Below are 288,358 nucleotides of genomic sequence, written 5' to 3'. Positions count from 1 at the left end.
TGTAGAGAAGTTCTCGGTTACTGGACATGTGGGACACCAGAATTGGACATGGGGGAGATACTCCTGGTTGTTGTCTCACCTGAGAGGTTGAAACCCTGCACAGCTAATTCCAGTGACCACACACAGGAGCATGCTCCGTTAAATAAAGGGAACAAGCTCTGGCTACCGGGGTACAGTATGCCTTCACTACATGGCGCTGCAACATCTCACAGTGGTTGATAAAAACCTATTACGTGCTGATTATACACTGAATCAAGTGCAGTCATTGTACCAGTGACTTACTCCCAGAGATGTGCGGACACAGAATGAGGTTCATGAAGGACACTTATTTCTGAGGAGTAACCCAAAAGAGGAGGGATGTATTCAGCACTATATTGGGGGAATAGGAGCTGGGATGGGTGTTGTTAATGGAGTGGACATCGGCCCCCTGAGGAACAAACTCGCAGCCATAGCTTCAGACAATAAGCGGGGCTTTGTTACGCAGAGAGATTGGTGGCATCCTTAACAGCATTCAACAAAGTCACGTAAATACCCAGGTTAAAGTGGCTCCAGATTTTCTCAACCGTGCTGAGAGGTTGGTAGAGAGTGTGATGGTACAGGACAGAAATCTGTCATGGGCTCTGGTGTGCACGCAGTGGCAGACGGAATTATCAACCAACATTAAGCTGATTGTACAGTCTCTGTATGAGGGGCAGTGGCCTGATGAGTTAGCATCACCGCTCAGTAAGAATTTGCCAAAACATGTCGCTTACACTAATCCAAAGTGGTGGTCAAATGCCTGGATGGGCTGTACTAGTTTAGATTGTGAAAGGTGTTATGCTGTATAATCCCATATACAGAAGTGCAGACTCGGTCTGTATATTTGGTGGCATCAATGGGCTTACTGACTGGGGATTCTATCTTGTTGCATTTGAGGCCAAATTACCTACATGTGATCAAAGAAGATGGAAGCTGGATGCGGGTTGATATTTCCCTTGGTCAGAAGCATGACCATGATGTCCTTTGTATGCCAGGTCAATACATGATGGTGAACGAAAAATGTTGGGAAGATATTTCACTCTGTGTTCTGGATGGAGAGATCATTGCTGGGAAGGAAGCACCTGGATATTATTTGGGACATAGACGAGTTTGTTTCTTTGTCCTAAAGGATACCGATGTAATGTTAGTCATGGAATTAGGGTGTTCCTTGAACCTAACAGTAGGTAGAGGTGCATGATATACCCTGGGCATGGTCACGGAAATCCAGGCACAGGGATGGAATTGTGTGGGTTTTGTCATTGTTGCAGATTTATATGTGTTGTTAGACTCAAAATTTATATAGAAGGGTCTCCCACTTATCTATGCAAGCTGAGGGATGAATTGACGATAAGGTCTCTTCGTACAAGTTAGAGGCTTTGCTGCCAATTCAGAGCCCTGCAATACCTCTGACATGCCAAAAGTGTGGTAGGAAAGGCCATTGTGAGCAAGCCTGCCTAATCCCGACCAGTATTTACAGTAAAGGGTTATAGGAGGTTGGGAGCAGGATGCGTAATTGGATGGGACACATATATATATGTATATATTATGGTAATGGGTTGATTCATGTTATGGTATAGTGTGATAAAGGTGTATTTTAGGCTATTAATATGGACGAAAGGCCCTCCTCGAGACTCTGTATTTGAAAGCTGGTTAATATGTTGCTCTGAGTGTGTGCTGGTGAATGGTGAGTGAATGGACACCCCTTGCCTGTAATGCAGCCCGTCCTGAAGATACCGGAAAGGAGAAGATACCGAAGATATAGAATGGTGACATGGAAGCTGTCGCTGAAGAATGATGGTGGTGTGTCACTCAGTGGCAAAGCGGCACATGTGGGAAAGCACAACCCATTAAGACCATTATGGACTGTTCCATAGGAGCTGTTTCTTAAGGACCTGTTGGAAAAACTTACACGTTAAGACAGTTATGAACTGTTCCATAGGAACCGTGTCTAAAGAAGGGTGATATGCGCCCTTTAGGCGCAAAGCGGCTTATGTTGGAATTCAACATGAATTAATATCATACTTCTGGTATTTCATTTCCTGGTTGATACAGCCAGGTGGCCTAAGTTGGAACCAGTTACACATTAAAGCTTTGTAGCAATCAGAATAACAATGGCTTGGCTCAAGCCACCCGCTGTGATATGTGTGCTTACAAGCTTCAAAGAGAGCCACTGCTGCCAAGATGTCTATGAAGATTTGACTCGGAGGTCGGACAGTGGTGATTCATGGACAAGCGCTGCCCCCTAGTGGACAACACAACATGCTTCCTGGAGAATGGATAGATATTAGGAATACCTCTTGGCAATATCTATGGGGAGGAGGCAAGTGGGGGTGGCTATGAGTGGGCGTGTATGTTTGAGTAAAAAGAGCACACACAGGCAAATAGCTCTCTCTCTCTCTCTCACTTCCGAGGCTGGTCTTTGCATGAGCCTGTTGGCTCGGCCATCTTGGGACCTTGCTCTGAATACTGGCTTGAGGCTAAGCCATGTGGCCCAGAGCTCTTTCAACATCTTGAGACCAGCCGATAAGTCTATTATAAGAGGATGTGATAAGTATATTCTTGTATTATATGTTTGATTGTTGTTATATGTTGTAGATATCTGCTATTTAGTATATTCCTGTTTTCAAGGGAAATAAATGTAACTTGTTTACTAAGCAGATGTGTTTGTTATATCGTTGTGCTTATCAGACTCTTATAGACTAGCTAATTTATAGTAATAGGCAATTATTACATGTATGTAATCAAAAAAGGAAAAGCAAATTTGGGACTTTAAATGAGGCTGGCACCAAAGGGATGCTCACCTCCATCCCGGTCACTGGTTAAAAAGAAAAAGAGAGGTGGGACTTTAAATGAAGCACACAGCAGCACAAACGCAAGTCAAGTGACCAAAATTAATTTATTCGATAGATCCATGGTATGTAAAAAACATTTTGGGCATCCAACCTCTAAAATGCTGTGGGCATCAAGCCCCTATATAATAAATCATGGATTGATTGTACATAAAATACACATAACTATGTATGCAATAGTTATATAGGCTATAATAGATTGTATAATATTGCATAGATTACATCACCCGCCCATCCTGTAAAGGTGGGCGCCAGACTCAAGAAATTTGTACAAGTATGGACAGATCACATCAAAGATTCCTGGACCCTTTCCACAATCAAGTTTGGGTACAGGTGGAGGTTCATAGGCAGAATTTTCAAAAACCACTTTCAACCAACCAGACTTCCATCTTCTTCAGACAAGAGGAGAATGCTATTAAAGTATATAACAGATCTTGGAGTTCAAATGAAGGATATCAAAGAGGAGCTGTCTTTAGTGCAAAACGATCTTAAGAAAACCGCAGAAAGGGTGACGGAAGCAGAAAATAGAATAAGCCTGATAGAGGACGAGCTATTCCCTCTGAAACAAGAAGTGAAGAGCTGGAGAGAAAAGTGCGACAAGCTGGTGGGGAAGTTTGATGAGATGGAAAATAGACTTCGCAGGGACAACGTGAGGGTGGTGGGGGTCCCTGGGGGGAGTGAAGGTCCAGATCCGATTGTTTTTCTGGAGAACTGGTTGGTGGGGGTGTTTGGGGGTGAGATATTCTCCCAACAATTTTCAATAGAAAGAGCACATAGAGTCCCGTTTAGACCCCCCCCCTCCTGGAAACCCCCCAAGACCATTCATAGTGAAGTTCCTAAATTACAAGGACAAAGTAACTCTCCTACGTAAAGCTCGAGAACTGGGGAAGGTCCTATATAAAGATGCCAGGATATCAATATTTTCAGATTTCTCCCCGGACCTACAGAGGCGTAGAGCTGGGTTCCTGGGGGTTAAATGTAGCCTCCAGAAATTCAATGTTACATATGCCCTCCTCTACCCAGCTAAGTTACGGATAACCGCACTGGGGGGAAGTCAGATTTTTGAGACCCCTGACAGTGCGCTAGCTTGGTTAGAGGATAAGAAGGATCTGTTACCCAGGAAATAGTGGAGGAATTATGGGGGAATTAGTAGACACAAATAGGGTTAAGGCTAATTTTGTTTTAATAATATATTTGTTCACTTAAAGGAGCAGGATTGTAGTGAGTGTTGTAAATGGATATGAGATGGGGAATGGTGTTAATTATTTTTTTTTTGTGTATGGGGGGGGGGAGGGGGGGTGGTAAGGGTGGGGGTCGGTTGTGGTATGGTAAGGTATGTGGATATGGGCTGGCCATTAAAAAAGCCCCTAGGGGTAACCTAGAGTGGTATGGGAAGGATGGGGGGAAAGGGGGGTGGGGAAATTGGGGAGGGGGGGGGATTCAGTATGGATATAGTAAAACACAATATAAGGTAGTAAGTTGCACGTTAAATGTAAAAAGAACCTATGACACATTGAAGTATAGAAAAACACAGAAGACACAGATAAAAATAGGGATAAATATAGGGATAATTTGAAGGTTTGTAGTGAGACAAATGATATGCAGGTTTTGCACTGGATGTTACACGTTATGAAAAGTAGGTTTTGGGTGTTATGGGGTAACATAGAGTTAATATTTTGTAAACACGATACAAACTCCAACACCTGGGTAAATGTGGTATGGGAAGAAATGTAGCAGGACTGTACTAAAATATGAAAATAATAGGAAGCTTCAAAAGAATAATAGGACCGGTGGAGATCTATAGAGGGTGTACCCTTAGACAATATCTGTCCTTCTTCCTCTATTGTGGTGTTAACTTTACTTAAGATTAGTAAATGGGACTAAAGATAGGCTCATGGAATGTCAGGGGGATGGGCACTCCCTCTAAGAGAGCACTGGTATTTAATATATTAGATACTTTTAAAGTGGATATTGCTTGTCTACAGGAGACGCATTTGACACGGGATACGAAAACTCACATAAGAAATAGAAAATATTGGCACCAGTTTCATGCGGTACACACCTCTTATTCAAGGGGGGTGGCGGTGTTAATTGGGAAAGAGGTTGTGTTCTCCTGTAGGCAGTGCAATATAGATGTGGAGGGGAGGTATGTTTTCCTGCACTGTATAATAGGGAATCAGGAATGCATATTAGCGAATATTTATAACCCTCCACCTTTTAAACTAGATGTTCTATATTCTTTGTTGGAGTTCATGGTGGATAAACCGAATATACCAGTTATTGCTGTAGGGGATTTTAATGTCGCAATAAATAAAGAAATAGATAGATTTCCCCCAGGAAAAAAGGGGCAGGGCTTATACGGGATCCGAATGAGCCAGTTTCTTAAAGAGGCAGGATTGTTGGACCTCTGGAGAATGTGCAATCCAGGGGTGCAACAGTTCTCATGTTATTCAGGTACTTACTCCTCACTCTCAAGAATTGACTTTGTATTAGGTAATGATCTGGCCGCACATATAGTCAGAGACATTACGTATCAACCTAGGGGGGTATCAGACCACTCATTGGTGACTGCCAGGATGGTTACTGGATTAAATAGACAACGCAGTATGTGGAAACTGAATCCAATCTGGCTTGAGATATTTGCGGACCCAAATATAATTATAACTAGGCTGAGGGAGTTTATAAGTGTAAATGAGGACACCACAGCAAGAGGGGTAATGTGGGATGCCCTGAAGGCATACTTGCGGGGTCTGTTGATCCAGCAGGTATCCAGGTCAAAAAAAGCCTCAATGGCAGGGGAAGAGAAGGCCAGGGAGGAGCTTCGAGCGGCAGAGAGGGAACTTGTGAGAGATCCAACCCCGGACAGTCATCAGAGATGGGAGGATAAACAGTTAAAATATAAAGAGGTAATGACTAGGAAATCCGAAAACAAGAGGCTATTTCAAAAACAAATGTTATATGGAGAAGGGGAGAAAGTGGGGAAGATACTGGCCCATATTGTTAAATCAGATTCTCCCCCCCCCCGACGATCCCCGCTATTAGAATCAAAGATGGTGCGATTACATCCCATCCAGATAAAATCAACGAAACATTTAAAATATACTATGATGAATTATATAATTCCCGGGGCTCAGCGGAGGGGGCGGAGATGGATGACTTTTTTAGGAAAATAAGGCTTCCCTCCCTTTCAGGGTTGGAGATTGAGGCATTGGAGGCCCCGATTACATTAGAAGAGATTGGTATAGCAGTAAAGGCACTGGCCAATAAGAAATCCCCTGGGCCGGATGGCCTCCCGGCGGAGATCTACAAGAAGTATGGGGAGATATTGTTACCGGAACTTTTAAGGGTATTTGAATGGGCATATCAGGAGGGAAAATTACCTGAGTCAATGACTGAGGCTATAATAATAATATTACCTAAAGAAGGGAAGGACCCCTTGGAACCTGCTTCTTATAGACCGATCTCTTTATTATGCTTGGATGCAAAAATCTTGGCAAAGATTCTGGCTACCAGACTACAAAGGATAATACATAGGTTGATCCACCCGGATCAAACTGGGTTTATTCCCCAGAGATCAACAAGTGAAAATATAAGGCGGTTCTTTTTGAATGTACAAACCCCAATAGAAAAGTCGGGCACCAGAGCTGTCCTGATGTTAGATGTAGTAAAGGCATTTGACAGCCTGGAATGGGGATTTATATGGCATATATTGCAGGTATATGGGTTTGGTCCCTCATTTAGTAAGTGGGTAAAAATTCTATACAATAAACCTAAAGCAAGGGTCAGAAGTAATAATGTACTCTCGAGCGAGTTTTGCTTGGAGAGAGGCACCAGACAGGGGTGCCCCTTGTTGCCTCTGATCTTTGCTTTAGCAATGGAACCAGTGGCTGCCGCTATAAGGCAAAACAGGAGTATGGAAGGATTCCGGAGAAGCCCTGGGGAGGAGAGGATCGCATTATACGCGGATGACGTACTTATCTTCCTAGGAGATACAGAGGGTTCACTTGGTCAGGTGATGGTATCTTCGCAGAGTTTGGGGGGATCTCGGGCCTTTCCATAAACTGGGAGAAGTCGGTGATATTGCCAATAGACCCGATTAAGCAAGGTACCCTTTTGGAGGAAACCGCACTAAAAATTGTGGAAAAAACAAAATATCTAGGCATTCACATAACTAAAGAACCGGGTAACTTCCTAAATAATAACTTGGTCCCACTGTTGGAGAAATTTAGGAAAAAGACTGATATATGGAGGAGACTTCCACTGTCGGTAGCTGGTAGGTGCAACCTGTTAAAAATGCTATGGTTGCCTCAGCTATTGTATATTTTGCAAAACTCACCAGTATGGATCTTTGGAATGTGGTTTAAAAAAATAGATATGCTGTTTAGAGGGTTGATATGGAAGGGAGGGCACTCCAGGGTAAGCCTACAGATACTACAGTTAGCGATATGTGAGGGGGGTATGGCGGTTCCGCATCCTCGAAACTATTTCCTGGCAGCCCAACTGCAACATCTGAGATCAGGTAGTGGTTATGGGGGTAATAACAACATGGAAATAATGATTGTTGGAGCACCGCATAGGCAGATTTTGAAGGTATTAGAGGCAAACTCGTTTACCTATAGGACCCCTACGGTTAAACTAATGTTAAAAGTGTGGAACTTTATTAAGGGCATGAAGGGTATGGAGGGGGAAGCGAGGTACAGCCCTTTATGGAACAATAAGAACTATCAGGAACTATTACAGATAGGTAAAATTAAGACTTGGGAATTAAAGGGGATAGTAAAATTAGAGCAACTATATAACGGTAATATGTTAAAGACCTTTGCCGCTTTAAAGGAGGAATTCAGTATTCCGAATCAGTCATACTTTAACTATGTACAGATCAAGCACGCACTGCAGGCCCAATTTGGAGAACAAGGCCCGACCTGGTGCCAATCTCCCATTTCCCAAAAGATAGAGAGTACTGAGGGAGCAAGGGGGTTAATAACAGAATTCTACCAATACATTTGTAAAAACAGTAGGGAAGGTCCAGATAAACTTAAGTGTAGAAGGGAATGGGAAAGGGACCTGGGGACAATATCGGATACTCAATGGAAAGAGATTCTGGAGGGGGGTCACCAGGTGTCGGTTTCACCGGCCCAGAAATTCTCACATTTATTGCTCCTTCATAGGGCATATTATACCCCTAAAAAACTGTTCAAGTATGGGAGAAGGGTAAACGCTGATTGTCCCAGATGTCAAAATACAGGAGATATGTTACATATGATATGGAAATGCCCCAAGCTATTTCGCTATTGGACGGAAGTAGTTGAGAGTATAAATAAGGTTTTCGATCTAAAGCTTAATATAGACCCGAAATTATGTGTTTTGAGGGTAGTGGGGAATCTGGGTAATGGAAAGGCTAAGAGTAAAGCGGTGCGGAGATGCCTTTATCAGGCAAGAAAGGTAATAGCTAGGAGATGGCAAGCAGAGAAACCCCCTTCAGTAAAGGATTGGTTTAGAACGGTGTCAGAAACAATAGGGAAAGAAAAGACAGTTTATGTTAGAGGAGGGAATATAAAGGAATTTAAAAAAATCTGGACTCCATGGATTGAGAAGGTAGAACATCTTAGATAGAGTATAGGGGAAAAAAGAGGATATGGAAAAGTGTAAGATCTAAGTATAAAGTAGAGATGTGCGTGCAGGTAACTAAGAAATAGAGTGGGCTGACTACCAGGTTTATAGTTTATTGTAAAGGGGGGTATAAAAGGGAAGAAAGTTAGCAGAATACACCCGGTAGGGTGGATATATACATCTTGTAGTGAAGTAGATGATTGTATTACTATGAGGTTTTATGTACATTGTTTAATATGAGATGTGATGTATTTTGTATGAAGATGAATAAAAAGTATTGAATTTAAAAAAAAAAAAAAAAAGTATATAACAGAGCTAAAACAAAAGGGAGCTATCCTGGAAGTTCCATCATGTCAAAAGGGAAGAGGATTCTATTCCCCTTATTTCTTGTAAAAAAGAAAACAGGGGATTTACGACCAGGACTGCATTAAAAGAGCCTCAACAGAAGTATCAAGATAGAAACCTTCAAGATGGAAAGCCTCCAGTCCATACTGTTAGCAGTGAACCTAAAAGATCGGATGCTGTCTGTAGATTTGTCAGACACTTATCTGCACATTCCAATACATCCTGCTTTTCAAAATATTCTCCGTTTCTCAATCAACCACCATCACTTCCAGTTCCAGTGCCATTTGGCATCTCATCGGCACCCAGAACCTTTACCAAAGTTCTTCTACCCATCATTGCATACCTCAGGGAGAAAGTACTAAGAATACACCACTATCTGGACGACATACTGCTTCTAGCAGAAAGTCGGGAGATCTTGCTCCAGCACCAGAAAATTTTGCTAATTACCCTGCAGAACTTTGGATGATTAGTCAACTGGCAAAAGAGCAAACTACAGCCCACACAGAATATGATATTCCTAGGGGTGGAACTGAATACCAAACTAAACAGAGTACAGATCCCTCAAGAGAAAGTGATGCCTCTAGTTTAGAAGATGCAGAAATTAATCTCAGTGAGGCATTTGCCAGCCAGAGTTTGTATGAGCATCCTGGGATCCATGTCTGCAACTCTGTCCATGATTTAATGGTCTCAATGGCACATGAGAGTGCTGCAAAACTCTTTTCTGAGGCAGTGGAATGGAGCATCGATGCTTCAGACAATTTCCATCCACAGATGTGTGAAACAATCAATATGGTGGTGGACGCATTCGAGCAACCTCAGGAGGCAGAGACCTATAGTCCCTCCGCAGCCGGAAGTAGTCACGTCGCATGCCAGTCAGGAGGGATGGGGAGCTCATTACTGAGATCAGGCAGCTCAAGGTCAGTTCCAGTTTCAAGCACACAGTGTGATTTTGAATATACTGGAGCTCAGGGCAGCCTTTCAGGCTCTCGTAGCATTCGCTCCATGCCTGAGGGGGAAGAGCATACTGATTCAGATGGACAACAGAGTTGCGGTGGCCTATGTCCAAAAACAAGGGGGTGCCAGGAGTTGCACACTAATGGAGGAAGTTTGCCCCATCTTGGACTGGGCGCAAATACATCTGACAGACCTGAGGGCAGTTTATGTCCCAGCAGCGCAAAACATGTTGGCCTAAGCAGAGAACTTCTCTGGAACAACGAATGGTCATTGAGCCATCAGGCCTTTTCTCTTCTAACAGAGACTCGGGGAATTACAGAGATCGACTTGGTGGCTACACCTTTGGACACCAAATGTCAAAGATTCCTGTCAAGAGCAGCTTTCCCATTGGCCGAGGGAATAAAATGCCTGATCCATCCTTGAAATTTCAAGCTGGGATACATATTCCCACCAATTCCTCTACTGGCAAGGTTCCTATCCAGGCTCAGGAGATCATCCGCTACGGTAATAGCAGTAAGTCCTTTCTGGCCGTGGAGACCTTGGTTCACAACCCTATTGCAACTCAACCTGTAGCCACTGCCTCTCCCGGTAACATCGAACCTCCTATCCCAGGGTCAATTCCTGCATCCAGCTCTGGAGAAGTTACACTTGATGGCATGGAGGTTGAAAGGAATAGGCTGCTAGATCAAGGCTGTTCACAAGAGGTGATTTCAACACTTCTACAGGCTAGAAAAAAACACTACTAAGAGCACATACACACAAATATGGGGAAGGTTTTGTTCTATGGCCCAACAAAAGAACTGGAATTCAGTATCACCGGAACCCCCGCAAATTTTGGAATTCCTCCAATTAGGTATTAATAAGGGGTTAAGCTCAAGTACCCTTAAAGTCCATGTATCCACCTTATCTGCGAAAACAGGCATTAGATGAGCATTACACCCCCTTGTGATTCAGTTTATGAGAGCATGCCTGAAGATCAGACCTCCAAAAAAAACAACATTCCAGGTATGGGACCTCTCATTAGTACTCGATGCACTGGCAAACCCTCCTTTTTACCCGGTTGAGTCAATCTCGCTATGGAACTTAACTTTGAAGCTAACCTTCCTCATCGCCATTACATCTGCGAAAAGAGTTTCTGAGATACAAGCATTAATGATAACAGAACCTTATCTGATCTTTTATCCTGACAGAGTGGTACTGAGACCTTCGGACCATTTCATCCCCAAAGTGTCAACTTCATTTTATTATAACCAAGACATCATCCTTCCATCTTTCACTAATAACCAAGGTGAACCCCATGCGTTGGATGTAAAATCAGTTTTCACCAGTTATCTGGCAGCTGCAGCTACCTTTAGAAAGATGGATACTCTCCTGGTAATTCCTTATGGGGCCAGGAAAGGTCAACCAGCAACTTCTTGTACAATTGCGTCTTGGCTAGTCAACTCCATCAAGAAGGCATACTCCATCTGTCAGCTTGCAATTCCTGAAGGCATCAGGGCTCACTCAACCAGTGCAGTGGCGACTTCGTGGGCAGCATACTGCAGAGTTTCATTAGAGACAATCTGCAAGGCGGCAACCTGGTCGTCCAGACTTACGTTCATGTCCCACTATAAAATAGACTCTGCCCAATTAACAACTGCAGATTTTGGCAGAACCATTGTTAGAGCCAATTCTACAGCATTATAAGGAATAAACATTATTTTTTTGCACCCACCCGACTGGCGAGTTATTTCCCAGTGTGTGCTGCCATGAAGGCATCAGGAAGGGAAAATTACGGAAAGGTGAGTATACAATTTTCCGTTTTTGGGCAGGGATGTTTGTGAGAAAAATGAGGAAAGAACAACCAGTATGAAATTAGTTCATTACTGAACTATACTGAACTATATTACTGACAATGGTGTTTTAAAGGGGTTGTAAAGGTAAAAATTTTTTCACCTTAATGCATTCTATGCATTAAGGTGAAAAAACTTTTCACAGTACCGCCGCCCCCAGGCCCCCCGTTTTACTTACCTGACGCCTCGAATCTTCGCTCCTCGTCCTCGTCAGCTTCATTGCAGCTCAGCCTGGTCGCTGATTGGCTGCAGTGGATGGATTGAAAGCAGCGCAGCCATTGGCTCGCGCTGCTGTCAATCACATCCGATGACGCGGCGCGCCGGGGGGCGGGGCCGAGTGATACAGCGAGCGGCTATAGCCGCCGGCTGTATCACGGGAGCGCGCCCGCAAGCACTCACCACCGTGCGAGGGAGCTCGCATGAAGGTGGTAAATGCTTGCGGGGAGGAGCTGAAACAGCCGCCGAGGGACCCCAGAAGACCAGGTTCGGGGCCACTCTGTGCAGAACGAGCTGCACAGTGAAGGTAAGTATAACATGTTTGTTATTTTAAAAAAAAAAAAAAAATAACTTTACAACCCCTTTAATTATCAGGGCACCTATCGTGCAGGAGCTGTTGGTATATAATGGGTTTTCCTACTTCTCTCAATGTTGACTCACCCCCTAACTGGACCCGACAACACAGAAACACTAATGGTGATAATTTGGCTTAAATGGCTTTGGTTTTTTTGTAGTGTATTCAACCGCTAAACTCACAGAAAGAGGGTTAGGGATACTGAATACTCCAAAACAGGAAAAACTTTCAGACCCTCTTATGTCAATAACAAAAATGATGGTGGCTCTAATTTCTTCAGTAGCAGCCTCCCAGTAATATCAAAGTTAATGATGGCTGTAGCATACTTCCCAACTTTGGAACTTGAGAAAAGGGGACATCTAGGGATGGAGAAGACATGCAGTGCATGGAGCACGCTGTAGCAAAAATGGGCGTGACTAAATTGCACTGATTATTGGAGTTAAAGGAGTATAGTTAAATAGAGTCTAAGCCTACATATTGTATACAGGGTATACAGTCTGCAGTACTTATACCCACAACCTACACCATAATTACTGTGCTACGAGTGAGAGTCTATCTTTCATAAACTTCAAGGATCAATAAAAAAACAAAAAACGACTATACACAGGGAGCTAACACTTTTTCTAAGCCTACCTTAAAGAACTTCATTAGATGTAAGATACACAGCAACTAACAACTTTTGAGATGTAATATACAACATCAGAGTAAATAGTGTAGGAGTAAGTTATATTTGGGGGGGTGCCCTTGAATTAATGGTCCCTGGAAAAAAAAAATGCCCTGGGATGACTGGAATGACAAAATGGGCAGTGCTGGTGGTCACGAAAAAAAAATGCCAAGGGTCAATGGTCAGTGAAAGGATAAAATGCCCAGAGTCAGTTACCAGTGGGAAAAAAATACCTGATGTTTTTGTCTGAGGTAGGAAGTATGCCCTGATGTCGTTGGTCAATAGGGGCAAAAAAAAAGATGCATTTGGGTCAGCGGACCTGGGGGGAACAATAGTGCCCAGTGGGAGGAATAATAATAGCCAGTGAGGATGAGGGGAAGCAATAGCCTCAGGGGGTGGGAGAACAAAAGTGCCCAGCTGGGAGTGGGGGAGGACAATAAAGCCCACTAGGGATGGGGAGGAACAATAGTGCCCAGCGAGGGGTTGGAAAGAACAATAGTGCCAGAGGAGGGTGGGGGAGAACAGTTGTGCCCAGTGGGGGGTGGGATGAATAATAGTGCCCAGCAGAGTGTGAGGAGGAACATTAATGCCTGATAGGGGGTGAGGAAAACAATGCCCAATAGGGGTCAGGGAGGAACAATAGTGCAGAGCAGGGGGTAGAGAAAAACAATGCACAGCAGGGAGTGTGAAAGAAAAAATAACACCCAGAGTGAATTAGGGTTGAACAGTAGTGTCCAGCAGGGGGTGGGGTACAACAATAGTGTCCAGTGGGGGGGTAGGGCTGGGGTGGTAAGCGTTGCTCTCACTGGAAGATACCTTGCACTGAGGTCTGTGTCCCATGCTGTTGCTCTTTTCTTCTTTATGTATCTCCTCCTACCAAAGATAGGAACAGGTGGGACAGAGAGCTCCAATCTAGCTGAAACACAACTCTATTCAGTGTAATGTGTTGGGCTTAGACGGCAGGGTCCTGCTGCTGTGATTAGGCAGCAAAGCAGGGTGATGCAGAATTAAGCCTAAAGCTGGCTGTACATTACTAAAATTTTGTGCAAAAGTTAATATGCAAATTCTCATCAGCACATTCTTAGAATGTACTTTCTTGCCATCAATGAGTGAAAATATTTTTTTTAATCAGATACATTTTTTTTTTAATTTATGCCATGGTTTACAAACAAAAGCAGTATCTTTCTAAATTGAAAACAAACATCGATTTGACTCCACTAACCATTGCAAAATGAAGTAAACGTCCCGAAAACAAAAATTTTTGTATGAAATTTGTTTAGTGTATTGCCGGCTTTAGACAATCTGGAAGCTGTTGAGAAGTTTACTGTAATGCAGGGCCAAGACCAGGAAAGGCAGGCAGGAGTGGCATCTGCCCCTGGCACAGTGAACTCATGTGGGGGTGCACCGCAAGGGGAGTTTCCATTGCTATAGGAGTAGTGGCAGCAACAGAGAGGAGGAGAGAGCTGGGAGAAGGTGCGGTCTGTGTGCACTCCCCCTTAGCTCCTCCCTTCTGTCAGAGCAGCATTTTTCGATACAGGAGTTGATACAGGAACTCTGTCAGATTGGGACTGCAGGCTTTGTTTACCCTCCCCATCTCTTCCCTAGACTGCTTCTGTCCTGCAGCAGAAAATACGGGTAGGTGGTGGGTAATCAAACCCTGTACAGTCCCGATCTGACAGCATTCCTGGGTCAACTTCTGTATACCAAAAGAAGGGAGAAACTGAAGTACAGCCCACATCTCCTCCCAGCAAGTTCCAATCACTGTATCATCTGGGGTCTGTAGGTTTCAGTGCTAGGAAGGAGGATTGGGTGGGAGAATTTGTGATAAGAGGGGGGATTTGTGGGGGATTTATGTTAGGAAGGGGGATTTGTGCTAGAAGGAAGAATTGGGAGGATTTGTGCTAGTAAAGGGGATTGGGAAGTTTATTTTTGCTAAGAGGGGCATTTGGGGGGAGAGAAGATTTATGCTAAGAGGAGGGATTTGGGGGGAAGGATTTGTGCTAGGAGGGGTGATTATTTGGGGGGGGGGGGATTTGTGTTTGGAGAAGGATTTGGGGGGAGAAGATTTGAGCTGGGACACAGGAATTTAGCATTTTTGTTTGGGATAATTTTGGCTTGCAGAGGGAACTTATGCTTGGGGGGTGAGCATGCGGATTGGTGCTGGACTTTATTGGGGGGGGGGATTTTCGATGAGACGTGATGCTCACACACTGTGGTAATGTGGTGGTTGTGCTGGGGGTCAAGAAAAGACCTCCAAACGTTGACCTCTTCACCATGCCCAAGCTCAGGAGGGAAGGACAGCAGGGTTTATTAACTGGGATTCCACAGAACCCTGGGGTTCAGCTACAGTATAAGCTCCCAGGGTTCTGCTGTGAGCCAGTGTTGCGGCAGAGTTATATCCATCCAACAGTGCTTTCCATTTCTTTCACGTGTGTGTTGCTGAGTACCAATGGGTGCTTTGATGTAATCTTGGTGGTACTCCTACAGTTTGGGCTTCTGACCCCACAGAAGATAGTGGCATAGGATGAGAGGAGCGGTTTACAGAGCCAGCAGCAAGAGACAGCAGCGCTACTGTTTACTACAATAACTACTGATACTGATGCAGTGTTTTTTTACAATTATAAACCATAATCTCCAACACAAAATATAGCCCAGAGTACATTGTATAAGACACTTATTACAGACCTATACTGTACAGTATAAAGAATAGGAAGTTGGAACAGCAGATCAGATGAATGGAAATTAATGACTCTTCACTCTCCATGCTGGCAGTGAAAAGCTGTCTGAACTGAAGTGTGATTGATGCAACTTACAGGTAGTATTTCACAGTAGGTAAACATTCAGGTGATAATTATGATGAACCTGTTAAAAGTGGTAGTCTGCCTGTTAAAACTTGAGTTGGAAGACAGATTTACATAATGAGGGCAATATTATGCTTCAGATAGTAAATTGAGGAAAGTGAGAAACCTCATAATGACTGTAAATGGTGTGTGCCCATTTCAAGATTGACCCAGAATTCAGCATCTGTGCAGAAACAAACAAGTCAATTGTAGTCGGGTGCTACCCTCCAGATATGTGATTCCCCCACCCCCAAGAATTAGGTGTTGAGCTACCGAGAAACACCACATCTCAAGCATCACAAAAGTATCTAGGGGTTAGGGCAGTGCTGGGACAAGGTCACCCAGTGCCCAGGGCGAACATGCCAAATTGCGACCCCCCCCCCGAGTTGGGCATGACCAATCATCTTCTGTCTGGTCTGATAACCACACCTGATCATCATACCTACCTATAGAATTCAAGAGTTAGGGCTGGAAAAAATTACAAAGTGCAAGGGTCAAGAGCAGAAATAATGTACAGAGTATAGGAATCAGCAACAAGGGTATTTTATAAAAGTAGTGGGCTTGTGTGCAGGATCATAAGTTGGGCCCAGCTTCTAGAATATAAAGTGCGGTGTGTGGCAAAAATTGGGTGTGGCTTTCACTTTGCTGACTATTGAGTATGGCTTAAAAAGATTTACAGTGCAAGGGTTCAGTAGCAAGTGATGCAGAGCTCAGGAATGGGAAAAAAGACTTATTTAGTATTGTGGAAATGGAGTTTAGAAGATCTGAAGTTTTTTAGGGTAGGAATGGTCCACTTCTTTTAGTGATTGTTCAGAATATCTACAATATTTTAGTATGCATGAACTGAGGACTGGTGTAAAACCCAAGATGTTATATATTGCAGCTTAACAATCATTAGATGTGGTGGCTGCATTAGTTTTAGTTTAGGCTTTTCCCTTCCCTTCGGCACACTGGATTCCTCTACTTTCTGCTCTGCTGTCTAAAGTCAACATGGGAAAGTGAATGAGGAGGACACGCTCTGGCACACAGGGGAGTTCTGACACACAGGGGGGCTCTGACACACAGGGGAGTTCTGACACACAGGGGGGCTCTGACACACACAGGGGGGCTCTGACACACACACAGGGGGGCTCTGACACACAGGGGGGCTCTGACACACAGGGGAGCTCTGACACACAGGGGAGCTCTGACACACAGGGGGGCTCTGACACACAGGGGAGCTCTGACACACAGGGGGGCTCTGACACACAGGGGAGCTCTGACACACAGGGGGCTCTGACACACAAGGGGGCTCTGACACACAGGGGGGCTCTGACACACAGGGGCTCTGACACACAGGAGGGCTCTGACACATAGGGGGGCTCTGACACACAAGGGGGGCTCTGACACACACAGGGCAGCTCTGACACACAGGGGGGCTCTGACACACAGGGGCTCTGACACACAGGAGGGCTCTGACACACAGGGGGGCTCTGACACACAGGGGCTCTGACACACAGGGGGGCTCTGACACACAGGAGGGCTCTGACACACAGGGGGGCTCTGACACACAGGGGGGCTCTGACACACAGGAGGGCTCTGACACACAGGGGGGCTCTGACACGCAGGGGGCTCTGACACGCAGGAGGGCTCTGACACGCAGGGGGGCTCTGACACACAGGGGGGCTCTGACACACACAGGGGGGCTCTGACACACACAGGAGGGCTCTGACACACAGGGGGGCTCTGACACGCAGGGGGGCTCTGACACACAGGGGGGCTCTGACACACACAGGGGGGCTCTGACACACACAGGAGGGCTCTGACACACAGGGGGGCTCTGACACGCAGGGGGGCTCTGACACACAGGGGGGCTCTGATTCCCAACGTCTATGGAAATTGCAGCTTGCTGAAATAATGTTTCCCCATCCTTTGCCCCCAGTCTGCACATGTACAGAGCTCTAAGCTAACGCCTTACAGACCTATACTGTACAGTATAAAGAATAGGAAGTTGGAACAGCAGATCAGATGAATGGAAATTAATGACTCTTCACTCTCACTGCTGGCAGTGAAAAGCTGTCTGAACTGAAGTGTGATTGATGCAACTTACAGGTAGTATTTCACAGTAGGTAAACATTCAGGTGATAATTATGATGAACCTGTTAAAAGTGGTAGTCTGCCTGTTAAAACTTGAGTTGGAAGACAGATTTACATAATGAGGGCAATATTATGCTTCAGATAGTAAATTGAGGAAAGTGAGAAACCTCATAATGACTGTAAATGGTGTGTGCCCATTTCAAGATTGACCCAGAATTCAGCATCTGTGCAGAAACAAACAAGTCAATTGTAGTCGGGTGCTACCCTCCAGATATGTGATTCCCCCACCCCCAAGAATTAGGTGTTGAGCTACCGAGAAACACCACATCTCAAGCATCACAAAAGTATCTAGGGGTTAGGGCAGTGCTGGGACAAGGTCACCCAGTGCCCAGGGCGAACATGCCAAATTGCGCCCCCCCCCGGGTTGGGCATGACCAATCATCTTCTGTCTGGTCTGATAACCACACCTGATCATCATACCTACCTATAGAATTCAAGAGTTAGGGCTGGAAAAAATTACAAAGTGCAAGGGTCAAGAGCAGAAATAATGTACAGAGTATAGGAATCAGCAACAAGGGTATTTTATAAAAGTAGTGGGCTTGTGTGCAGGATCATAAGTTGGGCCCAGCTTCTAGAATATAAAGTGCGGTGTGTGGCAAAAATTGGGTGTGGCTTTCACTTTGCTGACTATTGAGTATGGCTTAAAAAGATTTACAGTGCAAGGGTTCAGTAGCAAGTGATGCAGAGCTCAGGAATGGGAAAAAAGACTTATTTAGTATTGTGGAAATGGAGTTTAGAAGATCTGAAGTTTTTTAGGGTAGGAATGGTCCACTTCTTTTAGTGATTGTTCAGAATATCTACAATATTTTAGTGTGCATGAACTGAGGACTGGTGTAAAACCCAAGATGTTATATATTGCAGCTTAACAATCATTAGATGTGGTGGCTGCATTAGTTTTAGTTTAGGCTTTTCCCTTCCCTTCCCTTTGGCACACTGGATTCCTCTACTTTCTGCTCTGCTGTCTAAAGTCAACATGGGAAAGTGAATGAGGAGGACACGCTCTGGCACACAGGGGAGTTCTGACACACAGGGGGGCTCTGACACACAGGGGAGTTCTGACACACACAGGGGGGCTCTGACACACACACAGGGATGCTCTGACACACAGAGGGGCTCTGACACACAGGGGAGCTCTGACACACAGGGGAGCTCTGACACACAGGGGGGCTCTGACACACAGGGGAGCTCTGACACACAGGGGGGCTCTGACACACAGGGGAGCTCTGACACACAGGGGGGCTCTGACACACAAGGGGGCTCTGACACACAGGGGGGCTCTGACACACAGGGGGGCTCTGACACACAGGGGCTCTGACACACAGGAGGGCTCTGACACATAGGGGGGCTCTGACACACAAGGGGGGCTCTGACACACACAGGGGAGCTCTGACACACAGGGGGGCTCTGACACACAGGGGGGCTCTGACACACAGGGGCTCTGACACACAGGAGGGCTCTGACACACAGGGGGGCTCTGACACACAGGGACTCTGACACACAGGGAGGCTCTGACACACAGGAGGGCTCTGACACACAGGGGGGCTCTGACACACAGGAGGGCTCTGACACACAGGGGGGCTCTGACACGCAGGAGGGCTCTGACACGCAGGGGGGCTCTGACACGCAGGAGGGCTCTGACACGCAGGGGGGCTCTGACACACAGGGGGGCTCTGACACACAGGGGGGCTCTGACACACACAGGGGGGCTCTGACACACACAGGAGGGCTCTGACACACAGGGGGGCTCTGACACGCAGGGGGGCTCTGACACACAGGGGGGCTCTGACACACACAGGGGGGCTCTGACACACACAGGAGGGCTCTGACACACAGGGGGGCTCTGACACGCAGGGGGGCTCTGACACACAGGAGGGCTCTGACACACGGGGGGCTCTGACACGCAGGGGGGCTCTGACACACAGGGGGGCTCTGACACACACAGGGGGGCTCTGACACACACAGGGGGGCTCTGACACACACAGGAGGGCTCTGACACACAGGGGGGGCTCTGACACACAGGGGGGGCTCTGACACGCAGGGGGGCTCTGACACACAGGGGGGCTCTGATTCCCAACGTCTATGGAAATTGCAGCTTGCTGAAATAATGTTTCCCCATCCTTTGCCCCCAGTCTGCACATGTACAGAGCTCTAAGCTAACGCCTCAGCTCTTTGCTGGGAATGTGGGGCTGACAGAGCAGGGGAGGGCTCAATAGACTGACAGGAGACTGGGCTAATAGGGACAGGTATTTTTTTTTTTATTGCACCAAGCTTATTTCAGGCAAATAATATAGTAAGTACACTGCTGTTAGTGAGGCGTATCCTGTGTTCAGGATAGGAGATAGCTGGCGGGAGTTAGTTAAGCACTGGATCCCCTCCCCATACACAAGTACTAGATGGATCAGCAGAGAACATTAACAACTGAAAAGTCCCAGTATATATTCCCAACATATATAAGAATTGTTCTTCTCTTTTAGTAAACCTGCTCTGCAAAGTACAGGGCGGGTTTACAGCACAGCCAGGTACAGATGGAAGGCAGTTTGGAAGCAGTGGGGACCCACATGGAAGAAAGCTGACATCCATCCTGTGAGATCTTCATGTTGGGAGAGCTGTGTGATGTTTGCAGGGGGCGGGAAGCAATGATTGGGACTGCACTGTTGTGTTATCATCTTGCTCCACCCACCTGTAGAGGAGCTGTCAGTGTCACAGCCCGATCCAGCCAGACTGATGAGAAATCAAGCCCGGGAGAGTGAATTCTTCTCCCTCTGTGCCAGGATGTGGTTGCCGCTGTAGAGAGGAGGCAAGCAATATGTATGGGCGCATCCTCAGCCCACTTTTTGGGCAGGCTGTAGCATTGAGTGAAGCCATAACCTAAATATACTCTGCCCAGATTCCTCCTACACCCTGCCCAGGGCAGCCGCCCCTCCCGCCCACCCCTTGTACCGCCCCTGGGTTAGGGTCTGGCATGGGAGTCAGGGTGGCTACTTCAGTAAACATTAACTCAGAAGAATCAGTGAGCAGCTTGGGAAGATGATAGAAGTTACTCTTACTGTGCAGTCAGAAAATGTAGTGGAGGGTGACTCAGGGTGACTCTGGGTCACCTCATGACAAACCTTGGTGGGCCATACCATGACTTGTGGTCAAGGCAAGCCCTCTCCCTCTAACAAATGATGGGGGTTATCTTGCCAGGTTCCTGTTTAAATGCTAATTGTTTGATTTTTGAGTGAATACTAACCAGATTTTTTGTCTCCTATTATATATGAAAAGCTATGTACCAGGTTATGGGCATTTGTATGTTGTTGAACGCAGACCCTCTTTTGGGAATTAAAGGTTCTTTAGTGGGAAGAGAGTGTAACCAGGTGCTGCCGGCCGACTGCGTGATCACCTCCCCCATTCGCTCCCCCCCCCCCCAGAGCAGCAAACAGAATGGCTGGCTGGGCCGCTGAGCAGCTCTCTGTGTGATACCCGCTCGCCCCCTCTAGTACATAGTGAGCTAATTGGCAATAGAGAGAGAGAGAGGAATACAAGTGGCTTCTCTCCCCTCTCTCATTCTGCCTGAAAGAAGCAGATTTGTGTAAATTTGCTCAGCTTACTACTGCTTCCATCCTCCTCCTGGCAGTGAACTTGAGCCAATCATAGAGCAGGAGAGCTTGAGCCAATTGGAGCATCAGCGAGAAGACTTTCTGTGCAGCAGTGGATCATGGGATATGTAGTCCTTAAAGGAGCACTACACCATACAAGTCTATGTGGGGGCTGGTGGAGCAGACGTGTCAAGAGGAGAGAGACAGCGGTTTTCCAGGCAAATTATAGGAGATAGAGGCAGACCAGTGCAGGGAATGGGACAAAGTAGACCTGCTGGGGGTCTGTGCACTTCATGAGAGTGGACAGAGCATGTGCAGAGGTCTGGTGCCTTTTCTGTGCCTATGGGAGTCTGAGGTCTGAGTTGTATAGAAATCTCTTGCTGAGCTAAGACTAAAGCTGTGAGACTGAGCCTGAGAGACAGCCTGGGGACTGAGCCACAGAAAGGTCTTTTGCTGAACTGGGACCAGAGCTGGAGCCAATGCAGACTGCCCCTTACTTAACCACTTCAGCCCCAGAAGATTTTACCCCTTTCCTGACCAGAGCACTTTTTACAATTTGGCACTGCGTCGGTTTAACTGACAATTGAGCAGTCATGCAATGCTGTACCCAAACGAAACTTGCGTCCTTTTTTTCCCACAAATAGAACTTTTTTTGGTGGTATTTGATCAGCTCTGCGGTTTTTATTTTTTGCTCCATAAACAAAAAAAGAGCGACAATTTTGAAAAAAAAACAATATTTTTTACTATAATAAATATCCCCAAAATTAAAAACAAAAAACAAATTTCTTCATCAGTTTAGGCCAATATATATTCTTCTATATATGTTTGGTAAAAAAAAATCACAATAAGCATATACTGATTGGTTTGCGCAAAAGTTATAGCATCTGCAAACTATGGGAGAGATTTAGGGCATTTTTATGGAATTCTTAATTTTTTTTTTTTTTTTTACTAGTAATGGCGGTGATCTGCATTTTTTAGCGGTAGTGCGACATTGCGACAGACAGATCAGACACTTTTGACACTTTTTTGGGACCATTGACGATTATACAGCGATCAGTGCTATAAAAATGCACTGATTACTGTGTAAATATCACTTATAAGGAAAGGGGTTAACACTAGGGGGTGATCAAGGGGTTAACTGTGTGTTCCCTCAGTGTGTTCTAACTGTGTGGGGATGGGAGTGACTAGGAGAGGAGACATTTCATTTTTCCTACTTAGTAGGAACAAACGATATGTTTCCTCTTCCCTGACAGCACAGGGATTTGTGTGTTTACACACACAAATCCCTGTGCTGGCGCTCGTGCACGTGATCGCTCGTGGCCGGTGGAGATCATGCCCGCTGGCCACGCTCATCGAATTCCCTGCCGTGCATCGCGCGTGTGCCCTCTGGTGGCCGAAAAAGAGAAGGACTTACCCGTATGGGGTTTTGCCCAGGAGAGCCATTCTGCTGCAGTATATCTGTGTGAGCCAGTCGGGAACCGGTTAACAGCCCACCATTACTTGTGTACAGTCTTAAATGGATAGCTACATGTGCAGCACCTACAAAAGGACCCCAACAAAAGCTGGCTAACATTGACAATTAGGTTCTACATACTTTGCAGTCACTTCCTCTTTTTTAGGAATGCATACACCCACCCATTAAATAGTTGTATGCGCAGAATGCACTCAGAGACTCTTCTTGAATAGCCATTGCCAAGGGTTAAAGTGAGTCTTTTCTTTGTCCTATTCATGCTTTTCACGATTGATGCTGTTCTTACCTGTGCTGTGTGTACTGGTGTAATGGGGCTTGGCCTTATTACAGTGTAAGTCAATGGTTGTAGGTGAGGCTAATATTCCTGTCATATTCTTTGACCTGTTCTTTGGTATGTGTATTGTGTATATTCTACTTTGCTACAGTATACTTACTTTATTTATCATCGATTGACCGTGGCCTATTTCATGTGTGTTATTACTGTGGTGGTACTATACTCATGTTTAGGCTAGCCAAGGTCCTTGCAGCATGCTAAGATATAACTAGGTGTGTCAGTAGAAACCGAGCAGCTTAAAAGTGGTGTCAGAGAACAGAGGGCCCATCATCACCAGCAGCTTTTTTGGGGGTAGCACTGGACCACGTTTCACATTAAGCCTGTCTGTACACATATATGTAGCAACATAGACTGGGCCTTGTGCCTTATGCTGCCACATACTGTATATGCATACCTGAGTTTGTGCTGGGAATGCACTCAATTATACACCCCTACCATGGAGACCAAGCTGTTACCACCAGCTCCTGGTCTGAGTAACAATTGGGAGCCAGTGGGAGTAGCTTCTAACCAAGACACTCTCAGATGGCAAGGGAGGCAGCAGTTAGCCAAGTCACACTCTGAGGTGGCAGGACGTTGTGCCCTTAGTAACAAAGTAAGGCCAGGATCAGGCAGGGACACAGAATATGTTTTCCTGCCTAATGAAAATAACCAGGAACATTTTGATGGTTACACAGGACTTTTACTTTTAAAAGTTTAAAATGGTTGACTGGTCTTCTTCAAGTCTTTTTCTTTTACAATAAATTAAACAGGGGATCTAGGGGATTTTTGAGAGGGAGAGGCCCATCTCAAGGCTGTGTCAGGAACCATGAACCAGACCGAGACAGGAGTACAGTAAAATCACACTTGTTTATTAATAAAAATAAAAAGGTAAATAGAGTAAGCATAGTCAAAGCATAGCCAGAGTCCAGTAACCGGATCAGGTAGTCCGCCAAGCCAGAGTTCAGTAACCAGATCGGCTAATCAGCCAAGCCAGAGTTCAGTAACCAGATCGGCTAATCAGCCAAGCCAGAGTTCAGTAACCAGATCGGGTAATCAGCCAGGCCAGAAGTCAGGGATCCAAGTAGAGGAACAGCAAGCAGGATAAGGAGCCAGAAGGGATGTCAGCAAAGCCAGTCTTTAAACAGGAACGCAGGAGATGGTTTCTTGTGATGTGACCAAGGCGAAGGCTGGAGATCTTTAAGTAGGCTGGACTGACAAGCAGATCCACAACAGCTGGTTAACTGTGGAGAGAGATGAGAGCTGGCAATTAGCCGACAGCTGAGCAGCCAGCTCAGAGAAGGAAGGGCTGAGCCAGCCCTGACAGGCTGGTACTTTACAATATACTTATGAACAAAGTTGGCATGGCTATCAAAAGTGTAAATTCAAGGGTAAGGCTTGGTTCACTCTGACGTGACTTGGGATCCAACTTGTGAGACCCGAAGTTGCATACTATGTGAAATCCCATGTTAGTCAATGAGAGCTGTCTTAATTAGCACTACTGAAGTAGCTCCAACTTTAGACAAGGTTCCTGTACTACTTCAAGCCGACTGCTATCCAACTTGTGCCCATAGACTTTAATGGAAGTCACCTCCAGATCAGATACTCATCTTTATTGATGTGATTTGGATCCGATATTACAGGCAGGCAAGTCGCCTGGCAAAGTCAGACCGTAAGTCATGTGACTTTAAGGTCGCGGCAATGTGAACTGCAGGGTTTTAACACCCCCCCAACTTTATGTGTGAAAAAGTCCTAAGAATGCTGCTGATTCACAACTGCAGGAGACAGGTAGATCTCCACCTCTTTAAGGTTTCCTACCCTGGTCTATTCGAACTACAAAGGATTCCTGACCCTTACTATGGCGACACCTAATGCCCAATATGTTAATGCTACAATGGGCACTCCTTTGCCCCTACCCTACTCATATAGTTTACCACAAACGTGTTTCAATTGTTTTCTACATCCATTATCACATGCCATACTGAGTATTATTCTGTCAGGCTGATATTTCTGAAGCTACACTGAATTTTAAGGGAGTATTTTCACAGAAGGCCTGATTAGATTTTAGTATGCAAGAATGTTGAAATGGGCAAATAGACTAGCTATAATTCAATTAATGAGTTATTTTCTCTCTCTCGGCTTAGCTTAAGTATAGGTGATTTAGCACAAGTTAGCAGTCTACCTTCCTGTGTTGATGAAAGCCAGATGTCTTATGAAAAGGGATCAAAACGAGAATAAAAACTATCACCAAAAGTTTCATTCTTACAGACTGAATGACAGTCTGGTGATATCTGTAGCACACTAACATCAAACACAATTTCAAATGAAAAGCAGAGGGAGGAGGAATTTGTTATATCGTAAAAAGATCACACAGACTTTGCTGCATCCGTGGGCAGAGAAATCAGACACAGCCCTTGGGAACGCCCGCTACGTCTGCCCTTTAATAATCAATTCCCCACCCCATTGTAAATGTATTACAATAACTAGTCTAAGTTTTTATTCCCAAAATATAAAAACAAAGGTGACAAAATGTATTTATCATCATGTATACTGTTCACTGAAATATCTCTCCATATTATATGTCAGACAATGATAGGGAGGCCTGATGACCATTTAACGTGGTAACTGCTGAAATTCTGGCAATTAGTAGTAACCAACAATAACCAACAATTATGCCATGATCATGCAATAAGCCATTTCTTTGGACTCCCTGGCACAGAACATCAGAATTATGCATATATTTGTCTCATGACATCTGGTGTCTAATCTTCTTTTGGGATTTGTCTCACCACTAATTGTTTGATCAGCAGCATTGAAAATAAATCTGTCAAGTCTGACATCTATTCTATACACATGGGAATTACCAGGGATAAAGGATTGTTAACAAGCTAGAAGTTGAATGCATTAAAGGCTAAATCAACCACAAACTGGTGTTTCGGCTTTGGGTGGACTCTTGTGGTTTAAATTGCTTTCTAGAGCAATAGGATGGACATCACCCTAGTGCAGATCCCACCTTTGTCCCACAACTGAGATTTTTACAATTTCACAGTCAGGGCAATTGGTGATATTATTAGACTCTCTAGGAATCTACAGTGTCTCATTTTATCTAAAGCCCAACTGAATCTTCAGTTTAAAGTGGAACTAAAGGAAAAGGATAAATATAAAAGTTGCAAAAAGGCAGGCTTTTTATTGCAGAAGAGACATGAAATGTCTTTTCTGCAATAAATACAATTACTTATTAATAATAAATAAAGTTGTGCTGTGCCTTTTAATCAAATACCATAAAATGCGAAAATACCAAATCGTGCAAAACATGTAAATAAGTAAATAAATACGAAAATTCATCATCATTAATCATAAAAATGAATTACAGTATACAGTATGTGCTTATTAACCAAAAATTCATAACGATTGTGCAAACACCACAGAATGTGCAATCTGTGGTATGAGGTATGAGTGGTGCTGCCTAATGATTAATATGGGATACCCATAAAAATTGTACAAACTGAAAAGAAATGAAAATATAATAAAGTTACCGCGTGCTGTCTCTTTAAATACTATACCCAAAAAAACTAAATCTGAACGAAAATGCGCACCAATACTGATTATATCATTTATCTCATATACACATACATCTACTTATAACATAAAGTGCTTGACGTGATCAAAGTGCAAAGTACATATGTGCAAAAAAGATTTCCTATGTAAAATAGTAAACAGTAGCTATATATGAAAAATCATGAATCCATATATAACTGCTGAAACGAGTGACGTCTTAACGTCTTTGCACGTCCTAAAAGTCCGTGCAAATATAGCCAGCTGGTGAATAGGTGGAAATCACTCATGCTCTCCCCTTAAACCTCCACTCACCAGTAGGGATGAGCCGAACACCCCCCGGTTCGGTTCGCACCAGAACCTGCGAACGGACCGAAAATTCGCACAAACGTTAGAACCCCATTGACGCCTATGGGACTCGAACGTTCGAAATCAAAAGTGCTCATTTTAAAGGCTAATTTGCATGGTATTGTCCTAAAAAGGATTTGGGGACCCAGGTCCTACCCCAGGGGACATGTATCAATGCAAAAAAAACTTTTAAAAACGGCCGTTTTTTCGGGAGCAGTGATTTTAATGATGGTTAAAGTAAAAAAAAAAAAAGTGAAATATTCCTTTAAATATCGTACCTGGGGGGTGTCTATAGTATGCCTGTAAAGTGACGCGTGTTTCCCGTGTTTAGAACAATCCCTGCACCAAATGTCATTTTTAAAGGAAAAAATCTCATTTAAAACTGCTTGCGGGCTTAATGTAATGTCGGGTCCTGGCAATATGGATGAAAATCAGTGAGACAAACGGCATGGGTACCCCCCAGTCCATTACCAGGCCCTTTGGGTCTTGTATGGATATTAAGGGGAACCCCGCACCCAAATTAAAATAAGGAAAGGTGTGGGGCCACAAGGCTCTATATACTCTGAACAGCAGTATACAGGCGGTGCAAACAAGACAGGGACTGTAGGTTTGTTGTTAAGTAGAATCCGTTTGTCATTTTGAACGGGTACATTTTTAACGTGTTTAGCTCCAGCCAAAAAATCTTTTTTAAGCTTTTTGGAAAACATAGGGAAGGGTTATCACCCCTGTGACATTTGTTTTGCTGTCTTTCCTCCTCTTTAGAAGATTTCACCTCACTTTTTGTCCCAATGACAAATGTTTTTTGAAAATTTGGGTTTTTTTGTGGAACAAGGATTGGAAAGCATCAGTGGAAAGGAGAAATGTTTTTCCCATATTAACTCTTACAGGAGAGAATTTCCCTTCCTAGGGGTAGATTTCATCTCACTTCCTGTTGTCTCCTTCCGTTTGCAAGTAGGAGTCGTTTGTAAGTTAGATGTTTGAAAGTAGGGGCCTGCCCTATATACTCAGCATAAATTTGGCCCTTAGGTGTTGTTGTGGCCACAACAACGTAAGCCCTCACAGGGCCCTGCTGTGAAATATTAGATCAAGAATTGTAATTACATGCCCCTGTTGAACAGGGGCAGAAAAACTGGGCCTTTGGTGGTGGTGGTGGTGGTGCTGGTGCCACAACACTGTAAGTCCTCACTCGCTCTTGGTGGGTGCAGAAATGGGCCCTGCTGTGAAATATTAGATCAAGAATTGTAATTACATGCCCCTGTTGAACAGGGGCAGAAAAATTGGGCCTTTGGTGGTGGTGGTGGTGGTGGTGGTGCTGGTGCCACAACACTGCAACCCCTCACAGACACTCTAGTTGGAACGCAGGAACGAGCCCTGCTGCAAAGTATTGCATCAAAAATTGTAATTACACGCCCCTGTTAAACAGGGGCAGAAAAATTGGGCCTTAGGCACTGGTGCTGGTGCTACAACACTGCAACCCCTCACAGACACTCTAGTTGGAACGCAGGAACGAGCCCTGCTGCAAAGTATTGCATCAAAAATTGTAATTACACGCCCCTGTTAAACAGGGGCAGAAAAATTGGGCCTTAGGCACTGGTGCTGGTGCTACAACACTGCAACCCCTCACAGACACTCTAGTTGGAACGCAGGAACGAGCCCTGCTGCAAAATATTGCATCAAAAATTGTAATTACACGCCCCTGTTAAACAGGGGCAGAAAAATTGGGCCTTAGGCACTGGTGCTGGTGCTACAACACTGCAACCCCTCACAGACACTCTAGTTGGAACGCAGGAACGAGCCCTGCTGCAAAGTATTGCATCAAAAATTGTAATTACACGCCCCTGTTAAACAGGGGCAGAAAAATTGTGCCTTAGGCATTGGTGGTGGCGCCCAGAACCAAAAATGTTCTTTCAAGCTATCAGCGTGATGATTGAGGAGGAAGAGGATAATTACTCAGGGATAGTCACTCAGCATCAGCATAGGCAGTCTTTGAAGGGATCTGAGATTTAAAAAAAAATTATTCGGTTACATCAGCATCAGGTGCTTGGTAGCTGGTGGTGATCCAAGACTGATTCATTTTTATGAAGGTCAGTCGATCGACCGAGTGGGTGGACAGACACACCCTGTGATCGGTTACAAAGCCTCCAGCAGCACTGAATGTGCGTTCCGAAAGAACGCTGGATGCAGGACAGGCCAGTAGCTCAATTGCATACTGCGCAAGCTCTGGCCAGTGATCCATCCTCAGACCCAGTAACCCAGAGGATTTTCGGTGGGAAAGGTGTCCAAGTCTGATCTTGCCCCTAGGTATTCCTGCACCATGTAAAACAGATGCTGGCGATGGTTGCTGGAACCGATCATACCTTGGAGCTGCGGACCAAAAAATTGTCAAATTGACGCATCGGTCAGACGGCCACCTTCTCCACCGCTCCTTCTTTGACTGACCGAAGCCTCAGCAACACGTTGTCCAGAAACAGGAGTTTGTAACCTCTGGGAACGCGTTGCACAGACCTTTCTGCAAGGCCTCCCGAAGATGTTTCATCCTCTGCTCCCTCTGCGATGGCAAGATAAGGTCCGCAACCTTACCCTTGTAACGTGGATCAAGGAGGGTTGCCAGCCAGTATTGGTCCTTCTCCTTGATACCACGAATACGAGGATCCTTACGCAGGCTTTGCAGGATCAGGGAGGCCATGCAGCGTAGGTTTGATGAGGCATTCGGTCCGGAGTCCTCTGGGTCACTAAGGACGACATGGTCCGCAGCCACCTCCTCCCAGCCACGTACAAGTCCATGTGTTTCTTGGGACTGATCCCTTAAAGACTGCTGCTGATGCTGAGTGCCAGGCTCCACCTCCATACTGACACAATCTTCCTCCTCCTCCTCCTCCTCCTCGTCCTCTTCCTGTGTGATCGGCGGGCATGCAGAAACACTGTCTGGATAAAGGGGGCCTTGAGAGCTAAGGAAGTCCTCCTCTTCCTGCCTTTGTTCTGCCTCAAGTGCCCTGTCCATTATTCCATGCAGCGTGTGCTCCAACAGGTGGACAAGGGGGACAGTGTCACTGATGCATGCACTGTCACTGCTCACCATCCTCGTGGCCTCCTCAAATGGTGACAGGACAGTGCATGCATCCCTGATCATGGCCCACTGGCGTGGGGAAAAAAAAACAAGCTCCCCTGACCCTGTCCTGGTGCCATAGTCGCACAGGTACTCATTGATGGCCCTCTGCTGCGTGTGCAGCCGCTGCAGCATGGCCAACGTTGAGTTCCACCTGGTGGGCATGTCACAGATTAGGCGGTTCTTGGGCAGGTTAAACTCCTTTTGGAGGTCCGTCAGCCGAGCACTGGCATTATATGACCGGCGGAAATGCACAGACTTTCCTGGCCTGCCTCAGGACATCCTGTAAGCCCGGGTACCTGCCCAAGAACCGCTGCACCACCAAGTTAAGGACGTGAGCCAAACAGGGCACATGGGTCATTTGTCCCTGTCGGAGGGCAGAGAGGAGGTTGGTGCCATTGTCGCAAACCACCATTCCTGCCTTAAGTTGGCGTGGCGTCAACCACCTCTGAACCTGCCCCTGCAGAGCTGACAGAACCTCTGCCCCAGTGTGGCTCCTGTCCCCCAAGCACACCAGCTCAAGCACCGCATGGCATCTTTTGGCCTGCGTACTTGCGTAGCCCCTTGAATGGCTACGGAGCACCGCTGGTTCCGAGGACAAAGCACAGGAAGAGGCCATGAAGGAAGAAGAAGAGGAGGGGGTGGAGGAGAGAGGTGTGTCACAATCATTAGCATTTTGGAGGCGTGGTGGCGGAACAACCTCCAACACTACTGCACCTTGTCCTGCATCCTTCCCAGCTGCCAGCAGAGTCACCCAATGCGCCGTGAAACTTAAGTAACATCCCTGTCCATGCCTGCTGGACCATGAGTCAGCGGTAATATGCACCTTACCGCTGACCGCCCTGTCCAGCGAGGCATGGACATTGCCTTCCACATGCCGGTAGAGAGCCGGAATCGCCTTCTGTGAGAAAAAGTGGCGTTTAGGTACCTGCCACTGAGGAACCGCACATTCCACAAACTCACGGAAGGGGGCAGAGTCTACCAACTGAAAAGGCAGCAGTTGAAGTGCTAGCAATTTTGCCAAGCTACCATTCAACCGCTGCGCATGTGGATGGCTGGGAGCAAACTTCTTTCGGCGGTGCAGCAGCTGGGGCAGGGAAATTTGCCTGGTACAATCTGACGTCGGTGTACCAAAAGCAGATTGCCCACAAGTACTTGGCTGTGACACACCTAATTCTACACCTTCATTCCTCTCAGTGCAGGTCTCAGAGAGGACTGAAGGTATAGTGGGGTTGGAGATCTCAGCTGATGGGGAGCAAGGAGAGGTCCTCTTTGTTCTTTGGTGTGGGTCTTTTAGATACGCTTGCCAACGAACTGCATGGCAGGTCAACATATGTCTGGTCAAGCATGTGGTACCCAAGCAGGAGATGTTTTGGCCACGTGAGATACGCTTGAGACATATGTTGCAAATAGCAGCGGTGCGATCTGATGCACTCGTCTCAAAAAAGGCCCACACCAAAGAACTTTTTGAATAACGCGCAGAGACTGCAGCGCCCTGCACATGTGGAGCTTTGGGGTGTGATGCAGTCAATGTGCTGCCCTTAGGCTGGCCCCTGGAGGGCATCCTGCCTCGTTGGTGATGTGCCGCCTCCTCCTCCTACTCTCTCCTATCAGGCACCCACGTTGAGTCAGTGACCTCATCATCCCCTCCCTCCTCATCACTGGAGCAAACCTGGCAGTATGCTGCAGCAGGGGGAGCATGACTGCCAGATTGCTGTCCTTCTTGGGCACCCCCTCTGTCTGCGCTCATGTTACTGCCTTCATCGAGCTCAGTATCATCATCAGAGCCTTCCAAACGCTGGGCATCCTCCTGGAGCATGTGCCCAACACTGTGGTCAAACAGTTCGAGGGACTCCTCAGGAGGACATGGTGGGGCTAGGGAAGGAGTCACTGATGACATTGAGCCGAGGGAAGAGGCCGCTGCTTTGCCAGACAAAGTACCCTGGGCATGGGTGAGAGAGGATGAGGAGGATGAGGACGGCTTGGTCATCCACTCGACCAAGTCTTCCGCATGTTGTGACTCAACACGGCCAGCTGCCGAAAAAAAGCCCTAGCGTGTCCCACGGCCACATGCTGATGAGGATGTCTCCATGACCAGCACTAGACACAGAGCCTGCTTGCCCTCTCTTATTGGCTTGTGACTGTCTGCCTCTCCTTCTTGGCCTTCCAGACATACTAATGGCCTGTAGCTGCACTAAGCTGGGATATATATGTACTGATACTGCAGCTAGCAAAATCAACTGCCTGCCTGTAGTATGAGAACACCACCAACCTTCTACAGGTAGCTTTATCTGAACACTGTGAGGTGGACGCACCCCACTAACTTGTAGGTTTAGCTGAACACTGTGAGCAGGACGCACCCCACTAACTTGTAGGTTTAGCTGAACACTGTGAGGTGGACGCACCACACTAACTTGTAGGTTTAGCTGAACACTGTGAGGTGGACGCACCACACTAACTTGTAGGTTTAGCTGAACACTGTGAGCAGGACGCACCCCACTAACTTGTAGGTTTAGCTGAACACTGTGAGCAGGACGCACCCCACTAACTTGTAGGTTTAGCTGAACACTGTGAGCAGGACGCACTGCACTAACTGTAAATAGTCTAGCTGCCTGACTGTGGTACTAATAGGATCAAAAGAACACCATTAATTTTCTTCAGGTAGCTGTATATACTGTAACAAGACAAGCCTGCCTGTCAGTAAGAAGATAACAGGAATGGATCTAGCTGAACACTGTGAGCAGGACGCACTGCACTAACTTGTAGGTTTAGCTGAACACTGTGAGGTGGACGCACCACACTAACTTGAAGGCTTAGCTGAACACTGAGCAGGACGCACCCCACTAACTTTTGTAGGTTTAGCTGAACACTGTGAGCAGGACGCACTGCACTAACTGTAAATAGTCTAGCTGCCTGACTGTGGTACTAATAGGATCAAAAGAACACCAGTAATTTTCTTCAGGTAGCTGTATATACTGTAACAAGACAAGCCTGCCTGTCAGTAGGAAGATAACAGGAACGGATCTAGCTGAACACTGTGAGCAGGACGCACTGCACTAACTTGTAGGTTTAGCTGAACACTGTGAGGTGGACGCACCACACTAACTTGTAGGTTTAGCTGAACACTGTGAGCAGGACGCACCCCACTAACTTGTAGGTTTAGCTGAACACTGTGAGCAGGACGCACTGCACTAACTGTAAATAGTCTAGCTGCCTGACTGTGGTACTAATAGGATCAAAAGAACACCAGTAATTTTCTTCAGGTAGCTGTATATACTGTAACAAGACAAGCCTGCCTGTCAGTAAGAAGATAACAGGAACGGATCAAGCTGAACACTGTGAGCAGGACGCACTGCACTAACTTGTAGGTTTAGCTGAACACTGTGAGGTGGACGCACCACACTAACTTGTAGGTTTAGCTGAACACTGTGAGCAGGACGCACCCCACTAACTTGTAGGTTTAGCTGAACACTGTGAGCAGGACGCACCGCACTAACTTGAAGGTTTAGCTGAACACTGAGCAGGACGCACCCCACTAACTTTTGTAGGTTTAGCTGAACACTGTGAGCAGGACGCACTGCACTAACTGTAAATAGTCTATCTGCCTGACTGTGGTACTAATAGGATCAAAAGAACACCAGTAATTTTCTTCAGGTAGCTGTATATACTGTAACAAGACAAGCCTGCCTGTCAGTAAGAAGATAACAGGAACAGATCTAGCTGAACACTGTGAGCAGGACGCACCGCACTAACTTGAAGGTTTAGCTGAACACTGAACAGGACGCACCCCACTAACTTTTGTAGGTTTAGCTGAACACTGTGAGCAGGACGCACTGCACTAACTGTAAATAGTCTAGCTGCCTGACTGTGGTACTAATAGGATCAAAAGAACACCAGTAATTTTCTTCAGGTAGCTGTATATACTGTAACAAGACAAGCCTGCCTGTCAGTAGGAAGATAACAGGAACGGATCTAGCTGAACACTGTGAGGTGGACGCACCACACTAACTTGAAGGTTTAGCTGAACACTGAGCAGGACGCACCCCACTAACTTTTGTAGGTTTAGCTGAACACTGTGAGCAGGACGCACTGCACTAACTGTAAATAGTCTAGCTGCCTGACTGTGGTACTAATAGGATCAAAAGAACACCAGTAATTTTCTTCAGGTAGCTGTATATACTGTAACAAGACAAGCCTGCCTGTCAGTAGGAAGATAACAGGAACGGATCTAGCTGAACACTGTGAGCAGGACGCATTGCACTAACTTGTAGGTTTAGCTGAACACTGTGAGGTGGACGCACCACACTAACTTGTAGGTTTAGCTGAACACTGTGAGCAGGACGCACCCCACTAACTTGTAGGTTTAGCTGAACACTGTGAGCAGGACGCACTGCACTAACTGTAAATAGTCTAGCTGCCTGACTGTGGTACTAATAGGATCAAAAGAACACCAGTAATTTTCTTCAGGTAGCTGTATATACTGTAACAAGACAAGCCTGCCTGTCAGTAAGAAGATAACAGGAACGGATCAAGCTGAACACTGTGAGCAGGACGCACTGCACTAACTTGTAGGTTTAGCTGAACACTGTGAGCAGGACGCACCCCACTAACTTGTAGGTTTAGCTGAACACTGTGAGCAGGACGCATCGCACTAACTTGAAGGTTTAGCTGAACACTGAGCAGGACGCACCCCACTAACTTTTGTAGGTTTAGCTGAACACTGTGAGCAGGACGCACTGCACTAACTGTAAATAGTCTATCTGCCTGACTGTGGTACTAATAGGATCAAAAGAACACCAGTAATTTTCTTCAGGTAGCTGTATATACTGTAACAAGACAAGCCTGCCTGTCAGTAAGAAGATAACAGGAACAGATCTAGCTGAACACTGTGAGCAGGACGCACCGCACTAACTTGAAGGTTTAGCTGAACACTGAGCAGGACGCACCCCACTAACTTTTGTAGGTTTAGCTGAACACTGTGAGCAGGACGCACTGCACTAACTGTAAATAGTCTAGCTGCCTGACTGTGGTACTAATAGGATCAAAAGAACACCAGTAATTTTCTTCAGGTAGCTGTATATACTGTAACAAGACAAGCCTGCCTGTCAGTAGGAAGATAACAGGAACGGATCTAGCTGAACACTGTGAGCAGGACGCACTGCACTAACTTGTAGGTTTAGCTGAACACTGTGAGGTGGACGCACCACACTAACTTGTAGGTTTAGCTGAACACTGTGAGCAGGACGCACCCCACTAACTTGTAGGTTTAGCTGAACACTGTGAGCAGGACGCACTGCACTAACTATAAATAGTCTAGCTGCCTGACTGTGGTACTAATAGGATCAAAAGAACACCAGTAATTTTCTTCAGGTAGCTGTATATACTGTAACAAGACAAGCCTGCCTGTCAGTAAGAAGATAACAGGAACGGATCTAGCTGAACACTGTGAGGTGGACGCACCACACTAACTTGTAGGTTTAGCTGAACACTGTGAGCAGGACGCACTGCACTAACTGTAAATAGTCTAGCCGCCTGACTGTGGTACTAATAGGATCAAAAGAACACCAGTAATTTTCTTCAGGTAGCTGTATATACTGTAACAAGACAAGCCTGCCTGTCAGTAAGAAGATAACAGGAACGGATCTAGCTGAACACTGTGAGCAGGACGCACTGCACTAACTGTAAATAGTCTAGCTGCCTGACTGTGGTACTAATAGGATCAAAGGAACACCAGTAATTTTCTTCAGGTAGCTGTAAATACTGTAACAAGACAAGCCTGTCTGTCAGTAGGAAGATAACAAGAACAGATCTAGCTAAACTGAATACAGTGTATATATATATATATATGCAACACCTGGGATGCATATATATACACAATACACTGTAAGTGCAGCTAACTGACTGACTGTTCTGCCTAATCTATCTAACTCAAATCAAATGTCACTGTCTGTCTCTCTCTCTCAATGAACGCCGGAACACACACTACACAGGGCCGCCGTGCAGGCGGCCTTATATAGTGTGGGGCGTGTACTAAATCCCCTGAGCCATAATTGGCCAAAGCCTCCTTGGCTTTGGCCAATTACGGCTCTCTGTTCAGGCGGCGCTGTGATTGGCCAAGCATGCGGGTCATAGTGCATGCTTGGCCAATCATCAGCCAGCAATGCACTGCGATGCTGCAGTGAATTATGGGCCGTGACGCGCCACACGAATTTGGCGCGAACGGCCCATATCGTTCGCAATTCGACGAACGATTGAACAGCCGATGTTCGAGTCGAACATGGGTTCGACTCGAACACGAAGCTCATCCCTACTCACCAGATAGCTGAACACCTGCAGGGGTCAAGGCACCACATACAAAATGTTTTCCAATCCTTATGGGTGGTATCCAGTGTCTCCTCCTCTCTGTGTATGATTACGCTCACATAGGGATGGGTTAACAAAAGAAGGGTCTCATAGTGAAATTCCGTAGATCAATTTATTGTAACAACATTAAAAACTCACTTACAAAAAATACTGCTGAATCAAAGCATTCAGTTAAACCATATATCTGGGACGCCTTGCGCTCTGCGGACCAGGCCCTACACGTTTCATCAGAGTGACGTCATCAGAAGCAGCGCCATCTTACTTCACCCCTCAGTCTTTATACTTATATTTGGATTGGGAACATTTATATGGACTCATGCTTTTTCATATATAGCTATTTACTGTTTTACATAAGAAATCTTCTTTTTTGCACATATGTACTTTGCACTTTGGTCACATCAAGCACTTTATGTTATAAGTGGATGTATATGTACATGAGATAAATGATATAATCAGTATTGCTGCACGCAGAACTTTTATTAAGGAGTTTTGCTCAGATTTTGTTTTTTTTGGGTCACATACATTTTAAGAAATTACACAATGGTTTAAGATATACACGTTATACTATTTAAAGAGACAGCACACGGTCACTACATTATATTTTCATTTTTTTCATTTATTATCAGTTTGTACAATTTTTATTGTGGGTATCACATATGCAGCGCCACTCATACCCCTATCATTTTTCATTTCCTATATACCCCACTTTAGTGGGATTTTTGAGGTAAGGCAACAGCCATATTATAGGCCCATAGCGTGGAATTCTAAACGTTATCTTAAATCTGTTCAAACTGCATGAGTGAAAATCCTTCAAGAACTTCCTTGTGATTCCTTCACCACATAAACATCAGCTTCTTACCAGATTAACAGACCCCAGATTATAGGAGGTCTATTTGGCGCTCACTGAGCAGGAGGCTTATCACCTGCGATCTCCTATTAGGACCAGGTAATGGGAACAGGTCTCACCAGCAGGGAAGTATGTTGCACCGGTAAAGCTATAAATTACAGAGGCCACATAGAGTAAAACCGTAATCACCAGTTTATTCCATCTAAAAAGGTACTCATTATACAGCTGTAGCGCTGGTATTTTTAATACAGACGCTATAAGTAAAAATTTGGTTGTCTAAAGCTGTAGTTTAGCTCAGACTGCAATTATTGTAAATTCTGGTTCTGCTTCAGCTTGGCTGGTTGTGTGGTTTTCTCCTTGGCCTAGGGATGGCGCCCTATTATTTCGGCCAAGGTTGGAAATTACAACAAGCTGGGTGTATTGAGTGCCTACTTGCCCGGAAACAGTCAGTGGGTGTGGTCTGCCTGCTGTGCATTCTGGGAGAGGGTACTTAAGGAGCAGACCCTGTGACAGGGAGAAGTTCTGACCTGATGGCCCTCCTGGCCTAAGGTGTGTCGTTGCAGTCAAGTTTGTCTTGGGGCAGGCTGGCCCGAGGCATCGTTACTGAAGGTAGGCCCAAAAGTCTTGGGGCCTACCTATCCAGGGATGGTCCTGTGCTGTCTTGCCTGCGGGAAGAAGCCGAGCGACTAGAGAATCCAGGGGAGGACTTTTCAGGAGAGGACTGTGCAATAAAGCCGGTGCCTCTAGAAGAGCCTGGAGACTCAGTTGGAGGATGCATCCCGGGTCACATACCACACAGTATGGTAAGTTCGGAAGAAGGGAACCGGTACTATGTGATTAAGCCTTTGATATTGCAACAAGTCGTTAATTACCCAATCCTGTGGCAGAGGATTGTGTAACAGCTACACCAAATCTTAAAGTTTGTGGCAGAAATTATGACCGAGCATCACATCGGCTGCTAGGTCAGTGAGAGAGGCCTGTCCGGTGGTTGCTGAATCCAGTTGTGGAGCTGTTGCCCTTTGGATCAAAGAGAATGTTCCTGATCTGCAATTTCAAGGTACCTGAATTTCCCCTAAACCTTTCATCCCTCTATTTCATATGTCTTTCTTAAATAAAGCATGGAAGAAAGAGACTGTGTGTTGGAGCTGAAATTACTAAAAAGAAGTCTTTATTGGGACCCCTATGAAGGATGTGGTGAAACAGTAAAGGTAAGCCCAATCAAATACCAACAGCTCCTTCGGGGGTAAGTGCTACACAGCATTTACAGAGTGATGTAACAAACAGACCACCGGTGGGTCGGGCAGCATGATGATCAACTTGCCCTGCCCCCTGATCATAAATGTGGTATCTAGAAGTATATACATGCCCTGGAAGAAGTCCATTTGCGAGTAAACCGGTCGGGCAGAAGATACAGAGACCTGTTTTCGCATTCGTTTTATCGGTACTGTTTGTTGCTGTTTTTAATTTTCTGTGCACTGTTTTTGGACACTTAAGTGCATTACCATTTAAATAAACACCTATGAGAAGGTTTTTTACACTATTGGAGCTCCTTGTTTATTTTTGGTATCGCTGGGTTATCCGGATGATCTGAGCTCAGTGCATAAGGAACTGCTTGTGAGGCGCACACCATCCGCACTGTATCTTCTGTGGATACGTTACAACTGGGATATCCAAATGCCTATGTGACTTTCCATAATAGAGGGTCCATTATTTGGAGTGAGAGCACATCCTGACTTAATTGTTGCTCATGTTACAATTATGTCACAATGTGGAGGATTTTTTTTGGATTTTGCTTTGCATAAGCACCTTAGATTGATGTTCATTCGTCAAATTAACTGTTTTTCTTCACTCAGCCTTTGTTGCTGAATAGACTCATATGAGCACTTTTTGGACTATTATGTACATGTTATGTATTGATTTTTTAGCGCAACTTATCACCTTATATCATTACTATTTTGTTGTGTAATATCTCAAAATATTTTTTGCAGCTATTTCGCTATTATTCACACAAGCGCAATATTGTTTTGTTGTTTTTCTGATTACCTATAAGTATATGTATAGCCCCCAAAATGTTTTTTTTTTTTTTACTTTTTGTTAGAATAGGGAAGGATTTGAGTGTTAAGTTGTTGATACTGTCAGTGTCCTGTTTTGGGGATTCATTTTCTTTATTTGTTAAGGTGCCCATTGTCACTGAGGCAGAAAGTGATGAGAAATCCAACATTTTCCCCAGAAATAGTGACAACTGTCTAACAGAGCAATTCCTCTCACTCAGTAGTGATTTCCTTTCACTTCCTGTTTTGTCTCCAGAACAGGAGGTGAAGGGAAGCCTTCCCAATGGGATACAGAAAGAACAAAATAAGCAGACAGGGCTTTGAACCTTACCTTACTATATGCTAATCTAAAAATAATGTTTGATTATACATACATTTGTAACCCCTTGTAATCTCCTACATGGCTCGGCTAAGCTTACACAGAATTTAGACATATCACATTTGCAGATGAACAGAGCATCAGGGTGGTACAGCAAAGGTGAATATCAGTGGGGTGTCTTTAAAAAAATAAAGTTCATGCTTAGTAGTCATGGACAAATCTGTCTGGGTTTGATTTGCACACTTGTTAAAAATTTGGTGGAACTGAACTTGAAGATGATTCCCATTGAAGCCTATGGGGGCAAACCTTGTTATGTTATGGCCATTTTTAGTGCTAATAGGCAAACTACTTTCAAAAAAATGCATGAAAACAATGATGGACAAGTACCAATAGAAAACAAGGAAAAGGACACTTATTGTGGCTTTGAGGACAGCATTAAAGTGGTTGTAAACCCTTGCATATACCCAGTGAAGTGACTGGCTTCAGATAACACACAGAAATGAAACAAATCCCGCATACATAAGCTGTACCTGTTTGTCTGCAGTCTTCACTTCTCTACATTCATTCAAAGTCCAGAATATATACAGCTTGTCTGAGCTGTCAGAAAAAACATGCAGAATTCAGTGAGGAGATCTCTGAGAGTTGATTGGATGGAAGGGACACACACCCCTTCACACAGGACACATGAACAGAGCTGAGGCTGTCACTCAGCTTGAAATCCCTCCCCTGTCACTTTTTTCTTTTAGTGTCAAGAAAACTTGTCAGACGCGATAGCAGAGGAACATAGCAGCAGACAGAAATGACACTTAGTGCTCTGAATTGAGACGAGTACACACTATAGAGGGACATGTTTTGTTCATTTCATGTCTGATGTTTACAACCACTTTAAAAATGCACAAATATTTTAAATAACATATTTAAGGGATGCCTTGAAGCTGTAAATGGTGTTACAGAACAGTGCAATTTTCATAGACAGTCTCAGCAACAGCATACACTGATGTGCATATTTGGCTGTGGAATTTATTTATTTTTTTTACAATTAGCTTAGCTTACATATAAAAACATTCCAATCTTATTCATTTCAGTTTAAAAAATTGACTTTTTTTTAGATAGTTTTAGCAGCACATGCTTGTTTCATCAAATGATAGTAGGCCAGCTTTGACTAGTAAATAGAAATTGGCCAGTAGTTTGCTGTGGCTGTCCCTGCTCTTTGATTCAGATTGTCCTGCCTGACCAATTTCTATCAAGCTCTCATTATAAGTTAGAGTACTGTATGTAAACCCAGCATTTCATATTCCTGATATGGGCCTGCTGTGCCATGTCCTTGTATGAGAAGGTATTCTCTTTGTATTGCTTCATTTATGTGAAATCCCTGGTGTTCCTGCCAGTCCCTCTGCTTTCCTATTAAAAACTGACCACACTAAGCAGGAGAACACAGTGTGCTCTTTCCCAGTAATGAGACTTGTCCGAACCCCCCCCCCCCCGCACGGCTTTTCACTGGGAAGATCAGAGTACTGTTGCTTCTGTTCCCCCAGCTCTTATACAGCTGTCAACAGAGGAAATGTGATCACTTACTGTATAGAAAAGGGAAAACAAGTGTATTATATCTATATATAAATGTTTTGCCTTTCATTTCTATTTTACACTGAATGGGTTGTTTTACAATGTGAGAGCTTTAAGAGACTGCAGATGATAAAGCAGTGTACAACTGGGCTGCTATAGGACAGATTAATGAGCAATAATTGGACAAAATGTAGCACAGAAAAATAATGCAGTTTTTTACAACATAACTTAAAAAATGAGATATGACACAGCAGTGTAGAGTTGGCCAGCTGCAGGACAGTTGACCAATGGTAGGGCTAAATTTACTATAGACAAAGAGCACAGTCTGGGACTTTACTACAATAATTAGGCCACTGCAGATGATAAAGCGATGTAAAACTGGCTAGTAACTGGGCAGGTTTAATCAGAAATAATAGGCCAAAATGTACTAGAGACATACTAGAGATGAGACAGTAGTGTAAAATTGGCCTGCAGCCACTGCCTGACATTAGCCATAGTTGATTGGAAATGCCCCAGGGTGTAAAGGGTCAGTGTCAACAGTAACCTCTGCAATGTTTAATAATACATTGATGATATAATTTATCTTCACATGCAAACAGATGTTAATCTGCCTCAGAAACCCTCCTTACGGGGCTCCATCTAGCACTGGCCCCCATAGTAGCTGCATGGACTGCTATGGACTGCTATGGACTGCTATGGACTGCTATTGCGATTATTTCAACACTGCTGCTCATACAACCTATAACAATGACTTTTGTAAAGTATTGCTACTGTTGCTCCTCCTTCATTGTTCAGTCAAAACCTAGGAGCAAAAATGTTACCTAGTTGTGTTACTTTAAAGGGAACCCCAGTAATACTTTAGCCCCACCCCCTTCTGCGCTGTCACCCTTGCATGTGCAAAGAGGACCTGGCAATGACCTGTGGCGCATTTGGGCATGTAGCGCACCCCACATAGGAGCTGCAAGTAGAACTGGGATCCCCCACCCTGCACAGCTAGGCACACCAAATTTCCACAGCCACACTTGAGTCAGTGAGCAGTCCAGTACTTTGTTTTTGTATTTTATTGAGGGATTTGAACTTGAATGGGGATAGGGGTATTATGGGATGCCCACTTGACTTCAGAAAAACACTTTTCCGATATACAGCTTTAAACAGTCTCTATGTAAACTCCTCTTCTGCTTCCAGCATTCACTTGCTTGCAAAAGGGACAGACTCAGCTGGGACACCTTCAGTGGATCTGGCAAAGCACTCAGCCAGATCAAAGAAAGAGCCCTTTACAGGCAGGGACCCTTTAGTTGTATAGTAAAGTCCAGTGTCTAGCTTACATCCCTATGGCCACTGATCCTAGCACCGCCTCTTCAGGCACTGCCAGCCCGCCTGGCTGCAGCTTCCCCTTTCACTAGCCTTATGGCTACTTCTCCTTAGTCCTCCCAGACTAATACCACAGTCTTTCCAGACTGCACACTCACCAGCCCACCTGGCTGACTTCTCCTGGAGGGCTTGCTCTCTCCCGCTGTGCTCACACTTGCTTCTGTGCATTCAGGAAGGATATCCCCCATGTGTTGTAGAAGGTCCCTTCAGCACCTGAGCCCCAGGCCCGTGGTCACCCCCCCCAGACTAGGGGGCACCCTCAAGGGCCACCGACAGCCTCCTCAGCACTTCTTCTCCATCTTCCACCCGACTGCCCCTTGCTGGCCTAACCCATGTGTATTTATGAGGTACCCGCCCCCTGCCAGCCCATCTACTGGGGACTGACTGGGGCCCTCATCAGTCTCCAGGCAGGTCCTCCTAAACCCCACCCTCTACTTCTGGAAGCTTCTCCAAGGTTCCAGAGAGCAGGGGGAGTTACCAGAGGGTAACATACACTTTAAAAGATAAGTGAAGTTACCAAGCTGGCTGTGTTATCAGAGCAGTGTACATTTCAGGACTGTGCAAATTCTTTGCCAGGTAAAAGGGTTTCTGTAATAGTGTATTTATGTATGTGCTTGGACAGTGGACTTCAGCTTGATATGATTGGTTTATTAAAGTATTGTTGTTCAACTCATTGGGCAGACTGGGCATTGTACATAATCTATATAATAAAGAATTGTCAGTGTCTTAGAAACTGATTTGATACAGTTGAGTTAGAATAAGGATTCCATTTGGTGGTTCAGTATTTAATCAAGTGATAATAGAAGTCATTTCCAACGTGGTTGTAGAATGTTTTGTAATCAATGATTTTTTCAGGGTGGCTTTTAGGGCTAGCACCATGCAGTTCCATGTGGCTGCATTTTTAAATTAGAGACTCTGAATAGACTGCTGTACCTGTGACATGCAAACACACAGGTACAGGCCACACAGGAGCAGACCTACTCTAAGTCATGCAGGGAAATAATTACTGTCAAAAAATGTGGATTTTTTCTCATTTATCCACTGAGAGCTGTCATGGTCCTGAAACCGTTATTGTGTCCTCCATACACACCAGTCATTAAAACATGGAGGCTGCCATTGTTGACCTTTCTTAGAAATGCTGGTTACTTTGCTGTCATTATGGCCTGTTAAGGTCTGTAATAGAAACCTATACATATATATATATATATATATATATATATATATATATATATATATATATATATATGTATATATATATATATATATGTATATATATATATATATATATATATATATATATATATATATAAACCATATATATATATATATATATATATATATATATATATATAAACCATTAACCATTTTAACCATAACCATACAACTTATTGCATTTGGGTGTGCAAAGCTCAAACACACACATATACAGTGTATATATAGTGAACAGTGTCCGGAGAGCAATGGATGGTGTCAAATCAGAAGGGGGCAGTGCAGTAGTTTTTTTATTATTTTTTAGGAGCCCCACTAGGAGACTTTGATGAAATATCAGGGGTCTAAACCGACCCATGATGTCTCACTTTTGAGACAGAGAAAAGGACTGAGGACAGAGATTTCCCAGTCCCTTTCTCTGCAGCCTCGGCTGCACTGGACAGTGAATAGATGGGAAGTGCTCTGTGCTGAGCGGCTTCCTGTTCATTCACAAACCGAAGCATAGTAATCACAGTTTACTATGCTTCAGTTATGAATGAACATGGTGAGTGATTGGTATTAAAAAAAAAGAAGAGAAACAGGGACAGCAGGGGCAGCGGGGATGACATATACTGGTACCGATCCACTGTATTTTCCTCCTTCACCCGATGAATGCCAGCGGGAGGGAGAGGGGGAGAAGCAGATTTTTAGTGGCCGCAGGAAGAAAATACAGATCAGATCCAGTAAACACCTCCCCTCCTGTCCAGGTTCCGGGAGTTGGCAAGGAAGGATTATGGTCTATCCATCACCTGCCTACGATCGACAGGTAGATCATGGATTGCCGACCCCTGGGAGGCGAGAGAGGACAGTGGGGAGGGAATACTGGGGAGCCGGACGAGGCAGGCATGAGGACAGCTGGGGAGATGGACACCATCAGGTCTCCAGACTTGGGCGAAACTAGTCTGCTCTGACTCTGTTCATTGTTGCACTCACTCGTGCCCTAGGCAGGGCTAGAACCACCTGTGTTAGTGTTAGTCATGCCTAGGGTGCGAAATAGTCCAGCACCAGCCCTGGCAGGGGGTGTGCCTGGGCTCATCCTATGAGTCCAGGCACACCCCCTGGGATGAGCCCAGGCACACCCCCTGCCAGGGCCGGTGCTGGACTAGGAAGGAACAGAGTCAGAACAGACTAGTTTCGCCTACGTCTGGAGACCTGATGGTGTCCATCTCCCCAGCTGTCCTCACGCCTGCCTTGTTCGGCTCCCCAGTATCCCCTCCCCACTGTCCTTCCTCGCCTCCCCAGCTGTGCCCACCAAACATTCTTCAGTCCCTCGTGTTCCCTTGCCAGGCTAGAGGGGGAAGTCAGAGGCCATGACTGCGCCCCCTAGGCAGCAGTGCGCCCTAGGCGGCTGCCTAGTTCACCTAGCGGGAGCACCAGCCCTGCCCCCTGCACACGCCCATGCCATTAGTACAATTTACACAGCCAGGCAGCCAGCATTTTCTGAACAAAGTCTCTGATCGCAGCCTAGATATTTATTTCCATTAGTACAAGTTACAGTCAGAAGACCAGCATTTTCAGTATGAGATCTGTAATAGCAGCACCTATATTTCCATCAGTAGAAGTTACAGCCAGGCAGCCAGCATTTTTAGAACAAGGTCTGTACTGGCAGCCTATATACTTCCAAAGGTGCAAGATGCAGCATCTTCCTAGCAAGGTGTGTAATGAGAGCTTCTGTAGGTAAGTAGTGGAGGTGAGTGCCCCCCAGTGTATGGAGTGGCATGGTGAGGGCAGAGTTAAGCCCTGGCCAGCTGTTCTCCTCCTCCTCCTCCTCCCCCTCCCCCCCAGGAGTGGATGGCACACACACAGCCCCATGTCAGCACAGCCTGTGCGCTCCGCATGCGCTCTGCCCGCACTGCAGACTGAAGGCAGCAGATCCCAGCCCGGGGCACAGCGATCCCCGCTACCGCCGTCCATGGACCCCCCAGGTAAGGAGGGGGGATGGTAAGGAGGGGGCACAGGGCGATGCAGGGATGGATGATCGGGATGCTGCCATGGCAGGGATGGGTGACAGCGGAGGCATGGTGTGCTGGGATGAGGATGAGGATGGGATGAGGATGGTGTGCTGGGATGAGGATGGGATGAGGATGGTGCTGATGATGGGGAGATGGAGGGGGGAGGGGGAGTTCCCGGGATCTGACACCTTGTTTACACCCGGCTGATCGGTGTACAGCCCCCGCATTAACCCGTGTGTGCCCGCATCGCCATCGATAATACATGTGATTAGAGCAATCCTTGGTGGGTGATGTATGGTCCGTCCATGGAGTGAGGATGGAGAGTCCTCTGTATACCGGGTGTCAGGGACCATCACATGGGGGGGAGCAGGGGGTTAACCCATCCATCACCACTGACCTGCTACTCCTCCTCTGCAGAAACTGACATGTGTGATGAGGAGGATAGTTGGAGGATGATGATGATGATGATGATGATGATGAAGGATGATGATATACCCCCCCCCCCCCACTCACAGTCCACATTGCTCAGTTTGCCTTGTTGTCATGTTTCTAGATGTGTATAGAGAGGACTGCAGTAGTCTGGGGATGGTGTGATGAGGATGATGTGTGACATGTCTTTTCCATCCACTAATGGTGGCCATACACGGTGCACTAAAACTCACCGATCCATGGGCGATTCAATAAAATCATCAAATGTGCCAAGACAGAAATGGCATGGCCGAGCGATGAGCGACAAATAGTGACAGTTTCCATCAGCCCAAGCCCATGGGTTATAGCGGGAATAAAACATTTTTTTTCACACTCTAAGCAATTCCCACAGTTCATCGTTTCCCATTGCTCAGGGGCTCAAAAGGAGACCTGTGCTTCTGTCTGATCAACTTGATACAATCAGTTTAAATGTGCAATCGATCGATACTCAAGGTACACATGTATGGAACATCAGTTGAATCATGTTTGCGGTGTAGTGATTTTTTTTATGCTGTTGCTTGGCCTAGAACGATCGTTATATAGCATTGTGTATGGCCACCATTATAGAACTACCTGCACCTTGTAGTTTTTCTAAAGAAATACCATATTCTTATTTAAAGTACAGGATTTTCAGAATACTCTTAATTTTGGTGGCCATACACGTAACAATCTGACCAAAGAGTTCTTCATAGAATCAGATAATGTGATTGGATCTATAAGTTATCAAAAAGACATGCAATGGGGTTGATTTACTAAAGCTTAGAGTGCAAAATCTGGTGCACCTCTGCATAGTAACCAATCAGCTTCCAGGTTTTAGTGTCAAAGCTTAATTGAACAAGCTGAAGTTAGAAGCTGATTGGCTACCATGCAGAGCTGCACCACATTTTGCACTCTCGTTTTAGTAAAAAAAACCCAAGGTGTTATCAACTAATTTCATGCAAAACTGATCAATTTAATTGAAATGAAATAATCCAGTTGGTCTGATTGGAAAATCCAGTCGGAAAGCAGATCATTTGCCATGATCGTTACATGTATGGAACATCCAACAATCTTTTCGCTCTTCGGATATTTCAGGTCATATAGTAAACCTGTTGAAAAAACAATTGTTTATAAAATAATTTCATGTATGGCCAACATTAGACCCAACTGCCTCGGAACGTTAAAGAACAGATTTGCTGTAATATACCTACATTGTTCTTGCTAAGTACTATGAATGATCTGAGTGTGATACATAAATCCAGTATTTACTATGGGCCTATCCATTCCGCTGCGGCCATTTGGACTGGCTTCACAACTCTATTTGCCTGACAAGATTTCATTCAATAGAAACCCATCAAACTGCATGTCAGTGCGCATCAGTGTGCGTTATAAGGTTGCATTTCACTTTACATCACGCATCCACGCGCATGTCACGGCTTGACATTGCACATTACAACCAGATTCACATCTATCTGTGTCTGCTTTTGTCCATTTTTTTTTTTGCGCATTATTACCATGCGTTGCTGAGTGTTTACACATTTTCATCATTCTATTGGACATCAGAGCACAAAAAAAATGAGCAGAAATTGGACACGCCCCATTTCTTAAACTGCAGCGCAATGCACCGCAGACTTCCTCGGAAAACGTTGCTTTTGACACATGCATTGTTTTGCCTTACCATGAATTAAAACAGAAAGGATTAAATAGAGCCTAACGCACATTGACATGTGTTTTATGTGTTTCAATGAAAAATACATCAGGAAAAAATGAAAAGGTGTGAATTCAACCTGATTGTCAAGGAAAGCTACATATAATGTATGTATGTAGTATATAATGTATGTATCTAACAATAAATATTTACTGACTGTCACAATAGCACATGAGTCATTTAAAACGTTTTAAAATAAGAAACTGTCATGATCAGTTTTTGTTCTTCTCATTCAATACAGCACTTTTTTTATATAATAATATTATTACTATTATTATTATCGAGTCCGGAGTATGAATATCTGTGTTAACTGTCATAGTAACATATTTTTGATTGATAGGTGTTGTCAACGTTTTGTTATAATCACAAAAATGTAATCAATTTCTTCTATGTATATATAATTATTTGTTTCTTTTGTTTTTTTTACTATCGGAGCACCTGTAAAAAAAAAAAAATTCTGCCCCGAGACCCAGAGGCAGATATTTGGGCCCATGGGGTACCCAGAGCAAGCTGAAATGTCCCACCTCAGTTATCATCTAAATTATCCTAAGAAGAATCACTTTTATTTTTACACCATTCAGTTCCTGAGGGTACAAAGTACTTGTAGAACGTTGTCCCATCTTCCTAGGTGCCCTGTAAGCCCTGGTTCACACTGACTGCGGGAATGAAATTGTGCAAATTCAGCTGAACTCGCACGATTTCATTCCCGCATGCCAGCCCAGATTTCTGGGGCGATTTCAGAGACATCTGTGCGGGTTTCTGCACAGATGTCAATGGTAATCGCACCCCGAAATCGCCAAAAGTGGTACAGAAACTATTTTTGAGGTTTTACCGCCTCTCAACTGTCTGTGGGAGCAAGTCCTAGCAGTGCAGCCAGTCACAGTTTGTGTCCCTAATTGTCGCCTCTACTAACCCTGACCTGTTTATTGGCCACATCTGCCTGTTGCCTGGACCAATCTTTTGTCTGTTAGCCTGTAAGCTATATTCCCTGATTACTCGTATAGAGGCAACCATTACAGTACATTGGTTTTGATACAACTGGATTAGTGTGATACACAAGATACAATGTCTGGTATATAATCAGTCCAAAAAGTGAAAGAGTCTCACACAAATGGTATCGCCACACTCGGGAGGAGTAGCAGAATGTGTTTTGAAGTGTAATTCTAAGTATGCCTGTGCTGTGTGTGAGAAATATCATAATAAATTGACAACTTTGTTTTAAAAAATGTGGGTGTTTATAGTGTTCTGGTGCTTCTGGGCCCCCAAAAATGTTATAGGTAGTCAGAAACTAGATGTGTAATTTATGTTCTTGGAATGCCTGAAGGTGCTCCTTTGATTTTAGGCCCCTCGGTGTGGCTAGGCTGTAAAAAAGTCTCATGTGGTATCACCATATTTGGAAGGAGTAGCAGAATGTGTTTTGGGGTGTAATTCTAAGTATGCCTATGATGTGTGTTAGAAATATCTTATTAATTGATAACTTTGTGTAAAAAAAATGAATTTCCATTTTCTTTCTTGCATTTTCTAAAAACTTGTGGCAAAAAAATTATATTTTCAAAAGACTCACTATGCCTTTCAGAAAATATCTTGGAGTGTTTGCTTTCCAAAATGGGGTCACTTTGTGGGTGTTTCTTCTGTCCTGGTGCTCCAGGGCCTCTAAAATTGTGATAGATAGTTAGAAAATTAATTAATATTAATTAATTTATGCTCTTGAAAGCCCAAAGGTGCTCCTTGGATTTTGGGCCTCGCTTTGCATCTAGGCTGTGAAAAAGTCTCACACATGTGATATCGCCATACTTGGGAGGCATAATAATGTGTTTTGGACTGTAATTTTCATTATGCCTGTGCTGTGCATTAGAAATAACTTGTTAAAATGACAACCTAAAAAAAAAAGAAATATCTAATTTCGTAATTCTTCAAATTGTGACAAAAATGTACAACTTCAATAAACCAATCATGCCTCTTACTAAATATCTTGGATTGTTTACTTTACATCCGAATTGATCATTTTTCAAATTTTTTTACCATAGATTGTAGACTTTCACACAGATTTAGGCCACTTTCACACTGATGGACCAATTGGGTCCGCCTGTCAGTTTTTCAGGCAGATCCGATCGGACCACCCATTGTTATCTATGGAGTGGTGGATGTCAGCGGACATGTGTCTGCTGACACCCGCTGACATCAGATCCTGTTTGCTAAAAGCAGGCGGATGGGGATCCGTTTCCCATCTGTCTGGCGGACCGGATCGGATAAGATGACAGTCAGATGGAAACAGACATGCGGTCTGTTTCCATCCGACAGCCCCATAAAGAACAACGGGCTGTGTCCGTGTCCGCTCTGCATCAGAGGAGTGGATGAAGACCTGTCTTCCACCTGCTCAGCGGAAAGATCCACTTGCTGACTCTGCCAGTGTAAAAGGGGCCCTAAAATCATATGCTGATTTGGGTTATTTTTACCAAAGAAATGTTGCAGAAGACATTTTGGCCTAAATTTACTTTTTACAGAATTTTCGTTATTTTTTTTTTTTTTATAGTAACAAATTAAAAACCCAGTGGTGATTAAATACCACCAAAAGAAAGCTCTATCTGTCTCAAAAAATGATAAAAATGTCATTGGGGTGCAGTCTTACAAGAGTAATTGTCATTCAGAGTGTGACAGGACTGAAAACTGAAAAATGGCCTGTCTGGAAGGGGGTGCAAAGGCCATAAACAGTACAAACTTTGGTTAGATTTTGGCCCTCTTGGCAATCTCTTGCCTGACATCCTTCATTGAAAGATTAAAGGAGTAGGGAGGAAATTTGTCGGTCAAATAGCAGCTTCATCCAGTCAGATGCAGCCACTGTTCAGATATTCAAAAACATAAAAGCCAGAGATTCGTGCAGTCAGGCTGTATAGTTTTTATATTTCCTCTGCTATCTGCTGGAAATGCAAGCCAGAGACCTTCAGAGCTGTTTTAGGCTGGGTTCCCAGCTGTGCAATGTGCCAGCGCCCATACAATACATTGTGGTAGGGCAGCCCATTAGTTGAATGTAGGGCTGCAACCAACGATTATTTTCATATTCGATTAGTTGGCCAATTATTGTTTCAATTAATCAATGAATCGGATAACAACCTTAAAAAAAGTGTGGTGTAAAATTTAGTTAATATGTAGTATAAAAAAAGGCAATTTATTCTTAAATATCTCTATGCAGTGGTAAATATAAATAACCAACTATATGGTTAGGGAGCAAAATCTCTAATCCACTCTGAGAATAACAGACAGGATTGATATACAGTATATAGTATTAGAGGGTGAATCTGGTAAATATCATAAGACTCCAAAATCTAATTTTTTATTTAAAGAAAAAAAAAAAATGAAAGACTGTTTTGCCGATTTTCAGACAGAACTGTTATATATTATATGCTGGCCATACATAAACAATGTCTTCCTTCAAAAAAAATTGAAATTTTAAGAACGTTTCTTCAATTTTCTAATAGTTAGTGGGGTCAAATCGACGTTCTTTTCGTCCACAGTGATGGGAGGACTCGAAGGAGCAGAATAGAAAACTTCTTGGTCAAATGAATTTTCAGACAGTGTATGTGATTTTCGTTCAGAAATGACATTCATTTTAAAACTGAATGTTAAAAGCAAGTGACATTTTCACATTCTTTCGTTTAGTGAATGTACAAAGATTTTTCATATGAATATTCTTATCCGAAAAAATCGATACGTGTATGGCCAGCATAAGGCTCGGTTCACACATATGCAGTTTGCTTTTGATCAGTTTCTGCAGTGCTTTTTGCACATGTGATTTTGCTACGATTTGCGTTTTGCATCCTTTATGCTTTTTTGGCCAATTTGTTGTTGGGCAGATTAAAAAACGCAAATTGCTGTAAAAACGCACTACATGCTTTTCGGCAGCCTCTCCATTGAAATCTATTGTACCAAAAAAAGCACTGTTTTGAGTTGAAAAAAGTCCTTGCCCTTTCCAAATATGCAGCGGCTGATAAAAGCATAGATGTTAACGTGTCCAATAGGAAACCATGTTTAATGAACTGTAGTGTGTTTCTGCAAAAAGCACCAAAAAAACACATAGGTGTAAAACAGGCCTAAGACATTTAGTAGCAGCATGCTTTTTTTCACCTGTCATCATGCGGTTAAAAAAGTCTAAAATTAGCCCTTTATAGTACAAAAGAGCAGATAGTCACTACTATAAGGGTTCATTTATACTGTGAAACAGTGAAAGTAATAATATATATTACTTATATCATAGATATAATAGTCATACTAAAAGCTGAGACTATTTTTTTTTCATGGATATGATCATTTAAAACAGGGGTCTTCAAACTGCGGCCCTCCAGTTGTTCAGGAACTACAATTCCCATCATGCCTACTCATGTCTGTGAATGTCAGAGTTTTACAATGCCTCATGGGATGTGTAGTTCTGCAACAGCTGGAGGGCCGTAGTTTGAGGATCCCTGATTTAAAATATAATGCACAATACTGGTAAAGTTTACTTTAAATGTAATTGTAATGCCTTATATTACCTCCAGTCTATCCGCCACCACCTTCTCTGGGTTCAGATTCTGATCTTCCCTGCACACAGTCTTTAAAGTATTTTTTTTAAACAACAAACATGTTATACTTATCTGCAGTGTGTAATGGTTTTGCACAGAGCAGCCCTGATTCTCCTCTTCTGGGGTCCCCCACCAACACTTCTGGCCCCTCCCTCATGCCTTCAGAGTGTCCCTATAGCAAACTGCAAAGTGTAATATAGAGTGCCCCTATAGCAAGGTAAAAAAAACTTCTGACTTGAGAATCACTCACTTCCCACCCAGGACTACATGTCCCATGAGGCATTGCTCCTCACACATTCACAAGTTCTCAGGCACTTACTGACATGTATGGACGGTGTACTGAGCTGTATGTGTGCTGCACTGTATTTCCTGATATGTAAACAAATAATGCATTCTGTATGCAGGCCAACTAATTGGCTGACCGATTATGAAAATAGTTGACAACTATTTTCATAATTGATTAGTTGTCGATTAATCGATTAGTTGTTTCGGCCCTACTTGAATGGGTCACCTACTGCGTCTGAATCGCACCAAAGAAGTGCATATTGCTTTTTTTTTTTTAAATCACGTTGCACCAAAATGTGGGTACCACAATTTCTTATGCTATTTATCAAGATCAGCATATTGCCATTAACAATTACAGGCACTGCAGCATGCCTGCAAAAATATTTTGTTTTGGGAATGCATGCAATTACGAATGCATTCCTGCATCGCACAAGTGTGAGTGGAGCCTTGGCCTGTGGATTCTGAACACCTTAAATTGTCACCTGACCCAACTAAATATGGCCAGGTTTGGGTATTATTGGTTACCCTTATATGGTATTCTTTGTTTTGTCTTCATTTTTACTTCATGGGGATCTATGAATTTTATCACTAGCAGAATGCAATAACTATAACTCCCAACTGTCCCTGATTTCGAGGGACTGTCCCTGATTTGGAGGAATGTCCCTCTGTCCCTCATTCCTCCTCATTTGTTCCTCATTTTGGTCTGATCTATATAGTTGTATATAAAATGCACTTTTTATCTTTCAAAAAGTGTTTCCCAATGCTAAACCTTTCACACAAATTCTAAATTGCTGCATTTGTAAATTTTTAAAGCCAATATAAAGGAAAAATAGTGGTAAAAAAAAATCCCTTGTGGATGTAATGAACCTTTTTTTTGCTTAATTCTCCTTTAAGGGGGTGTGACAGGGGGTGTGTCCTATGCCTACATACGCTTGCTAGTAGGTGTCCCTCATTCCCATCTCAAAATGTTCGGAGGTATGCAATAACACATACTGTATAACATAATTTTTCATTATTAAAAGAGTAGCACTGACGTTTTCAGCCAGTGGCCAATTTACTGTTACTGCTGTATTGTCAGAATACTGTTGCTTTTAATAATTTTAACACGTTAGCACTTACTGTTGTCATCAGAGTGCCATTTTTTAAATCAATAGTTATAATTCCCAAATTTTCTTAAGAATACTTGATGTTACAGCTAGAGTGCTTTGGATTCAATAAAGATTATATTATGGCGACCACAGATGGACAGATATGTTCCTGGTCCAGATCGAGGTGAGACAGCTCATACACTGCCAGGATCTAGGGTGGTGCTCGTTCTGGCTTTATCTATGAATGAAGCGATGCTTGTACAATGAAAAGTTACCAAGGATTACTCTAGAATATCAAACAGAAACTCTCTTTATAATGACCAAGGATCAAAAGTGCTCATTAGTACAGCTCTACCAGTTTAATTAGTCATATCTCTTGCTTTTACTGGGCTGTGTGTGTCTGGTCTTAGGCCCACCCCTAATATTGTAGCAGTTATAAACCTCCATGCTTGCTTTCTGTAGTAAATTGTATCTATTTATTACAGGTATTTACATAGCACTTCACATCAGTGCCCGTCATCAAGGGCTTATGATCTAAGGCCCCTACCTCACATGCAGTTGTAAACATGCTAGGGTCCATTTACACAGGAGCTAGTTAATCTAACAGCATGTCTTTGGTGTGTGGAAGCATAGTGAGAACATGCCAAATCCATGTAGGTAATATCTTGATTGTGTATTGAACCATACTGGGGCTCTCTGTTGTGATCAGGGAGCCACACAAGCCAGTAAGGGCACAGGAGAGATCTGGGGTCTATTAGACCCCAGATCTCACAGTAAAGAGTACTTGTCACTGCCAGCTATCACAAGGGATGTTATTCATTTCTTGTAATAGCAATAAAATGTATCCCCAAAAAATGTAAAGAGACAAAGTAAAAGAAAAATTGAATGTGAATGCACACGTAGGTCCCACGTGCATATGTAAACAGTGATCACAACACACATGTGATATATTGCTGTAAAAGTCAGAGTGACAGCAATAACTCTAGTGCCAGACCTCCTGTTTAACGCTAAACTGGTAACCTGTAAAGGCTTTTAAAGCATCACCTATGGATAATTTAATGTACTATAACATGTCATTGTTCCATGGGCGTACGCAATTTTAAAGCATGACATATTAGGTATCTATTTACTCGGTGTAATATCATTTGTTATATTTCACCAAAAAATTGAGTATTATATCGTGTTTGTGTGCACTAAAATTCATTAAAGCGTATTTTTTCCTGAAAATGTTTGATAAATCATTGTGCAAATATCGTGTGACATAAAAAATTGCAACAATCGCCATTTTAGTCTACAGGGCCTTGGCTTTCAGAAAATATATAAGGTTTGGGTATTCTAAGTAATTTGTAAGTGAAAAAATGCAGATTTTTACATGTATGTGAGAAATGTCAGAATTAGCCCAGTAGGCAAGTGATTAAAGTATAAATATATAAATGTGTTTATTCTGGTGACAATCATAAGCAGGAGAAGTGATAGAAAATCCCAAATTTTTAGTTTTCGCAAAAACAGGAATAGAGGGAAAATCTTCCAATGGGAATATTAGTTCTGGGGATACTAGTCCTGTGGGGCAAGAAGTGAAGAGAAATCTCCCTAATGGGCCACAGATGACAAAAAACTGATGGGTTATAACCCTCCGATACTCGATCCAAAATGAAAAAAAAAAAGTTTTGGCCTTGGTTCTACTTTCATAAAATGGCTATCTAGACAGCTACAAATCACTGGCATGGGCGTGCGCAGGGGGTGTGCAAGAGCCAAGACCATAGCTGTCACTGTAAACAGAGAAGTTGTGTTTGCAAGCGACGGTGAGAGCCGTAGGCAGGGCCGTCTTATCAAGCAGGCACAAGTGGGCACAGCCCAGGGGCCCCAGGTGCACATAGGGCCCCATCAGGGCCATCGGATCTAGGGGGAGGCTTCTGGCAATGCTGGGGTGGAATGGTACACTAGTAACACTGTTAGCAGCGGAGTCTGCTGCATCCAGTCTTCAAGCTGTCATCATTGGCCATCACTGGCGTGGGTGGCTCGACCTGCCTCCCGGCCGGAAGTTTGTGGCTTGGAGCGGGTGAGCTGTCACTGTGCTCTGCCGATCCTATTACTCAGTACCTCACTGGCAGAAAACCTGTAAGTGAGCTATTGCGAGACACAGGAATAGGAATGCAGGCACAGCACAGCGTGTTGAACGGGTCACTGATACTGCTCCGTGTCCTCACGATCCATCCTATACCCGCTGTGCCTGCCCGGCCAGCAGCCCCGCCCATAGTCCACTCTCAGATACATACAGCACTTTGAAGGGGCTTTCTGTGTGTATATGCAGGTGTGCAGGACAGATGCCAAACTGGGGTACACACACACTACAGCAGGCGCACAGGGATAGATTCTGGCTGAATAATTGGTGAGTGTGTCTAAATCCCTCTTAGACAGTTGCAGATGGACCTTCCTCTGCCTTACTCTCTGCTTTAAGTCTCTGATTGAGAGCTAAGGCCACCTTCACACTAGTGATTAGGGTCAGTGTGCATTGTAGCAGCAGTTACTCCTGCGGCTGCCAGCCCTGTTCGATATAGTGATTGCTGCTGCATGCACTTTGTGTCCAGCAACGCTCACCACAAGTAATCACTGGCTGCGCAGAGAGAGCCATGAATAGGTGCAGCCACTGGCAGCCACACCTACCTGACGAGAGCTGCAGGAGGTACTGCCGATACAAATTGCACAAATCGCACCAGCCCTAATCACCACCGATGTGAATGTAGCCTAAATTACACTATATACAGTGACAGATGTTTCACTGCATTGTAAAATGTCTGGCACGTCAGGGACACTCAGGAAGCAATTGTTTCCTATGCGTCCCATTCACCGTGCAACACAACATATGTCTGCACTTATTGCAGTGCACTTATTGCAGACATTCTGCATTTTATCGCAGCGTACCATGCTGAATCGCACTGCACTCTACAGCAATGCAACGCGTCTCACTGCTGTACATTTTTTGCACTTCAAATAAAGTTCCTACAAAAAAAAAGGGAGTAATGTGATGCGCTAAATCACGCACCACACTGCCCAACCACAGCCAGAAACGCAGAGCTGCCAGTTCAGTGAATCATTCTGGCAGCTCTGCATTGTGTGTGAATACAGCCTGAAAAAGGCTACCACTCCTCTGAAAAACAATCCACACATGGAAAAATCACCTCCTCACCACTTGTTTTAACTACCTAAATCGCCCCACCACAACCACGTGCATTGCACACGGTTGCGGGGAAGTTTTAGCACGGACCTATCAAATCTAATGAACGAATAATCTAATAAATCTATCAACTTTTTATATTTTAAGCCCCCGTTCACATTGGGCCGATTTGACATGCGATTTGACATGTCAAATCACATGCGAAAGCGGAGCCTATTGCCAGCAATGGCACTGTCTGAATCGGTGCGACGCGGACTTTGCGGCACCGCTTCAATTTCAAAAAGTAGTTTCTGCACTACTTTTGGGGATGATTTCAATGGACATCTGTGCATGAACCCGCACAGATGTCTGTCAAATCATCCCCAAAGTCGGGCTGAAATGCTGGTTTGAGCTGAACTCGCACAATTTCAAACCTGCCCTCAGTGTGAACCTGGGCTTATTCTGGGGAGTAGGTGCGAAAATTGGGGCAGGCTTGTAGGGGCCCCAGTGCATTACTTTGCCCAGGGGCCCATAATTCTTTTAAGATGGCCCTGGCTGTAGGTGGCAGCCAGTGCCACATGACAAGGCTCAGCGTGCCGGGATCGGCCTGTGGGCCTTGTGTTTGACACTTGTGCACTAGTAGATTCTCAAATGAACATTCGTATGCAAATTATCAGTGCATTTCACAGCTTGATGAATGTTATTCCAAAATACTTTAAAATTTAGTTTGCTTTTAACATTCATTTTATAATGAATGAACCTAACTGAACAAAGACCACATTCACTGTTAGAAATTTGTTCATTTAGAAAAAGATTTTCATCCTGCTCCTTTGAATTTTCTCATCACTGCGGCTAAAAACGAATGTCAATCTGACCCCACTAGTGATTACAAAATCAAAGGAACTTTCATTAAAGGAAAAATTTCAAACAAAATTCTACTATTGCATAGCAAGCTTGGGGCTTCGATTTCTTTCACTCGGCCCTATGTTAATGGATTCCTGCTCCCACGCTTAAGAGTATGGATGTTGGAATCTCCCCAGTTGGCTCTGGTATTCTGACAGACATGACAGTCAGAATACCTGAACAGTCATAGCATACAGTCACTGTTCACCTGGCTCCATTGATTTTACAGTTATAGTCTATTATGCTGGGTGGTGATGACAGGGACACCCACGACTTGAATTCCTCCAGGTTTAGCAGGTGTATGGCTAGCATAGGAATTTTTGCAGTTTGGGGTTAACTGCAAAATCACCAACTTCGCTAGCAATCTAAAATCATGGGCCACTTTATTAGGTACACCTTGCTAGTACCGGGTTGGACCTCCTTTTGCCTTCAGAACAGCCTTAAAGGGGTTGTAAAGGCAATAAAAAAAAAATAAAAAAAATAACAACCATGTTACACTTACCCTCGACTGTGCAGCTCGTTTTGCACAGAGTGGCCCCGAACCTGGTCTTCTGGGGTCCCTCGGCGGCTGTCTCAGCTCCTCCCCGCAAGAACTAATCACCTTCATGCAAGCTCTCTCGCATGGTGGTTAGTTCTTGAGGGCGCGCTCCCGTGATACAGCCGGCGGCTATAGCTGCTCACTGTATTACTCAGCCCCGCCCCCGGCGCGTCGTGTCATTGGATGTGATTGACAGCAGCGCAAGCCAATGGCTGCGCTGCTTTCAGTCCATCCACTCCTGCCTATCAACGGCCAGGCTGAGCGGCGAAGAGGACATTGGAGGCGAGCGCAGCAGGTGAACGGGCTCAGGTAAGTAAAATGGGGGGCCGGTATTGTCGGATGTTTTTTCACCTTAATGCATAGATGCATTAAGGTGAAAAAACGCTAACCTTTACAACCCCTTTAATTCTTTGTGGCATAGATTCAACAAGGTGTTAGAAACATTCCTGAGAGATTTTGGTCCATATTGATAGCATCACGCAGTTGTCGGCTGCACATCCATGATGCAAATTTCCCGTTCCACCACATCCCAGAGGTGCACTATTGGATTGAGATCTGGTGACTGTGGAGACCTTTGGAGTACAGTGACCTCATTGTCATGTTCAAGAAACCAGTTTGAGATGATTTGAGCTTTGTGACATGGTGCATTATCCTGCTGGAAGTAGCCATCAGAAGATGGGTACACTGTAGTCATAAAGGGATGGACATGGCCAGCAACAATACTCATGTAGGCTTTTAAACAATGCTCAATTGGTACTAAGGGGCCCAAAATATGCCAAGAAAATATCCCCCCGCCATTACACCACCAACACCAGCCTGAACCATTGATACAAGGCAGGAGGGATCCATGCTTTCATGTTGTTTACACCAAATTCTGACCCTACCATCTGAATGTCGCAGCTGAAATCAAGACTCATCAGACCAGGCAATGTTTTTCCAATCTTCTGTTGTCCAAATTTGGTGAGCCTGTGTGAATTGTAGCCTTAGTTACCTGTTAGCTGATCGGAATGGCAACCAGTGTAGAGTTGCCACCTCATCCCTTTAAACCTGAACACCTTTGAAATAAACAGGTTCTGAGGCTAATTATATGCAGATAAGGCATCAAGTGAGTTTAATTACCACCTTAATCAGCCACAGAACCTATGTAACTAATATATGTTCGAGTTTAAAGGGATGAGGTGGCAACCCTAATCATGTGTGGTCTTCTGTTGCTGTAGCCCATCTGCTTCAAGGTTCGATGTGTTGTACGTTCAGAGATGGTATTCTGCACAACTTGGTGGTAACAAGTGGTTATTTGAGTTAATGTTGCCTTTCTATCATCTCAAACCAGTCTGCCCATTCTTCTCCGAAATCAACAAGGCATTTTTGTCCACACAGCTGCCGCTCACTGGGTATTTTCTCTTTTTCGGACCATTCTCTATAAACCCTAGAGATGGTTGCGCATGAAAATTCCAGTAGATAAGCAGTTTTTGAAATACTCAGACCAGCCTGTTTGGCTCCAACAACCGTGGCATGTTCAAAGTCACCTAAATCACTTTTCTGCCCCATTCTCATGATCGGTTTGAACTTCAACAAGTCGTCTTCCCCACATCTAGATACCTGAATATATTGAGTTGCTGCCATGTGATTGGCTGATTAGCAATTTGTGTTACCAAGCAATTGAACAGGTGTACCTAATAAAGTGGCCGGTGAGTGTATGTTTCCCAATGCAGTTGCTAATGACCATTGCTACAAATCACCAGAGAAAACAAGCAGAGAGATATTCACCTTCTACAGATATCTGCTACAAGGTTCTAGTGTGACATATTCCTTCATTTTTATCAGAAATATCGGTACCAATTACAATGAAAGCCATTTGCAGTCTTCACATTTCGATACAGAAGGCTATAGCGATTTGGCTTCTGAAGAAAGAAAGTCTAGACTCAGATGATGAATACTAACACCAGGTTTAGGTAAAATGATGTCAGAGCCTCTGAGAGCTCATTCATGACTTGATTAGGGATTTTGTTTCTTCTTTGATTTCTAGAAGATTATTAAGATTGACATAGAACCACAATAGCACTACTTGTTTTATGTCATTTGAGGAGAACCATAATATTATTAGTGAAGTAATTACTAAGGTATTGTTGACATAAAGGTATTCTAGATAATAATAATAGTGCAATGTGCATTGATAACCTCTAAAGGGCTCTAATTCATAGCAGCCATTCAGCTTTCAATGTATAGTAGTCATATCACAGCAGTGCCTTTTGATTGGATGATACCAGTCAGTGTCAGTACCTATTTTGTAGATTTTCGAGATTTACTAGATCAGGGATCTCACATTTTTTAATATGAGGGCCACATTGTATATTTTAGAAAAATTTGCAGGCTGAAAAAAATGCAGTCCAGAAATGCCCATCAGAGTTCCCCCTTACATTCAGGAGTGCCCATCAGAATCCCCTCTTACTCCAAGGAGTGCCCAACGGAGTCCCCCCCTTATAGCCAGGGGTGTCCATCAGAGTTCCCCCTTTACAGCCAGGAGTGCCCATCAGAATCCCCTCTTATTCCAAGGAGTGCCCAACGGAGTCCCCCCTTATAGCCAGGGGTGTACATCAGAGTTCCCCCTTACAGCCAGGAGTGCCCATCAGAGTCCCCTCTTATATCGAGGAGTGCCCATTAGAGTCCCCGCTTATATCCAGGAGTGCCCATCAGAGTCCCCGCTTATATCCAGGAGTGCCCATCAGAGTCCCCTCTTATATCCAGGAGTGCCCATCAGAGTCCCCTCTTATATCGAGGAGTGCCCATTAGAGTCCCCGCTTATATCCAGGAGTGCCCATCAGAGTCCCCGCTTATATGCAGGAGTGCCCATCAGAGTCCCCTCTTATATCCAGGAGTGCCCATCAGAGTCCCATCCTATATCCAGGAGTGCCCATCAGAGTCCCCTCTTATATCCAGGAGTGCCCATCAGAGTCCCCTCTTATATCCAGAGATCCAGGAGTGCCCATCAGAGTCCCCTCTTATATCTAAGAGTTCCCATCAGAGTCTTGCCTTACATCCAATGGTGCCCATCAGAGTCCCCTCTTATTTTCAGAAGTGCTGATCAGATTCCCTCCTTACATCAAGGTGTGATCATCAGAGTCCCCTTCTATTTCCAGTAGCGCCCATTAGAGCCCCCTCACCCCACCCCCTTACATGTATATGTGCCCAGTGCCCAGAAGAGTCTTCCCTTACCCTTCAGGGTGCAGTGCACTGGAAGGCCGAGCAGGTCTAAACAGAGGAAGTCAGGTCCTCCTGTAAATGCTTAGGGTGGGGCAATCACATAGTTACATAGTTACATAGTAGGTGAGGTTGAAAAAAGACACAAGTCCATCAAGTCCAACCTATGTGTGTGATTATGTGTCAGTATTGCATTGTATATCCCTGTATGTTGTGGTCATTCAGGTGCTTATCTAATAGTTTCTTGAAGCTATCAATGCTCCCCGCTGAGACCACCGCCTGTGGAAGGGAATTCCACATCCTTGCCGCTCTTACAGTAAAGAACCCTCTACGTAGTTTAAGATTAAACCTCTTTTCTTCTAATTTTAATGAGTGGCCACGAGTCTTGGTAAACTTTCTTCTGCGAAAAAGTTTTATCCCTATTGAGGGGTCACCAGTCCGGTATTTGTAAATTGAAATCATATCCCCTCTCAAGCGTCTCTTCTCCAGAGAGAATAAGTTCAGTGCTTGCAACCTTTCCTCATAACTAATATCCTCCAGACCCTTTATTAGCTTTGTTGCCCTTCTTTGTACTCGCTCCATTTCCAGTACATCCTTCCTGAGGACTGGTGCCCAGAACTGGACCGCATACTGTAGGTGCGGCCGGACCAGAGTCTTGTAGAGCGGGAGAATTATCGTTTTATCTCTGGAGTTGATCCCCCTTTTAATGCATGCCAATATTCTGTTTGCTTTGTTAGCAGCAGCTTGGCATTGCCTGCCATTGCTGAGCCTATCATCTACTAGGACCCCCAGGTCCTTTTCCATCCTAGATTCCCCCAGAGGTTCTCCCCCCAGTGTATAGATTGCATTCATATTTTTGCCACCCAAATGCATTATTTTACATTTTTCTACATTGAACCTCATTTGCCATGTAGTCGCCCACCCCATTAATTTGTTCAGGTCTTTTTGCAAGGTTTCCACGTCCTGCGGAGAAGTTATTACCCTGCTTAGCTTAGTATCGTCTGCAAATACAGAGATTGAACTGTTTATCCCATCCTCCAGATCGTTTATGAACAAATTAAATAGGATTGGTCCCAGCACAGAACCTTGGGGAACCCCACTACCCACCCCTGACCATTCTGAGTACTCCCCATTTATCACCACCCTCTGAACTCGCCCTTGTAGCCAGATTTCAATCCATGTACTCACCCTATGGTCCATGCCAACCGACCTTATTTTGTACAGTAAACGTTTATGGGGAACTGTGTCAAATGCTTTTGCAAAATCCAGATACACCACGTCTACAGGCCTTCCTTTATCTAGATGGCAACTCACCTCCTCATAGAAGGTTAATAGATTGGTTTGGCAAGAACGATTCTTCATGAATCCATGCTGATTACTGCTAATGATATCGTTTGTATTACTGAAATCCTGTATATAGTCCCTTATCATCCCCTCCAAGAGTTTACATACTATCGATGTTAGGCTAACTGGTCTGTAATTCCCAGGAATGTATTTTGGGCCCTTTTTAAATATAGGAGCTACATTGGCTTTTCTCCAATCAGCTGGTACCATTCCAGTCAGTAGACTATCTGTAAAAATTAGGAACAACGGTCTGGCAATCACTTGACTGAGTTCCCTAAGTACCCTCGGATGCAAGCCATCTGGTCCCGGTGATTTATTAATGTTAAGTTTCTCAAGTCTAATTTTAATTCCGTCCTCTGTTAACCATGTAGGTGCTTCCTGTGTTGTGTCATGAGGATAAACACTGCAGTTTTGGTTACTGAAGCCCCCCGATTCACTCGTGAAGACTGAGGAGAAGAATAAATTCAATACCTTCGCCATCTCCCCATCCTTTGTAACCAGATGTCCTTCCTCATTCTTTATGGGGCCAATATGGTCTGTCCTCCCTTTTTTACTGTTTACATACTTAAAGAATTTCTTGGGATTTTTTTTGCTCTCACATCTTTGGTTGTTAGAAAACTGGTGGTCCTAGCAATCAACCATAGTGTGGGCGATCTTGGCAAGGGAATGGGGGAAGGTAACTTCTGGCAGGCAGTGGATGTGACAGTCTCCATATTACGATACATAGACAAGCGCATCAACTGTCAGCCAGCTGGGTTATTGTCATGGACAGTTGCTGCATACTGGATGTGGCCAAAGTTTGGAGACTCCAGTGCCAGATAAAAAATATCGAAACCCATGAATAAAAATTGTACATACTGTAGTTTACCAGTTCTTAGATGTGGTGGCTGCAATTATTTATTTTTTTAAAGCTGAGAACATTTTCAACAAGTACAGAAATTACCTGTGAATCTTGCCAGAAATTCAGCATCCTTATTAACTCCTTTTTCCGTAAACAACTTATCCCCCCTCCCACATGTAAAAGAGGGGACAGGAAATGTGTATTTTGCAACATTACCAGGTACAAATAAAGAAAAGCTGCAATATATGAAACCTTTGGAAATGCATTTAAGTCAGGCAGGGGTTAGTCTGGACACACACTTTAATTGGGAACTATTTTGATACCAACTCATAGTTACATATCAGGTTGAAAAAAAAGACACAAGTCAATCTAGTTCAACCAAAAAAAAATACAGTCCCATATACACAATCCTTCACCCACAGTTGATCCAGAGGAAGGCGAAAAACCCCAGCAAAGCATTCTCCAATTTACTACAGTGGGGGGAAAAAATTCCTTCCTGATCCCCCGAGAGGCAATCAGATTTTCCCTGGATCACTATACCTATAAATGTCAGTACCCAGTTATGTACATTTAGGAATGAATCCAGGCCTTTTTTAAAGCAATCTACTGAGCTGGCCAGAACCACCTCTGAAGGGAGTCTATTCCACATGTTCACAGCTCTTACTGTGAAGAAATCTTTCCGTATTTGGAGATGAAATCTTTTTTCCTCTAGACATAAAGAATGCCTCGTGTCCTCTGTGATGACCTTAAAGTGAATAACTAATTGTTACCAGAATTTTTTCTCAGTACCACTGATCAATATTGACACCAGAGTTTTATTCATAGCTGTTATGATCAGTGCACATATGCTTGGTACTATTCTAGTGCACTGTTATTGATACCAGAGAATCATAGAATTTTGCTCTATGAGAAGTTTTACTACACTTTACATATCAGTTCAATTATCCTGTCAGTCGTTTGAAACAGATAAAATATATTCATTATATAGCTGTGCAGCAGAATTGATAGCATTCATTTAGAGTATTTGTAGGCTTAAAACGTGTCTTTACATTTATATACAGTATATCCTCGTGGTGATGCTGCAACACGCTTCCTAGGCATTAACATGTACATAATATAACTGGATACTAATATTTATAGGTAAAGTTGATCCAGAGAATATCCGATTGCCTCTTGGGAGATCAGGAAGGAATTTTTTTCCCCATCTGCAGCAGATTGGATCGTGCTTTATTGAGGTTTCTTTTTGCCTTCCTCTGGATCAACTGTGAGTATTGGATTGTGTATATGGAGGTTTTCTATTTGTGTGTTTTTTTTTCTATGTTGATTGAACTGGATGGACTTATTTCTTTTTTCAATCAGATTAACTATGTAACATTTGTGCTGCTATACCATGTATATATAACATGTCACAGGTGATCTATGTAATGTACAGTTATATTCACTTGTATACATATTCAAAGGAGAAGTTCAGCCTAAGCTCATTTGGCTGTACTTTTCCTATGGATTATAGGAGTGCAATTCATTCTGAAATCCTCTTTCTGCTGACGTCACAGAAATGAATCCAGGCTCCATGTCATCCTGACCACAGAGTCTAGATCCGCCAGGTGCCAGGGCTTATACCTGTCTCAGCCTCTCAGCGAACCGCAGAGAGGCTGAGACGGCTGCTCCCCGCCCATCCACAGCTCACGCTCCAGTGAGCGAGGAGGAGCAGAGCGGAGAGCTGCTGAATGACAGTCTGCAGCTCTCTGCTCGGGGAGTGGAGAGAACCTAGCCATCAGCGATGTTCGATCGCTCGGTTCTCAGTGTAGAGTCACTGGGGGGACAGATGCAGCATCGAACCAATGCTGCATCCACCAAGGTAAGTATAAACCTGCAAAAAAAAAACAAAACATACTTCTCTTTTAACATTCATTTGGTGTTGGTTTTCTGTTTCTGCAACCCTTGTCACAAAATGAGCGATAACTGGCCCTTATATTCAGAAGATCTTTTCTCTTCCTGTAAATGGAAACTACACATCCTCTTGCTCCTGAAAAGCCTGGTAAGCTGGCCATACACGGTGGTAGACAACCTTGACCCTCCAGCTGTGAGTCTACAAATCCCATCCTGCCTTTGCCAATGGGAGTCGTGCCTATGGCTGTCAAAGGCTTGCAGTGTATCATAGGATTTGTAGTTTCATCACAGCTGGAGTGCTAGGTGGCCTATCCCAGCAGTGGCAGATTTGAACATTCAAACGACATTTCTCATCAGTACAGTTCAATGAATTCATGAATGTCATTTGAAAGTATGTTTGCTATTAGACATGTGCAGTTCATTTCGTTCCGAAATTGAAACTTGGACAAATTTTCGTTTTTCGAAAATTCGGATGTATTCAAATATCCGAATTACCATAGTACCGAATTTCAACGAATCCGAAATAACAAAAAAATTTGTACGGAATTAGAATTTGAATCCATTCAAATAGTTTTTGAATTGATTCTAATAGTTTTTGAATCAATTCGTATAGTTTTCTAATTTGAAAAGTTTTCTAATTCAAATAGTTTTCAAATTTAAATAGTTTTCCAATATCCAAAGAGAATAAAATAGAATAGAAAATAAAGGAATAGAATAGACAAAATATATAATAGAATAGAAAATAATATAACAGAAAATAAAAGAATAGAATGTATTTGAGTAAAACAGAACAAAATAGAAAATAAAAGAACAGAATAGAATAGAAATTAATAGAAATTAATAGAATAGAATAAAAAAGAATTGAATAAAATAAAAGAATATAACCATCTTCTGAAATTCGAATTTCAAATAGAATAAATTTGAATTCTAATACATAAGAAAAGAAAAGAATAAAAAAGAATAGAATAAAAAAAAGAGATTAGAATAGACTATAATAGAATAGAAAAGAAAAGAATAGAATTAGAAAAGAATGGAATGGAATAGAACCAATTTTAATTTAATTAGAATAGAAACGAATAGATTAGAATAGAATAGAAAATAACATAATAGTATAGAAAAAACAACAGAATAGAATAGAAATAGAATAGAAAGAATATAACCATCTTCTGAAATTCGAATTTTCGAATAGAATAAATTTGAATAGAAAAGGATAGAATATAATAGAATAGAAAAAAAAACAATAGAGCAGAAAAGAATAGAATAAACAAATAGAAAATGAATAGAATTAAAAAAACAATAGAATAGTATAGAAAGAATATAACTCATTCCCAAAATTGAAATAGAATCAATTTGTTTTGAAAAGAATAGATTAGAATAGGAAGATGGTTATATTCTATTATACTCTGTTGGTTTTTTCTATACTATTCTGTTATTTTCTATTCTAATCTATTCTATTTCAATTTGAATTTATATTCTATTCTATTGTTTTTTTAACTCTATTCTTTTCTATTTGAATTTCAGAAGATAAATTCTATTCTATTTGTTTCTATTCTATTCCATTATATTATGTTCTTTTAATTACTATTCTATTTTGTTCTGTTTTACTCTATTCTATTCTATTCTTTTATTTTCTGTTATATTATTTTCTATTCTATTATATTTTTTTCTAATCCATTCCTTTATGTTCTATTTTATTTGAAAACTATTCTAATTCAAAAACTATTCAAATTTGAAAACTTTTCGAATTTGAAAACTATTCGAATTAGAAAACTATTTGAAACTATTCAAATTCAAAAACTATTCGAGATCAAAAACTCTTAGAATACTTTTCGAAATTAATTAGGAAACGGTTTGAAACAATTTGAAATCTGAACATTCAAATCGATTTGAATCGTATAAACAAAATGAATTCTGAAAATGAATTAAACGGGTTAAACTAATCTAACGAAACAAATTTATGGAAATAACTAAGCGAAACAAAACGAAACTAAACACATTTTTTCGTTCTGTAAGTGTCTATTTGCTATTAACATTTAATTTTGGAATGAATGGGATTTCCGGAATGAAAACCACATTCACTGTTAGAAATTAGTTTGTTAAAAAAAAAAAAAAAAACAAGTTTCCATCCTGCACCTTCAAATTTTTTCATCACTACGCTGATAACTACAAATGTTAATTTGACCCCACCAACAATTAGAAAATTGAATGAACGTTTTTAAAATGAAAATCTTCAGATGAAATTCAGCTAGTGTTTGGCCAGCTATAACTCTTATGCTGCGTACACACGATCAGAATTCTCGTCGGAAAAAGCTATGATGGTTTTTCCGATGGAATTACGCTGAAGCTTGTCTTGCATACACACGGTCATACCAAAGTCCAACCGTCCAGAACGTGGTGATGTACAACACGTACGACGGGACTAGAAAAGGGAAGTTCAATAGCCAGCACGCCACCCTTTGGGCTCCTTCTGCTAATTTCGTGTTTATCTCGTGTTAGTAGAAGTTTGGTGAGAGACGATTTGCGCTTTTCAGACTCGTGCTTTTTCAGATCGTTTTACTGCTGTTCAGTTTGTGCTTGTGGGTTTGTATCTGGTTTTCAGTGCGTGTAGACAGTTCTTATCTGTTTTTCAGTGCGTTCTTGTCTGCTCATTACTGATTTTCAGCTCGCTCTTCACAGGCTTTGCTGTTTGTTCTTCAGTGCGTTCTGTTTAGTTCGTTCTGACTAGCTGACCATTTTGAAGCCATGTTGCGGGTACATACTCGTCGTAGAGTTCGTGCTGTGCTGGGGGCTTGATGTAATAATCCTAATTATGTTGCCTCAGTTGGGCCTGCGGCCGGACTTTCATAAACTCCAATGACGGCCCTGGAAGCTGTCCGTCCTTGCTGCTCCCCCAAAGCGCCCATGAAGTGCGAGAAAAATATGTAGAATATTTTATGGGTAGGGGAGTCATTGCTATGCCAGCACATTTTGAATAAATTTTCTCTTTTATCAGATCAAATCTTGATTTTCATTTACTGCTTTAGTTTCTTTTTGCTGTCTCCTAGGTTCTCCTACTGCACTTGTAGTGCCAAGTGGTTTTCCATTGTTAAATAACACCCATTGTCACTGTAAACACCAACTTAACACAAAAAATGGTATTGATCATTGAAAGAAGAAGTCACACATTGTTGAGTATAAAACCTTTTACTCCGTGAACATTCACATGTGCGTTTTATAAAACATTTGTTGGTAAAAAAACACAATTTTTTAAAAAGTTTTACCTTGAAATTTCTGAAAAAATACAGAAACAGGCATGTTTGCAAACATAACATACACAACTCTGGAACTTACAAAGTTCAACATTGCAAAAAAGAAGGCAATATCAGACATTTTCTAGTGTGAAAAAGGTCAGGATCTTGCCTTCATCAGATGGGGTGAAGTCACCCCTGTAAAAGCCAAATTTAGAAGATGCACACAAATTGTGAGTCAAAATGGGGATTTCCTTTCTGATCCTATACCTAATGTCAACATGTACTAACTCCCATCATGGGGGATCAATGGATGTGTTTTGGGGGTGCAACCACTTCCTCTCACCTACTAGAGTTGGGAGGAAGGGGTTGCACCCACAAGACACGTACATTGAAATCCCCTGATGACAGATAGCACATGTTGACACACTGGGGTTGATTTACTAAATGCCAATAGACTGTGCACCTTTGAAAGTGCAATTGCACTCTGCAAGTGCAGTTGCTCCAGAGCTTAGTAAATGAGGTAAAGCTTCACTTTGCAAAGAATACCCAATCACATGCAAGGAAAATAAAAAAAACAGCGTATTTGCTTGCACATAATTGGTTGATGAAAGTCAGCTGAGCCTCTGCTCATTTACTAAACTCTGGAGCAACTGCTCTTGCCGTGTGCAACTGCACTTTCAAAGTGCACAGTCTTTTGCCTTTAGTAAATCAACCCCTATGTGTGCATCTTCCAAATTTGGCTTTTAAACTGTATTAAAACTTTAGATAAAATTTTTGTAAAAAATAAATAAAAAATTCCAGGAATCTTTTTAGGATTTAAATTCTCCCGAGTACATCAATCATGTCCTTCAGTCTTTGTTCAATCTCCTTGGTTTTTTCTTTGATAATGTCCAAATCCTGACTACAAAACACGATTTCCTGGATCATCCGTTGGGCACTCTCACTGGTGAAATGACTGGATTTTGGTATCACAACCTGAACATCACCTAAAATAGAAATACACACCATGCATTATAAATATGCAGGCATACATCTACTACCTGAATCTGTGGTGTCCAACACTCACCTGTTGTGGTGACAATCTCCACCACATCTCCTTCCTCCACATCCTCAGGTTGTGACCTTTTGTTCCCCTTCTTCAGGAGGTGTGTGTGTGTGTGGGGGGGGGGGGGTCCCTGGTGTCCTCATATTTTCTGAGTCTTTGCTCCCCTTTTGGCAGAGTTCAAAGCTGAAGACATGATTTTTTCCCTTACCAAAGCTGGAATACTTCCCTTTTTTGGACAATTTTCACACATGTAGACACCCCAAGTATCCACTGGAGCACCTGTGTGGGATACCCTAAAAAGTTTGTTCTTGTGTCCCACACTAGTGCTCCAGAGTCCAGATGTGTAAACAGCTGCTGAGTGTCCTCTCCTTACATTACACTGAATCAGGTTTGCAATTAATTCTAGTTTGAAACACATCTAGACAACAATGTCCTAAAACTTCTTTGAATTCAAATGATCATGACCAAATTGGGTTTGGGTACGGTCCATACTTCCCATCATAGTCGTCCCTCTTCAATATGTCGACCATCTCCACCATCTCTTCAAAGGACTTATTTGAGGCCTTAAATCTTCTCCTCCTGGATCGGGACGTTTTTTGCTCCGGGCTTTCCTCCTCGTTACTGCTATTAAGCACCTGCTGTGTCTCCGCCATGTCGTCTCCCACTGCGACGAAAGAGACGGGGCGGGGAATATTCTAGAAAGAACGTCAGGGGCGGGCGATGTTTCATGCATGCGCAGTGTACATAAAGCGTAACACGCGTGCGTCGTACGTACGATCTGTGAGCGAAGGAAGGTGTAGCGGAAGCGCAGATCGTTATAACGAAGGTACAATTTTAAGTTGGTGCATCAGTGGCCTATACTGGTTAATAGATTGAGGCCTGTATTGGGTCAAGATTAGGAGAGTTTCGCCTGGCATTAGGGTTTGTGTTGTGTTGTGTCTTGTAGAGAAAATAGATCTATTCAATGACGAGGACTTTATGGCCATATTCATTGATATGTACAGGGAGCTGCCCTGTCTGGGGCAAGTAAACCACCCCTATTATAACAATCAAACAAAGAGGAAGGCAGCGCTGGATCAATTGGTGGAATTTGTGAAGCCGGTGATCCCCACGGCAGACATCACCTATTTGAAGGCCCTAATTGGTGGCATGAGGAGCACTTATAATAGGGAGCTCAAGAAGGTCCAGGATTCCCAGAGATCACGATCTGCAGCAGATGATATTTATGTCCCCAGGCTGTGGTGCTATGACAGACTGCATTTTCTGGCAGACCAGACTGAACCCAGGCCAGCACTCTCCAATCTTCCTTCCACACTTCCTTCCCCCCCCCCGCTGAGGCTTCTGACGTCCAACCTGGCCTTCCAGGCAGCAACATGTGGAGGAGCTCAGCTTGAGCCAGGTATAGCATTCTTCAAAATATTTCTGGTTGCCAAATTAATGATGTTAAATATATGCTAATTTTGATCACTAATTTCTGATTTCACAAAGTGGTTTACATATCAATAGACAGTAGTGGCCACAAATGATTGGGACAAGAATGAAAAATGCTGGGGTCAGAATGATAGTCTTTTCTATTTATTAACATTCATGAGCTGAAAATTGTGTGTGATTGATGAACCAAAAACTAAAATGATATCCCTTTTTCATACACAGGAAAGCCTCAGCCAGGCCGTGGAAAGTGGAAGCCAGGAGGTGGCCAGGCCCAGTTGCCTGCCAGAATCGCAGGTTCCTCCCCTCCGCCTTCTACCAAAAAGTGGCAGGAAGAGAAGTAACGTGAAGGAGGCAGCAATTGGCCTATTTATGAAGGCTACTGCGACCCTCAGAACCCCCCACAGTTTTCAAGAGGCCTTTGCATACATTACAGTCTGCAAAATGCTGAAAATGGAGGAGGGTCAACGCCTCTTATGTGAGGAAGTGATGTAACAAGCCCTAAACAAGGGCTTGAGGGGCTAACTCAAAAGTCAAAGCCACATTTGTGAGTTGAACCATGGTCCTCCTCCTCCTCCACCTCCTACCACACCTCCAACACCACAGCCACAGCCTGGAAGGACGTGTCTAAGCCAGACCAGAGAGTAATGGCCTGGGTTCAATCTGGTCTGGCAAAAGATGCAGGCTGTTGTATGACCACAGCCTGGGGACAGATATGTCATCTGCTGCTGTTCCTGATCCCTTGTAGTCCTGGACCGGATTGTGCTCACGATTATAAGGACTCCTCAGGCCACCAATTTTGACTGTAAAAGTATTGATGTCTACCCTGAGGTACAAAGGCTTGGCAAATTTCACCAGTTTCTCGAGCATTGCCTTCCTCTTTATTTTGTTATGACCCAGAATAAATGGATATTTTTTTTAAGAAATACTTGCCTATGTGTTTTACTTCAAAAAGGACAGTTTTTTTTGGAATAGGTAGGTACATTTCAAAAATACAATGTCAAATTAACAAGGGACACCAACCAACCTCATTGAGATTTACAGACAATATAATAATGGTGTTGTGGAAATGTGACACACAAGACCTTCAGGTCTGGTATGGATTTTGAGGGGAACCCTGCTCTGAAATAAAAAAATGGCATGGGGTCTCCCCCAAAATCCATACCAGACCCTTATCCAAGCACGCAACCTGGCAGGCCGCAGGAAAAGAAGGGGGGACGAGAGAGCGCCTCCCCTGAACCATACCAGGTCACATGCCCTCAACATGGGGAGGATGCTTTGAAGTAGCCCCCCAAAGCACCTTGTCCCCATGTTGATAGGGACAAGGGCCTCATCCCCACAACCCTTGCCCGGTGGTTGTGGGGGTCTGCGGGCGGGGGCTTATCAGAATCTGGAAGCCACCTTTAACAAGGGGACCCCCAGATCCCACCCCCATGTGAATTGGAAACGGGTACATTGTACCCCTGCCAATTCACAAAAATTAGTGACAAGAGACACTTTGGGACAAGTCCTTTATTAAAAAATAAAAAAAATAAAAATGTCTTGCGATGTAAATCCATCTCACGCTGTCTGATGGACTGATTAAAGAAAGAACAAAAAAACAGCTCCGCCTCCATGAGAGGCCCCCGCCGAGTGACGCTTCTCGATGACAGCTGTTATATAGCTGAGGGCAGGGCCACCCGGTGGCGTAAATGGGTGACCCTGCTTTCCTCTGATGTCACGTGGCGTCAGAGGAAGGCGGGGTCACCCGTTTACGTCACAGAGTAGCCCTGCCCTCAGCTACAGTCAGGTCCATAAATATTGGGACATCGACACAATTCTAATCTTTTTGTCTCTATACACCACCACAATGGATATGAAATTAAACAAACAAGATGTGCTTTAACTGCAGACCTTCAGCTTTAATTTGAAGGTATTTACAGGCAGTTCCCGAGTTACGAACACCTGAGTTACGAACGACTCCAACTTACGAACAGCCTCAAATGCCGGCCAATTGTGCTCCACGCGGGTCCTGGATACCTTTCGAGCACTTTCAATCACTTCTGAACACATCCCACACTGCCATACTATGACCCAGATACAATAACAAGCGCCTGGAACATCCCACATCCATGCACAGGCAGCAGTTACACTTACGAATGCAGTGTTCCGACCGGAAGTTACACTTACTAATGCAGTGTTGCGACTTACGAACAACTTTGACTTATGAACAAACCTATAGTCCCTATTGTGTTCATAACTCTGGGACTGCCTGTACATCCAAATCAGGTGAACGGTGTAGGAATTACAACAGTTTGTATATGTGCCTCCCACTTTTTAAGGGACCAAAAGTAATGGGACAATTGGCTGCTCAGCTGTTCCATGGCCAGGTGTGTGTTATTCCCTCATTATCCCATTTACAAGGGGCAGATAAAAGGTCCAGAGTTCATTTCAAGTGTGCTATTTGCATTTGCAATCTGTTGCTGTCAACTCTCAATATGAGATCCAAAGAACTGTCACTATCAGTGAAGCAAGCCATCATTAGGCTGAAAAAACAAAACAAACCCATCAGAGAGATAGCAAAAACATTAGGTGTGGCCAAATCAACTGTTTGGAACATCCTTAAAAAGAAAGAATGCAGCGGTGAGCTCAGCAACACCAAAAGACCCAGAAGACCACGGAAAACAACTGTGGTGGATGACCGAAGAATTCTTTCCCTGGTGAAGAAAACACCCTTCACAACAGTTGGCCAGATCAAGAACACTCTCCAGGAGGTAGGTGTATGTGTGTCAAAGTCAACAATCAAGAGAAGACTTCACTAGAGTGAATACAGAGGGTTCACCACAGGATGTAAACCATTGGTGAGCCTCAAAAACAGGAAGGCCAGATTAGAGTTTGCCAAACTTCACAGTTCTGGAACAACATCCTATGGACAGATGAGACCAAGATCAACTTGTACCAGAGTTATGGGAAGAGAAGAGTATGGAGAAGGAAAGGAACTGCTAAGGATCCAAAGCATACCACCTCATCAGTGAAGCATGGTGGTGGTAGTATCATGGCGTGGGCATGTATGGCTGCCAATGGAACTGGTTCTCTTGTATTAATTGATGATGTGACTGCTGACAAAAGCAGCAGGATGAATTCTGAAGTGTTTCGGGCAATATTATTTGCTCATATTCAGCAAAATTCTTCAGAACTCATTGGACGGTGCTTCACAGTGCAGATGGACAACGACCCGAAGCATACTGCGAAAGCAACCAAAGAGTTTTTTAAGGGAAAGAAATGGAATGTTATGCAATGGCCAAGTCAATCACCTGACCTGAATCCGATTGAGCATGCATTTGACTTGCTGAAGACAAAACTGAAGGGAAAATGCCCCAAGAACAAGCAGGAACCGAAGACAGTTGCAGTAGAGGCCTGGCACAGCATCACCAGCGATGAAACCCAGCTTCTGGTGATGTCTATGTGTTCCAGACTTCAGGCTGTAATTGACTGCAAAGGATTTGCAACCAAGTATTAAAAAGTGAAAGTTTGATTGATGATTGTTAATCTGTCCCATTACTTTTGGTCCCTTAAAAATTGGGAGGCACATATACAAACTGTTGTAATTCCTACACCGTTCACCTGATTTGGATGTAAATACCCTCAAATTAAAGCTGAAAGTCCTACAGTTAAAACACATCTTGTTTGAAATCCATTGTGATGGTGTATAGAGCCAAAAAGATTAGAATTGTGTCGATGTCCCAATATTTATGGACCTGACTGTATAGAACACCTGTCAACGAGAAGAAGCGTCACTTGGCGCGAACCACCGGGCAAGGGTTGTGGGGATGAGGCCGTTGTCCCTATCAACATGGGGACAAGGTGCTTTGGGGGGCTACTCCAAAGCATCCTCCCCATGTTGAGGGCATGTGGCCTGGTATGGTTCAGGAGGGGGGGCGCTCTCTCATCCCTCCCTGGGCCTGGTATGGATTTTGGGGGGACCCCCACGGAATTTTTTTTTTTTACATTTTGGTTCGGGGGTTCCCCTTAATAGTCATACCAGACCCAAAGGGCCTGGTAATGTTCTGTTTTTTTTCAAATCTTTTGGTCATTTGATTTTTTTGTTTATATAATAAAAAATTTAAAAACCCAATGGTGATCAAATACCATCAAAAGAAAGCTCTATTTGTGTGAAAAAAATAATATACATTTTGTTTGGGTACAGCATTGCATGATCGATTAATTACCAGTTAAAGTAGTGCAGTGCTAAATAGCAAAAAATGGCCGGGCCATGAAGGGAGTAAAACCTTCTGGAGCTGAAGTGCTTATTGCAGAAAGTCATATTTAAACAAAAACGTTGCCCTAGTCACTTATGGTGGAGCTGTGTAGATATTCAAGTATATACTAACAACCATTTCTCTGTTTTAAGCCTCGTACACACAATCAGATTTTTTGCCGACAAAGCATCAGACTTTTGTCTGAAGGGTGTGTGCCGTGAACTTATCTTGCATACAAACGGTACACATTTGTCTGCCAACAAACACGAACATAGCGACGTACTAGACTTACTACGAGCTAATAAAGAGGAAGTTCAATTGTCAGGCGCCACCCGTTGGGCTCCTTCTGCTAATTTCGTGTTAGTAGAAGTTTGGTGAGTGTTGATTTGCGCTTTTCATTTTGTGATTTTCAGTTTGTTTCTGAATGGCCGTTCGTCAACCAGACATGTTGCAGAATCAGAGGAGATAACGTGTTATTTATTAATGGCCTTGGAGTTATTGCTTTGACCCAAGTCCAGTCCAGGTAAAGTAGGAGGAGGATTTCTTGGACCAAAAATTGGTTGCTTTATTAATCGTGACCAATTATGTTATATGCCTTTGCTGCAGGAGCTCCAGGAGAATAATCCGGATGTCATTTTCGGAATTATCTCTGGATGACGGACCCCTGCTTTCACCAACTCTTGGCATTGCTGACCCCCTATATTAAGAAGCAGGACACATGCATTAGGCTTTTATTTTATTTTTTGGTTGAATAATGATTTGATTTGGTATATTTTCTATATTTTTGGATGCATAGAATGCACTTTTTGGTTAAGTTCTATTGGCAGATAGCATGTCTAATTTTATTTATTTTTATTTTTTTTAATGTAAAATTAACAAGGGACACCAACATAGTTGTATCTTTGATCTTAAAAACTACGGGATAATGGTATTGTGGTAGCTTGCTAAAAAAATAAAAAATAAACAAGCATAATAATATTATTCTTGATATCACTAGAAAAAAAAGCCTTTTAAAATACGTTTGCAATAACTCCATCAGTATCACCAGCAAAGAAGCTTCATTATTATCCCATTAAAGAAGAAGAGAATGTGCGCTGCATTTCGACATTTCATAATTTGCTGCGTCACGAATGTTAATTCTCCATTGTGAAAGCTATTACCGGCAAAGTGAAAGGTTTTTTGTTATTTATTACTCCATAAGCAAAAATAAAAATGCAACTGTTACTACACTGGGAAAGGTTTAAAATACTATATGTCTCTTGGTGACAGTGGTCATGGCTACATTTAATAAGGAGAAATTTCTCAACCGGGGGCACAAACAGCAGTAAAAAATTAAAAGGATAGGTTTTTTTAGTTTTGCCCAGTGTATTACAAAATTATAAAATATTTCAACCCAAAAAAACATATTCCCTGCTTTACACGCTGCAGGGAGAGGGTCCTTTCAATGCAACAAAGTTTCTTTGGTACAATATTATTTTGTTATGCTGAATTATAGATTATTTACTTCAAGTATATATTTTTCTTTCATTGGGGTGAACAATTCAAGGAGGATGTTTTCACTGATTTATATGTTTTCTATAACTATGTAATTACTAATTGATACTGAGTTTCCAGTTCTTGTGTGTATATATAAAATGTAAAATGTTACTTTTATTCTGTGTTTCTGACCTGAGGAAGGGCAGATTTTACCTGAAAGATTGTACTGTACTTGCATATTTATTTAGGCCTCATGCACACTGGATGTTTTTACAGCTGCTGTTTTTGGCTCCAGGCACTTTTTTTCTGCAGCCAGTAAACTTCCTTGCATGTTATCCTATGTGCCCATGCACACATAGGCTGTTATCAGCATTTTATGGCAGGGGCGTTTTCTGGCTGGAAAAAAACCCCACAAAACTAGTGGGTTTTTAGAGCTGTAAAAATGCTCTAACGCCAGTAAATGCGGTAAAATGCAGCTAACCAGCATTATTGAGCATTTTTGATCCCGTAGCTTGTGTTTTCTTGCTAAAAACCTTGGAAAAACACTAATGCAAATCCACAGTTCGCACTATGATCTGTGAAGCGATCTTGGGGTGTCATTAACTTTGTATTGACACCTGAAGCAGTTCGCAGAGGGCAGAGTCAACTGCCTGCGGGGGAACAGGCACTGGAATGGTCCCTGCATCGCAAGAGTGTGAATCCAGGCTTAAGCATATGAGAGAAGCAGTCTTCTGATGCTCTTGTGAGCCACTTACCTGCAAGTGTTGCTAATGCACCCCTTGCATTATCATCTTCCTCTACTTCCTCTACTCCTCAAGGATGCTAAGCTGCCACTTGCTTGCAATTTCTGCTTACGTTCCATTTTCCTCTGTAAATCCCACCATAGCCCCACAAACTCGCTATTAGGATTTGTCAGAAATATCCCCAGGGCTGGTTCACAGAGCTCTGCACTGTTTTTTGGTCCTTCTTTAACATATCTGCTACTGGAGTGAAAGAGAAAGATCCTAAATCACCCCTATGCCCAGTGTCTTAATGCCATCCTTTCAAAGACCACAGTGGCATTACTTTGAGCAGAGGCGTAGAAGGGCTGGGCTGCTGGTGGTAAGTAGAAGGGTTGGGGTGCTTGTTGTGAGGAGGAGAAGGGTTAAAATGCTGGCAGTCGGAAGGAAGAGGAAATAGGATGGGCTTCAAGGGGTTGGTTTCACTTTTCGCAAACTTCAGGAGTTACAGTATATGTGGATAGGGTGAGATTTAGGGGGACTTGGAGTCCTCTGCTGCAGGCAAATTTTGGAAAATGGAAACTTTTATGTACAAATGCCTGAGCACGGGCCCCAGGATAAGGGTAATCAAAGAGGGGCTGCTGTTGGTTAGCCACTCTATTAGATCATCAATCCAAGCATAAAATAGCCAATCTACTGACACCATCCTAGAGGAAGCACAGAAAAACCCTTTGCCGAATATACAGCATTGCAGGGTGCCTTCTGATGGCCAGTGTGCCTCTAATCCTCTGATCCCTGGAAGGAGTTTCTTATAGACCATAGCAGCCAGGTCAGCTGCAGGCAAGAGGAGGAGGATTAGGGTGCCAGTGATGAGGTGAAAGAAATGGAGCAGACTTCATATATTATTTTAGTTACTTCATTAACCACTTAAGGACCAGAAGGATTTGCCCCCTTAATGACCAGGCCATTTTTTGCGGTGCGGCACTGCGTTGCTTTGACTGACAATTGGGCAGTCGTGTGACGCTGTACCCAAACAAAATTGATGTCCTCTTTTTTCCACAAATAGAGCTTTCTTTTGGTAGTATTGGATCACCTCTGCGGTTTTAATTTTTTGCGCTATGAACAAACAAAGAGCAACAATTTTGAAAAAAAAAAAAAAAAAAAATTTTTTTTACTTTTTGCTAAAATACATAAAAAAAAAAAAATGTGTTATATATATATATATATATATATATATATATATATATATATATATATATATATATATATATATATATAAACATTGAATCATCAGTTTAGGCTGATATATATTCTTCTACATATTTTTGGTAAAAAAAAAAATTGCAATAGGCTTATATTGATTGGTTTGCGCAAAAGTTATCGCGTCTACAAACTATGGGATATATTTAGGGACTTCTATTTTTTTTTAAATTATTTTTACTGGTAATGGCGGCAATCTGCAACATTGAGGCGGACAAATCTGACCCCAAATGACACTTTTTGGGCACCAGCGACATTATTACATTGATCAGTGCTATAAAAATGCACTGATCAATGTAAAAATGACACTGGCAGAGAAGGGGTTAACACTAGGGGACGAAAAAGGGGTTAAGTGTGTTCCCTAGGTGTGTTCTAACTGTTGAGGGGATGGGCTCACTGGGATATGACAGAGATCACTGTTCCTGATCACTGGGAACAGAAGATCTCTGACATTTCCCCTGTCCGAACGGGGATCCGCTTGTTTACATTGGCAGATCCCTGTTCTGCCTCTGTACTAGGCGATCGCAGGTCTCTGGCGGACATCTAGTCCGGCCGTTCTGCCAGCACGCGCCTGCAGTGTGCCCGCTGAAGCATGCAGTGGGAGCGAGAGAGCGCCGCCGCTGGCACGTGCCCACAACTGCACCTGCGCGAGCTGCCATACAGTTACGGTGATTCGCGCAGAGCTGCCAACCTGCCGCGGTATATGTGCTTGAGCTGGTCGGCAAGTGGTTAAAGTTGGGGCACTGGAGGTAGCTGCAGGGGGAAAACCTACGGTCATAAGTTGCCTGCCCTTCCATAATGCATGAGGCAGATCAGGAGTCGGCGAATGAAGGGGAAAAATCCTACAGCCAGAGGGAAAGACAGGCAGCAGCAAAAACAAAGTGTAGAATCCTACAGATGTATATAGGCTGCCTGCTATTCCCCCAAATCAGGTTTTTTTTTAATGGGCAGAAAACATAGTTTATTTTTGTTTTGCTACAGCTATTTTTTTATTTTCAGAGCTGCTGAACGTACATTTGTTGTTGACAGAGCTGGCCTTTGTTTGCAGCATGTCACTGCATACCTGTGTGGTAAGCTAGTGTGCACCAAAGCACCAGATATTTATTCCCCTATTGTCATTGCAGCCATTAACTTTAGATAATCTTTTTTACTGAATAAATGTCGATAAGTCGAAAACGAGAGTCATAGGTGCTGCAAGTAGAGGTAGTAGAGTTTTTTTTTTGTTAAACATCAAATATTTTTATTGAAGGCTTACAATAAAAGTTGTAAGTTTCAAAGAATAAGGCACCATTTTCATCATTTCACATTTGAATTGCAGAAAGTACTGAGATACAAGGCAGGTGTCAGAAGTATAATGTACAACATTATATATGCGTCCTTCCACGCTGTGTCTGTATGAGGAAAGGAGAGCAGTTAACTGGCAAGAATGTCAGTAAATTGTTTATACGATCATCAGTGCAGCCTATCAGTGCCACTTATCAGTGCTCATCAATGCCGCCTATTAGTGCCCATCAATGCTGCCTATTAGTGCCGCCTATCAGTGCTCATCAATGCCGCCTTTCAGTGCTGCATTTCAGTGCCCCCTATCGGTGCAAATTAATTCCGCTATCAGTGCCACCTATTAGTGCTCATCAATTCTGCCTATTAGTGCCACCTATCAGTGCTCATTAATGCCGCCGATCACTGCCATCTATTAGTGCTCATCAATTCTGCCTATTAGTGCCACCTGTCGGTGCTTATCAATGCCGCCTATCAGCATCCATCAGTGCCACCTATCAGTGTTCAATGCCCATCAGTGCCACCTATCAGTGCTCATCAGTGCCACCTATCAGTGCTCATCAATTCTGCCTATCAGTGCTCACCAGTGCCACCTTTTAGTTCTCATCAATGCCACCTATCAGTGCTCATCAATGCCGCCTATCAGCGTCTATCAGTGCCACCTATCAGTGTTGCCTATCAGCGCTCAATGCCCATCAGTGCCAGCTATCAGTGCTCATCAATGCTGCCAGTCAGTGCCACCTATCAGTGCTTATCAATGCCGCCTATAAGTGCCACCTATCAGTGCTCATCAATGCTGCCAATCGGTGCCACCTATCAGTGCTCCTCAATGCCACCTATCAGTGCTCATCAGTTCTGCCATTCAGTGCCACCTATCAGCGCTCATCAATGCTGCCTATCAGTGCAGCGTATCCTTGCTTATCAATCCCACCTATCAGTGCCCATTAGTGCCTCCTATCAGTGCTCATCGATCAATGCCGCCTACCTCCTCAGCAGGTCTCTGAGCGGAGACCGTGTCTCTCATACAGCTCACAGCTGTCATTGACAGTTCTCCCTCTCTCCCCTCTCGCACGGGATGAGAGAGGAGACAGTCGATCTGCTCCGTCTCCAATCCCCCCTCTTGTGTGCACTGTGGGAAGTGCAAGCTCGTTAGCTTCATACTTGACTTCCCACACAGCGCACACAAGGAGGGGGGGAGACGGAGCAGATACGATCTCTCCTCTCTCATCCCATGCGAGAGAGGAGAGAGGGAGAACTGTCAATGATGGCTGTGAGCTATATGAGAGTCATGCTCTCCGCTCAGAGACCTGCAATTAGCAACCTCGCTGGGGCCCCCTGACAGTGGCGGAATGCCAGGGCCTAGTCGCAAGTGCGACTACTGCGACCCTGGTAGTTCCGCCACTGATGAGGGACACCCAAACCTCCAGTTTGTCTAGAAGTGTATAGAGTTGTACATACTATTCTGCATCCCCTTTTACCACATATAAATTGCATAATTCTGAATTGGAAGAAGCTGTTTCAGGCTCTCATCAAGAGAGCCCGACTTTGCCCACCTTTCCTGTTTTCAGGGTTGATATGGCAACACTTTTTGGAAAGTCTGATCCCTTTATCAAGCCTTGGTGACTTAGGAACACTTCGGAACTAATATAGCAGCCAGAGGGTAAAAGGGCAGTCCCATATTAGCATTAATTATTACAGGATAATGGGTGGCTGGGGACAAACCTCAGTTACTGCATGTATTGTTTGTACAAGCCTCCTAAATATGTCTTTTTAATGTTGCCCATAGCCCCAGATGATTCTCAATAACAGTTCTCTTTATGTAGCTCTATGTTTTAGATTTATTTCAATTTTTTTTTTATTGTAAAGCCATGCCTGCCCTGGGAAAACAAACACATGCAGGGACAGCAGTGCAAATTAGGTATTCTTCTTAGGCAAGTTCTAGGCTTCAACATTACCTTGTACAGTATAGAGACAAGGAAAAATAAAAGATTTCTTACAAGGTAAGGCTGCCAGCTCAAATACTCGCTTCACAAAGGTGATGGCTACAAAGAATACCACATTGTAGGTGAGAATAAAGAGAGGAATGTCTTTAATGGGTTTAAAAAGGCAGTTTCTGAAATGCAGATGCATCAGCCTCCGGCTGATATATAGGCGTGAATGCTGCGATCGCACATGTGTCAGTAGTGACATCAGGCAGAGGAGGTTCCCTCATCACAGCTTTCCTTTTTGGTTCCATACACCTGTAACATTCGTCTCTGGTGCAGTGTCCAAAGTGGCAGCAGTGTCCAGGTAATGTCTCTCTCCATACTGGTGGCCAAGGCTGGGGTCTACGGATACTGGACTGACGGTCCCTTGGTTCCCATTTTTAACCTGCCTACCCGCCTGTTTACTCTCACACTTATGAGTTTATTTTTAACTTTCAATTTAACTATATGGATTTTACATACTACACAATGAAGGGTTTGCACTTTGTTCCTTTTTCTTAGTTTACCTCCTGGTTTCTTGGCAGCAGCACCTCCATAGTTAGATCAGTGGCTATTTAATTTGTTTCTGGGCTACCCATGGTAATTTATCTCTTCAGTTTCTGCTAATTTGTATTTGCAGACATATACACATTGACTATTTTGCCATGGTTTGGTTTTTGGTTTGTAATGTACATTATTACTTTTTTTTTGGTCCTAATGACAGATACAACTGTGCCAGTTAGGGCCAAAACTAGGGGGGGCAGGGAGGCATTTGTCCTAGGCATTGAGAGGGGTGCCACCATCCCCATATTTCAGGGGGCCCGTGCAGCCTCTGTATCACACCTGGACAGGAGGGGTGGCAGGAGCAGCAGCTGAAAGCCAGCTTCTCCTCCTCTCCCTCCTGCCGGCATTCTGCAGCTGCAGTAGGAAATTACAGCTGACCGGTTCTAGTAAATCCCACCCCGCCGCCCCTCCTGTCCAGGTTCAGCTGCCAGCCTCACACCCCTCCTCTCCCGCTGACTGCTGCAGGGGATCATTTCAGGATGGGTAGTGAGGGAAGGGGCCAGTAAATATTTCATTTACCTCCCTTCCTTTTATGAATGTACACAGTGAGTGATCGGACCTGTGTCCATTCAGTTTGTGAGTGAACACGAAGCCATTTAGCACAGAGCACTTCCCATTCATTCACTGTCCAATGCAGCTGAGGCTGCAGAGAAAGACCCCTGATATTTCACCAAAGCCCCTGTTACCCCTTCCTATAACTTCCAACTTACCTTGTGCCTCTTTCTTACCTTCTCTGGCTCTTTATGGTTTTCAGTTTTACCCAACTAGATGGGACACATGCTGTCTGGGTTTAATTTACTATGTTTATGACCTCATGAAAGTCTTATATTTGAAATTTTCTTTCAGTAAGAACGTATTGCAACTAAAAAATAATTAAAAAAAAAATTTAAAACATAATTAAAAATGCCCTACTGACACCAACCTCTGCTGTACTGACCCCATCTTCTGTCCTACTGAAAAAGTTCACTGTCCACTGCTCTAATGACTGACACTATACCCTCTACAAATAAAGAGAGTCCCAAAAGAGGTCTTTATTAATGAACTTCTTCTTTCCTGGTGGCTCCCTTCCTAATCCGCACTGGAGGTGAAGCCTGAAATCACTTCATTCAATCCTCACCTCCATGGCAGATTAGCTGGGGCGCCGCCACAACAAAAGAAAAAACAGCCCAGCGGGACGGGCCTTCAATAAGCCAACTATGACTGTAGAATGAGGCAATTTCAAGCCTTACCTCCACGGCGGAATTGGGAAGGAAGAAGCATGCACAGAAGGAGGCCTTTTTAAAGACCCGCTTCTTGGCTCCCTTCTTTCCCCTAATCCACTATGGAAGTGAGCCTAGAATCGTCTCATTCAAACCTCACTTACGCTGTGATTGTGTAAGCCTTCACACTATGGGTACAGTTAGTCAGTATTACCAAAACTTTGAAATGATTAACAGAGGCATAACTAGAACCTTCAGGGCCCTGGTGCAAGAAGTCATGGAGGGCCCCCCTGACCTCCGGCCAGGGCCCTTTCCACTGATCCTGGGGGCAGCAGGACCTGGATAGGAGGGGGAAAAATCCCCTCCATTTCCACCTGCAGCCACTGAATGCCTATAAGAGGGAGAGGAGGAGAAGCATACTTTTAGTGGCTGCAGGAGAAAAATGGAGGGGATTTGTTCCTCTAAATGCCCCCCCATCCAGGTGTTCAGGGGCAACATGTGTGCTATTGCAATTGTGACCCCTGTAGTTACACCCCTGGGATGAGTGGCAGCGTTGGTGGTGGGGGATGGGATCAGTGGCATCAGTGGTGGTTGGGGAGAGATAGAATCAGTGGCATCGGTGGTGGTGGTGGGGGATGGTATGAGTGGCAGCGGTGAGGGAGAGATGGGATTAGTGGCAGCGGTGGGGGGTGGAATCAGTGGCAGCAGTGGTGGTTGGATGGGGATGGGATCAGTGGCAGCGGTGGTAGTGGGGGGATGGGATGATTGGCAGCAGTGAGGGGGGATGGGATCAGTGGCAAGGGTTGTGGTTGCGGGAATGGGATCAGTGGTAGGGGGGATTGAATGGGATGAGTGGCAGAGGTGGTGGGGGGGAATGAGATCAGTGGCAAGGGTGATGGTTGGAGGGGGATGGGATGGGATGAGTGGATGGGTCTAGTGGCAGCGGTGGGGGGCATTGGATGAAATGAGTGGCAGCGGTGGTGGGAGGATGGGATCCGATGCAAGCGGTGGTGGGATGATGGTCTCCGTGGGTGGGAATGGGATCAGTGGCGGTGGTGGTGGTGGGGGGATGGGATGATTGGCAGCGGGGGTGGTGGTGTGTGTGGGGAATCAGTGGCAGTGTTGATATTGAGAGATGGGTGCTACTCACTTGCAGATCACTTGGTTCCCCCTCCTTGCTAGGTCTTGCTTGGGCGAGCAGAGAGGATGGGCGGGGCCTGTGAGTATGTTCGAGTGCAGGCAGAGCCGGAGAAGATGGGCGGTTGTGTGGGGGTATCAGTGGCAGTAGTGGTGGTGTGGGGGGGTATCAGTGGCAGTAGTGGTGGTGGTTGTGTGGGGGGTATCAGTGGCAGTAGTGGTGGTGTGGTGGGTATCAGTGGCAGTAGTAGTGGTGTGGGGGGTATCAGTGGCAGTAGTGGTGGTGTGGGGGGGTATCAGTGGCAGCAGTGGTGTGGGGGGATCAGTGCAGTGGTGGTGGTGTGTGTGGGGAATCAGTGGCAGTGTTGATATTGAGGGATGGGTGCTACTCACTTGCAGATCACTTGGTTCCCCCTCCTTGCTAGGTCTTGCTTGAGCGAGCAGAGAGGGTGGGCGGGGCCTGTGAGTACCCTGAAGTGCAGGCGGAGCCGGAGAAGATGGGCGGTTGGGCAGGGATGGGATCAGTGGCAGCGGTGGTGGTGGGGGCATGGGATGATTGGCAGCGGTGAGGGGGGAATGAGATCAGTGGCAAGGGTAATGGTTGGAGGGGGATGGGATGAGTGGATAGGTCTAGTGGCAGCGGTGGGGGGCATTGGATGAAATGAATGGCAGCAGTGGTGGGAGGATGGGATCCGTGTCAAGGGTGGTGGTTGGGGGGAGGGATGGGATGAGTGGTGGGGAGGGGAATGGTATTAGTGGCAGTAGTGGTCATGGTGGGGTGGATCAGTGTCAGCAGTGGTGTAGGGGGGGTATCAGTGGCAGTAGTGGTGGTGGTGGTGTAGGGGGGTATCAGTGGCAGTAGTGGTGGTGTGGGGGGTGTATCAGTGGCAGTGATGGTGGTGGTGGTGTGGAGGGGTATCAGTGGCAGTAGTGGTGGTGGTGGTGTGGGGGGTATCAGTGGCAGTAGTGGTGGTGTGGGGGTTGTATCAGTGGCAGTGGTGGTGGTGGTTTGGGGGTATCAGTGGCAGTAGTGGTGGTGGTGGTGCGGAGGGGTATCAGTGGCAGTAGTGGTGGTGTCGGGGGGTATCAGTGGCAGTAGTGGTGGTGGTGGTGTGGGGGATATCAGTGGCAGCAGTGGTGTGGAGGGGAATCAGTGCAGTGGTGGTAGTGTGTGTGGGGAATCAGTGGCAGTGTTGATATTCAGGTATGGGTGCTACTCACTTGCAGATCACTTGGTTCTCCCTCCTTGCTAGGTCTTGCTTGGGTGAGCAGAGGGGATGGGCGGGGCCTGTGAGTACACTTGAGTGCAGGCGGAGCCGGAGAAGATGGGCGGAGTGGGCGGGGACTGTGCCCGTGAGTGTACTACAGACGGAGACAAAGAAGATGGGCGGGGACTGTGCCTGTAAGTGTACTCCAGGCTAAGACAGAGAAGATGAGCGGGGACTGTGCCCGTGAGTGCACTGCAGGCGGAGACAGAGAGGATGGGCGGGAACTGTGCCCGTGAGTGCACTGCAGGCGGATATAGAGAAGATGGGTGGGACTGGGCCCGTGAGTGCGGGAGGAGAGGATGGGTGGAGCAGCCGGAGAGGATGGGCGGAGCAGACGGAGAGGATGGGCGGAGTGGACGGGGACTCCCTGTGAATGACCAGTGTACTATATCCCGGGCAGTGGCGGGCCTCCCTACAGTGGCAGAACTCAAGGGCCCAGTCACAAATGCGACTGGTGCGACCCTGGTAATTCCGCCACTGATGATTAATATATACATTATTTTTACCATCCTACGGCTTTATTTATTTATTTATTTATTTATTTATTTATTACACTTGAACTTTCTCTCTGAGCAGGGGGCTGGGGGAGTGTGGATTGAGAACTTCTCTTCTGAGTTGGGGCGTTAAGTCTTTGCCCTGGACAAAAGAATGTCTACCTTCACCGCTGGTGCCAATTGTTGATATTTCCCTATTTTTGCATAAGCTGAACCTGTTATTGAGCACTGTAAATTCCATTGCTCACAGAATTAGACACTTGGCTACTGTTCACCTATTAAACTGGATGAATTTTGATCCATCTTTGGCTAACTTAAAAAAGACCAAACACCTTATGGTCATGTGGGAATATGACAGGGAGTTGCAGTACACCTTGGGTGAGGGTGCATGGTAAAACAAAAGAATTGGAAATTTTACAAAATGATTTTAGTCAATTACAGCATGAGATCTTACCTCTCAAAGATATTGTGGAGTTCGTTCAACTGGATAAGCAGGTGAATGATAAATTAGAGCACCTGGAAAAGAATATTATTGATCACAAAAAAGAAAAGATGGTCCATGATACGTTGGACTATGATTCAAACAATGTTTATTAATGGAGAAAAAACATTCACCGGTAGGAACCCCTCTGGGAACAGATACGGTGATCATGTCCAATGATAAAATGTAGGCTTTGTTTAGGGTCTAAACTTTTGCCCCCTGGACAATTCATTTGTTTGAAGCTATATTAGATGTTAATAAATTTGTGAGAAACATCACTGTGAGGAGGCATTACTTTTTTTGAAGAAGAAGAATAAAGTTTTATTGGAGAATATGGCACAATGACAATATCCAAAAAGTACATTTGAACAATGACATGGAGTATAATCCACAAAAATAACAGTCAGCTAGCATAAAATAAAATTAAAAAAGACCATACAAACTTGCAAAAGACTGATAAAGCCAGGATCGAATTTAAAGAAGATGGTGTCACAAAAAGAAACACGTTGGATTCATGAGCTCAGTACATTAAAACTTTACGGTATGAATATCGATATAGATTTAAATTGTTTTATTACGGACTATTGATTTTGCAGGTGTCCCTAAATTGTATTTTCTTTTTTAGATTTAATTTTAATAATAATTAATTTTTTTTTTGTAAATGTAGGTCTTAGAGGAGGTAATAAAAACTTCATAGAAGATTTCTGTTATGAGAAAAGAATGGTGATGGCTCTATTTAACCACAAGGTGGCACTGTATTTCATGTTTACATATGTCACCATTCAGTTCTGATTTTAATGGTGATTTTTTATTCTAAGAATTATCTGCCGACAAATTAAAGAAAGAATGATTGGTTTTAATAAAAGTTTGCAAAATGGAGGTTGGAGTATTTATAGTGTGAAAGAGAAGTAGTTGGCCCCACCTCCTGAAGACAAAATGCGTAGGTGTGCAGACGCACAACACTATGTCACTTCCGCTTGGTGGAACGCACGCTGGATCCTGTGTGCATTGGAGCAGCGGCATTCCGGTACATTGACGGCAGATTAGTCCGGGTGCCAGGGGAGGCACTAGATATTGTGCATGTACACCTTTTTATAGTTCTGTGAGGATGTTTTTACACAGTGTTATGCAATGAGATATATTTGATTACTTTTCTATGTGTATGGAGTACTGTGGTGCTTTGGATGGTAATATACCACGAGGGGCTGACCAGAGGAATTAAGTGCAGTTTGACCTACCTCAATATATAATCAGAAGTTAAACAATTTGCGGTGAGTTCAGTCCTAGGAGGTCATGCGAGTGGTGATAGGAACGGGATATTCCTCTTTCAGCATGGAGCACAGTCACTTTTTGTTCAAGATTTGCAGCACTTTATTTGAAGCACTTTTGCATTTTTTTGGGACTATCAGCAGCTTAAGTTTGCTCTTAAAGAATTATGTTAATATATATATACTTTATAGAGTATAGTGGGTAGCGCAGCTATTTTTATTGCTGGTTCTACATATGAGTGTATGCAAATGCCTAGCGGCTTAGAAATGGCAGTATTTGGGGGAGTCAGAAAACTCTATCCATGGAAACCGCACGTCCCTGAACTTGGTGAAATTTTCATTGATCGTCACTATTAACTCCTCCGTGCACATTTTATAATTTAGTTTGGAAACCCATTCCCGGGCAGTAGGTGTCGTGGGGGACTTACAGTGTCTAGGAACTAGGGCATAGCCCACCATAAGGAGAAATCTTAAAGAGCCCTTTTTGATATTTTTGATTGGTCCAGGGATCATGGAGAGGTGGACTACTTCTGGCATCTCCGGCCAAGTTCTATCTATAATAAGACGGTTCACTTGAAATATGGCTGGCCAGTAAGGTTTGATTCTCAAACAGGAACCCCAAATATGGAGATGTGCACTATCTGGCTCTTTACATCTCTAGCACTGATCAGACATTGACAGAATCATTTTTTGTAACATAGCTGGGCACAATACCGTCTAGTCAAAATGTTAGCCTGTGAGGCTAATGTGAGGCTAACTTTTCAAAAGGAGTCATGTCCCCATGGAGCCGCTCTTTGTTGAACTCCTTGTAGAAATGTCGGAGTTGAAAGTAGTGGAGCCACTGATCTCAATGTGTATGGGACAGAGACACTATATCATGCAGGGGTTTCAATCCGTATGAGCCTATGGCTTGTCGTATGAGAGATGGAACTGGGGTTTGCCAATGAAGGTACCTTATTTTGATGATTATCGTCTATCGTGACACGATCGATTCTGTACAGGAGATTGATGATAACCAAGAGAAATTAAATTTTCAGGATTTTTGTGCCATCAGTGATCTGGATAACCTGGCTTGGAGAGTGGCTCACCTCCAGCCTCGGATTGTGATCAGGTGGGGGATGGTGGGGTCCCCTTCAAATTGAGATCAGAGTTTTACCCCATAAATTCTATGGGAGGGAAGATGGACAAATTTCAAAAGTTTATTTATAGTGATTTAACTGCTGTTGCACACAAGGTATACTCATCTCCTGGCATCAGAAATGAAAATTTATCAGTTAAGAAAAGGGCAGCTTTAAAAGACTTGCAGGATGATAGGTCGATTCTGATAAAAATTCAAACAAGGGGGGTCTGATTGTTGTCATAGATTCTGGTGAATATAGGGAGGAGGCTTTGCGCCAGCTGCCTGTCTGTCTGACATATTTGACTTTGAAAAAGGATCCTAAGGAGTATAAGAAGGTTTTGACAGAGTTGGCAAGGGGGGGGGGTTGGATAGGAGTTTTTAGCTCTAAGGGGGTTGATTGTTAATTCCTCATCACCCCATCATGCCAATCTTCCACAATTTTTCCAAATTGCATAAGGGGTTGAACCCAGTGAAAGGAAAACTCATTATTGCTGGAATAGGATCACTTAATGGAAGACTGGGACTGTGGCTTGATGCACAGCTAGAACTGTTAGTTGTCCAGCTCCCTAGTTATCTTAAGGGTACCACAAAATTACTTAGAACCATGAGTGAGTTTGTGTGGGAGTAAAGCTCTGTGTGGATTACTTGAGATGTAGTCAGTCTATATTCCTGTATACCCCATGCTTTGGCTCTGGAAGCAGTGTGGTATTTTTTAAGCAGAATACCAGATACACTTTTGAGCATTGCTCCTTTATTATTGAAGTGCTACAATACTTTTTGACAAATAATTTATTTGCCTTTGATGGGGTATATTAGCTTCAGCAGTGTTGGGCCGCAATGGCTACATTTTCGCCCACACTTGCAAACCTCTTAATGGTGGTACTGGGTGTGGGTAAAGGGTGATGTTGCTATAGTTTCTAGGTGTGCTCCAACCTTGGGTAATAGAATGTCTCCCAGCTTATATGTGTTTGCCCCAGGAAGTTTGGTTTACGTGGTTGCATTTTAAAGGTGATTTTTGGTGTGGAAGTGGAAATTAATCATTCTGTCAGCATATATTATGTGGAGATATGGTCCAGTTGACATCAAATAACAAAAAGTTTCAAATTTCTTCACCAAATACAAAATCTATGTGATTAAATGTCAGCATATTTGGTCCCATATGTACAGCCGTGGCCAAAAGTTTTGAGAATAACACAAATATACATTTTCACAAAGTCTGTTGCCACAGTTTTTATGATGGCAATTTGCATATACTCCACAATGTTATGAACAGTAATCAGATGAATTGCAGTTAACCACTTGCCGATGGCTGGCTGTCATATGACGTCCTAGGCTTTGTGCGGGGATATCTGAATGATGGGTGCAGCTACAGGCATCATTCAGATATTGGCTTTTTCAGCCGGCAATTCCCTACACCATTAGAATGATCATAGAAGCTGTTCATAGCGGCTCTTCCCAGCCTAGAGGTAGGATGTGGGGTCTTATTGACCCCACATCTCACTGTAAAGAGGACCGATCATGCCATATTCCTATTACAAGGGATGTTTACATTCCTTGTAATAGGAATAAAAGTGATCACAATTTAAATTACTAAAAAATTTAAAGTAAAATTAACAATAAATTTTTTTTTTTTTAAAGTGCTCCTGTCCCCGTGTGCTCGCACGCAGAAGCGAACGCATACCACACATGTGAGGTTTCGCCGTGAACGTTAGAGTGAGAGAAATAATTCTAGCCCTAACCCTCCTCTGTAACTCAAAATATGTAACCAGTAAAAAATTTTAAAGCGTTGCCTATGGGGATTTTTAAGTACCGAAGTTTGGCGCTATTCCATGAGTGTGGGCAATTTTGAAGCATGACATGTTAGGTATCTACTTACTTGGCGTAACTTCATCTTTTACATTATGCAAAAAAATTGGGCTAACTTTACTGTTTTGTTTTTTCTTAAAGCACAAAACTGTTTTTTTTCTAAAAAAACGTGTTTGAAAAATTGCTGCGCAAATATTGTGCGAGATAAAAAGTTGCAATGACCACCATTGTATTCTCTACGGTCTCTGCTAAAAAAAAATATATAATGTTTTGGGGTTCTATGTAATTTTCTACCAAAAAAATGATGATTTTACATGTAGGAGAGAAATGTCTGAATTGGCCTGGTTGGCAAGTGGTTAATTGCAAAGTCCCTCTTTGCCATGAAAATTAACTTAATCCCATAAAAAACACTTCTGCTGCATTTGTTAAGAAGGCTTCAGGGCGCCAAAGCAAGTCCAGCAAGCGCCAGGACCATTTCCTACAATTGATTCAGCTGTCGCATTGGGGCACCACCAGTGCAAAGCTTGCTCAGACATGGCAGCAGGCAGGTGTGAGTGCATCTGCACAGTGAGGCGAAGACCTTTGGAGGATGGCCTGGTGTCAAGAAGGGCAGCAAAGAAGCCACATCTATCCAGAAAAAACATCAGTGACAGACTGATATTCTGCAAAAGGTACAGGGATTGGATTGCTGAGGACTAGGGTAAAGTAATTTTCTCTGATGAATCCCCTTTCCGATTGTTTGGGGCATCCAGAAAAAACCTTGTCCGGAAAAGATAAGGTGAGCGCTACCGTCAGTCCTGTGTCATGCCAACAGTAAAGCATCCTGAGACCATTTATGTGTTGGGTTGCTTCTCAGCCAAGGGAGAGGAGCGCCCAGAGTGCATTCCAGCTGGAGAGAGCGTCGTGTCAGCATCAGAAGAAGAGAACAGGGAAGAAGGCAGAAGGCAGCAGACCGGGCTCCTCCGCTATAGCAAAAGAGCGGCAAAAGAGCAGAAGATAGCGGAGGAGCCCGGCAGAAGACCCGGTGAGCGCGGAGAAGAACCGGAGAGACCCCCGAAGCTGGAAGAAGACCCCCGAAGTCGGAAGAAGACCCCCGAAGTCGGAAGAGGACTCCCGAAGTTGGAAGAGGACCCCCGAGCTGTCTAATAAATTACTTTAAAAATCTGTGTAGTGTTTTTTTTATTGACACTTTTTCCCTAGGTGAATGGGTAGGGGTACCATGTACCCCATACTCAGTCACATAGGGTGGGGGGCCGGGATCTGGGGGCCCCCTTATTAAAGGGGGCTCCCGGATTCCGATAAGCCCTCCGCCCGCAGACCACGACAACCAATGGCCAGGGTTGTCGGGAAGAGGCCCTTGTCCTCATCAACATGGGGACAAGGTGCTTTGGGGTGGGGGGGCCGCAGGGCGCCCCCTCCCCCAAAGCACCCACCCCCCATGTTGAGGGCATGTGGCCTGGTACGGCTCAGGAGGGGGGGCGCTCGCCCGTCCCCACCCCCTTTCCTGTACCGACCGGGCTGCGAGCTCGGATAAGGGTCTGGTATGGATTTGGGGGGGACCCCACGCCATTTTCTTCAGCGTAGGGGTTCCTCTTAAAATCTATACCAGACGAAGGGTCTGGTATGCCCCTGGGGGGGAACCCACGCCATTTTTTAATTTAAAATTTGGTGTGGAGTTCCCCCTCAAGATTCATACCAAACAGTGCGAGTCGGCACCCTGTTGGGTTGCCATGGAAATGGCAAACCGCAGCCAAACGCGACCGCAGCCAATCGCACTGTGCAAATGCAGCTGATCGCAGTGTCTGGAGTCTTGAACTCCACAGGAAAAAAACCATGCTTTTAACTGCGGTAGAATAGCCCTCCGTGTGAAAGGCGCCTTATTTTCCTTATGCTTTGTTTCTTTTTTTGCTTTTTCTTTTAATTTTTTGTATATTATTTTTTTTTAAACTGACAGCATTGTCAATATATGTAGTGTTTATTATGTTGTTTCCATGGTAGAGGGTTTAATAATTAATAATTATCACGTGTATCAGTATAATGTTGTACATCTGTGGATGTCTGGGTGCGGTGTAGAAAGAGTTAAGCCCTAACTTTTGATTACCGACTTGATATATAGGCTACCCACACACAGACACAGCAGGTTATAATTAAGTGTCAATAGGACATGAAACACGTCAACCTTGCTGCTGTCTGTGTGTGCTGATGTCCTACTTTTAACTGATGGAAATAAGGAGATGGATTTTTAGCTCTGAGGTGCATGGTCATCCATTCTCACTTTTTGTAGTATCTGTTTCATGAACTGGACCTGCAACCTGTGTTGTGGCTAGGCAGTAAGTGGTGGACCGACCTGAAGCTGCAGGTTAGATTGTACGGTGTTTTGGGTGTACACTGTGTTTACAATTTTTTTTCAATCTTTTTTCAAAGAATGCAGTAAGGTGTTGCAAAAAAAAAAACAACAGCTCTTAAACAGTGTCAGCAACAGTAGTCTAATGTGCTCTAATTACCTAAAGTTGAAAGTTATAATCTAAAAAAAAAAAAAAAAAGAAAAAAAAAGAAATGACCCAATTTAAAGGGGTCCACCTATCTATCGTTTTTTTTTTTTTTGGAGTTCATTCACAAACTTTTCTTCTCATGATTATCTACTCACATGTTCTGTGTAATAAGTCCGCCTGTGTATGATTTCGTTGTAAAGAATAACTTATAAAATTCAGTGAAGGCGGTTTCCATCTTCATTGTGGGCATTTGAAGCCCACAAGCATGTATTTCCTGGATGCAGTGAATGCTGTGCTCCCAGCATTCACCGAGATGTTGTGATGACGCTGTTGCACAATGCATGCTGGGAAGCCTGAGACTAGCTCCCAGGGGACTGTGGGAGGTCTGGGAGAGGCTAGAAACACGCCTACTCCCATGGGAGGAAAACCAGGAAGTGCTAAGAAGATTAGAAAAAAAAGGTAATTACGGCGATTTAAATTTTTTTACACAGCATGTCAGCATCTAGGCAAGGAAGAGAATGCATAGAGATAATGTTCAAAATTTGGGTGGAACCCCGCTTTAATAGATAAAAGTAGCTAAGGTGTTGACAATTGAAGAGCTAGCTATCAGTCAGTTATTGCTGACTGATACAATAGTGGTATTTAGATTATTGAGTGTACAGATCTGTGCACATAGGCAGGGCACCTAAGTAAAATGTTGAGTGTACAGATCTGTGCACATAGGCAGGGCACCTAAGTAAAATGTACCCCTGCACTGCAATTTAAAAAAATTGCATACATTGTTAAAGTAGATGTAAATCCAACCACTATAATCTCATATAAGCTTTCACATGATAATATCTCTCAGAAAACCTATTTTTTTATGGCCAGCTTTCATGAAAATTACAGCTGTTGAGAACACTCTGTCCCATCTCCTGCCTGTAAATCACCCTGCCTCGTGCTCTTCAAGGAAACTAAAAGCTCCTGTGCTGATGCACTTGCCCAGGCATGTTCTACTGACGTCACTATTTTAAAGAAGACATGTTAAAAAACACATATGGCAGCCAGCAACAGTAAATATGCCCTTTGAAAAAACACATACAACCTGTTACCACTCTAGTGCATGTAGACAGGGACAGGCTATAAAGCGGTTGCGAGACATCATCAACATAATGTAACAAAGAATGAAAAAAAGGTAAAATTTACTTCCCACTCCCAAATTCTGTAAATACATAGCATTATGCTACCTACAGGAACTAACGTTTGCAATACTTACCTTTGCTTCAACATTTGATGTCTGTGGGGTCCCTTGCCAGTGCCATCTTTTCCCCAGCTTCTTCTGGGTGTTGGTCTTCAGTTATCTTGATTGGTCTGTATGGGATAACGTCACTCTTGTGCATATGCAGGAGTACAGTCATCACAGGACACATGCATTGTGATCAAATGCAAACTAAGCTGCTCATGTTTCTTTTGCAATAAAGAGCTTGCTTGCTCCCAGTTGTTTTTTATTTCAAACTTTAATTCCACCTTAAGAGATTAGCCAGTGCCTTCAACCCTACACTAATCTATCTCAGTGAACTTTATCAGCAGCAATTTCTTATGCTTTCCCTATCACCGCAAAAGCACATTGTCCAGATGGCGGATCAGAACCCACCCTTTCATAGACAGGGGCTAGCTTAATCAAATCCCCCTTATTGGCCATTCTAAGCCAGCTGACCTAAGTTCAAAGGACAGGAAGTGCATTAAGGTTAGTTACCTTAGTGGCGAAATCCAGCATTAGTCTGGGGGATCCGTAAACAGGTAGGGTTTGCCTCAAATCCATAATAAACCCTTATCCCTACTTGTTTCCTCTTATATTCTTTTAGTTTCCTAGTTCCTTTATTGCTATAAATAAATGCATTTTTGTTATTCTGCCAGATGTAAATTACATCTAACCATATGTTTGAGCCCAATAATGCAGAGAGCCAGATGTCAGCAATCCATAGCCACTAATCAAAATTTATTTTCATTGAGATGACTTGAGTTAAACTGAAATCGAATTGGTTGATGTGGGATATTGCACTATGCACATCCTCGTATGTCATATTTTATCTCTTTTGCACTTCTTTACATATTATTTCACTTTCTTGTTATAAGACTGTCTGTTTTATGAGCATCTGTAGATTTAATCTGTAGTCTCCAGATGCTTGTAAGTAGTTTATTTTTTTTGTGGAAATTCCTGGATTATTTAACTGTAAATCAGTTTATGAGACATTGCAGAAAGTGTGTGCATATGTTGGCTCATCTGTCTTCAAGAAGAGGGATAGCTGAGTATTACATAGGATTTAAAGGCAAACTCAAACATTAATTTTGTTTTTAAAAAATGTTGTAAAAACAGATTTTTGTTGACCATTTGTAATTTACCTACTATTTAATCAGGAACTAAAAAAAGAAATGCACACATTTTTTAAAGTGTTTTAGATCAAAGTGTAAAAGAGATGAGCTTGATACAAATAAGCATATCAATATGTTTTAAAGCCTAAGTTTACCTAAAAAAAAAAAAGAAGAAAAATACTAAATCAGCATAAAGGGTTATATAACTGAGGAGCTGCCACAGACACACATCAAGAGTCCCTGACTATACCTGACCTATTTGCCCCCATCCTTCATTCATAGAAGTCATACTACAGCTTCTATGAATGAAAAAGATCCATAAATGGAGGATGGGCAGATGATTAAAATGTCCACCCCCTTCAATCATAGACTGTGTTCGATTCATAGAAGCTGCAATACCATCTCCTGTGAATGGAGGATCTGGGTTGAAAAGGGTGGGAGAAGGCTGATTATTACTGAACTAGAACACAGAAGCACAACAGACACATCACACTGGGGGTAAGTAATATCCCTTGTACTTATTTTGTATTTTTCTTTTAGGTAAACATAGTCTTTGATCTTTTAAAAACCCTGTTCTTTTGTATAATTTGTAATTATATACTGTATGTACCTGATTAAGCAATATTCATAACTTGTGGAGGCTCTGCTTCCTACTTTCCAAGCTATCGCAAAGCCTCCTGGACTGGAGATGCTCCTCTAATGCAGGAATATTCTGGGGAACAAACGAGTCAGGCAACATGGAAGGTTGGAAACCATAATTTGCCATAAACGGGAAAAATCGGGAAGCAGAATTCAAGGCACTGTTGTCAGCAAACTCTACCCACGGTAATAGGTCTGACCAGTTGTTATGATGGTCAGAAATATAGCAACGTAGGAATTGCTCCAAGGACTGATTGGCTCGTTCTGCGGCCCCATTAGACTGCGGGTGATATGCAGAGAAATCAAGCTGAAATCGCAAATGTGCACAAAGGGCTCGCCAGAACCGGCACACAAACTGACTACCCCTGTCCAAGACAATCACCTTGGGTAGCCCACGTAAGCGAAAGATCTCTCGAGCAAAAATGGAAGCCAGTTCCTTAGAAGTGGGCAAATTCTTAAGTGGAATACAATGACACATCTTTGAGAACCGGTCGCCCACCATAAGGATAACTGTGTTGCCCTAGGAGTTGGGTAACTCCACAATGAAATCCATAGACAGGTGGGTCCAGAACCTCTCCCATTGGGTATGGGTTGTAGGAGGCCCACTGGAAGGTGTCGCGGAGTCTTACTCTGAGCACACATGGAACAGGCATCTACGACACAGTAACATCAGCATGTAGACTAAGCCACCAGAATTGTTGGGAAATGGCCCAAAAGAGTTGATTCTTCCCAAGGTGGCCAGCAGCCTTGGGGGAATGGTAAGTCCGGAGCACGGCAGTACGGAGACTCTCTGGGACAAAGCAGCAGTCACAAGGTTTCTCAGGAGGAGCATGGACCTGAGCAGCAAGAATTTTGTCACCCAAAGGAGAAGTGAGACTGGTGCGAACCATAGCCAGAATATGATCAGGAGGAATCACAGGAACCGACTCCAACTTGTGGAGGAAAATTGTCGTGATAAGGCGTCAGCCCTTACATTCTTAGTACCGGGTAAGAATGAGACAATGTAATTGAAACTTGACAAGAAAAGAGCCCATCGCGCCCTTCTGGGAGAGCGGCGTTTAGCCTCAGACAAGAATGTGAGATTCTTATGGTAGGTAAGAATGAGATCCGGCACAGTGGTACCTTCGAGAAAATGTCTCCATTCTTTCAGGGCCAAAATGATCACCAACAGCTCTCTGTCACCAATCTTGTAATTGCACTCCGCAGGTGACAATTTCTTGGAAAAGTAGCTACAAGGATGCAAGCGCACTCAGAGGTAGGACGTTGAAACAGAAGGGCACCAACACCAGTCTCAGAAGCATCAACCTCAAGGATAAAAGGTAACGTAGGATCAGGATGTGCCAACACAGGAGCAGAAATTAAGGCAGCTTTAAGACTTTCAAAGACCTTAATGGACTCCGGAGACCAACTCCGTAAAGTTACCGTTACCTTTCTGGTCATATCAGTCAAGGACTTGACCAGAGACGAGAAGTTAGGAATAAACTTCCGATAATAGTTGGCAAAGCCCAGAAAATGCTGCAGATGACGTAAACCCACGGGTCAGGGCCACTGTAGAACTGCCATAGAAGTAGATATGGCGCTGTTCCTTAACCTGATGGATTCAGGTGTGTGCTACTCCCTTATTGGGAGGACGGTATTAAGTGGAAAAAAATATATATATTGCCTATTCAGTGAGTGTCTTCAAGTACTGTACAGTGCAGTTGTGCATAAAGGTCCTAAAAGTGCATAAGTCAAATTGGCTACCTGACTTAATAAAGTGCAGTATGTGCTCTAACTTGATCCATAAAAATATCTATATATATATCCATAAAAATGTGTAATAAAGTACAATATTCATATGATCAATAACACAAATCAATGATACAAAAAAATAAAGTGCTGATGTGAACAGATAAACTTGTACATATATACAATAAGGTGCGTTCAGTGCCGGTGAAAAAAATTCCCCTGGGTTCTGGTGGATATCCCAATGGATAAACCTTCAGTGCGTGCCTTAATCCGTGCTCTAATAGTGATTGCACTCACCAGATCTTTCACCCCCTCTTGGGGTCTCCCACATCCACAGTATATGCCACTGTGTAGCACCGCGGGATAACACAGGGTAACTCCGTCCTTAGTGTGGGTTATGAGGGGATTCCATAATGAAAGAGAAAGAGGGCGCCCACATAGCGTGATACTGTATGAAAATGTGTTTATTGGTGTAAAAACGTTTAAAAGTACTCACATTCGGTGAAAAGGTAAAAAGCCTATACTGCTGACACAAGCCTCTAGAACAGGAAGTGATGCAAGGACGTATGTAGACTCCTCCCTACGCGTTTCATCACTCTGACATCATCTGGAACGTGCATAGTGCCTGCTACACTTCCTATTTATACTAATTTGATGTTTTGCATAAAGTATTAGTGATTGGCTGCCATTTTGCGGGTGATATTACAGACCGGAGTTCCGTCGGCCATTTTGGGTGTGATTTTGCAGACTGAAGCCCATAGATAGCCTATATAGTATGAAGGGCTTGATGTAATATAACGGGCTGCATAGTTAATTATAAGTAACTCTGATTCATAATAAGTCTAATCCAATTTTGGAAGGAGATGTGAAATGGATTCCGAACGGCCGGCGGTGCCCATTTTGCAGGCCGTCCAGAGCTCCAGCGGCCATTTTGTGTGTGACAATTGGGACCAAAGTCCGTGGACTAGGAAATGACCCGGCGGCCATTTTGTGTGTGGTTTTGAAGACCGGAGACTCCATAGCCTTATCCTCCAAAACCGACAAAGGGTAAACCCATAATGGCCTGTTCTGGTATTAAATGCAGTTTTCCACTCGTCGCCCTCCTTAATTCTCACGAGATTGTATGCTCCTCTCAAATCAAGCTTCATGAAAACCGTTGCTCCCTTGAAGCGGTCAAATAATTCCATAACCAACAAAATCGGATAGGCATTCTTAATCGTGAAATGATTGAGACCCCTATAAAAGCCTGGAGAAAGTGCGTCTGCAACATACTCCTCCATAGCCTTATCCTCCAAAACTGACAAAGGGTAAACTCGGTCACGAGAGGGTATGGCACCAGGTTGAGGATCAATTGTGCAATCATACAGCTGGTGTGGAGGCAAACTACCACTCGACCTTTGTCAAATCGCGGTACTCCTTCGGCAGGGAGGAGAGTGAAGAGGTGCACAGGACCTTGGCTACCTTCTGGAAGCAGGTCTCACTGCATTGTGGTGACCAGGAGAGAACCTCAGCACGGAGCCAATCAAAAGAGGAGTTGTGCCTCTGTAACCAAGGATAACCAATAACCAGCGGAAACTTAGGTGAGGAAATAACTTGGAATTGGATTATCTCATGGTGAAGAGCCCCTTTGGCCATGAACAATGGAGCCATCTCATGAGTCACATGGGCAGGCTGTAGAGGTCTGCCATCAAGAGCCTCAATGGCAAGTGGAGTGTCTTGCAGCTGCAGTGGAATTGAGTGCTTCGATACAAAAGCAGCATCAATGAACAGGCCTGCAGCCCCAGAGTTGATTAGAGCCTGTATCTCGACAGACGACTCAGCCCAATAAAGGGTGACCGAAACCAGGGGCCAGAAGGATAACTGGGGATGAAACGATGCCACCTAAGGTCTGTCCGTGACAGGACCTCAAGGTTCAGGCATTTCCTGGACGGGTAGGACAAGACTTCAAAAAGTGACCTGCCTGGTCATAATAAAGGCACAATCTCTCCCTCCTCCTAAATGCTCTCTCATCAGCAGAGAGATGCGTGAAACCCAAGTACAAGGGTTCACCTTCATTGACCGACTCGGTACCAGGAGGCATGGGAGGTGAGGGAGGCACGGGTGGGACTGCAAAGCTCGGAGACAAATGTACAGGAGGCTTCCGCAAGCGCTCCTTAAAAGAGAGTCTTTCTCTAAGTCTGGAGTCAATGAGGATGGCAAACATGATCAACTTCTCCAGCTCAGTGAGTATATCTCGGGCTGCTATCTCATTCTTGGTGGTATCCAAGAGACAATGAGAAAAGGCAGCCACGAGGACCTCATTGTTCCACGCAACCTCTGCTGCCAGAGCACGGAATTCAATGGTGTAGTCGGCAACAGTTCTTGTACTCTGTTCGATAGACATGAGGCACTTGGTAACAGAAGCGGAGTGTGTGGGAATATCAAATACTCTTTTAAACTAAGCCACAAACTCAGGGTAGCTCAAGACAACAGGTTTTTGCGTCTTCCATTGAGGGTTTGCCCAGGCCAAGGCTCTCTCAGAAAGTAAAGATATCACGAAACCTACTTTGCTTCTGTCCGTGGGAAATGCCTGGGGCAGCATCTCAAAGTATATCTCAACCTGGTTAAGAAACCCTCTGCATTGGACTGGATCGCTCCCAAATCGCTGGGGAATCGGAGCGGAACCAGACATACCTCTTATAGAGGTTGTACTCCAGGCGGGTGCCTGCACAGAGACTGGAGCAGCAGCAGGGTCGGCCTGCAACATAGGTTGTACCGGGGCAGCCACAGTGGGAGATTCCAGGTGAGTGATTTAGGAGCGGTTGTAATGCCATGGCAAACTGATCCATTCGGTGATCCAGTTCACCCAATCTGGAAAAAATATTACCAAACAAGTGGATTGACTGCATCTTCTGAATTCATGGCCTTCGCCTACTGTCAGAAACCATGAAATCAGACCGAGACAAAAGTACAGTTAAATCACACTCATTTAATAGTAAAAAGAACAAACGTAGTCAAAACATAGCCAAAGTTCAGTAACCGGTTCGGATAATCAGCCAAGCCAGAAGTCAGGGATCAATGTAGTATAACAGGAAGCAGGATCTGGAGCCAGAAGAGATGTCAGCAAAGCAAGTCTTGAACACGATTGCAGGAGATTTTCTGTGATGTTGACCAAGACGAAGGCAGAGAACCTCTGGACTGGACAGCTTAAGTAGGCAGGACTGACGAGCAGGATATCATCAACAGCTGAGGAACTGTGGAGAGATAGGAGCTGGCAATTAGCCGACAGCTGAGCGGCCAGCTCAGAGAAGGAAGGGCTGAGCCCAGCCCTGACAGTAACTTACAAATTACATTTACCATCCTCAAACTGCTTAAAACTAATTTTCAGGGAACCAGCTAAATATGTGGTTGAGATACATACAGTTGTGCTCATAAGTTAACATACCCTGGCAGAATTTATGATTTCTTGGCCATTTATCAGAGAATATGAATGAAAACACAAAAACTTTTCTTTCACTCATGGTTAGTGTTTGGCTGAAGCCATTTATTATCAATCAACTGTATTTACTCTTTTTAAATCATAATGTTAACAGAAACTACCCAAATGACCCTGCCTGACCATCATAGGCCTTGTTGACTCCTCTCCAAATGTAGCGTTTATGGTTGTGGCCAAAAAGCTAAATTTTGGTCTTATCACTCCAAATTACTTTGTGCCAGAAGGTTTGAGGCTTGTCTCTGTGCTTTTTGGCGTATTGTAAGTAGGATACTTTGTGGAATTTGCGTAGTAATGGCTTTCTTCTGGCGACTCGACCATGCAGCCCATCTTTTTTCAAGTGCCTCCTTATTGTGCATCTTGAAACAGCCACACCACATGTTTTCAGAGAGTCCTGTATTTTGCCTGAAGTTATTTGTGGGTTTTTCTTTGCATCCCGAACAATTGTGGCTGAAATTTTAGTTGGTCTACCTAACCGTGGCTTGGTTTCAACAGAACCCCTCATTTTCCACTTCTTTATTAGAGTTTAAACGCTGTTGATTGGCATTCTCAATTCCTTGGATATCTTTTTATATCCCTTTCCTGTTTTATACATTTCAACTACCTTTTCCCGCAGATCCTTTGACAATTCTTTTGCTTTCCCCATGACTCAGAATCCAGAAACAGTGCAGCACTGGATGAAAGATGCAAGGGTCTGTCAGGAGTCCAGAAACTCATTGACTTTTTATGCACACAAACTAATTACAAGCAAACAGATCACAGGTGAGGATGGTTACCTTTAATAGCCATTCAAACCCATTTGTGTCAACTTGTGTGCATGTTATCATGCCAAAATCACCAGGGTATGTAAACTTTTGTTCAGGGTCATTTGATTAGTTTCTGTTGTCATTATGATTAAAATGAACACAGTTGATTGATAATAAATGACTTTGGCCAAACACTAACCATGAGACCATGAGTTTTTGTGTTATCATTCATATTCTCTGAAAGATGGCCAAGAAATCATACATTCTGCCACGGTATGTAAACTTATGAGCACATCTGTATACCTACCAAGGAATCTATAGTTCAAGACGACCAATCCTGTGATTTATACACATTTCCCACACTACACAGCCAGACAAGGTAACACATGCATTTCCAGATTTACCAATTCATCTTTCTGGTTCAGTGGTTCATCTTTCTATGTCACCTCTCCACTGTGAATTAGTATCACCATCTCTGTCCGATGAGCAGGAAGCTGACCCAATAAACAGTAAAACTAAACCTGACTAGCAGAGATGTGTGTATCTCAAGAATGTCTTGCCAGGGTTAAAAAAATGTTGACAGGTAAAGCAGTAAACAGGTAACACTGTAAACATATATCATCTGTGACACTTTAACTCTCCTCCCTGGTGTTCATATCTGAAATGTCCACAAAATATAATCCTATAATAATTTTAATGTCAGACCCATAGTGGGAAAAAGTAAAGGTTTGTTTCCATTTGTAGATTCTTTCTCATCTCAGCTTATCACAGGTAAATAGGTCTGATCCAGGAAAAAAGCTCAGTTCCAATGTTGGGAAGGGAGCGTCCTGTTCTGCACCATGTAAGCTGTGCTTTAAGTCATTGTAATTTATAATAATAATCACCTGCAGCTCCACACAATCAGAGTGCAACAATTGGTCACATATCCATATAAAGTGCAAAAATTAACATAAATATAAATACATTAGTCTTAAAGTGCAGTGTAATATCACAATAAAAATAAAGTATACATGTATAAAAGTGCATAAAGTCATGTATAGCCAAAAAAACATATGTATTATAATTCCTCCACCAACGAAATTAGCACTCACCAGAAACTGTGCTACAAAATGTGTAGCAAGCTTAGCATGCAATTATGAGTGTCATCCCGGGTAGCCTATGCATCCATCTATAGTGCTCTGTTTCCTAGTTCCCCCAAAACTAATCCCAGCTGCAGCACATAAAGCTCTCTTCTGAGTCAGCAAAGATGGCAATAGTGTAGAATTTATTGCACCACGAGAATCACATACATAACCTGCCAAACAAACAGACCAATGTGTCAATACAAAAACCCTTTAAACTCACAAAGAAAGCCGCTGCTGACTGATATTATGCAGCGGTGTGACGTCAGCACTAAAGTCTCTGCTCCAGAGGACGAGGAGTTGAGCAGCCTGGGACCAATAAAAGAACCACCAGCTCTGCACCACAATATCCCTAACAAGGCCTCCAATCTAAGGGGAACAAATCTTGACTTCTACCTTTCTAGCACTACCACACATCTACTGCAAGATATGAGAAGAGAAGCACTGGTTGTACAAGCTTAAAATGTAGGTAAAACACTGTAGGCAGGAGAATACTCTTAATGAAAGAAGTTTGTGTAAATATGCACTGCACTGGATATTTTGGTCAAGACGGTGTCATGAATTCATTGTAACAGTATAAGTGGATGAGACATGGTCATTTTTATTTGTGTTGTTGGCACTTAGACACTAAAAAGGCTGTGATAATGGTGCTGAACTGTGCACACTTTGGACAGCAATGCTTTAAAACAATTTGCTATTTTTGTTTGAGTTTATTACCTTTCTTCACAAAAGGAGAGCAAACACTTGTAGTAAATGACACTAGCATTATTATACTTCCCATATCCAGAAATAAGTTTAGACTTTCTTCAAAGTAACAGTGCATGGGTTACAGTTAATGGTATCAAATAGAATAATTATCAATTAGAATAATTGTTTTAAACATGGTAAAGGTAACATGTTTGTGCAGGTGCCTGGAAATGTAGAAGCTAAAGGACAGGTACAGGTTACCTGCAAGGTGACCAAGGCAGCCTAGAGTAGAGGTCGACCGATATATCGGCCGGCCGATATATCGGCCGATATTTGGCTTTTTTTACTTAATCGGCATCGGCCGATTGTGCTGATAAAAAAAGCCGATTATAACTTCAGCGGGACTTGCAAATGACTTCTGTAATAGAAGTCAATTGCAAGCTGTTTGAAGTTTGTTTTCTCTCCTCCTCCTCTGGGCAGCCTGCCAAATCTGATAAGAAGATACATTTGTATCTCTTCGGGTTCTTTTTATCAATAGACTGAACTCCGTGGAGAAGTTCTCAGTTTAACCATTTAAAGACTAAATCTTTTTTGACATTTGTTGCTTACAAGTAAAAATCCTGTATTTTCTGCTAGAAAATCACTTAGAACCCCCAAACATTATATATATTTTTTTTAGCAGAGACCCTAGGGAATAAAATAGCGGTTGTTGCAATATTTTATGTCACACGGTATTTGCGCAGCGGTCTTTCAAACGCAATTTTTTTTTAAAAAATACACTAATTAAAAAAAAATAAATAAATAAAACAGTAAAGTTAGCCCATTTTTTTTTTTTCGTCCAAAAGTTTTGATTACCTGTTTTTGTGTATTTAATATTTAAGATATAGTTTTTTTTTAATCTAAATTCTACATACAAGTGAACTGATTGGAGGTTTGTTTTGTTCAATAAATGTTTAAATGTAAAAAATTTTCTGTATCACTTATTACTTAAGGCTGCTTTCACACTGGAGCGGGCATGCGTTGACGGTAAAACGCTGTTAGTTTTAGCGGCGCTTTACCGTCATTTTAGCGGCGCTATTCGGCTGTTAGCGGGGCGCTTATAACCCAGCTAGCGGCCGAGGAAGGGTTAAATGCGCCCCTGAAGTGCTGCTGCCAAAACGTTATGCAGGTGCTTCGGCAGCGGTGCGCATTCATTTTAATGGGCAGGAGTGGTGGAGCAGCGGTATACACCGCTCCAAAGATGCCGCTTGCAGGACTTTTTTTTTACATCCTGCCAGCGCATCGCCTCAGTGTGAAAGCACTCGGGATATCACACTGAGACTGGAGGGGAGCCGTTTTACTGGCACTTTACAGGTGCTATTTTTAGCCTAAAAAAATGCCCCAGTGTGAAAGGGGTCTAACTGTTAGATTTTATGAGATGAAGGGGGAAAAAGAAAAAAAAAAAAAAATCGGCCTAATATATCGGCCCAAAAAAATCGGCATCATATATCGGCCATCGGCCACCGCGATTTCTAAATATCGGCATCGGCATCGGCCAGAGAAAAACCCATATCGGTCGACCTCTAGCCTAGAGTATAGTAGGCCAGGAAGAACTGGAAGTTCAGTGCCCTCCAGAGGCTCCCTAATTTCTCTCTTGTCTACCAGCTCAGCTGTTGATTCAATACGCTGATAAAGACTTTACTAGAGCAACATCAACCAGGGTTCCCAGGGGTGCCTTGGCAAAATGGCTAACAATTTCCCCAAAATTGTAAACAAGCCAGCGAGCCAAGCCTGCCTTCTAGTTACACAAAGCCACAGGTTTTCATTGTGCACCATTACAGCTTTCTGGCTACTGACCTCCTAAGAACCAATGATGTCATCGGTTGATAAAGCGGAAGTTGGGCACCTGCAACATTGTTTACTTCTGCCATGCTCGTCTCCATCGGCACGGGGGTCACATGAGCTGAGTGAGGGAGAGAAACTGAATGAGAAGAGAAAAAATGGAATACTAGTCAGTACCAATGTGAAAAGATGTATTTGCATTGTAAAAATTAATCATCTCTAATTTTGGGTGTCCTACATGCGTGGATGATGCTGCGTTATGTAAAACTAATAGTTTATTATTTTACAATTTAGAATGGGGTGCCTTTTAAAGGGTGCCTTGACTGAAAAGAGGTTGCAAAACACTGTACTAGAGGGTGTGGCTTTGGTGCTAGGTCCGTCTGTGTTTCACTTATTGCAGCAGAGCCACACAGCTATTTCCTTCCCTTTTCTGCGCAACACCTCAGCTTTGGGATAAAGGAGACGTATGCATCCATGTAGTACTGCTATCCAGTCTTCTGCACTGAGAGATGGATGTGCTGTGTGTTAAATAGACTTCATTAAGGGGATTGTATAGGTTTAAATTTTTTTTTTAAATAACAAATATGTTATACTTACCTGTTCTGTGTAATGTTTTTGCATAGAGCAGCCCCGATCCCCCTCTTCTGGGGTCCCTCCCTGGCACCAGGGTTGCCAACTGTCAGTAAATTTACAAACAGTTTTTGTCCATGATGGACATTCATGGACAGATGCAAAAATTATAGATTTTGCAATCTGTTCGTAAAATTGACTGACAGTTCGCAACCCTGGCTGGGGCTCCTGGCTCCTCCCCCATGTCAAGTGCTCTCATAGCAAGCCGCTTGCTATGGGTACAGCCACGTGTGCTCATTTCCGAGCCCCAGTCTCTGTGTCCTCTTGGGGCCCCACCCCCGCTCTCTCATCAATAATTGACAGAAGCCAATGGGGAGTGAGAGAGCCTCTGCGCTTGTGCACATTGCTGGGGTAAGGTAGGGCTCAGGTGAGCATTCATGCAGAAGGTTTTTAATCTTAATGCATAGAATGTATTAAGTTTTTTAAAAAAGTTCTGCCTTTAGAACCACTTCAAGTAGCCATAGGCTGTATATCACTGTCTTATTCACTTGTTTTAAAGTACATGCCTAAAGCCCTGTACTGAAAACAGCTGATTAAAATGTTAGTGTCTTGTACATATAATAAGTTGTGAATGTCTTCTTCGCTTGTCAGACTGTAACTGATACCAGCCATCTGATTAATACACACTGACCATTAATTAATCCAGAAAAAAGCTTCTCCTTGTTACTTACTTGCACTTCTTTCCCCACAAATCTGATAATGTCTCAGTAATAGGATGAGGGTCAACATAACTGAGCTTAACGTAATTTTCTGTCTTTATCAAGTGTTGCTATGGTACTGACATACAGTATGTTACATGTAAATATTAGTCCTAGGCAGCATCTGTGCATGGCAGATGAAAATGCTACACTGTGAAAAGCAGGACATTAATGTGAGGTTACAGCTGAGTCACCAATATAAAACTTTTAGATACAGTATCTCACAAAAGTAAGTACACCCCTCACAAGTGCCAAAATATACCTATTATTATTTTCCATGACATTCCTGTCAATAGAGTTTCATATTGGCTACTATTTTCCAAAGTTAAGTCAATTTCTTTGACATTCAGTATCTCACAAAAGTGAGTGGACCCCTCAAATTTTTGTAAATATTTTATTATATCTTTTCTTGTGACAACACTGAAGAAATTACACTTTGCTACAATGTAAGGTAGTGAGTGTACAGCTTGTATAACAGTGTAAATTTGCTGTCCCCTCAAAATAACTCAACACACAGCCATTAATGTCTAAACCGCTGGCAATAAAAGTGAGTACACCCCTAAGTAAGAATGTCCAAATTGGACCCAATTAGCCATTTTCCCTTCCCGGTGTCATGTGACTCGTTAGTGTTACAAGGTCTCAGGTGTGAATGGGGAGCAGGTGTGTTAAATTTGGTGTTATCGCGCTCACTCTCTCATACTGGTAACTGGAAGTTCAACATGGCACCTTATGGCAAAGAACTCTCTGAGGATCTGAAAAAAAGAATTGTCACTCTGCAAAAAGATGACCTAGGCTATAAGAAGATTGCCAAGACCCTGAAACTGAGCTGCAGCACAGTGGCCAAAACCATACAGCGGTTTAATAGGAAAGGTTTCACTCAGAACAGGCCTCGCCATGGTCAACCAAAGAAGTTGAGTGCACATGCTCAGTTTCATATCCAGAGGTTGTCTTTGGGAAATAGACTGATGAGTGCTGCCAGCATTGCTGCAAAGGTTGAAGGGGTGGGGGGTCAGCCTGTCAGTGCTCATACGGCACATGTTGCATCAAATTGGTCTGCATGGCTGTCGTCCCAGAAGGAAGCCTCTTCTAAAGATGATGCATAAGAAAGCCTGCAAACAATTTGCTGAAGACAAGCAGACTAAGGACATGGATTACTGGAACCATGTCCTGTGGTCTGATGAGAGATAAACGTATTTGGTTCAGATGGTGTCAAGCGTGTGTGGCGGCAACCAGGTGAGGAGTACAAAGACAAGTGTGTCTTGCCTACAGTCAAGCATGGTGGTGGGAGTGTCATGGTCTGGGGCTGCATGAGTGCTGCCGGCACTGGGGAGCTACAGTTTATTGAAGGAAACATGAATGCCAACATGTACTGTGACATACTGAAGCACAGCATGATCACCTCCCTTTGGAGACCAGGCCGCAGGGCAGTATTCCAATTTGATAACGATCCCAAACACACCTCCAAGACGACCACTGCCTTGCTAAAGAAGCTGGGGGTAAAGGTGATGGACTGGCCAAGCATGTCTCCAGACCTAAACCCTATTGAGCATCTGTGGGGTATCCTGAAACAGAAGATGGAGGAGCGCAAGGTCTCTAACATCCACCAGCTCCGTGATGTTGTCATGGAGGAGTGGAAGAGGACTCCAGTGGCAACCTGTGAAGCTCTGGTGAACTCCATGCCCAAGGGGGTAAAGGCAGTGCTGGAAAATAATGGTGGACACAAATTATTGACACTTTGGGCCCAATTTGGACATTTTCACTTAGGGTTGTACTCACTTTTGTTGCCAACGGTTTGGATACGCTGTACTCTCACTACTTTACATTGTAGCAAAGTGTCATTTTGTCAGAAATCAACGGCTAAAGAGACCAGACACGTAGCTACACCTAGAAACTGAGACTAAACAATGTATTTATCATTAAAGTGATATTTATTTATAGTGAACACACACCAATAAACATACACGAAAACATAAACCACTCCAGCAAACAAGAACAAAAATAGCTAACGAACCTAACTACTATCTATATACAATAGCTACAATATAAGGGACAAAGGTAACAGGAATGCAAGGAAGGGAAACATGACTGGGTACAAGAGCAGGGAGCAAGGCAGAGGGTTGCCGGATGGATCAGGATACAGGAAGGCTCAGGATAGGTATCAGGCACAATCTGGTAGCAAGGAGGTGATTAGACAAGATAGTGGTGCCCTGGGGGAAGGAAGGAGCAGTCTTAACCACTTCCGGAACGCCGATGTACATCCAAAGTTTGCCGGTGGATATCGTTGTTATGGCAGCAGCTAGCTGCCGTAACCCCGGTATCCTCGTTTTTGTGCGGCGGCCGGCTTTCTGATAAAAGTGATCCGTGCGGCGGATTCGCTGCGAGATCACTTTTATCGGTGGCGGGAGAGGGGCCCCCTACCGCCGCAATCTGGTGCCCTCCGTCGCTTACCGGAGCCGTCGTAAGCGGCGGAGGCGATCGCGTCCGTCTCCCTTCTGTGACTGGAGACAAGTGAGGCTAAGATGGCGCCCACTTGTCTCCATAAAACTGCTGGGCGGAAGCGACGTCAAAACGTTACTTCCACCCAAGCCTCTTAAAGGCATATTTTTTTCAATGTCATTTTGTTAAATGACTTTTTTTTTTTTTTTTAATTGCATTTTAGTGTAAATATGAGATCTGATGTTTACATTCCTTGTAATAGGAATAAAAGTGACACATTTTTTTTTTAAAACAGTGTAAAAATAAATAAAATAATGTAAAATAAATAATAAAAATACAATTATTTTTTTTTAAACCCCCCCCCGTCCCAGCAAACTCGCGCACAGAAGCGTACGTATACCCGAGTAGCGCCCGCATATGAAAACGGTGGTCAAACCACACATGTGGGGTATTGCCACGACCGGTAGCGTGAGAACAATAATTCTTGCCCTAGACTTCCTCTGTAACGCAAAACATGCAACCTGTAGAATTTTTTAAACGTAGCCTATGGAGATTTTTTAGGGTAAAAGTTTGACGCCATTCCATGAGCGGGCGCAATTTTGAAGTGTGATATGTTGGGTATCAATTTACTTGGCATAACATTATATTTCACAATATAAAAAAAATGGGCTAATTTTACTGTTGTCTTATTTTTTTATTCAAAAAAGTGAATTTTTTTCAAAAAAAGTGCGCTTATAAGACAGCTGCGCAAATACGGTGCAAAAAAAAGTATTGCAGTGACCGCCATTTTATTCTCTAGGGTGAAAAAAAAACATATATAATGTTTGGGGGTTCTAAGTAATTTTCTAGCAAAAAAACATGTAAACACCTAAAATCCAAAACGAGGCTGGTCCTTAAGTGGTTAAACAACCACCTGGTGGCTGATCAGAACCTGCTGGCTTCTGGGAGACACCTGCTGGTGGACACTAGAACTGCAGCCATCGGCCCAGTGAACGGCAGTGCCACTAGCAGGTGAACTCAATCCTGACACATTTCTTTAGTGTTGTCACAAGAAAAGAAATAATAAAATATTTACAAAAATTTGAGGGGTGTACTCACTTTTGTGAGATACTGAATGTCTAAGAACTTGGCTTAACTTTGGAAAATAGTAGCCAATATGAAACTCTATTGACATGAATGTTGTGGAAAATAATAATAGGTATATTTTGGCACTTTCCGATTCAGTGGTATCTCATATCTAAAGCAATAGAAGATTTCATCGAGAATGGAGGTTTAAAAGAGAAGTATGGGATTTAGAAAAAAACAAAACATTTATGCTCATCTAGGTGGATGGTGGATGCAGCATTGATTCGATGCTGCATCTGTCCATGATGATTCTGCACTGAGAACTGAACAATCAAAGACAGCTGATTGCTTAGTTCTCAGCATTCTGTGAGCAGAGAGTGGGTGACTGTCAGTCACCCGCTCTCTGCTCTGCCCCTGCAGTGCTCACTGGAGTGATGGGCTGTGGAGGGGGTGGGAGGTGCTGGCTCAGGATCTCAGCGGATCGCTGAGAGGCAGAGCCAACTGGTGGTCCATATGGTCAGGATCTTTTCAGGACCCTGGACTGGCTCTGTGACGTCAGCCAACAGCAGGCTTCAGCCCGTTGTTAGCTGAAAATGGATCACAGGAGTGCAGAGCGAACTGCAATCCTGTGATCCATAGGAGAAGTATAGCTAAAGTAGCTTTGGCTATACTGTACTTCTCTTTTGATTACAAAGAACATAAACATTATTTCCAGGTATCTTTTAATTAAAAATAAATATTTGTATATTTTCAGTAAATGTAATTTTTGTTACATACATAGTTACATAGTAGGTGAGGTTGAAAAAAGACACAAGTCCATCAAGTCCAACCTATGTGTGTGATTATATGTCAGTATTACATTGTATATCCCTGTATGTTGCGGTCGTTCAGGTGCTTATCTGATAGTTTCTTGAAACTATCTTGAAACTATCTATTACTACCACGAGTCTTGTTAAACTCCCTTCTGCGAAAAAGTTTTATCTCTTTTGTGGGGTCACCAGTATGGTATTTGTATATTGAAATCATATCCCCTCTCAAGCCTCTCTTCTCCAGAGAGAATAAGTTCAGTGCTTGCAATCTTTCCTCATAACTAATATTCTCCAGACCCTTTATTAGCTTTGTTGCCCTTCTTTGTACTCGCTCCATTTCCAGTACATCCTTCCTGAGGACTGGTGCCAGAACTGGACAGCATACTCTAGGTGCAGCCGGACCAGAGTCTTGTAGAGCGGGAGAATTATCGTTTTATCTCTGGAATGAATCCCCTTTTTAATGGATGCCAATATTCTGTTTGCTTTGTTAGCAGCAGCTTGGTCTGGCAATTACTTGACTAAGTTCCCTAAGTAACCTCGGGTGCAAGCCATCTGGTCCTGGTGATTTATTAATGTTGAGTTTCCCAAGTCTAATTTTAATTCTGTCCTCTAACTATGGGGGTGCTTCCTGTGATGTGTCATGAGGATAAACACTGCAGTTTTTGTTACTGAAGCCCCCCGATTCCCTTGTGAAGACTGAGGAGAAGAATAAATTCAATACCTTCGCCATCTCCCCATCCTTTGTAACCAGATGTCCTTCCTCATTCTTTATGGGGCCAATATGGTCTGTCCTCCCTTTTTTACTGTTTACATACTTAAAGAATTTCTTGGGATTTTTTTTGCTCTCCTCTGCTATGTGTCTTTCATGTTCTATCTTAGCCATCCTCATTGCACCCTTACATTTCTTGTTGCGTTCTTTATAATGTCTGAATGCTTATAATGATCCCTCAACCTTGTATTTTTTGAAGGCCTTCTCCTTTGCTTTTATATGCATTTTTACATTGGAGCCATCCAGGACTTTTGTTCGCTCTTTTAAATTTATTACCCAATGGGATGCACTGGCTAATGCCCTTATTTAATATGCTCTTAAAGCAAACCCATCTCTCCTCCGTGTTCTTTGTTCCTAAGATTTTATGCCAATTTATGCCTTCTAGCAAGGTTCGTAGTTTAGTTAAGGTGGCTCCTTTGAAATTCAGTGTCTTTGTATTCCCCTTATGTTTCCTATTTGTGTGATTTATACTGAAACTAATTGACCTGTGATCGCTGTTACCTAAATTGCCCCTTATTTACACATCCGTGATCAGGTCTGTATTGTTGGTAATCAGTAGATCCAGTAACGCTTTATTTCTAGTTGGTGCATCTACCATCTGACACATAAAATTGTCCTGCAAGACATTTAGGAACTGGCGAGCCTTAGATGAATGCGCGGTTCCCTCCACCCAGTCTGGATAGTTAAAATCCCCCATTATGATAACACTTCCCATCCTTGCTGCTAATCCAAATTGTGATAGGAGATCTGTCTCCCCTTCCTCCCTCAGGTTAGGGGGCATAAAGCATACTCCCAGTATTATTTTCCCCTTAGCTTCATCCCTTTGGAGCTCTAACCATAAGGATTCCACCTCCTCCCTAGCTCCCTTAGTGATGTCATCTCTCACATTCACATTTTGTGTTATTGTAGCAATTATTGCAACATGCTTTTTGATATGATATGTTTATTTTAAAAGGCAGATGTATTATACATTTCATGTTTTCACATTCCATGTGTAGATTGGTACACTATACACTCCATCTTAGAGAGTCCGATATCTTATACAGTACATTAAGCACTGAAAAAAATATAAAAAGATTCCGCGCCAAAATGTGTTGATAAATTTAGATTAAGTGTAATTATAGCAGCTACACCCTAACTGGATGAAGAGATCATCAGTGCATAAGTGGAAAAAGAAAAGGTGGGGAGCACTGGATATATGTAAAAAATTAGTGTAACCAAGTACTAAACACAAATAATAAAAAAATGATTGTATATAGTTCACAATACACCAGCCTACCTAAGTGAATCAAAATGGATAAGTATAAATCCTAAAACTACAACCATTGAAGGTAATAGTGCAAAGTGATTGCTAAACAACCATAACACAATGAGTGATTCCGATATTGATAAATAAGATAAACATAATAAAATAAACCAAAAATACAGCAAGTGATTAATAAATGAAAACATAAAAGTCCATCAGTGAATAAACAAATAGTTGAAGTGAAATCCTTGTCTGGATCTTGACATCAAAGCATGGACAGCAGAATCCCTTCACCATCACTGAAAACCATCCAAACAAAAGTGCTCATAGAACGGGTGTCAGCTTACCAGATGGAGTTGACCAATTTAATGAAAAAAAGGTCAAATAGGCTTTAGCAAGATAATGCTTGCTACAATGGAGAGAGGTGGACCGGACTCCTATCCTCACATCACAGGGTCTCACGTAAGGGATATAAAAAAGATGGAGAGGAACCGAACATAGTATAACACTGTTTATTGTAAAATTAGAAATAAAAACAAACATAGCCAAAGGGCTACTCACATAAAAAGTGCCATCGCCCGGCAATGAGGCTGGAAAGCGTATCTTTGTCAATGGGTAACCTGCTCCGAAAAAGTTCCCAGCAGATCGCGGCAGCGGCGTGCGTTCCACCCACAACAGACAGACAACCACAGGAAGCCGGATGTGATGTAATTGCGTGACCAAGTACCGCCTCTTGAGTGGTTGTAGTTTTAGGATTTATACTTATCCATTTTGATTCACTTAGGTAGGCTGGTGTATTGTGAACTATATACAAGAATTGTTTTATTATTTGTGTTTAGTACTTGGTTACACTCATTTTTTACATATATCCAGTACATTAAGCATCCCTGCTAAAGGAATGTTTTAGGAAAATCAATAAAAATATGATTGTACAAGATGAGCCCACAGGAGAGTGTGCTGTTTTGTAATCTAAATGTCATCTTAGCCAACTCAAGAAGAAAACCCTAATTTATTGACTCCAACCACACTTGTTAGTGTACAGTACTACAAAAATCCAAGATTATATAAAAAGTATACCAAAGTTATTGCACACATATATTATAAAAACCCTGGCAAAAGACACTTACATTTTAAGGCTTCACATACCCTGCTCTCTTATATGTTAACATAAAGTCTTTTTGTTTTGTGCAATTTTTTATATGTTCTTGGCTTTTTGTAGTATTGTACAATGTGCTTGTTGTGTCCAAAAATTAGAGATTTCTTTTGGGTTGGTTTAGGATATTGAGTATCTAGGACTTAATCACTAATTGCCTTTAGTTTATACTAGGATCTTGAGCCAGTCTCCTTGTTTTTGGTCTCTATATATAATCTTAGCTATCAATAGCTGGATAATTAAAGGAGGTGCTTCAGGATTTGAGCACCACTTGTGACGACGGAGACTTTTGTGCACTCCTGAGAGACAGCTATGAGCTCCCCTGGTGGTTGAAAGCATACATTACACATGGAAATTTTCCATCTTGGTGTATGGAGAAGAGAGAAAAAAAAAGTATTGTATATTCGATGGGAATCATGGCGAGCCCAGTCATTTGGAGACTCCTTGATGATCAACAGAAATATCTTAGTCATCCTTGGGGAAATAAGTGTCCATCTTATGCTATCTTTAGGGCAATATCATACAAAAGCTATTCATTTTATGAATGTTGTCCTGAAAGACATAAGAATCTTATCCTAGAAATTACAGCATTTGCAACATGATGAAAGACTTTCTTTTTGATTTCCACTCTGAGATGGTGTAGAGATTATTATCCTAGTTTAGGCTTTTAACAGGTTCGCTTTAGAAATTGATCAACAAACCTATACTACAAACAATTCATAACTCATTATGGGTTGCAAGCTCTTTGCATGCTATGTGCACAAATATATAATAATAGTTACACTTAAACTGAATATGTGATTGTTTACATATGCACAAAATAATGATATTGGCGACAATGATGTCAAATTTATTTTCTAAAAAGTGTAGGAATTTCTGTGTGTTAATACTACTGGCAGCAGTGGGGTTAATGTATATGGAACCATTTATGTAACCATTGTAGAAATCTTAAAATACGCCACTTTGGGTTCTAAAGAGCTGCTGATAACTCATTTGTCTACTCCCCATTGCTGTGTAGTCAATGATAGCTTAATGATAGTGGGACGGAGAAAGTCAGTAATTTAAAGCAACTGAGAACAACGTCTTTGCTGTGTATGCAATTGTTTCTGCTTATATGGAGAATATAGAGATGTAAAGTAATTTTACACAAAAAAAGGAAGTATATGTGTATGTGCGTGTGTAAATACATACACAGATCAGCATAAAAATGGAGACTAGCTTTACTAAAATGTATGTTCAAGGGCACGTTCACACCACTATCCCTGCATTTTCCCTGCAGTAATGCAAGTGTGGATGCATGTGTTGTATTCTATTTTTACATGCATTACAATATACTTTTTTAAATATGCTTTTTTTTAATTTTACAACCATAAAGCGAAATTGGGAGGAGGGGTCATCAGAGGAAGCAAACCTGTTATTTTTTTCGAAGGTGCTTTAAGTGCGTAGCATTGCATTCACATAGTCTTTTTCACTGCACTGTAATGCAAAACAATGCTGTGAACTACTCTAACTTGAAATCATTGTTTTGAACTGTCTATGCGGTGGGAATACATCGGTTGTGAATGGGCCCTAACCTAACTTCTTTTTAGTTTTGGATGGAGTGGGGAAGGATTAGAGCCTCTGTTGAGTTTTTATTGATGTTGTGTGTCCCCGCTAGGTAGATTCAGCCTTGTTATGTGTCCTTCTAACAACTGTCACCAAGACAGAATGTGGTGGTAAATTAAAAATATCAGCTTTGTCAGCAGAGGAAGAGGTGAGCGTCAATATTCCAATTGAAACAACTGTTTAACAGGGGCATTCCCTTTTCTTTGTAGTAATTTTCTCTAACTTCATGTTGGGTCTTCATGACAGGAATCAAAAGGAAATCTCTCCAGTGAGTCACAGGCAGCAAAAATTAAACTGCCATGAGTTTTAAAGTAGAATTGTAGGCAAAGCTTTTTTTTTTATTATTATTTTTGAATAGAGTAAAGAAAGGTTAATTATCCCTTTCAGGTTTTTTTTTTTGCTATCTGTATCCTATGGGGGAGATTTACCTTCACTTCCTGTCCCATAGCCAAAACAGGAAATGAGAGGAAATCCCTACAAATGAAGGGAATAACTTGAGAACCCTCAGGTCACCAGAAATAGTGTCCCCATTGGAAGATTTACCTTCTATTACTATTCTCGGGACAACCCAAATTTTGGGATTTTCTTATGCTTTCACTTTTAATGATAATGATACACAGGACAAATAGACAGGGTTAATCTTCCTAATAGGGGCACAGACAGCAAAAAAAGCGTAATTGGTGTTCCAATCCATCTCCACTCTGTCCAAAACTTTAAAAAAAATAGCCTTTAGTTATACTTTAACTCTTTTGTTATTTTAAAATGTTACATATACTGTAAATATTTGCTACATAAGCCATTTGAAGTTTTATTTTTATTAAAAATTACCATTCCATTTAAGCCTGCAGCCACTGTGATTTTCTAAAGTTCAAATGTCCCTTTCTTGTATAATGCAACCTTTGGACTTTCTGTTCACTGTATGTGTGCAGAACCTCCAAGAAACATTATTTAATGCCTATGTATTTTTTTACAGACTGTATTTATAAGTTTTTATTTTGGTTTTGTAGAACACTATCATGTTTCAATACATTATGCATTGTACAGATCTAGATTGATATATAAACAATGCATACAAGATAAATACCAAATATCCTTTGTTTACTGGTTAGAGGGGCAAGTGGTGCTGGAAACTGGATAGATGCTAGGCTCTGCTAGTTAGCTTGTGTTGCATTGTCATTGGTAGATGATTATATATCGTATTACTCATTATCTGGGCCCCGCTTCTGGGAATTTTTTTTGTAAGGATAGGCTGACTAATTTTTAAAGAATTCTGAGAAAAGGGAGGTTTTTTTTTGATGAGATACTTTCTAAGGCTTCTTCCACACTATATACTCTACATTGCAAGGACTATATACGTTGCAAGGATTATAGCAATAACATTTGCATATTGATACCGTCTTCCAAAAAAAAATAGCTGTGTGTTAATCTGAGATCCCATCTCTGCCATTGATTTAAATTAGTCTCTGCGATATATGGCGAAATTTTTGCTGGCACTTGCCACTTATGGGGGTGCTATAGCGGTTCCACCAGAATTCTGGGGGGTGGGTGGGTGGAGTGCTATAGGACATCAAAGCACCCAATGGCACATCTCTCCAGTGAGACACAGACAGCAAAAGTTAAACTGCTAGGAGTTTTAAAGTTGAACTATAGGCAAAACTTTTTAATTTTTTTTGGATAGAGTAAAGGAAGGTTATACATTTTTTTTTTTGCCATCTGTGTCCTATGGGGGAGATTTACCTTCACTTCCTGTCCCATAGCCAAAACAGGAAGTGAGAGGAAATCCCTGCAAATTAAGTGAATGACTTCAAGCCCCTCAGTTCACCAGAACTAGTGTCCCCATTGGAAGATTCCCCCTCTATAATTTTTCTCGGGCTAACCCAAGGTTTGGTATTCTCTTATGCTTTCACTTTCAATGGTAATGATAAACAGGACAAATAGGGTGAATCTTCCTAATGGGGGCACAGACAGCACCCATTGGCACTGTCATTGGCTGCAATAAATTACAATTTTGTTTTTGGGATAAGATATGCTTAGGGTCCATGCACACTAGGATTAAAAATCGCTGCTTCTACAGGAGTTTTGCGTTTTGCCTGTAGAAGCAACTCAATGTTATCCTATATGTCCATGCACATTAGGACGATTAGAGGCATATTTTAGGCTCAACGTCAAGAAGCAGAAAAAAAAAAAAACACTTCTACTTTGCATTTTTGAGAGCAGTTTTCTGGCATAAAAAAATGCTAAACGCCCCTAAACTCATGTGCAAAAACACTCTATATAAGCATTTTTTTTCTCCCAAAAGAACTGACTTTTTTAAGCCCTGTGTGCATGAACCCTTAAATTGTTCACAGTTCTTAAGGTGTATCTATGCCATGACAAATAATATTACAGATTTACAATTGGAGGTAATTGCTTGCCTACAGGGTCTGATCACCTGTAGTCCATTAATATATTTGTCTATCCTTGAATGAGACTTCTGTTATTTCTATAGCAATAAATATCACATGTCATACAGGCTTTAATCAGATAGAAATACTGACACAGAAATTAATTTGCTATGATGCACTGAGCCAGACTATTATTTGTACGTAGCTTGTATTCTGTAAAATGTGCTTTTTCAGAACAGGTTTTCAGGTTTTCAAAAGATTTTTTAAAAGATTCAATTTGAAAAGCTATTAAATGTGCTACACGCTGTAAGAGAGAAGCAACAAATGTCAAACAAGCAGTTCTTTGCTTGAGTGCATCGACTTTGTTACAAATCCAATACTCACTGCCTACACTTGCAACATTTGCTCAGAGTTTATCCTTACAACATTATGGAGAGGAAAGCTTTATTTTAGGTTATAACCCATATGGTGATATTGCAATCAAGATACAGCTTGGCTGTGTTACCCTTTGGGGCAACAGAATGTTTAATACTTGATATTGAAGGCCCAGATGTATGTGTGCCGGGTTGTTCTTCCTGTGCAGAATCTAAGCACAGTGCCCAATGATGTTGAATGCTGATACCTAGTGCTGGATGCAAACCTGTGCTTAGCAATTTTATGGCAAAATATATATTTACCTTTCCTTTGCTCTCTTGCTGCTCCACTGGAGCCAAAAACAATACCCAGTATTTCCAGGTATGGAGGAGCATGGGTGACACCCTTGTGAGTCTATAGTCCAGTGTAAGCTACAACTAAAGAAATGAAAAGCTTTCATGGGATTTTTTTTTCACTCCCTGAAGCTAAATGAGAGGCCAGTGAGTATGGAAGATATTCACGTGCTGCTGGGGAAGTCTCCATTAAGGTGAATCTGCTGCAGTTTACTGCATGTGAAAAGCAAAGATTCACTTTTAGGCCCCGTTCAATTTTAAGCCGCGCTTGCAATTTTTTTGGGCATGATTTTCACACCACATTTGGGGTGCAATTAACAATGCTTTAGCAGAATGTTTGCTGCAATTTTAGGACGATTTGGAAATGCATGCAGAATTCCACCAAACAGAGCTTAAAGGCAATATCCACACTCCGGTGATTGCTCTTAAAAAGTGTAATATTTATTGACAAGCCACAGTGACCAAATGCAAATGAGAACAGTTGACGTGTTTCAGCCTATAAGGCCTTAGTCATAACCACCACCCTTGTGACACCCTTGTGAGTCTATAGTCCAGTGTAAGCTACAACTAAAGAAATGAAAAGCTTTCATGGGATTTTTTTTTCACTCCCTGAAGCTAAATGAGAGCCCAGGGAGTATGGAAGATATTCATGTGCTGCTGGGGAAGTCTCCATTAAAGTGAATCTGCTGCAGTTTACTGCATGTGAAAAGCAAAGATTCACTTTTAGGCCCCGTTCAATTTTAAGCCAAGCTTGCAATTTTTTTGGGCATGATTTTCACACCACATTTGGGGTGCAATTAACAATTCTTTTGCAGAATGTTTGCTGCAATTTTAGGACGATTTGGAAATGCATGCATAATTCCACCAAACAGAGCTTAAAGGCAACATGCACACTGGATGTTTAGCCCCTGTGCGTTCGGTCCTGGCATTTGTATGTACCTGGGAGGCATGCTGTATTGAGCGCTACTTGGTTTTAGGGCTGTATGTGTTCTGGGATGCATCCTCAGAACGCAGTTTTTCTGCATTCTGGAAATATGTCCCTGAACGGATGCAGCCTAAACATGAGTATTGCTCGGTGCAGTTACAAACTGCAACATACTTCATTCAGCCTGTCATAGACTTTGCCAGGCTGCAGGTAGGGGGGCTGGGATTTGCACCTGTGAACAATATCTCCTGGATTGAATGCATCTCTTACTCACCTAACTCACATCTCCTGCTCATCTTTACCCCATTCACATTTTTAGTAGTATTTAACCCGCAGCGTTTTTTAGTTTACAACATTAAGCACAATATGATTGCAGAAAATGACAATGAGTAACAGTAAATAGATCTACCACCACAGAGTTCAGGAGTGCACTACGTACAGGATGCAGGTTCAGGAGTGCACTACGTACAGGATGCAGGGTTTAGGAGTGCACTACATACAGAGTGCAGCATTCAGGAGTGCACGACGTACAGAGTGCAGGGTTCAGGAGTGCACTATATACAGGGTTCAGGGGTGCTCTACGTACAGGGTGCATAGTTCAGGAGTAAGCAGTGTACTGAGTGCAGGGTTCAGGAATGTGCTATGTACAGAGCGCAGGTTTCAGGAGTGCGCTATGTACAGGGTGCAGGGTTCAGGGGTATACTACGTACAGAGTGCAGAGTTCAGGAATGTGTTATGTACAGAGTACCGGCTTCAGGAGTGCGCTATGTATACAGTGCAAGGTTCAGAAGCACGCTATGTACAGAGTGCAGAAGTAAGAACTGCATATCTCCCTGCCCACTTTACATCGAAAATGACTTTCTTTTCCCACCCAAATCGCCTCCCACCCTCAAAGCTCCATCCTTGACAGGAATAATAACCCCGTTATAGCACAAGCCCCCCTCATTCCCCCTCCCCATAGAAATCTTCCTCCCCTGCCAGCACCCCCTGCCCAATCCCCCTTGCTTTACACATGTCACCAGAAAAAGCCTTTTATTTCTCCTCTGCCAAAATCTCCCTTCCTAACACAGACCTCAGATATAGCGTGGCCCCATGCAGGGTGGGAGATCCTCCTCCCAGGCTCCTCCTCATGGTCTGTCAAAAGACACGTCAGAGCCAAGGAGGAGCCTAGGGGAAATTTCTCAGACTCTGTTAACCTAGTGTGACAGGAGGTAGCCAGCGGGGAGAGATGCTGTGAGTGCCAGCAATCGCAGAGGGGCAATGCCTGGAATCCTGACACTAGCGATGCTATTGGCACCCCCCCCCCCATACATTACATCAGCTGCACCTGGGAAGGGTTCAGCGCAGCCACCCAGACAGTTGCGGTGTCACTTCTAAGTATAGAAGCCGGGCTGTGTTTAGAAGTGACAGTAGTGAACAGAAAGCAAAGATCCATGTTCTGGCTGAAAAGAAAGCCCTGACAATATTGATCTATAATGCTACTCTCAGATTTCTCCCTCTCTATTTGTGATTTAGTGCTGTCTATTGTACATTTACTTGTGCTGGAGGAGGAGCAGCTACACTCATAATCGTTGAGGAGAGTTTATTATTGACATTATTTTCTTGTATTTGTGTGCAATGATGCGTTCATATTTATCATTTGACATTCAGAAATTTCTGCTGTATTCCAGTGTGGCTTTAAATAAGTAACAGTAATTCACATGGAACTGTACAATAATTGAACTAATTACTGTTTACTGAGTGTGGTGGTAGAGGATTTTTTTTTCTCTAGTGTCCCTATCTCCTCCTCTATTCAGCACACATCCTGATCTCCAGTGCCCCTGATCTCCTCCTCTATTCAACACACATCCTCATCTCCAGTGCCCCTGATCTCCTCCTCTATTCAGCACACATCCTCATCTCCAGTGCCCCTGATCTCCTCCTGTATTCAGCACACATCCTCATCTCCAGTGCCCCTGATCTCCTCCTCTATTCAGCACACATCCTCATCTTCAGTGCCCCTGATCTCCTCCTCTATTCAGCACACATCCTGATCTCCAGTGCCCCTGATCTCCTCCTCTATTCAGGACACATCCTGATCTCCAGTGCCCCTAATTTCCTCCTCTATTCAGCACACATCCTGATCTCCAGTGCCCCTAATTTCCTCCTCTATTCAGCACACATCCTGATCTCCAGTGCCCCTGATCTCCTCCTCTATTCAGCACACATCCTCATCTTCAGTGCCCCTGATCTCCTCCTCTATTCAGCACACATCCTCATCTCCAGTGCCCCTGATCTCCTCCTCTATTCAGCACACAACCTGATCTCCAGTGCCCCTGATCTCCTCCTCTATTCAGCACACATCCTGATCTCCAGTGCCCCTAATTTCCTCCTCTATTCAGCACACATCCTGATCTCCAGTGCCCCTGATCTCCTCCTCTATTCAGCACACATCCTGATCTCCAGTGCCCCTGATCTCCTCCTCTATTCAGCACACATCCTCATCTCCAGTGCCCCTGATCTCTCCTCTATTCAGCACACATCCTCATCTCCAGTGCCCCTGATCTCCTCCTCTATTCAGCACACATCCTGATCTCCAGTGCCCCTAATTTCCTCCTCTATTCAGCACACATCCTGATCTCCAGTGCCCCTGATCTCCTCCTCTATTCAGCACACATCCTCATCTCCAGTGCCCCTGATTTCCTCCTATATTCAGCACACATCCTGATCTCCAGTGCCCCTAATTTCCTCCTCTATTCAGCACACATCCTGATCTCCAGTGCCCCTGATTTCCTCCCCTATTCAGCACACATCCTGATCTCCAGTGCCCATGATTTCCTCCTCTATTCAGCACACATCCTGATCTCCAGTGCCCCTGATTTCCTCCTCTATTCAGCACACATCCTGATCTCCAGTGCCCCTGATTTCCTCCTCTATTCAGCACACATCCTGATCTCCAGTGCCCCTGATTTCCTCCTCTATTCAGCACACATCCTGATCTCCAGTGCCCCTAATTTCCTCCTCTATTCAGCACACATCCTGATCTCCAGTGCCCCTAATTTCCTCCTCTATTCAGCACACATCCTGATCTCCTCCTCTATTCAGCACACATCCTGATCTCCAGTGCCCCTGATCTCCTCCTCTATTCAGCACACATCCTGATCTCCAGTGCCCCTGATCTCCTCCTCTATTCAGCACACATCCTCATCTCCAGTGCCCCTGATCTCCTCCTCTATTCAGCACACATCCTCATCTCCAGTGCCCCTGATCTCCTCCTCTATTCAGCACACATCCTGATCTCCAGTGCCCCTGATCTCCTCCTCTATTCAGCACACATCCTCATCTCCAGTGCCCCTGATCTCCTCCTCTATTCAGCACACATCCTGATCTCCAGTGCCCCTGATTTCCTCCTATATCCAGCACACATCCTGATCTCCAGTGCCCCTAATTTCCTCCCCTATTCAGCACACATCCTGATCTCCAGTGCCCCTGATTTCCTCCTCTATTCAGCACACATCCTGATCTCCAGTGCCCCTGATTTCCTCCTATATCCAGCTCACATCCTGATCTCCAGTGCCCCTGATTTCCTCCCCTATTCAGCACACATCCTGATCTCCAGTGCCCCTGATTTCCTCCTCTATTCAGCACACATCCTGATCTCCAGTGCCCCTGATTTCCTCCTCTATTCAGCACACATCCTGATCTCCAGTGCCCCTGATTTCCTCCTCTATTCAGCACACATCCTGATCTCCAGTGCCCCTGATTTCCTCCTCTATTCAGCACACATCCTGATCTCCAGTGCCCCCGATTTCCTCCTCTATTCAATACACATCCTGATCTCCAGTGCCCTTGATTTCCTCCTCTATTCAGCACACATCCTCCGCTCCAGTGCCCCTGATTTCCAACTCTATTCAGCACACACCCTGATCTCCAGTGCCCCTGATTTCCAACTCTATTCAGCACACACCCTGATCTCCAGTACCCCTGATTTCCTCCTCTATTCAGCACACATCCTCCGCTCCAGTGCCCCTGATTTCCTCCTCTATTCAGCACACATCCTGATCTCCAGTGCCCCTGATTTCCTCCTCTATTCAGCACACATCCTGATCTCCAGTGCCCCTGATTTCCTCCTCTATTCAGCACACATCCTGATCTCCAGTGCCCCTGATCTCCTCCTCTATTCAGCACACATCCTGATCTCCAGTGTCTCTGATTTCCTCCTCTATTCAGCACACACCCTGATCTCCAGTGCCCTTGATTTCCTCCTCTATTCAGCACACATCCTCCGCTCCAGTGCCCCTGATTTCCAACTCTATTCAGCACACATCCTGATCTCCAGTGCCCCTGATTTCCTCCTCTATTCAGCACACATCCTCCGCTCCAGTGCCCCTGATTTCCTCCTCTATTCAGCACACATCCTGATCTCCAGTGCCCCTGATTTCCAACTCTATTCAGCACACATCCTGATCTCCAGTGCCCCTGATTTCCTCCTCTATTCAGCACACATCCTCCGCTCCAGTGCCCCTGATTTCCTCCTCTATTCAGCACACATCCTGATCTCCAGTGCCCCCGATTTCCTCCTCTATTCAGCACACATCCTGATCTCCAGTGCCCTTGATTTCCTCATCTATTCAGCACACATCTTCCGCTCCAGTGCCCCTGATTTCCAACTCTATTCAGCACACACCCTGATCTCCAGTGCCCCTGATTTCCAACTCTATTCAGCACACACCCTGATCTCCAGTATCCCTGATTTCCTCCTCTATTCAGCACACATCCTCCGCTCCAGTGCCCCTGATTTCCTCCTTTATTCAGCACACATCCTGATCTCCAGTGCCCCTGATTTCCTCCTCTATTCAGCACACATCCTGATCTCCAGTGCCCCTGATTTCCTCCTCTATTCAGCACACATCCTGATCTCCAGTGCCCCCGATTTCCTCCTCTATTCAATACACATTGGGATTTGCACCTGTGAACAATATCTCCTGGATTGAATGCATCTCTTACTCACCTAACTCACATCTCCTGCTCATCTTTATCATGGATGACCCGCTCAAGAAGTCAAAATAAAATCAGATGTTTTATCCCCATATTTTTTGTTGCTTAGTAACTCAAGCAGGAGGGTTGGAATGAAAGTCAGGTTACTAGGATTCACAGAAGAGGAAGTCAGCAGCCTCCCTGTTTCTCTTAGGAAAGGTTTCCTTGAAAAGACTTGCACAACAAAGATTTACAAGCAAAATTCCAGTGGGAGACATAAACATCCTAAAATCCTGTTGAAGGCAGGCACTGTGTATATGTTTGTGTGTTTTCTGCATGGAGTCTGTAATATTCGCCTGCAGTTCTTTAAGCCGTTTCTTACTCTTTAATAACATTTACAGCTTTGTCAGTGAAAGCTAAAGCTACTTAACGACTGGCTGTGCTTTTAAAATCAATATTAGCCAGAGTGGCCTAGATAATTCTAACTGTGCAATATCATTGAGAGAATAAATAATTATATGTGTGTGATTGAACAGCCGCACAGTTTGTAGTGAATGGAACACAGTCTTTAGAGATGAGACATTTTGATACTGAAAATTCAATACTGGGTGAAAGATAGGTCGATAAAGCACATGAATGATATTTAAAGAGAAGCTGTAATATTTTGCATGTGCATCTGTGGAAATTGTAAGCATGGTCCATTAACATTTTCAAACTTTTTTTTCATGTTGTTGCACTGTATTACATTTGTACATGGGGATGTCAGATTTGCTTACTACATAGTATGCTAGTATCTTGTAGTATGGTTTACTGTGAACACTGAGGAAAGTCTATGGAAGGCAATAGGATTTCCATGAAGGCTGTTGAACTGCCCCTAATGCCGCGTACACACGACCGGACTTTACGGCATACTTGGTCCGGCGAACCAGAGTCCGTCGGACAATTCGATCGTGTGTGGGCTCCAGCTGACTTTTTTTTTCTCAAAAGTTTGACGGACCTAGAAATGAAACATGTTTCAAATCTGTCCGATGGACTCAAGTCCGGTCGAAAAGTCCACTCGTCTGTATGCTAGTCCAACGGACAAAAACCGACGCTAGGGCAGCTATTGGCTACTGGCTATGAACTTCCTTGTTTTAGTCCGGTCGTACGTCATCACGTACGAATCCGTCGGACTTTGGTTGATCGTGTGTAGGCAAGTCCGTTCATTCGGAAAGTCCGTCGTAAAGTCCGTCGAAAAGTACGCCGGACAAAGTCTGCCGTAAAGTTTGCTTGCGTGTATGCGGCATAAGCAGCACCATTCCAACTTAGTTTATAAATCTTGGCTTATTTGGTAAGGCAGTTGAAAGAGCAGCCATTATGTGCAAAGTGCAGCAGCTCATAACAGCCAGTGAGATTTCAGATGACTAAGGCTAGTCCAGATAATTGCCTTTAGCTTTCTAAGTACATTGTATTTTGCTGTATTGAAATAGATACATTGGCTCTGTTTTAAGTTTCATATGGAAGGTGGTTGGCCATGTATTCTTCAATCTGACTTTTTTGTGGCCTGTCTGTGAAGAAGAGAGAGCAGGGGAGATTAGTACAGTAGAGTCAGCAGATGCTGCCAATACTGCCTTTATTAGCGGGAATAGAATAGAATTTATCATTGTTGGTTTGTGATGCCAGCCTATTCACTTGTCACCCTGGGCAGTGGCTAGTGGCATCAAAGCCTCTTATATAGATCATTGTTACTAACTAGTGCATAGCTAAAACAAGTGATGGTGTGCATTCAGGACACACAGGACTAGGAGCAGGGTGGGGGAACCTGCACAAAACAGCATGGATCTAGAGTAAGAATGACAAAACTGTCAGTAGTAAATGTTTTCTGTTTCTGAACCCTCCATGTGTTCCGTTAAATAAAAACCTGGTGCTATATTTATTATTTTGTATTTTATTGCTATGGTATTTAATAGGGCTGTTTGGCAAAAATAAAATTGTTCCTATGATTGCACTGCTATATTTGCAACATATTATTATTCTCATTTTGGTCAGTCCATGCCTGGGATTTGGCTATGAATTATTTTTTGTCACTGTATTGTGACATATGGAGCTGTAACCTTTTCAGTTGTGTAGCAACAGACATTGTGAATAGAATGCCCATCTTGCGGATCATGCTGATAGAGCGATTAGAGACATGGATATTCCTGCTGGTCCTTGTTGTTGAAACCACATTGGGGTTGCACAGATAGGGTTAATATTTGCATAATAGATTTCCCAAGACTTCAGGGTAAACCATAACAAAACCTGGAGATGCTTGTTCTATGGATATACATTAAAAGATAGGGTTAAAAAGTATGTAAAGTCAAAACCTTTTTCTTCATCGATATAGCAGGGAATACTTAAGGGTCTTTTAACACCCTCAGTTTTCGTACAGTTAACCCATGGTTTCCCATAGACTTTCTGTTAGATTGTACATTTTTGGTGCGTTTTCTGAAAACGCACCAAAAATGCACCATCTAATAAAAAGTCTATGGGAAAATCGGGGGAAACTGCACGAAAACTGCAGGTTCACTTTGCTGAAGTAGCTCTAAAGCTGAAAACCAGGTATGGAAAAAAAAACATTTCTGGAATTCAGCTTTATGACCCCTGACATTTTTTTTTTTTTTTAGCTCTGTGTCTGTTTAGGGAGATGTCCCTTCACTTACTGCCCAAGAGACACAGCAGCAAGTAAGAGGAGATCTCCTAAAAGCTAGGGGATATACCATTTTAGGCAGTTGTCACCAGAACAGGACACAAAGAGACTTGAATCTTCTAAGTGGGGATGTAGAAACTTGACAGAGATTTGAACTGTTCCACATTTTATTAAAACTACAAAAAAAGTTTTGGCTTTGTATGCCACTAGGTACACTTTATGTTATGAGAAGGATATGGGGAAACATCTTTTGGTTGCCCCTCATATATCCATGCCATGACTCTCATAGTGATTAACTTATCGTTAGAATTTGACCTTTCTTATTTGTAATGATCTGAACCCATTATGCCATTATGATATTTTAAATATATATGTACTGTGATTTTATGAGCCAGCTGTCTGATATGCTCAATATCCTTTTTTAGAATTTTCTTGGCTATATCGGTTGCCAGGTCTTTCCTCAACCCTTCCAAATTGGTCAGCCTGGGACTGGCATACAGAATGTGATAACATGTGCATAGCCAGTTTTTGCACACCAACAGTGCTTTAAAAAGTATTCATACCCCTTGAAAGTTTCCACATTTTGTCATGTTACAACCAAAAACGTAAATGTATTTTATTGGGATTTCATGTGATAGACCAACACAAAGTGGCACATAAATGTGAAGGGGAAGGAAAATAATATATGGTTTTCAATAATTTTTACAAATATCTGAAAAGTGTGGCGTGCATTTGTATTTAGCCCCCTTTACTCCGATACCCCTAACTAGAATCTAATGAAGCCAATTGCCTTCAGATGTCACCTAATTAGTAAATAGAGTCTACCTGTATCTAATTTAATCTAGGTATAAATACAGCTGTTATGTGAAACCCTCAGAGGTTTGTTAGAAAACCTTAGTGAACAAACAGCATCATGAAGGCCAAGGAACCCACCAGAGAGGTCAGAGATAAAGTTGTGGAGAAGTTTAAAGCAGGGTTAGGTTATAAAAAAGTATCCCAAACTTTGAACATCTCTCGGAGCACTGTTCAATCCATCGTCCAAAAATGTAAAGAGTATGGCACAACTGCAAATCTACCAAGACATGGCCGTCCACCTAAACTGACAGGCCGTGCAAGGAGAGCATTAATCAGAGAAGCAGCCAAGAGGCCCATGGTAACTCTGGAGGAGTTGCAGAGATCCACAGCTCAGGTGGGAGAATCTGTCCACAGGACAACTATTAGTCGTGAACTCCACAAATTTGTCCCTAATGGAATAGTGGCAAGAAGAAATCCATTGTTGAAAGAAATCCATAAGAAGTCCTGTTTGCAGTTTGCAAAAAGCTCCATCCAATCTGACAAAGCTTGAGCTATTTTGCAAAAATGTCACTCTCTAAATGTGCAAAGCTGATAGAGACATACCCAAAAAGACTTGCAGCTGTAATTGCAGTGAAAGGTGGTTATACAAAGTATTCACTCAGGGGGCTGAATACAAATGCACGCCACACTTTTCACATATTTCTTTGAAAACCATTTAGCATTTTCCTGGCACTTAACAATTATGTGCCACTTTGTGTTGGTTTATCACATAAAATTTCAATAAAATACATTTATGTTTTTGGTTGTAACATGACAAAATGTGGAAAATGTCAAGGGGTATGAATACTTTTTCAAGGCACTGTACAATAGCAAACTTAGAGAGGAGCTAATTAACCTATCAGCATGTACTGTAATGGAAATGTGGAAGAAAAACCACGCAAACACAGGGAGAATATGCAAACTCCATGCAGATAGTGCCTTAGAGAAGATTCAAACTAAGGACCCCAGTGCTACAACGCAGAGGTGCTAAGCAATAAGCCACTGTGCAACTCTTTAAATACATATAGAGAAATTAAAAATTATGGCATCAGAATAGACGGTGAAGAAATGTTTTATGAATGCAGCTTCAGGTGGAAACCAAGGAGGACAGTCTTTCTCTAACTCCAAGAACTGAGTGATCCATATGACTGCTGATGTGATGTTCTCCGTCTGCTCGGAGTAGAGAGCAGAGAGCAATGACTTTCAGTCACCACTCTCCGCTCTGATCCCCCAGGGCTCATTGGAGGGCAAGGCAGAAGAGGAGACAGGAGTGGCTGACTCCCATGCACATGCTGGAAGGTGGAGTCAGCTGTCAAACAGGCAGCTGAGTGGATCCTGACAGTATGGTCGGGATTTCTTCAGACTTGGAGTAGCGACAGAAGGTAAAATACGCTGACTCTGGGTCACAAGAGAGCAAAAGTAAGCACATTCCTGTGAACCACAAAAGAAATATGACCAAAAAATGTCATCAATATGAAGCTATGCAAATGCGTACATATTCAGAAAACACTTTATTTAGTAAGTTCTATTAGATTATACAGACATTTCCTGTATACCTTCATTTATTTTAAAGTATAGGGGTTTGTGTGCCTTATTTCTTCCCATAAATTGTAATTGAACTTTCTGTATGTATAGATATAGCATATTATGTATGAATGGATAGTGCCAATGGTTCATTCTTTAAATGTAGAGACTGTTTTTCTTCAAAATATACCTCTTTGCACAAGAACATCAAGGAATCAATTATCATGATACATTTTACATAGATTAGAAAGTCATTCACACATTGAATATCTACACAAATGATTTTCTCATCTACAGTGCGTTTTCTACCTGTTTATGTGGTTAAAGCACCATCTAGAGGCCATTCAACAAAGTGCTATATATACATCGACCTAGAAAAAGATATATTATGTCTCCTAACAATTCAAACAGAAATACACGTATGGCTTATGTCTGAAAATCATACCCTGGCAAATACATAAAGGGTGTCATTCCATTGAGGCACAGCACTGAAAGTGACAGTGCTTGTGTCATCCGTCATTGACAGCACTGAGGGAGGAATGTTCATACTGGACTCTCCTTACTCAGTGCACTCCCTGAACAGTCTCTGCACCATCAGGCCCCATTCACAATGCAGTGTTTTGTGGCTTGCAGCTCGAAGCTCCAAAACGCAAAAAATCAATTACTCTCTATGAAGTTGGTAAACATCTCAACTCCAAGTCGCCTGAAGCTCGAAAAAGTTCTGGAGCTTCTTTTGTAGCTGGAATCGGGCAAATTTAAACATTTTTGGTGTGTTTTTATTCCCTTGTAATTAATGGAAATGCACCATTCGAGCATTTTTGTGTGCATTAGCGTGTTTGTCACACGTTTTTGCACAATTTTCTACTTAAATGAAACCATTTAACCACTTCAATACAGGGCATTTCCACCCCTTTCCTGCCCAAGCCAATTTTCAGTTTTCAGCGCTGACGCAATTTGAATGACAATTGCGTGGTCATGCAACACTGTACCCAAATGACACTTTTATAATTTTTTCCCCACAAATAGAGCTTTCTTTTAGTGGTATTTGATCATCTCTGTGGTTTTTATTTTCTGCACTATAAACAAAAGAAGAGCAACAAGTTTGGAAAAAAAACACAATATTTTTTACTTTTTGCTATAATAAATATCTAATTTTTTTCTTTAAACTAATTTTTTCCTCAGTTTAGGCCGATATGTATACATATTTTTGGTAAAAAAAATCGCGATAAGCGTATATTAATTGGTTTGCGCAAAAGTTATAGCATCTACAATATAGGGGATAGATTTATGGCACTTTTATTATTATTTTTTTAATAGTAATGGCGGTGATCTGCGATTTTTATAATGACTGCGACATTGTGGCGGACATATCGGACACTTTTGACACTATTCACATTTATACAGCGATCAGTGCTATACAAATGCATTTATTACTGTATAAATGTGGCAGGGAAGGGGTTAATACTAGGGGGCGATCATGGGGTTAATTGTGTTACCTAGGGAGTGATTCTAACTGTAGAGGAGGGGACTCACAAGGGGAGGAAACCGATCAGTGTTCCTCTGTTTTGGAGACACACGATCGGTCTCCTCGCACCTGACAGGACATGGATCTGTGTGTTTATACACACAGATCCACAGTCCTGCTCTGTTAACGGGCAATCGCCGGTGTCGGCGGACATCGCAACCGCCGGGCACATGCATCGGCTCCCAAGTGACGCGGTGGGGGTGCCGCACGTGACGCCGGTGGCGCGTGCGCGCCTCCTAGACGGCCGGGTAGCCCAGGACGTCATATGACGCCCACCCAGGATGGGAGATCCTTCCTGCGGACATCATATGACTATGGCTGGGATGGAAAGTGGTTAAAAAATATATAATATTATTATTAATTATAATAATAATAAAATAATAATAAATCATTTAATAATTATTATTATTATTTATTTCTTTTTTGTTAGGGTTAGGGTGTTTAGTTACAGTGAGGGCAAAAAGTATTTCTTCCTCTGCTGATTTTGTGTGCACTGACAAAGAAATAATCAGTCTATAATTTTAATGGTAGGGTTTTTTTTAACAGTGAGAGACAGAATAACAACACCATATCCAGAAAAACGCATTTCAAAAAAGTTATGAATTGATTTGCATTTTAACCACTTAAGCCCCGGACCATTTGGCTGGACAAAAACCAGAGCGTTTTTTGCGATTTGGCACTGCGTCACTTTAACTGACAATTGCGCGGCCGTGCGGCGTGGCTCTCAAACAAAATTGACATCCTTTTTCCCCACAAATAGAGCTTTCTTTTGATGGTATTTGATCACCTCTACGTTTTTTTTTTTTTGCACTATAAACAAAAAAAGAGCGACAATTGAAAAAAACGCAATATTTTTTACTATAATAAATATCCCCAAATATATATAAAAAAACGGGGGGCGTGGTTTGCCTTGTGAGAAGATGGCTGCTTGATTCCCTAGCTCCCTCTCACCACAGCCTATAACTCGCTGTTAACGGGGTTCCTGGCTATCATCTCTCACTCAATAATGGGAACATCCTCCCGTGGAACATCGCACAGCAGATCCTGGTCACCGAGAGAACTTACGAACGGCACAAACCAAACCATACCGGAGATCTTCCGGTCCCAGCGGACTGCAATGGCGTCTCATCAACCCGCCACGACTTCGCCCTTACCTCCTGCCGACATCATTCTGACCCCCATCGACAACACCCGCTCTTTACAAGAACAATCTCCGCTCTCCCACCGGCAACCGAGCCTCCTAGACCTGCAGACAGTGGCGGCTGATATAAAAGACACACTGTTCTCTGCGATCACAGACCTGCGTCATGAGCTGCAGGCCATCACAGGCCGCATACAGCGTGTGGAGGAAAAATCTGCCCACCAACAAGCCGCAGTAAAGATCATCCACAATAAGGTAAACTTCCACACAATACAACTACGAGATCTTCAACGCCATGTTGAAGATCTCGACAACAGGGGCCGAAGACACAACCTGCGGGTAAGAGGTATACCCGAATCGGTTGAACAAGACAGAATTATCCCGGTGGTGACAGGCCTGTTTAACCACCTTCTAGAACGCCCTGAGTCCACAACCATTACTATGGAGCGCATACATAGAGCGCTTCGCCCAAAAGGGAGAGACACTGACCCCCCAAGGGACATTATCTGCCATGTGAATGATTTTTCTGTCAAAGAAGACATACTGCAAAAAGCCCGCGAAAAAATGACACTGAAATACGATGGCTACCCCATCCACATATATCAAGACCTTTCTGCCATTACACTGCGACACCGCAAGGATTTACGCCCCCTGCTGGAGGTCTTGAGAGCGAAAAGCATCCGTTATCGTTGGAAGTTTCCTTTCGGCCTCTCCGCCTCACACCAAGGCCGCACAGCTCTACTCAGAGTTCAGGAGAAATTGGATGCGTTCTGCCGCACACTGGATATACCATTCACCCCTGTCCCCAACTGGTACTCTGAATTCGACCTACAACATCCCAATGGACTCCCTCAGACAGAAAAACCAATGGACGTGCTCAACGCCAGCTTCCGCAGGAGACGTTCACCTTCAACCGTCAGAACCGACTCCTCTCCAGGTTCCCGTCACCCACCATCCAGCCCCATGACGGCACCCCTGCCTCGCCGAGCCCGCCGAGACCGTTAAGGATACCCACCTCTACCGAACAAGAAACCTTTACCGCAACATCTACCCACGCCATACATCGCTACGAAGATTGGAAGACCCACCTCATCGCACCACATATACCAGAACTCGGACTCCCACACAACTGACATCAACGAAGGAAGAACAGCCAAGAACTGATCACAGACACGGACATTATACCAAGACACTTCTTCACACTTGAATACCGATGGACATCTATCAAGCACTTCCAAAACCAGCTTCAACACTTTCATCTCCTCCGACAGACATATTGCTGATCACCTACCGACCGACATCTACAGAGACGTATGTATCACCTGCACTACCTGCATGAACTTTACCATTATATAGAATGCCTCACTTCACAAACAAGGTTACTATTTAAACATCACCACACACACAAACATCTTACACCCAAGATAGCCCCCTGTGGATGCGGGAGTATACACACTCGCTGACTATCCTGGTTCACAACTTTACTCCCCCACTTCATCTTCTTAAAACCAACCTCAATTACAACACACCGTTTTACATTACACCTACACTAAAGTCACCGCCACATCCTACATAAACAGACAAAGATAAATGCATGATACCCTGTAAAAACACACTTCCCCTAGCCACACGTTGCTCCCCATTCCTACTAACAATCGGGTAGATAACAGATCTCATACCCTACCCACCGAAACACGAAACAAACAACGCCAATCACAATTGGAGTTTATTACATGAAAGCTTTGCCATCCACACATGTTGCTTTCTCCACTACCCCCCCCTAGGAAACACATTAACTATTTCTATAATATATTACACTCCTCCTAATCCAAAGATACACCCTCCCTTGCAGACTAGCAGAAATGGAAGCATGCAGGCGCGCATACTGGTATTCATTACCCATGCCAACACATTTTCTAAGACTACTTGAACTCATGATTACAGATTGTATGTGCATTATAGAACTGACATTCACAATATTACTCCCCTCAATCACCACATACCAGACACACATAGACAATGTCATATACACATAAAACACCCCCGCCAATACTCTCCGCAAACGAACAAAAACCAACACACAGCAAACACGCTAATCTGGTTATATTCAGTTAAGCCGACTATACTTTTAGTTTATAATGCTTTTAATGTATTTTATTGGTTACAAAAATTGTTATAATTGTTATAATTGTTATAACTGATTGAATACGCACATCTTTCTTGTGCACTCTATAGGAAATGCTCAAATGCTGCAGACAAAACGGTCATTCGCTGTCTAGGTCTAGACCAATAGCACTGAATGGTACATGCTACTCTATTTGCAAATACCCTCCTCTCCATCCCACACTCCAATAAGCCTGCTCACAGCTAACCCATGCAGTGTCACATCTTATAACACCAATAACTTACCTAACCACCTACAAACCGCAATCTACTACACTTATCACACCGGTTCTTTACACATAAGCCAACACATTCCTATAATTGCTCAGTACATACGCCACCTACTAAATACCCATTACCACGTATATACCCCCAGTCTCATGACATAAGGCTGCTGATGAGATGGACCAATTTGGTCAAATCTATATATACCTTTTCTTCTATCATTATTTTCTTCTGACTCCATACCTCTCACTTGTCAAACCAACCCCCACTCAGTGGACAAACATACTTTACTTAACCCCTACACACACTTTTATACGATTGAAACCACTGAATTTTTACCGGTGAATACATATTTGTGGCTTGGACCACCGTTTAGGTGACCTGAACGCCACATAGTACCGGCCCCTTTTACCTGCCCCCTCTACAAGCTTCCCTTGCCTTACTACCAGACCTTACCCCACCCCACACTCAACCTCCTGCCACAGCCCACACCATACAGTAAGAATACATAAAAATTACCGTTACCATGTTAACACAAACCATAACAAAAGATAATCCAGTACTCAAAATAGTATCCCTTAATGTTCAGGGACTTAATACACCAGAAAAACGTTCCAAACTCCTCCTTACCATGAGCAGACTGAAAGCAAATATCATATTTTTACAAGAAACACACTTCCGTTCCAACAATATTCCGAAACTATGTAATGCTCAGTTCCCAACAGTATTGCATGCCACAAACCCCCTACACAAAACGAAAGGTGTCTCGATTCTCATTGCAAAAAACTGTCCCTTCCAGATCCAAGACTCGCTTCCAGTCGCAGATGGCAGATATCTTTTCATAAAAGGCTCTCTACATAACAAAACGATAACACTAGCAAACATCTATGCACCTAACAAGCACCAAGTCCCTTTCTTTCGGTCTGTAACAAATGCTCTCACGATATTCAAAGAAGGCGCTCTTGTATTAGGTGGCGACTTTAATGTCCCACTGAACCCCATTCAAGACACATCATCAGGATCCTCTACACTTTCCTATAAGGCCCTCAGAGAAATCAAATCCCTATTTACAAGACTACTACTCCATGACGCATGGCGTACGATACATCCAGACACCAAAGATTACACCTTCTATTCCAAACCACACGCCAAATATTCCAGATTAGACTATATTTTTTTATCACAAAATGAACTGCACCGGATTCAGCAAGCATCCATTGAACCCATGACCATTTCGGATCATCATCCTGTCTCATTATCACTTCAATTCCCCGAAACAACACCAAACTCGAGAATTTGGAGATTAAACCCATCGCTACTCACTGATCCCTCCATCACAATGGCAATAGATTCCACCCTACAAAATTTCTTCAAAGAAAATAACCCAGAAGACACATCCCCGTTAACTAACTGGGAAGCACACAAAAGTGTAATTAGGGGCGCCTTTCTCGCAGCTGCAGCAAAACGAAACAAAGAAAGAAGAAAACAACACTTAGACTTGATAGATAAGATTCACAAACTTGAAAAAGTCCACAAACAATCTCAAGCACACACCATTCTTCATGACCTGATACAAGCTAGAAAGGATCTTCTAGAACTACTAGACAAACAAATACAACGCAAATATATCCTATCCAAGAAAAAATTTTATGAATTTGGCAACAAAGCAAGCAAAATGCTAGCCAGGGCCCTGCAAATATCTAAAGCAGACATGACAATACACCATATCATAGACCCCGCAGGCAATAAACTAAATAAAACCCCAGACATTGACCAACAATTTGTGAAATATTACAGTAAATTATACAACCTAGATAAACCCACCCCCCCCTCTGGCGACCTCACCCGCACTCAATTGATATCAGAATTTTTAAAAAAATACAGCCCATCCCCTATATCGGAATCTGTAGCCCAGGAATTAAACACCCCACTTTCCTGCACTGAAGTCGAACTAGCCTTAAAGCAGATGAAAACGGGCAAAAGCCCAGGCCCAGATGGCCTCACGGCAAGCTATTACAAAACGTATGCAGACCTGCTTATACCGGCCTTCTTAAAAGCATTCAACTCTTTCACACAACCAATTGAACCCCCAAGAGACCTCCTTTCAGCCCACATAACTGTAATTCCCAAACCTGACAAAGACCACTCCCTAGTCTCCAACTACAGACCTATCTCACTCCTCAATGTTGACCTCAAATGGTATGCAAAATCCTTAGCTAACCGAATCTTACCTTTACTCCCCCAACTAGTTGGCCTTGAACAAGTAGGTTTTGTCCCCGGAAGAGAAGCGAGAGATAATACTCTCAAAACGCTCAACATCCACCATTGGCTTACTTCTACCAAAAACAAAGGCTTTATGCTTTCCCTCGACGCGGAGAAGGCTTTCGACAGGGTGGCTTGGGACTACATGCAAGAAACTCTTAAAACTATAGGCCTTCCGCAAATAATGCTGAACTACATATCAGCTTTATACTCCAGTCCCACTGCAAAAGTCAAAATAAACGGCCGCCTGTCGGATGCCTTCTCCGTGTCGAATGGAACACGTCAAGGCTGCCCACTGTCCCCTTTAATCTTTATTCTTTCTCTGGAACCTCTTCTTCGTTGTCTCAATTCCAATCCAGACATCAAAGGAATACAAATTAAAAAACGCACCTATAAACTAGCAGCATTCGCGGATTACATCCTCCTATTCCTCACTGACCCACTTACCACGATCCCAAACCTGCTTACAGACTTCCGAACCTTCCATACCCTCTCCAATCTCCAAATCAATTTCTCAAAATCCAATGCTCTGAACATCACCCTACCACCAGATGTCTGTCAACAATGCCAACTCAACTTCCCGTTCACATGGAAGAAAAATGCACTTCCATACTTAGGCATCCAAGTGCCGACCTCTCTAACTAATTTATACATCATGAACCATGCCCCTCTTCTTAAAAACATACAAGCTGACTTAAAGAAATGGTCCTCCGGTTACTTCTCCTGGTTCGGCAGGGCAGCCATTATCAAAATGAACACGCTACCCAGAATTCTATACCTCCTACAAACTATCCCGATCAAACTACCATCCATATTCTTTACTACATACCGAAAAGCTTGCACGAAGTTTATATTGGGTAAAACGCGACCACGACTGAGCTTCTCAAGACTGACCGCACCTAAACTACTAGGAGGCATAGGTACCCCAGACATACGCAAATATCAACAAGCATGTCACCTGACTAGGATCATTGATTGGAACATACACACCGCACACAAAGATTGGGTTCACTTAGAACAAACATTTTCAACAGTACCCATTCAAAACTTACCGTGGATTGAATCCCGCACATTGCTCCTTGATCACGCCCAACACCCACTCATCAACCCTACACTAACTTCTTTTAGGGACACCTGTCACAAACACAATATCTCATCAGTAAAAGGACCGATGACACCCATTAGACAAAACCCCGACTTCTCCCCGGGAATGCATGCATCATATCTGACATCTATATGGCCCCACCAGACTATCAGAGCCGAACATTTCTTTGAAGGAGGCCACCTCCTATCGCAAACCGCTTTAGCCGCGAAACTTAAAATAGACGCCTTCCCTTTTTGGACATATGTCCAATTACGTAATTTCTTCAACAAACCAACACCCAAACCGAACTGGTCCAGAACCACTACCCCATTTGAAAACCTATGCCTAAGTAACTGCGCCCAAACCCATCTGATCTCACAAACATACACCCTCCTCTTCAGTGAACACAACTTGACAACACATTGGACTAATAGACAATGGGAACGAGACCTCTCAATACAATTAAACGATCAAGAATGGGCTAATGTCCACTCCTTAATCCACAAAGGTTCGATGAACGTGCAAGTCCAAGAATCCGCATATAAACTATGCTCCAGATGGTATAGAACCCCACTCCTTTTGCACCGCTTTAATCCAACAATTCCCCAAACATGTTGGAGATGTAATGCAGACATAGGTTCATTCATACATATCTGGTGGTCTTGCTCCAAAATCCAACCTTTCTGGAAAGAAGTGCACACCCTCATCACACGAATCACCACTTACAACCTAAACTTTGATCCCGCAATGTTTCTATTACACCATTCTCCCTCTCACATACCAGCTTACCATCATTCCCTGACCATGCATCTGGTGAACGCTGCAAGAATGTGCATACCCCCTAAGTGGCGCTCACCTGAACCACCTACCATCAAGGACTGGTTCCATCGTATACAACATACACAAACAATGGAAGACCTTATCCACCAATCCAACGACACTCAAGCAAAGTTCACCAAAACATGGGCATTGTGGATACACTTTACCACAACAGATGTATACAAACAATCCATGACATGATTACCCTCACTGGGCTGTGGCAGGAACTAAACACCTCCCGATTCCCACATCCCACTTTGTCCCTGGACTTTTCCATATATGTTTCTACTTATCCATTTAATCACGGACTTATTGTCCTCTTCAAATTTTTCCCTCTTCCCACTACCCCACCCCAATGAAATTCAATATTCACCCGTAACCATGAACCAGACTGTTAAATACTGCACTAATCTGTTAACTTATCATACCAACCTCCCCTACCTGAATACCTCTTAGGCCTTTCACATACCCTGTCTCAACCCTGGCTGGTACCCAGACATTGGATACCAAACCGATATGATCTATCGAAAATGCTGAATTTACCCCGAATTAAACCCCATGCAGTACCCACTGAGATATCAGGATTTACCTATACTTTTATTCATACACAATAACATATTTGTTACCAACAAGAACACACATTAACGTCCTCAGATCTAATGTAATAAAAAATTGTATCTCCCTGCTTTTTCTATTACTCACAGCATAAAATGTTTGTACTGTTACTGTTTAAATCTTCAAAACAAAGCGGCTGCGTCCGCATTACTGTATTTACAAGCTATTTCTTTTGACTTCTATGTAACATGTTGACCCGTGTTTGAAAATTCCAATAAAAACTTGATTGAAAAAAAAAAAGAAAAAAAAAAAATTTTTTTTCCTTAGTTTAGGCTGATACGTATTATTCTACATATTTTTGGTAAAAAAAATGAAATAAGCGTTTATTGATTGGTTTGCGCAAAAGTTATAGCGTCTACAAAATAGGGGATAGTTTTATGGCATTTTTATAAATTTTTTTTTTTTTTACTAGTATTGGCGGTGATCAGCAATTTTTATCGTGACTGCGACATTATGGAGGACAGATCGGACACTTTTGGCGCTATTTTGGGACCATTCACATTTATACAGCGATCAGTGCGATTAAAAATGCATTGATTACTGTGTAAATGTGACTGGCAGTGAAGGGGTTAATCACTAGGGGGCGCTGCAGGGGTTAAGTGTGTCCTAGGGAGTGATTCTAACTGTGGGGGGAGGGGCTAAGTGTGACACGACACTGATCACCGCTCCCGATCACAGGGAGCGGTGATCAGTGTCAGTGTCACTAGGCAGAACGGGGAAATGCTTGTTTACATCAGCATTTCCTCGTTCTTCCTCTCCGTGAGACGATCGCGGGTATCCCCACGGACATCAAGTCCCCGGGACCCGCGTTCACACTCACGGAGCTCGTGGCAGGGTTGCGCGCCGCCGGCGGCACACACACGACCACACTGCGCCAAATTTAAAGGGACGTACCTGTACGCCCATTTGCCTGTCCGTGCCATTCTGCCGACGTAAATGTTCGTGCAGCGGTCGGCAAGCGGGTAATGAGTGAAATAAGTATTTGCTCCCCTATCTCTCAGCAAGATTTCTCTCTCCAGGTGTCTTCTATACAGCATATGAGCTGAGAATAGGAACAGTCTCTTAAAGGGAGTGCTCCTAATCTCAGCTTGTTGTCTGTAAAAAAGACCCCTGTCCACAGAAGCAATCAGATTCCAATCTCTCCACCATGGCAAAGACCAAAGAGCTGTCCAAGGATGTCAGGGACAAGATTGTAGACCTACATACACAAGGCTGGAATGGGCTACAAGACCATCGCCATGCAGCTTGGTGAGAAGGTGATAACAGTTGGTGTGATTATTTGCAAATGGAAGAAACACAAAATAACTGTCAATCTCTCTAGGTCTGGGGCTCCATGCACAATCTCACCTCGTGGAGTTTCCATTTATTATGAGAACAGTGAGGAATCAGCCCAGAACTACTTGTCAATGATCTCAAGGCAGCTGGGACCATAGTCACCAAGAAAACAATTGGTAACACATTACGCCATGAAGGACTGAAATCCAGCACCACCCGCAAAGGTCCCCTGCTCAAGAAAGCACATGTACAGTGGCCTAGCCAGTCTCTAGACTGTAATCCCATAGAAAATGTGTGGAGAGGATCTGCAAAGAGGAGCATGAAAAAATCTCAGAGATGTGTTCAAATCTGGTGGCCAACTACAAGAAACGTCTGACCTCTGTGATTGCCAACAAGGCTTTTGCCACCCAGTGCTAAGTCATGTTTTGCGAAGGGGTCAAATACTTATTTTACTCATTAAAATGCATATCAGTTTATAACTTTTTTGAAATGCGTTTTTCTGAATTTTTTTTTTGTTCTGTCTCTCGCTGTTAAACTAAACCTACCCCTAAAATGATAGACTGATCATTGCTTTGTCAGTGGGCAAACGTCCAAAATCAGCAGGGGATCAATTACTTTTTTCCTTCACTGTATTTATTTATTTTTTTTTAGATTTTTTTAGGGTTAGGGGTTAAGGTTAGGGGCTAATTATTTATTTATTACTCCTAGTGTTAATTTATTGAATTTATTTATGCATATTTTTATTTATTTGTGTATTTATTTTACATTTATTTATTCATTTTATTATTAGTAGTAGTGGTAGTAGTATTAACACCCAAACAAAAATAAATAATCCTAACCCCAACTTCTAATCCTAACTTAACTTTAAAGGGGTTGTAAAGGTAATTTTATTTTTTTTTTAAAATAACTAACATGTCATACTTACCTTCACTGTGCAGCTCGTTCTGCACAGAGTGGCCCCGAACCTGCTCTTCTGGGGTCCCTCGGCGGCTGTTTCAGCACCTCCCCGCAAGAAATAACCACCTTAATGCGAGCTCCCTCGCATGGTGGTTAGTTGTTGCGGGCGCGCTCCCGTGATACAGCCGGCGGCTATAGCCGCTCGCTGTATCACTCGGCCCCGCCCCCCGGCGCGCCGCGTCATCGGATGTGATTGACAGCAGCACGAGCCAATGGCTGCGCTGCTTTCAATCCATCCACTGCAGCCAATCAGCGACCAGGCTGAGCTGCAATAGAGATGACGAGAACGAGCAGCGGAGATTCGAGGTGTCAGGTAAGTAAAACGGGGGGGCTGGGGGCGGCGGTATTGTCAAAAGTTTTTTCACCTTAATGCATATAATGCATTAAGGTGAAAAAATTTTTACCTTTACAACCCTCTAACCCCTTACCCTAACGAAATAAATAAATGAATAATAATAATAAAAAAATAAACGCTAATAGAAAAGCTTAAAAAAGCTGAAATACCTAGCAACAAATGATGCAACAAATAATAGTTTTCTCTATTGGCTAATAAAAAAATGCCAGCGCTCAAAAACGCTGTCTAAAAATGTGCAAGTTGTGCATAAAAACATGCCAAAATCGTGCATAAAAATGCTGGTAAAATGCTTAAAGATCATACACTCAGGTGTGAGAGCAGCCTCACACTGGCAGAGGAGTTGTGAGCTAGAGGTTGGTAGAGCCTGATGGAGAACTGAGAGACTAGTTCCCCATCAGGTCCTCTTTACTTTTGACTGACAGCGAATGGCAGTGTATGGATTCATAGCTGTTATTTGGTCCAAAAAGCCCGCTGCTATTCGTTGTCAATCACAGGCAAGATGGACCTGATGGGGAACTAGTCTCAGAGTTCTCCATCAGGCTCCACCCACCCAGTAGCCACAGTGGCTGTGAATGGTGGGCTGAACCGAATGTCGAACTCAGAGACTAGTTTCCTTTCCAGTTTGCATGTGTGTGATTGACAGCGGATGGCAGTGGGTGTATTCTAAATCTGCTATTGGACTGAGTAACAGCTATGGATCCACCCACTTCTCAAGCAGAGGCAAAGCTAACCTGATGGGGAATTAGTCTCTCACAGTTCTCCATCACATCAGACTCTGTCTATTTATCTCAGGTTTATTAGTATAACAATTATGTGATTTATTTGTATGTCTAATACTGGTCAGATTATTATTATTTTTTATGTAAGAGTTTTAGTAGCATTCCCAAAGTTGTGCAAAAGTCTTAGTGGTTTATGACAACTGGAACATTACAGGTTTTATTAGAGAAGAGATCTTTCCACACAGTTTACCAAAAAAAAAATACAATAGAAATGATGTATCAGTAGTACATTGAATTACTAGCATAATCTGTTCCAGAAGCATGCGTGTAATCCAAAGCACTCTTATATTAAAGCGAGTTTCCCCATAGGAATCAATGGAAACTCAGATAATTTGTTCCAGTGTCACTGCTAGTGTATGCAGTACTGCCTGTGGCCAGAGGTGGGGGAGGGCACCGGAGACACTAGGAAACACTCAGAGATGCTTGGAGACACAGCTCGTATTGCGAAACTTGAAAACTGCGTTACTCGCAATCCTAGGTTTTACTGTATATGGTACCAGAAAGGTGGACCGATGATGTCACAGCCTCTGACTCGTTGCTAGAATACATTTTTTGCTCTGAGCTTCTGAGCACCACTGCGGTAGACTCTTCTGTGTTCCAGGTATGACACTGGAAGTCTCAGCCTACACTCAGAACACAATGCAGTATGCTGTATGTAGCCACATCTTCATACAATTTATACTGCATATCCAGTGGCCTCAGGGGTTAGTCAGGGACATTGTTAGTTTTGGTCAGCTTGGCCCCAACGAACTATGTAAAGTGTGTGGAAAGATGGAGTTCTTCTTTAAGAATTTAACTTGACTTTACTACATCGGTAAACATCTAAGTGAAGCAACATGTACAGTATATTAAAAAAAAAATTTCTGAAAACAAGACTTTTTCCCATTTCCCACAGTGTATATGGGTACCATATACACATAATTTCTATTATATATATATTTTTCATTACATTTTTTTGCTTTTACAAAGGGCTAACAAGCCCCCTAGGTATAAAAAGCATGAACAAGTGACAGGTTTACCATGATATCAGAAGTCTATTAGACCTAATATCACCCCTGCCCTAATGTCACCTTTTCCCTTCACTTAAGTCTATCAAGCCTAGATCATGCTTGTTTAGCTGCTTACCTAACCACAGTAGCCGAGGAATGACAGCTCTGAAATGATGAAATGTTTGTCACTTCCTGGTTCATTAGTTGCAAAGGAGATTGGTGAACCAGTCCAGCTGGCAGGGTGGGGGCTGGCACCTTCTTAGTACTGGAAAAGTGATCACCTGGCTCTACAGTTGTCCCTATCAATTTTAGTAAAAATCTGGTTGCTGACTGAAAAAAATTGCACCAAGCTTACGGCTGCAGCTCCAGCCAGGTCCAGGCCATTTATAGGCAGCCTATGGACAGCTAATGGATAATATTTAATGATTAGAAAGTATAATTTATATTTATATGGAAGTTTTAGTAACATTCTCATTGTGTAAAAGTGTTAGGGTTTTATGACAGCTGGAAAATGTCATGTTTTATTGAATATTTAACTTGAATTTACTATGTTGGTAAACATCTAACTGAAAGAGCGATGATTTTAATCCCTTTGGTACTGGACACTTTCACCCCCTTCCTGCCCAGGCCAATTTTCAACTTTCAGCGCTGTCACGCTTTGAATGCCAATTACTTAGTCATGCAACACTGTACCCAAATAAAATTTGTATCATTTTTTTGGGACAGCTAGAGTTTTCTTTTGGCGTATTGAATCACTACTGGGTTTTATTTTTTGCTATATAAATATATTTGAAAATTGATCAATCCTGATGTGCTGACAGCCCCATCTCATTTCTTGAGGACCTGAAATACAGATACCCCCAAATGACACCTTTGAACATAGACAGTCCAAAGTATTTAGTAAAAGTCACAGTGAGTTTTTTGAAGTTATTAGTTTTTTGTCATAAATTTCTGGAAAATTAAAATAAAATTTGTTGCTTTTTCACAATTATTTTTTTACATACTGTCACCAGAGCAGCACAGTGTCATCATATGACTTGATTTTTTTTCGATTTTTTAAAAAATGTTTTCCATAATTTCTTTTCTTTTTTCTTTTTTTTTTTTTTTACAATCTTTTTTTTTACATACTGTGACCAGAGCAGTACAGTGTTATCATAGTGACGCTGTACTGCTCTGGGGAGGTGATCAGGATTTCTTTTTTAAATATGATTGCTTATAACAGTGATGATCACTGTTATAAGCCATCATTTTTATGAATGGCATCCATTTATTGCCAGTGTGTACTATCCTGATTGGCCACAGCTATTTCATGATACAGATGTGCTGTGATTAGCCCTGTATGTACCATGTGATCACTGTGACCAATCACAGAGACCATCACAGTAGTACAGAGTGAATGGTTATAAATTAAAGCCATTCATTGTGTACATCTGTCATATGATCACTGTGATTGTTCACAGTGATTACATGGCACAGAGACGTGCTCAGTACAACCATCTGTCATCCACTGAACAGCAGCGTTAGAGTGCACAGGAAGGGCGCAACTAGGAGGATGTCATATGACATCCACCCAGGATGGGAAAGCTGTTGCTTGGCCGTCATTTGACTATAGGATGGGCAGGAAGCAGTTAAATATGTTATTTTGCTGAAATCAAAGCCAAAACGTTTTGTTTTTTTCCTCATTTCCTGCAGTGTGTATGGGTACAATATATACTTTGTTTCATTTTTTTTTAAGTGGAAATGATGTTTTATTGTACAGGACTTTAGAGATTGTGTTTACTTAATATGTTTCTTAAACATTTGTTGCTAGATCTGCAATGAAGGTTGCTGACCTTATCATTTCACTGTTACAGCTTGCTGAAAATATAATAACACTTGTATCTTATTTATCTATTTCAGTTGCCCTTTGATGTTTCCCACAGCTGAGCTCAACAGGAAAATATGCCTTTGGTAAAGAGAAATATAGAACCCCGGCATTTATGCCGAGGAATAGTGCCAGATGGAGTCACCAGTGAGCTGGAATGCGTCACCAATAGTACGCTCGCTGCCATAATAAAACAGCTGGGTAGTCTAAGTGAGTACATTGATTTTCTCTTTTCATTCATTTCTGTGATGTTGTCGTGGAGTATTTCTCTAGACAAGTATTAGTCATTTTTAATATCGAACACGAACATTGCAAATAGAGCATGTGAAAAACTAGTTCTATGGAGCTCTTTTTTTTTTTTTTTTTTTTTTTAGCACTAACAGTATATAGATAGATAGATAGATAGATAGATAGATAAATAGATAGATAGATAGATAGATAGATAGATAGATAGATAGATAGATAGATAGATAGATAGATAGATAGATAGATAGATAGATAGATAGATAGATAGAGATCAGCCATAACATTATGATCACTGACAGCTGAAGTGAATAACATTGATTATCTCATTACATGAAAGTTGATTTGTTGAAAGCAGCAAAAATAGGCAACCAAAGTATTTGAGCAACTTTAACGAGGCCCAAACTGTAATGCCTAGACAGCTGTGTCAGAGCAACTCCAAAACTGCAGTTCTTGTGGGATTAACCGGTCTGCAGTGGTCAGAACCCACCAGAACACCAGCTAACTGGTGCCACGGTCATGGGTGGCAAAGGCTCATTATTGCACGTGGGGAGCAAAGGCTGGTCCCTGTAGTCTGATCCAATTGCAGAGGTACTGTAGCTCAAATTGTTGAAAAAGTCAATACTGGTTCCGATAGAAGGAAGTCAGAACACACAGTGAATTGCAGCTTGTGCATATTAGGCTGCATAGCCATAGACCGGTCAGGTCAGGTCTGCTCATGCTGACACGTGTCCTCAGCCAAAAGAGCCTAAAATGGGCATGGGAGCATCAGAACTAGACAATGGAGCATTGGAAGGTGGCCTGGTCTGATGAATCACATTTTTTACATGATGTGAATGGCTGGGGTTACAGACAAAAATGGAAAACCCAACAAAAGTTGTAACTCTTTTTCACTCTATCCAAAACTAGGAAAAACATATTAGCTTAATTTAAGCTTTAAAGAAAATTTCCAGGTATAGCTATATACTGCATATTAGGGATGGTCTCGATGTTCGATTCGATGGTAAGTTCGACTTGAACATCGGGTGTTCGTTTGTTCGCAAATGAACCAAACATGTAGGGCGTTTGCGGAAAATTAGAGCGCTGTGGAGTGCCCCATATTGCACTGTGCGAGATCGCAGTGCATTGACGGTTGCTGATTGACCAAAGCATGCACCTGACCTGCAGGCTTTGGTCAGTCACAGCGCGATCTGCTGAGAGAGCCATGATTGGCCTAAGGCAGGGTGCCTTTGGCCAATCATGGCTCAGGGGATCCCACACTATAAAAGGGTGCTTACACAGCAGCCGTATGTAGTGTGATACGTGGAGGAGATTGAGTGAACTTGAGCTGCACGCCAGTTTTATATATATATATAGTGCATTGAAGTGGTTAAGGGGAACCCTATAACAGAATTAAGAAAAAAAACGGCATGGGGTCCCCCCCCAAAATCTATAATGGGCCCTTTGGGTCTGGTATGGATTTTAAAAGGAACTCCACGCCTAAATGTAAAAAGAAAACAGCGTGGGGACCCACCCAAAATCCATACCAGGCCTTTCGGGTCTGACATAGATTTTAAGAGGAACTTCATGCCAAAATGTAAAAAAAAATTGGCGTGGGGTCCTCCCCCCCAAAATCCATACCAGACCCTTATCCAAGCAAGCAGCCTGGCAGGCCAGGAAAGGTGGGGACGAGCAAGCACTCCCCCTCCTGAACCATACCAGACCGCTTGCCCTCAACATGAGGAGGGTGCTTTGGGGTCCCCCCCAAAGCACCTTGTCCCCATGTTGATGGGGACAAGAGCCTCTTTCCAACAACCCTGGCCATTGGTTGTCAGGGTCTGTGGGCAGGGGGCTTAGCAGAATCTGGAAGCCCCTTTAACAAGGGGGCCCCCAGAACCCGCCCCCCATGTGAATGGGTATCGGGTACCCCTACCCATTTACCAAAAAAGTGTCAAAAAGTAAAAACCACAAAAGACAGTTTTTGACTAGCTACTTGTAAGTTACTAGTAACTGGTTATTAACTAGTTACCGACCACCCGCCGCAGTTGTACTGCAGAAGTTGGCTCCCCTGCACTAATCACCGTCATTGGTGCATGCGCGGCGATTTTTGGGCGCATGCGTGCGCATTTACGAGCGGGGGAGCCAACCAGCCAAATAGATCCCCCTTCTGTCAAGGGAGGAGAGACAGATCGTCTGTTCCTAGTGTTTAGGAACAACGATCTCTCTCCGCCTCCAGTCAGCCCAGCCCCCATAGTTAGAAACATCTCCCTAGGGAACACTTAACTCCTTGATCGGCCCCTGGTGTTAACCCCTTCCCTGCCAGCGACATTTATACAGTAATCAGTGGCTATTTTTAGCTCTGATCGCTGTATAAATGTCACTGGTCCCAAAAAAGTGTCAAAAGTGTCCGATCTGTCCGCCGTAATGTTGCTGCCCCACTAAAAGTCACAGATCACCGCCATTACTACTAAAAAAAAAAATAATAATAATAAAAATGCCATAAATCTATCCCATAGTTTGTAGACGCTATAACTTTTGCGCAAACAAATCAATATAGGCTTATTGTGATTTTTTTAACAAAAATATGTAGCAGAATATATATTGGCCTAAACTTAGGAAGAAATTTGTTTTTTTTTTACATTTTTTTGGGATATTTATTATAGCAAAAAGTAAAAAATATTGTTTTTTTTTCCAAATTTTTGCTCTTTTTTTGTTCATAGTGCAAAAAATAAAAAGCGCAGAGGTGATCAAATACCACTAAAACAAAGCTCTATTTGTGGGAAAGAAGGACATACATTTTGTTTGGGTACAAAGTTGTACGACTGCGCAATTGTCAGTTAAAGCGACGCAGTGCCTTATCGCAAAAAAATGGCCTGGTCATTAGGGGGCAAATTCATAGTTACATAGTTACATAGTAGGTGAGGTTGAAAAAAGACACAAGTCCATCAAGTCCAACCTATGTGTGTGATTATGTGTCAGTATTACATTACATATCCCTGTATATTGCGGTCATTCAGGTGATTATCTAATAGTTTCTTGAAGCTATCAATGCTCCCCGCTGAGACCACCACCTGTGGAAGGGAATTCCACATCCTTACCGCTCTTACAGTAAAGAACCCTCTACGTAGTTTAAGGTTAAACCTCTTTTCTTCTAATTGTAATGAGTGGCCACGAGTCTTATTAAACTCTCTTCTGCGAAAAAGTTTTATCCCTATTGTGGGGTCACCAGTACAGTATTTGTAAATTGAAATCATATCCCCTCTCAAGCGTCTCTTCTCCAGAGAGAATAAGTTCAGTGCTTGCAACCTTTCCTCATAACTAAGATCCTCCAGACCATTTATTAGCTTTGTTGCCCTTCTTAGTACTCGCTCCATTTCCAGTACGTCCCTCCTGAGGACTGGTAGCCAGAACTGGACAGCATACTCCAGGTGCGGCCGGACCAGAGTCTTGTAGAGCGGGAGAATTATCGTTTTATCTCTGCAGTTGATCCCCCTTTTAATGCATGCCAATATTCTGTTTGCTTTATTAGCAGCAGCTTGGCATTGCATGCCATTGCTGAGCCTATCATTTACTAGGACCCCCAGGTCCTTTTCCATCCTAGATTTCCCCAGAGGTTCTCCCCCCCAGTGTATAGATTGCATTCATATTTTTGCCGCCCAAATGCATTATTTTACATTTTTCTACATTGAACCTCATTTGCCATGTAGTCGCCCACCCCATTAATTTGTTCAGGTCTTTTTGCAAGATTTCCACATCCTGCAGAGAAGTTATTGCCCTGCTTAGCTTAGTATCGTCTGCAAATACAGAGATTGAACTCTTTATCCCATCCTCAGGTCGTTTATGAACAAATTAAATAGGATTGGTCCCAGCACAGAACCCTGGGGAACCCCACTACCCACCCCTGACCATTCTGAGTACTCCCCATTTATCACCACCCTCTGAACACGCCCTTGTAGCCAGTTTTCAATCCATGTACTCACCCTATGGTCCATGCCAACGCACCTTATTTTGTACAGTAAACGTTTATGGGGAACTGTGTCAAATGCTTTTGCAAAATCCAGATACACCACGTCTACGGGCCTTTCTTTATCTAGATGGCAACTCACCTCCTCATAGAAGGTTAATAGATTGGTTTGGCAAGAACGATTCTTCATGAATCCATGCTGATTACTGCTAATGAGATCATTCTTATTACTAAAATCTTGTATATAGTCCCTTATCATCCCCTCCAAGAGTTTACATACTATTGATGTTAGGCTAACTGGTCTGTAATTCCCAGGGATGTTTTTTGGGCCCTTTTTAAATATTGGTGCTACATTGGCTTTTCTCCAATCAGCTGGTACCATTCCAGTCAATAGACTGTCTGTAAATATTAGGAACAACGGTCTGGCAATCACCTGACTGAGTTCCCTAAGTACCCTCGGATGCAAGCCATCTGGTCCCGGTGATTTATTAACGTTAAGTTTCTCAAGTCTAATTTTAATTCCGTCCTCTGTTAACCATGTAGGTGCTTCCTGTGATGTGTCATGAGGATAAACACTGCAGTTTTGGTTACTAAAGCCCCCCGATTCACTTGTGAAGACTGAGGAGAAGAATAAATTCAATACCTTTGCCATCTCCCCATCCTTTGTAACCAGGTGTCCTTCCTCATTCTTTATGGGGCCAATATGGTCTGTCCTCCCTTTTTTACTGTTTACATACTTAAAGAATTTCTTGGGATTTCTTTTGCTCTCCTCCGCTATGTGTCTTTCATGTTCTATCTTAGCCATCCTAATTGCACCCTTACATTTCTTATTGCATTCTTTATAAATTCTGAATGCTGAGGATGATCCCTCAACCTTGTATTTTTTGAAGGCCTTCTCCTTTGCTTTTATATGCATTTTTACATTGGAGTTAAGCCATCCAGGATGTTTGTTCGCTCTTTTAAATTTATTACCCAATGGGATACATTGGCTAATGCCCTTATTTAATATGCTCTTAAAGCAAACCCATCTCTCCTCCGTATTCTTTGTTCCTAATATTTTATCCCAATTTATGCCTTTTAGCAAGGTTTGTAGTTTAGGGAAGTTGGCTCTTTTGAAATTCAGTGTCTTTCCCTTCATGTTTCCTATTTGTGTGATTTATACTGAAACTAATTGACCTGTGATCGCTGTTCCCTAAATTGCCCCGTATTACCACATCTGTTATCAGGTCTGTATTGTTGGTAATCAGTAGATCCAGTAATGTTTTATTTCTAGTTGGTGCGTCTACCACCTGGCCCATAAAATTGTCCTGCAAGACACTAAGGAACTGGCGAGCCTTAAATGAATGCGCGGTTCCCTCCGCCCAGTCTATGTCTGGATAATTAAAATCCCCCATTATGATAACACTTCCCATCCTTGCTGCTAATCCAATTCTTCTGATCAATAAGTGGTTAAAAAAAGAGAAAAAAAAAGTGTCCAGCAATGTCCATCCATCGTTAATCAATCCGCTCAACAGACCCGAAAAATAGAAAAAAATTAAATAACTCAGCCTCAGTGGGAGGCCTGTCAAAAAACATGAAATCAGACCGAGACAGAAGTACAGTTAAATCACACTTGTTTAATAATAAAAGTAAAAAGAACTAACGTAGTCAATACATAGCCAGTGTTCAGTTACCGGAACGGATAGTCAGCCAAGTCAGAAGTCAGAGATCAAAGTAGTGGAACAGCAAGCAGGATCGGGAGCCAGAAGGGATGTCAGCCAAGGCAGTCTTTAAACAGGAACGCAGGAGATGTTTCTTGTGATGTTGACCAAGGCGAAGGCAGAGACTGGATGGCTTAAGTAGGCAGGACTGATGAGCAGGATATGAACAACAGCTGAGTAACTGTGGAGAGAGATGGGAGCTGGCAATTACCCGACAGCTGAGCGGCCAGCTCAGAGAAGGAAGGGCTGAGCCCAGCCTTGACACCGGCGACATCTGTCTCTTGGCTGTGACAGCTGTTTTATAGGCGAGGGCGTGGCCACCCGGTGATGTAACCGATTGACCCGCCCCCTTCGGACCTCATGTGACGTCAGACAGGGGTGGGGGTCATCCGGTTACATCAGCGGATGGCCTATATAAGAGCTGTCAAAGGGAAAAGACAGCAGTCGCCAGGAGGCCTCCCATGGAGGCAGAGTTTATTCTTTTTTTTCTATTTTCCGGGTCCTTTGGGTGGCGTGATTGACGATGGATGTACAACGCGGGGCACTTTTTTTTTTCTTTTTTAATAAAGAAATTGTCAAAAACTGTCTATTATGGTTTTTTACTTTTTAACACTTTTTTGATGAATGGGTAGCAGTTTTGCCAACCGTCAGTATTTTTACTGGCAGCCAGTAAAAAACAGGCAATTTTCTCCTGCCAGTAAATGCCAGTAAAAGGAAAAAGTTGCCAGTAAAAAATACGGCTGTGTGTTTGGCTCGGTCCAGAGCCAGCCGAGACCATCAGAGTACCCACTACAGTGTGTTCGGGCAGCTCTGGTGGTGGCAGTGCCCGAGCGTGTCGTGCAATGTCATGGTGCAAGGGAGCCAAGCAGAGCGGCCAGAGCCTCGTGAGTGGGTTTACAGGACAAAAGCAGGGCAGGTCGGGAGCGGGACTGTCTAGACTGGACTGGACTGAAGGGACCAAGAGTCAACTTCATGTGTGTGTGTGTGCCTTCCTATTCTAATTTCTTGCCCTCCTGAGTCCTGTCCCTGAGCTACTTACTATATCAAAAATAAAATAAGAAATGTGTTTTTTGCCCTAATATCTACCTTAACACATCACATTGCTAATTGCATATTGTACTTATTTGTAGCCTAAATACTAAAATTTGCACTTAAAACTGTAATTTTGTAACTTTTGGAAATGCCAGTAAAAATTTGGCTGTGCCAGGAAATTTTGGGTGCCATGTCAGTAAATTTAAATCTGGTAGGTTGGCAACACTGATGGGTAGGGGTACAATGTACCCGATACCCATTCACATTGGGGGGGTGGGATCCCTATTAAAGGGGGCTTCCAGATTCCGATAAGCCCCCTGCCCGCAGACCCCGACAACCAATGGCCAGGGTTGTCAGGAAGAGGCAAGGTGCTTTGGAGGGCACCCCAAAGCACCCTCCCCATGTTGAGGGCATGTGGCCTGGTATGGTTAAGGAGAAGGGGGGGGCGCTTGCTCATCCCCCCCTATCCTGACCTCCAGGCTGCATGCTCGGATAAGGGTCTGGTATGTATTTTGGGTGGGGCCCAACGCCAGTTTTTGAAAAAATTTTGGCATGGAGTTCCCTTTAAAATCCATACCAGACTGGAAGGGCCTGGTATGGACTGGTGGGGGGGGGGACGCACACCGTTTTTTTTACTTGATTTTTTATCTATAGTGCCTGGAGCCGGCAATACATTACAGCCACAAGCAAGTTTGAATTACATTTTTCCTTTGGAAATTTCATTTTGCTGTGGAACTGTTTCACACATCACACATATGCGCCACTTTACAGGCAGACTAAGGGGACCCCCCAGGCATGATATTTAAAGGAATATTTCATTTTTATTGTTTCACTTTAAGCATTATTAAAATCACTGCTCCTGAAAAAACGGTAATTGTAAAAACTTTTTTTTGCATTCATACATGACCCCTGGGGCAGTACCCAGGTTCCCATACACTTTTTATGGCAACAACTTGCATATAAGCCTTTAAAATTAGCACTTTTGATTTTTCATGTTCGTGTCTCATAGTCTTTAATAGGGTTGCATGTTCACTTAAACTTTTTGCCTGGTCGCATGTTCTGGTGTGAACTGAACCGGGGGCGGGGGGTGTTCAGCCCACTCCCTACTGTATATATATACTGTATATACATAGTTACATTGGTCCAGCTTGGTATCCTACCTGGTTAATGCCTCTGGAAACAGAAATCGCAGAAGTAGACAAAAAAGAAGGTGGCCTGGTGCATGCAGTGACATGCCTCCATCTCTTCATTATTATTTCCATACAAACAAATTTATTTGTCATGGGACTTTAAATGAGGCACAGCACATACGACCAATGAATAACTAGTTTCCAACATTGTTGACCATATACAAGCCAACTGGCAATACATAATTAACCCCTTGGCGCCAGCCGCACCCAAATATGCGGCCTCTCAGGCAGGTGGGCCTGGCGCTGAGTGGCCGCATATTTGTGTGGATTGGGTCAAATATAGCTGCGCCGAGAGCGTGCTCCCGGGACAGTTACCAGCACCTAATAGAAAGTTCCCTATCGCTGCTTGCGAATGGGAGCTTTCCAATCATGTGATCGCCATGACAGCTAATCACGGCGGTCACATGATAATAAATCCCGCCTCCCTACATCCTAAACCTCTTAACCACTTCAGCCCCGGGGGATTTTCCCCCCTTCTTGACCAGAGTACTTTTTGCGATTCGGCACTGTGTCGCTTTAACTGACAATTGCGCGGTCGTGCAACGTTTTACCCAAACAAAATTGCTGTCCTTTTTTTCCCACAAATAGAGATTTCTTTTGGTGGTATTTGATCACCTCTGCGTTTTTTATTTTTTATGCTATAAACAAAAAAAGAGCGACAATTTATAAAAAAACGCAATATTTTTTACTTTTTGCTATAATAAATATCTCCCAAAAATATATATACATTTTTTTTTCCCTCAGTTTAGGCTGATATGTATTCTTCTATATATTTTTGGTAAAAAATCGCAATAAGCGTATATTGATTGGTTTGCGCAAAATGTATAGCGTCTATAAAATAGGGGATAGTTTTATGGCATTTTTAAAAAAATTTTTTATTAGTAATGGCTGCAATCTGCGATTTTTATTGGGACTGCGACATTATGGCGGACACATCGGACATTTTTGACACTATTTCGGGACCATTGTCATTTATACAGCAATCGATGCTATAAAAATGCATTGATTACTGTGTAAATGACACTGGCAGTGAAGGGGTTAACTACTAGGGGGCAGTGAAGGGGTTAAGTGTGTCCTAGGGGAGTGATTCTAACTGTTAGGGGGCTGGACTTCAACACATAGGACAGTGATCACAGCTCTCCATTAGAGAGAGCTGTGATCACTGTCCTGTCACTAGGTAGAACGGGGAAATGCTTTGTTTACGAAAGCATCTCCCCGTTCTTCCTCTACATGACACGATCGCGGGCACCCGGCGGACATCAAGTCCAGGGGACCCACGGTCACGGTGCCCGCGACACCACTACTTAAAGAGAATGTACCTGTACGCCCTTTTGCCTACCAGCACCATTCTGCCGACGTACATCGGCGTGCGCTGGTCGGCAAGCGGTTAACCACTTCCGGAGCACCGCACGCTGATATACGTCCTAACTTTGAAAAGGAATATCGTTGTTATGGCAGCAACTAGCTGGCAATCTGATGCTTCTCCTTCCTCCGTATGGAGACGAGTGAGGGGAAGATGGCCCCCACCCGTCTCCATACCATTGCAGGGTGGAAGCAACATCAAAACGTCACTTCCGCCCATAGCTCTTAAAGGGCCATTTTTTTGTTTTGATTTTTTCAAATGACATTTTTTTTTTCTTATTGCATTTTAGTGTAAATAGGAGATCTGAGGTCTTTTTGACCCCAGATCTCATATTTAAAAGGTCCTGTCATGCTTTTTTTCTTTTACAAGGGATGTTTTCATTCCTTGTAATAGGAATAAAAGTGACATTTTTTTTTTTTTTTTTTAAAGAACAGTGTACAAATAAAAAATAAAAGGTAAAATAAATAAGGAAAAAAAATGTAAATGCGCCCCGTCCCGCCAAGCTTGCTTGCAGAAACGAAAGCATACTTGAGTAGCGCCCACATATGAAAATGGTGTTCAAACCACACACGTGAGGTATCGCTGTGATCGGTAGAGTGAGAGCAATAATTCTAGCCCTAGACCACCTCTGTAACATGCAACCTGTAGAATTTTTTAAACATCGCCTATGGAGATTTTTAAGGGTAAAAGTTTGTGGCCATTTCATGAGCGGGCGCAATTTTGAAGTGTGACATGTTGGGTATCAATTTACTCGGCGTACCATTATCTTTCACACAATAAAAAAAAATTGGGCTAACTTTACTGCTGTCTTATTTTTTTATTCAAAAAAGGGTATTTCCTCCAAAAAAAGTGCGCTTGTAAGCCCGCTGCGCAAATACGGTGTGACAGAAAGTATTGCAACGACTGCCATTTTATTCTTTAGGATGTTAGAAAATGTATAATGTTTGGGGGTTCTAAGTAATTTTCTAGCAAAGAAAATTTTTTATAACTTGTAAACAAGTTAAGGCGCCGGCGCGAAGATGTTAAAACAAAAATTGCATCCAACAAATCGACGCGTTTCGTGACTCTTTGTTTACTCTTAAGGAGTAGATGTATAATATCTGTAAAATAAAACATCAGGCATGTAACATACCAAATGGTAACCTCAATAGCCACCAGAGGGGCTCTAATACTTACAAGCTAGGTAGGCAGTTTTGCTTTATCATAGTAGGGGGAAGGATGAGAAAATAAAGAAGTGATATAGAAATGGGAGTAAGTTAAGGAGAACATTGGGTAGTTACAGTACATTTTGGACGTGTGAGTCAGGATGACCACAAATACAAAAACTTTTTTCTAGCAACTAGTCTCTCCATTTTGCATTGAAGGTTCAAATCTGTAATTGTATTGGAGATGGATGGGGGATCTGTAGTTTTCCAGAGTTTGGTAATGTTCAGTTTTGCCGCAAGTAGTAGGTGTAAGATTACCATTTGTGACCTGGGGGGGAATTTTTCTATCCCAAGGTGTAGTAATGCTAGCGAGGGATTAGAGGCTGTTGTAATCTGTGATATTGTGGAGATTAGAGCAAATACTTGTTTCTAGAATGAGCTTATGGATCTGCAAAACCACAGGATGTGTACTAAGGTGCCAGTGTTTCCACAGGTCCTCCAGCAGGTGGAGGGGTGTCCTGGGAAAAATTTGGAGAGATGGTAGGGTGTAAGATACCACCTGTGTATTGTTTTCTGGTATGATTCCCAGTGATTATAGCAGTGGAAAGCTGTAAAGGTGTGCTTAAAGGCTCGCGACCACATGTCGAGAGTGACAATTATATTTAGTTCTTCTGCCCATTTTGAGAGGGATGTGATTTGAGAGTAGTTCCGGTTGTCACTAAGGGCTGAGTACATTGTGGAGATACCATGTTTTGGGTATTCCGTGCATGTGTAGAAGTTGTGGAGTGGTTCAGGTAGTTTGACCCCAGTGGGAATTTTAGACGTTTGAAGATAGTGGGAGATCCTCATATATGTAAAGGCTTTAGTTTGAGGGATGTTGTATTCAGTTTGGAGTTCTATGAAGGGTTTTAGAGTATCTTTATTGTAGAGATCTGATATGCTACTAATCTTTTAATCGTTTCTGCCAGTGTTGTACTTTAAGATTTGACAAATGCATTGTTAGCCTTCTAAGAGGGATCAGTAGTGTGTGAGATGGCTGAGCTATGGATGTCCTCTGGGTGAATTTCTTCCAGACTGTCAGTGAGACTGTAATTGACAGGGAAGTAGTCATTGTGTTAGGAGGAGACCCCGCAGAAGTAATCCAAAGGATGTCACGCAGGTTATTAGGTATGTAGTATGATGATTCTATGATTGACCAGGTTTTATTAGGATTCGGGTGCAACCAGTAGTAAAGCTGGTCCAGGATAGAAGCATAGTAGTAGGTTTATATGTGAGGAAGACTCACATCTCCCTTTTTGTGATGACTGGTTAGGGTGTAGTGGGTGCATCTGGCTGATTTAGTATCACATACATATTTCAAAATTTGTTTTTGTATTGAGGTAAAGAAAGAATGAGGTATAGGTAAAATTATTGTGCGGAATAATTAGAGTAGTTTGGGAAGGATTAACATCTTAAAGGAGGCAATCCTTCCTAGTTTAGATAGGCCTGTTGTGTGCAGTTGGTTTAGTAGTTGGGGAAGCAGTTTTTGGAAGGCACAGTAGTTAAAATCATAGAGGTGAGGTAGCGAGGGGGCTAACTTTATCCCTAGGTATGGGATAGATTGACTTATACAAGAATAAGGAAAAGATTCTTCCAGGAGGGACTTTTGTCTGTTTGTGAGATTCAGCAGGAGGATCAGGGACTTTGAGGAATTAAGTTTATAGAAGGAGGCTAAGCTAAATTGGGTAATGATGTCTTGAATTGCAGGCATGGATTGGTCTGGGTTCATGATCAGAAGTATGACATCATCGGCAAGATTGGTCTGGGTTCATGATTAGAAGTTTGACATCAACGGCAAAGAGGCTTATATTATGTTCCATTTCGTTGTGCATGATGCCTGGTATGTGCTTGTCCCCTCTAATCCTCGCTGCTAGGGGTTCCATAATGAAAGCAAAAGTGAAAGGGGAGAGCGGGCAACCTTGGCGGGTGCCATAAGAGATCCTGAATGGTTTAGACAGTTAAAACTTTAGCTGAGGGGTTTGAATAAAGTGAGAGTATCGCAGATTGAAACCAGCCTGTGATTCCTAATTTAGATAGTACTGCTTTCTGGAATCCCCAGTGCACTCTGTCAAAAGCCCTCCCTGCGTCTAAGGAGAGAAGCAGCGAAGGCGCTCGTGATCAGGTGATTTGATGAATCAGATTGATGACTCTTCCAGTTGCATCTGGAGCTTGTCTGTCTGGCATAAAGCCAACTTGGTCTTGGTGCACAAGAGAAGGAAGACATTTCAGCAATCTAGATGCAATGACTCAGTGTTAAGGAGCGATATGGGCCTGTAATTAGTTGTAGAAGTAGGGTCTTTCTCTGGTTTGGGAATGATAGTGATAATTGAGCGTAGCATGTCAATCGGAAGAGAACCAGAGGTGGCAGCAGAGTTGAAGAGTGCAGTGAGGTGGGGGGTGAAGAGTTTGGTGAATTTCTTGTAAAAATCGTTAGTGTAGTCATCTTCTCCAGGTGATTTTTGGAGAGGGAGAGTATTGATGGCTTTTAGAACTTCTTCATCTGAGAATGGTTAGGAGAGTTCTGCTGATTGGGTAGGGGTTATAGCTGGGAGGTCAATCAAGGATAGGAAGCTTTGTATATTTTGGTCTGTTTGTTGAGGAGTAGCTACGTCATTTGTAAGATTGTAGAGAGAGGAGTAGTAATCGCTAAAGGCATTAGCTATATCCTGTGGGTTTGTGAGAAGTTGTTTGGTGGTAGGGTGGTGGAGGAAGGCTATTTTACACTTAGCGTGTTGGGCTTTGACTTGTCGGGCTAAAAGAGCTCCAGCCTTATTACCTAAGGCATAGTATTTGGCTTTAGTTAATTTAAGTTTGTTTTCAAATTTATAGAGTAAAAGTGAGCAGAGTTTTTGTCTCTGCTCGAGGAGTTTGCTGGCTAGTTTGTGGGAGGGAGCCTGTTTGCTTTGGTTTTCTAAGTGGGAAATCCGGGAAAGGACCTCATCAACTTGCCTAGACCTCTAGTTCTTAGCATTACTATGAAGTTTAATTAGGAGCCCATGCATGTAGGCTTTATATGCCGACCAAAGTACAAACCGATCAGTGTCCGTTTGGTCGTTCAATTTAAAATAGGAGTGGTGCTCAAAGTTTTTGAATGTTTCTTGGATCTGTGATGAGATGAGCGTCAAGCCTCCATAGTCGAGTTGTTCTAGGTCTACAGTTTCCCACGGTAATGGAGACAAGTGCATGGTCCGGCCATGTAATGGATTCGGTCTCGGAGTTTGTCACGTCCTCAAGGGTGATTTTGTCAACAAAAAAGAAGTCAATATGGGAGTGTGAGAGTTGAGAGGAGAAGAAATAGGAAAAGTCCTGCTCATTTCCGTGTTGGCATCTCCACGGATCAAAGAGATCGTTTGTTTGAAGAAAAGGGTTTAGGGCAGATTGATGGTGTCTAACTGTGGATGTAGTGTCCAGAATTGAGTCTCCAATTATGTTAAAGTTGCCACCAACAAGAAGCCTTCCTTTTTGGATTCATGTTACCTTCTTGTATAGTTGTTTGTCGAATCGCAGTTGTTGCTTCTTTGGCCCATATATGTTGATCAGTATGAAGGTGAATTGGTTAATGTCACATATAAGAAATAGGAAGCGACCTTGGGGGTCTGTAATGGATTGGTGTAGCTTGACTTGTAATGTGTCTCTTTTTGATTGTTGGCTTCTCTGAGAAGTGCAGATCTTTTCTGTGGTCGAGTTTAAGCCCCTGGCATTTATAGTGACTATTTTGAAAGCCATTTTGAGGGAGTAAAGACAGGATAGATTGATCCCACGTAAGGGTGGTACTTGATAGGTGTAAAGAATTTTGCTAGTCTGTCTCTATGTTGTGTGGACAATGTGAGTTGTCGCTTGTCCAATGTAGGAGAGATCAAGGAGTAACTTGGTTGGAAGGTGGTTGGAGGTTGGCTGGTGCTGGTTTCGGGTGGGGAGTCTGTGTTTAAAAAGGGAGAGCCCTAGAACCAATGAAACCTGGGCTCAATGTGCAGAAACTACTGCAAACAATCAGTGGGGGAAAGTGCGCCTCTTTGTACAACGTGGAACAGGGATCACTGAACAGTCAGGCGGGTACTGGATATATGCGCTGCAGTTTTACAGCCGTTTGGTGGGATGGGTGCAGAGAAGGGTATACTCTGTAACTTCAGACATCTTAGTAAGCCCCTCCAGTTTCCAGGTGTTGGAAGTTGGTCAGAAGGGTCCAGAATTTCTTCTGGAATGATGTGCTAGTTCCTTAGAAGTTTAAGTCCCACAGGGAGGGTCCGCACTGCATGAGTTTTGTTTTGGTGTGTAATGAGCAGTTTAGTGGAGAAGCCCATTTATATGATATTTTATGATTCTGTTCTTTGTGTTTGGTTATAGTTGCCAGCTGTCTGCGATTTTCCATGGTCGCCTTGGATAAATCAGTGTACAGAGCGATGTTAGTAAAAGGGTCAGGAAGCCTCACCGCTCGTTTTGCTTCATACATGACTTTCTCTTTCACCGTGAAAAAGTGGACGTGGGCCAATACATCCCTGGGTGTGGAGGCTGGGAGGTGCTGTGGCTTGGGGACTCTGTGTGCCCTGTCAATTTCCATGTCACGGATTGTTAGGTCAGGTAATAGGGTGCACATCAGGGACTACAGGTATTGTACTAGTTCTGATTGTTGGATTGACTCTGGGATATTGTGGACCTTGATATTATTACGCCTGGAGCGATGCTCCAGGTCTGCAAGCTTTAGATTGATTAATTGGAGTTAATCTTCATGGTCTTCAAATCTGTCAACTAGCTTATTATGTGCAGAGAGTATGTCTCCCATTTTTGTTTCTATGGGTATTGTTTTGATCATGCTGATGTACAGTTGTAGATAATGAGGAAAAACAGGATAAATCGGTATACAAAGTTTGCATCCGTGAGAGCAATATGCTCTTCATGGTATTCTCAGACAGTGGCTGATCTGAGGCAGGAAAGGCATCCAGCACTCATGATTGCTGTGGCGGGGAGGGGGGAGAACAGGCAAGGAGCTGTGACAGGCTGGGCCTGCTGTGGCTCTTCTGTTCTGAGCCTAGTTTAGGCAGGGCTGGATGTGGTAGGTGAGTTGGAAGGAGAGCACTCACCCTATGGTTCAGGAGATCACGGGATTCCCGGAGGCAGCGTGGGGCTCTGACTGGAGTGTGAGGAGGAGAGCCACGCTGTGATTTCATGATGCCGGCGCCACTTGCCAGGCCTGGTGAGGTGAAGTAGGCAGTGAGCTTTCTGGGGAGCTTAACATCTTTCTTCTGTTTTGACATGGTTCACCTGGGCTACTAGGATGTCTGGGCTACTCGTGGGTACGCTTTTACTTCTCTGAAGCCGCTCTGTGAGTCACTTAGGTGATGTCTATGCGATCCAGACTTCAGGCTGTAATTGACTGCAAAGGATTTGCAACCAAGTATTAAAAAGTGAAAGTTTGATGGATGATTGTTAATCTGTCCCATTACTTTTGGTCCCTAAAAAGTGGGAGGCACATATACAAACTGTTGTAATTCCTACACCGTTCACCTGATTTGGAGGAGGAGAGCACTCACCCTATGATTCAGGAGATCACGGGATTCCCGGAGGCAGCGTGGGGCTCTGACTGGAGTGTGAGGAGGAGAGCCACGCTGTGATTTCATGATGCCGGCGCCACTTGCCAGGCCTGGTGAGGTGAAGTAGGCAGTGAGCTTTCTGGGGAGCTTAACATCTTTCTTCTGTTTTGACATGGTTCACCTGGGCTACTAGGATGTCTGGGCTACTCGTGGGTACGCTTTTACTTCTCTGAAGCCGCTCTGTGAGTCACTTAGGCTGGTTAAACTGCAGCCAACCGCACATGCCGTCAAGCCACACCCCCCTCTATAAATTAAGTTTAAGCATATATTGATAAATAAATAATGAAAACAAAATGGGTAATAAGCAACAAAAATAATGTGTAATGCTGGCTGCAATATACAGTCAGGTCCATAAATATTGGGACATCGACACAATTCTAATCTTTTTGGCTCTATACACCACCACAATGGATTTGAAATGAAATGAACAAGATGTGCTTTAACTGCAGACTTTCAGCTTTAATTTGAGGGTATTTACATCCAAATCAGGAGAATGGTGTAGGAATTACAACAGTTTGTATATGTGCCTCTCTCTTTTTAAGGGACCAAAAGTAATGGGACAATTGGCTGCTCAGCTGTTCCATGGCCAGATGTGTGTTATGCCCTCATTATCCCATTTACAAGGAGCAGATAAAAGGTCCAGAGTTCATTTCAAGTGTGCTGTTTGCATTTGGAATCTGTTGCTGTCAACTCTCAATATGAGATGCAAAGAGCTGTCACTATCAGTGAAGCAAGCCATCATTAGGCTGAAAAAAAAAAAAAAACCCATCAGAGAGATAGCAAAAACATTAGGTGTGGCCAAATCAACTGTTTGGAACATCCTTAAAAAGAAAGCACGCACTGGTGAGCTCCTCAACACCAAAAGACCCGGAAGACCACGGAAAACAACTGTGATGGATGACCGAAGAATTCTTTTCCTGGTGAAGCAAACACCCTTCACAACAGTTGGCCAGAACAAGAACACTCTCGAGGAGGTAGGTGTATGTGTGTCAAAATTACCAATCAAGGGAAGACTTCACCAGAGTGAATACAGAGGGTTCACCACATGATGTAAACCATTGGTGAGCCTCAAAAACAGGAAGGCCAGATTAGAGTTTGCCAAACAACATCTAAAAAAGCATTCACAGTTCTGGAACAACATCCTATGGACAGATGAGACCAAGATCAACTTGTACCAGAGTGATGGATAGAGAAGAGTATGGAGAAGGAAAGGAACTGCTCATGATCCAAAGCATACCACCTCATCAGTGAAGCATGGTGGTGGTAGTGTCATGGCGTGGGCATGTATGGCTGCCAATGGAACTGGTTCTCTTGTATTTATTGATGATGTGACTGCTGACAAAAGCAGCAGGATGAATTCTGGAGTGTTTCTGCAATATTATCTGCTCATATTCAGCAAAATGCTTCAGAACTCATTGGACAGTGCTTCACAGTGCAGATGGACAATGACCCGAAGCATACTGCGAAAGCAACCAAAGAGTTTTTTAAGGGAAAAAAGTGGAATGTTATGCAATGGCCAAGTCAATCACCTGACCTGAATCCGATTGAGCATGCATTTCACTTGCTGAAGACAAAACTGAAGGAAAAATGCCCCAAGAACAAGCAGGAACTGAAGACAGTTGCAGTAGAAGCCTGGCAGAGCATCACCAGGGATGAAACCCAGCGTCTGGTGATGTCTATGCGATCCAGACTTCAGGCTGTAATTGACTGCAAAGGATTTGCAACCAAGTATTAAAAAGTGAAAGTTTGATGGATGATTGTTAATCTGTCCCATTACTTTTGGTCCCTAAAAAGTGGGAGGCACATATACAAACTGTTGTAATTCCTACACCGTTCACCTGATTTGGATGTAAATACCCTCAAATTAAAGCAGAAAGTCTGCAGTTAAAGCACATCTTGTTCGTTTCATTTCAAATCCATTGTGGGGGTGTATAGAGCCAAAAAGATTAGAATTGTATAGATGTCCCAATATTTATGGACCTGACTGTAAATCACCAAGAACTTTCATTATACTATTAAACTAATATTAAAGTAAGAATAAGCGATAAACTAAAATAAAGTGTAGCACTGGCTGCAATCTAGCAGCAATTAGAAAAAACACATGATCAGTTTGTGAAAGGTGCAAAAAACTGCACATGGTGGTATGAAAAAAAGAAAAAGGAAGGGAAAAAAAGCACCCAAGTCTGAGTCCAGTCCAGAGAGATAAAGGAATAAAGGAAAGGCGGCTTTTGAGGTTAAAATTACCTTACTGTATGTATTACAAGATACCATTAACAGTCAAATTTTCCACTCGCCTACTCGCATTTTGTGAGTGGAAAATGATTGCTGGGGAGTGTGGGCTGCCTCGGAATGGGGGGGCGAGCACCACATTCTATTTCTCATATACTTATTACACAGCATATACTTACACAGCCTGCTCAGTCACACTCAGCATTCACTTTAGGTTTGTATTAAATGGGACCTATAGAGGATTTAAATATAGGTGCTTCCCCAATTAATAGACCTACTTACAATGACAAAAATATAACCTACAAGAAAAGTCCCGTCATTATACAGAAAGCGACAAAAAACATACGGTTCTATGCCTGGCAGATCTTACCCATACAGTGGACAGGGAATCAAGATTCCGAACACAAAACGTATGGTTGTCTTATCATAGGCTGGCTTTTGCTGGTCTGGTTCTAGATCATTATTCCCCCTCGAGGTCCACTGAATTAGGAAGATCTGTTGGCTTCCTTTCTGGCCTGCCATAAATGTGAGGGAAATTTTTAGCTTCTCCCTATAAGCATATAATTTCTTTGCGCTTAAAAGCACAAAAACAGCTTTCATATAATGCCGGGAAAGCGCGCTTTGTATTTCCCCAAGTAACACAGACAGATGCTGGTATGACCTTGAGCTTAGCAGAATCCTGCCTTGAATGCTTTTACTCCTTTTATTTATACTGTCAGCATGAATAAACAATAAATAAATAAGGAAGGTGGTGGCTTCAGAATCAGCCAATCAGACACTTGTATTCTTTCAAAAGAACCAATCACACGCACATGTATATATTCAAATAGAAATACAGTAGTGACACTGTATTTCACTGGGGGACATCTGACAACATACATTAACAAAAAATTTCCACAACAGGTTAAATAGGAGCCCTTCTCCCAGCACTTGCCCAGGTTAAGAGAGAGGAGAGGAAGAGGATTGCCGGCTGGATCATCAGAGAGCGGGGAACATCGATGTAACAGCTTTTATTTGTATTGCCAAGTGTTCCCCATGCTCCCCCTCACATACAGCCCTGCCTCTTGGCCCGGGTACTTTGATAGACAGAACACCGATCCAATGCCAGGATGGGTGACGTATATCAAAGTACCCGGGCCAAGAGGCGAGGCTGTATGTGACGGCGAGCATGGGGAACACTCAGCAATTCAAATGAAAGCTGGTGCAGCAACGTTCCCCTCTCTGATGATCCAGCTGGCAATCCAATTCCTCTCCTGTCTCTTCCCTTGCACGGGTGAAGCAGCATTGAAGGGCAGTGAGGCTGCATTGTTGGGTACAGGTGAGGGTGCATTGATGGACACAGGTGGGGCTGCATTGATGGACACAGGTGAGGCTGCATTGTTAGGCACAGGTGAGGCTGCATTGTTGAGCACAAATGAGGCTGCATTGTTGGGCATAGGTGAGGCTGCATTGTTGGGCACAGGTGAGACTGCATTGTTGGGCACAGGTGAGACTGCATTGATGGACACAGGTGGGGCTGCATTGATGGACACAGGTGAGGCTGCATTGTTGGGCACAGGTGAGGCTGCATTGTTGGGCACAGGTGAGGCTGCATTGTTGAGCACAAATGAGGCTGCATTGTTGGGCATGGGTGAGGCTGCATTGTGGACACAGGTGAGGCTGCATTGATGGACACAGGTGAGGCTGCATTATTAGGCACAGGTGAGGTTGCATTGATGGACAAAGATGAGACTGCATTGATGGGCACAGGGAGGCTGCATTGTTGGGCACAGGGAGGCTGCATTGTTGGGCACAGGTGAGGCTGCATTGTTGGGTACAGGTGAGGTGGCACTGATGGGCACAGGTAAGGCTGCACTGATGGGCACAGGTGAGGCTGCACTGATGGGCACCGGGGAGGCTGCATTGATGTGCACAGGTGAGGCTGCATTGTTGGGCACATGTAAGGCTGCATTGTTGGGCACAGGGGAGGCTGCATTCATGGGCATAGGTAAAGCTGCATTGTTGGGCCCAGGTGAGGCTGCATTGTCGGGTACAGGTGAGGTGGCACTAATGGGCACAGGTAAGGCTGCACTGATGGGCACAGGTGAGGCTGCACTGATGGGCACCGGGGAGGCTGCATTGATGTGCACAGGTGAGGCTGCATTGTTGGGCACATGTAAGGCTGCATTGTTGGGCACAGGGGAGGCTGCATTCATGGGCATAGGTAAAGCTGCATTGTTGGGCCCAGGTGAGGCTGCATTGTCGGCACAGGGGAGGCTGCATTGGTGAGCAGTGAGGCTGCATTGTTGGGCACAGGTGAGGCTACATTGATGAGCAGTGAGGCTGCATTGTCGGGCACAGGTGAGGCTGCATTGTTGGGCACAAGTGAGACTGCATTGTTGGGCACCAGTGAGGTTGCATTGATGAGCACAGGGAGGCTGCATTGTTGGGCACAGTTGAGGCTGCATTGGTGGGCACAGGTGAGGCCACATTGTTGGGCACAGGTGAGGCTGCATTGATAAGCAGCGAGGCTGCATTGTTGGGCACAAGTGAGACTGCATTGTTGAGCACCAGTGAGGCTGCATTGATGAGCACAGGGAGGCTGCATTGTTGGGCACAGTTGAGGCTGCATTGGTGGGCACAGGTGAGGCTGCATTGTTGGGCACAGGTGAGGCTGCATTGATGAGCAGTGAAGCTGCATTGTTGGGCACAGGTGAGGCTACATTGATGAGCAACGAGGCTGCATTGTCAGGCACAGGTGAGGCTGCATTGTTGGGCACAAGTGAGACTGCATTGTTGGGCACCAGTGAGGCTGCATTGATGAGCACAGGGAGGCTGCATTGTTGGGCACAGTTGAAGCTGCATTGGTGGGCACAGGTGAGGCCGCATTGTTGGGCACAGGTGAGGCTGCATTGATGAGCAGTGAGGCTGCATTGATGATCATTAGCCTAGTCTCTAAATACCAACCTCTTCGTACCTCTCAAGACCTCCTGCTCTAGCTCCCTCGTCACCTCCTTCTATGCTCGCCTCCAGGACTTTTCCAGAGCCTCTCCAATTCTATGGAAGGCCTTACCCCAATCTGTCCGTTTATCTCCTACTCTATTAACTGTTAGACAATCCCTTAAAACCATTCTCTTCAGAGAAGCCTATCCTACCCACACCTAACAACTGTATTTACATTTTCTCTATCAGCTCATCCCCCACAGTTATTACCTTTTGTTCCACTTGACCCTCCCTTCTAGATTGTAAGCTCTAACAAGCAGGGCCCTCTGATCCCTCCTGTATTAATTTGTATTGTAAGTGTACTGTCTGCCCCCCATGTTGTAAAGCACTGTGCAAACTGTTGACGCTATATAAATCCTGTATAATAATAATAATGAGCAGTGAGGCTGCATTGTTGGGCACAGGTGAGGCTGCATTGTTGGGCACAGGTGGGGCTGCATTGATAAGCAATGAGGCTGCATTGATGGACACAGGTGAGGCTGCATTGATGGGCAAAGGTGAGGCTGCATTGATGAGCACTGGTGAGATTTCATTAATGAGCACAGGTGAGGCTGCATTGATGGGCACAAGTGAGGTTGCATTGATGAGCACAGGTGAGGCTTCACTGATGGGCAGTGAAAAAGTGGTTGTTAATATTTATTTTTGTAACTTAATTCTGCATAAAACATTTAGGTGTCATTTCATGTGATCATTTATGAGGGCGTGTTTAGGGGCAGAATTAGGGGCAGGGTAGGGGTTGGTTGGGGCAACTGGTGGCGAGTAACTCTTAAGGCCTGGCTAGTAGCTCATGACTTGAGATTTTGAGCCGTGCCATTAGGTATGTTAAATGCCTGATGTTTTATTTTACAGATATGCCGCGTACACACGAGCGGATTTCTCGTCGGAAAGAGATATGACGACTTTTCCGACGGGATTCCGCTCAAGTTTGCCTTGCATACACACGGTCACGCAAAAGTTTGCTGAAATTACGACCATCAAGAACGCAGTGACGTACAACACTACGACAAGCCGAGAAAATGAAGTTCAGTGCTTCCGAGCATGCGTCGAATTGTTTCCGAGCATGCGTAGGGATTTTGCGCGTCGGAATTGCCACAGACGATCGCATTTTTGGATAGGAACTTTTCCCGACCGAAAAAATTGAGACCATGCTCCCAATCTTTTTGCTGGCTGGAATTCTGCCAGCAAAAGACCGATGGGGCATACACACGGTCGCATTTTCCGACGAAAAGCTCTCATGGTTCTTTTGGGGGCCGAAATTCCGATCGTGTGTACGTGGCATTACTATGCATGCATCTATTCCTGAAGAGTGAACAAAGAGTCATGAAATGCAGTACAGTTACAATACAGTTCAATACAGGAGGAATCCGATTTTTGTTATGATTATGTATGGCCAGTTGGGTTGTATATAGTCAACACTATATTTATTTATGTATGAAATGCATTTATATGGATTCATTATAAATCAGCTTTTTACCATTTTATCCTATTTTTGTATGCAATATTTATTCATTTATAAAACAACAATGTTGGAAACTAGTTATTCATTGGTTGTATGTGCTGTGCCTTCAAGTCCCAGGACAAATAAATTGGTTGTATGGAGAAATCGCTGAAGTAGACACTGCTACTCCAGTGTTCTCCACTTGCTTCCGGGTCCCGTGCTGAGCAGCCAGCCTGATGCATTGTGAATACAGAAGGTCAGATGCTCAGTACAGGTGCCATTCAGAGAATTCCTTGTTTTCTGAATGAATGCAAAGCATTCTCTGGTTGAGTGAGGTAGATAGCCACCCCGCCTCTTCACCTTATCCAATCAGAGAACGTTTTCATTTATACAGAAGATGCAAAGCATTCTCTGAATGACGCCCATGCCGAGCAGCCAACCTCCTGTGTTCAGTAAACAGGAGTGCGTCCATTCAGTGCTGGGACCCAGGAGCAAGTGGAGATCACTGAAGCAGCAGTGTCTTACTTAGAGATTCCCAGCTTCCCGGGGCATTGGCTAGTTATGATATCTATACAGTTACATTTATCCAAGTTGGACCAGTATAGCTTTGTATAATATAGCCAAACCTGGAATTATTATTTGAGGAGAGTGCAGCAGTTTTTCCAGCTCAGTGCTAATATGGTATGGAAGATTAACTGAAAATGGCAGGGCTAGGCAGAAGCAGTAAATATAGAGCAGGTATGGCGAACCTTGACGACCCAGATGTTTTGGAATTACATTTCCCATAATGCTCAACTACACTGCAGCGTGCATGAGCATCAGAAGAAATGTAGTTCCAAAACATCTGGGGTGCCAAGGTTCACCATCACTGATATAGAGGAAAGGGACCAAAATAGCACAACTAGGCATTGGTCAAGCAAACCAAAGGCACCACTGCTTAGAAAATCTTCTCCTTAACCATGCTTCACTAGTGAGATGATAAGCCCAGTGTGGACATTTTACCAGGTGATTCTCAACCTGTTTTACAACTGTGACATCACCCTAAAAAGACCCTTTCAGCACAGAAATATAAAAATTACTATTGCTGATTTTGAAGGTTTAGGCTTTAGAGCTGACATCCTAACCATTCCAGCACTTCTTGGGGAGTCACTTACCTGAAACAAGGGTGCACATATCAGGTCTCCTGTTCACTAGTTGCATGCTTGTTCTCGAAAAGTGACTCACCAACTAGTGAACAAGGATAATGATGACAGACTCTGTAGCATGCACACTTCAAAACCAAGTCAGGAATAGCAGCTCCCATGTTTGCAGTGGTAGATTCCCTCTAAGGCATATCAATGTGTGACAGGCAATAAGAAGCTTTCAACCTAATTTCCAGCACATAGTTAACCAGCATAGTTTCCTTCCATTTTTTTTTTCTTCCCTGTTACGCAGGTCGACATGCAGAGGACATCTTTGGGGAGCTTTTTAATGAAGCAAACAGTTTCTATATGAGGATGAATTCCCTGCAGGAGAGAGTGGACTTACTTGTCATCAAAGTAACTCAGTTGGACTCCACTGTGGAGGAAGGTGATTACTCACAGTTTAATCCCATCATGGGTTATTATAGAACACTTATGTGTCCTGTGATTTAGACTGAAGCATAATTTCCCAAAATATTATTATGTTTATACCTCTTGGTACTTAGTTGTGTTGCGGAAACATTTTGGCACTGCTTCAATGTATGGAGAAGGACTGGCAACATTAACAGAGAGCACCCAAGTGGTGTTATTTGTATCTTACAATAAAAAGCATGTGCCACAAGAGGTACATTAGAAAATTCAATCACTGATTGGGGACACAGGCACAAAAAGAATTCATTTTTCACAAAAAAAATTGGAAGTTATATGAGTTTCCTACATTTCTTTCTTTGCTAGAAATAATGAAACTTATGGCTGTTGTGTGTTTATTTAATAAGACAGTGCAAAGAACTTAAATTATTTCTAGATGTGCGGTTATCCATAGCAACAAATCAGCTTTTGATTTACTTCAGTTAAGAAATTAAATCATACATCTGATTGATTACCATGGATTACTTCATTTTGCACATCGATGTCGGATTTTGCACTGCTTTATCGGACAAGCCTCACTGTATTTATTGTAAACATAATGTATAATTAGTGATCACAATCAGCTATAGAACATAATTTCAAGTAATCAGTTATTGAAGGACAGACAGAAAATAAATGATGAATGCATAAATTAGACATGGGAAGGATATGAACAGATAAATGACTGAATGAACAATAACAATTACATAGTTACATAGTTGGTAAGGTTGAAAAAAGACACCAGTCCATCCAGTTCAACCGGTGGTGTGTGTGTGCATGTGTTTATGTCAATGGTAAATCGTATATCCCTGTATGTTGTGATCATTAAGATGCCCATCTAATAGTTTTTTTGAAACTATCGACAATCCCTGCTGATACCACTGTTTGTGGAAGAGAATTCCACATCCTTATCGCTCTGACAGTAAAGATCCCTCTGCGCAGTTTAAGGTTGAACTGATTCTCTTCCAATTTCAGTGAATGGCCACATGTCTTTTTAAACTCTCTCCTAATGAAAAGTTTTTTCCCTATGCTAGGGTCACCAGTAAGCTATTTGTACATTGCTATCATATCCCCTCTCAAGTGTCTCCTCTCCAGATAGAATAAGTTCAATGCTTGTAGTCCTTTCTCATAACTGAGGTCCTCCAGTCCCTTTATTAGCTTTGTTCTCCCTTCTTCTGAACTCTTTCCAGCACATCCTTCTTGAGGACTGGTGCCCAGAACTGGGCGGCATACTCAAGATGCAGCCGGACCAAAGTCTTGTAGAGTGGGAGAATTATCGTTTTATCCCTGGAGTAAATCCCCTTTTTAATGCATGCTATAATTCTGTTGGCTTTGCTTGCAGCAGCTTGACATTGCATGCCATTGCTGAGCCTGTCATCTACTAGGACCCCCAGGTCCTTTTTCATCCTGGATTTCCCCAGAGGTTTTCCCTCTAGCGAGTAATTTGCATTCGTATTTTCATCACCCAAATGCATTACCTTACATTGTTCAACATTAAACATCATTTGCCATGTAGTTGCCCACCCCATTATTTTATTTAGGTCTTCTTGTAAGGTTTTCATATCCTGCGCAGAAGTTATTGCCCTGCTTAGCGGTGTGTCATCTGCAAATACTGAGATTGAACTATTTATCCCATCCTCTATATTGTTTATTAATAAATTAAACAGAATTGGTCCCAGGACAGATCCCTGGGGGCCCCCACTTATCACACCGGACCATTCTGAGTACTCACGATTTATCACTACCTATTTATCACCACCCTTTGGACCCACCCCTGTAACCAGTTCTCTATCTAAGTACATAACCTATGGTCCATGCCAACAAACGTTTGTGGGGAACTGTATCAAATGCCTTCGCAAAATCCAGATACACCACATCGACAGGCCTTCCTTTATCTAGATGGCAGCACACTTCTTAATAGAATGTTAATAGATTGGTCTGGCAAGAACGATCCTTCATGAATCCATGCTGATTAATACTAATGATACTATTTTCATTACATGAATGAATGAAGTATACATGTTAGATGCTCTAGTTTTCTATCATTTTTATCAGTCCCCATCTTTTTTGCAATCTCTCACATGATTTTAAATTAAAGAATATTTCAAAATACAGCAAATGTAAATGGGTATACAGTGGGAACGGAAAGTATTCAGATCCCCTTAAATTTTTCACTCTTTGTTATATTGCAGCCATTTGCTAAAATCATTTAAGTTAATTTTTTTTCCTCGTTAATGTACACACAGCACCCCATATTGACAGAAAACAAACAGAATTGTTGACATTTTTGCAGATTTATTAAAAAAGAAAAACTGAAATATCACATGGTCCTAAGTATTCAGACCCTTTCCTCAGTATTTAGTAGAAGCACCTTTTGATCTAATACAGCCATGAGTCTTTTTGGGAAAGATGCAACAAGTTTTTCACACCTGGATTTGGGTATCCTCTGTCATTCCTCCTTGCAGATCCTCTCCAGTTCTGTCAGGTTGGATGGTAAACGTTGGTGGACAGCCATTTTTAGGTCTCTCCAGAGATGCTCAATTTGGTTTAAGTCAGGGCTCTGACTGGGCCATTCAGGAACAGTCACGGAGATGTTGTGAAGCCACTCCTTCATTATTTTAGCTGTGTGCTTAGGGTCATTGTCTTGTTGGAAGGTAAACCTTCGGCCCAGTCTGAGGTCCTGAGCACTCTGGAGAAGGTTTTCGTCCAGGATATCCCTGTACTTGGCCACATTCATCTTTCCCTCAATTGCAACCAGTCGTCCTGTCCCTGCAGCTGAAAAACACCCCCACAGCATGATGCTGCCATCACCATGCTTCACTTTTGGGACTGTATTGGACAGGTGATGAACATTGCCTGGTTTTCTCCACATATACCGCTTACAATTAAGGCCAAAAAGTTCTATCTTGATCTCATCAGACCAGAGAATCTTATTTCTCACCATTTTGGAGTCCTTCGGGTGTTTTTTTAGCAAACTCCATGCAGAATTAACATGTGTCTTGCACTGAGGAGAGGCTTCCGTCGGGCCACTCTGCCATAAAGCCCCGACTGGTGGAGAGCTGCAGTGATGGTTGACTTTCTACAACTTTCTCCCATCTCCCGACTGCATCTCTAGAGCTCAGCCACAGTGATATTTGGGCTCTTCTTTACCTCTCTCACCAAGGCTCGTCTCCCCCGATAGCTCAGTTTGGCCGGACGGCCAGCTCTAGGAAGGGTTCTGGTCATCCCAAACGTCTTCCATTTAAGAATTATGGAGGCCACTGTGCTCTTAGGAACCTTAAGGGCAGCAGAAATGTTTTTGTAACCATGGCCAGATCTGTGCCTTGCCACAATTCTGTCTCTGAGCTCTTCAGGCAGTTCCTTTGACCTCATGGTTCTCATTTGCTCTGACATGCACTGTGAGCTGTAAGGTCTTATATAGACAGGTGTGTGGCTTTCCTAATCAAGTCCAATCAGTATAATCAAACACAGCTGGACTTAAATGAAGGTGTAGAACCAGAACCATCTCAAGGATTATCAGAAGAAATGGACAGCACCTGAGTTAAATATATGAGTGTCACAGTAAAGGGTCTGAACACTTAGGACCATGTGATATTTCAGTTTTTCATTTTAATATATCTGCAAAAATGTCAACAATTCTGTGTTTTTTGTGTCAATATGGGGTGCTGTGTGTACATTAATGAGAAAAAAAAATGAACTTAAATGATTTTAGCAAATGGCTGCAATATAACAAAGAGTGAAAAATTTAAGGGGGTCTGAATACTTTCCGTCCCCACTGTATATGACTATTTGACCAAAGCTTGTGTTCTGAAAACTGGTACGTTTGTTAGATTTGGACGGACATGCACAATAGTCACAATACAATATAGAGTCTGTAACCATACTGTCATACTGAATGGTGTCTCATGACTGTCACAACTAATGTCACTATACCTGTATATAATCTGTCACCAACCAGAAAATATATTCCCTTTTAGTCACAAGAGATGACCCACCTTTACTTCTAAGGACACCACTATGGATGTTCTTATTGGATTTACAATAAAGTCCACTGAAAATATAGTGCTGGGTTTCATTTATGGATTTTATACTTTTCATGGATTTCTAGGGACTGCTTTACAGATATGCTAATCTGTTTAAGACCTCCATTGGATAAATCTTTCAAAATCACATTTTCATGCTGTTGCTGCAGGCAATTACTCATTTAGCAGGCCCATGAGTGACACGATCCATAAAATGAGATGGCCCTTTTATTAGTACATTACCTTAGAAATGAGTTTTGTTAGTCCATACACAACTCACTTTAGATTGTTTGCAACATTATGTTGCGATATATTGCAACATTATTATTACAATATGTTTAGAAACCAACATTATGTTTTGATGAAGAAAGTTGTAAAACGTTGCTAAAGACAGTTCTCTTACAGAATGTCAGATTCACAGCTTTGTAAATATACCCAAATATATGCTGTGCCATTATTTACAGCGTTTTTTATATTTATATCTTTTTTTTTTCCTGTTTAACACAACATGAGAATTAAGAAATTATACAGTACAGTATATTGCACATATCGTACCTATAAACATAATAATGATATTTCCTATCTGTTTTTATGTAGAGTAATATGTAATTAAAATAATAGAATAACTTGTTAATGGGCTGTACAGGTTTATGTCCTAACAGTCAGTAGCCCAAAATATCTCCCATCATAAAATCGAATTATTGCCAACTGATTCGCAGTTAGGAACTACTATGAAACAAAATGACACATACATCCTACCTGCTGGGCTACACTGGATGTTTTAAAGAACATGTTCAAACTGGTTGAGGAATGTAAGAAAAATAAGACTTTGACATATGACTTCTTTGAACGTTGAGAGCCATATATTTTTTTGCTCATTATAAAAAAATGGTTCTCAAACAGATGCTTTAGTGGCCTTTATCAAAGGTCTTCCAATCAGGGAAAGACTGGGTTGAGGGGCTTGATAGACATTTCCCTTAGAGCCAGTATTATTAGGATATGCTGGACTTGTAGCCCTAAGTGGAGATATATTTCTATGTAAACATCAATCAGAGTGGGACTCTCAGTCAGTGACAGATGATAAGCATTTTATAACTTTCTGCTACCCTTTCAGACCTTCAATCACTGCATCTGACAGAGGAAACTCTTCTAGCATCAGCTATGGGGCTCTAAGATGTCATGTGACCAAATGCTTCAAAGAAAACTGATGTGAGAGGGAACAAGGGAGAGAGTGGGGAAGGGCAGCCGGTGTTGGCTCAGTAACACCAGAGTCATTGCATCAAATATTGTATGCAAGTCATAGGAAAGACTAAAGGCGTGGGGAAGTAGAAAAGTCAATCCATGTTCAAGTGCTGGTCCTATAAGTTAGCTGTTAATTCTTCCATCCTCATATGGTTCAGTTTATCAGGGTGGGTAACCATTTTTGTGATGGGATAAATCCTGAGGTTAGACATCGTCCAATGTTTCAAAACATTTTATGGAAGTTCGTAGGATGAACACAACTTCCTTTTTCTTTTCTGGAGCAGAGAGAGTATATTTGTAAAATAGAGACAGTGACTTACACCAGTGACTCCTGGAACAGGAGGTGTGGTGGATTTTTAAGTTGCGTTGCAGGGTACTTTGGGGCTCAATCACTCCTGCCAGCCTTAATTGAAACTAATGTGGGACTACATAATTCATTGTTACCACAATTATAGGATCATAATTAATGTTATATGGGGGTTGAGGGTATTTAACTGTGACATATAGTTTCTTATAGATATCAAGGATTAAGGTCTCACCAGCTGAAATGCGTTACTGATTTTGTCATGACTAGATTTTTGCCGATAGTCCATAAACTGCTTTTGAAGGGTCTGTAACCGAGTTCCTTCTCTTTTCATCGATATGCTAAAAATTACAGATGAACCTTCCCAAACATCTGAAAAGGACTGGCAGTAATTGGACACATCTGAATTTCAATTAATTCAGGCACTTCTGCCCTCTCCTGTCAGACAGAGCGCCCAGACCCGAATGACCTACTTGTACAGAGCGTTATTTTCCAATGTGCCGCTCCGCAATCATTTTTAATTTATTAATCCGGCCATGTGTTCATTAGGACACAATTAATCTGAAGAGGCGTAAATTGCATAGTATAATTAGTTATATTAAGGTTGTAAATGACATGCAGATCAAAGGGCCTTTACTGTAGGGGTTAAAATGGCTTAATAGAGACTGAATATGTCATATATAGAGATATATAGATATATCTATATATATAGATATATATAGATATATATATATATAACATGTATTGGTTGTATTCAGAATAGACATTTCTGTTTAGGATTAGGTAATTGGGGTTGATTTACTAAAGCCAAATAGGCTGTTTACTTTGCAAGAAAATTTTTCCTTAAAGTGAAACTTTAGGCCACAATTAAACTTGAGTGAACAGGCAGGAATTTGAATGCAGAAGAGACATGCTTTGTCTCTTCTGCATTAAAGTAACTTACCTGCCCGAGCAGCTCACTGCACAAATTTGGAAATGCTGAATCTGACTGAACTTCCGCACATGCACGAGGGTAACGTCATCCCTGCCCGGCCAATAAAGGCGACCAGTGATCGAGACCCAGAAGTGGGACACCCGAAGATGTCAGCGGCCAGCCAGGGAACTCTGGGACGCCTCATCGCTGAAGCCGAGGTGAGTATAGTTCCGCATTAACTTAGTGCATGAGGTGAAGCTCTGCTGACTTCCGTCATCCAGTTTTGTGCAATCAAAAATACATTCTTTTTAGGTTTTTTTTGCATGGATTGCGTGTTCTTTGCAAAGTGAATTTTCACTGCATTCACTAAGCTAAGAGAACATTCCTCTGCAAAGTGAAGGGCCATTTTGCCTTTAGTAAACCAACTCCATTGTATCTTGCCATCTTGTTTTGGCCCTCAAAACATTTGTTGCACTGGTATTAGCAGTGTTTTGTTAAGGGGCCATTCACACCTAAGCATACATGTTGCTGTGCTCAAGATATTGGGTGTATATAGTTTCTCTTTAAAAATACTGCAGCACATATATCTGAACTAACCAAACAGAGAAAAAAAATGTTTTTTACCAGATAGGCAGTAAACTTCTTGTATTATACTGCAGAAGTAGTAGGCCCTTAAAGCAACCCTGTCACGAAAAGAAAATATATATACAGCAGAAGAAACAATATATAAAAGAAGTGCATGTCTGCCCTTTCTGGGCGGACATGAGTCAAACCTTTACTTGCTCGAAGAGCTCCAAGTGTCACTACTATTTGACAGTTGGGAGTGTGCTAGACAAAGCAAACCCTCACTGGTGCTCCTGTCTGCTGATATGTGTTGTACTGGTAGGAGGAGCCACAGCACCCAACAGGGGACACAGTATCCAACATACCTGGGAAGTGTAGGATATTAGATCGCCTTGTTCTCACTTAAAAATGTACATGTGTTTAATTCCCTTTATCTAAGCAATACTAAAAGAAAAAAATCCTAAATCTGGGGTGGTGTGATGAACTAGCTCATTGGCATTTAGAGTTCTCATGAGAAGTACTCTTGGACTCCAAGTCACATTACCTGTCAGGTCACTTGAGATTGCATAGAACATTATGAAACGTTCCTTATCCTCATATATTGCATAGGCTCCCAGCAGGCTGCAAAGTCTAAATTCAAAATTCTTATCATCATCATATTCTTCACGGTTAGATGTAAGAGTTAACGTGAGGATTATGGTCAAGGGATAGTTTAATGGTAAATTCCATACATGGGGATTATTTGTAATAATCTGGAGAAAACAAATGGGAAAAAACTTGGAATTCCCTAAAAAAAAAAGAATAAACATATTAGACTATCATTTATTAAAAGAAATTGTTGCATGGCCACTCCACTGCAGTTTTAATAACATTTGTGTACCTGTGTTCAGTTTCATTGCAGGACATTAATATGAGGAAAGCTTTTAAAAGCTCCACAGTGCAGAATCAACAAGTGGTGTCTCGGAATTCTATACCAAATCCAGTTATGGAGATGTACCAACGATGTGACAAGCCGCCACCTCTTAATATTCTCACCCCTTACAGGTGAACACACATTTGCACTTTTAAAACACAATTTTCCAAAAGCCCAATAGACCTATTGAATCCTAAATGTATTGGAAGTTTTTGGACGATATACAGTTTTCTCCCACTTTTGTACGTTCAGCCACAGGACCTATGGATAACATTGGCATGTTTTGAAGCACCAGAAATGTAATTGCTCATGTTGTTACCAGTAACTAAAAACTTGGAATTTGCAGTAATCACCTTGAAGCGTTAAACATGAAAGTGGCAAGAGGGTTATTGTCAGTTATCAAAACTTACCACTTTAGCTTCCAGTATTCTCTTGCATAGCAGAACTCAGTCTAAAGCAGCCCATAGATAATTCAGGGTTTTTTTCGTTCAACCGCCATGTTAATTAAAAAAAAAACTGACCTGATTTCCCAATCTACACATTCAACACATTCAATGTGGATGGGGGAATCCTCCCCACTGAGCTATTGTACTGTGACAGCAGAGAGACTTCCCCACAGTCACAATACACTGATCAGTGCTGCCGGCTATATCCTGTGGCGCTGATCGAGTGGTATTCCAACAGGCTGGTTGAACAGAAGTCAAGCGGTTGATGGACTTTAGTACAACCATTGTCCCCATACATGGATTGAAATTCAACGGATCCCTGCTGAACCAGCCACATTTGGATACATGTATGGCTGGCTTAAGGTAGGGAAGCCCAGTAGTATAAGCTACTGTAATAACTTTTTATACAGTGCTGTCAATCTATATACTTCAGGTGTGGAGAGCACAAGGATGCCCTGATTAGTGTGCTGGTCATTGTCCAGCCAGCTGGCTAGTATAGGCAGGTGACAGCATAATAACCCTTAACTGTAGTGCAGGAATTTGTGATTTACAAAAGTGGCTAAATAGATTCACAAATATTTTGGCAGGTGAAGCAGTTTACATATATATTTCTGTTTCAATATGTTTATTGTTTTAATAAGGAGCATAAAAAATGAAGTAAGCATAGGAATCGCCAACGCAGGGGCTAGATCATGGTTAATCATAACACATAGTGAATAAAGTATAATCATGTTAAAATGAGGATAAAGTGATTGTAAAACATAGGGATCATAATAAAACACCAAAAATGCCATGTCCCCAAAGTCTACTCGTGGTCTCCTGGGGGGAGGCTCTTCTTCTGCAACCGACCCTACCGGGTGGCAGCTGTACATAAATATTTCAACCCTGTATTAAGCGTTTTCGTTGGAGTTTAGCTTTAATGAGCCAGCAAGTTAGGAGGAATAGGGGAGAGTCAGAGTGACATCAAATGAAAGTCAAGACAGAAAAGGTTGTTTAGGATATGTTTTTTTATATTCAGTCCAAGCCGAAGCTTAAATTCTGTTGTACCCAAGCATTGAGGCTAATAGTACATGAGTATATCTTAAAAGTGGCAGTAATAAGTAATAGCCATATGCAGAAATGTCCAACGCAGCCAATTTGATTTTTCTATTGTAATTGTGTTCTGTGGATATTTGTGATGGTCATTTCTGTACCGTTTAATGCCTGATAACTGGCTAGACATGTTGAGCTTATGTATGTAAGATCATAATCATACTGTATGTGTATGAGTATCATAACAATCTACATAAGGATCTCCAAACTATGGTCAAGGGGCCACATCTGACCCGCTAAAAGAATTTATCTGGCCTGTAGTTAAGTACAGTGGTGTATTCTTAATGTGCATAGACTGAGGATTCAGGTCAGCAGAGGCTGCCTATGACTTAATTTCCCCCAATCACTACTTTTTTTTTATTCAACCATTCTGGTCGGAGCTGCTGCACTAACAATCCAATGCCAATGTTAGTACAGCGATCTACCTTTCTGTTCTATTGTGTTCTGACAGGGGGATGGTCCCCTCACCAGAATACTCCTCTCAACACTCCTAGTCATTGGCTGAGAGCACTGATTGGGAGCCGGTCAACTGCTGGTTTTCTAGCATGCACGTCCGACGGAAGCCGGCCGAACAGCCAGCTGCTGTCAGACCAGCTGCTATACACACACAGGCCGAATGTTGGCTGGTTTTTATTGAAAATAAATTGGTTGCCTGGACTGCTAAGAGCTTCAAGTGTCCAGACCTACTCCGCCTCCCAGCTCCCACCCTACTGCTACAGTCCTGTTGTAAGCCTTACAGTAGTAAGGGGGACTATAAAAGGGGATCCAATATAAGGGGAGACTCTGTCAGGGATCCTGATGTCGGGGACCCTGATGTAAATGGGGGATTTTGATGGGGTTGCTGATTTAAGAGGAGACTCTGTTGGGGATCCTGATGTAAGGGAGACTAATGGGAACTTTAATGTAAGTGGAGACTCTTTTGGGGATCCTGATGTAGGGAGGACTTTGATGGGAACCCTGTAAACAAGGAACTCTGTTGATGATCCTGATATAAATTAGGAGGGACTCTAATAGGGATCCTGATGTAAGAGGGAACTCAATCATTTATAAAATTGATTATTTTTTGACCCACAAATATTTTCAAACTATATGATGTGACCCTTCTACAAAAAAAAAATAGGAGACCCCTGATATACTGTACATAAAGATATATTTATGTTTAAATTGGTAGACAATTGTAAGTGTAGTATATAGTACAGCTATCCACCACATGTTTCTTGTCTTTTCCTATATAAATATATTCTTCTTCCATAGAGATGACAAGAAAGATGGCCTCCGATTCTACACTGATCCTTCATACTTCTTCAATCTGTGGAAGGAGAAGATGTTACAAGCTACTGAGGACAAAAGGAAGGAGAAGAGACGACAGAAGGTAATTACACTGAGTCTGAAATCTGCAATCCAATTTTCAGTGCTTTAGTGTGCAATAAAATGTAAAGACTTTTTAAATAATAAGTGTTCAACTTAATATTCTCTGCTTAGTAAAATTCCCCAAAATTGTCTAAGCACCAAATGGGGAAAATGGACCTTAGCAGCACTGCATATACATTGTATATACAGGCTTATAGAATAATTTGCAATCTGAACAAATATTTTCCAAATATTTGCTGTGCTTAGCCATATTTTTGTACATTGCACTTAATGGAGAGGTCTTACAAGGCCATATGCAGAGCATGCATGAGGAAGACAGACACACTATTCCATCATCTGTCTATATCAGTGGTTCTCAACCTTCCTAGTGCTGTGACCCCTTGATAAAATTTCACAAGTTGTGAGGACCCCTAACAGTAAAATTATTTTCGTAGCATGGGTTGTCAGCACCCAAGGCATGACAAGTAATTTGCGCCCCTAACCCACGGACATTTAGCGCTACCTGAGTGCCTTCCACTCGTACAAACCCCTTATGGTACATTTTAGGATGTACCACTCTTTCTCTTTGTTCTCCTTTCGTTCCCTTTTATATCTCTCTATCCTAATTTATTGGGTTTTTTCCCCATCCCTCTCTCTATCCGTCTTTCTTGCTCTTTCTCTTATTCTTTCTCTTTTTATTTGTTCTTCCCCTCTTTTCCTCTCCCTTCCATGTATTCTCTATTTTCATTCCTTCGCTTACTCCTTGGTGGGGGGTGGGGGGAGAATGGGATGAGTGGCAGTGCTGGTGGGAGTTGGGATGAGTGGCAATGCTTGGGGGAGTTCTGATCAGCCAACTTGGGTGCTCTTGATCAAGGTCATCTGCTGATCTTAGAACTGTAGTGGGGACTTTTAATGGCAACTACAATCACAGGTAGTGTTACTCACTGCGTCTCCGGCTTCACTGTGTCTCTGACTTTGTGGTGTCTCACAACAGTGACACCTATGCCGAAATCAGGAGATAGGGTCTCCTCCAGCCCCTCCCACTTTACATTCCTCACCAGTCAGCTGACCTCTAGTCTCTGCCCCCCAGCCATGCCGTGAACTGAATGGGTGGCTGCGAAGAAGCTGAGTGGGTGGCCGCGGGTTCCAGGAACAGCCCAGCTGGGCGGCCACAGGCTCCAGGGACAGCCCTGCTGGGTGGCCACAAAAAGGCTGGGAGAGAGCTGCGGGCTTCAGGAACAGCCCAGGATTTGGTGACCCCTGGCAAATCATCATTTGACCCCCGAGGGGGTCCCGACCCCCAAGTTGAGAACCACTGGTCTATATTCTGCTTCTTGTACACATATGCTGTTACCTTGCTTTGTATATTTTTTACACAAGCTGACTGAAAATGGTCATTGTTAGTATTTTTAAATCTACAACGTTTAATAAAATAATACCTGGTAATCTTACTATAAAGGTCCTTGTTCAAACACTTTCTGTTATGGAGTGACAGCATTCTGTCTTCCAATTGTTTTCTTGTTGACATCCTGTCATATGTGCACCTGGAGCAAACTATAAGAAGCTGTGCCGACACTCATTGTGGAGGCATGTTCTGCTTTTGTCATCGTCATGAAGTCCACCCGGAAAAATAGAAGAGAAGAGATCAGCCTCAAAAATATATTTATGATACATATTATTTAGCAATCTAAATACACATTGCTTTAGCAAACTAAATTTAGGGGTTACATCTACTTTAACCAGTTGCCAACCAGCCCAGGCAGACATACTGCGGGCTGGAAGGCTCTTCTGCGCCAAATCACAGACATGTCTGTGATTTGGCATTTCCCAGTAGGGGGAGCGTACATGCTGCCCCCCGGCTGTGCTATCGTTCGCTACACCACAAGGTGATCAGTGGGTCCTGGCCAATGATTTATGGCCCTGTCCTGCTGATTGGCCAAGCAAATGACAGAGGAGTGCCCTGTGTTGGCTATTAACAAACAAAGTAAAAGCAGAAGCATGACAGATCTTAAGACCATGCAACGGTCCTGAATCTAAAATCATACGCGTCTCCCAGTTAGCCGGTATATCGGCATCTCACTTCACTGCACAGCACACTCCGGACTCCAAGTCACTACTGAGATGGCGCGTAACATCAAGCTGACTTCTTCAAAGAACCTTTGACGATTCAATAATAATGACTGCAACACTGTAATTTTCTGTAAGGAGCAATGCAATATGGCAACCTGGAGGTGCTCTGTACACAGATGGTGTACAGAAAGCCTCCCAGAAATCATGTAATTTCCTGCCTGTGTGATGGGCTTACTAATTTCCCCTGAAGTCTGCACTATGCTATACATCAGATTTAGGGCATCCCTGCAACAAAAATGTCACCTTTGGTAAGAAACTCCCAAAAAGTAATCACATCTAAAGGGATGCATGGCCCTGCGTTGCAGCTGCTGGCAGGGGGCAGGCTTTTCTACCAGACTGTGGCTGCTTTAGAAATAAAATGAACTGTAAGGCTTCAAACACCTTTGTTTTGTTGTAGCTGGAATATACAGTTGTGCTCATAAGTTTACATACCCTGGCAGACTTTATGATTTCTTGGCCATTTTTCAGAGAATATCAATGATAACACAAAAACTTTTCTTTCACTTATGGTTAGTGTTTGGCTGAAGCCATTTATTATTAATCAACTGTGTTTACTCTTTTTTAATCATAATCGCAACAGAAACTACCCAAATGACCCTGATCAAAAGTTTACATACTCCAGTTCTTAATACCGTGTATTGCCCCCTTTAACATCAATGACAGCTTGAAGTCTTTTGTGGATAAGGCTCTTTATCTTCTCAGATGGTAAAGCTGCCCATTCCTCTTGTCAGAAAGCCTCCAGTTCCTGTAAAATCTTGGGCTGTCTTGCATGAACTGCACGTCTGAGATCTCCCCAGAGTGGCTCAATGATATTGAGGCCAGGAGACTGAGATGGCCACTCCAGAACCTTCACTTTATTCTGCTGTAGCAAATGACTGGTCGACTTGGCCTTGTGTTTTGGATCATTGTTATGTTGGAATGTCCAAGTGCAGCTTTATGTCTAATGAATGCAAATGTTCCTCCAGTATTTTTTGATAATATACTGCATTCATCTTGCCAACAAATTTGACCAAATTTCCTGTGCCTTTGTAGCTCTCATATCCCCAAAACATCAGCGATCCACCTACGTACCTTTCATCATAGGCTTTGTTGACTCCTCTCCAAATGTAGCCTTTATGGTTGTGGCCAAAAAGCTAAATTTTGGTCTCATAACTCCAAATGACTTTGTGCCAGAAGGTTTGAGGCTTGTCTCTGTGCTGTTTGGCGTATTGTAAGCGGGATACTTTGTGGCATTTGCATAGTAATGGCTTTCTTCTGGCGACTCGATCATGCAGCCCATCTTTCTTTGAGTGCCTTGTTATTGTGCATCTTAAAACAGCCACACCACATGTTTTCAGAGTCCTGTATTTCACCTGAAGTTATTTGTGGGTTTTTCTTTGCATCCCGAACAATTTTCCTGGCAGTTGTGGCTGAAATTTTAGTTGGTCTCCTGGCCGTGGTTTGGTTTCAACAGAACCCCTCATTTTTTACTTCTTGATTAGAGTTTAAACACTGCTGATTGGCATTCTCAATTCCTTGGATACCTTTTTATATCCCTTTCCTGTTTTATACAGTTCAACTACCTTTCCCCGCAGATCCTTTGACAATTCCTTTGCTTTCCCCATAACTCAGAATCCAGAAACATCAGTGCAGCACTGGATGAAAGATGCAAGTCAGGATGTCCAGAAACTCATTGACCTTTTATACACACACACTAATTACAAGCAAACAGATCACAGGTGAGGATGGTTACCTTTAATAGCCATTCAAACCCCTTTGTGTCAACTTGTGTGCAAGTTATCAGGCCAAAATCACTAGGGTGTGTAAACTTTTGATCAGGGTCATTTGGGTAGTTTCTGTTGCCATTATGGTTTAAAAAGAGTAAACACAGTTGATTGATAATAAATGGCTTCAGCCAAACACTAACCATGAGTGAAAGAAAAATTTTTGTGTTATCATTCATATTCTCTGAAAAATGGCCAAGAAATCATAAATTCTGCCAGGGTATTTAAACTTATGAGCACAACCGTATGTAGATGATTTAAACTGTAAGTTCAACTGGGCATTAAGTTATTGCACTGCCTGCATTTTAATCTTATGGTTCAACTTGTCTATGTGCTGTGCCATTTCAGGTCTGAACATAGATCAGTGAATGAAGCTCAAAGTAAATGTACTATGGTTTAAAGATTGTATGTTTTTTTTCTATAATCGTTAAATGCACACAGTTTCCATATATCCTGCAATCTCTATAGCAATCGTTTAGCCCTCAGACTGATTGCCTTCAAATACCACAGCATGAAAAAAGCAACTCTTTATGACAGTAACTGCAGTGTGTCTTTCACTGATGATTATATGTTATGATGTGTTGCCATCTTGTCACCCTGGGATGTCACGCAATGCTATTGTAATTTTAATTCTGTCCCAGCGAGACAGCCTCTCTGTCTGAGTGCAAGAAGCAGAGTTCAACATAAAGAGGGAATATTGTGTCATTTTCAGCCAAAGGCAACTGTTTATGTTGTTTACTGGTTAGAACAGTGAAAGCTCCAGAATTCTAGCAGAATTCTAACACTAACTCCACAATGTGTTCTTACATGTGCTCTTTCTCAAATGACACCCAGCTTTTTTTACTCTATTTTTGCTGCAGCAGGCAGTATTATAAATAATATGACAGTGCAGTGAACCAGCCACTCATGTTCATAAATAATTAATGCCCAGGGCTGGAAGTTTCTTATGCAGCTTTCCACACAAGCTAACACCATGTTTTCTGGTTAAAACTCCCAGATTCGGTGTAAACGTCAGTGCTTTCCTGAACAGAGGAGTCCAATAAGGAGAATGAAGGTTGAAGCATCAATGAGAAGAGACACTGCAATGTATGTTCAAATAGGTGTTACTCAGCCAAGACCAGGCTGACGCACAAGCAGTGATGACAGGAACACAGCTGAGGGTTGTTACTATGGGGTTGATTTACTGAAGACACTTTACAAGGGAAGTTGCACTTTGAAAGGAAATTTTCCCTAGAGTTTAGTGAATATGGTAAAATATCATTTTGCAAATACCCCAAAAAATATGGAAATAGAAAAAAAAATTTTGCTTGCATGTGATTGGATGATGGAGGTTAGTAGAGCTTCACTTCATTCATTTATCTCTGGGGAAAATTCTCCTTACAAAGTGAAACTTCACTTGCAAAGTGAACAGCCTATTTGCCTTTAGTAAATCAACCCCAATGCATCCCCTTATTAACCCTTATATAACCCTTTTAGATTGTTTTTAACTCCTTTCTACCTTAGCTATTTTTGCTGATTAGTTCATACCATTATAATGTACATTTTTCATTACCAGAAACATAGTTTTGGTGGTTTTATAAAAGGGGCAAGTCACAAAATAAAATTTTCACTTTTGATGAACTATAACCTGCCTTCTTTCCCAGATGGAAGACCAATTTTTTTGTCATAGTAGAGATAAAGAAGAAGCCTCTCATAGTGCAATATGTACAGGTATGTACAGGTAGTTTATCAAAATCGTTTAAAAAATACACTTCACTTGTAAGTGTATTTTTTAAACAAATTTAATAAACTACCTTTACATACTGCACTATGAGAGGCTTCTTGTTTACCTCTACATGAAGCGGTATGAGTACCTAGAAACCTAGGAGCATTGCCAGTGATAGCTTACCCCGGTCCATTTTTCTCTTCAAGTGGAAACATCCAAATACGCTGTTTTTAACTACCTGTAATGGGGGTCAATACGCTCTGCTGAGTAGGATGCACATGTGAATGTTGGTAAGAGGAGATACACAAAGTCACGAGTGTATTTGGTCACTAAGGCGTTGGGATACAACGGAGTCTTCATGGGACTTATAAGCACTTTAATTCACTTGTCACACAATTGAAGACATTATTGTTCTATTGATGTATATGTACATTTTGAGAGCACGATTTTTCTTTGGTTTGTTTTATTGCTAAGCTTTTTTGCTTTACAACGTGCAGCTCTCATTTGTTTGTATTTTTTTAATTTTCAGCACATATATATACAGTTAGGCCCATATATATTTGGACACAGGCACAATTTCTATATTTTTTCAGATATTTACCAAAAAATATTCAAGCTATAGTTATATAATGGATATGGACTGAAAGTGCACACTCTCAGGTTTAATTTAAGGGTATGTACATCCAAATTGGAGGAAGGGTTTAGGAATTACAGCACCTAAGAATAGCCATCCTCCCTTTTTTAAGAGACCAAAAGTAATTGGTCAGTTGAATCAAAAGCTGTTTCATAGCCAGGTGTGGGCTACTCCTTTGTTATTTCTTCATCAATTAAACAGGTAAAAGGTCTGGAGTTGATTCTAAGTGTGGTATTTGCATTTGGAATCTATTGCTGTGAACCTACATCATGTCTCCAAAGGAGCTGTCCATGCAAGTGAAACAGGCCGCTGTAAGGCTTCAAAAACGAATCCAATCCATTAGAGAGATAGCAGCAACATTAGGACTGGCCAAACCAACAGTTTGGTACATTCTGTGGAAAAAAGAATGCACTGGTGAGCTCAGCAACATAAAAAGGCCTGGACGTCCATGAAAGACAACAGTGGTGGATGATCGCAGGATCCTCTCTATGGTAAAGAAAAACCTATTCACAACATCCGGAAAAGTGAAGGACACTCTCAAGGAGGTGGGCGTATCATTGTCAAAGTCTACAATCAAGCAAAGCCTTCACAAGAGAAAATACAGTGGGCTTACCACAAGGTGCAAACCATTTATAAGCCTGAAGAATAGAAAAGCCAGATTAGACTTTGCCAAAAAACATCTAAAAAAGCCAGACCAGTTCTGGAGAAGCATTCTTTGGACAGGTGAAACTAAGATTAATCTGTACCAGAATGAAGGGAAGAAAAGAGTGTGGAGAAAGCTTGGAGCAGCTCATGATCAAAACCACACAGCATCATCTGTAAAACATGGTGGAAGCAGTGTGATAGCATGGGCATGTTTGGCTTCCAGTGGCACTGGGTCATTGATGTTTATTGATGATGTGACAGAAGCAGCCGGGTGAATTCTGCAGTATTTAGAGATATACTATCAGCCCAGATTCAGTCAAATGCAGCAAAGTTGATTGGACGGCACTTCACAGTACAGATGGACAATGATCCAAAACACACTGCAAAAGCATCCCAGGCACGTTTGAAGGAAAAGAAGTAGAATATTCTGCAATGTCTGAGTCAATCACCTGATTTCAACCCAATTGAGCATGCATTTCACTTGCTGAAGACAAAACTAAAGGCAGAAAGACCCACAAACAAAGAACAACTGAAGACAGCTCCATTTAGAAGAGCCTGGCAAAGCATCATAAAGGGGAAACCCAGTCTTTGGTAATGTCCATGGGTTCCAGACTTCAGGCAATCATTGCCAGTAAAGGATTCTCAACAAAATATTAAAAATGAGCATTTTAGTTATGATTATATTCATTTTTCCAATTACATTTGAGCCCCTGAAAATGGGGGGCTGTGTATCAAAATTGTTGCAGTTCCTACAATTTGTACTTGATATTTATGTTCAACCCCTTAAATTAAAGCTGGAAGTCTGCACTTGTTTCATTTTATATTTATTCTGGTGGGATACAAAGCCAAAAGTATGAAAATTGTGCCTGTGTCCAAACATATATGGACATAACTGTATATTTTATTTTTGCGCAGGTGTTGGGTCAATTCACCTATTTCATTCATTAACCATGTTGCAGCCTGCCTCCTCGCTATCTCATTTTTACTTCCATTGACCAAAAGGTGGTAACCCTAGGGCTGATGGATATCAGCTGTTATTTATCTCAGCTCAAGGGTAGGACCACAATTTGAATTTTTCCAAGTTGTAACTTTGGATACTAAGGCCATGGAGTAATATCTTTTTGCTACGTGCACAGTCGTGTTTTTAGTTTTTGTCAGTTCTGGTAATATGTAAATAAAAAAGTGTTAGAACAACATACATGAAAAATACTACTGCTAACAGTGTTTTTGTGTTTTTGGTATATTTTAAGTTTTGATTATATATAGTACTAAATGTCAGTGATGATCATGCATCTCACGCCTACTAACACCCACGAAGAATACCTTCTTTGTCTGAAGAAAATTGAAAATCTGGGCAGAGCATATTCCTGGTGATTTTGAAGCTTTTTTTAGGCATTTTTCAGGCATTTTCAAGCATTTACAGATGTTTTCAAGGCGTATTACCAGCATATTACAAGCATTTTACAGGCATTTTGCAGGAATTTGTTTCTTGGGCTGGGCAAGGGTAAGAGAGCAGTTTGTTAGGAGGCGTGGAGTTCTTCAGCCAATAAATGCACGAAAGGGCCTGTAACATGTGGTTATAGGTACTCCTATTGAAGGGTATGGCACCAAAAATGCCTGAATACACCAAAAAAGCTCATGTACTTTTTACAGTATAGACTATAGAGCATAGGATGACTGAGAGCCCAAGTATGAACAGGGACAATTTGAAAGAATTGAATTCTGCATAGTGAGGCGTAGTAAGGTAGTAAGGTGTAGGGAAATTAGCAGAAAAATCCCTCATGTGAGAATGGGGGCTCAGAAGTGGGCAAAATGATTTGTATTATAAGAGTGTGAAATAGTTCTAAAAGTAGATACTGCCTCTTACTGTTTATGCTAACGTAAGTCTTTTTCACAGGAACAGAGGCAGGTGGAAGATCCAACCCGGGAGGTGAAGAAGGTTCGGAAAGCCCGGAACAGAAGGCTAGAATGGAACATGATGGCATATGATAAGGAGTTCAGGCCAGATAACAGGTTCTCACCATCTCCATATCATGTGACTTCATCCGAGGGATCACTTTCCCCTGATAATAGGCAGGTTCCATGCACAGTATCATGCCATCTATATTATACTAAGTGGTAAATAGATGTAATTTATATAAACAGGAACATATGGTATACATATAAAATAAGGGCTTAATTAATATCAGGCTACAAAGAGCATTGGTATGTGAACTAACTCATTATTGGAGCTGTTGCAACCAATAGGATCACTTGAATCATTTCCAAGTTCACTGAAGATGATTCCCTACTGGTTGATAAGGGTAAGGCTAAGTTGCTCTAGTTTTATTTAATAAACATAATAATCATCCCAACATTTGGGGACATGTAGAAAATGATTGCTCTTTGTTGGGATGTTAAGCAAGCCCCATGTTGCCCTTTATGGTCATTACCAGTTTATTAAATGTATTATGCACTGGCTTATATGTAATTCAATTGACTAATTTTCTAATATGCATTACAAATGCACATAGTTTGGTTAATAATAACAAAGAAAGCATACTGTATGTACCTGAAGAAATTTAAATGATACATTTTGGGGAGCTATTTTTATGGGTTTTGTTTTAGAAACTGAAACAATAACGGCACCCTTTGATCCTGGGTGGGATGTCTACACATCATTTTTATAATGTTTCTAAAATGATCATTTTAAATGCCACTTTTAAAGTAGTTTTATTTTTCAACTGCAGGTCATATGCTTCAGAACTCGATCACTCATATCCTGCCAGCCCAAATCACCCTACTCAACAGATCCTGGCTGCTGTCCCTCACCTGACCCCAGAAAACAAGGAAATTATCCTGATGGCCAGTCAAGCACAAGAGCATGGCTACCGTTCCTCTGCTCCGGGTAGTCGACAGAACAGTCTAAACAGAGCCCAGCAGGCTCATGCCCCACAGCCCCCAGAAGCCATTCTTAATGGCCCTCGTCCTCAAGTCCTGAAGGATTATAGGTAAGTGATATGTTTCTCCTATTATGAAGAATTAATGGATGCAAAATGGTATAACTAACTCTCTAAAATCTGAAACAATGTGGATGTAGTGACTGTCCAGTTTTGTATACATTTGATCTAAATGTTATTAGAAAAGAAAATCAGAACATAAACATCGTGAGCGAAATCAATTATTTTATACTTGTGATCTATACTATGGAAGCGTAGTAGTTCCTTATATCCCACATGAACTCCAGCTGTGCCTCAGTGATCCCTGCTCTTCTCCACTCCACTCTACACTAAACTAGCTATGTCATATTTCTGTGATATAAAAGAAGTGAAGAATCATGTTCAATCCCTTGTAATGGCTTTAGAATGTGAGCAGTGCAGGGAATTCAGATGTAAGAATCTTGCTTGAGGAGCCAGGAGGATATTTGCCCTGCTGGCAACTTCCCAAAATGTCATTATGAATATGAGGTTGACTTGTCTTTCAATCCTCACTTCTTTGGTCTTGCCTCAACAAACTCATCTGGATTCAATGAAATTAAATTGAAATGCCCAGTGTAACCCATTAAAGCTGAATTTAAAGTATGAATTGAAATGCAGTTATATTGTTCTAGCCTGGACCAGTGTAAATATGTATACTCCATACATAGGCGTGCACACAGGGTGTGCCTGGGGACATGCTGATCACCCTGTGCGCATTAGCATTATTGCTCCTTTGTGCAGGGACCAGGCTCTTACCAAGAGCCATGGGTCTTGTACTAAAGATTGGGACCATGGATTACCAGTTTCGGGTCACCTGATTGCTGTGATAGCCTTTGATTAGCTATCACAGTGATCAGTCGTGTGTGTTTTCTTTCTCTTCTGAATGGAGAAAAAGAACATTGTATCTTTCTCACCTTGCAGGAGAGAAAGATCTAAACAAACAAAAAGTAAAAAATTGCTATATCAAGGTTGTAACTAGGTCAGTGCCAAGGTTAGGCCCCTTTCACACTGGGGCGGTGGGGGCGTCGGCGGTAAAACAGCACTATTTTTAGCGCTGTTTTACCGTCGTTTTTGCCGCTGTATTTGGCCGCTAGCGGTGCAGTTTTAACCCCCGCTGGCGGCCGAAAAAGGGTTAAACCAGCTCGTACAGCGCGGCTATAGCCGCGGTATTACCGCGTTATAGCCGCGCTGTCCCATTGATTTCAATGGGAAGGAGCGGTTTAGGAGCGGGGAACACACCGCTCCTTCACCGCTCCAAAGATGCGGCTCGCAGGACTTTTTTTTACCGTCCTGCCAGCGCACCGCTTCAGTGTGAAAGCCCTCGGGCTTTCACACTGAACAAACAGCGGAGGCTGTTTAGGGGCGGTTTGCAGGCGGTATTTTTAGCGCAATAACGCCTGCAAACCACCCCAGTGTGAAAGGGGCCTTAGTGTTATGGTCAAGGTAAGGGTCAAAGGTCAGGGTCAGTGTATTTTTTTTTTAAAAAAAGCTTTTTTATTAGTATCAGTGTTAGTTATTGTCAGTGTTTTTTTAGGTAGGGTAAAAAAAAAAGCAAAATGCACACGATTGTTTCTGGGCCCTACTACAGGTACAAACAACAAATAACATACAAATATGTGGTATCACTGCAATCGACAGGAGCAGTAGATTTTATTTTGGGTTGTTTTTTGGTGGTAGGTTATGGTAATAGCAAGAAATATACAGCTGAATTAAAGAAACAAAATAAAACAAAAAACATTTCTTTACCATTTTGGGCCAGTTTTCCTTTGCTAGTAAAAAAATAAAAACCAGAGATTTGTTACCATTTACCATGTTTCCATTTATGGAATCATAGGTTTGAGCAGCCCATTGCATTAGGGTGTGCACTCAAAGCTCAAACACACATATGTGTGTGTTCGTGTGTGTGTGTATATATATATATATATATATATATATATATATATATATATATACACACTATATTACCAAAAGTATTGGGAGGCCTGCCTTTACACGCACATGAACTTTAATGGCATCCCTGTCTTAGTCCTTTGGGTTCAATATTGAGTTGGCCCACCCTTTGCAGCTATAACAGCTTCAACTCTTCTGGGAAGGCTGTCCACAAGGTTTAGGAGTGTGTCTATGGGAATGTTTGACCATTCTTCCAGAAGCACATTTGTGAGATTAGGCACTGATGTGGATGAGAAGGTCTGGCTCGCAGTCTCCACTCTAATTCATGCCAAAGGTGTTCTATCGGGTTGAGGTCAGGACTTTGTGCAGGCCAGTCAAGTTCCTCCATCCAAAACTCGCTCATAAATGTCTTTATTAACCTTGTTTGTGCACTGGTGCACAGTCATGTTGGAACAGGAAGGGGCTATTTTGTTCCCACAAAGTAGGGAGCATGAAATTGTCCAAAATGTCTTGGTATGCTGACGCTATAAGAGTTCCCTTCACTGGCCAAGCCCAACCCCTGAAAAACAACCCCACACCATAATCTCCTTTCCACCAAATGATTTGGACCAGTGCACAAAGCAAGGCCCATAAAGACATGGATGAGCGAGTTTGGGGTGGATGAACTTGACACACACACACACACACACACACACACACACACACCCTCTTAGTGACAGAGAGTAAAAAACACTTTGATACATGTTAGTAAAATTGTACATATCATCACAACTACTTTGTGCATCCAGATGAATACACAAAAAAGTTGTCATGATATGTACAGTTTTACTAACACATGTCAAAGTTGCAAAATTGTGTTCAGGCATTAAAAAATGTTTTACCTTCCGTCACTTTGGTTGGTGGATTGGTTGGTGGATCTGAGGAGGGTGCTACTCACTGACACTGGCGTATGCTTGGCACACAAAGAGTGCTTGGCGCTGTGCTCTACGAAGAGATATAAGCACATCGCTATGTGGTGCAAGAGACCAACCACAAGGATTAAAGCCTTAAGTCGCTGCAGGAAAGTGCTGCTAAACTTGTTACCTAGTAACCTCCCAATGAGTGCCCTACGAATTGATTGGGACACGGGCTACTGCACTGAGATGCTGGAACTCACCAGACCAGCTGCAGCAGAGCATGGTACTGTCTACCTGGCCATGAGCACTCAACACAGGGAAGCTGAACTATCTTTGAGGTCAGTATCATAGACAGTCGGGGACACCTGTGGCCATAGGCAGAAGTTTGCTAAAAAGTTGGCACGAGAGAGACCGGTGACCACCGTCACCTCCAACGCTGATGTACAGGAGAAGCTGGCAGTTACAATCACCCCCTCTGCTGTCTGCATGCAGGAGACAAAGAGCCCCATTCGTGATCCAGCTAAGCCCTCAAGGGAGGAAAGTGAGGAGGGGTCCAACTTGGAGTCACCTTTATTTAGAACTGGGTAGGAGTCTGAAAGGAGAAGGTGGGAGACTGAAGTTCACAAAATGCATCCGAGACAGAGTAGAATTGGGGAGACACTATGAGTGGGGAACCCCATACAGAGTCAAAGGCAGTCCCAGAGATGACAATTGACTTTGAATCAGCAGAGGAAAGAGAAGCAGTCACTTAGCTGTTAGAAGGGGCTACAAGGTTATGCCTAGAAGAAACATATGGAGAATGTCGAATTGTCCTGTCACCACCTCACTCCTGGGTGCAGGCCACTGCACAGAACTCAGCTTACAAAAAGCTAATTAGAAAGTTACCAGAATCATGTGTTCCTCCAGGGAAGGGTGACACGGCAGGACTCCGTCAGTTTGCTAGACTCAAGAGGGAGGTACAAAAGAAAGTTGCCTTGGAATAAGGGTAAGAATACCCATGTGTACCCAAACATGTCGTAGAGGAAATTGAAAGAAACTACCAGCAGTGGTGCGATCTCTATATATATATATATATATATATGGGAATTTCTACATGTTCCAAAGCCCTGCAGAAGTCCCCAGTTCCCAGAAGTCTGTGAAAGGTTTCAGGACATTAAAAGGAAGTGTAGCCTTGAACGTTTCATTTATAAGGATTGTATAGTGATCAAGAAGGCCAGGAGTGAGGACCAGGTCTGGTTAGCAAATGTTTGGAGTTTGGAAGGCAAAATGGCCCAGATCCAGACCCTGAATTCTACATATGAGCTGGACATTATTTTTTTTTTTGTCCTGTTGATTTTGTGGAACTGTTATTGAACTGAATTGTTGCCCAAAGTCAAGGGCAATTCGTCAAAAGAGAAAAGCAAAGTTTGCTCCTGCAGAGGGGTTCTTTCGTAGGTGAGATCTACACTTCAGCTGAAGTATAAAGTGTTGATAACATTTTGAATGTACTAACTACTTTTTATTAGTTTGTGGTAGGGCTCTACCTAGATAGGCTTTATACCCCAACCCTCTTGGCAACAAGAGCTGTTTTTTTTTTGTTCCCACCCATGAGGACAGGGCCTAATTTTGGAGGGGGGTGGATGTAGCACCCTCCAGATAGGCTGCTAGGATGATAGGTAAATGTACTTCTTTTTGGCTCCTCTTTAATCATTGGTGCAGCTGTTGATTTCTTTTAGTTTTTCTGTGTTTCAGAGGCAGCATGAATATTGATTGTGCTGCAGCCAATCCCTGGGGAGGTTGGCCCAGTAGGTGGTCAAAGGACACATAAACAGCCTGAGCTTTAGAACAGCAAGGTTTTGCTATTGGAGGGATTTCACTTGTCTGCATGCCCCCACACACACAAACACACACTCACCCTACCGCAGCAGTTCTACTGCTTCAAGCTGATGTTCATGAGGGTCCTACATGTGGCATAGCAGTGGGGCCTATTTCTAAAACTTCTAGAGCTAAGGATCTGGTCTGGAGAACTCACTGAAAAGTGCTCAGTAGAAGCTGAAGGGTGCATAGCTGTCCTGTGGCATTGTGAGCATTAACCTCTCCCTCACTAAAGAGTGTCCGCTGAATACTGGATAGAGGCAGCCGGCTATCCTGTGTCATTGTGAATAAAGACCTAAGCTTTAAGCCCTAGTGACTGAGTGCTGGTATTCTGTGGGTGACAGTGCCATTGGTGAGCTCTCGCAAAGACCCAGCCTGGCTACCTCATTTTGTTCCTGGCATAAAGACTGTGCAGAGAATCATAGCTTAGTGAAGTCTGACCCCCTGTTCCAATGTAGTGTTTCTGGAGTATCCAATACTGCCATACACCTTTTCCAAGTTGATTTAGCAATAAATGTAAAAAAAAGAGGCCTGGTCCCCTAGACTGTTTATTAAGCTGGAGTGTACAGTATCTCACAAAAGTGAGTACACCCCTCAGATTTTTGTAAATATTTTATTATATCTTTCCATGTGACAACACTGAAGAAATTACACTTTTCTACAATGTAGTGTATGTACAGCTTGTATAGCAGTGTAACTTTGCTGTCCCCGCAAAATAACTCAACACACAGCCAATAATGTCTAAACTGCTGGCAACAAAAGTGAGTACACCCTTAAGAGAAAATGTCTAAATTGGGCCCAAAGTGTCAATATTTTGTGTGGCCACCATTATTTTCCAGCTCTGCCTTAACCCTCTTGGGCATGGAGTTCACCAGAGCTTTACAGGTTGCCACTGGAGTCCTCTTGCACTCCTCCATGACAACATCACGGAGCTGGTGGATGTTAGAGACCTTGCGCTCCTCCACCTTCCATTTGAGGATGCCCCACAGATGCTCAATAAGGTTTAGGTCTGGAAACATGCTTGGCCAGTCCATCACCTTTACCCTCAGCTTCTTTAGCAAGGCAGTGGTTGTCTTTGAGGTGTGTTTGGGGTCATTGTGTTGGAATACTGCCCTGCAGCCCAGTCTCCGAAGGGAGGGGATCATGCTCTTCTTCAGCATGTCACAGCACATGTTGGCATTCATGGTTCCTCAATGAACTGTAGCTCCCCAGTGCTGGCAGCATTCATGCAGCCCCAGACCATGACACTTCCAGCACCATGCTCGACTGTAAGCAAGACACACTTGTCTTTGTACTCCTCACCTGATTGCCGCCACACACGCTTGACACCATCTGAACCAAATAAGTTTATCTTGGTCTCATCAGACCACAGAACATGGTTCAAGTAATCCATGTACTTAGTTCTTGTCTTCAGCAAACTGCGGGCTTTCTTGTGTCATCTTTAGAAGAGGCTTCCTTCTGGGATGACAGCCATGCAGACCAATTTGATGCAGTGTGTGGCGTATGGTCCGAGCACTGACAGGCTGACTGACATCCCCACCCCTTCAAACTCTGCAGCAATGCTTGCAGCACTCATATGTCTATTTCCCAAAGACAACCTCTGTATATGACGCTGAGCATGTGCACGCAACTTCTTTGGTTGACCATGGCGAGGCCTGTTCTGAGTGGAACCTGTCCTGTTAAACCGCTGTATGGTCTTGGCCACCATGCTGCAGTTCAGTTTCAGGGTCTTGACAATCTTCTTGTAGCCTAGGCCATCTTTATGTAGAGCAACAATTCTTTTTTTCAGATCCTCAGAGAGTTCTTTGACATGAGGTGCCATGCTGAACTTCCAGTGACCAGTATGAGAAAGTGAGAGCGATAACACCAAATTTAACACACCTGCTCCCCATTCACACCTGAGACCTTGTAACACTAATGAGTCACATGACACTGGGGAGGGAAAATGGCTAATTGGGCCCAATTTGGACATTTTCACTTAGGGGTGTACTCACTTTTGTTGCCAGCTGTTTAGACATTAATGGCTGTGTGTTGAGTTGTTATACAAGCTGTACACTCACTGCTTTGCATTGTAGCAAAGTGTCATTTCTTCAGTGTTGTCACATGAAAAGAGATAATAAAATATTTACAAAAATGTGAGGGGTGTACTCACTTTTGTGAGATACTGTATAGACTGTTGCTGTGTACCCGGCTGCCTCTGCACTGCTTTGGGAAAAAACAAATACACACTCACCCACATGAACACACAAACTGAAATACAGGCACACCACGCACACTCAGATACTTACATACAAACATACATACATAAACACACACATAATGTAGGATGCAACAGTGCAAACACAAACTTTGTTAGTGTAAGAGGAACATCAGGAGTGTAAATCTAGCAATGAGATTTTGGTATCCACTGAGCAAATAATTGCCTTAGGGCATGCAGGTGCCTGCTTAAGCTATAAAATGTATGTCTGAGTGGGTTTGCAGGCAATAATGTGGAATGCTGGAGAAATTACACACAGTTCGGCAGGGTGGGAAGTACATTGAAAGTGCTACTTTTTTCTGTGTATCTCCTGCATCTGTGAACTCTCATGGAGAACTGGATTATGTGGGGATGTACAGTATGTAGATGGAAAGTTAGTTGTTGGTGGCCACTCTCTGGTACGATGGTAACGTTTTCTGACTGACAGAAACAAGGAAGAGCAATGCCATGACACTCATGGCAATGCCACGTGTAGCGTTGCCAGGGCAACCAACCGGAGTGTTGAACGTCTGCATTGTCACTGCAGAGGTAGATTAGACTGCACTTACAGTGTGCTAGGTTGGTGAATGGACCTCTCCCTTTTATGGATATATTGTTAATTAAAAGAGTATTGAGTCCAACTTGCACTATAGTATAGTTTTCATAAATATACGTGTCAGATGTTTGGACAAGGGCGCAATTTCAGTGCTTGCCATAGGTGTGCATACACCCCTTGGGGTGCACAAGATGATTTTACCTACCAAACTGCAGTCCACAATAATTTAGCACAGTATAGCGCCATAGAACAACTAACTATCCCTAGGTGAACTATCCCTAGGTGTCAGCTCTCTATACACTGCTGTGTAGAAACAGCAACTATAAGGACCCAGCATGACTGGCAGAGAGAGTGGTAGTCTGGAAACTTTTATTTTATATTTCAAAAAAATAGGTGGCATGCTGCTTCTTTCAGCTCTGTTAACGTAGGCTTACAGTAGCTACGATGGCTTTGCAGATTGTGGCCCTGCCTAAAGTTAAGTATCTCCTTTTCGACCAAAAATGTTTTGTTTATGATGTTGGTATGGTTTTATTATTTTTTTTTATGCACTCTCTAAAGGAAAGAACATAGAAATGATTTCTTCTGCCCTAAAATAGCATCCTTCTGTTTTTGACCTTGTTTGTTATCCATCAAACCCAGAGCACTGCAAAAGCGAGTCATGCCATGCAAATAAAAAGACATGTCAAGTAAGGGAGACCCCACTCCAGGTGCAAGTGGTGGAATCACTGCTATTCCCGAAATAAAGATTTATTTTTTAGCAGAGATTTTATTTAAAGCAACCTGTGAGCATAAACAAACTGTATCTGAATAGTGTCTCCTGGGAGATTTATGACAATTGTCAGTTTTAATGACATGTCATGAGGAGGAAAGATATTTTTATATATGAATAAGGGCTATAGTAATAATTCTTATCAGAAAACCTGAGTGCAACCCATATTTTTCTTCTTGGTTTTTAAGTGTATCAGTGGTAACTTTATAAACAAAAAAGCTTGAAAAACAAATATATACATGCAGGGCAAAGCAAAAGGCTTTGCTTTAACAATGCTCACCCAACCCCACCCCCCAGCAACAAATACTGCTTTTTATGCTTTTCAAGTGCTGTGTTCAGCTTCTAGCAGAGATGAAAATACCTGGTACTTCTGGGTAAGGAGGAGCATGTTCAACCACCAAGCATTTAGGCAGATGCAGTTAGCTTGTCCACCACTAGATGGCAGTGTTCCCAGAGGGAAATTGCTAATTGGGTGTTATGTTCTTTTTGAGAAAACCTTCCTCTAGTGATTTAACGGAGTTAGTGCCCATATGCAAGGGTGGGCGGGGCCCAGTGAGTTGGCGCATGGGAGCCAAACACCCCAGTGCTACTTGAATGTAATCAGCTCCTTGGCTAAAGGGCCCTCTACAGAGCTGAAGTCCCAAGGTAGCAGCTAGCTCTGTTCTCTGACAGCTGACAACATAGGACCCATTAGGCACTGGGCATATCTTATATGTACCATACGAGTGTAATGCCTGTCTGGGGTAAATATACAGAAAACAATCATGGAAAAGTACAAATGATATTACATAAATTAGCATAATCTGAATGTATGATGTATACACTAGTAAAGACAGCCTATTGAAATACTGTATATTAGAATAATGCATCCTCTTCTAAACAATAATAGAATGTAAAAAAAGCCGCTTTGTACACACACTTTAGAAAGATTGCTAACCTGGTCTTTTTTTACTGTCTTGTAATGGAGAACATTCTTGATCAAATACAAAGTCAATGTAACACAAAGATATTTTCCTCTATGTACCAATCCTTGCAAGGTAGTTGTGTTTTATGATTGATGACAGTTACAATTTCCCTTGTAGTATACTTTAGGCATTGCTATCCATAAAACAGGTTTTATTTTACACTTTTACACAGACATACCCATTTAATAGGATGACAACCATCCTATTATTTTCTTGATTAGTGATGTCAGGGTTTGACAAATACAAGGAAATTTTATTACAAATGTGAAAACTATTCAGATCTTTCATGTCCTACAGGAATATATTCTAAAAGGTCTGTTCCCTTATACTGGATGAAAGGAAGTATGTGGAGGTGAGGGGAATAGTCAGTCACATTACAGGGATATTTTTTCTAGCGCAGGTTAAAAACATGAGCTTATACTCACGTTACTGGACACCTGCTCTTTATTCTTTCATATACTTTCATAAAATACCCCTGTTATGCCCCGTACACACGGTCAGATTTTCCGACGGAAAATGTGTGATAGGACCTTGTTGTCGGAAATTCCGACCGTGTGTAGGCCCCATCACACATTTTCCATCGGATTTTCCGACACACAAAGTTTGAGAGCAGGATATAAAATTTTCCGACAACAAAATCCGTTGTCGGAAATTCCGATCGTGTGTACACAAATCCGACGGACAAAGTGCCACGCATGCTCAGAATAAATAAAGAGATGAAAGCTATTGGCCACTGCCCCGTTTATAGTCCCGGCGTACGTGCTTTACGTCACCGCGTTTAGAACGATCAGATTTTCCGACAACTTTGTGTGACCGTGTGTATGCAAGACAAGTTTGAGCCAACATCCATCGAAAAAAATCCTAGGATTTTGTTGTCGGAATGTCCGAACAATGTCCGACTGTGTGTACGGGGCATTAGAATGTAAAGTGATCATTAAATGTAAGCTCAAGGCAAACTATAGACACAGTTGAAATATATACTGTGTGTTAGAATTGTTGCACCTGCCAACATGTGTGTACAAAAATCAAGATGCTGTTATTCAATAGACCCCCCCCCCCTTCTTTTTTGCGAAAATTATAGTTAAAGCTGAAGTTTAATCTGCTTTTATTTTGTCTTCCCTAATTGCTCATTTTCCCCTCCACCAACATGGCAATAAAAGTTTTAAATTAAAAAAATCAGTTTTCATTACTTACTTTGGACACATTAATGCCATGACTACGTCTCTGTGCTTCTCTATGCAATGCAGGCAGATCTTGGCTGGTAGTAGGGGTGCTGTACATAGCTTCCTGAAAACATCACAGCACCCCGCAGCAGTACTCCTCTCAAGAGCCCTCAACTCTGATGCAAGCAGTAGGCTGGCAGTTGCAAAGAGTTATGCAAATATCCTTGATAGGTGGAGTGGGTATTTCTCATCAGGCTGCCCTAGGTAACACCTGCATGTAATGCTGAGCCACCATGTTTAAAAGAACTGATATCCAATAAATGAAAGAGGCTGGGGGGACAAAGTTAGATGATGCTGGACGTTCTCCAGCTAAGAAATGAAGCAGGCTTTATCTGATCAGCTGCAGCTTCTAATGCACACTTTGAGAAGCTCTGACTGTGTATTAAAATCAGAATAAATCATTTCGGGACAGGAGAGGAGCCTGCACAACTGGTCAAGACTGAAGGTATAGCTGGCATACAATTAAAAAAAATCACTAGTAGAAAGTAGATTTCATGCCGCTGTACCAAGGCGTGACTAATGACGCAACTTTTACATTTGTGATGGAAGGACCTAAATAATGGTGACTTTATTTTAGATACAAGGTCGGCTTTAGACAATTCTGGTTTAACTTTTTGTTATATATTCCTCAAGTATTCAAACAGGTTATTTTTTTATTTGTGTTTTGGAAGGCCCATGTTAATAAGCACAATTACAGCTAATGAACTTTTCAGCACCATGGAGAGCACACTGTTGCTTTCTAGCTACACAGTGACAGCAGCTAGTGTTTAAAGCAGTAGTAAACTAAAAAAGAAAAAATTCTCCAGCAGGGCAATTGCATACTAGCACATTATGTGAAACTTACCCTAAAACAAAGCCCTCCAGCAGTGTGCTGTCACTGCTGACAGGGCTTCCATCTTCACCCAGTCTTCCTTCCGGGTTCGCGGGCTCCAGTCCTCTGAATGGAGGAGCCACGATGACGTCAATCCCGTCGCTGTTCATGACACAAGGCTCTGCAGAAATGGTACGGGTATGGCGTTCCTTCAGAGCGCATGCGCTGGTGACGTCACTGGCAGCTTCCCAAGTAAATATCTTCTAAACGGTGCACGTTTAGGAGGTATTTACTATACAGTGCAGTAAGCAACAATAGACCCCACCCCAACAACAGCAGACCCCCCATCAATGATAGACCTCACCCCAGCAACAATAGATTGCCCACACAACAATAGACTTCCCCCCAGCAACAATGGACCCCCTGCAACAAAATAACACCCCAGCAACAATAAACCCCCAGCAGCCAGCATCAATAGACCCTCCAAGAGCCAGCAACAATAGACCTTTCCCTCAACAGTAGATCCCTCCCAGCAACAATTGACCCCCCCAGCAACATAACACCCCCAATTGGCAGCACTAAACCTACCCAGCAACAATAGACCTCCATACAAAAATAGATTCCCCAGCAGCCAGCATCAATAGACCCTCCAGCACTCCTTGCTATTACTTACATTAATTGCTGGAGGTGCCGGAACTGCGTTCCCCCTGCGTTCCCCCTGCAAAAAAGCCCTGCTCCTGACTAATGATGAGCAAATGAAGCAAAGTGCATGGGTAGCTGAGCACTGCTATGGAGGACACAAACAATGCAAAAAAGAAAAAAATACAATTTCAAAGGGAGCAAGTTTTACTATTAAGGCTTAAAGTGGTTTTAATCCCTTTATTTTAATTTTTACCTACAGGTAAGCTTATAATAAAGCTTACCTATAGGTAAAATAAACATCTCGTTTAGGAGATATTCTAGCGAGCAGCAGTGTCACTGGCGCATGTGCTCTGAAGGAATGGAATGAGTAAGGGGTACGTGGACACAGACCCTTACCCAGGCATGCACCCTTGCAGGCCAGGAAAAGGCAGCGAGTGTGCAAACCCCCCAACCTGAACCCCCCCAGGACTAGGGATGAGCTTCGAGTTCGAGTCGAACTCATGTTCGACTCGAACATCAGCTGTTCGCCAGTTCGCTGAACAGCGAACAATTTGGGGTGTTCGCGGCAAATTCGAAAGCCGCGGAACACCCTTTAAAAGTCTATCGGAGAAATCAAAAGTGCTAATTTTAAAGGCTTATATGCAAGTTATTGTCATAAAAAGTGTTTGGGGACCTGGGTCCTGCCCAAGGGGACATGGATAAATGCAAAAAAAAGTTTCAAAAATGGCCGTTTTTTCAGGAGCAGTGATTTTAATATTGCTTAAAGTGAAACAACAAAAAGTGTAATATTCCTTTAAATTTCGTACCTGGGGGGTGTCTGTAGTATGCCTGTAAAGGGGCGCATGTTTTAGAACAGGTCTGACAGCAAAATGACATTTCAAAGGAAAAAAGTCATTTAAAACTAAGGGGGTATTAAGGGGAACCCCGCGCCAAAATTTAAAAAAAAAAATGGGTGGGGTCCCCCCAAAAATCCATACCAGACCCTTATCCAAGCACACAACCTGGCAGGCCGCAGGAAAAGAGGGGGGGATGAGAGAGCGCCCCCCCTCCTGAACCGTACCAGGCCACATGCCATCAACATTGGGAGGGTGCTTTGGGGTAGCCCCCCAAAACACCTTGTCCCCATGTTGATGGGGACAAGGGCCTCATCCCCACAACCCTTGCCCGGTGGTTGTGGGGGTCTGTGAGTGGGGGGCTTATCAGAATCTGGAAGCCCCCTTTAACAAGGGGACCCCCAGATCCCAGCCATCCCCCCTGTGTGAAATGGTAAGGGGGTATAAAAGTACCCCTACCATTTCAGAAAAAAAACTGTCAAAAATGTTAAAAATGACAAGAGACAGTTTTTGACAATTCCTTTATTTAAATGCTTCTTCTATCTTCTTTCTGCTATCTTCCTTCGGTTTCTTCCTTCATCTTCATCTTCTTCTGGTTCTTCCTCTGGTGTTCTCGTCTAGCATCTTCCTCCGCGGCGCCGGCGTCTTCTTCCCTTCGTCTTCTAGGCCGCTCCGTATCCAGCATGATGGGAGGCTCCTGCTGTGTGACGCTTCTCCTCTTCTGACGGTTCTTAAATAAAGGAGGGCGGGGCCACCCGGTGACCCACCCCCCCTCTGACGCACGGTGACTTCCCTGTCCGCCCCCCTCTGACGTCACGGGGAATGCCACAGGGAAGTCCCCGTGCGTCAGAGGGGGGCGGACAGGGAAGTCACCATGCGTCAGAGGGGGGCGGGGTCACCGAGACGAAGGGAAGAGGACTCCGGCGACACGGAGGAAGATGCCGGACGAGAACACCGGAGGAAGAACCAGAAGAAGAAGAAGATGGAGGAAGAAACAGAAGGAAGATAGAAGAAAGAAGACAGAAGAAAGAAGAAGCATTTAAATAAAGGAATTGTCAAAAACTGTCTCTTGTCATTTTTAACATTTTTGACAGTTTTTTAGTGAAATGGTAGGGGTACAAAACCCTTACCATTTCACACAGGGGGGTGGGCCGGGATCAGGGGGTCCCCTTGTTAAAGGGGGCTTCCAGATTCTGATAAGCTCCCTGCCCGCAGACCCCCACAACCACCGGGCAAGGGTTGTGGGGATGAGGGATGAGGCTACCCCAAAGCACCCTCCCAATGTTGAAGGCATGTGGCCTGGTACGGTTCAGGAAGGGGGGGCGCTCTCTCGTCCCCCCCTCTTTTCCTGCGGCCTGCCAGGTTGCGTGCTCGGATAAGGGTCTGATATGGATTTTTGGGAGGACCCCACTCCATTTTTTTAAAAAAAATTTGGCGCGGGGTTCCCCTTAAAATCCATATCAGACCTGAAGAGTCTGGTATAGATTTTGAGGGGGACCCCACGCCATTTTTTAAAAAAATTTTGGCTGGGGTTCCCCTTAATATCCATACCAGACCTGAAGGGCCTGGTATGGAATTTAGGGGGACCCCCCACGTAATTTTTTTTTTTAATTTTGGTTCGGGGTTCCCCTGTGGGGAGTTCCCATGCTTTTTCTTATCAATGAACTTTTATGTGTATTGTCGGACCGGCAATTCATTAATAGCCGCGAGTAGTTTTAAATTACTTTTTTTCCTTTGAAATGTCATTTTGCTGTCAGATTGTTCTAAACACGGGAAACATGCGCCCCTTTACAGGCATACTATAGACACCCCCCAGGTACAAAATTTAAAGGAATATTACACTTTTATTGTTTCACTTTAAGCATTATTAAAATCACTGCTCCCGAAAAAACAGCCATTTTAATACTTTTTTTTGCATTGATTCATGTCCCCTGGGGCAGGACCCAGGTCCCCAAACACTTTTTTGACTTGCATATAAGCCTTTAAAATGAGCACTTTTGATTATTCATGTTCGTGTCCCATAGACTGTAACGGTGTTCGCGTGTTCGAGCGATTGTTTTGCCTGTTCGCATGTTCTGGTGCGAACTGAACAGGGGGGGTGTTCGGCTCATCCCTACCCAGGACATGACCTCAACATAGGGAGAATGCCTTGCCACAGGTCTTTCACAGTTCTAAGTACACTCTTGCAGGCTGTCGCACCTTTTTTTTTGAAATGACAGTGTTACTGTAAGGTCTCATTTACATGGGCAGGTGAGAGGTGGTAAAAATAGGCTGTTAAGTCATGGTTTTACTTTCCCTGACCACACAGCCACAAGTCAACAAAGCTATCAGCCACGTTAGTACACATCACTGCAATTGTGGTGCACCAAACATTAAACCAGCTGTCATGTTTTGCAAGCGTTACCACTGCCAAACGCAACCTATTCAAGTACATGGGGCAAATGCGAGTCAAACGCTTGGCTTTTGGTTGTATTGTGATATTTCCATTCAAAATCCACTTTAGCTCAAAAAAACAAATCAAAAAACAAAAACAAGCTTTCAGCTGCTGCTGTACCACCCTCTGAAAAGTGATCCTTAACGGATTGTTTTTCAGTGGGGCTCTAAGAAAATTTATGCTGGTAATCTACTAATAGACCTTAATTGCTTTTATTTCAAACAATCTTTTTCCATTGTATTCATTTTCCACAACAGGCAAGACCAATTATTTATTTTAGATGCATACACTTTCTGTCATATAAAACTCTTCCTTGGCCAGTAGGTTATTCATAAAGATAGTTAGAGTTTAATTGGGATATATATATATATATATATATATATATATATATATATATATACATATATATATATATATATATATACTGTGTGTATATATATATATATATATATATATATATATACAGGGCTTTTTTTCTCAAACAATAGGTGCTGGAATTCAACCACGGCCCCCCAAATCCCCTCCACCCACACACACACCCCAAATCACATCGAATAGTGGGTGTGGTCAGTCAGATTTCACGAACAGTAGGAGGGTCTTAAAGGGGCATTAAATACCAAGATTGCATTACATACAGAGTGCAGAGTTCAAGGGGGTTACACACAGAGTGCAGAGCTGTCACTTGTAAACACAGAAACCGGACTTCTGTGTTTACAAGTGATTGTGGTGAGCAGGCCCCACTCTGAGCCAGAGGTAGTGGAACTGAGTTCCACCAAGTTCCCCCTGAAAAAAGCCCTGTATATATATATATATATATATATACTCACCCATCTGCTTCAAGGTTCGATGTGTTGTGCATTCAGAGATGGTATTCTGCATACCTTGGTTGTAGTTATCGAGTTGGTTATTTTTTGAGTTACTGTTGCCTTTCTATCATCTCAAACCCATTCTCCTCTGACCTTTGACATCAATGAGGCATTTTCACCTATACAACTGCCGCTCACTGGATATTTTCTCTTTTTCGGACCATTCTCTGTAAACCCTAGAGATGATTATTTGTGAAAATCCCAGTAGATCAGCAGTTTATAAAATACTCAGACTAGCCCATCTGGCACCAACAACCATGCCACGTTCAAAGTCACTTAAATCCCCTTTCTTCCCCATATTGATGCTTGGTTTAAACCTCAGCAAGTCATCTTCACCACATCTAGATGCCTAAATGCAAGTTGTCGCCATGTTATTGGCTGATTAGCAATTTGTGTTACCAATCAATTGAACAGGTGTACCTAATAAAATGAACGGTAAGTATATTTTGACAGCCATAAGCTTAGTACAACAATGGCAAATAGGAACACCTATAGATAATTATTAATTACTCACTTATCATTATGTCCTAGATCTGGAAGTCAAAAGAAATATACAAGACAGAAAAATGGTGAAAGGGTTCTAACAATTCCATAGTCATTCAAAACCAAAAAATGAAGTTTTTGCTAGATATACAACTAAATTATTGAAAGCATTAGGACAATAAGGCCTCGTTTCACACCATGGTTCAGAGACGTCATTTTTTCTGCATGCGTTCTGCAAGAGCACAAAAAAAAACAATTGTTCTCTATGTGTCCTGTTCACACCACAACACTGGTATCACATGTGGATTTTTTCTGCAGGAGAAAAAAACTGACGTGACATCAACATTTGTGTGAATAGGGCACAGAAACTGACACACATGAAAACTGATGTAAACTGATGTCAGTTTATCCTTCAGTTTCCATCAGTTTTCAAGCACGTATGATGTGAATGAGCCTAAGGCCCCTTTCACACATGCGGACAGTATGTCCGTATTTCATCCATTCGTTTTCGGATGCAATACGGACATACACGCATCCCTATGAACATTCGCTGACACCCAATATCATCTGTCCCCGCTATGGTCCGATTCTGCAGACGGAGGAAAATCCTATTTTTCTATCCGTCTGCAGAGCGGATTGGATGAACACGGACAGACGGTCCGTGTTCATCCGATCCCACCAATAGGGGAGAGTGGAGATCTGACAGGACGGTCCCTGCACACTGTGCAGGGACCGCCCTGTCATCCGCCGGCTCAGCGGGCATCAACAGAGCGATCCCCGCTGAGCAAGCGGATGTTCACGGGGCGGATCATCACGGATCCGTCCCGTGTGAAAGGACCCTAAGAATAGGGTGTATAGAAAGCAAGTTGGTAGAACTGCAAAATTATGTATTTTATTTGTGACTTAGACTGCATAGTACATTGGAGTGGTGCAGTAAAGGGTCTGTTTAACTTTTTTTTCTTTCTTGCAGTGGTCAACAGGTGCCAATGACAGAATATTTTGTTCCTCCTGCTCCCCCACCACCACCTCCTGTGATCCCTTCTGCACAAACAGCATTTGACAGTCCAATTTCTGCCCCTGCTTCTGTAGCTCCTAATGTAACTGCTTCCTATACTCCTACCCCTCCTCCAGCCCCACCCTGTCCATATTCGGGTTCTCCTCCCCAAACTATATCTATGGGACCACCGGTTGCTCCCCCACCACCTCCACCAGGCCCTCCAACTATCACAGCTTCACCTGCTCACACTGCTTCCCCTCCCACTGTCACTGTGGAACCAAGAAAGCCTCAGATTCCACTCATGCCTATAAGTGACGCGAGGAGTGACCTTCTGGCTGCAATTCGCAGAGGTAAGAGGGAACTGTCTGCTTGGAAAGCATCATCTTATAGTTACCCACTGGATTATTATAGAACACAGGAGATGAGCATTTGTGATAGTCACAAAGCTATTCATGGTAGAGCTAATCCTGGAAATACTTGAAATGCATTGTTGCTTGGTTACTTATTGCTAACTTTTTTTTTTTTGCAAGAAAACATTTTCTTTATTAACCCCTTCATAACAGTCCAAGCATTACAATAACTAGCTTTATAAAAAATGATTTCAGGAAAGGTTTATCACTTGGTCAGTATGAAAGAGACACTGAGGGAGGTAAACGAGAGGTATTTGCATTCCTCCTAGCATCCGTTCTTTGCTATTGACACTATTATACAGACATTGGGTTGATTTATTGAAGGTAAATATTCCCTGAGTTTAGTGAACACGGTTAAGCTCTGCTGCCTCCCATCACCCAATCATATGTAAGCAAAAATGCATCTTTTTATTTTCCTAATTGGGCATATGTTTGGGTATTCTTTGCAACGTGAAATTTCATCATATTTAATAAGCTAAGGGACAATTCCCTCGCAAAGTGCAACTTCCCTTGCAAAGTGAATAGCCTATGTGCCTTTAGTAAATCAACCTAATTGTCTGAGGTTAAAGTAGAACTATAGGAAAATGTCATTTTGGATAGTGTAATGAACGTGATTGTAAACCTCCATTTTCAATTTGTACCTATAGATAAGCCTATATTAAGGCTTACTTATAGGTACAGTAAATATCTCCTAAACGAGCGCCGTCTAGGAGATATTTACTCTGTACTGCGCCGATGATGTCACAGCACATGCGCTGTTAAGTATACTGCACCAGGATCCAGAGATGTAAAACCTGAGTGTGGCTCGGGGTTACTGCTAATGGTGCTGAAATTTAACCCCGAGCCACACTCGGGAAAACCGCCAGGGAGGCTACGAAATAATGGCACCCTTGTGCATCTGCTAAAGTGCAGTGCATTTCAGGAACGAACACGATTATGCGCTTGTTTCCCAGCTACAAAGATGTGAACCTAGCCTTAGATGTGGTGGCTATACTCATGTGGACACAGCGGATTGTGGATCCCGGTACATGGGGATCATATGATCACAATGTCAATAAAGCTGTTATAAAAATAACAATAAATGCATTCATAACAGCTGTGTTTCCTATGCTGTCACATGGTACCTGGGCCAATCACAGCACCCTATACCATGTGATTAGCTGTAGCCAATAACAGATCACTAGTGAACTCAGTTTTGCACAGAGCAGCCGCAATCCTCCTCTTCTCAGGTTCCTGGCTCATTCCTGCCCCCTCCATCTCCTGATTGGCTAACTGACTGTAAATGACAGCAGCGGGAGCCAATGGCTGCCAAAGCCAATCTGGAGTGTGAGTCCCCGGAGAGGCAAGGCTTTTGTGGACATCGCTGGATCGAGAAGGGGCTCAGGTAAGTATTAGGGGAGCTGGGGGGGCTGCTGCACATAGAAGGTTTTTTAGCTTCATGCATAGAATGCATGAAGCTAAAAAAAAAAAACTTGTGCCTACCACCACTTTAAAGGCTTACTTCACCTTTTACATCCATATTTAGGGTTAACATGGTGCTAAGTGGACCCCCCTGTGAATGAATTAAGTACAAATCATGTCTTCCACCACAGCAGATGGAATCCTAATTTTCAATTATACACAAGTGTAGTATTACCGCCCTTGAAGGTGATTGTCACTTTCTCCAGCCTGCATCTCTGATGGTATGGAGGTGCATTAGTGCGTATGAAATGGGCAGCTTGCACATCCAGAAAGGCACCATCAATGCTGAAGGATATACTGTATCCACGTTTTGAAACAGCATATGCTCAGGTAATAATGGGACAACATTCCTCTCCCAAATCTCCAGCAACTGGTCTCCTCAGTTCCCAGACGTTTACAGAGTGTTGTTAATTGAAGAGCGGATGCTACACCTTAATAAACATGGCCCTGTCCCAACTGTTTTCAGACGTATTGCTGCCATCAATTTAAAAATGACCTTATTTTTTTCTTTAAATGGTACATTTTCTCAGTTTAAACATTTTATATGTTTTATATTTTCTATTGTGAAAAAAATATGGGTTTACGAGATTTGCAAATCATTGCATTCTGTTTTTAAAGGAGAAGTCGAGCCTGAGCTCGTTTGGCTGGGTGTTTCCTATGGGTCACAGGAGTGCACTCCTGTGACCCGTTTTCAGCAGAGATCGGGCTGAAGTCCGCTTTCTGCTGACATCACTGGAATCAGTCCAGGCACCGCGTCATCACGACAATAAAGTCTGGATCCGCCAGGTGCCTGGACTGAAACCCGTCTCAGCCTCACAGCGAGCCACTGAGAGCCTGAGATGGCAGCTCCCCGCCCCTCCACAGCTCAGTGCTACAGTGAGCGTGGAGGAGCAGAGCGGAGAGCTGCTGATTGACAGTCAGCAGCTCTCTGCTCGGGGAGCCAAGAGAACCGAGCCTTCAGCGGTGTTCGATCGCTTGGTTCTCAGTGTAGAGGCACCAGGGGAAAGATGCAGCATCGGACCGATGCTGCATCCACCTAGGTAGGTATGATGGGGGGAAAAAACCCCAAACCCATACTTATCTTTTAAGTAGATTTTACACAGCATCTCAACCTTTTTGGAATTGTAGTTGTAGAAGTCTATTACCTCTTACAAAGATCACAGTACTCTGCTCAAAAATGTCTTCATCTGTTTTCTTTTTTTTTTATTAGGAAGCACAGAGCCATCTTTTTAGGCATGACATGTAAACCCTTTTGCCTGTGCAGTCCTTAGCTGTGTTCCAAATGTCTTACATACAGTGCCCTGAAAAAGTATTCACACCCTTTGAAATTTTCCACATTGTGTCATGTTAAAACCAAAAACATAAATGTATTTTATTGGGATTTTATATGATAGACCAACACAAAGTGGCACATAATTGTGAAGTGGAAGGAAAATGATAAATGGTTTTCAAAATTTTTTTACAAATAAATATGTGAAAAGTGTGGCGTGCATTTGTATTCAGCCCCCCTGACTCAGTACTTTGTAGAATCACCTTTTGCTGCAATTATAGCTGCAAGTCTTTTTGGGGATGTCTCTACCAGCTTTGCACATCTAGAGAGTGAAGTTTTTGCCCATTCTTTGCAAAATAGCTCAGGCTCTGTCAGATTGGATGGAGAGTGTCTGTGAACAGCAGTTTTCAAATCTTGCCACAGATTCTCAATTAGATTTAGGTCTGGATGTTGACTGCGCCATAATGACACATGAATATGCTTTGATCTAAACCAGAGGTCTCCAAACTGCAGCCTGAGGGCCAGATGTGGCCCTCTGCTTGTTTTTATTCGGCCTTTGAGGCACTATTCATCCCACTGATATGAGACACAATTCTGCTCGCTGACACCAACAATGGAGCATAATTCCTGCCTCTGACATCAATAATGGGGCACTATTCCTTCCCCTAATACCAAAGATGGGGTACTGATGCCGGAAAAAAATTCTATTCCCGCTGGCCACAGTGCGGCCCCCCTAAAGTCTGAAGGACAATAAACTGGTCCTTTGTGTAGAAAGTTTGGAGACTCCTGATTGAAACCATTTATTGCATCTCAGGCTGTATGTTTAGGGTCATTGTCCTGTTGGTAGGTGAACCTCTGCCCCAGTCTCAAGTCTTTTCCAGACTCTTTGCAGGTTTTCTTGATTGTCCTGTATTTGGTTCCATCCATCTGACCCATCAGCTCTGACCAGCTTCCCTGTCCCTGCTGAAGAAAAGCATGCCCACAACATGATGCTGCCACCAGCAAACTGCAAACAGTACTTCTTATGGCTTTCTTTCAACAATGGCTTTCTTCTTGCCACTCTTCTATAAAGGCCAGATTTGTGGAGTGCACGACTAATAGTTGTCCTGTGGACAGATTCTCCCACCTGAGCTGTGGATCTCTGCAGCTCCTCCAGAATTACCATGGGCCACTTGGCTGCTTTTCTGATTAATGTTCTCCTTGCCCGGCCTGTCAGTTTAGGTGGACAACCATGTCTTGGTAGGTTTGCAGTTGTGCCATACTCTTTCCATTTTCAGATGATCGAATTTAAAAAGTGCTCCGTGAGATGTTTAAAACTTTGGATATTTTTTTTATCACCTAACCCTACTTTAAACTTCCCCACAACTTTATCCCTGATCTGTCTGATGTGCTCCTTGGCCTTCATGATGCTGTTTGTTCACTAAGGTTCTCTAATGAACTTCTGAGGGCTTCACAGAACAGCTGTATTTATACTGAGATTAAATTACACACAGGTGGACTCTATTTACTAATTAGGTGACTTCTGAAGGCAATTGGTCCCACTAGATTTTAGTTAGGGGTATCAGTATAAAGAGGGCTGAATACAAATGCACCAAACACTTTTCACATATTTATTTGTAAAAAAATTTGAAAGCCATTTATTATTTTCCTTCCACTTCACAATTATGTGCCACTTTGTGTTGGTCTATCACATAAAATACCAATAAAATACATTTACGTTTTTGGTCGTAACATGACAAAATGTTGAAAATTTCAAGGGGAATGAATTATTTTTCAAGGCACTGTAGATCACTGCTGCACTTGGGAAAGGGAACTGGGGAAATGCTTCCTCCTGCTTGCAGCAGACTGATGACAGCATTTCAGCCTTGGCAATGTCTCTTGGCTGGTGCTCAAGAGCTGCTTTTAATATTCTTAATATACTGCATATTGTGAATGTATTCATGCAGACTCCACTGTAATGGATGGACAGGTTTGATTGTAAAAGAAGAGTATTTTGTTAAATTAAGACTGATTATTATGGTTTCTCCGCAGGTATTCAGCTTCGGAAAGTTCAAGAACAGAGAGAACAGGAAGCAAAAAAAGAACCTGTGGCCAATGATGTGGCCACCATCTTATCTCGCAGAATTGCGGTCGAATACAGTGAGTCGGATGATGACTCAGAACTGGATGAGAATGAATGGTCTGATTAAGGATTTGGATTTCCTGTTTACTGAATTGTTTAAACCCACATTGTCAATGCCAATTCTCACTAGATCTCTGAAATAACATGGTGTAACCCTCAGCCACCTGTATCACTTAGCTCTGCCTGCTTATGTCTATGGATACCTACACAGTTCAAACTCTGCACTAATAAGCCAAAACTTCTGTCTTTGAATATGGTCAAGTAATGTGGTCTTTTTATTTGTGAGCCATAGTAATAATTTATGATATGCACAAAGATACATATTTGCACTCAAGGATACATGAGCTGCACATTCGACTGATTCTTTTTTACTCTTGACATTTATGACAATGCAGGACTGGACTCACTTCACTGGAGACTACAGCACATTAACCTTTGCACAAGCCACGGGTCTTTTACACATATTATTATCTAGGATTGTTGATTGTCAGAGAGCAGAATATTAGGAACAAATAAATCCTGGAACTCATTTTCCCACATTTCCAGTTCATATTCTAGGATTATATGATTAAAAGAATGAATGGAAAAATGATTTTTAGTGCCTAAATCTGGCTCCAAACAACACAAACCCCAGAATAAGTGACAGAGAGCCCTTTATTCATAAAGCAGTGTACACAGCCAGCCAGAACTAATGTATCATTGGCTTTACTACACTAAACAAAATATTTAGCCAGTATGATTTCACACCACTGCAGGGTTGTCTTTCTTTTAAAGTGTGACAGGGAAATGTAATTTCTGTTTAAAGGGAAACTATCATGGTTTTTGGTCATTTCTATTTAGTTTTTTAGGTAATGTATTTAAGCTTCTGTTTTGTTTTTGTTCTTCAGCATCTATTTTAAATGAATATTTGCAAATAGACAAAGCTGTCCAGCAAACGTGGTATTTCGATAGTTGAGACAAACCATTTAACTCTGACAGTGGTGCTTACAATGGTCAGCTTTATCCCAAAAGGAATAAAATGTTACTGTAACTGCTTGTGAAGTGTTAGCTGGAGTTTAGCTTGAATTTGTTAGTCAAACTCATTTAAATCTGCTAGTCTGGCACTACCCTCTCCTCAGACTGACAATGCTGCTGTCCAAAGGCGTCTCTGTTGCTCCCCTCATCCAGAGTAGAGACATCTTATCAAGTGTGTTACTGCCTGGATCACCAGGTGCAAATAAAGGGGAAAAAGCCTAAAAAAGAAAACAAATACAGCCACTAAATTTAAGGTCTAAGTTTTTTTTTTTTTAATTAGCTCAATGAACATCACTTACATTGAATGAGAAGTGTCCCTTGTGCTGGTGGTTGCTTTCTTTTTAAAATCTTCTGTCCTCTGCCCCCATCCCCCATATAAACCCATGCAGCACCAGAGGCTTACCACTGCGGGTTAATACAGCCATTGGACCTGTCATTGACAATTGTCAAGAGTGCCAACTATGCCTGCTACTTCCACCCCATCCTCCATTTATAGAAACTGTACTATAGCTTCCATCAGCAAAAAGCAAGTTTGAGTGGAAGACAGCGCTGGACTGGTGCCACTCGAGGCTGCTTAGCGGCAAGTTACTGTGTGGAGGGTATAGAAAGAATTACTTCTAATGGGTTGTATCCCCATTGTAGGTGGTAAGTGATAGACTCCAGTGGGGTTTAGGGCTGATACCATTCCCGTTCTGGTAACAAAAAAGGTCTCACTTGATAAATGTTATAATTCTTTATTGAAGATAAACAGGTAAACAAGTAGAAAAAAGTATATTTCTCCCTAACTCACTAGCGTAATATAATGTACCTTCGTCTTATCAATTTTACAAAAACAACTGAAATTGAGGCAACCTTGGGCTTTCGTGGTACGTTATAGACTTTCAATGCTCAAACAGCTTTATATAAAATTATACATTTGAAAAATTGAAAAAGTCCATTAAAAAATACCCAAAAGACATGACATGCAGAAATTACAAAGTATCCAATGATAGGGAAAAACCTTAACCTCCCTGGCGGTATGATTATTTCGGATTTTAGGTGCTGAAAGCGGTACAATTATTTTGCATGGAAATTTGGCGTTTTATATTGTAGGCCTGTATTCTTAACAATAACACACTTAAATCTGTCCACCAAGAGTCTAGTAGATATCCCGGGTATGATAAAGTTTGAAACACAAAATCATAAAGTATTATATAATAAATAAATATAAATAATTAAAAAAAATAATAATATAATAATAATAAAATAAATGTCCCCACGATTCACTATCGCTCAATTCTGCAAGTGTTCTAATTTACTATTGCTGTTTTCTAGCTGGTCTAAAGCCACTTTTGACGTCAAGGGACACTTTTTGGTTGCTATGGACAATCTCGAGTTTCCAGGCAGAAAGAACAGTATATATAATATAAAACTGCATGCAGGGCATTGGACAAAGCACTGGGGACAAAAGGGAAGTGAAATGATGTCATACAGTACTGTAATCTGTAAGATTACAGTACTGTATGTGTTATGATTTTTACATTTTTTGAATTTGCCACCAGGCTCCGCCCCCGTGCATTACGATGCTCGCAGGGAACGGAGCCTGACACAGAAAGGCTTCAGGGGAGACAGAGCCCGCAGACAGCGTGGGGGGACATCGCAGGATCCTGGGGACAAGGTAAGTATACCGCACCAGAATTCTGCAATGCATTCCCGAGTGTGGCTCGGGGTTACCGCTAATTGTGCTGAAATTTAACCCTGAGCCACACTCGGGAATACCGTCAGGGAGGTTAAACAATTAGATTCCTCTGGTGTGAACTGGAAAGAAATTGATGTATCGACCCACGATGGGGGTTTAAATATTCGTCTTTTTGCAGTTACAGACTCTTTGTGTTTCACGGAGATCCGCTTCTTTAAGAGTATAATTCAGAGAAAAGTTTGTTCTAAAAGGAAAACATACACATTAGAGATCTTCATATAACAAGACATGATGATATGGCAGAGCTGCAGAATTTATAGAGGACCACCAAGTAACTGCCACAATGGTGAGACGCCTCACATCTACAGTCAAACCGTTTTACAGTCACATAAATATGTACATTAATCCCCAGATGGGGATACAGTTTTAGTAAATGAAACCCTATGACTTTGTTCAAACCATATAGAGAAAGGGTATTTAGCTGATAGATCCAGAAGGATTCCCTCTGGCACAGTCTAGTGAATCTGTTATAGTTGATGGATTGTGGAACTAGTTCAGTGAAAAGCAATCTTTGAATGGAGAAGGTGAACGTTTCATTCATCCGCCTGTCCTCCATTCATAGATTGCTTTTCATTGATGGCTGCAATAGAACAGCTTTTAAGAATGGAGGATGGGTTGCAAAGGGTGGGCACAGTCAAGACTCCTATGGCCTTATTTCTTGGGTGATTATGACCATTATGACTAGGGGTTGTAGTAACCCTCATAGCACTGAAGGATTACTGCTGTGGCAGTGTGGGGGGTGCACAGGAGGGAGGACACTTCTCAATGTCAGAATAAAAATAAAAAAAATATGTAACCAAACTTAGGTTTTAAGAATTTGTAAGCTGAAATATATTACATTTTTGATTTTGGGTTTACTACTAGTAAGCTAATATGTGCCATACATCAGTGGTTCTCAACCTCAGTCCTCAAGTACCTCCAACGGGCCATATTTTCAGGTTTTCCTTTACTTTGCACAGCTGCATTAAATCAATATCAATGACATGGTGTTAATAAGATCTATTTTATCTAAGGGAAGTTCGCAAAACATGGCCTGTTGGGGGTACTTGAGGACTGAGGTTGAGAACCACTGCCATACATGACACCTTAACACAGGTGAGCACCTCATATAAATACAACATTTAGAGAAGACTTACAAACACAATGAATTACTTTTATATAAATATAAAGGTTTTGAGAATTTCTGTTGTTTATTTGTAATGTATTCTATGCTCAGCCCCATTCTCCGTGACACTATTGTGCACAGTTATTAGTAATCAGACCATCCAGATTTCCTTTTGTATCTGTGACTTTGGAGATGACATGGGATAGCTCCTCCCCCTCAAACAGTGAATTCACCCAGTCTCCTTGGAAACAATATTTCAGCTGGAACATCAAAGCGTTCCTGAATCCCTCTCTGCATCTTGTTGTGGAATCATAGAGCGAAGCTTTAAATAGCAAGCTTCCCGGCAGTTATTTTTATTTTCCATTTTCACACTAAATTCTCATTCCATTTCTACAAAAACATGAATATGTGTTTCAAACAAGTGAATAGTTTTTATCTCCTTAGCTGTTGTGGGGACCGTTATTTAGGAGCTTCTTCTTCTCTCTGACAGTTGCTTGGAGGAAATGGTCCAGATGACAGTATGGTGACATACTGTAGAAATATTATACCCTCAAGAGATAGCTTGTCACATGTGAGCAACAGGTTGGCACGTAGAAAGAGGAAACCAAGTCTTCTAATAGTTGTCTATATCACTTTCAGAGAACACAGCTGAGGTTCCCATCCAGAGCTGTACCTTGCTATTAATTGGCTCTTGGAGGCAGTACTAGTTGCAGGGAATTCCAATCCTTATAAGTGATGCTGGGTATACCTGCTCTCCTTTTAACAATCTCTGATTCCAGGACTTGGCCTGTGACAACCTCCATCATTGCATGGGAGCCTCCGATATGATAGGTGACGACTTAGTCTTGAAGGGTTCACCTTATCCAAAAGCGCTGCAGTGTTAATTTTTAGGGCTGCTTCCAAAACCTTAATATTTAACCTGAAAGGTATCGCAGTCTATTTTTTATGATGATTTGTTTTTCAAAAAATGTCCCAGTATCTTTGCACTTTATTCTGTGTACAGAGACTAATAAAATAATAATAATAGATTAAATAATATATTAACATAATTAATTAAATAAAAAAATAAATAGTAAAAGCATTCTTAGAAAGCCTGATAATATCCATTTGGAATTTAAAATGTTATTGAAAATAGCTTAAAGCCCAACTTCGGGAAATCTGAAAATATTGCCTTCCAGTGGGGCTATGCCAGCACTGCAAAGGTTAATGGCTTGCTTAGTCTGGGGGAAAGTAAAAACACTTTTGCTTACCTGATCCTCCGCTCTCCAGGCAGACTGTGCTCCCCCCATGCTCCAGAAGTGGACCCTCCCTAACCATTCTCACGTCTAGTGCAGGGCTTTGGATCCTACATTGGTCTTGTCAAGACCTTAGACTGCTGGAGCCTGGGGGAAAGGACTTTGCAGGGACCAGTCTAGCAGTATAGAGGAGCAGAGGATCAGGTAAGTAGACCTTCTTTTCTCTGTTCCCTAGACATAATGTAAATAAGCAATTAACTCTTGCATTGCAAGTTTCCTAGAGATCAGCTTTTATTTTTTTTTTATCCTTCCATGATGCAATGCAGCCACCTGACAATGACTTTGCTATTAGTCATGGGATGGATGCATACTACATGAGTGTCATCAGATGCAGTGTGCTGGGTGACCAGCACTGGGGTACATAACACCTTTGCACTAATGAGAGGTCACCAGATTTACAGGTATAAAGATTACAGGCTTTTGCAGTGGTACAAGTGAGGCTAGTCTTAATGGAACAATAAACAGGAAGCATCTAGCTGTTAAGGCATTTCAACTTACCTTACGTTGACCTCTCGGTTTCAAAAGGAAAACGCCTGGGCAGCAGCATTAAATCTCCAAAATACAGAATATTTTATATCTTTGAACCTGCATAAAAATGTGGTTTGCATTGTTTCAATCAATTTAATCTCACTGCTCCTTACAAAATTAGACATTTTATAACCCTACATTTTATAAAACAATCATTTTGACAAGAATTGAAAGTCCCAACTGCCTGGAAAGCTGCCATTGTAAGAAAAGGGTTCATTGGTTTTTCATTATTTTGCTATTTACTCATATATATTTGTTAGGGATTGACAGTCACCAGTCTTTTTTTTGTTCACTGAGCAGACATGGGCTGGACCCCAAAGTACATATAATAGTGACATATTTGCCTTTCAGTGAGCTGTAACAACAGTCAGTAGTGATCCACATTATATGCCAGACACTACTACACCTAACATTAGAAGTTTCAAACAATGCTTTTGTTTTTTACCCTAAAAATGATTACTATATTTGTCATCCCTCCTTCAGTAGAAATATATCAGTATCTGACTTTCATATTGCATTAGTAGATGTTGAGTTGTACCAGAATAGACTTTATAAAATGCCTCTAGGTTTTTTATGTTCATGGTTAAAGCGACATTAAACCCAAAAACAAAAATTGATTATAGTGCAGCTTATCTATTCGTAGATGTGATGGCTGCATTTGTTTTCTTTTTTAGTTTTTTCCCTTTTTTCACCTGGTGAAAACTTTTTCCTAAGATGTCTCTGTTACCCCTTCTTGCCTGCATACATAGTGGAGCCACCCCCTAAGACAGGAAGTGTGTTACTGGCTGGAGTACCAGCTGATAATAAAAAAGTAAAAAAAAAAAAAAACCCAAATGCTGGTTAGTAAACTGCAATATATTACTTTTTTTTTTGGGGGGGGGGGGGGGGGGGGGTTAATACTGTTTTCAAGTGTGAAGGGATAACCTGGTTAGTGAGATAAAATAAAAATACTGCCACCTTGTGGCTGGATAGCAAATGACTTGAGCATGGATCGAAAATAAAGTACATAAGGATTAAATTAGCAAAATGGAGTAGTTATTTTACCATGTTATTTTATCTCACAATCTTTTTTTCAGAATCGCCTGAAGCGTTATTTTATTTTCACCTCAAATTACTTCTTTTTTTATACCCATTGAAACTCACTGTTATGACCAGCCCAATAATACAAGGTGGTCTTTTTTTTTAAATGTTTTTAAGCAAGATTCACACATTTTTCTAGCTGGATTCAATTGGAAAATGTGTGAAAGTTGTAGTAATCTTGTGTGAAAGAAAATGTAAAAAAAAGGCCCTAACTGTGAACTGCAAACAATGCGCAGTAATGAAAAATTGTGACGCTGCTAAATTTGTCCTGTGTATCTAGGCATCAATTACCTCTGGTCATGAAAGGGTTAGGGTTAACCCCTATTAAACATAAGAAAGGGTTGGGTTGGTATGTTTCTTATTTACAGAAAAAAATGATATTTTTGCTTGTTTGCAGAAAGCTTTCTAATGAGCTGGAATTACATTTTCTGCTAAAAAACTGGGCAGAAAGTCTGCTAAGTGTAGAAAACTTACATAACACTATATTTATATTTAGTCCTGAAACTTCTCTCACATCTTAGGATAGTTGTTTTGGTTGTTAGTAAAATAAAATGGTCTCACTCTTTGTTAGGCCTTCTTCCAAAAATCCTAGCTATCTGGCAGTTATGCTTATACCTGGCTCCAGTGCTTTTAAAGTGTCTGTTCCCAAAAGGGGAAACTCCACTTGTTTGCACCCTCCCCCTTCTACTGCCACATTTGGCACTTTTTTTGGGGGGGGGGGGTACCTGTTTTTTACAGGTGCCCGCTCCTACTTCCTGCTCAGATCACCGCAGCGAGCTATGATGATACCCGGCCCCTCCTCTTTCCCCCCGCAGCCTTTTGGGACACACACAGGTCCCAGAGAACTGTGGGACCATTCAGAAAGTGCAGCGCAACTCACACATGTGCAGTAGGAAGCCAGCTGTGAAGCTAGAAGGCTTCACTGCCAGTTTCCCTTACCTAAGATGTCTGGTGCCAGCACTCAAAGCCAAATGAAGGATTGGCTTGGGTGTGGACATCGCTGGATCCCTGAAGAGGTAAGTGTCCTTGTATTAAAAGTCAGCAGCTACGGCATTTATAGCTGCCGACTTTTAATCGTTTTAGGGGAGATCGGAGCTCCTCTTTAAGTTCTAAAAATAGAAGCCATATGGTCATATGAACAGTCGAGAATTAGGCTGTGATATGTCTCATATTTATTCACTACTAGAAAATACCCAAGAATATAGAATGTCTTTCAAAAAAGCCTATTAAATTTCATCCAGGCCTTGCCATACTTTATACTGTATTTGTGGAACACTTTAATGGATATAAATGATAAAATGTATAAATCTATTATGTGGCACTAAAGTGCAAAGTACAGATATGATTACTGTAAATAAAAACCCTATGTATTTTGACAATATAATATTTAAAAACCATAAAGACTAGTAAGTTTTATTATAACTATTATTGAGATTTAATGTGGATGATTTTGTATACAAGTACCATGGGAGAAAGACAATATACATTTATTTTATAGACAGATACATTTAATGTAAAACTTGTAATCAGCTGCAGGAGAAAGATTTTATAATGTTGGCAAAGGTGTAAACATTTCCAAAGCAGACTATGGTTTGCTATGGGGTCCCAAAGCATAGGAAACCCAGAGCTGCTTTATTGGTTTTGCTATGGGGTCCCATTATGCATAGTTACAGCTCTAAATGTTGGTTATCTACAGAAAGTTTCAGATTTTATACCTTTGGGTAATTGATCTATTTATCAGCCACAAGTAACCTTTACCATACCTAAGAGACCCACATTAATTCTTAACTAACTTGATAAGGCAGTAAAAGAGATCAATTTGAATGCCACAAAAATTGCAGTTTCAGTTATAAAAAATAAAATCTAAAAAATATATTCATATTTATAATAGAAATATATTTACAAATATACATTTATACCATCGCTGTCTGTGGCTACGTTTGTGTATGATTTGCCTTGGCGGTGATTTAAATATTATTTTATTTTGTTGGGGAACATTTTGCAGTATTAGCTGACCCCCTTTTAGGCAACATGAAATGTGGCCTATTATTTACAAAGCAAAGCAGTAAAGACATGAAACTGTTATAGCAAGCAAGCTCCTTTTAAAAATACACGCACAGCAGTAAAAATACAAGAAGATTGTATGTATAAAAGTGTATGCATTTCACCAAATCTAGCCAATTTAAAGCTTTGCTGGCTTTACTATTGCCCCCATGATACTACTTTCAAAAAGTTCAGCTATTGAATCGCACAATAGAGCACACTGATGTCTTAAAGGTTTGGCTATATAAGACATAAGAGTTAATTTGTAAGATTCTGATATTTGGGGTAACCTGATCTCCCAGATTGTACAGGGGCACCAAAGAACCTGATAAATGCAGCCATCCTGTGACCTGATTTCCCATGCCAGTTGTGTAATATCCAAATAGGTAATAAGCTGTAGGAATCATTTTTCCTTCATTTTTTCTGCATGTAGGGGCTGACTGATGATAGATTAGCCAGTGTACAGAAAAACTTGTAAAAACTGAGCACAAAAGCGTCTGTGGATACTAAAGACAATTTTTTAATGTTGTCCCACACATTTTTTCTGCAGACTTGAGACTCTTTTTCAGAAGGCGTCTAAATTTAATTACCAAATCACGAAAATAACTTGTTGCATGCTGCAATTTACACATAAGCAATGCCTTTAAATTTGTCATGCATTGCAGCTTATTATTGATATTACATTAGATTATTTATTGTCTCGAGAAATTTGTCTCAAAACGAAAATAATTTATAGGGATTTTCACTCTCAATATGAAAAAATTGCCACTTGCAACCAGTTAGACCTAATGAAGGTCTTTCCACTTGAAGCTGCATCATGCAACAAAAGGTCAAACTCCTCCAAGCTGGCTTTAAATCAGCAAACAACCCCCAATCCATATGGGTGCAGATGGAAAGTGTTTCCATTTACTTGTTGAAAGTGGAAAATCCCTTAAAATTTTAAGTTGCTGACACTTTTATGCATAAACCTTTTTATAAATCTAGGGTCAGTTATAAACCTAGAACATACAGTTTAAATATAAGCTAAACAGCTAAATAAACAGCTGAAATACACATATATGGACTGTCTTATCTGCCAATGGATTTGTAATTCTGCCCATGTCTGCTGGAAAGCACAGCCAGGAGGGTGGCATTGCTTTTTCTGATAACAGGACTACAGTGGTGTCACCTCCTAACCTGCTTGATTGGACAATGACGGAGCAGCAACACACTGATTATTAGTCCTTTACTCTGCTTACTCTTTTTTTTCCTGCTATCATCATTTCCACAATCAGTACATGTGCGGCACGGCCTGATTGGCTCCAGGTGCTGTCTACCAGTCTGAGCACTGCTGTGAAATTGGTGGCAGGAGGTTGGTTTTAAGACAGATATTTATATGTAAAGATGCAGTGAATTATATTTTAAAAAATATACAGCTGTATTAAATGTTTATTTTTTAATATACCTACCTTCAGCTTTAATGCAGTCGTCATCTTAAATTCTGAAAGAGGATTGCAGTTAGCTATTTGTAAATCATTTAAAAGTTTACTCTTGTGAAAAATGTATTGTGGTCCAGTTCCAGACCGCAATAATATAGAATGGTAAAGACATGAAAAGTAAGCCGTTTTCTGGAAAAGGAGAGCTGTAAACCAACTAACGTCTGGAGCACGTTGGTTTTGCCATTCCCACAGTAGTTACCTCAAAGCGACAAGTGGACCCAACCTCTATTTATGTGAAGGGGTTATTATTATAACTGTCTGGTGGCTCCTTAAACCTGTGAACTTGGTATATATGTTGCTGCCTGTATTTATCTCTTACTATAAACAGTTGTAAACTGTAAGTGCTCTGTGTAGTGGACTTGTGTATGCGCACACTAGCCCGGGATATGTACGGTACCAGTATAAGGTTTATTGCTGTATTATTTTTCCATAGGACTACAATGAAATGCTGCTTGTTATATTATGTTATTTAAAGAGGTTGATGTATTTGTTTTAAGAACACAGAGCCAATGACACTTCATGCATGTGTTAATCTGCGCAAATAAAGATATTAAGCAGGTGTGTGGGTCTGGGTTAATGTGATAGATTATGTGATGGTCTGTATCATACATATGTAAAGCAATCGAGTGATTTAGGCCACATGCACACTGCAACTGTGAAATGCCCATTTTACAAGCATTTGACGCTTTTTTTTTTGTGCCCCTAAACGCCTTTCTATGTTGGCCTATTTGTCCATACACATATAGGCTTTTGGAGGCGTTTAGAGCCAGGGATGTTTAGGGGCAGAAATCTGAATGCACCAAAATCAAGTTCAGGAGAGGAACGTTTGGGCGGAAAAAACAAACAATACGCCTAAACACTAGGCGCATTTAGCTCTTGAGCATTTATTTATTTCAATGACCAAAATAATATTCTGGCCAATCAAACACTTGATGTGGCTGAACGCATCTAAACATGCCTAAATGTGTTTCAAAATTGCGGCTTTAGGCATGTTTTTAATGCTGCTTTTTCTACTGTAAGGAGAAAGTGTTCAGAAGAGCCTAGTGTGCATGAGGCCGTAGAATGACCTGTGTCATTGAGCCAGCTCTTCTGTTTTTGGTAAGCTGGATGAAAGTTAAAGTGTATGCAAACCCTAATCATGACCTTCTCTTATTTGCTCCATTTTGGTCTGTTAAATATACAGCTGGAAGCAATAAGGTTGATTTACTAAAGGCAAATAGACTGTGCATTTTGCACTCAATTATCCCAGAGCTTAGTGAATTTAGCGAAGCTTCAGTTTGCAAAGAACACCCAATCAGGTGCATGAAAAATAAAAAACAGCATTTTTAATTGCACTTGATTGGATGGTGGAATAAAAATCCACTAAGCTCTGAGGAAAATTAGTGCAGCTGCACTTGCAAAGTCCATAGTCTATTTGCTTTTAGTAAATCAACCCTATTGCGTTAGATCTATTATATAAGTGTGAAATAAATGTCTCTCGCAAAAAATACTGTCGGCTGATAACTTCCTGCTGTTCTATCATAAGTTAGCATTACTTACAGTATTCTTTGTGATCCGCAGAACACATTCCACCTATGGATATGAATGAAGAGAAAAAAGTGCTTTAAAGTAGGGGTCCCCAAACCGCGGGCCACGCTCTGGTACCAGTCAGTGGCATGTTGGTCACCTAGCAGCATGGCAGGAGGTAAGCGGCATCCGCGGTCCGGACAGGCCTATCACAGACCGTGGTCACCATGCCTGTGTCTCCTCACTCTGGAGATCTGCACAGAGAGTGGGAGTCTGCTCATATTAAGTGGGTAATCACTCGCTTGTTAATGTGAGCAAAATTGGGCAACTCCCGCTCTTTGTACAGATCTGCTGCCAGGGTGACCCGGGAAAGGACATACAGTATGAAAACTGCCTCTGCCGTGCCCAAGATAGCACTGTGCAGGGGAGGCAAATATTGGAATGGGGCAGTGTGATGTTAGAGAAGAAAGGGGGGGGCATGACTGCAAGGGGCACTGTGATGAGGGGTTATGATATAAAGGGAACTAGACTATAATGGGTCTCTGTAATCATTACAGTGCAGTCCTCTTCATATCACAGTGCCCCTTTACAGTGCAGTCCCCTTCCCATCTCAGCCCCTTCACTTTACAGTGCAGTCCATGTCACATTAATGTAAAGAGGACTGCACTGTAAAAAGGGGGGGGCTATGATGTGAAGGGGAACTGTGGAAATTATATAAAGTGAGGGACAGACTATGCTGTAAAGGGGGGTTGTGGTGTGAACAGTCCACCCCCCTTCCCGCTCCCCGGTGGCTGGAAAAACGGGCTGCCATGAAACTGGTCTCTGGTGCAAAAAGGTTTGGGGACCGCTGCTTTAAAGTCCTAGCACACTCACTGTCCTAGGGTGGCAATGCTACTCATCCACAGGACTTTTTTCCAGCTTGAACTTGGTGGAACTCAGTTCCACCACCTCTGGGTCTGGTCTTTGCTCCCTGCTCATCACTACCTCTTGTAAACACAGAAAAATACAGGTTGGGGCTGCTGTGCAGTCATGGGAGAGAGGGCACATGGTACGCTGCACCCCCTGTGAGCTACATTTTTCCCTGGTGCCTGGATGCTGATGTAGCACACCCCCGTAGGGACTTCTGATGAACTTGGATCCCCCACTCCTGCACAGCCAGGCACACTGAATTTTCACAGGCACTCCAGAGTCAAAGAAGTTTGTGACTTTTTTTTGTTATTTATTAGGTGTTATTAACTTGGATAGGGATGGGAGGTTATGGGATGCCCACTTGACTTTAGCAAAACTTCAGGGACATCTTCCTATATACAGTCTATATACAGTCTCCTCTACTTTCCTCCTGCACACACTTGCACGCTGGCTCCAGCTGAATCACTGTTAGTTAATCTGACAGGCTGACAGATTTGAGCAATGGCTCTTTATAGGCAGAGACTCGCAGCCCCTTGTTGTGTAGCAAAATTACAGTGAAATAGCTTGCACTTCTCCTCTGTGGCCACTAGTCCCAGCACCACCTCTTCAGGCACTGCCAACCCACCTGGCTGGAGCTGCCTCTTTCACTAGCCCTCCAGGCTAACTCTCCACTACAGTCCTCCAGACTGACTCTTCACCAGCCCACCTCGCTGACCCTCCCCAGCCCACCTGGTTGACTCTCAGGAGATCTCCTGAGTAAGGATGAAGCCTTAAGCACACAGCTGTCTTCAGGGAGAACTAACTGCATGTGGCAGTCTCCCTCCTTGTTAGTCCCCCCCCCAATCTACTCACTCTGTCCTCTTATGCTCCCGTGCCTCCAGGAAGGGCCTCCTCCCGTATGTTGTGGCAGGATCCTTCCAGCACCCGAGCTCCGGCCCAAGGCAGACAGCCTCCTCAGCACTGTATCTCCATCTTCCACCCGACTACCCCTGCTGGCATGGCTCATGCCTATTTATGAGGTAAGCTCTGTCGGCTGCCAGCCCACTTTAGGGGATCTTAGGGCTATATAAATATTCCTGGCAGCTCCTCCTATCCTCCACCCACTAGCTCTAGAACATTCTCCAATGTCCCAGAAACAGGGGGAGGCACCAGAGGAGCTGTCAGGATGAGTCATCCAGCCCTGACTCACTGACCCCTGATCTATATTCTTAGCCCTGAGCTTAAAGAGGAGGTCCAGCCCCCCATGAAAAATTAAAATACTGCAGCTGCTGACTTTTAACATATGGACACTTACCTGTCCAGGGAGCCCGCAATGTCGGCACCGCAGCCGATCTTCGGATCGGCTGCCGGGTGCAGCCGCCGCCATTCCTGGTAAGGGAAGTGGGGAATGGTGCCTGTCAAAAACAGGTACCCGTTCCCCCTGTCCCCCCTGAAAGGTGCCAAATGTGGCACCTTTCAGGGGGGAGGAGACGGATAAGCGGAAGTTCCACTTTTGAGTGAAACTCCTCTTTAACTACAATTTACTTACACTAACATAAGCTTCACTACTTCTAGCTCACACTAAAGGGTGCTACACTGATGCCCCTGCTGGATGATCTCCCTACAGTGTGGGGGACAAGGGGTTGTGGGGGGTCATAGTTGAGTTCCTGCACCTATTCTTTGAGGGAAAAAAAAGCCCTGCTCATCCATAGATACAGTACAGCGAGTGAGCATTTTCACCTCTAGGACTGGATATGTACCAGCATCACTGAACATGTTACAATCTGACTGTACAATCAACATGAGCTCTACCAAATCTATGTCATATGAAGACGTACCCACATGTTGTTAGATACTTGTTGGTAGATCTAAAGGAGATTGTGCAATCAGTTTGTAACATTTGTGGTATGCTTTACTGGCATGGTCACCAAGCAAATAAAAAAAAAAAAGTAAGTAAAATCTGCAAAAAGACCACCTATGGTACTTGCAGACAGTAGTGATGTTTGAACACCAGTATTCCTGGCCAACATTTCTTGCATTTATTTAGGAATTTTAACCTTTTTAAAATGTACATTTTGTGTTGAATTTTTAGGCAGCAGTGTGCAAGAAGCCTCATGCAGCCACTACATCTAAGGAAGATGCAATATTTTACATTTTTATTCTTGGTTTAGATACACTGTAAAATAATAATGTAAGAACTGTTTGTGTGTCATGTAGGCAGTGTGGCAACTGTGCAATTAGGAATGGGTTACACATAAAAATAGGTCAGTCATTTTTGGCACAGTTAGCATACCTGCTTTCCTGAATGAAGATGCATTACATTTTCCCTAAGAGCCAAGTGGATGCGTCTGTGGCCCTTCTGCAGAGCGATCAACATTCAGTGAAAAAACGGAAAATTGTATACTCACCTTTCCGTAATTTTCCTTTCCTGTCGCATCTCATGGCAGCATACACCTATGGGTTGTGGCTCCGCCCCCGCAACCTGATAGGACCGCGTAGCTATTAAAGTCTGAGAGAGCCCCTGCCCCAGCATTCTCCGTGTATATATACCTCACCTCAGATGGGTGGGCATTTGTATGCTGCCATGAGATGCGACAGGAAAGGAAAATTACGGAAAGGTGAGTATACAATTTTCCGTTTTCCTGTCGCATCATGGCAGCATACACCTATGGGGAATAACTCACAAACTGGGTGGGTATGAGCAAAAGATAAGTTTTTTATTTAGAAGGTATTGAGGAGTTAGCCTGAATAATTGCTCTCCCAAATTCTACCGTGGACAATCTAGCGGAGTCCACTTTATAATGAGAGATAAAAGTGGTTTTCGAAGACCAAGTGGCTGCTTTGCAGATGGTTTCGGCTGATACCCTGCAGTAGGCCGCCCAGGAGGTCGCCATTGCCCTTGTGGAGTGTGCCCTTAAGCCCTCAGGTACTCGTGCATTGTTAGATGCGTAAGCTCTCTTAATGATCTTCACCAACCATGCTGCGATGGTGCGAGAGGTTGCTGCTTGTCCTCTTCTAAACCCATGAGGAATGACCAGTAGGTCCTCTGTCTTCCTTAAATTGCTGGTTGCCAGGAGGTAGGCCTGGATATTCGACTTTATGTCAAGCGGATGTGGATCACCCTGTTCTGTGGATAGGGTGGGGAGACATAGTTCTTGGTTAAAGTGGAAAGATGATGACACTTTCGGGATGAAGCGATCCGATGGTTTTAAGACTACTTTGTCTGGATAGAACATCAAGTATGGTTCCTTAGCCTGTAAGGCCTGAATTTCCGATACCCTTTTAGCTGATGTAATTGCTATTAGGAAAGTGACTTTGAGAGTTAGGTCCCACAGGGAAACATTCTCTAACGGAAAAAATGGCTCATGGGATAAGGCTTCCAACACTACTGAAAGATCCCATGTCGGGAAGGAAGGTTTCCTAGGTGGTCTCAGCTTTAGGCAAGCCTTCTGAAATTGGATGATGAGAGGTTCTTGAGCCCATTTCACTCCTGTCATAGCGGATAGGGCTGATACATGTACCTTCAGGGTACTAGACCTAAGACCTTTATCTAGACCTAACTGGAGAAATTCGAGGATCTGAGGAACTGATGGAGATGCCGGGTTCCAGGATTGCTGTTGTGCGACTAAGAGAAAACTCTCCCAGACCCTTTTATAGGTTTTATTGGTCGTGGATTTTCTGGCCTGGAGGAGAGTGTCTATCACTTTCTGGGAGCAACCTTGGACTAAGAACCTAGTCCTTTCAATCTCCATGCTGTTAGATGCAGCCTCTCCGGAAATGGTTGAAGGAGTTGCCCCTGCGACAGTATATCCGCTGTCATTGGGAGTGTCAGTGGTTCTGCTGTGCTCAATTGGAGGAGCGTCGTAAACCATGGTCGTCTCGGCCAAAATGGGAGGACTGCTAGCACTGTGGCTTTCGACCTCTTGAGTCTGAGTAAGAATCTCGGAATGAGTGGTGTTGGCGGAAATATGTACCCCAAACGGAAGTTCCAGTCGTGTTGTAGGCAATCCGTGCCTTCTGCCGATGGGAAAGGAATTCTGGCTAGATATCTCTGGCATTTCGTGTTGACCGGTGTTGCCGCCAGGTCTATATCCGGTATCCCCCAGGTCTGGGTTATGAGGGTAAAGGCTTGGTGACTTAAGGCCCACTCGTTGTTTGATACAAAGGTCCGACTTAGAGAGTCGGCTAGTTGATTTTGGACTCCTGGGACATACGCTGCCGTTAATCCCGACAGGTTCAGCTGTGCCCACTCGAAGACTGGACGGACTTCCCGCATCATGGAGCGACTCCTGGTGCCCCCCTGCCTGTTGATATAGGCAACTGCCACTCTGTTGTCCAATTTTAGCAGGACCTCTTTCCCCCTGAGGAGGGGGCTGAAGGCTAACAGAGCTTGGAAAGCTGCTTTCATCTCCAATATATTTGAAACCACGTTCTGTGTTCTGAATGTCCAAAGGCCCTGGACTGCGTGATGGCGGTAGTGTGCCCCCCAGCCCTTCAGGCTGGCATCTGAAGTGATTATTTCCTGAGGAAGAGGGACTATATGCCTGCATCTCTTCAGATTGTTCAATCTGGTCCACCACCAGAGTGATTGTTTTATTTCTTTCTGGACTATGATCGGCTGAGACAATGATACCCCGTTCCATTGTTTTAACAATGATGCTTGCAGAGGTCTGGTGTTCCATTGGGCCCATTGTACCATTGGGATGGTTGCTGAGAATGACCCCAGTATGCTGAGGTACTCCCGGGCTGGTAGTGTGGTAGAGGCTAATAACTTTCTTGCCTTCTGAATGAGGCTGGGAATTTTTTCCTGCGGAAGTTCCACCGTATTGAGACGGGTGTCTAGTTCCGCCCCCAGGAATATCATTCTCTGAGTGGGCTGCAGATTGCTTTTCCCCCAGTTTATGATCCAGCCGAAGTTTTGTAGGGTGGTAATCAGAATGGATCGATGCAGTAGAAGGGAATCCTGATTGTCTGCTAGCAAAAGGATGTCGTCCAGGTAATGATGGACCCTCAATCCTTGTTCTCTTAGTAAGGCTATTACTGGCAGTAAGATTTTTGTGAATGTCCTTGGAGCGGTGGAGATCCCGAACGGGAGGCTTCGGAATTGAAAATGATGTAGACCTACCGCAAAGCGGAGAAATTTTTGGAATGAGATGTGAATGGGGACGTGCAGATAGGCGTCTTGTAAATCGACGGAAAGCATCCAATCCCCGATATTCATGGCCCGAAGAATTGACTGGAGGCTCTCCATTTTGAATGTCTCGACTAAGATTGAGCGATTGAGATTCTTTAGATCTAAGACAGGGCGTAGATCCCCCGATTTCTTCTTCACCAGAAACAACGGGGAGTAGAATCCCGTTGACCTTTGGGATATTGGAACTTCCACTATGGCTTCCTTTTGTAACAGGTCTTGGACGTACTTTGTCAGTAGCATCCTTTTTTCCCGAGATGCAGGTAATCTGGTTACAGAGAATTGGTCTCTTGGAGCCCGTGTCTTGAATTTCCATTTGTGGCCGAACTGGACAGTGTCTATCGTCCATGGGTCCTTTATTGTATCCGCCCAGACCTGCTTGAAACTCATGAGTCTGGCCCCCACTAAAGCTGGTTGGGCGGACGCACCTTCAAAAAGACTTTTGTTCCCCTGACGCAGGGGTCTTAGACTTTTGGAGCTTGAGGAATGATGACTGGGGATTCTTCCAGTTCCTCCTATACTCTTTTCCGGGCCTGTAGGATCTTGCCTCTCTGTATTTATCTGGCAGATTTCTTCTAGAAACCGGTGGTCTCTGCTGCCTGGGCCTCCTATCTGAAGGGATGAGTCCCGATTTTCCCCCCGTGACTTTAGAAATAGCCACGCCCAGTTTTTCTCCAAAAAGGTTTACGCCATCAAAGGGTATTTTGCACCAATTGGATTTTGAGGAGGGATCTGCCGACCAGGGTTTTAACCAGAGCGCCATTCTGGCCATTACTGAGCTTAACATTGCTCTTGAAGTGGTTTTAATTATATCCACAGAGGCTTCTGCGACAAAGTCGCCTGCAAACTAAGTTCTTGGAGTGCTGAGATAACTTTCTCCTGCTCTATTCCTTCCGATACCAGCTTCTCGGCCATCGTGGACCAGCTTGAGATAGCCTTACCGACGGCAGCCAATGCTATTGCTGGCCTGCAAGCGCCACCTGCCGAGAGGTAGGTTCTCTTAAGATCCAGATCGATCTTTCTATCCAGGACGTCTTTGAATGTGACTGCATCCTCTATTGGAAGTGTTACGTGCCTGGCGAGGCGCATTAGGGAGGAGTCGACCACTGGAGGAGATATTAGTGGGTTGACGTTAGGCTCTTTAAGTGGATAGAGTTTTGATAATCTGTTGCTGAGGCCAGTTTTTTTCTCTGGCTTTTGCCACTCATCCTTAATTAGATCCTCAAGTTCCTCAATGAACGGGAAGTTCTCTGGGTCTTTTTTAAGATTTGGAAAGTATTTCCTCACTTTTTGAGGAGTTTCTTTTTCTTCCACCCAGTCGATCGCCTCTTTTATTGACTTCACGAATGGGTCGATCAATGAGAAGTCGAAGCCGGTGGATGCCTCTAGATCATCAGTGTCAGAGAGAGGGTCTGACGTCTTTGATGATGATGGGGCAGTGGATGAGGTACTTTGTATAGGTCTGCTGGCTTCTGGCTCTGCGACTTGTGGTGATGGATCAATTGGTTCTCTTGCCTCTGTTTCTCTGTCCTTAGTTGCCTCAATGAAGCATGTGCGACAGGCCAGTTTGTCTGGAAGTGCTGTAGCACCGCAAATCCAGCAGGAGTTCCCGGGTGGACGGGAAGGCTGGGTGACAGGAGATTTCCTGCGCGCAGGGGATTTTTTGTGGTGGGAGCGACTATGCCTTGATCTTGATCGGCTTCTCCTGCGACTTGATCTGCTCCTCCTGCGACTTGAGCGGCTTCTGCGACTTCTGCCGCGCTCTGAGCGACTCTGCCTGTGGCTTGAGCGGCTCCTTCTTGAAGGCTCCCCTCGTCTTGAATGTGACGATCTGGAAGACCTGGTGGGGCTGTTCAATTTAAACAGCATTAGTGAGGGCTCTCTTTTTCCTTCTCTTCATACTTACCCATCATCCCCTCTTACCTAGTAGGCTGGCGATGGTCTACCTGGGCAACGGTCTCCATGAAAGGTGATGAATCAACCTATAATTATATAGGTGGCTTAGCATGCATGGGATAGCAGATAGTAAACAAGCAAAGAAAAAACCATCATAGATCTTACCTGGGCGTGGAGATAGCAAGAGAGAGACAGGATAGAACAGCTGGGTAGAGTAGCAAAAGAAATCCGGTCAAAATTCCCCCTTACAGGCTCAGAAGAGAAGAGACAAGAAAATGCTGACATTACAGCATTTTTAAACTTGCCGCCGTCGCGGGGTGATGACGTCACGCTCGTGCATGCTCAGATGCGCTCTGAGGTCTCCGACGCCATTTTGGAAGCTGGAAAGTGGGATGTCCTGACAAGCTGGAGCTATGGAGACAGACAGGAGGGGAAGTTACCCACAGGTGCACAGAAAGGAGCTGGAGACCGCTGCGATCCATAAACCTGTTTAAGGTTTGTAATGTATTGTAACATACCCCTGAGACCATCAGAGTGGGGTTCCTTCCATTGAGCTCATTTAGAGGCTGTACAGGATAGGACTTCCACCCAGGAGAGGCTAGAACCTGGCTGGGGCGAATGTTTTAGGTAAGGGATGCATGTTTTCGGTCCTTGACAGGTGAGGAAAAAAAGGAGAATGCTGGGGCAGGGGCTCTCTCAGACTTTAATAGCTACGCGGTCCTATCAGGTTGCGGGGGCGGAGCCACAACCCATAGGTGTATGCTGCCATGATGCGACAGGAAAATATGATAAACCCCTAGAGCTCATTGAGCTTGATGTATTTTGCTGCAAATAAAAACTAAAATGCACAGATAAAATGCACTGGGGGTAGTTTACTAAAATTGGGGCAGACAGAATATGGAGCAGCTGTGCATAGTAACCAATCAGCTTTTATCTTACTCTTGTTAAGCTTTGAAAATGAAAGACAAAAGCCAACTGGTTGCCATGGACAGCTGCTCCAGATTCTGGTTGCTTCAGCCTTTGTAATGTCCCCTCATTGTGTTACATAGTTGGTGAGGTTAAAAAAAGACACACGTCCATCCAGTTAAACCTGTTTGTGCTTTTATGCTAATAGCACATTGTATATTCCTGTGTGTTGTGGTCGTTAAGGCACCCATCTAATAGTTTTTTTAAATTATCACTGATACCACTGTTTGTAGAAGAGAATTCCACATCCTCACTGCTCTTAAAGAATTTCTTGAGATTTTTTTTACTCTCCTCCGCTATGTGCCTTTCGTGTTCTATCTTAGCCACCCTGATTGCACCCTTACATTTCTTATTGCATTCTTTGCAAAGTTGGAATGCTGACAATGACCCTTCAGCTTTGTTTTTCTAATGCCTTTTCCTTTGCTTTTATATGCATTTTTACGTTGGAGTTGAGCCACCAGGATTTTTATTAGCTCTTTTAAATTTATTTCCGAGTGGAATGCACTGGCCAATACCTTTATTTAGTATGCTCTTAAAGCAGTCCCATTTTTACTCCATTTTCTTTGTTCCTAGGATTTTATCCCTTCTAATATCTTCTAGCAAAGAGCGCAGTTTAGGAAAGTTGGCTCTTTTGAAATTCAGTGTCCTTGTATTACCCTTGTGAATAGATCTTGTCCTCTTCTACTATGCAATGCATGTTCTGTGTTAGTGCCTTATCCTGCTCTTTGCTATTGAATTAAAATAAATCCTTAATAAATGCAATACAATGTGTTAAAATATGAAAATAGCTTAATCTGTAACTTCACCCAAATGGGGAGATTTACTGAAACTTGTGCTAACAGAATCAGGTGCAGCAGTGCATAGTAACCAATCAGCTTCTAACTTCAGCTTGTTCAGTTAAGCTTTGCCAATAAAACCAGGAAGCTGATTGGTTAGTATACCAGATTCTGTGTGCACCAGTTTTAGTAAATCGCATTTTTCTAGTTTTTGGTAGAGTTCGGAAGATTTAGAACCTCTGAAACATTGGCATTGCTGCCTTTGTCCACACTGGGCTCACTTTGCGACATAACAGAAAGTGAGAGGAAATCTACCAATAGTGAGGAGAAATCCCTTCTATTGTTGGCTTCATTAGAACATGTGTCCCCCTGCTAAATGAGACATTTCAGCACTTTATACCAATTGCCAATGTCATCCAGCTATTACAGTCAATGATTTCATGGACATGCTTCTGTTGCTCTGCACATAGACTGCAGAGTTTTACAATTTAAAGTAATTTCAGTGTCCCACACCCAGAGGAAAGAAAACTAGTGTGACTAAAGCCTAGTGCACACAAGTAGTTTTTAAAAACTGACAGCTCTGGAGGAGCTTCTGCACTAACTATCTGACGTTAGTACAGCAATCTCCCCTGCTGTATTACTCTGTTCTGACAGGGGGAACACTCCTGTCTCCAGTCAGCGCTTTCACACATTGGCTGAGAGCGCTGATCGGGAGCCGATCGGCAGACCTTTTTCGGTCATGCCCCATAAACTGAAGCCGGCCAAATTGCCGGCTTCTGTTGGACCGGCTGCAGTACATGCTACCGATTTCTTTTGAACCCGTGTGTACTAGGCTTAATGCTTGTCTCTAAATTACTATGCACATTCAGCCTTAAAATTGTCCAATTTATAAACACAACCCTATTGTTATTTCCTCTATACAAATACAAAGCAACATGCTGTAAACATAATGAAGACAGGAAAACACATATTGAAAATTACACTGCTAAGTCTATCTGACAGGTATATCTTCCCCTAAAAACAGATACACATCATTTATGTCAGTTAATAGAAGCAAAGTACATACACATCAAGGTTGATTTATTAGAGGAGTAAAGCATGTTCACCTTGCAAAGTGAATTGTCACTGAGCATGGGAATTTACACTTAGCTTAGTGAATAAGGTGAATCGTGCTAACTTCTATCATTTAATCATGAGCAAGAGAAAATACGGTTTCTTGTTATTTTATTTGCAAATAATTAGGTATTCTTTTCTGGGTGAATTTTTACCACATTCATTGAGTAAAAATGACATTTCAAAGTAAAAATACCCTTGCAGAGGAAAAATGCTCTACTAAAGAAAATCAACCTCATATTACACCAAAGCAAATAATACATATGACATTCACATGGAAATCATTTAGAAGTGGTATAATGGTATAGAATGGCAGTCTCTATGTGTCAACTACTCCAAGCAAGAAATGAAAATAAATAATGTAATGTTATCCACCAAACACCCCAACTGTCCTAAAGGTCCACTCATTTGGCATAACTATAAATATGCCCCCACTCCCACATGTCAGTGTCCTGGCCTTGTGATAGGTTGAGGCACTGGCCATAGTACTGGTGGATACAGGGGGAAGATGGCGGGACTATTCTGCACAACACGATAGTGCAGATAGTACAAGGGGGCTCAGATATTATTTTACACACGAAAAAGTGCTGATGGCTTTATGCTGTAAGCTCTGTCATGAATGTATTCGTTGTTTCTTGTTCTTTTACCTCTGATTTACTCTAATCTAAATTATATGCATATATATAGGTCCTGGGTGGACTGTAGTTCCTTGTGTCATGATACAACAATGTACAATTTTCCCGAGTCAGCAACACTGCTATTTCACTTAAAGGAAAATCATTGCAATCTATCTCAGTGAAACTGACAGTGAATGAAGCAAACTATAACACCGCAAGGGGTGCATGAGCAACTGAGCCGAACCATTTTTTTTTTCTTTTAGAGCTCGTTACTTGTGTCTGAGCTACTTTTCTCCAAAAGAAGTCAATTTTAATACTAAACCAAATTACAGCAGCTCAATGCATTTCTTTGGTCACTCAAAGGAAAGGTGACCTGGTATAAGCACTCCTGACAGTGTTATAGTATGTTCCAACCCCAGTAGGTCACTTTTACTGGACAGCTTGGGCTGACTGTAATAGTGAAAAAATACAAATAAAGGTATGTAAAATTGTATTACCTGCACACAGTTACCAAAATGCAATATTTTTCATGATAGTCACTCTTTACTTGAAGGTGAAGATATGTTCAGCAATTCGTCACCTTCATCTCTCTTCAGAGGCCATCCATGTTCCACTAGGCCTCATTCAAACCCCTGTATTTAAAAAAATTAACATGTAAGTCGATCTGATTTTTTGAAATATATGTAAAGTTGTTGCTAGTGATGAGAGCTTAGAACTCATGTCAGGTTTTTATGGCTGTCTGAGCATCATTAGGAAATTTTACTTCCTCTATGAGTCCTAGTGTAGTGCAACCTCAGAATAACCAGCTTATTGATCATGATAATAATGACACCAATCAATGGTCAGGGTTCTTTCCCAATAGTGCAAAGGCTGCAAACACACCAGAGCACCAATTCCAAGCACACTGACACAAAAAAAATCTAGGGGAATGTCTTTGTAGTGATTTATTGCTGATAACTTGAACAGTGGGTGAAGGTTGAGGGTATGGGATACCCCAGGCTATTATACTCAAAAGCAAAAGGACACTCTTCTCTGAACTAAGCTTCTCTAAAGCAATTTCTCTGCTGAGCTACAGTATACAGTTCCCTTCGACAGACTATGGGAAGGCCAGAAACAGGGATCCTGTGTGAGCAGTCGCCTTGAGAGAGCTAAACTGGCACTATATCCCTATAGTACACCGCCACCAGGATCTTGTATTACAGTTAGTACTCACAGGGCCATAAAGCAGCTGCAAACTCTTAGCTTCCTCCAGGTGCCTTTCAGTGAGATTGTTCAAACCAGATCCGCCCATTGAAATGTCAGAGATGATTCAGATGTAGGCAGTGGTGCATTTTGGTTTTGTGCTGCCCTAGGCAAGACAAAAATATGGAGCCCCTATCTAAATTTGTCCCACCCCAGCCACGGTACATAGAATGGGGTCAGCAGGGCAGAGGATGGGATCAGCAGAGTAAAAGCCAGGGGTCAGTAGGGTAGAGCATGGGGTCAGTGAGGCAGAGGGCAGGGTCAGTGGATGGGGTCAGCGGGGCAGATTACAGGGTCAGTAGGTCAGGGGATGGGGTCAGTGGGGCAGAGGACAGGGTCAGTGGGTCAGGAGATGGGGTCAGTGGGGTAGAGGACAGGGTCAGTGGGGCAGGGGATGGGGTCAGCGGGGCAGAGGACAGGCTCAGTGGGTCAGGGGATGGGGTCGGCCGGACAGAGGACAGGGCCAGGGGGTTAGGGGATGGGGTCAGTGGGGCAAAGGACAGGGCCAGCAGAGCAGGGGATAGGGTCAGTCGGGCAGGCGATAGGGTCAGCAGGGCGGAGGATGGGGTCAGAGGGGGAGAGGATGGGTCAGCAGGGTAAAAGCTAGGGTCAGTAGGGCAGAGTATGGGATCAGGGGATGGGATCAGTGAGGCAGAGGACATGGTCAGAGGATGGGGTCAGCGGGACAGAGGACAGGGCCAGTAGGTTAGGGGATGGGGTCAGTGGGGCAGAGGACAGGGTCAGCAGGACAGGGGATGGGGTCAGCGGGGCAGAGGACAGGGTCAGTAGGGCAAAGTATGTGATCAATGGGGCAGAGGATGGGGCCAGTGAGCTATAGGACAATGATCTCATACCTGTGACCAATGATCACAGTATGTTCTCAGTAAGTATATACAATTTATTGATTGTGTCTGGAAGTTTAGTTGGAGAATTTTTCCCTCCTACCCTCCAGTGACAGGCAGCAAGGACAGACACAGACTGCAGTGACCTCACGTTGTCCCATCTGCAGTCACCTTGTCCCCATCCCCCAGGTATCATCACCGACCTGCCAGGCACTTCTCTCGGATGTTCTTCCATAGCAGGTCCCAGGCTTTGTTGGTGGAGTCCTTTAACTGCTCACTCAGAGACCTCCTTTATTTGGCAGACCTTTTCTTTGTCATAAAACCCTCAGCATCATCATCATCATCATCATCCTGGCTCTTTACGAAGATGGCTCTGCATGTGTGTGTCCTGACAGGAGGAGGAGGAAGAGGAGCAGGAGGAGGTGAGAGGCTACACCCGGGCCCTGCACTGCCCAAGTACTGCACATATCATTCAGTTTGGCGCTGCTCTGCACTCAGCCTCCCCCTAGCCAGCCTCCTTCTAGGGATCGGCACAGGGACTGAGCTGAGCCTCCCAACCCCCGCAGCGGAGCACTGGGTGGGCGGAACAGAGGGAGGGGTCAGGGGGACAGGGGCTGATAATCTCAGAAGAGAACATTGGCAGAGGACTGATCTGTTCTGTTTAGGAGCAGAGGCGGCTCTTTATTTAGGTTAAATTAGGCCGCCACAATGCCTAATTAAAGAGCTCCTGAATAATGCCACCCAAGGCAAACGCCTTGTTTGCCTTTGTGGTAGATTAGCCCCTGGGTGTAGGCCCACCTAGCCCTGCCACAGCTGGGACCTTAATGACTGTCAGCTTGAATCTGAATAAATACCTGCTGTGGGGCATCAACCCCACCCAGCCTGGTTAAAACAGGAAGTCTCAGCTGTCCCAGAGCCAATACTATTTATTAGCTTCCCCAGCCATCTGCTGGACATACCTCCCAAGGATTGGCTGGAGCTCAATAAATATTCAGGCTACCTATTTGAATCTCCCATCCTATGTTCTGGAAACATCCAGAGAGCAGGAGAGAGCAATCAAATCTGCAGCCTGTGAACTCTAGAACAGCCCAAAGCAAATTAAGGCAAATTCACTGATTACAGTGAGACCAGAAAAAAAAAACTAAATTTAGATACCACCTAGCTAGGGGGGTGCTATATCGGTGACCACTATCACTAGCACTGAAATCTTTAAATGAAGGCATTTATTCCAGCAACAACTAAAGCTGATCACACACTGAAACAAGTTAAATTTGCTATGTGGTTGGCCCTGTCTTCCCCCTCCCATTGAACATCCTTAAACAGAAAAATCAAAGAAAATCAGATGTAAACATTTCAGCCAAACAGCAGCAGTATCCAATCTGATGCAGCTGCTGGTCGGATATTCTAACAGTCACCTTCTGCGGCTGTAGGCATGCAATAGGCACAGCAGGACATTCATCAATCCACATTGTATAGCGTGAGTGGAGGAAGCTGTCATATTTTGTGCGTTCAGCCTTCGGGCTGGATGAAAAATATCAGACAGTGTATAGCCAGCCATTTTCAGAGGGCATTTCCTTCAGTTTCAAGCAATTTCTTCTAGTTGCGTCTACAAGACAGGTGGTGAGTGGGATCTTCCCAATGGGATACAGATGACAAAAAAGAGCTGACAAGAGTTTTTGACTTTAGATATCTACTAATGAGCTTTTTATATTAATAACACATAAAAATGCATCAAAACACTTAAAAATATGCATCAAGGTGTTAAAAACACGCAAAGCAACAAAATGAATGTCAACTCACCCAAAAAAACTCGTCCATTTCTGAAACGTAGAGATGCGAATGGGTTCATAGAAATAGCCAGTTGCCCACAATGGGTAGAGCTGACAATCCCTGGCCAGAAAATTGACAGACCTAACATTAGAGGCAACAACACTTGTGAGGTCTAGATCAAAACACGTATGGTTGGATGAAAAAGAAAGCCTTGATTAAGTAGGTTAAGACCTAATTTTTTAAATTTTGGCTGGAGTGTATCTTTAAATAATTTGGTTATACACACTTCTTTCAGATGAATATTCAAAACAGATAACTTATTTTTCAATGAAATCAGCTGTATTTGCAAGTCCCAAAACTGGGTAAGGGGCAATTTTCAAAGCTAAATACTAGTGCATGTGATTCAACCAAGATAATATGGTGAAGGCATTTTGTGTCCTACTTTGGAAATAAACAGTGGTACAAGACTATGGGGTCTATTTATCATTGTTTTTACCCAAAAATTCACACAAAAGGGGTTGTAAACCCTCATGGTTTTTCACCTTAATGCATTCTATGCATTAAGGTGAAAAACCTTCTGTGGTGCTGCAGCCCCCCCGAGCCCCTGTTTTACTTACCTGACCCCGATCTTTCTCTGGCCGGGAATGAGCACACCAGCTGTAGCTGGTGTCTCATGTCCTGATTGGATAGATTGATAACAGCGCAGCCATTGGCTCCTGCTGCTGTCAATCAAATCCAATGACACGGCGACGGGGGGGCAGGGCCGAGTCCTGCATTCTGTGTAAATGGACACAGATGTGGGACTCGTGAGCGTGCCCACACGTGTCCACCAAGGAGAGCGCCTCTCCAATGTGGACACTCGATGCGGGGAGGAGCCACCAGCGCCGCTGAGGGACCCCAGAACAGGAGGACCTGGGCCACTCTGTGCAAAACGAACTGCACAGTGGAGGTAAGTATGACATGTTTGTTTTTTTGTTTTCTTAAAACAAGGGTTTACAACTCCTTTCAACATTGATAAATATATTAGACATGTGCAATTTGTTTCAGTCCGAACATAAATTGGGACAAATTTTTGGTTGTTTGGAGATTCAAATCTCCTAATGAAATAGTACCAAATTTAGTTGCTGTTCATTTCATTTTGTTTTGTTTATTCGTTTTCTAATGAATTCCAAATTTCAGGATTAATTTGAATTCTGATTATTCGAAAAATGATAGACCGATTTGAATTCTGTGTGAAGAATAGCTGGTTGTTGGGTTGTTGGTAGATGGGAAGCTGAAATGTCCTTAAAAGATGACTCACCTGTCCCCACTGTAAGCTGAAATGTAAACAAAAGATGCCGGCAATAGAAAATTCAGAAAAAAACAAAAAACGGCATGGGTCCCCCCCCAATCCATACCAGACCCTCTGGGCTCTGCTCCCCACCCCAAAGCACTTTGTCTCCATGTTGATGGGGAAAAGGGCCTCTTCCCCATGACCATTGGCGGTGGTTGTTGGGGTCTGCGGGCGGGGGGCTTTTCGGAATCCAGTAGCCCCCCAGATCCCACCCCCCCATGTGAATGAGTATGGGGTACTTACAGTATAACCATTCACCCAAAAAGTGAATAAAGACACTACACTCCGCCACACCACTGGATCTGAAAAAAAAAAAAAAAACCTCTGGCCTCTTCGAAGGCTCCCCGCCGACTGCCTGCTCCTCAGTCTGACATTTCTTAAATAGGTAAGAGGCAGAGTCAACTGATGATGTTAGCGGGTGACCCTGCCCCTTTGTGACGTCATCACCTGGGTCAGGCTGGGTCAGTGTCATCACAAGGAGGTGGGATCGCCCACTGACATCATTGGGTGACTCCGCCTGCCAGGCTGCATGCTCTTATAAGTCAAAAGGGTCAGCCAGATACAGGCAATGGTAGACATTTCACAAGCGATAGCTTGCTTGTTCACAAGCAGGCTATCGCTTGTGAAACGTCTACCATTGCCTGTATCTGTCTGACGTTTTTGACAATACAGATGACATCGAAATAATTTGGAGTTCCAGTGTGCGACCAATTCCTTGTTTTGTTCGTCTTTCACGGTGGTGAGCCGAGGTCTGCACCTGTGATCCATCCTGCACCTGATTTTGCCTGGAACGGTGTGCTTCTCTTTGTTCTTTGCTGCTCTTATAAGTGTCTGGTATGGATTTTGGGGGGGACCCATCGGTCTTTTTTTTTTCAATTTTGGCGTGTGGTTTTCCTAAAATCTATACCAGACCCGAAGGGTCTGGTATGGGGGGGGGGGGCCTCGAGCGGTATAGCCACCATTCACAGAATGCCTTGGTTTCTTTTTCATTGCATACAAGGTGTTCTCTGATTGGATAAGGTGGAAAGACACTGGTCATTTTGTGATCTTCACCTTGTCTAATTACAAATATTTGTATTCATTAAAAAAAAAAAAAAAATACAAGACTTTCTGTCAATGGTGGCCATGCCGAGCAAGTGCCCCCTCTGTGTTTACTATGCAAAAGGGCAGCCCTCACCACACGACCTGTAAGACCTCAGTGATCACAATAGTAATGCAGGCCACTACAGTGATTGTCCAGGTCCACAGTGGTCCCACAGGTATAGAATATGTATACTTGCAGTGGTCCAAGTTGGTAGTAACCACATTTCCAAACTGCCATTCAGGGACAGCCCCCCTCCCCTTCCCAAAAAATGATGGTTTTTGATACCTTTTTTGGAAAAACAAAAGCAAACAGTGGATTACCAATATAGACAGATGGTATACAATATGTACCTGCTTTAACTAAATCACTTAGTGACAGTGGCGTAGTTTGTACATCACCCATCACTTACTTTCGTGAGTGTACTGCATGCTGGCTGGCCATACACTATAACAAAAATCGGCCGAAATTCGGTAATTTAGACAGTTCGTTAGTTTTTCGGCCAGTTAATGGGCACAAAATTGATAATCACTGAGACGTTTTTGAGTCGAAAAAAAGGACAAGTTTGGAAATTTTCTGCCGAATGAACAATAAATTGAAGGGTTAATGTGTTTTCCAGATGAACTGTTTGCACTAGGTATATGTAAAAAAGCAAACAAAAATTGGATTTATTTATGTCCACTGAGCGATTTATCGGTCACTACATGATGGCACTATCATTTGCTCTCACGGCCGCATGTTTGTTTTTTCGAAAATGGGTTCGGCCGATTTTTTGTACAGTGTATGCAGGGCCGATCCTAGGATCACAGACACCTGGGTGCAGAAATATTTCTGGCGCCCCCACATGGGCGTGGTCATCTTACCAACTCCTCCCCTTTACAAATGTTTCTATGGCAACGACTCAAACACAGAGATGCTCCCCTTAGAAGTCTTCGTTACCTTGGGATCCTCCCATGAAGTCTCTCTGATGCATACACAGAGGGCTGTCTGTTAAAAAGATATGATACAAGAGACGGTCAGAGACTGCAGACATACTACAGGAGATGGTCAGAGACTGCAGACATGATACAAGAGACGGTCAGAGACTGCAATCATAGTACAGGAGATGGTCAGAGACTGCAGACATAATACAGGAGATGGTCAGAGACTGCAGACATGGTACAGGAGATGGTCAGAGACTGCAGACATAATACAGGAGACGGTCAGAGACTGTAGGCATGATACAAGAGACGGTCAGAGACTGTAGACATGATACAAGAGCCGGTCAGAGATTGTGGACATGATACAAGAGACGGTCAGAGACTGTAGACATGATACAAGAGATGGTCAGAGACTGCAGACATGATACAAGAGATGGTCAGAGACTGCAGACATGATACAAGAGATGGTCAGAGACTGCAGACATGATACAAGAGATGGTCAGAGACTGCAGACATGATACAAAAGATGGTCAGAGAAAGCAGACATGATACAAGAGATGGTCAGAGACTGCAGACATAATACAGAGATGGTCAGAGACTGCAGGTCCTATGGACGTTAGTAGATAATGGCCGATCGACCCTCTCACCTGACCCAGTGATACAGCAATGGTTCCTCTGATCAGGAGTCAGCTCACTCTGAATTGCCCATGGCGACTCCGCTGGGTAGCACCCAGATCTGTATTCCTGCAATGACTCCATTCCTTTCTCTGCCAGGGATGGCGCTAGGCTGTGTGGCTTTCCCTCTGGTGGCGCAGGGCAGCGGGGTTCTCTCTCTGATGGTGTTCTCTCAGCACTGCCCTCTCCCTCTGGAGTCCTGGGTGTACTTTCCTGGGTGTAGACCCCCCCAGGACAAACTACCCCCCCTCCATTAGTACAGACCCCCACCAGGACAAATCCCCCTCCATTAGAACAGACCCCCCCAGGACAAACCTCCCTCCATTAGTACAGACCCCCCAGGACAACCCCCCTTCATTAGTACAAACCCCCCCAAGACAAACCCCCCCTCCATTAGTACAGACCCCCCAGGACAAACCCCCTCCATTAGTACAGACCCCCCCAGGACAAACCCCCCTCCATTAGTGCAGACCCCCCAGGACAAACCCCCCTCCATTAGTACAGACCCCCCCAGGACAAACCCCCCTCCATTAGTACAGACCCCCCCAGGACAAACCCCCCTCCATTAGTACAGACCCCCCAGGACAAACCCCCCTCCATTAGTACAGACCTCCCAGGACAAACCCCCCCTCCATTAGTACAGACCCCCCCAGGACAACCCCCCTCCATTAGTACAGACCCCCCAGGACAACTCCCCCTCCATTAGTACAGACCCCCCCAGGACAGACCCCCCTCTCCATTAGTACAGACCCCCAGGACAAACCCCCTGCTTTCCATTAGTATAGACGCCCCCAGGACAAACCCCCCCTCTATTAGTACAGACCCCCCCAGGACAAACCCCCCCTCTCCATTAGTACAGACCCCCCCAGGACAAACCCCCCCTTCATTAGTACAGACCCCCTTAGGACAGACCCCCCACTATTAGTAGAGACCCCCCCCATTAGTGTACAGAAAAACACCCGGGTGGCAGCTAGTGAGGAGAGGACAGTGTGCAGCCGTGCCGCCCAGGTGGAGAGCAGATGGAGACAGGCTTTGGGGGAGTGAGAAACAGAGGAGGAGAACACGTCAGGCACGGACCGCCCCCCCCCCCCCCCAGCTATGTCACTGCGCGGCTGGTTTCTCTCCACACAGAGACCAGCCGCTCCGATCTCCAGCGGCTGCTCTCCTTCTCTGATAGGAGGAGGGAGGGGGGATGGGCTTGAGCCTTGAAAAATACAATAGCGGCAGTGACCTGCGAAGGGAGCCGCCTCTGGACACAGAAAGGAGGAGGAGGAGGGAGGGGAGCACTCTGGCGCTTCAGCGCCCCCACCTCTCTGGCACCCGGGTGCACTGCATCCTGTGCACCCCGCCTGGGATCGGCCCTGAGTGTATGGCCAGCATTATGCTTGAGATTACTATAAACATAGCTGCCTGGGCATTTTTCAGTATTTTGCGATTGTGCACTGCACACAATCACTTGCTACCTAAAACAAGTCATACTTCTAAATGTGTTAGACATCTCTTAATTGTAGAGATGGGCCAAACACCCCCTGTTCAGTTCGCAGCAGAACTCCCTAAGGGGGGGAAAAGTTCTAACCTGAACGACAAACCCCATTAAAGTCTATGGGAGCCAAACAGGAACAATTAAAAGTGCCCATTTTGAAGGCTTATATGTAATTGGCCATAAAGGGATATGGGGGTCCGGGTACTGCCCTGGGGGACATGTATCAATGCAACATTTTTTTTTTTTTTTTAACAAACAATCGGTTTTTCAGGAGCAGTGATTTTAATGATGCTTAAAGTGCAACAGCTTTACAGTGCCTGTACAGTGGTGCATCTGTAGCATGCATAGACCATGCTACAGCAAAAATTAAATTTCTAAAGAAAAAAAAAACCGAGTCAAATCGCATTTAAATAACCCGCCCCAAAGCACCTTGTCCCCATTTTGATGGGGACAAGGGACCCTTCCCCACAACCCTGGCCGGTGATTGTGGGAGTATGCGGGCAGGGGGCTTATTGAAATCTGGAGGCCCCCTTTAACAAGATCCTGCCCCCCCATGCGAATAAGTATGTACTCCTACCCATTCACCAAATAAGTAATAAAAACACAATTTTTGACAAGTCCTTTATTAAAAGATAAAAAAATTAAAAACCAGTGCCCCCGATGTAAATTCATCATCAATCACGCTGAAAGCCGAAAAAAAAAGGAAAATGCTCCTGCCGTCAATGAAGGTTGGCCGCCTACTGTCTTCTCCGCCATCTGACAGTTCATATATAGGTAAGGGCGGAGCCACCTGGCAACATCACCTGGTGACACCACCCCCTTTGTGGCATCACGGACCAGTGCATGCTGGATCGGTGACGTCAGTATGTGCCAGCAGGTGATATCGCCAGGTGGCCCTGCCTCTTACCTATATAAGAACTGTCAAACGGCAGAGCCTGCAGTAGGTGGCCAGCCTTCATTGAGAGAGCGTTTTTTCTTTTTTGGGTCCAGCAGTGGCGGCGGCGCTGTAATTGACAATGGATTTTCCTTCGGGGGACACTTTTTTTTATTTGTCAAGAATAGGCTCTGTGTTTTTATTACTTTTTGACACTTTTTTGGTGAATGGGTAGGGATACTATGTATTCTTACCCATTCCAGGGTAAGGATACATAGATTTCGATAAGCCCCCTGCCCGCATACCCCCACAACTACCGGCCAGGGTTGTGGTAGGGGAGCCCCCAAAGCACCCCCCCCATGTTGACGACATGAGGCCTGGTATGGTTCAAGAGGAGTGGACCCCATGACATTTTTTTTTACCGGCAATTTTTTATTTTTTATAATCAGCTGTCAGCGGTGAGGCCCATTGACAGCTGATGACTTATCATTGTTGTTAAAGATGCCATGGCCTGCTTCCCGGCCCAGCTCCTTAACAACCTGCTTTTACTGCACCCTGATTGGGCAAATACCGGCCGAACACCGTGGGCTGGGAAAGGAGTGACAGATTCCATCGTCGGCTTGTCGGATGGCTGTGTCAGTTTCATTCCAGGACACTGTATTGTTGCAGAATGAGGGTGCCTGGGACCCGGGACAGACCTGCAAAATGCAGGACTATCCCGGGCCTTCTGGGACACGTGGTCTCCGTAAGACCAGTGTAACTATAAAATAAAAACCATACTTGAGTTCAGCTTTAAAACAAGCCCCCATTCATCTCTGTATCTATAAGTACTATGAAGAAATACATTTTCAAAGTTGGCAACCCATCTATTATTATTTTTCCTTGTTGCACCAGAATCTTGGCAGCCTGCCAGCCCTCTAATGTAACCAAACTGCAGGTGTTCCTACGTTGTTGGAAACTGACTGAAATGGACTCTAGCCTCCCTAGCGATATTCCCGAGTGTGGCTCGGGGTGAATTTTCATTACCAAAAGCGGTAACCCCGAGCCACATTAGGGATCGCATTGCAGGATCCAGGCAAAGTTACTTACCTTGTCCCCAGGATCCTGCGATGTCTCCCCGCTGTGTGTGTGAGCCGTCCTCCGCTCGATCTGTCACAGTACCCGGCGCCAAATTCAAAAAGTGAAAAATACAATACACATACAGTACACTGTAATCCTACAGATTACATTACTGTATCAAATCATTTCACATCCCCTTTGTTCCTAATGCTTTGTCCAATGCCCTGCCTGCAGTTTTATATTATATATACTGTTCTGCCTGGAAACTTGAGATTGTCCATAGCAACCAAAAAGTGTCCCTTTACATCAAAAGCGGTTTTAGACCAGCTAGAAAACAGCAATAATAAATTAGAATCACTTGCAGAATTGAGCAATAATGATTCGTGGGCATATTAGTCATAAAACACTGAAAGTGACGACAGCGACAATTCTGCAACCAAGCGAATTACAGTGTTTTTGATTTGATTACATTATTGAATAAACTTTATTATTATTATATTATTATTTGTTATAATTATTTATAGTTATTTATTATATTATAATTTATGATTTTGTGTTTCAAACTTTATCATACCCGTGATGTCTACTAGGCTCTTGTTTGGACAGATTTGTGTTATTACTAAGAATTACAGGCCTGCTATATAAAAGCCAAATTTTTATGCAAAACAATGTACCGCTTTCAGCATAAAAAATCTGACATAATCATACCGCCAGGGAGGCTAGAGTCTATGATGTGCTCTATAAGACAGAAAAACCTCCTATTGCACCTAGTTCTACTGTTATTTAAATATGTAAATAGTTTAACACCTGGACACATGTACACTTTTAGGCCTTGTTTACACATGATTTGCCAGTTGAAGCACGACACATGTTTGGATCAGTCTTTAGAAAGCAATAGACAGGCAGTGAGGAGCTGTTGCATTACCTCCTCACTGCCTGTTTTAACTCCCTAAATACCATTGTGTGTGGTTGTGGGGCGATTGCGGCATGGCTCCATTTACTTCAATGGGGCAAGCTTGGTGGGTGTTACTGCCCACCTAGCATGACAGGGGGTAAAATTTCTGCTACAGGCGTGATGTAAAAAATTACGACTACAACATATGTACACCCCCGACTTCTGCCTCAACAGCAAATGGGTGAGTGGTTGACACTCAGTAAAAATGCAGCTCAACTGCAGGGTTTTACTGCACCCCAATCACAAGTGTTCTACATTTTTTACGTTTAATACTGTTAATTGACGTCAATGTTTGCAACTGTCTGTGTTACCCAGCAGTGCAACCAAGCAGATTCTTAGAAAGTGTAGGACACCGCTCACCCAGCCCAATGGATGTAGGTGTATGTGATGGCCTCAACCAATACTGCTCCACAGGCCATGCCCACTGATGTGTTTTACCCCACCCATCGGGGCTTAGTCATAGAGTTTATGACCCCTATGACTAAGCCCTGGTGGGTGGGGTAAAATGAATCAGAGGGTATGACCTGTGAATCAGAGGGTATGACCTGTGAATCAGAGCGTATGACCTGTGAACCAGCCTCAGCTGAGGCCATCACATACACCTACATATATCGGGCTGGGTGAGCGGCATCCTACACTTTCTATATTGGCACTACTGGATGAATGAAATCTGACCCGAGCACCCCTTTTCCTGAGTCCCAGTGGGGAAACACATTACACCTCAAGCTTAGAGCAGCACTACAAGGTTTAAAGGTCGCAATCAGATTTTTGACAGTAAGACCCCTTTCACACTGAGGAGTTTTTCAAGCACTACAGTGCTAAAAATAGCGCCTGTAAAGTGCCTGAAAAAAGACTCAGCTGCAAACCCAGTGTGAAAGCCCGAGTACTTTCACACTGGGGCACTGCGCTGGCAGGACGTCACAAAAAGTCAGCAGGTTCTTTGCAGCGGTGTAGGAGCGATGAATACACCGCTTCTCCCCATTGAAAACAATGGGGCAGCGCTGCTATACCGCCGGCAAAGCTCCGCTGCAGTGGGTGGATTTAACCCCTTTTTGGCCGCCAACAGGGGTTATAACCACCCCGCTAGAGGCCGAATAGCGCCGATAGTGTTTTACTGCTGACGCCCAGGGCGGCTCAGTGTGAAAGAGGTCTAAACCTAAGAATAAGTTGATTGTCTGCTATAGACCACTGTAGACAATTCATATTTCAAAACTCTGTTATAAATAAGGTCCAACATATTTATTGTACTATGCATTAGACAGACCATACTACAAGACTGTGAACAGTGGGGTTAATTTACTAAAGGCAACAAGACTGTGCACTTTGCAAAGGTCAGTTGCTCTCTGAACTTGCAGTTGCTCCAGAGTTTAGTAAATGAGGTAAATATTTACTTTGCAAAGAGTACCCAATCACATGAAAGGAAAATACAAAAAACAGCATTTTTGCTTGCACATGATTGGATGATGGAAGTCAGCAGAGCTTCTGGACATTTACTAAGCTCTGGAGAAACTGCTCTTGCAGAGTGTAACTGTCTTTAGTAAATTAATACCAGTGTCTCACTATACAAAATGTCTTTTTGTTGCCTGCAACTGTCAGTCACATTCAGACTTTTAGATGCTCTGTAATTTCCAGGGTACGTTACAGTAAATATCAAGTACACATAATATAACTAAGTATGGTAACTACACAAATGTAAATCCTCTCATTTCAAGGACTTGATTGGAATAGGGTATAATATTCCCAGCATGACATCATAATATGGTTCATGTAGGAACGGTTGTTCCTCGCTCCTGTGGGCAGGGATGACAGTTCATAAATGTACTCATTTATGAAGTGGAGGAGCAAGTTTTTATAGCAATGACACACAGCAGATAAAAAGGAGGGGGATGTTATCAAAGGATGCGTTTGTATAAGGTTCACTAAATGGGGCTGATTCATTATTCAAATGTTCAGTGATATTTGTTTAGTTTTTAAGAGTCTTTTTCTACCAGAAGATTTTGGTGCTGGTTTGAATTAAAGCTGAACCCCAGGCAGATTTAAAAAAAAAACACAATTTGTTGCAGATGTGCAATTGTTAACTAAAAAAAAAATATTTTTAAAATGCAAGCAGTGTAAGTATCTAAATTTAAAGCGAACCTTTAGTCATTTTTTCATCTTTCCATCTATAAATCTTGTGCCCTTGTTGTTTTAACTTTGGATAGTAAAACATTTTTTTTCTGTCAGTAAATACCTTATACAGCCCACTTCCTGTTTCTTGTCTGGTAATTAGCCTAGGCTTATGACATCATGCACAGTTCTCTCTCTCACTCTCGTGAGAGTTTGCTAGGAAGGCGGGGGGGGGGAGGAGTCATAAGAGGGCCAATGAGAGCTGCAGGGCTGCAGAGCTGGAGGTGTTCCTCTGTGTGTCTGTGTAAATCAAGGAAGTGAACGGGCAGTAGCTTCAGCTGCCCACAGTTAAAATAGTTGCAGCCAGACTTAGTGGAGGAAGATTTCTGCAGCATATTTGGCAAGTAAAGAATCACAGTATATATACAATAATATGCATAGTGGTTGGAGAGAAGCTTCAGAATGGCAAAGATGTTTTTATTACAAATTATGTGAGCAGACTACAGTTCCTCTTTAACATGATGCCAGCCTCTTGCAATCCGTGTACAGCAGGACTGGATGATGAAAGGAAGATGTAGCTCTAGAAGCATGTTGATAGGAAGAGAAAGCAGAGTGAAACAGAAATGATCTCAGTACTAGGGATGAGCCCGATATTCGAGTCGAACATAAGTTCGACTCGACATCGGGTGTTTGCCCATTCGCTGAATTTAGAACATTATGGGGCGTTCGCAGGAAATTTGAGCGCCCGCGGAACGCCCCCTAATGAACAGCGAGACCGTCAATGCACTGACAGCTGCTGATTGGCCAAAGTATGCACCTATATAGTAAGTAAATTGTAGCGCTAAAAAAGGAAGGAAAAACACCATGTGTAGTATAAAGTAAAAGTCTCTGTAAGCATAAGAATATGTCCCAATGGTGACGTGTTGTCAAAGGAAGTAATAATCCACGACAAATCAATGCAATCAGTGTGGAAATTCGCTCAGCTTTCCAAATATCTGCTTAGATGTCATCAAAGTAATAAGTGGATGGGGTACGCTTACCGGAACTGTTGGACTCTACTGCCATTAGCATAGAGTCAATCGAGCTGCATGCCACCAAGGGCAGATGCATGGAGTGGTCAAGGACGGATGGAGCGTCTGCAAGCCGAGATATCGCCTCTGGATCAACAGGAAGAGAGCCAGGACTGGTTCCAAGGTTCAAACTGTTTCTCAAATCCCGGAGGTATATGGAAAAAAAAAGGGGGATGCCTCCACATAGTGTAAATCAGGGTTATTTATTACTAAAAAACCGTAATACATAAAAGTGATCACAAATAAAACAAGCAGGCAGTGTACAAGGTAAAAAGCCGCCCTACGCGTTTCGATCAATAGACCTTCAACAGGGGCATAAAAGACCCTCATGACACTGCCCAGATATATAAAATTCTATGAGGTTACAATAATAGTACAAGACCAATCAGCTGTGAGGACAAAGCAAACATGAATATTATTGGACGAGAGGAGGGTCACGTGATTAGACGCGACCAGCCTCCTCCTGAGGTCCAATCACTATAAAAATAGTTAAATACCTGTATATAAATCACCCAATAAGAGGATCAAACATCACCCATATCAAGAAATCAATAATGGAATCCCGGGTGGGCATCTAGTGCAAAAAGCCAGCGAAGCAGGCAAAACAGAGCACGTGACGATATCACCCGGAAATGTATGTACCGCACGTGGAGGTTGCTAAGCAACGGTGAACGCCGTGTCGGAAAAGCCCACGAACACGTACGCGTGCCGGCACGGCAATCACCTAACACACAGCTGCTCCACCATGTGACGCCTGACGTCAATCGCACAGGGGGAGCGCACGTGGTGGTTGTTAAGCAGCGGTGAACGCCGTGTCAAAAAAGCCCGCAAACACGTGGGCGTGTTTGAACGGCAATCACCTGACACACAGCTGATCCACCATGTGACGACACATGATGTTTTTCCTTCCTTTTTTAGCGCTACAATTTACTTACTATATTGGTTCACATTTTTGTCACATGTTTTGTAGCAGCTTTGTTTCTTTATTTTTTGGGTAGCGCATTAATCATCCCCCCTTTTTCAAAGTATGCACCTGATCTGCATGCTTTGGCCAATCACAGCCCGCTCTGCTGTGTTAGGCTGCTTACATAGCGCCCGTACATAGTTTTATGAATGAGAATGAATGAATGAGAGCAGCAAAATGACATTTGTAAATAAAAAATTTCATTTAAAACTGCTCGCGGCTGTAATGTAATGGGAGTTCCCGGCAATATACATAAAAATCATTGAAAAAGATTTAAAAATAAAATGGCGTGGGGGTCCCCCCTAAAAGCTATACCAGGCCCTTCCAGTCTGGTATGGATTTTAAGGGGAACCCCAAAACACCTTGTCCCCATGTTGATGGGGACAAGGGCCTCTTCCCCACAACCCTTGCCTGGTGGTTGTGGTGGTCTTCGGACGGGGACTTATCAAAATCTCGAAGCCCCCTTTAACAAGGGGACCCCCAGATCCCAGCCCCCCTATGTGAATGGGTATCGGGCACATTGTACCCCCTACACATTCACCAAAAAAAGTGTAAAAAAAAGTAAAAATGACAGGAGACGGTTTGGGACAAGTCCTTTATTTTAAAAAAAAATGTCCCGCGATGTCCATCCATCTTCCATCACAACGCCAAGGGACCGAGAAAAAAAATACAGAAAAGTTCCGCCTCAATGGGAGGCATCCCCGCGACTTCAGCCTTTTTGCAGAGTTTTTCTGGGTTTTTTTTTTTTCTCGGGTCGTCGGCGCTGTGATTGAAGATGAATGAACATCGCAGGACATTTTTTTTTTTAAATAAAGGAATTGTCCCAAAGAGGGTTCTCTAAGGGGGGCGCTCTCTTGTCCCCTCCTTTTTCTGCGGCCTGCCAGGTTGCCTGCTTGGATAAGGGTCTGGTATGGATTTTAGGGGGGAGCCCCACGCCATTCTTCTTTAAATTTTGTTGCAGGGTTCCCCTTAATATCCATACCAGACCTGAAGGGCCTGGTGATGATTTTGGGGAGACCTCCACGCAATTATAAAAAAAAATTTGTTGCGGGTTCCCCTTAATAATCATAGCAGACCCAAAGGGCCTGGTAATGGACTGGAGGGAACCCATGACATTTTTTTCAATGATTTTTTATGTATATTGCTGGGACCCGACAATATATTACAGCCGCAAGTAGTTTTAAATTACATTTTTTCCTTTACAAATGTAATTTGTCATACAAATGTGGTTGTCAGAAACCATGAACCAGACCGAGACAGAAGTATAGTAAAATCACACTTGTTTATTATTAAAAAAAAAAAGGTAAATAGAGTATGCGTATTCAAAGCATAGCCAGAGTCCAGTAACCGGATTGGGTAGACAGCCAAGTCAGAGGTCAGTAACCAGATCGGGTAATCAGCCAAGCCAGAGTTCAGTAACCAGATCGGGTAATCAGCCAGGCCAGAAGTCAGGGATCCAAGTAGAGGAACAGCAAGCAAGATAAGCAGCCAGAAGGGATGTCAGCAAAGCCAGTCTTTAAACAGGAACGCAGGAGATGGTTTCTTGTGATGTGACCAAGGCGAAAGCAGGAATGAAGTGTGCTGGAGATCTTTAAGTAGGCAGAACTAACTAGCAGATCCACAACAGCTGGGTAACTGTGGAAAGAGATGAGAGCTGGCAATTAGCGGACAGCTGATCGGCCAGCTCAGAGAAGGAAGGGCCGAGCCAGCCCTGACAGTGGTACTGTTCTAAACACGGGAAAGATGCTCTACTTTACAGGCAGACTAAGGACACCCTCCAGGCACGATATTTAAAGGAATATTTTATTTTAATTGTTTCACTTTAAGCATTATTACAATCACTGCTCCTGAAAAAAAGTCTGTTTTTAAAACTTTTTTTGCATTGATACATGTCCCCTGGGGCAGGACCCAGGTCCCCAAACACTTTGTTTTTTTTTATTTTTCATGTTTATGTCCCATAGACTTTAACGGTGTTTGCATGTTCGCACAAATTTTTTGCCTGTTTGCAAATTCTGGTGCGAACCCGAACGGGGGGGGGGGGGTGCTCGACTCAACCCTACTCAGTACTGTGCTGCTTGTAATTTTACTGGCCAGTTACAGGCTTAAAGTAGAGCTATAGGCAAAACTTTTTTTGATTTTGGATAAAGCAAGGGAAGCTTATATCCGTCAGATTATTTTTTTTTGCTATTTGTGTCCCATTGCAGAGATTTCCCTTCACTTCCTCTCCCATTGCCAAACAGGAAGTGAAAGTAGAACTCTGCAAATGAAGGGAGTTCCTTGGGGACCCCCCAGGTCACCAGAACTAGTGCCCCCCTTGGAAGATTTCCCCTCTATTACATTTCTGGGGACAACCCAAAATGTGGTATTTTCTTTTACTTTCACTTTCAATGATAATGGTAAACAGCACAAATAGAGAGGGAGGAATCTCCATAACAGGGGCGCAGACAGCAATAAAAACTGTCGAGTGTTCTAATACCTCTTCAGTCTATCCAAAACTAAAAAAAAAGTTATGCTTTTAGTTATACTTTAAGCCCCGTACATGTGAACAGAATATTGTAAAAAAATAGCCCTTTTGAAGCAATCGTACTACAATCTGATCGTTAGTACACAACTTTTGTCCAAAACTTTCTGATGGGACAAACACAAAAAAGTTTCTTGTACGATACCAGATCGTCCGATTTTTGTTTAATCAGTACAGTTTTCGTCCAAAATATAATACAAATATAATACATCACTTCCAAATTTTTATTCTGTCATACGAGAATTTTCGGACTTTAGTAATCTATTGATTTTAGATATGGAGACTAGCAGCTAAAAAAAAAAAAAATCAGATGATCATTCGTCCGATAATCTACTAGGCTTTAGAGACACGAAAACCCACAAACAGTAATATAATTCTTTTAATTGAAATTCAATTTGTGTTATGTGTTTTTGTCAGTTTATATACGGACTGTGCTTAGTGACCTAATTTAAACCTTTTATTTGGCATTTAGTGAAAGTTTTCCTTCTCCTGTTTTGAAGGTCAAAATCCTTATTCTGCTGCAGCTTCTTGTAAGACTGTATCACTTGTGAAAAAGCAGCACACCACCATCACATGTGCGTTTTATCTGATAGACACCACAAGTGATGTTCAATTGATGTTTCTGTAGCTGCAGGCCATTTTTTGCATTCTAAGCATTGTATAGTTATTTATAGGCACAGGCTGACATGACATTCTGCTTTTCAAGGTAAATGCTCAGGTGATCAGTATTAACTCTGCACAAGCCAAATACATAGAGCATTTCAGCTTTGGACAACATTCTAATGTGAAAGAATAACACAGAGGGTTAACTAGGAGATTTGTAAAAAGCCAAGTGACCGAGTTGTCCAAGTAGCACATTTCATAGCATTTCGTAATAATTCTGGAAATTCTTTTTATGCTCCTTGCACTGTTATGTCACTAGTTGGCTTGATCATCTTTGATTGGGCGTCTTCCAAAAATGCTGGAACTAAATTCATTTTTTGGTTGTACTAATCAAGTCACACGACAATAAGGGAGACACAATGCCTGAAAATTGAAAACCTCCTTTTTTTTAGGAAGAGTAAAGATGCTAATAAATATCACCGAAAAATAATAAATTTTGTATAATAAAAACATCCTATTTTAGAAAAATATATATAATATATATCTCTATATATATATAGATATATATAGATATATCTATATATATATAGATATATCTATATATATAGATAGATATATCTATATCTATCTATATATATAGATATATATATATATATATATATATACCTTAATGTACAAAAAATTGAGAATTATGTTGTCTTAGAAAACCCCATTTTTCAACAAAAAATTGAGAATGATGTTGTCTTAGAAAACCCCATTTTTCAACAGATGCTTTGATTATTAGGATGAAAACAGGAACAAAGCAGCGCCTTCTAAGTGTAGCAGTTGAGACATTTAATGAATTAAAATCATAATAGGAACACTCACAAACAAGCGGTATAAAACAGCATAGATATCGGTGTCATCCCCACCGTCCTGGGAACTGCCTGGTGACGCTGGCTGGTATGTCTGTGTGACTGTCTGGGTGTCGTCACTTCCGGGTACAGGGTCAGCAGGGAGGTGTGCGCGTTCGGAGCATGCGTGCTCCTTCCTCAGGCTCTGCTGGGGGCCATCTTTGAAGAGGGTTTTTATATACACATAGACTGAGTACTAAGTGACTGGCTAGATGGATAACCATGGGAATATGTAAACATTGAGGCAAATTACAATTCCACGAGCTGAACACACTATTTTGGCACTCTTATACAAATTCACATGATTATGGCTAAAATTACCAATAAAATAAAAGGTGAAATTAATATGTTTAGAAAATTATTATTTAAAAATATACTTTTAAAAAATGAATTAATTAATATAATAAGCTAATAAACTAAAATACTTACAAAAAGCGACCAATGAGTCTTTAGATCTATAAATATATAATCTATAAAAAAGTTTAAAAAAATCCCTGTTGAACCTGTACCCGGAAATGACAACCCCCTGCCTTGTTCCTGTGCATCGCCGATAGCTGTCCCAGCTTTCCGGGAGCGCTGGGCTCCACCAGTGTAACCAGAGAAAGGACATTCCAGCCAGTGACACCAGGCAGTTCCCGGGACGGCGCGGATGACACCGATATCTATGCTGTTTTATACCGCTCATTTGTGAGTGTTCCTATTATGATTTTAATTAATTTAATGTCTCAACTGCTACACTTTAGAAGGTGCTGCTTTGTTCCTGTTTTTATGTTCCAGAGTTTCTTTTATCTGTAAGCTGGCAGCCTTCTTGGCATAAGCATTCCTAATAATTTTACATGGACTATATGTCATGGACTTGAATACAGGCCCTATTTACTGATCCCACTCCCATATTTATCTTTGTATAGCCTCACCCAGAGTGCGCCAAATTAACCCATTGTTTGATTATTTGGATGAACACACTAATGGATCTAATCTTCTGCGTAACTACTCTGCAATCTGCACAAACACTATATATTATTTCTTATTACACAGACAAATATATTCCTGTAACAGGTACATTGGAATAGTGGTGTTATAGGCAAAGTGTGGCCTACAATGGCTGCGAAATGCAACTGGACTACTCTTTTCCTCTGAAGATGTCATCCTTGTGTTAACCCCTTAGGACCCATTCACACCAAAACACAGTGCACCACAGTAAACGCATTTTCATGTCTTAAGGCGTATTGCGTTAGGCAGCCTATTCAAAATGCCTGAAAAAATAGGTCATGGTAGCTTACTGAAATGCACATCAAGAGGAGTATATCAAAACTGGAGCAGCCAGAATCTGGAGCAGTTTTGCATGGCAACCAGTCTGCTTCTAAAGCCTCGTACACACGATGTGATTGTTGGCAAAGGATTGTCTGTTGACAGACTGTTGTCCTAAAATCTGACCATAAAGCCTCGTACACGCGATCAGATTTTTATGTGTGATGGCAGGCTGTTGGCAGAAAATCCGACCGTTTGTACGCTCCATCGGACAATTGTTATTGGATTTTCCATGGACAAATGTTGGATGGCAGGCTTTAAAATTTTCAGCGGACGGGGGCGTGACCGGAAGCCTCTCTGGATGGCAGCCTAATCCTCCTGCTCTCTCCCAGCCCGTGATATTATAGCACATAGGGGACGCTTCGCTGATCGCACATGGGCAGATCCAGGACCACTAGATCCACAGCAGCCAGGGGATCATCTTTACCCCCGCCGGGAACTTCCACGGACCTCCGGTTCTACTTTCCGCCGACGGACGTGCCTCCCACCGGACCAGCCAAGATGGCGCCGGACACATCCGCGGCCTACACGTGCGGCTCCGCTCGGATCCCCCCATCGCCTCACTCACCATACAGGCAGCTCACGGACCGTGAATCAGCCCAGACGGGCAGCGCAGCTGAGCCTCCTTTGTCAGGAATGGTGAGTCCTAACCCCGAACCCACCATCCATGAGGCAGTGCCACAGGCCGCACAGGGCGCCATGATGGACCTCCCCCCGCAGCAATATACACAATGCTCAGAGGCATATCCTCGCCTACTGAGAACAGCATCGGATCCCTGCATGCAGAGCATAGAGCCATACTCACCGACCCCATCAGACTTCTCTGCGGACTTTTCAGCTCTACCAAACCCCATGTACCCAGTCACCCGAATCCCACCAGAGCCCGCACTGAGCCCAGCACCCTCCAGTCACAGGGACTCTGACTCACCACCCTTAAAAACGCAAAAATTAACCTCCTCAGGGGCTAACAGCTCACCCACAGAAAAGACAGTACCACAGACCACTTATGCTAAAAAAGTGGGTACACCAGACCCCCAACCCCAGAGGTTGGATAAAACACGGGCCCCCCCGCACGCTCAAGCTCCATTTTGGAGCGAATCGTGGGATCCCCCATCCAGATCTGCACAGCAGCTCACAGACCCCCTACCACCACGTACAACCTCAGAGCAGGATCACCCGGTACCAGCTCACACCCAATCGGTACCCCCACAATGGCAAACGTATTTACAAGCGATCCCCACTAAAGAAGACTTCAGACAGCTGATAGAAGACGTAAAGTCCACATGTACAAGTACTTCAGTCAGGCCTTAAACACTTAGCAGACAGAGTGGAGATGGCTGAGGAAGAGATCCAAGAAACTAAACTGGCAGTACACAGAACCCAACTCCAAGGAGCAGACCACCACACTATGTTAAGAGAAATGCAGCGGCATGTAGAGGACCTAGATAATAGGGGACGAAGAAACAACATACGAGTGAGGGGGATACCAGAAGTCGAAGGTCCAGAGGACATTCAACATACACTACAAGACGTGTTCAATAATCTTCTAGGTGAACCCATTACCAACTTTATAGAAATGGATAGGGCCCATAGAGCCCTGTGCCCCAAGGGCTCCACCTCACAACCGAGGGACATTATCTGCAGGATTAATTCATACCCCCTGAAGGAGGACATCATGAGGCAAGCCCGACTAGCCCGCAAAGTAACCTATAAAGATGCCCATGTACAACTATATCCAGATCTTTCATGGATCACATTGCAAAAACGAAGGCTCCTCCAACCACTGCTGCGTATATTGCAAGACGAAAACATCAACTATCGTTGGGGATTCCCCTTCAGCCTTACAGCCAAAACCCAAGGCAAATCTGCTGTCTTAAGATACCCGGAGGACATAGAAACCTTTTGTGAAACCATCGGAATCTCCGTCCCTCGACTCCCAGACTGGGATCTGGTCACCACCCCGCCTGCACCGCCCACAATATGGCAGAAGGTGCCTTCTTCCAACCGATCCCGGAACAGAGAAGCACCCCGCAAGAGCACCAAGCAAAAGAATGGTTGACTCCAGTGAAAGTCTTCGCACTTTAAATCATCTATTGATGAACAGTTTTTTCCCGCCCGGTCCCGCGGGTGATCTAGCCCTGGACAATGTAGCAAATTTAGTCCCCCCTTATATGCGCCCTAGTCTTATACTTTAGTCTACAACATGGGCATGTCTCAGTAGAGACTCGAGAGAATAGGAACTCCCACTCCTAGTCACCCCTCTCCTGGTTAAATGTTAGCAATGTTAGCTGTTCTGCAGTTCATGTTATATATGACCAATTTTGGGCCCCAGTGCATCCGACCGACGGGCCCCTCGGGACCTTTGTTGGGAGGATCCCTGGAATCCCACATCGACCTAGGCCCTTTAGCCTCTCAAGGTCGAGACATGTTAACTATACGAGTCTATAAATGTTTCGCATGTACTAATTACCTTTTCTTCTTCTCACCCTCTTTCTTCTCTTTTCTTCTCCCACCCACCCCTCCACTACCATATGACGTACTCCACAATCAGTGGAGCCTGAATGGTGCTCCTCTCGAAGAATGCGTATCGTCGACCCACAACCTCCGAAACTTCTCCTCCACATCAGGTAAGGCATACCCCCTCACTCATTCGGTATCATGGCCAAGATCTTATCATTAAACGTACACGGCCTAAACTCCAATAAAAAAAGACGCTTGGCGTTGAGAGAATTTAAACAATCAGGGGCAGACATCGTTTTGGTCCAAGAGACACACTGACAAAGGGGGTTCATTTACATTCGCCTCTAAACAATATTCCCAAATATACCACTCCTCAGGTTTGCACAAAAGAGCAGGGGTTGCAATCCTCATTAAGAACGGGGCCCCCTTCACCTGCACAACTCAGTACAGTGATCCGCACGGCCACTTTGTTATCCTACAGGGACACTGGCAACAACAAGCAATCACCCTTTGCGCCCTATATGCCCCCAACGTTAAACAACACAACTTTCTGTCTAAAGTACTCACTCGCCTCTTTAAACTCGAGCACGGGATGCTGGTGATAGGGGGCGACTTTAACCTACTCCACTCCACACTAATGGATCGCCAGGTGGTGAGCCCCAGGGCGACAACAGCTCGAGCCCTCCGAGACTCGAGGCTTTTTCGTAAACTCACTAGAAGATATGCTCTCTTTGACGCCTGGAGGGCTCTCCACCCTGGCGATAGACAATACACGTTTTACTCGGCCCCCCACCAGACACATTCACGTATCGATTATTTTTTTGTAAATAACCACACGCTTAGAAACACACGAGAGGCACAGATACTTCCGATTTCGTGGTCTGACCACGCGCCTATTTTAATCAAGCTGGCAATAGGATCCCCCAACTGTAGACCTTATAATTGGAAATTAAATACATACCTTCTTCAGCATCCCCCATCGCAAATGGAACTTGTCACCACCCTGAAACACTATTTCACAGAAAATAACACTCCTGACGTATCCACTCCCATACTCTGGGAAGCCCACAAGGCAGTACTTAGAGGCAGGTGTATAGCATTGTCATCTGCCATGAAAAAAGATGCCCAAATCACCAAAATTCAAACTGAAAAAGAACTTAGAACATTAGAAATTCAACTGCAAAAAGCTCCTACACTATCCCTTCTCAAGAAAATCATACACTTGAGATCTATTCTGAGTGATCTGGCAATGGGATGAGTGGAACAGGCTATCATTAGGCTCAGACAAAAGTACTACGACAAGGGCAACAAAGCTCATTCCCTACTAGCGAGAAAATTACGAGACAATGCACACATGACCACGCCACACCAGATTAAAAATAAACAAGGCTCCCTGATGTCCCACCCCAAAGACATTGTCAATACTTTTGCAGATTACTATCAGGAACTCTACAATAATTCTAACATACCTAGTAAACCCCTATCCCCCGACCTACACCAACATATGCAGCAGTACCTAGCACAGAGTGGAGTCCCACAAATACAAACAGCGGATCTAGCAACTTTAAACATGCCGATTACCGAAGAAGAAATAGAACAGACCATTAAAACCCTCCCATCACACAAAGCCCCAGGTCCGGATGGACTGCCTTATGAATACTATAAGGCCTTTCTTCCTACCCTACTACCCCATATGTGCAAACTTTTTAATGCCTTCTATCGAGACTCTCCCATCCCCCCTGATATGCAGCGATCATTTATTACTGTGATCCCTAAACCAGATAAGGATCCCACCCTATGCGCCAACTACAGACCCATCGCCTTACTGAATTCGGACCTAAAAATTTTTACAAAGCTGTTATCAATCCGCTTGAACATGATCCTCCCATCCCTTATCCATAAGGACCAAGTGGGCTTTGTCCCCCTTAGGCAAGCAGGAGATAACACCAGGAAGGTGATTGACCTGATAGACGTGGCAAATAGAGAGAAATCAGAATCCTTGCTGCTTAGTTTAGATGCCGAAAAGGCCTTTGACCGCCTTGGGTGGCCTTTCTTATTTGCAACACTACAGCATGCGGGGTTCCAAGGACCCTTTATGAGAGCCATACAACACCTATATTTCAAGCCCTCTGCTCAGGTCAGGACACCCTTTGCCATCTCAACTACCTTCCCGATAACCAACGGCACTCGACAGGGATGCCCACTATCACCGTTACTATTCGCACTATGCGTCGAACCACTGGCGGCTTCCATCCGAGGCAACCAAAATATACGGGGAATCTGTCAGGGGTCGGGAGTACAAGATCTCGCTGTTCGCTGACGACGTGATCCTCACTTTGACCCAGCCCAGAATCTCTCTCCCAAACCTACATGCAGAACTTAATCATTATGGAGCCCTCTCAGGCTATAAAATTAACACATCTAAGTCAGAAGCCCTCCCAATCAATATCTCGGACGAAGAAACAGCACACTTAAAGACCAATTTTAGCTACCACTGGAAAGATACCTCCTTGAAATATTTAGGAGTACATATCACCCCAAAGTTTAACACCCTATATCAGGAGAACTTCCCCCCCCTTTTCCGCTCCATCAGAATCCTGCTCACTAATTGGAAAAAACACCATATCTCCCTGTTGGGCCGGATTGCATCTATTAAGATGACGATCCTCCCGAAATTATTGTACCTCTTTCAAACATTACCAATTCCTGTCCCCCCCAAGCATTTGATTAAACTCCAATCTGATCTCCTTAAATTCACCTGGAATTATAAGAGACACAGAATCCCTCAATCAGTAATGATGGCAGCACGCACAGACGGCGGTCTTGCCTTTCCCAATCTTACCAAATATTATCAAGCAGCCCAACTCCGGGCAATAGCATCATGGTTCACGCAAAGATCATATAACAGATGGACAGAGATAGAAAAAATATGGCTACCCCCAACCCACCCTAACAGCTTGCTATGGAGTGCGGGGGCAGAGGTACCCCCTGAGAGACTATTGGGACCTATGACTCAGCTCCGACGCTTATGGTACAAACTATCCCGCTCACATACACTGGTCTCAGAAAAATCAGTCCTAACATCGTTCGTCTGTAACCCCAAAATCCCAGACAGCCTCACCCACCAGATGTCATACCCGTGGACATCACGAAATCTCTTCCACTACGGAGCCCTGGTAGATCCCAGATCCCGCAAATTGTTATCTTACCCTGACCTACAGACTAAGTTTGACCTACCACGACAAGCTTTCTACAGCTACACGCAAATACGCCACTATGCCATGTCCATAGCGCCTGACCTACAGTTCTCCCCCCCCATCACCCTTTGAAACTCTAATCCTGGCGGGCACGGCCCAGAAAGGGTTAATCTCTGATATCTACAAAATACTAAATGCTTACCCATTAGAACTCAAAGGTAAACATAACTATATGATTAAATGGGAAAAAGCTCTTGGTGAGGAACTTCCCATGGAGCAATGGCAGGCGGTATGGACACAGGCAGCAAAAAGTTCCCTCTGCACTCTATACAAAGAAAATACCTATAAAATTCTCCTCTACTGGTACATGACTCCGGATACCCTTCATGCCATATACCCGTCTAGTTCAGATCGCTGCTGGCGATGTCAAAAAGACAGAGGGACCCTCCTTCACATATATTGGGACTGTTCACTGATAACCCCATTTTGGGATAAGGTTCAACAACTACTGGTTCGCTTATTGGAGACACAGATCCCTATGACCCCCAAATTCTTCCTTTTAGGAATCTCACAATTAAAGATCCCCAAAGTTCAAAAAAAACTTATACGTCACATTCTCACAGCAGCACGTTGTCTTATTGCTCTACACTGGAAAAAAACCCTCCCCCCTACACTCGAAGCCTTATACACTAGAATCAAAGATGTGGAGTTGATGGAGAAGATGACAGCCCGGATACAGGACAGGTTGGAGGTACATAATAAAGTATGGGAGCTGTGGCATCTTCGAGAGGACCCACCATGAACAAGTAAACGAATTATAACATCATCCCTCTTCCCTTCTCCTCTCATTTTCTTCTTTCCCCTCCTCTTTCACTATCCTTCTACACTACTTTGAGTGTTTCAGTGTCTTGCTTAGTTATAAGCAAACTAGAAGATGAAAACAAAATAAGAGCTAAAAGAAAGGAAAAAAGAGAGAGAGAGCCTAGCATATTTGTACTCTTTGTTTCTCCTTTTTGTATGACAGATTCTTGTCGCTTATTACCTTTATTATATTTTGTACTTCTGTACCGCAAAATATTATAATAAAATGTTATTTGAAAAAAAAAAAAAAAAATTTTCAGCGGACAAATGTCTGTTGTCAGATTTTCCGAGCGTGTGTACACAAGTCCGTCGGACAAAAGTCCAAAGTACAAACACGCATGCTAGGTGGCAAAGACGAGCTGGAAGCGGTCAGTCTTGTAAACTAGTGATCGTAATGGAGAATTAACATTCGTGACATGGCAAATTATGAAATCTCGAAAACACACATTCTCTTCTTCTATAATGGGATAATAATGAAGCTGCTTTGCTGGTGATAATGATGGAGTTATTGCAAACTAATTTTCAAAGGCTTTTTTTTTCTAGTGATATCAAGAATAATATTATTATGCTTGTTATTTTTTTTTTTGGTGCAAGTTACCACAATATCACTATCCCGTAGTTTTTAAGTTCAAAGATACAACTATGTTGGTGTCTCTTCTTAACCACTTGAGCCCCGGACCATTATGCTGCCTAAGGACCAGAGGTCTTTTTCCAATTTGGCACTGCGTCGCTTTAACTGCTAATTGCGCGGTCATGCATTGCTGTACCCAAACGAAATTTGCGTCCTTTTCTTCCCACAAATAGAGCTTTCTTTTGATGGTATTTGATCACCTCTGCAGTTTTTATTTTTTGCGCTATAAACGGAAAAAGACTGAAAATTTGGAAAAAAAATGATATTTTCTACTTTTTGTTATAAAAAAAAATCCAATAAACTAAATTTTAGTCATACATTTAGGCCAAAATGTATTCGGCCACATGTCTTTGGTAAAAAAAATGTCAATAAGCATATATTTATTGGTTTGCGCAAAAGTTATAGCGTCTACAAACTAGGGTACATTTTCTGTAATTTACACAGCTTTTAGTTTATGACTGCCTATGTCATTTCTTGAGGTGCTAAAATGGCAGGGCAGTACAAAACCCCCCCAAATGACCCCATTTTGGAAAGTAGACACCCCAAGGAAATTGCTGAGAGGCGTGTTGAACCCATTGAATATTTATTTTTTTTGTCCCAAGTGATTGAATAATGACAAAAAAAAAAAAAAATATTTACAAAAAGTTGTCACTAAATGATATATTGCTCACACAGGCCATGGGCCTATGTGGAATCGCACCCCAAAATACATTCAGCTGCTTCTCCTGAGTATGGCGATACCACATGTGTGGGACTTTTTGGGAGCTTAGCCGCGTACGGGGCCCCGAAAACCAAGCACCGCCTTCAGGATTTCTAAGGGTGTAAATTTTTTATTTCACTCTTCACTGCCTATCACAGTTTCGGAGGCCATGGAATGCCCAGGTGGCACAAACCCCCCCAAATGACCCCATTTTGGAAAGTAGACACCCCAAGCTATTTGCTGAGAGGCATATTGAGTCCATGGAATATTTTATATTTTGACACAAGTTGCGGGAAAGTGACACTTTTTTTTTTTTTTTTTTGCACAAAGTTGTCACTAAATGATATATTGCTCACACAGGCCATGGGCATATGTGGAATTGCACCCCAAAATACATTTAGCTGCTTCTCCTGAGTATGGGGATACCACATGTGTGGGACTTTTTGGGAGCCTAGCCGCGTACGGGGCCCCGAAAACCAAGCACCGCCTTCAGGATTTCTAAGGGTGAAAATTTTTGATTTCACTCTTCACTGCCTATCACAGTTTCGGAGGCCATGGAATGTCCAGGTGGCACAAAACCCCCCCAAATGACCCCATTTTGGAAAGTAGACACCCCAAGCTATTTGCTGAGAGGCATGGTGAGTATTTTGCAGCTCTCATTTGTTTTTGAAAATGAAGAAAGACAAGAAAAAACTTTTTTTTTTTTCTTTTTTCAATTTTCAAAACTTTGTGACAAAAAGTGAGGTCTGCAAAATACTCACTATACCTCTCAGCAAATAGCTTTGGGTGTCTACTTTCCAAAATGGGGTCATTTGGGGGGGTTTTGTGCCACCTGGGCTTTCCATGGCCTCCGAAACTGTGATAGGCAGTGAAGAGTGAAATCAAAAATTCACGCCCTTAGAAAGCCTGAAGGCGGTGCTTGGTTTTCGGGGTCCCGTACGCGGCTAGGCTCCCAAAAAGTCTCACACATGTGGTATCCCCATACTCAGGAGAAGCAGCAGAATGTATTTTGGGGTGTAATTTCACATATTCCCATGGCATGTTTGAGCAATATATCATTTAGTGACAACTTTGTGCAAAAAAAAAAAAAATAAAAAATTTGTCTCTTTCCCGCAACTTGTGTCGCAATATAAAATATTCCATGGACTCGACATGCCTCTCAGCAAATAGCTTGGGGTATCTACTTTCCAAAATGGGGTCATTTGGGGGGGTTTTGAACTGTCCTGGCATTTTATGCACAACATTTAGAAGCTTATGTCACACATCACCAACTCTTCTAACCACTTGAAGACAAAGCCCTTTCTGACACTCATTGTTTACATGAAAAAGTTATTTTTTTTTGCAAAAAAATTACTTTGAACCCCCAAACATTATATATTTTTTTTAAAGCAAATGCCCTACAGATTAAAATGGTGGGTGTTTCATTTTTTTTTTTCACACAGTATTTGCGCAGCGATTTTTCAAACGCATTTTTTGGGGAAAAAACACACTTTTTAAAATTTTAATGCACTAAAACACACTATATTGCCCAAATGTTTGATGAAATAAAAAAGATGATCTTAGGCCGAGTACATGGATACCAAACATGACATGCTTTAAAATTGCGCACAAACGTGCAGTGGCAACAAAATAAATACATTTTTAAAAGCCTTTAAAAGCCTTTACAGGTTACCACTTTAGATTTACAGAGGAGGTCTACTGCAAAAATTACTGCCCTTGATCTGACCTTCGCGGCGATACCTCACATGCATGGTGCAATTGCTGTTTACGTTTGACGACAGACCGCCGCTTGCGTTCACCTTAGCGCGAGAGCAGGGGGCGACAGGGGTGCTTTTTTTTTTTTTTTTTTTTCTTTATTATTTTTTTTGCTTTTTTATCTTATTTTTAAACTGTTCCTTTCATTTTTTTTTTTTTTTTTTTTTAATCATTTTTATTGTTATCTCGGGGAATGTAAATATCCCCTATGACAGCAATAGGTAGTGACAGGTACTCTTTTTTGAAAAAATTGGGGTCTATTAGACCCTAGATCTCTCCTCTGCCCTCAAAGCATCTGATGACACCAAGATCGGTGTGATAAAATGCTTCCCCAATTTCCCAATGGCGCTATTTACATCCGGCGAAATCTAAGTCATAAAATGCTCGTAGCTTCCGGTTTCTTAGGCCATAGAGATGTTTGGAGCCACTCTGGTCTCTGATCAGCTCTATGGTCAGCTGGCTGAATCACCGGCTGCATTCTCAGGTTCCCTGTTGAGACAGGAGAGCCAGAGAAAAACACGGAAGACGGTGGGGGGGGGGCTTTCCCTCCCACGGCTTGTAAAAGCAGTCTAGAGGCTAATTAGCCACTAGGATTGCTTTTACATGAAAGCCGACCGCTGGCTGAAAAGAATGATACCAAGATGATACCTAAACCTGCAGGCATCATTCTGGTATAACCATTCAAAGTCGTGAATGGCGTACCTGAAGACAAAAAAATGGTTAACAATAAAGCACAGTAAACGGTAAAGTATAAAAAATTGCATACCTGAAAAGCAAACATGATAAAACATAATAACAATAAAACATTGCAGAATAGAATACAGTAAAAAAGAGCAGAACAAGAGAGAGAGAATAGAGAGAGAGAGAACAATAAAACGACAACTATTTTTTTTTATTTTATATATATTTTTTTTTTTTTTACACTTTTTTTGTAACTAACTTTTATAACGGTAACCGGTTCCAGGTTCGGGTCTCTCAAAATGCGATGGCATCTTGGGAGACCCTGTAAAAAGTGTGCCTAGTCTGTGCAATGCTGTACCCTACGCTAATACTCAACTAGTGTATGGTAGCGTTCAAAACATTCACCAATGCAAAGACCAGGATTGTCAGGACAGGAGGGACAATAATAGAGGGTGTCACGCCTATATTCGCGCTTGCTGCAGACACGACATCTGTTTTGGGGGTTCGTTGGGTAGGGGTACTCGGGAGGACATAAAGAAAATGCCTCTCATGCAGCTGACTACATTTGGTTGGGGATGTGAATGGGGGAAGTACGGGCGCTGCAGAAGCGGTGGGTTCCCAATTAGGATTGGCGAATGCAGCAGGAAGGGCACTATGGGCACGACGGGCCTGTGTTTGTCTTTTTGGTGGCAGCGGGACACTACTTGTGCTTGCCACCTCACCAGCTTGAACTGCACTTATGGGACTCGCCACGTCACCAAGTGTTACTGCAGTGCTGGTTTGACTACGACCGGGGTGTACTAGGCCGCTGGCGCTTGCCAGTTCAATAAAAAGCTACCAAAAAAACTGTTAGCGATCGCAGGGATCAGGCCTGACTCTGCGAATGCTGCAGTTATGCGTTAAGTGTTTTGTAAGTGACAGTGATCGATCAATACTGCACTTGGGTGGGCTGGGCCGGGCGGAGGGGCAAAATGCAGGTGCTAGCAGGTATCTGGGCTGATCCCGCTAACACTGCGTTTGTGGGAACCCTAAACTGCTGGGGACACCAGTATAGATCTGATCGGATCAGATATTGATCAGTTCAGATATTATACCACTAAGGAAGGTGTACGGTGCGTGCGTGGGTGTTAGCGGTACTGGCGCTTATCTGACGCTGCTTGGGGCTGGTGCTTGCCAGTTCACCAAAATGCTACCAAAAAAACTGTTAGTGATCGCAGGGATCAGGCCTGACTCTGCGAACGCTGCAGTTATGCATTTAGTGTTTTGTAAGTGTCAGTGATCGATCGATACTGCACTTGGGTGGGCTGGGCTGGGCCGGGCGGAGGGGCAAAACGCAGGTGCTAGCAGGTATCTGGGCTGATCCCGCTAACACTGCGTTTTTGGGAACCCTAAACTGCTGGGGACGCTAGTATAGATCTGATCGGATCACATATTGATCCGATCAGATACTATACCACTAAGGGAGCTGTACGGTGCGTGCGTGGGTGTTAGCGCTACTGGCGCTAACCTGACGCTGCCTGGGGCTGGTGCTTGCCAGTTCACCAAAATGCTACCAAAAGAACTGTTAGCGATCGCAGGGATCAGGCCTGACTCTGCGAACGCTGCAGTTATGCGTTTAGTGTTTTGTAAGTGACAGTGATCGATCGATACTGCACTTGGGCTGGGCCGGGCGGAGGGGCAAAACGCAGGTGCTAGCAGGTATCTGGGCTGATCCCGCTAACACTGTGTTTTTGGGAACCCTAAACTGCTGGGGACGCTAGTATAGATCTGATCGGATCAGATATTGATCCGATCAGATACTATACCACTAAGGGAGGCGTATGCTGCGTGCGTGGGTGTTAGCGGTACTGGCGCTAATCTGACGCTGCCTGGGGCGACGCATATCACCGCCGGGCGATCGGGGGGCTAAACCTTTATTCGGTAATAAACGGCGGGTGCCCTGACACTATAAAAAATAAACAAACTAACCAGCGTCACCCGTAACAGTTATACGGTGATCAGTGGTGAAAGGGTTAACTAGGGGGCAATCAAGGGGTTAAAACATTTATTCGGTAGTATATGGGGGTCCCTGTCGCTATAAAACGCTGACGGCGAACCTAAATATTTAGGTCCCTAACTAGCGTCACCAGCGACACTAATACAGCGATCAGAAAAATGATCGCTTAGCGACACTGGTGACAGGGGGTGATCAAGGGGTTAAAACTTTATTGGGGGGGTTAGGGGGGTATCCTAGACCTACAGGGGGTAATACTAACTGTCCCAACACTGTAACTGTCACAAACTGACACCAATGCAGTAATCAGAAAAAAAAAAAAAAAAACTGCTGGTGTCAGTTTGTGACGGGGGGGGGGGGGGGTGATTGGGGGGGGATCGGGGGGCGATCGGGGGGGGGATCGGGGTGTTTTGTGTGCCTGGCATGTTCTACTGTGTGTGTGTAGTGTTGTGCACTCACATACCTGTCTTCTCTCCTCGGGCCGGAACGGAAATTACCGAGCCGAGGAGAGATGACATCATTTCCTTTGCTGCTGTTTAGCATACAGCAGCAAAGGAATGTTCTCATTGGCCGGCGGCGATCGCGAGGGGGGGGCCACGAACGGATGGCCTCCCCCTCATCTCTGATCGCCGCTGGACAAAAGACGACCGCCTCGGGCACCGGGGGGGAGTCCGATCGGACCCCCCACCCGCGGAAGGCAAATCACGTATATGTACGTGATTTTGCCTGTCCGTGCCACCTTGCCGACGTAAATCGGCGTGAGGCAGTCGTCAAGTGGTTAATTTTACATTGTATTTTTTAAAATGCAACTGCCTACTCCCAAACTGTCATTTGAAGTAAAACATATAGCCAAGTATTATTCTACACAATTTTTTTTTATTGTGCATTAAAAAAGAAAATAAATACAATTAGACATGCTATCTGCCAATAGAACTTAACCAAAAAGTGCATTCTATGAATCCAAAAATATACCAAATCAAATCATTATTCAACCAAAAAATAAAATAAAAGCCTCATGCATGTGTCCTGCATCCTAATATAGGGGGTCAACAATGCCAAGAGTTGGTGAAAGCAGGCATCCGTCTTCCAGAGATAATTCAGAAAATCACCTGGATTATTCTCCTGGAGCTCCCGCAGCAAAGGCATATGACATAATTGGTCATGATTAATAAAGCAACCAATTTTTGGTCCAAGAAATCCCCCTCTTCCTGTTCCTGGACTGGACTTGGATCAAAGCAATAACTCTAAGGCCAATAATAAATAAGATGTTATCTCCTCTGATTCCGCAACATGTCTGGTTGACAAACGGCCATTCAGAAACAAACTGAAAAGCGTGAAATGAAAAGCGCGAAATGAAAAGCGCGAATCAACACTCACCAAACTTCTATTAACATGGAATTAGCAGAAGGAGTCCAAAGGGTGGCGCTAAAGAGCTGAAAAAACATGTAGTACCTCACTATGTTCGTGTTTGTTGGCCGACAATTCCTTGCCGTTTGTATGCAAGACAAGTTCCTGGCCAATGCCCTTCAGACAAAAGTCTGAGGTTTTGTCTGCGGAAAATCGTGTGTACGAGGCTTTAGTAGGCCCCTTTTGACAACTATTGTCCAACTTTCGGCCAACAAATGTTGGATGGCAGGCTAGTAAATTTTCAGCAGACAACGGTCTGTTGTCAGATTTTCGTATAGTCAGTACACAAAACCGTCACACAAAAGTCGAAAGTACAAACACGCATGCTCGGAATCAATGCTCACCAAACACGGAATTAGCAGAAGGGGCCCAAAGGGTGGCGCTCAAGAGCTGAAATTCCTCGTAATACAGCACTACATTCGTGTTTGTTGCACGACAATTGTGTACCGTTAGTATGCAAGACAAGATCCTGGCACACACCTTTTGACAAAAATCAGACGCTTGGTTGGCCAACAATCGTAGCCTGTGGACGAAGCTTTACTTTAATTTATTAAGTTTAACTGTAGAAGCTGAAGATACAAGCTGATTGGTTGTCATGCAGAGCTGCTCCAGGTGTGATAAATGATCCCCCACTGTGTGTTGTGTGTGCACTGCGGTGTGCTGTAAGGTAGCCGGGTTCTGGAGGTGCATTGGGATGCCTTTCAAAATGAACTATGCAATGCAATGCAGTAATATGGACATGAACTTGCTGCTGACCTTTTCTGCAACCCCCCCATTGTTGTTGGACACTGTCCCTCACAGACTCATCGATGTAGTGCTGCTCCCCATCCAGGTTGAATGACACCAAGCATTGTAATCACCCCCAGGAATGATATATATTTTGTTCCAACCACTGACACTGACACTTTTGCTGGATAGCTTGGCCGTATTTAAATTTAGAAAAAGTATGTGCTGCGTTTGTGAGCACCAAATCGCATGGTACTGCAGTACCATGCAGTTTGGTGCAATGCCTTCTAGAAAAGTAGTGTTTTCACTACTTTTTCTATGTTCCAGTGAGTTTTGCAGCCAAACAGGGGCTCTAATCCAGACTGCATGGGAACACATGCGTTCAAATGAGCTCATTCGAGTGTGAACTGGCCCCAACAACGCCTTCATCTTTCTTTCTCACCAGACAGCTTGTACCATCTTTGTTCAGGGATTATTCAGGGTCAGTTTCTACTTCCTGGACTAAGATGCTTTCCCAGAGAAGATTTGGTCACATAAATCATGGTTCCTGTGAACAGGGCTTGTCTGAACTACTGCCTCTTACCTTGAGGTTTTCTACAAAGTTAAAATGCTACAGTGATCACTGGGGGAGGGAAAACTGAGGAAATGTTTCCTCCTGCCTGCAGCAGACCGCTGACACAATTCTTCTAGATTGCAGCTCTCAGCCTAGACATGATCGTTTGTCTAGTTCTTATGACTGGTTTCTATATACAAAAGGTAGAGCTTTTCTGAAAATGATTCTGGTGCTGTCAATTCTGACAGTAATTTACTCATGTAGATATTGAAAAGTTCATTTTAAAACATAACTAAACCCAAGAACAGAAATGTAATATCAGAGGCGTAACTAAAATCTTCAGGAGCCCCGGTGCAAGAAAACATAAAGGGCCCCTGGCCAGGGCCCTTCCTATTCATCCCAGGGCCCTTTAGTTCCATCGCTGGGCCTTTTATTATGGACCCACAGTGGGACCCTTTCACATACTCTGCAGTGGGCCCCCTTCCTGCTGTCTTAGGGCCCCTCCACGGTGGCGGAACGCCAGGGCCCAGTCGCAAAGGGTGACCTTTGTGACCCTGGTGGTTCTGCCACTACCCCACCCACCCTATAAAAACCCACACCCAGTGACACTCCACCACAATCCTTGTAGGCCAGCAATAACAATGTATAATAAAAGGTCTGTGCCTATGACCCTCTAATGCCCTTGACATTGATCGGACATTCCGACAACAAAATCCATGGATTTTTTCCAACGGATGTTGGCTCAAACTTGTCTTGCATACACACGGTCGCACAAAGTTGTCGGAAAATCCGATCATTCTAAACGCGCTGACGTAAAACACGTACGTCGGGACTATAAACGGGGCAGTAGCCAATAGCTTTTGTCTCTTAATTTATTCTGAGCATGCGTGGCACTTTGTGCGTCGGATTTGTGTACACACGATCGGAATTTCCGACAACGGATATTGTTGTCGGAAAATTTTATAGCAAGCTCCCAAACTTTGTGTGTCGGAAATTCCTATGGAAAATGTGTGATGGAGCCTACACACGGTCAGAATTTCCGACAACAAGGTCGTATCACATATTTTCTATCGGAAAATCCTATTGTGTGTACAGGGCATAACTTGTAAAAGAAGCCCACCTAGTATTGTAGACTCAATGTAAATACTAAGAGTCAGTGCAATATGTAATTGGCATGCCAAGCTAATGTCCACACTATGCAGAAAAAGATGGATATACAGTTGTTTTACAGCTTTATACTTGTATTTAATAAAGAAATACCATTTTGGATGTCATCCTGAGTGCCGACCATCCCTTTCCTTATTCTGGTACGTTGGAGGTGTTAGCAGCCTCAAGGTCTGAGAACATGGTGGAGCTTTTTTGTGGGAAGGCTGCACCACCTATACACCTGAGTTCCGCCATTGTGTAATATATTGCAGCTAACCAGTCCTTAGATGTGGCGGCTGCATTAGTTTTCTTTTTATCAGGCTAAAAGCATTTTTAGCAAGTACAGAAAATATCTTCTGATAATGCCATAAATTCAATGTCCTTGTCACTTCCTGTGAGATGAACTAGAAGCAAAAACAATGTTATCTTTCTTGTGTAAACAACTGATCCCATGACCCCCCATGTAATAGAGATGGATTAAGGCAGAATTGTTTAAAGTCCAGTCTGAGTGGCAACTATAGCACCTTCCAAAGATACACTAGAGGAGTAAACATAGCTACCAAGGAACAGGAATGTGTATTATTAAAGAAAATTAAGGTAAAAAAACAATATGAGATACTAATTTAGGCATATCACTTAAAGAGGAGTTCCACCCAGGGGGGCCGTCAAAAAAAAAAAAAAAAATTAAAAGTCAGCAGCTACAAATACTGCAGCTGCTGACTTTTAATTGGACACTTACCTGTCCCTGGGTCCAGCGATGCGGGGGATCGAAGCCCCGCTCGTCCCCCCCCCTCCGCTCGTCGGCGCCGGCATTTCAACTGTGGGCGCCGGGCTGTGGCTTCACAGCCTGGCACCCACTGTGCATGCGCGAGCGGCGCCGCGCGCCGTGATTGGCCGCTCAATCACCTGGGACCTGTAATGGGTCCCAGATGATTGACAGGAGGGAGGGAGCAGAGCGGAGCCCTTCCTGTGCCTGGGGGGAAGTGATGTCACCAGCCCAGGCAAAGGAACAGGCAGACTACGAGGGACCACCTAGCAACAGGCATTTAGAGGTAAGTGAAAAAAAAAAAAAATATCCAAATGTTTTTTTTTTTTTTTTTTTTAGAATTTTTCCAGGTATTTTTGTTTTTTAGGTGGAACCCCACTTTAACCACTTTCTGCCCACACTATAGCCGAAAGACAACTACAGTGCGGGCTTGCTTTGCCGGGAGGGGGTACACGGACATCCTCCCGTGATCACGCTGCCCGCGTGCCCCTTGTGTTAAAGGGACATCTGCACTGATAATCAGGGCACTGATTTTCAGTGCAGTCCCACCAGTGCTGCCAATCAGTGCTCATCTGTGCCCATCAGTGCCACCTATCAGTGCACCTCTCAGAGCCCTTCAGTGCCACCTATCAGTGCCCATCAGTGCTGCCTATCAGTGCTGCCTATCAGTACAGCCTCATCAGTAGCTCCTCAACAGTGTCCACCAGCGTCACCTCATCAGTGCCCATCAGTGCCACCTATCAGTGCCGCCTCATCAGTGCCCATCAGAGCAGCCTATCAGCAACCATCAGTGCAGTATTTTTGAGTTTAGATACAGTTTAAACAATGCTTTCAGACAATATGTGAAAGAGCTACTAACGCTATACACACAGCAAATGTGCAAAAGGCATAAAGTTTGCTCAATTTACTTTGAGTCATATGTAATCTCCTGCAGAATAAGCACACATGCCTCTATTCAGATCAGTAGATGTTCATTAGGAAGGCCTCCCTAAAAGCTGTGTTTCCAAGGCATATTGGTGACTGTGAGAAATGCGGTAATAAACTCTGTTTTTAAACTTGTTCCTACAGGTAAGCTTATAATGATTCTTACCGGTAGGTACCATGAATATTTACTATAATTGTGTCGTTTAGTAGATATTTATATCGGCTGCAGCTAATCATGTCACATTCGCAGATGCAGTGCACTAATTGTGCCCTGAATACAGAGAGTGTTGCGCTGCAATCATGACTCCCGTGTGCATGCGCAGGAGTGACCTCATCACGCCCTGGCCATTCAAACGATCAGAGAATGCAAACCCGTAAGAAAGACCGGGCAAAGATGGAAGCAGTGACAGCTCAGGGTTCTGTGTGAAAGGTAAGTCTGTCATAATGTCTGTCTGCATGTGGTGAATTATGGCATTAACCTTCAGGGGGCTATAAAAAAAAAAAAGTTCACGACACCTCCCTCCCACCCACCTCTAACCCATCATGGTACTATAATTTTTTTTTCCTCCTTACATTTTGAAGGCAGATATACTGTCCTCACTCCAGGTCCTTCACCAACGCTGGTTCCAGGTGGAGGTATCACTGATTCAGCTCTGCAATTTTTTTCTTTACAGCATTTGGGTGGGGGGGGTGAAGCAGAGTTTAAGACTCTGGAGTGGAGCTTTAAAATGTTTCTGGAACCAAGACCAACAATGTGAAATATTATACCTTATTAGTCCAAATTCAATATCTGTCTTTCATGGCCACCCTGCTAATCAAGAACATAAAGAGATCACCCATACTATGATAGCAAGCAATACACTATGACACTGTAACAATCTTGTATAACAGGGCCCATTTATAGATGCAAGTATATATTTTCACTATAGGCTGCACATTGGGCTTTAAATGGCTTCAATGTCTATCTCTGTTCCTATATACAGTGCCTATAAAAATATTAATGTTTTTCCAGAAAGTTTAACATAAACATACTATTTATTGTAAAAGTGTTTTAATGTATTTACAATAAAGAATCACAAAACACTGTATACATTCCCTTTCTTTTCACATACCTAAATCATTACTGGTAGAGATGTCCCATGAAACCTGTAGGCAAATAAGAGAACCAGAACCTTCACTAAGTGGAAGAATTAGTTTGGTAGTGCCTCCACCCAGGGCATGGTCCTTTTGAGCAGAGGTGATTCCCTTCCTTAGAAATTAACCATACAGTGGAACCTCGGATTGTGGGTAACGCGGTTAACAAGCGTTTCGCAGTACGAGCACTGTATTTTTAAAAATCGTAACTCGGTTTGTGAGTGTTGTCTCGCAAAACGAGCACGATTCAGGCCAAAGCGGTGTGCAGTACCGCTTTTGGCCTGAGGTGGGGGGGCGCCGGAGCCGAGCAGAGCCGGACGTCCCATTCGGAAATGCACGGAAAGGCCCGAGTACAGGACAGCTGACCTCGGTAAATCTCAGGTAGGGAGTCTTTCCGAGGTTTGCCAAGGTCAACCGAAGTGTCCTCGGGCCTTTTCAGCCATTCCGAAGCTCTCCGGCACCCCCCGCCTCTGGCCGCATGAGGTATTGCATCCCATTGAAGTGAATGTGAAACAAATTATTTTCGTTTCCATTGACTTCAATGGGAAAACTTGCTTTGATATGCGAATACTTTGGATTACGAGCATACTCCTGGAACGGATTATGCTCGTAATCCGAGGTTCCACTGTATATATAATATATATATAATGAATCATAAGTGTAAAGATGCATACCAGTATGGAAACAATACAAGCTTTATGTAAGAAAATAATAATAATAGTACATACATCTAATGTACAGACAGGTGTTATCAGCAAAGGGCCCAACCACAGTCCTGCTGGAATTGTGCACATATACCCAGGTATACATACTGTAGTTATTAACAGGGATACCTCCAAATGGATGTTGCAGCAAAGTTCATTTGCAGGGGCCCCTACAGATGATCAGGATGTGGTATTCATTTCAGTGTTGGACACCTGTAGCCAAGATCTGTAGTGATGAGGAGATCGGCAAGCTGTTGTCCAATCAGCCTGGAAAGGAGCTTTTCACCAGCAGAAACCGTGGCAAGGCACTGGAACCCAGAGTCAGCCTATCTACACTACACTTAGTCCCTTGTAGCACCTAATCTGTCATGCAACCGAAACTCTAACTACCAGAAATGGCCATTGGATGCCTAACCTGTCTCTAACCCATGCTGGTTATTGAGCTCTGAACAAATACTAGCTATACAATCCTAAGGCTACTTTCACACTGAGGCAGTTTTCAGGCGTTTTAGCACTAAAAATAGCACCTGTAAAGTGCCTGAAAACTGCCTCTCATGCCTTCCCAGTGTGAAAGCCCGAGTGCTTTCACACTGGGGTGGTGCGCTTGCAGGACAGGGAAAAAAGTCCTGCAAGCAGCATCTTTGGGGCGGTGTGGGATCGGTGTATACAGCACTCCTAAACCACCCCTGCCTATTGGAATGAATGGGCAGCGTTTCCAAAGCGCCTGAAAAGCGCTTCGGAAGAGCCGCAACACAGGTGCTATTAACCCCTTCTTTGGCCGCTAGTGGGGGTTAAAAGCTCCCCACTAGCGTCCGAAAAGCGCCGCTAAAACGTCAGTAAAGCGCTGCTAAAACTAGCAGCGCTTTACCGCTAACGGACCCGCTCCCCCAGTGTGAAAGTGCCCTAAACCAGAAGGGACGGGGTTACCTAAAATAACAGGAGCTGCATATAAACTGTATTGCAATAAACAGGTTCACCTACTATTATACAGCAATGTGATCATTGCACACACACACATTGGGGGGGATTTACTAAAATCAGCTTCTAACTTCAGCTTGTCTAATTAAGCTTTAACAATAAAACTTGGACGTGCTTGGTTGCTATGCATGACTGCACCAGATTCTGTGTGCACCAGTTTTAGTAAATCTCCCTCACTGTGTCACAGACAGAACTATCTGGTATAGTGCATGTGAGATAACAACAAGATGACAGATATACTTCTTTCACTAGTCTTTAAACCATGGCCAGATCTAGAGGGTGCTGGGGTGGGCTATGCCCCCACAGATTTCGGTTGTACCCTCCCAAACCAACCGCCCCCTACACCACCATGAATGCTCTGCATACAGCTGCACTTTCCCTCCTTGCAGCTTTGTAAATGTACTGCCAGTCTACATCAATGATCGGATCAGCAGAGGGCCCAGAGAGGCGGGGAGGCTGCCTGTACCACTTACCTATTGTCTAATTAGCTTACATTTATCCCTCAGGATTTTAAATATCTCCTGAGGCAGTCAGAATTGGTGGGCAGGGCTGGTGGTGTGGCTGCCTCCTTTACTCCTCCCACAGACTCCTTCACTCAGGCTAATCCCAAAAATGAAAAAGGGGAAAGGGGAGGAGTGAACACAGCTGCCATGGGGTAAGTGACTGAGGATACTGTCACTATCACTATCATATTGTCACTGTCACTGTCAGCCCTAACCTGCCACTATACTGCCCTAACCTGCCCTAAACTGCCACTATACTGCCCTAATCTGATACTTTACCGCCCTAACCTGCCACTATACTGCCCTTACCTGCTACTATACCACCTTAACCTGCCACTATACATACTGCTCTAACCTGCCACTATATTATCCTTACCTGCCACTATACCACCTTAACCTGCCACTATACTGCCCTTGCCTGCCACTATACCACCTTAATCTGCCACTATACTAATCTAACCTGCCACTATACTGCCCTTACCTGCCACTATACCACCTTAACCTGCCACTATACTGCTCTAACCTGCTACTATACTGGCCTTACCTGCCACTATACTGCCTTAACCTGCCACTATACTGCTCTAACCTGCTACTATACTGCCCTTACCTGCCACTATACTGCCTTAACCTGCCACTATACTGCTCTAACCTGCCACTATACTGCCCTTACCTGCCACTATACCGCCTTAACCTGCCACTATACTGCCCTAACCTGCCCCTATACCATCCTAACCTGTCACTTTACTGCACTAGTTTGACACCATAACTGAGTTCAGCTATACTTGTGTAGAGAGGAGGAGATCTGCTGCCTGTGCCCAGGCTGTATACAGTGCAGGGATGGGAGAAGGAGCTCTGCTGAGTGCCCTGCCAGCAGTGACCCCTGTCCTTTGCCCTTCCAAAAGTGACCCCCGTCAACCTCCCTGCTGACTCCTGTGCTGCACGCTGCTGACCCCTGTATACTGCCCTAGAAACTAATGGCCTCTGTACTCTGCCCTACAAACTGTTGACCCTATCCTCTGCCCTTCTGACCCCCTCTACACTTCCTGCTGACCTCCCATCCTCTGCCCCCTGACATTTTTTACTACACCCACACATTGAACAGGCTAGATCCAACACTGTTTTAAACATATACATATATACACCCAGAACCTATGGCCAGCAATAGCAGACTATTTACAGCTTGCCGTCCGCCCACCATCAAATGACGGAGGGGTGGTGCAGCTCTCATTCTGGGATGACATCATATGATGTCGAACAGGGCGTCCAATTCAAACAGGGCTGCGCACGATAGCGTGCACGCATCCCTGCACTGTCGGTGGCGGCGTGTCCCTGAGACACAGCTCGTCACCGACAAGGGCGAACAGCCAATGGGCATGGCGGTTTACCACGTGATTGGCCTTGATCAAGTCATGGCTGATCACAAATGGTACTGCCCCATTGCACACGGTGCATGCGCGCGATCGCGCGCTGCGCGTCCATGTCGGTGGTAGTGTGTTCCCAGGAACACTGCTCGTCACTGACAATGGTAAACAGCCATTGGCCGGTGACTTTTACCATGTGATCGGCTGTAACCCATTCACAGCCGATCACAAATGTAAATAAAGACTGGTAAATAGCTGTTACTGACTCTTCCCTCCTCACACACCATTTCCAGTGTGAGGAGAGAAGAGCCAGCAGCAGTAAGTTACAGATCTATGAATCTACTCTCAGTGTCTGCAGCAAGCACAACACTTGTCACATCACCCCTACCCCCCATTGCACCTGTCACCCAACAGTCACCACAGTCACCCCATAAAATGCACCTGTCACATCACAGTCTGCCATCAGTGACCGTCAGCGTGCACCCATCAGTGACCGTGGCCTGTCACGGGTCACCCACAGTGACCATTGCCAGTCACCCATCAATGACCGTGGCCTGTCACCCATCAGTGACCATCGCTAGTCACCCATTAGTGACCGTGACCTGTCACCCATCAGTGATCATCGCCAGTCACCCATCAGTGACCATCAACCGTCACCCTTCACCCATCAGTGACCGTGGCCTGTCACCCATCAGTGACCATCGCCAGTCACCCGTCACCCATCAGTGACCACTGCCAGTCACCTGTCAGTGATCATCATCAGTCACACCGTCATCACCTATCAGTGAACGTCACCTGTCACCCATCGCACAGCCCATCAGTGAAAGTCGCTTGCCACCCATCACACAGCCCATCAGTGAACGTCACCTTCCACCAATCGCACAGCCCATCATTGAACGTCACCTGCCACCCATTGCATAGCCCACCAGTGACCGTCACCTGCCACTCCTCTGTCACCCATCGCACAGCCCATCAGTGACCGTCACCTGCCACCCGTCGCACAGCCATCAGCAACATGTCCAAAAATGTATATAGCAGTGAGGAGGCATTTCAGATCCTCTCCATGACTGATGTCAGCAGCGGGGAGTTCTCATCAGATTCCAATGCCAATTCTGATTCCGAATCAAATTCAGCATTTGAACTGATTGATAGCAGGTCGGCAAATGATTCGGAGGAAGAAGGGGTCCCTCCTAAAAGGGCATGGTGCTCTGGAAACTAGGCAGCCGCCAGCAACCAGGATCAAATTCCCAGTCCCAGTACCAGCATTGCCGCCAGCGATAGGCCCCGAGAGCAAATTCCCAGGCCCAGTACCAGCGCTGCCACCAGCAATAGGCCCCTGGGAACAAATGACCAGGCCCAGTACCAGCGCTGCCGCTGGCGATAGGCCCCGGGAACAAATGCCAAGGCCCAGTAACAGTGCTGTTGCATCGCGCCCAAGTACCAGCACAGGAACTTCAAATCCCCCAACTACCAGCACTGGAGTGTCATGTCCCCATAGAGCCAGGGCTGCTACATACCTCCCAACTGGTCTTGCCAACCCAACATGGCTGCCTTCTGACTCGGGATCAGCAAGTATTCCCTCTTTCACTGCACAGCCAGGTGTGCAGGCCAATACCCAAAATTTCTCTGAAATTGACTGCTTTTATCTATTTTTGCCTGACACTTTGCTGCAATTTATCGTGGACCAGACCAATCTATATGCCCAGCAGCATATTGCCACCACCCCCTCACCATAAACATTGGGCTTACAAAAAAAAAATGAAGGACATGCCTACTGGTCCACCAACCCCATCCACTACATGCCCATTTATTCTGCCGTAATGCCCAGGTCCCGACATGAGATGATTATGCGCTTCCTTCATTTCAGCGACAATACCCAGTGCCCTCCCCGAAATCATCCAAATTACAATACATTATGTAAAATTTGCCCACATATAAATTTCTTTTCCAAACGATTGGCAGAACTCTATGTCGCCGATCAACATATATGTGGATGAGTCCCTGGTACCCTTTTCAGGCCGGCTAGGAATAAAACAATATATTCCTAGCAAAAGGGCCAGATACAGAGTAGAATTTTATAAACTCTGTATGCGTTCCGCATATACGAAATGATAGGTTGTCAGCAAATTATATTTGTAATTTATGCTCCTAGAACGCCTGACGGTGCTACTTGGATGTTGGGCCTCTGTATGTGGTCACACTGTGTAAAAGTCTCACACATGTGATATCGTCATACTCAGGAGGAGTAGCAGAATGTATTTTGGGGTGTCATTTTTGCTATGTACATGCTATGTGTTGGAAATATCTTTATCTGTATCTTTGTGTAAAAAAAAAAAAATGCATTTTCATTTTCTTTCCACATTTTCCAAAAACTTCTGGAAAAAAAATGACATGTTCAAAAGACTCATTATGCCTCTTAGATTATATGTTTGGGTGTTTGCTTTCCAAAATGGGGTCATTTTGTGGGTGTTTCCATTGTCCTGAAGATCCAGGGCTCCAGGGCTCTAATAGGCTTCAAAATAGGGTGGGCTCGGGGAGCAGAGCATTGCGCGACAAGCCCACCCAGGTCAAATGAATATTTGCTATTGCAACACTGATCCTCCTCCCAGCCAATCAGGAAGCGGGTATGAGACCCGTTTCCTAAATGGCAAAAAAAGAGAAGCGTCCCGATTGACCACTGAGGAGGAGGGAGGAAACGGAAGCCGCGGAGAGCAGGGGAAGGGAAAGCTCAGGAGAAGATCCTGTACTAATAATCTGATGTTAGTACAGCACTCTCCCCTGCTGAGCTATTGTGTTCTGACAAGGGGGATGGCCCCCTGCCAGAACACACTGGTCAACGCTCTCAGCTGTCGAAGGGGCATGACCTTTTTTGGTCATGCCCCTTCGACAGAAACAGGATGTTCGTCTGACTTCTGTCAGACCAGCTGCCCCATACAGGGGCCGATTGTTGGTCGGTTTCTATTGAACCGGCTGATACAGTCCAATATTTGACCGGTGTGTACCAGCCTTATTTCTGCCAGAGTGTTGCGAGCTAATCTACTCTACCCTTACTCTCCATCTGGTGTATATTCTGATTGATTGCCAAATGTCTCGTTTACATATAAACACAACATTGTGTGATCGTATGATAATAAAGTCCTAATTCACTAAACAAATTGGGAAAACATTACGCAATTATCTAAAAAAACTAAATATCTGTATTCAATAATGCAGTTTTTTTTTTTTTCAGCAGCTATCGGGTTAAAAAAAAAAACATGGAGCAGAAGATGCTCATTAACATTTTACAACAGCTGCTCAGTCCCAGAATCTGTCTTTTCTTCTAAGAATGTGCTGTCTACCACTAGTCAGCTGGAAACATGCAAATTTTCTGTTTTGTGTACTAAAGCCATACAAATTCACACATACATCACAATTTTTAATATCCAGTGTAAATCGGATTCCAGCTTCTATTTAAACCTATTTAAATAACCATTTTTATTTGAATCACACAATTGCATTTCTCTATAATAAAATAGTAGTAAAGCTATTGTGGGATTGGGAAGAGATCCAGAGATTATTCAGTTGAACAAAATAATCCTTTTAAAATTAAATGTATGCATTATAGCATACATTTTCTTTTTTGTACTATAGTGAGGACCAAAAATATGTTTTTTTATTTTTTTAAAGGTACCGTAAATAGAAAATATCACACATGATCTATTCATTTTTACAGTTACCTAACAATCATTGAACATATTGAGAATATATCAAAATAAACCTTATAAAAATTTACACTTTGGTTACATCACATTGTAAATTACAAAAACATACTGTATACAGACTGGTAGTTCACATATATATATATCCACAGTTTTTCTGAATGTTTTTTAAAGACATTTTCAATTTATCCTGATCTATTTTAACATCTCTTTATATGTTAAATATTGATGTTTTACAGTAATTTGACATGATCCATAGATTTGGAATTTCCCTCAATGCATTTCATGAACAACGTTAACTTCCCCAGGAAGATTCTGTTAGTGGATACAAATCTATAACTACATCCAGCCAAATTAAAATGCCAATGCTATGCAGCAATATGGCTAGTCTGGGCAGGCGAGGGAGAGGAGAGGAGAGATGTGAGAACCCGCTGAGGACATCATCAGGTCTGACCCATATAAAATACTTGAAGACTGTATTTTACCCTCTACCTAAAATGTAAAAGTAAATAGTGGCGCTGATATTGAAATATGACAATCAATACTGTAACATAAATGAACATAAATGAAATAACACCCTGTGACAAGTGAAAGTCACTGTGAACATTAGTGACAGTAGTGACACGAATTAAGGTCCGTAATGTAATCCAAATTTTGACTCTGTGACTCCAAAAATATCTTTTTTTTAGCAGTTGTATATTCCAGATCTTCCACCACACGTGAAAGTGCCTCCGCTTCCCTTAAGAAACGCACTCACCGGCTTTAGGTGCCTTGCTTCAAGTGTGGGAGTGTTAAACTTCCTGACCATCAGTTAGACATATAAAATACTTGACAAGCCATTATATTCCAAGCCCAATCTCATCTGTAGCATATATGTGAGGTTACCTCAATGGGCTCCCTTATAGTAAGATATGTTAATTACGCCAGCAACAGTTATAAATTTCATATCGTTAATAAGGTCAGTGCAGGCAATAAAGCATAAAAACGTCTCCATCTGGTTCATCTTCCAATGCCCAATTCCTATTCCACCACCTGCATATGCAGCACTTACTCGTGGAGTCCAGGAAATATTTTCCTGTTAAATTTAATGAACCTGTGCTTTGCCAGATGCAACCCTTCTCCGGCTGCACATACCCATTTTCTCTTTGCTCCTATCAGCCAAACAAAGCAGCAAGGGAGGAGAATGTTAGTAGGTGCAGATGGGGAGTATGATGATTAAAGCCAGCAAAAAATCTCACTTACCTTATGTCTCTGTGATTTCTATACAAGTTGTCACAAGGGCATGCACACTGGTTCAGTATAGTGTCCACCATACAATTCAAGAATACATTCAAACAATTAATAATGAATTTGTTTTGACATCTTGTGTACATAAACACACTAGGCAAAGTTCCATTGGTAAAGGACACTTATAAGGTAAAGAAATATAGCCATTGATGACTTATTATTATGCACACATTACAGTGCTGGTGCTTGGTAACTGTCCTTCCACATTTGAGGTGCAGCTTACATAAGCATAGATGTAAATAGACCCTAAATACTTAGCTTTCTAGTGAACAGGAGATGTGTGGGAATGCATGCTTGGCAATTACAACATTGGAAACATTTAAATATTTCTTCATCTATACCAGATCTTATCCTAGATGAAGGTCTGGTATAGGTGGTTATGGGAAAATCCATAAATATGGGGCTCCCCCTAAAAATACATACAAGACCCATATGCTTGATTAGGGACTAGTATAGATGTCAAGGGGGACTCCACCCAAAAAAGAAGAAAAGAAAATGTGTAAGGTCCCCTCAACATCCATACCTGACCCTAATCGACCATGCAGTCTTGCTGATCGCTAAATGTCATATCCAGGACACTGTTGCTAAATGTAAACAAAGGGTTGTGGTCTCCTGGGTGACTGGGTGATGTAATTGACCAAAAATGACCTGCACAACCATCGCCGGGAAGGGAGTTTTATATAGTGGTAGTAGAAATACCTCTACTATATATATATATATATATATATATATA

General features: G+C 43.1%; 1 protein-coding gene across 5 annotated transcripts; it reads left to right on the top strand.

Annotated features, from left to right (window-relative positions):
* The first annotated feature begins 45,712 nt into the window (after nucleotides 1-45,712).
* LOC141108170 (actin-binding protein WASF3-like) lies at nucleotides 45,713-221,764 on the top strand. 5 transcript variants are annotated; one of them, XM_073599490.1, is made up of 10 exons: nucleotides 45,713-45,874; nucleotides 131,006-131,153; nucleotides 147,384-147,558; nucleotides 171,675-171,809; nucleotides 179,765-179,918; nucleotides 182,580-182,697; nucleotides 191,450-191,625; nucleotides 192,282-192,542; nucleotides 209,938-210,314; nucleotides 215,137-221,763. In XM_073599490.1, exons 3-10 carry the CDS (start codon nucleotides 147,426-147,428, stop codon nucleotides 215,292-215,294), a joined length of 1,512 nt encoding a protein of 503 aa, XP_073455591.1. In that variant the 5' UTR covers nucleotides 45,713-45,874; nucleotides 131,006-131,153; nucleotides 147,384-147,425; the 3' UTR covers nucleotides 215,295-221,763. The 5 variants fall into 5 exon arrangements, with proteins under 5 accessions (XP_073455591.1, XP_073455592.1, XP_073455593.1 ...); XM_073599491.1 differs by having other exon boundaries at nucleotides 131,006-131,190; XM_073599492.1 differs by lacking the exon at nucleotides 131,006-131,153 and having other exon boundaries at nucleotides 191,450-191,565; nucleotides 215,137-221,762.
* Nucleotides 221,765-288,358: the final 66,594 nt, after the last annotated feature.

This window comes from Aquarana catesbeiana, linkage group LG09, assembly GCF_042186555.1.
Source record: "Aquarana catesbeiana isolate 2022-GZ linkage group LG09, ASM4218655v1, whole genome shotgun sequence".
NCBI lineage: Eukaryota > Metazoa > Chordata > Amphibia > Anura > Ranidae > Aquarana > Aquarana catesbeiana.
The sequence above is the reverse complement of the archived record's forward strand: the minus strand, read 5'-3'. Positions and strand labels throughout refer to the sequence as shown.

Bases quoted from the DNA above. Each gene is read 5' to 3' on its own strand.
- LOC141108170 (XM_073599490.1), top strand. From the start codon at position 147,426: ATGCCTTTGGTAAAGAGAAATATAGAACCCCGGCATTTATGCCGAGGA. The intron at 179,919-182,579 runs GTGAACACACAT...CTTCTTCCATAG, and splicing joins AATATTCTCACCCCTTACAG to AGATGACAAGAAAGATGGCC. The intron at 182,698-191,449 runs GTAATTACACTG...TCTTTTTCACAG, and splicing joins AGGAGAAGAGACGACAGAAG to GAACAGAGGCAGGTGGAAGA.